At 43.4% G+C, this 235,822-nt stretch overlaps 7 protein-coding genes and 1 non-coding gene across 12 annotated transcripts in view; 2 read left to right on the top strand and 6 right to left on the bottom strand.

Moving 5' to 3' along the window:
• The window catches only part of smad7 (SMAD family member 7), a 25,046-nt gene extending 22,250 nt beyond the window's left edge, over nucleotides 1–2,796 (bottom strand). The window contains 5 exon segments of the mRNA XM_056290799.1: nucleotides 387–440; nucleotides 1,465–1,479; nucleotides 1,482–1,587; nucleotides 1,589–1,890; nucleotides 1,893–2,796. Coding sequence (XP_056146774.1) covers nucleotides 387–440; nucleotides 1,465–1,479; nucleotides 1,482–1,587; nucleotides 1,589–1,890; nucleotides 1,893–1,929 — 514 coding nt within the window. The 5' untranslated portion in view covers nucleotides 1,930–2,796.
• Nucleotides 2,797–11,885: 9,089 nt separating this feature from the next.
• Nucleotides 11,886–111,290, bottom strand: dym (dymeclin). Its single transcript, XM_056290294.1, has 17 exons — nucleotides 111,102–111,290; nucleotides 109,766–109,993; nucleotides 105,636–105,688; nucleotides 104,511–104,604; nucleotides 101,927–102,063; nucleotides 93,798–93,864; nucleotides 88,750–88,875; nucleotides 86,088–86,230; nucleotides 71,149–71,334; nucleotides 70,791–70,969; nucleotides 70,111–70,236; nucleotides 69,444–69,557; nucleotides 68,578–68,672; nucleotides 58,045–58,144; nucleotides 33,230–33,412; nucleotides 30,334–30,447; nucleotides 11,886–13,468 (listed from the first exon to the last, which is right to left on the bottom strand). Exons 2-17 carry the CDS (start codon nucleotides 109,903–109,905, stop codon nucleotides 13,319–13,321), a joined length of 2,007 nt encoding a protein of 668 aa, XP_056146269.1. The 5' UTR covers nucleotides 109,906–109,993; nucleotides 111,102–111,290; the 3' UTR covers nucleotides 11,886–13,318.
• A 783-nt stretch (nucleotides 111,291–112,073) lies between these two features.
• Nucleotides 112,074–119,146, bottom strand: LOC130121784 (UPF0729 protein C18orf32 homolog). Its single transcript, XM_056290675.1, has 3 exons — nucleotides 119,039–119,146; nucleotides 117,629–117,844; nucleotides 112,074–112,420 (listed from the first exon to the last, which is right to left on the bottom strand). Exons 2-3 carry the CDS (start codon nucleotides 117,806–117,808, stop codon nucleotides 112,355–112,357), a joined length of 246 nt encoding a protein of 81 aa, XP_056146650.1. The 5' UTR covers nucleotides 117,809–117,844; nucleotides 119,039–119,146; the 3' UTR covers nucleotides 112,074–112,354.
• rad1 (RAD1 homolog (S. pombe)) lies at nucleotides 118,758–136,416 on the top strand. Of its 2 annotated transcripts, none has more exons than XM_056290674.1 (7): nucleotides 118,758–118,782; nucleotides 125,778–125,979; nucleotides 130,657–130,765; nucleotides 133,197–133,354; nucleotides 134,221–134,321; nucleotides 135,666–135,764; nucleotides 135,959–136,416. In XM_056290674.1, exons 2-7 carry the CDS (start codon nucleotides 125,785–125,787, stop codon nucleotides 136,134–136,136), a joined length of 840 nt encoding a protein of 279 aa, XP_056146649.1. In that variant the 5' UTR covers nucleotides 118,758–118,782; nucleotides 125,778–125,784; the 3' UTR covers nucleotides 136,137–136,416. The 2 variants fall into 2 exon arrangements, with proteins under 2 accessions (XP_056146649.1, XP_056146648.1); XM_056290673.1 differs by lacking the exon at nucleotides 118,758–118,782 and adding an exon at nucleotides 119,172–119,207.
• A 6,860-nt stretch (nucleotides 136,417–143,276) lies between these two features.
• Nucleotides 143,277–159,042, top strand: dnajc21 (DnaJ heat shock protein family (Hsp40) member C21). Of its 4 annotated transcripts, none has more exons than XM_056290369.1 (13): nucleotides 143,277–143,614; nucleotides 143,790–143,883; nucleotides 144,084–144,207; nucleotides 145,458–145,586; nucleotides 146,114–146,418; nucleotides 146,546–146,706; nucleotides 148,168–148,258; nucleotides 150,740–150,898; nucleotides 151,711–151,759; nucleotides 153,702–153,838; nucleotides 155,780–155,867; nucleotides 156,064–156,212; nucleotides 158,814–159,042. In XM_056290369.1, the coding sequence occupies exons 1-13, from the start codon at nucleotides 143,518–143,520 to the stop codon at nucleotides 158,836–158,838; spliced, it is 1,608 nt and encodes a 535-aa protein (XP_056146344.1). In that variant the 5' UTR covers nucleotides 143,277–143,517; the 3' UTR covers nucleotides 158,839–159,042. The 4 variants fall into 4 exon arrangements, with proteins under 4 accessions (XP_056146344.1, XP_056146345.1, XP_056146343.1 ...); XM_056290370.1 differs by having other exon boundaries at nucleotides 156,064–156,217; XM_056290368.1 differs by lacking the exon at nucleotides 158,814–159,042 and having other exon boundaries at nucleotides 153,705–153,838; nucleotides 156,064–156,255.
• Nucleotides 157,911–171,136, bottom strand: agxt2 (alanine--glyoxylate aminotransferase 2). The gene is made up of 14 exons (XM_056290371.1): nucleotides 171,020–171,136; nucleotides 168,901–168,989; nucleotides 167,954–168,144; nucleotides 167,663–167,786; nucleotides 167,436–167,530; nucleotides 166,678–166,771; nucleotides 166,269–166,362; nucleotides 163,974–164,074; nucleotides 163,750–163,842; nucleotides 162,412–162,544; nucleotides 160,964–161,052; nucleotides 160,604–160,753; nucleotides 159,079–159,177; nucleotides 157,911–158,047 (listed from the first exon to the last, which is right to left on the bottom strand). Exons 1-14 carry the CDS (start codon nucleotides 171,096–171,098, stop codon nucleotides 157,946–157,948), a joined length of 1,533 nt encoding a protein of 510 aa, XP_056146346.1. The 5' UTR covers nucleotides 171,099–171,136; the 3' UTR covers nucleotides 157,911–157,945.
• trnak-cuu (transfer RNA lysine (anticodon CUU)) lies at nucleotides 162,216–162,288 on the bottom strand. The gene has a single exon. It is a non-coding gene; the product is annotated as a tRNA-Lys (tRNA).
• Nucleotides 171,137–177,051: 5,915 nt separating the features above from the next.
• On the bottom strand, nucleotides 177,052–196,349 carry prlra (prolactin receptor a). Its single transcript, XM_056290796.1, has 8 exons — nucleotides 196,277–196,349; nucleotides 195,805–195,937; nucleotides 188,598–188,767; nucleotides 181,792–181,958; nucleotides 178,905–179,046; nucleotides 178,540–178,636; nucleotides 178,298–178,367; nucleotides 177,052–178,146 (listed from the first exon to the last, which is right to left on the bottom strand). The coding sequence occupies exons 1-8, from the start codon at nucleotides 196,347–196,349 to the stop codon at nucleotides 177,052–177,054; spliced, it is 1,947 nt and encodes a 648-aa protein (XP_056146771.1).
• Between the last annotated feature and the right edge of the window lie 39,473 nt (nucleotides 196,350–235,822).

The raw sequence follows: 235,822 nt of genomic DNA, 5'->3' as shown, positions 1-235,822 counted from the left end.
CCAGACAGGCATGCCAATCCACAGCCACCATAATCACAAACATAACATGGAGTCATTTCCACAACACATCCTCCGTGCACAACATACACACACATGCAAACACGTCAGAGACCCGGTGTGAACAATACGCAACCCGGAACTAGCCTACATAAAGTTGTAGGCCATATAAATAAATTCTTGACTAAATATTTGCATTAGGATTTGGGTGCGTTTTCAGGGGGGTGGGGTGGGGGGTGATGTGGTTTTGCCGCCTACTGGCCCAGTTTAGGCAGTGCCAAAAAACGATATGTGACAGCTTTTGGGATACGAGTGAGCATGAAGTTTAAAGATCCATCAGAAAACATGAAAGGCATAATGTTGTTCGGAAGAGCAGAGTTTGAACTCACCGGGTGGTTTAAGAAAGTCCATGGGATACGCGAGTATGGCAGGAGGAGGAGACTCTGGAGAGGAATAGGAGAGAGAGAGAAGAGGAGGCAGATGAAAGACAGCATGAGTAAAAAAAAAAAAGAAGAAAAAAAAGGCAAAAGATTTAAACTTATGATAACAGTTGGTATTCTTCAGGGAGAGTGTTTCTGTTAGGTCTGGTCGGAGAGGCACGGCGCCGGGCGGCTATTGCCTTTCATTTGGCAGTCAGATAAACAGGGGGGCGCCTGGCGCCAGGCGAGCCGCTATCAGCGTCTAGGACACACTGAGATACGGGCCTCTTTTGGCCCGCGACACCCAACACGCACGGGCGCACGCACGCACGGGCGCGCTCGCACGCACACAAACACACGGCCTGGAAACTTCACCATGGAAAGACTGCAAAGGCTAGTCTATCTATGTCGTTAACCGTGGGACAAGAACTGTGAAACGATTTAATATGAGCGCCAAATTTTAGAAATGAAAAAAGAAAAAAATAACTATGACGGCGAGCGGGGTTAGACTACTTTGGTGGACACATCACATACTGACAACTTTGTCTATAAGCAGGCTAATCAACACTGTTATGATAATATATATATATAATATATATATATATATATATATAATCTCAGACAATTCACATGTAGACCGATAATTAGGCTAAGCATTTAAATATCCGTTTTAAATTAACATCGTGGAGGTTCCTGACGAAAGGCTGTGATGTCACTATACCAAATATACCGTATAAGTGAAACCCATCTTGACAACGTTATCGCTCTGTCAATACATCAAATCTGTCACTTGACATAGTTGCCACATCGACCAACTTTGACCTTATGGAAACTCTGGACAACTGTGCCAAGGAGGCTGATGTCATTTCAATCAGACTAATTATATGGCTTCGACAACCATTTCAGATTATTTGACTTTGGCGTTTTGTTTTGATGGCATGCAAGACGACGTCCTAATGACAATTTCTGACTTACTCCCGAGCATGCATCAAGACACATTTCTGACTTGTTTTACGATGTGTTATCGTTTTGTCATGCACCAGCTCACCGAGTTCACAAAGCTGCTCATGTGGTGCGGATTGCAGCAGACCAGTTCTGGGTTGATTTTCCCGTAGGATTCACAGCAAGAAAGCCTCTTTAGCTCCGAGGAATGCCTGAGGTCCGGCCACCTGGAACACTTTGTAGAGCAGCAAAGGGAGGAGTAAGACTGCTGACCCACTTTGGCGTCCCACTTTGCTGGGTAGGAGTAGACAGGGGCTCCGGGCACCCCCCTTGGACTCCACCGCTTGCAAAAGCACCTCTAACTGTTTCTCCTTAATCTTTTTTAATATCGAGTGGGTCAACGCCTTCAATTCAGCTTCCGAGCCGGCGTTGGACTTGGGGACCTTTGTCGTTTTGCCCATGCAGCAACCCCCGGAGCCATGTGTCCCTCTACCCGTCTCCCCGTCGCCCTCAACGGGCGCACGGCTCCTCAGAGTCGCCGGACGAGCCCCGATCGTTTGGTCCTAAACATGCGGGACGAAAACAGGGTTTCCCGGCTAAAAAACGAGCATGGTGTCCGCAAATCATGAAGATTCCGGGATCCGAGTCCAGGCAACGACAAGCAGCCTGAAGTGAAGCGATGGGGAAACTGGGAGCCGGGTAAACTGTGGCGATCTGTCGCATACGCAAGTCTCTTGTTGTCTGTACGACCCCCCCCCCCCCCAAAAAAAAACTAGCTTTCTGACAGACAGCCGAGGCTCATGCGACAAGTCACCTCTTCCTCGGGAGGTGAACGCGCATCACCCGTGTCTGGTTAAAACAAATGTCTAACAGTTTATGGACGTTGATGCGGACACGCTAAAATGCTATAGCATATAGCAGCATGGAAGCCACTCACTTGTGATGAGCGCCGGACTGACTCTCAACTACACACGACAAAAAAAAGACCCGCAACACATGTCGTGTTTATTTTTTCAGCACGTCTCACGGTCAGCATGCTAAAAACGTCCAACATCAACGCAATTTGTGTGCCGTAAAACGGACTGAATAGCCGAAAATGCTACGCCGATAAACTCCGTGGAGAGCAAAAACTCGCCGTCTTCCAAGAGCAATAATCCACCAAAAAAAAAATCCTTCGATCCGACCCCTGCGCACAGAATAAGCTCCGGGTATCGTCCGTAAATTTCTTTATTCGTCCCCTATCGTTTTAAATGTGCCATTCATCCGCAGATACCCGTGGTCTTGGCGATAACGCTTTGGGACGAATAAAGCCTCGTCGGTCTGAGCGGGTCCGAGAGGCAAGGGAGACGAGATGATCCAGGAGCGATCCTCCGCGGCGCTAGACCGAACATATACGTATAAATATATGCTGGGGCAGCGATTCTGATTCAAAGCAGGAGAAAAAGCGGAGAGAGAGGGAGAGAGAGAGGGAGAGGAAGAGAGAGAGGCCCTCGGGGTTACGTCTGTGCTGTGAGCGCTGCAACCTATTTTGGAAGCAATCCCCTTGATAAAATAATCCAACCTCGTATCTCACATGAAGTTTCCGTATCTGATGGAAAGAAAGCGAGGTGAGCAGAGACACCGGAGCGCAGTCCATGTCGTATGTATATCTATATACATACATGTATATATATAGATAGATATACATTTAAAAAAAACTAATGAGGAGAATTGGTCGGGCTGCCCTTGCTCCTGTCGCTTGCTCCTGCCGTCTCTTTACTCCCTCCGCTCCGGCTCCGGCTCCAGTGCGCATTGGCGCGCCCGATCACGTGGTTGTCTAGACACCCTGTCGCTTAAAAAAAATGTGATTGTGTTGCGCAAACAAGAGATCAAGTAGCCCACAGCACACATGCAAAACGTTTGAGGGGAGGAAAGTTACATTTTCCGAAAAAAAAGAAAAAGAAAAAGAAAAAAGTTTACAGAGTAAAGTTGAGGACGGGACAACGCGGCTGACAAACTCCAGGAGGGTTTAACGGATGAATTTCTCCCTCACTTTCTTAACCTCAGGCGGTTTCTGATCAATGTTTCAGCCTTCATAACAAACGAGGCAAGCATGGCGACTCTGTAATATTATAATGCCGATGATTAAGTCAAGTGCAAGATAAATTGGAGGGGGGCTTTAGTTTGAAAACGCCACACTTAAGCTTGACGTTGGAAATATTATTGTAATTATGCACTTTTCTATTTTGTCTAATTGCATTATACGATAATCAGACCCCTAGGAGGAGAGCGCACTGCTGCCCCTGGCCGCAGATAGTCGACTTTCGGTCCAATATTGTGCTCCTTGTCATATAGCAGACACCATCTCTATTCAGCAGAATGATGCGCAAATTGCGGATGAGTGTCCGTGCGGGTTATGGAATAGAAATGTGATATAATTTCCCCAGCATATTAATTCTAATGTTTTAGTTTATTGTGAGAACACCAGAAGTTTGGCTCGGGTTCATACACAACTCAGTCCAGGTGAGGAGTCAGCATCGCAGTGAGATTAAATGCAGCATATGACAGGTCGCGTTAAACTACATCTAAAATAATCCCATTCCGTCGACGCACTCTCTCGGTCCATACAACAGAAGACCTGATAACATCTGTCACTCGGGAGACATTTTTTGGAGACCACTTACCACAGACGCAGACACTGACAGGGGTCTGTGGGCCCTGTGTGCGCGCGCGCGCACGCGGGGAGAGTAAAGAATTCCTCTGTTGCCTAATTGGGCAGACAGACAGTGGGCTAGGGGAGGCGCAGGCAGTATGCTAATGTGGGTGCCAGTGGGCCAGTGTCGCTGCGGGGTAGAGAGGATGGATGGATGGCTGATAATGATGATAGGAGAGATGTGTGTTTCTGGTCAGGGAGGAGGCGCCGCCAGTCAATAGCTCAGCCCCCATTGTTCCTGGATTCCCCACTGGCGCCGCATACAGCGCAGCGCAAACCAACCCGAGCTGCAGCGCTCTCTCTCTCTCTCTCTCTCTCTCTCTCTCTCTCTCCTTCTCTCTCTCTCTCTCTCTCTCTCTCCTCTCTCTCTCTCTCTCTCTCTCTCTCTCTCTCTCTCTCTCTCTAAGGTAGTCTGGGAGTAATCACTCATGAAGAGATGGCTGCTCGAAATTTTGTGGAAACGACTAACACACGTCTCTGCCCCCCCCCCCCCGTGTCCTCTCTCTTCCTGCCCTTCTGTCAGTGACTCAGGTCAGTTCCCCAGACATCAGGAAGTGTTTCATCAAGCGGTTGTCCATTTCACTTGGTCCCGGGGTTTGCCTGACCGGGCTGGGGCCCACGTGGGGGAAACTTATGACATTATGACAACGGTCACCTGACGAGTCAATGGCGTCCTCCTACGAGCAACCATGACCAAGAATTAACAAGGCCACATCCGGTGTCATAGATGCTCTTTTTTTACAAGCTTGTGGGTTCAGTTATTGAAGAAGAGCTGGGGGTTTTGAGAGTTTTGTATCAAGTGTACACACAAACAGACACGCACACGCTCACCTGTCGTTGTGTGACTTGCGAAAACAACGATAAGGGATCTTGTCCTTTAAGTTTGTAATTGGACGTAGTGTTGACGGCACATTTCCAACTGAGCAGCGACGCTACATGTTGTTTACGTCACCTCCCCATCTTACTCCTGATAATGTACAATACAGGATTTTGTGCTGGTTCAGCCGAGCTAAAATTAGCTTGTCAGAATCATGTTTTTTGGCTAACCAGCAAGCTGATCCATCAAAAACGCTTAGAAACTTCTCGTCTTACCAACACGGGATCGTCGAATCCCCGTGTTACTTCCGGTTTGGTCGGGCGTCCCTACAGAGACGATTGGCCGTGTCTGCGGGTGGGAAGCCGGATGTGGATATGTGTCCTGGTCGCTGCACTAGCGCCTCCTTTGGTCGGTCGGATCCTCCCACGCGCTACGTCCCCCTGGTGAAACTCCTCACTGTCAGGTGAAAAGAAGCGGCTGGGACTCCACATGCATCGGAGGAGGCATGTGGTAGTCTGCAGCCCTCCCCGGACAGGCGAGGGGGGGGTGTGTGTGCAGCGACCGGGATGGCTCGGAAGAGTGGGGTATTTGGCCAAATTCAATTGGGGAGAAAAAGAGGGGAATCCACAACAACAACAAAAAGAAAAAAAGGAAAACTTCTCGTCTAACTTGCATTTCAGTGGAAGGTGTTTCTGTGAAGTCCTACAACATGGCCAACACCAAGTGATAAAATAAGAGGGATAAGCTAAGAGACAACAGTGGCGGGGGTGCAGAAAAAAACATGTCTTGCTGATATTCTTATCAATGAGAATTATAAAGTGAAAAAAAAAACCCTTAAAAATTTTTATGTCTTAAAACAGCATATATTTTCTGATGCACAAACATTTTTGGAGCTGAGGCATCCCCACGAGGTCCTTCAGATCCAAAACCATGGTATGACAATTCAATGGTTCAGTCAATTTAGCCCGCACAGCTGATTCAATACACAGTTAAGTTAAAGGATAATGCAAATTAATATTCTACATTGCACCCATGGCCTTTGCCACAATCTCTCTGACTCAGTGACTTGGTCCCAGACAAGGGGGCACTGTGCACAGACCATTATGGAGGTTACTCTGGTGGAAACAGACTGTGACTAGCTCGCCTCTGCAAAAGATAAGAAGGATAGGCCTTAAAATAAGACAAGTTTAATAGAGGAGATATTGTCCCTCTCTGCTAATATCTTCCCATTGAAACACGCCCACACTGGAAGGCTAAATGTCACCGTTTAATCACACACGAAAATCCAAACAAAGTTGAATCAGTTCATCTGGATACTTCCTAACCTGGATTACTGAGCATGCATGAAGACACACACACACACACACACACACACACACACACACACACACACACACACACACACACACACACACACACCACACACACACACACACACAGAACTCCTCAGTCGAAACGCAAGAACCGGGGTGGTTCTTTCATTTGGAGGCGATGTTGTTTTGCAAAATTTTAGCCTAAATTTTTCGAGCGTTAACTTTTTGTTGTTGTTGTGTCGAGGTAATACCATGTAAGTTCGTTGCTGTGTTTCAGACTTTTGAAGACCTGCCAGCAGTAATAATTGAATAACATGATTTACATGTTGTTGTTCATCGATAGTTTAGTCAAGATGTTGCGTCATGAAAAAGTCCCTCCAAAAGACAATATAACGAAGCTCTAACATGTAAACACACACAGTGGAGTTGCTGTTGGGGGATTGACTGTTCGTTTTGGTATGCTATGAAATTAAGCTTGTTTCAGTTGAAAACTCTAAACAAGTATCCCACGAGTTGGCAATACCCATAATTTGTCACTATCCATTGATGACATTGCACAAAAAAACCCTCAGCTCTTAGGAAGACATGACATTGGCAGCACTCTGTTACCACCTGACAATACTGGTTGGTTCCTTTTGTTGTTCACATCACATATGGCACAATATCAGGACATGTCTGAAACGACCAGCATGTTATATATGATCAGCATGTTATACATGATCAGCATGTTATATAACGATCAGCCCTTATATATGATCAGCATGTTATATAACAATCAGCATGTTATATATGATCAAGCATGTTATATATGATCAGCATGTTATATAACAATCAGCATGTTATATATGATCAGCATGTTATATAACGATCAGCATGTTATATATGATCAGCATGCTATATACGATCAGCATGTTATATATGGGCAGTCATACACACTACTGACCTGTATATATGGGTGTCCGGGTGGTGAGATGGTCTATTTTTTTTCGTTGCCGACCAACATGGGGATCGCCGGTTCGAAGCCCTCGTGTTACCTCCGGCTTGGTTGGGCGTCCCTACAGGCACAATTGGCCGTGTCTGCGGGTGGGAAGCCGAATGTGGATATGTGTCCTGGTCGCTGCACTAGCGCCTCCTCTGGTCGGTCGAGGCGCCTGTTCGGGGAGGAGGGGGAACTGGGGCGATTAGCGTGATCCTCCCACGTGCTACGTCCTCCTGGTGAAACTCCTCACCGTCAGGTGAAAAGAAGTGGCTGGCGACTCCACATGTATCAGAGAGGCATGTGGCAGTCTGCAGCCCTCCCCGGATCAGCCGAGGGGGTGGAGCAGCAACAAGAGATGGGTAATTGGCCGGATACAACTGGGAAGGAAAAAAAGGGGGAGGATCTGTATAGAGTATACCACTTATAGGCAGAAACCATGAAGCAAAATCGACTCTGGGCCCTAAAGTCAAGATAGAGACAAATGTAAGGTTAAACAGCTGTGAGCAATTTAAGAGGGAACAAATTCTGGTTTAATAGCTTTTAAACACAATTTCAATGATGTTTCCTCTTTTAGGAAAGGTTCTCATTTTATTTTTTTTAATTTTTAGGTTTTAATTTTGTAAAAAGTTGAATGGCACGTTTAAGAGAGTCATGGTTTTACAGAAGTCAGTGGGTTTCATTGAGAAAACTAATTAGAAAAGAAACACAGATTACATATTTGGGAAATAACTATGAGGGAGAAAAGTGGCCTTTAAAGTAAGGCGAGGTAGCTCTCTGATCGATGGTCCAGTGGCAGGTCAGACAGCGCCTTGTGGAAGACGTTACGTACACGGTACCCCCCGAATAAAATAAAAAAAGGAAATCCTGTTGCGGAAGTATTTCCATGTTCAGCGCTTACTCCTTAACTATAAAATGCATCCATTGTTGAAACACCGCCGTTCCGATGCTGCCGGAGATATTGATTTAGTTTACTTTTTTTTCCATTTTGGTCCCTCGGAAGTGCATTGCCTTAGTTTAAGACCTATAGTCTGAATCAAAACTCACTTTTATATGGAGGCCTTTTCAAAATTTGAACAATTTCAAAAAAAATGTTCAACATTGGTAGCATTAGCATCATGGTTATCAGTGTTTCAAACACCTCTCCCCTTGTTTTGACCCGATCCTAGACGCCCAGTCTAATGACCTCCACTTGTACCCACGATAATCTGTCATATTAATGAGTTGTCATGAGGGTCAACCAGTATCTGTAGAGTGGAGCCACCTCAGCAAACTGGTTTCTGGTGCTAACATCTAGCGGTTTCGGCCTATGCCTCTGGAACCATATTTACCCTCGGTGACCTACAATGCAATCCCATCTGAACCTTGAGGGGAGCCAAGCACCCTTTAAGATAAATAAAATAAATAAACTACTTATTCCAGACACCCCTGGTCCATTCATCTTCCTGCTGTCACCTGAAATAGGAGCCCCCGGTAAGGTGACCCGGTACCACAGAGGAACAAGGAGGGCCATGTCACTTTGTGAAAACCTCACCTCGACCATCTGGCACTGCTATAATAGGGCAGAGATGAGATGAGAGTTGGCACAGCGAGAGAAAAGAGAGAGAATATCAGCCTAATCCGATGGATAGCTTTTTTTTTTTCTTTTTTCCATGCATGCCTCCTTACTATAACCTACCAATGACCCTGGGCTGAAAATGGGCCATTCTTTTCAGCAAATTGCGTCAATTATATTGCCCTTGAGAATGAGCGCATTTGAGGCATGAAAATCAATACAATAGAGACAAGAGGCATGAAATTCTCTTAGGAAATGGGAGCCCCACCAGCACAGTGGTGCCATTGTGCCATAAACTGTATTCCACCACTAAGTAGTTTCATGCCTCAATATCTGCCCCTGCCAAGGCGTCCCAGCACACTGCTACTGCCTTATAGGCCTACAAGTAGACATGCAAGGCATGTTTACCACTCACATTTCTCCCATTCTTTGATTTAAATAAAAACAAATGGTAACTACATGTATATGTGTGTGTGTGTGTGTGTATATATATGTATATGTATATATTTACACCTAGTTTGCTTTTTTGTGTTTAATGTAGGGGCAAAGAGAAGGCATTCTATGTGAAATAAGCCAAACGTGTGCTGAGGAGGAGGACGTCTCTTAAATATCTGAAAAAGGGCGTCCGGGTAGCGTAGCAGTCGATTTCGTGGCCTACCAACACGAGGATCGCCGGTTTGAGTCCCCGTCTTACCTCCGGCTTGGTAGGGTGTCCCTACAGACACAATTGGCAGCGTCTGCGGGTGGGAAGCCGGGTGTGGGTATGTGTCCTGGTCGCTGCACTAGCGCCTCCTTTGGTTGGTCGGAGCACCAGTTGAGGGGGGAGGGAGAACTGGGGGGAAAAGCGTGATCCTCCCACGCGCTACGTCCCCCTGGCGAAACTCCTCACTGTCAGGTGAAAACAGGTGACTGGCGACTCCATATATATCGGAGGAAGCTTGTGGTAGTCTGCAGCCCTCCCCGGATCGGCAGGGGGGGGGGGGGGGGGTGGAGCAGCAACCGGGGTGGCTCGGAAGAGTGGGGTAATTGGCCAAATACAATTGGGGCGGAAAAAGGGGAACTACGTATATAAAACGTTGTTAAAAGAAACAGTCTACGGTAGGGAAAGTGCTCAACTAATCAGGAGCAAAATAATCCAGTGAGTCCAGTAAATTCTTTATGAGACAGCACCAGCCTGTTTCATGCCATAAACAATCATCAGCTGTCAATAAAGCTACACGGGAGAGAGCATACCATTTACTGCCTCGTCATGCACATCACGTGCACAATGTCCAATGGGGAAGGGAGAGGTGCGACGTTCAAAAATTCAAAAACACGTAATCGCTAACGGTCCAATGCCATGTTCTTCGAGAGGATTTTCCAGGTGGTTGAATAATTAATGCTTCTGTCCGCCAATGACCAAATATAACGGCGTAAAGACATCATTCATGTCATTGGCAGACAGAAGTATTAATTATTCAACCACCTGGAAAATCCTCCCAGAAAACAAAGCATACTCACCCACTAGCAAAATGTGCGATCTATGTCTAACTGAAAAATATTTTATCATCTGCAAACCAGAAATGTCCACATTGAATAACAGGAATGAATTGGCCATCAGTTGCAGACATAGATATAAGCACCTATTTTGTAATTATAAATAAATCATACCAATACACAAATACCCCCCCCCCCCTCCACTGGACCATAAGCGATTACATGTTTTTGAATTTTTGAATGTCGCACCTCTCCCTTCCCCATTGGACGTTGTGCACGTGATGTGCGTGACGAGGCAGTAAATGGTATGTTCTCTCCCGTGTAGCTTTATTGACAGCTGATGATTGTTTATGGCATGAAACAGGCTGGTACTGTCTCATAAAGAATTTGCTGGACTCACTGGATTATTTTGCTCCTTATTTGTTGAGCACTTTCTCTACCGTTGAGTTTCTTTTAACAAAGTATATATATATAGTATATATAGTATCATATACATACATACATACATACATACATACATACATACATACATACATACATACATATATATATAACTTTGTTTTTGTTATGTGTGTGTGTGTGTGTGTGTGAAAAACACAAGGTGAGAGGATAAAGGTCTAGTCCATCTACAATCATCTAGTCACCTGAGCGAAGTAATGATCCAAGAATGGACTCCTACCCGCCCTGGAGCAAGAACTCAGCTCATCAGTCCATTACAGTCAAACTCTTAATGGCTCCCAATAACTTTAATACATAAAATATAAAGACAGACGCTGACCACAGACTGTTATTTCACAAGCCCCCTATAGAAGGCCCCTGTTACTGGGTTTGATGGGAGACTTTAGTGCGGTATCAGAGGTGGCAAATAGGCAGAGATCTTTACCAAGATGCATAGGGTTTGCAAACAAACCAAATCCCCCAAGAAAGAGTATGAGATGACTTAAAAGTAAAAAATATGGCCGTCCGGGTGGCGTGGCGGTCTATTCCGTTGCCTATCAACACAGGGATTGGCGGTTCGAATCCCCGTGTTACCCCCAGCTTGGTCGGGAATCCCTACAGACACAATTGGCTGTCAGCAGATGGGGAGCCGGATGCGGATATGTGTCCTGGTCGCTGCACTAGTGCCTCCTCTGGTCAATCGGGGCGCCTGGCGAAACTCCTCACTGTCAGGTGAAAAGAAGCAGCTGGCGACTCCACATGTATCAGAGGAAGCATGTGGTAGTCTGCAGCCCTCCCTGGGTCAGCAGAGGGGGTGAAGCAGTGATTGGGACGGCTCAGAAGAGTGGGGTAATTGGCCAAGTACAATTGGGGGGAAAAAGGGGGAACCCCCCCCCAAAAAAGACAAAAATATGTTAGCCCTTATAAATGGGGTGCCCAACCCGAGAGTTTGCAGCTTTGGCTGCAAAGAATTCCCCATCTCTCTCTCTCTCTCTCTCTCTCTCTCTCTCTCTCTCTCTCTCTCACACACACACACACACACACACATGCAGCTCTTGTGTTGTCTGACATAAAATTTGCAGTGAACCTAAAATTTGTACTGACATTGACAGAGAACTATGACGAAGTTAAAAGCCAGTGTTACAATAGCATCCGCCTAAAACAACAATCAGGAGTGTTTTTTGAATGGTACATTTGGCCATCAAATCAACACGCCTCAATGAACTCGGGACACTTGTGCTGCTTTTACTGAACGGATTTCCATTTTATTTAGAAAGAAGAAAGCCACTTTATTTGTCATTGCGTTCTCACAACCAATCTCTTTTCTGCATTCACCCATCCCATTGTAGAGGAGCAGCAAACTGCTTTATTCAAAGTAATGACTGCCTGAAGAATGTGAGCCCGCCAGTTTCGATGAAATAATGAGGAGCCAACTTCCAAGCTGAGAAATATTTATTTTAGAGCAGAACAACACCTTTTTTCCCCTTTTCCTCGCCTTTCTTCAGTCATTTTAACTGCTGTTACCGTTTAGGTTTCGATGGTTGACTATACAAAAACATATTCGAAAATAAATACTTTCATACAAATATTCCTTATTAAACATGCTGACAAAGTGACAAACTAAAGAGCCGTCCATGATTACGCATAACACGATGCAGGGTTCGATGACATGCTCGAGACGTAATACTTGGCTTCAGTCGCTGGATAAGGTAAATTAAATCATTCGGACTGAGCGAGGAGAGCTGAATCTGTAGTGTAGCGAGGTTCGTGTGATGACATCAGCCAGGGATTGGAATTAAATTATTCAAATGTATGTTAATGTCGATGGGAAGTGGCTGTCAAGTATCACTGGTGGGCCAGCGTCCCAAGCCCCATCCTTGAATATGACCATGACGTGTGGAAACCAACGGTGGAAGCGACACAGAGGATGAAAATTAACAAAGCGGTATAACTTGCCCCAGTCCTCTGCTGTTATAAATTCACCGAGAGAATTCAGAGAAAAATATGAAGTGAAACTGATCCCATTTGTGAGGTAACAGTATGCAAAACTCAGTATAACAGAGGGTGAAATGTTTGCCGTTTCATTCAAGAAATGTGTACTTGTACAGTTATATCCCTCAGCGTTCAGTGCAGCTGTAACCTAATGTTCATAAAAGCAGTCAACAAAATCCTGGTAACACTAAGATGTGTTTGTCTTAACTGACCTTTTCTAGCAGGAAGAAGGAGGCTTACCCTTCGCCAGTGTCCTGAACTCTACAAAGGAGCAGAAGGCTTTTACAGAAGCAATATAACTTAGGTGTTAGGGTACCCTTCAAGTAAAGTTGCTCTGTACATGCAAAAAAAGCATACTTTATTTTAAATGTTCACTACAGGGCAGAGTGTGTAAATGACTTGGTGCTATTGTGAGGATAACAGTACGGTTGGAGCTTCATACCGCAGCAGCACACAAGAGTTATTATGCAATAAGAGAGAAGGAGTTGGAGGGGCGAGGGCAAGGTTGTGCTGAATTCTCTAAAAAAAAAAAACCAACAAAATAAAATAAAATAAAAAACCCAAAACAGCATTCTGTACAAGGTTGAGGCACTTTCACAGCAGCGTGCACACATAAAGGGTGATGCACACGTACACTTTCAACCACTTCATCTCTGTACACCAAACAGATGAAGACACGCAAAGTCTTTTAAAGCGCTGTTTCAGCCAGAGTCCATGCTGAACAGCTCGACGCCCTGGGGGCTCCAGTAGAGGCCAACTCCGGAGTTAAAGACCAGGGACCAGACATAGGGGATGAAGAAGTCTTCTGGCTGGTCTTCCTCCACATACTTGAATTTCAGCTCTGGAAACTTCTACACATATTGAAAAGAAAACAGAAAAATGAGGGGAAAAAAACAAACTGTTAGGAAACAGAGCAGGTAGCTTCACATTCTGAACCGGGTACAAATAAATATAAGAGGATGACGCAACATGTTGAATGACACCCAATGCAACAAGGCGATTTCACACCTTTAAAAAACATTGAGTAAGCATCCAGCAATGTGACTACATGAGTGATGATAGGCTCAGCAGCACAGACTTCACGTGTTAGCACAGTGGATGGTTAGTTCATTCATGCTACCTATATGATCCCTAGGAAGCTACGGTAGCTATCTTGAAGGTGTAATTTCATCTGTCTGCTGGCTGGGTGACAGGTGTCACTATGTCCTGACCCTTGACCTTTCAAAGGGCTAGATAGTGTGCTAACATCACCCCCTGACCCCAGAAGCCCACCAAATATCTGGAGCTACTGTTTACTGGATACGACAATCAGATGGTGCCTAGTGACTTGAGGTTTATGGCTGATCCTCCACAGATGAATTAGAAAACAGTTCCATTCCAAAAGGGTGTTGGGATTATCATCTCCACCCCCCTCAGACAGACAGATAGAAAATAACTCAGAGAAAAGAATGCCAAAAAGGTTATATAAGGGGCAGGCTAAATTAACTGCTAGCCCATGCAGACCGGCAGTTCCGAAAACACCGAGGGTGGTCTGGCGGCGGCCTCGCCTAGCGTTGACTGCTTTTGGTGTCATCGTGTAGAGTGCGGGGAGGTGTGTCGAGGGTGTCTATCTGGGAGAGCTAGCCCTGGATCAGCTGAAGGAGGCTCGTCTGCTGCATCCAGTGGGCCCAAGGACCATGACCCTGCCTGAAGCTGCGCCCAAAGAGGAAACACAGACGGCGGTCTGACAGGACGCGGATGTGAGGCAGGCTAAGCTAACTGCTAGACAATGCAGACCGGCAGTTCCGACAGTCATCCTGGCTGGCGTTCGTTCTATTGGACAGTTGGATTTATGTGTTAGTTTGGATATATGTGTTAGTTTGGGTATATGTGTTCTTGTAGTTTTTGGATATGTTCTTGTCTTTGTGTTGCACTGCTGTGGGGCTGGGGGAAACGAGATTTCATTTAATTTCATGTACTTGTGTACATGAAATGTAATGACAAAGTATTCCTGATTCCTGATACAGCTGTCATGACTTCATTATTTAGGCCTGTGGTGTAGTGGCAGGTAGCCTAATTCATGAGTACTAGCCAGTAGCCTCTGTGACCCATGAAGAAAGGTAAACCTACTTTGTGATTTCAGCTGTCTTCAGTTACACAATTTCTTAACAGGACAGAAATCATTTAAGACAAACTGGCATGGTTCTTAAGAATTTAGCATTCAGGCTTTAGCTCTGATTAAGCTACGGAGTGATCCAAAAAAAGAGCAAGAGAAAGGACTTGCATTGGAACAAGGACACAGTGTCACAGATGCAGAGCACAGCTCTTTTTGTGCATGTGCCGTGAATGAAAAATTGTAGATTTTCAGAGCTTTTCAGTACATTGTTGTCATACGCATATACGCTACATGCACATTGCACTCACATGCACGCTTCGAATAACCGTGAACAGTGGTTTCTGACGTTGTGAACAGGACTAAAATGTGCCTCCTCGCTAAGCATCGCTACTTTCGATAACAAAGCCGATATGAACTGAAATATACATTTGCGTAGGATAAGATGGTACATTTTACTCAATGTAGTTAAACATTACGTTTGTCTAACCACTCCCGCTTTAACCAGGCCAAGCCTCATCCAGCCCACCTAACAGCAGGTACCTGAAGAAAGACGAGCATCAATAATAGAACAGTGTATTTCCATTTATGTGCCCTTGTCCACATGCATGCCCCCACGCACATACACATACACACACGCACACGCACATATCAGTTCACTGTGAAAGACAGACGCTAGGCAGTCATCCCCGACCTATTCTTGCTACTGAGGGCCTTTATGTGGTGGTCATAGCCGGCTCTATTGAGTCAAGGCTGCCTCTATTCACCACAGCCACACTATCAGTATCACATCCACAAAGACAGAGGGGCTATTGGTCATAGGCCATATGCCGGGGTACTGAGGCCAGACCGCACAAACCACTATTATTGTCTCAGCTAGAGACAATGCAGGAGTTATATCATCTTGTTGGTCACTCTCTGTGTTTCTATGTGTGTGTTATCTGTAAGATACAGATTTTATTCTTCCACAATTTCCCTTGGAACAAGTTTACAGATCTTTTTTTCCTTTAAATTTTGAATTGTAATGATTCCATCAAATGTATTTGTTGGGTAACAAGCAAAAATAACGAACAAAATAGCAACAAACAAGCAAATACAAGAAGTTTGTTGCTGCAGGACACTGGCCAAAACAAAGAAGATGAACTCTAAGCAGATTCAGAGCAACAGAAATTACTGTCAAACGTGCCTAAGAAATATCACAATTTGAAGAGTTCATTTGAAAAACAGATAAACGCCATTACTGATAAAATTGAAATGATACATTTTTTAATGCTTTACATAGCCTTTGCTCCCAGGCTAAAATCTGTTTTCTCTCAGAAGTTATCTCAAGTTATTCTTACCTATTCAAAACACACTTACATTTGATTACTTGGTATGTATGACGAAAATACATGACTTTCACAAATTGATAAAAATGGAGTTAACCGTTTTTGCAAATGAACTCATTTGTAGCTGTCACTGTAATGAAAAGTTCGAAACTGACTCTAATAAATGTAATTTTTGTGTGCATTTAATTAATGTCTATTCATTCATTCATTCACATAGATTTTCAATTCAATTGGGAATTAATAAATTTGATACTTTTTACTAAAAATTAATGCATTCCCTCACAGGCCTCCAAATGTTATATTGTCAATAAAAGGCTATAGGTCAGGGTATCCATCCAAAGGAAACCAGCAAAAATAAGGAATAACCCTGCTTTGGCAGAAGTTTTGCCCCTTCTGCCATAGCAACTTGGAATAAAATATCCATATCCAGGCCATGTCCATGTGTGTACCCATGGGCATGGCTAAAGTCCAGGTTATTGGGCTAAAGCCGCAACTGTCTTTTCTATAGCCCCGGGTCTTCTTTCCTCTGATCTTTTATTTCCCAGTAAATATAACTGCGTGAAGGTAAGTTTATCAAAGTGACATTTGTCATATGAATTTATAATTGTCCTGCATCCTACCCCGCCCTCACGTTCCACCTGCATTCACACATCAAACCTTTGGGGAGACTGAAAAAGGAGATTGAAGAAGCAACACTTGTCTAATGTGAGTGGACTGTGAAAGGCTCATGGTACTTTTAGTATTGTTTATAAGTTTGGCAAGTTAAAAGTCTTAATTATTCCAAAAAAGTCGCTAGCAAATGTCTAGCTTAGTTTAGCGCAGCAAGTACCGAGAGGTTTTATTGTTTGCTTGGCATGGTTTCCTGCCCTTGCTTACTATGTCATTTTTTTCCATTTTTGCAGTGACTATGAACACAGAAATCAATAAGAGAAAAAGGTTCAGCTATCTATTACTTTTTTTCCCCTAATAGAAAAGGAGGTTTTGACAATGACTCTCGCATCATCATTCGAATTGACTTTAGTCACGTAGAGAACATCTTTTGTTCTTCTAGGATTGTAATTGTTGCTGTCATAATTTAACGTGAAGCAGGGGAAGGCAGAGATGAGGCCAGACAAGGAACATGGGCGGATGAAATGCAGGTTGGTAAGAGGAGATCCCCTCATACAAAAAGTGAATTGTGTTATGAACACTGAAACCAATTTAGAGGAACATGAAAAGGCAACACTCTCTGCTCTCCTCTCCTTGCTCCAGATTCATTAATGTTGTTGAAAGTTCAGCACCATCGTAGTAAAAAGTGACGAAAAATGCAGGAAAATGTTGGTAAGAATACAAAATTTTTCTGGGGATGACCTAGTGGCTCAGCCAATATGTGCACAGACAATGTAGACATACACATTCAGCTCTCCTCTCCTAAATGTGTGAACCCAAATAATCTAATAATCATTCCTACCACTGGGGGTGGTGAAATGTGCAAAAAAGTATCCAACCAACCAACCAACCAGCCAACCAACCAACCAACCAACCAACCAACCAACCAACCAACCAATCAATCAATCAATCAATCAAGATGCATTTTTAATAGCACTTTTCTAGCTGCAACAGCCACTCAAAGCGCTCTCTCCCAAGACAATGTGTAATGGATGAATAAACTACAGAATCAAACATCTAATGTTATCAAAAGTGTAACCACATATTGTCCAAATCGTAGGTCGTCAAAATTGTCAACTAATAATACAAGATGTTGAATTTCAATTAATATTTAATCTATTGGTAGCTCTAAAGCTCTGCCTACTACTGATCACTTGAACAAGATGCTTAAATTTGGTTTCATAAATATCAGATCACTGTCTACCAAAGCCTTACTAATAAATGATCCGATTCTTGAACATAGTTTCGATATGACTGGGTTATGTGAAACATGGCAGAAACCAAATGTTTTCCTTCCCTTAAATGAAGCTTTCCTACCCAACTATACTTACGCCCATGTAGATAAGGCAAATAAATAATAAGGTGTTGCCTTAATACATAAATCTATTTTCAATTTAACCTCTTAACTTTATTCAAAATCCATCTCCCTCAGCCAAGAGTAGACTTGGCTTAGTCCAGATTGTGATACTCTATCGACCTCCTGGCTCTTACTACTTCTTGAAGAATTTGGAGAATTTCTCTCAGCTCTTGTTACTCATTCTGAAGAGATTGTAATTCTTGGTGATTTCAATATTCATCTGAATAAGGCTGCTGATCCTCTAAGTAAAGCCTTTCTGGTGCTTGTTGATACTTTTGGGTTGACTCAGTTTGTTCAAGAGTCAACTCATTGCTGTGGTATCACCCTGATTTGGTTTTATCTAAAAGAATATTCTTTTCTGATCTGAATGTCTTGCCAACCATATCTGCTGTATCAGATATGGTCAGACAAGATCATCAAATTTGAAGCATTATTGGCCTGTCATGTTAATGTTGGCACAGATGTAAGTGCCACTCATCACATTGGTCTGCCCACTGTAGCTGCATTTGGCCAGCAGCGACCTACAGTCTTGACTCCTTTCACTGTAGTGACTGACTCTGGTGAAGATCTCACTAGTGACTTAAATGTGGCCGTCTCTAGTCTCCTCCATTCAGTTGCACCTCCCAATTCCAGAACTAGGTGATTAAAGAGCCTACACCCTGATTTAACGATGAGACACGTGCTCTTAAGCGGGCCTGCAAAGACTGGAATCAGGAATCAATAATCAGGAACATTTTGTCATTTCACTTCATGTACTTGCGTACATGAAATGAAACGAAATACCATTTCCCCCAGCCCACAGCAGTGCAACACAAAGACAAAAACACATCCAAAAACTACAAGAAGACATATATCCAAACTAAACACATATATCCAACTAAACACATATATCCAAACTAAGCAACTAAAAAAAATCACTGTCTAGGAGAACGAACGGCAGCCAGGATTGACTGTCAGAACTGCCGGTCTGCATGGGCTAGCAGTTAGCTTAGCCTGCCCCACTTCTGCGTCCTGTCAGACTGCCCTCGGTGTTTCCTCTTCGGGCGCAGCGCCAGGAAGGGCTATGGTCCTTGGGCCCACCAGACGCAGCAGACCAGGCTCCCCCAGCCGAACCAAAGCCAGCTCTCCCGGCAAGACACACTCGACACACCTCCACGCAATCCACACAATGACACCAAATACATAGTCAACACTAGGCGAGGCCGCTGCCAAACTGCCATTGGTGTTATTGGAACTGCCGGTCTGCATGGGCAAGCAATTAGCTTAGCCTGGCCCGCTTCCACATCCTGTCAGACTGCCCTCGGTGATTTCTCTTTAGGCACAGCTCCGGGCAGGGCCCTGGTCCCTGGGCCCACAGGATGCAGCAGACCAAGCTCCCCCAGCTGATCCAGCACTAGCTCTCCAAGCCATAAAATGAAGACACAAACTTAGACGCATTTGTGGACGAAGACACTGCCGCCATCTTCCCACACTGGTACTGGGTGAGTCCGCTGCAAATGTGCATTCACGCCACCATCTTCTCACACCGACAGCGGTGTGAAATATAAATGGCGAAAATCAAAATTGGAAGTTATTTATCTATCTTGGCATGAGTGTTTATTGAAATACAAGCGTGCTTTATCTGCTGTGAAAGCAGCATATCTCACTTGCTTAATCAATATCAATACACATAACCCCAGATTTCTCTTTGACACTATCTGAATTTACTAAAAAGCAGCTGTCTATTAGCTCCTCACCGTTCACGGCCCATGCGTTTCTGGACTGTTTCTGCAATAAGGTTGACCAGATCATAAACAAAATTAATTCTTCAACTCCACCTACTGTCACACATCCTGTCTTACCAAATTCATATCTATACAATGAATCCCTGATAGCCCCTGTTATTATAACTTTTGAGACTATTTCTCTTGATATTTTGACTAAGCTTGTGACAGTTTGTAAACCAACTACTTGCCTATTTGACCCTTTACCATTAAAACTTGTTAAAGACCTCTGGCCTTTCCTGGGACCTACAGTGCTAGACATTGTTAATTTATCACTTATTACTGGCATTGTTCCCAGCAGCTTTAAGACAGCTGTGGTCAAACTGCACCTTGATCCAGGGTCTCTTAATAACTGTCGACCAGTCTCTAATCTTCCATTCTTTTCTAAAGTACTAGAGAGAGGTGTGTATCACAACTTTTGAACCATACAGAAGAAAATGATCTATATGAACCTTTTCAATCAGCTTTCAGGGCCTGTCACTCCACTAAAAACTGCTCTGACCCGAGTGGTGAACAATCTTCTACAAGTTATGGACTCTGATTCCACCTCTGTGCCTCCACTTCTGGACCTCAGTGCAGCCTTTGACACCACTGATGACTGTATACTATTAGACAGAATATATTGTAGTTTTGGTGTCTCTGGCTTAGCTCTCTCTTGGCTTAAGTCCTACTTATCTGGAAGAACACATTGTATCTGCTATAATATCACATCAAAATTCTCTGACGTTAAATATGGCATACCTCAGTGCTTGGTTCTTGGCCCTCTACTTTTCTCTCTTTATATTTCACCTCTTGGCCAAATTATACGCAGTCAGGGAACAAATTTCCATTTCTATGCTGATGATACTCAGCTGTATGTACCTATAAGGACTGATGATCGTACTCAATTGACCAAGTTAGAGGCCTGCTTGGTTGCTGTGATTTCACAAAGTGTGGAAGCAAAAAATCAGGGTGGTATGTTTGATCCTAGCCTTTCCTTTAATAAGCACATTAAAGAAATTACCAAGACTGCCTTTTTTTACTTATGTAACAGAGCTAAAATTTGGTCTTTCCTGTCCATGGCTGACGCAGAGACTCTAATACATGCATTTCTTTCATCCAGACTTGATTACTGTAATGCTCTGTTTTCAGGTCTGCCACATGCTAGTACTAAGTCTTCAGATGGTTCAAAATACTGAAAATGCTGCAGTTAGAATCCTAACTAAAACTAAAACATTTGACCATATTACACCGATGGTTGCCTCCCTTCCTTGGCTTCCTATCCATGTTAGATCAGAATTCAATGTGCTTCTGCTCACTTATAAAATCCTAAAATGGCTTTCCCCATCATACCTGTCTGATCTCCTTACATTCAATCTCGAGCTCTCCACTCTCAAAATACAGGGCTCCTGTGTGTACACAAAGTTAAAAAGAAGTCAGCTGGTGGCAGGGCCTTTTCCTATCAGGCCCCGTTCTTGTGGAATAACCTGCCGGCTGCTGTCAGACAATCAGAGTCTGTTAAGTCCTTTAAATCCAAAGTTAATACCCATCTTTTTGCCTTAGCCTACAATTAACTGCCTTTAAGTTGAGTGCTTCACAACCTGTACTGCATGGCAGGTCGGGTTCTGTCTCAATGAAATTACCAAACAGTTCTGCAGACGAGATTATAGAGTATAGATTATTGACTATTGCAAACAGTTCTCTTGTCTCACATGTCTTTTCTCTCTCACTGAATGGCGTGTTCTCCTTTCTCTTCTTTTGTGTGTGTGAATGGTGTGATGTGAGTCTCTCTTGTGTGGATGTGTAGTCTGTCCTCCTCCCAGGTTTCCATGGTGACTGTGGTCGCCACCTGGACAGTACTTGGCATCCCCTTCATCACATTTTCTTTTTATGTATCTTATAAATCCATATAATTGTGCTATCCTGTTTTAATGTTATATCCTTCTCTCACTCCGATGTATGACTAATGTTTTCTTCTGCCATGTATGTGAATGATTTGATGTGAGATTCTCTTGTGTGCATGTGTAATCTGTCCTCCTGTCAGGTCTACATGGTGATAGTGGTCGAGTGGCTCAGGTCCTGGGCGGTTCCGGTGGCATCTGGACACTGCTTGGTATCCTCCTCATCATATTCTTCATATATTTTATAATTCCATTATAATTCTGTTATCCTCTTTCAAAGTTGTGTTCTGTAAATTGTGTACACACAACATCCACTGCATGTGGATTCATCTTGGGAGAGAGATCCCTCCTCTGTTGCTCTCCCTGAGGTTTCGTCCTACTTTTTCTCTCTGTTAAAGGGTTTTCTTTAGGGAGTTGTTCCTTATACTATGTGAGGGTCTACGGACAGGGTGTTGTATTGATGTAAAGCCCACTGAGGCAAATTTGTAATTTGTGATAATCGGCTATACAAATAAAATTGACTTGACTTGACTTGAAATAGGATTATACTCACAATAATTTGAACCAATATGAATCAATATTTCAGACTTCAGGTTACTTCAACAGGTCAACCTTTTGAGATGATCAGCGTAGTGTCTTAGGAGTAGTCTATTTCCGTTTCAGCCTTAACAGACACTTGGGGATGTATACATCAGATGTATTAGACAATATTTTTTTGAGAATAATGATTAAATGTTTTATGAATTACATAAGCTGTCCACACATGTACCATCCTTTGTGGGCTGCAGGGGAAACACCTGCATTTTCAGGGGGGGTTTATGGATTAAATATTCATTTAGAGGAGGACTGGAAATGAGTTCAGTGTATGAGTTAACCCACAGTCTACATCAGATTTTTGATTTCCGAAATGGGTCATGGGCTCAGACTCCTATGTTGGAAGAAACTAGTCACAACCCTGCGTGTACCCTCGTCCCATTAAACGTCATTAAATGTCATGCACATTTGAATGTAATATGTGGCAGGATATGTGTAACTGTGTCTACGTGAATGGAGGTGTCTATCTCTCTTTCCACATTCATATATTTATACATAGATATAGATGTATAGATATATATATGACATATATGGAGCTGAACTTGTATTTCATAGCAATTATCTTGTATTTTAATGTTTGGAGATGAAGATGTTGTACAACAAATTTCCTAAAACAGGACAAAAGAGAATCTAAATTATAAAAAGAATAAAAATGATCTGCACAACACAATGGCAAAAATGTGTTATGGAACCTGGAGTTAGGAACTCTTGGAATGTCTGTGTATTAGATTATTCACCAGACATGCAGCAAACTTCCCAAGCCCTAATGGTGAATGGGAACAGCACATTGTCACATCTACTGCTACACAAACAAACACATACACATGCACCACATCAGCCCATAACACAGCAATGTCTTATCTTGATGTTGCCTTCCATTGTCAATACATAGGCCTCATTTACTGGGAGGCTCAATGGGCTTTTTAGAGACTTTTCGATTTTTTTTGTTGGGAATTTCCCCCCTTTTTCTCCCCAATTGTGCTTGGCCAATTACCCCACTCTTCCGAGCCATCCCAAGGGCTGCAGACTACCACACGCCTCCTCTGATACATGTGGAGTCGCCAGCCGCTTCTTTATCACCTGACAGCGAGGAGTTTCGCCAGGGGGACATAGTGCGTGGGAGGATCACGTTATTCCCGCCCAGTTCCCCCTCCACCCTAAACAGGTGCCCCGACTGACCAGAGGACGGTTGGATGGATGGAGGAGACGCTAGTGCAGCGACCAGGACACATACCCACATCCGGCTTCCCACCCGCAGACACGGCCAATTGTGTCTGTAGGGACGCCCAACCAAGCCGGAGGTAACACGAGGCTTCAAACCGGCGATCCCCATGTTGGTAGGCAACGGAACAGACCACTACGCTACCCGGATGCCCTAGACAGACTTTTCAAGGTGGGAACATGACGCCATTAAGCCACCTTGCCATTCTGCGTAAAAGGTATGAAGACGGAATGGGAGGGTCATTGTTGTTCCAGCGTTAAGCCAGCAGCGGAGGTAGTCGCAAAGCCGAATTGACACCTGTGTAAAAGCTACAGCTGGCATGACGGGACAGCCAACACTGTTGTGTTACACGTCGTGATGCCTCTGCTTGTGGAACATCAGCATACTATGTGAAATCACACACTGGGGCGTGATTATGCTGCCTTTGTTTGGTTCAGTGTAAAAAAACAGTCGGTGAAAAGACGAGTCTTCATTATGCCATTATTGCGGGATACTGTTACCCCTCTCTCTGCGCCCCCCCTCGAATGGTTATGTCCTCAGCCTGACAGCTATGTTGAGTTTACTTGGCCCAATCTCATATCAGCTAGTCATGGGTTCTGGCTGGTCAGGCACTTGCCCCAGAACTCAGCCTGTCGGTTGGCCTCACGTCTCCCAACGAGAACGCCGCGTTCCCTCCCCTCTCCTCTCTCCACTACGCTGTGCTACCAGTCCCCACACAGACACAGAAGAATGTGGCTGGGAAGCAAATCGTAACATGATCTTTTATGCACGCTCAAAATACAAACAAATAAACACACACACACACACACACGCACACACGCACACACACACACACACACACACACACACACACGCACACAGCTGTACAATCATTTTTGATAACGCAGTGTCATTTCAAAGTAGCTATAATGTACTCTCAGCAGCGGGGGTCTGATGGCAGCAGCAGTCTTCAGTAACGTTCAATGGTGAATTTAACTTAATGTCACAATCATTCAATTTCATTTTGTTCATTGCAGAAGAAAATAAGCTGATATCTAATGTACAGCGCATCAGGTTTTGAACCATATTTTAAATGTGTTATTCCCGATAAACAAACCTAATAAACATCATAATATCATAATAGTGCCATATCTTTTTTAAAAAGAAATTTGTGGATGTCTCATTTCAGAATTGACGTTTTTCTCTCGTTCTTCTTTTCTCCTCATCTTTTGTTCTCTCTTTTACATATACATACACAAACGTTTGTACCATTTTTTAAGTGCGAGCGCAAATATATGTCCATTATTTGTCTTGATGCATGCTTGATAATCCAGATAAGGAAATCTCAGAAAGGTGAATCAGCTCATCTGGACAAAACGCCTAGCGGGAGAAACGTCTCATCATTCATCTAAGTGACCTCTTCAGTCTCAACTGACTGCAGGTATCCCCACCCTTATAAACAATACAGTTGCATGATGACCAAAACCGGAAATCGGTTTCACAGGCAAATTGACGTGACCATTAATTAGAGTTAAAATGGCCACGTGTACTATTCACAGAGGATTGGGGAACAGTTGCAATCACAGCATTATGAGATGGCGACAGATGTACTGTACGCCCAAACAGTGCACCAGCCAATCGAAGAGAGAAGGACAACAGTTACCTAAGTGTAAACCAGTGGTGATTCTGTATGTGGCGGGAGTGTGGGGAAAGTTTACATGCATATTTTCCAAACACCGTATCTCAGTTGCTTTCAAACCCCAAAACATACTGTGCCAGAAATTGATCCATGCCAAGGATTGGGTCCCCCGGCACAAACAGAGCAATACAGTGTACGCTGTTAAGTGCCGGGAGGATTGCCGTGACTTGTACACCGGGGAAACCAAACAGACGCTGGTCAAGAGGATGGCACAACACAGAACAGCTAACACGTCAGGCCAGGACTCCGCAGTCTACATCCATCTACAGGCCAGTGGCCACTGTTTCAAGGATGAGGATGTGCACATCCTTGATAGGGAGGAACGCTGGTGTGAACAGGGAGTCAAAGAGGCCATCTATGTGACAAAGGAACGACCATACCTGAACCGAGACGGCTAAGAGTACGTCTATCACCATCTTACAGTGCTGTGATTGCAACTATTCCCCAATCCTCTGTGAATAGTGCACAAGGCCATTTTAACTAATTAATAGTCACGGCAATTTGCAAATGAAACCGATCGCTGGTTTTGGTTGTTATGCAATTGTGTTGTTTATAAGGGTGGGGATACCTGTAGTCAGTGGAGACTGACCAAGCCACTTAGATGAGTGATGAAACGTTTTTCCCACTAAACGTTGTGTCCAGATGAACTGATTCAACTTTCTGGTATGTCCATTATTGTCTACAACTGAGGAAGGTATGAGATTGTGTGTGTGTGTTTAAGTGTGCCGGTAGGTCTGTGTTTATACATGTAGATGACCCCATGGAGGCCCAGGTAAAGAGCAGTTTACAAGCTGGTCTCCCTTACACCCCTTAGTCCCTTCCTAAGGAGCCAGGCTGTCTCTCGCCTATCACTACACAACTAAGCAGCTTTCAGATGTCCTAGCTAAACAGCGCATTCCACAGGCACTGCCCATGACAGCTACTCAGCCTCGCACACCCTGGAACAACACACAGACAGACACAAAGAATGAGGGAGACTGTGCTGAGTGAAGGGGGTATTAAACATGGTTTGTCCCTGGGGCATTTGTCACCTTCTGTTAACCCTTTGTATCGGTTGAGGACTCATTTGCATGTCTGCCTCTTTGTGTAAACGCCTCCGGTAGGGGCTTTTTGTAGTCCTGTGTCTAAACTACATTTCCATTTGTTTTCCTTGGCCAAAGGGGGAGATGGCCCTTCTCTTTTAGTGGATTCTAACACTATTTGTGTCTTTCTTATTGAAGCTTCGCTCTTGGTTTTCAGCTCTTTCATATAATGAGCAGATGCAACATAGTCATTCAAGATAAGACTGATGACGTCTAACTAAAATGGAAGGAGTCTCCGCCTGTCTGCGTGTCTGTCCTTTGATTTTCTCGACAACCGTTCATCCGATCGACTTCACACTCAGCGGGTGTATTGCTGAGGACCCAGAGGAAGTGCAGTGTCGAGTGTGAAGTTATTTGGATGAGCGGCTCTTGAGAAAGCTGCGAGCAGCAATACCGGAGGACAGGCAACTGGCCCGTTCCAAACGGGCACGTTTTGAATGGGCACTGCACTAGTTTTTTTATTTAAACTAAAAACACTATTCTTGCCTTTCTGGTAAGTTTATTCTGTCATTCTACCTCCACTCCACTTTCTGTCACAGCACTCTAAAGTAAAGCCAGAGAGCACTGCTTCATCTCAGTGCTGTAAAGAATAATTGCTGACTTATTGACGACGCCAAATGACATTAATCTCACCCATAGATTGTCATGCTAAAGGTTGGATGGAATCGGATAAGATGATAAGATCTCCCATCTTCAGCTGCTTCTCCGGGGTCAGGTCGCGGTGGCAGCAAGCTAAGTAGGGCACTCCAGACATCCCTCTCCCCAGCAACACCCTCCAACTCCTCCTGGGGGATTTCAAAGCATTCCCAGGCCAGAATGGACATGTAGTCCCTCCAGCGAGTTCTGAGTCTATCCTGGACAAGTCTGCGATGCCGGAAGTCGGCACGTCCCGGTCCCTGCCTTTGCCTGCCGCTCAGCCTGCATTACACCCTGCTCCAATACTCATCCCCGTGGGTGGTGGGTCCACGGGGGTGGTAGCTCCATGTTGTTTTTTCAGGGTGGGCCCGACTGGGCCTCATGGGCCAAGGCCCAGCCACTTTTTTTATTCAATTTTTTATTTAATTTAATTTTAATTTTTAATTGCTGACTTATTGAAAACTCCAAATGACATTAACCCCACCCATATATTTTCATACTAAAGGTTGGAGGGAATTGGACCAGATGAAACGATGAGTGGTAAAGAGACATCTGTTAAGCTGAGCAATTGCGCTATCAACACATGGGCTGGTCTTTGGTTAGCCTCTCCCTGAAGATAAATATCCCACACCTTCTCCTAGCTTCTCATCACCCTGTGGAGAGCAAAAGCAATCAGATGATACACCGTGTATGAGACTGACTGCTACATGAACACACCCTCACACAAATGCAGACAGGCAAACACAGCAGCACTCCCAGAGACACACAAATGTTATACCATTAAACCACATGGGCAGAGAAACACATATTTAGTTGGTCACTCACAAACACAAAGATTAACAGTCACACACATACAACACACACCCTCTACTGTACAAATTGTTACTAACACTGGTCTTGTGTAAGGATATGTGCTGAAGGACATTGCTGGATAATGCAAGTGGTTCAATGCTAGCTGCTTAGACTCTACAGTAGAGTTCTACATTACTGCTCCAAGGTGCTGAGAGAGAGAGAGAGAGAGAGAGAGAGAGAGAGAGAGAGAGAGAGAGAGAGAGAGAGAGAGAGAGTGAGAGCATAATAGAAAGAGAGGAAAATATAGAGACAGTGAGACAGCGCATGGGCTCGTGGCCATGCCCCATCCTTCTTCTACATCAGCCAGTGAGACAAATGCCTTACAGCCAGCCGCTAAGCACAGAACATGAAACACATGATGAAACATGCAATTAAGAGCTTCTGTACTGGTGAGGAGAGGAGTGCAGAGACCGCCGGATGCACATTTCCTCATTGATTAATGGACGGAGTACCGGGACAGAGGGAAGAAGAAAGCTAGCTATCCCACCAGGAGTGCTGGGTAACGAGGCACAGTGGCAGATTTATGCCCCCCCAACCCTCACCCCCAACCCCCCAGATCGTGTGCACCCATGACAAAGTGCCCCCAAGCACCCCATCCCATCTCCTTGAAATGTCATTACATGTTCACATGTAGCAGGCCAGCAGAGATGGAATGAAAATGGGCATTAATGCTAATGAGGATTGGGGTTTGGCCTTTTGTCTCATCTCCCGATGGCTCTCTCCATCTTTTTCTCACCCACTTCCATCCTACATCTCCACTCTCCTTAACCATATCCAATTTCTCCATCACTCTCTCTCCAAACCAATAACACCAATTTTCTTTTCCTCACCTCACCACCCCTATCACTCACACCTCATGGTCTGGTATTTAACAATGTATAGTTCCTTCTGCACATTCACCATGACATCCAATATGTCTATAATCACACCAGATCTCATCTTCTGTTTCCAGCATGCCTCGTCTTTATATGCTCCCATATCATCCAGTTCTGACCTACACGCCCGTGTGCATGAGTGTGAGTGTATATAGCTGCTTTTCCACCAAGGTACAGGAGCTTTTTGAGGTACGGTTCTGGTACTTCCTGAAAATGGGAACTTTCATAGGTCTCTACAATAGTTCTTGGTTGCTTTCCCATTCCACCCAAGAACCAGGGAAAACATACAATGAGGAGGAGAAGATGCAACATGTGCAGCTTTTATATGTCATTTCAGCATTTGATGAAACTAGTACAACAACAGCAACATAGCAAACAGTTGACGTTGAAGCAGCTATGGTGTTGACCTTTATTCTTCTTTACTCTGGTATGAATGTGATATTTGAGTTGTTATCGGGAAAGAGAGGTGCAGAGGTTGAAGCGGAGGCTGAATACGCCTGAGAACTAAGATCCTAAAAAAGGAAACAGTTTTTAGATTTAACGGAGGAGACTGACTGTTCCTTGACTTAGGCAGAAATTCAGCACCGCAAACAAAGATGAATGGTAAGTGTTGAAGATAGTAAAACTAGTGTGATCTAAAACATTTAATGGTCCGTGTGTCTATGCTGATGCAGTTATTATGGTCTTTAATATCTTTATAATCCTGTTTCATCTTTTTGAGTTTCTCCATGCAGTTTACAACTTCTGTCTCCACCTTAAAACATTTCTGACTAGGGTGTCCAGGTAGCGTAGCAGCCTATTCTGTTGCCTTCCATCACGGGGATTTCCAGTTCGAATCCCCTTGTTACCTCCGGCTTGGTTGGGTGTCCCTACAGACACAATTGGTCGTGTCTGTGAATGGGAAACCGGATGAGGGTATGTGTCCTGGTCGCTGCACTAGCGCCTCCTCTGTTCGGTCGGGCGCCTGTTCAGGGAGGAGGGGGGACTGGGGGGAATAGCGTGATCCTCCCATGTGCTACGTCCCCCTGGTGAAACTCCTCACTGTGAGGTGAAAAGAAGCGGCAGATTGACTCCACGTGTATCGGAGGAAGCATGTGGTAGTCTGCAACCCTCCCCAGATTGGCAGAGGGGGCGGAGCAGCGACTGGGATGGCTCGGAAGAGTGGCGTAATTGGCCGGATACAACTGGGGGGGAAAATTGGGAAAATTCCAAAAACAAACAAACAAACAAAAAATTTTTCTGACTCTCCTCTCCTAAAAAGATACAAGTAAGTGTTTGAACCATGAGTTGGTCTATCTGTCGCTGTATTTCGGTGTCTGATTTTCCATTTTTGTTTTATAAAATAGCAGCGAGCGAAACCAAGTACTAGCATAATCGAGCAATGTTTAATCAGCTGTTTATTGGTATTTAAAAATGGCCATTAGTGTGCTTTGTGATTCTTGCATAGCTTTCATTTGACCAGTCAGTGTTGTTCAGCAAAACAAACTCCACCCCAACAGTTCCTGTTCCCCTAGAAAGCACCGTCTTGGTTATGGGGACTTTTTTGTGACCTGGAACTATCCACGTGGAACCATTTTAAGAATTTGTTCCTTTGGTGGGAAAAGGCCAAAGTTCCTAAGCACCAAAAACCAAGTTTCTGGGCCCTGAAAAATGTTCCTACGGTGGAAAAGCCCTTTGTGTGTGTGTGTGTGTGTCGGGGGGGTATTTACCTTGAGCCTTTCTTTGGGTAGGGCTTGAGCTCCTTTCATGATCACTTCTTGAACCCTCTCTACTGACAGGTCACTTCCCACCTGCTCTAGACGCTGGCTGAAGAAGCCAATTACCTGAGAGTCATCAAAAAGAAAACAGCCAATGACATTCACATAAAAAAATAACATTTCAGACTGCGCTCAAAATGACAGTTGGAGGTTTAATAGAGATGCTCTATAATAGTATAAAAGATGTCGTAGCTCACAAAAGTGTCAAGTTTAGGGATGAAAACTGCTTAATTTAAGGTTATTTTCATTGTAAGTGATATTTAAAAGTACATTCACAAGTATATCCTATCTAGTTCCTAAATAAACAACAACTCAAGAAATTTGGTTGAAGTTTGACATCGACTCCCAGTTCTGTAGTGTGTATCCTTGACTCCTCCATGCCTGATGTCAGTCACATTAAGATTGCAACAGCCAAACCACATATGATGACACTGGATGCAACCCAGTGTAGATGATATATATATATACATACACACACGCGCACACACACACACACGCACGCACACACACACACACACACACACACACACACACACACACACACACACACAAACATAATGTATGTAGTGGCATTTTTATAAGGTAGCACTTACATGCATTTTTAGTCTAACAGTACTAATATTGGAATGCAAATAATGAGCCCTTCACACTTTAGGAATTAAAACACTGACTACAACAGCTTGAAAATATTAGAAACAGTGGTTCGGCTATATTGTGTATAGGCTGATATGCAATTAATACATAATATAGTATTTCATACAACAAATTCACACCAGTAATCAACTATGTTTTCACTCCACTAACCAGGGACACTGCTGAACCCAAAATCATTAGATGCCAAGTTTTAGCCCAAACAAGAGATCACGAAAGCTGTAAAATTATTTATTTATTTTTGGATTTTTTTCCTCCCTTTTCTCCCCAATTGTACCTGTCCAAGTACCCCACTCTTCCAAGCCGTCCCGGTCACTGCTGCACCCCCTCTGCCAATCTGGGGGGGGCTGCAGACTACCGCATGCCTCCTCCAATACATGTGGCGTCGCCAGCCGCTTCTTTTCACCTGACAGTCAAGAGTTTCACCAGGGGGACGTAGCATGTGGGAGGTTCTCCCTCCCCCCGAACAGGCGCTCCGACTGACCAGAGGAGGCACTAGTGCAACGACCAGGACACATACCCACATCTGGTTTCCCGCCCGAAGACACAGCCAATTGTGTTTGTAGGGACCCCTGACTAAGCCGAAGGTAATACGGGGATTCGAACCAGCGGTCCCCGTGTTGATAGGCAATGGAATAGACCGCTATGCTACCCAGACGCCCTAAGCTTACATTTTTAAACCTACTGATTTGCTATGCTCTTGCCCACAGAAATGTTTGGCATTTAGTAATCAAAATCAGGGTCTTACTGACTCTTTTTAATGCTTTTTGTATTAAGCTTAGCTTCACGCAGAAGTTGTAGTTGCACTGGACAATTCAATGTGTGTGTGTATGTGTGTGTGTGTGTGTGTGTGTGTGTGTGTGTGTACGGTATATTTCTCTACTATTCTCTTCATTAAGTCTGAGAGCTCCCATACGGAGTTAGCTTAAAGGAGCAAAAACTAGCCCTTCATCCTGAATCTCTTACTTACTCCTGATTTGCCAGAGCAGGGGAGGCTTTAAGGAGAATAGCTTTAGGGAGGACGGCTTAACCAGGACATGCTAGCTAACTGTGTTCTTTCCTCAAAACGTATGACCAGTCCAGCCTATGGCCATCCACAGACACACAGCTCACATGAGCACTGGTGTATTTCATTCTCCAGTGTGACGCCAACTTCTGAGCGGAAAAATAAAAAAACATTGCCTATGGATGATACTTCAACGCAAGCTGGACACAAAAAGCATTAAAAAGAATATGTAATACCTTGAGTTTTAATTACTAAATATCATATGTTCCTTCACAAATGAGTGTAACACAGCAGCGGGTTTGCAAAGTAAGACTGGCTTTATTCAAGCTGGCTTGCATCCATTTCTCCCTAGTCTCTACAGTGCGCCATAAGACTAATACTGGCATGAATGACGGCTTTCTCCCTCCCCCTCCCTCCCTGGCTAGCCAGTCTTCCAAAGAAACAGCCATACCCTCTCAATAAATATTTGACACAAGGCCCCTAGATACCCAGGGATTAATTAATTCATCAATACAAACTTAAGCCAACACAGCTCAGCATGTTGTACAGCACAATCACACAGCATGTTAATGATGCTGCATGCGTCTGTGCCAGATCCGGGGTCTCAAACGCCTGACACTTTAAGGGGTTTCTGATCGAGACACGGTAGAACTGACAGAGTGGGATTCTCTCCGTAAATCTTTCATCTGTGCCTCGGCAGTTTTCAAAGCGATGTAGTATTTTTGGAGCAACTACAAGGGATTTGCCAACAGCACAAGGAAAGGGACTCCCGTGTCTTTGTTGCCAAGATTTCATTTTTCTTCCATGATAGCCTGGCTACCAGGGAATAAAATACTGCATACATTTATGTGATTTTGACAACTAATTAAGTTAAAACATGCATTGATCATATGTAAACTGGAAGAATCTTATTTCGATGTTGCCCTTAAGCGGTGAATAAAGCGGTGAATCTCAGGCCTCTTGGAGCTGAAGACAAGCCAACAGTTGTATGGAATTAAACCATCGATTTAATGCTGCTCCTGGTCTCCCTCTTACTGAGTCACCTGACCCACTGATGCAAGGGTCTGTTTTTATACCAACATGAAAAATGTAAATAAACACTGTGACCAATGGCTCCGCCTGCATTTTCAGTATGTTTTTGCCTTCTGCTCTGCCCCACATGTATTCACTTGTATGCCTGTTTGTGCTCACCGTGTCCAGGTTCTGCATGATGTCCTGAAACGAGGGGTGCATCCTGAATTGCTCGAAGAGCTCCCTCTTGTAGAGCAGAGCATACACCAGGTTGGGGTTATGATGAAGCGAGTTGGACAGGCAGGAGTTGATAATTTCTAGCATCATACGGATCACCTCCTCGATGACGTTCAGGTCCTGGGCCTGGGAGAGAAGGGGATACGTTTTTGTTAATTCATTCATTCATTGTCCAAACCACGTATCCTTACTCACGGTCGCGGGGATGCTGGAGCCTATCCAAGCAGTCACTGGGCAGCACCCTGGACAAGCCGCCAGTCCATCACAGGGCCAACACACACACACACACACACACACACACACACACACACACACACACTCACTCACTCACTCACTCACTCACTCACACCTAGGGACAATTTAGTACGGCTGATTCACCTGACCTACATGTCTTTGGACTGTGGGAAGAAGCCGGAGCAGCCGGAGGAAACCCACGAAGACATGGGGAGAACATGTAAACTTCACACAGAGGATGACCTGGGGACGACCCCCAAGGTTGGACTACCCTGGGGCTCGAACACAGGACCTTCTTGCTGTGAGGCGACCGCGGTAACCACTGCGCCACCGTGCCGCCATTTGTTATATTTTTTGTTAATCTGTTTAATTTGATTAAATTAATCAGATTAACTTAATCTGATTAACTTTACTGAAGTTTTGGTTATGTTATTCGTTGCCTTGATGCATGCTCAATAATCCAGGTAAGGAAATCCCAGAAAGTACCCACTATGTTATTTGTTCCACTTTCCTTATATGAAAGAAGATGCAAAAGAGGGGCTGTAGTAAAATGACAGACTGACTCAATAAAAGAAGGCGAACTGAAAGAAAGGAAGCAGAGATGACTAAAGAAACAAAGAAATGCCCAAAAAGGACAACATAATGCACTCATCTAGCAAGGGTTATTCTGCTCCTCTATAACCTATGTGTATACAACTGAAGCCAAGATGACAACTAATGTGTGGGTGAGGGACAGCATTATATCACTGTTATTCACAGGTCATAGTAGAGATACATGTCTTTAGTCACAGTATGAGAGGGGCGAGGTGGGACTAAGACAGAGCAAATCAGATGGGGTCTGGCTTGACATGTTCAGTGACGTCCTTTTAACCAAATGGGATTGTCAAGGTATTTCACAAGATAACAAAGGTCACAGATGGAGATTAAAACAGTGTAAAAATAAACAAGTAAGGATGTGAGGACTGAGTGTGTGAGTATGTTTGTGTGTGTATACATCCAAGTGTCTGCATATATCCATGTACCATTCACCTGTGAATGGAAAATGCGGCAGAAACGCCCAAAGCATCCAGAACAACACAGAGTCCATGAAAGAATAAAACAAAGTCAAGGATTTAACTCAAATATATCTGAGGCAGGGAAGGGAACAAACAGTGAGGCTTGTCAAGCATGGTGGGAGTTAAGATGAAAGCAACCACAAGTTTTGACATTATACAGGTTGAAGTGATAACAGCCCATTAGCAGCCTAAATAGTGAGCAGTCTTCTGTGTGTCCCTGAAACACTGCCGAAATTACGTGGAGAAGTGTATGCCAGTGACGCCAATGGCAGACAATCTATGAATTACTGTCTTAATATAGCATTTGGTGCCATTCACTACAACAGCTTATACGTGGCATTGTTATCCACATTTATTTTACACAGAGGGTCATATTTCGATGTAGCTCACCAAAGGTAGCACAAAACCGGGAAGTAAGGGTGATAGTTTTCACATTCATGGATTATCGGACACTTTTCCACACAATTTCGTTGGCATTTCAGAGACACACAAAAGACTGCTGGGTATTGTGGCTGCTAACTGAGTGTTATCCCTACAAAATATAAATCAAGATACAGTTAAAGGGCGTCTGGGTGGTGTGGTGGTCTACTCCCTCTGGCTTGGTCGAGCGTCCCTACAGACACAATTTGCCGTGTCTGCGGGGGGGAAGCTGGATGTGGGTATGTGTCCTGTCTTATATCTTAATTCCGTTATAATTCTGTTATCCTATTTCAATGTTGTATTCTGTAAACTGTGTAAACATAACATCCATTGCACATCTGCCTGTCTTGGGGGAGAGATCCCGCCTCTGTTGCTCTCCCTGAGGTTTCTCCCTATTTTTCTCCCTGTTAACGGGTTTTTCCTTATCAGATGCGAGGGTCTAAGGACAGGATGTTGTATTGCTGTAAAGCCCACTGAGACAATTTTGTAATTTGCGATAATGGGCTATACAAATAAAGTTGACTTGACTTTTAAAAACAACTACTCCCTATATAGGCATAAGCCTCCTGAACAGAATATTGCGTGAGTGTGTGTGTGTGTGTGTGTGTGTGTGTGTACAAGGATTCCCAATGTTACAGGTGGATAAGAAAGGAATGGTAATGGGGCTGAGAAGTCATGAAACAGTACAATGGCCCTGTTTCCCCAGTATAAAGTATTTAGAGGCATAATGTCACCACATATGTGTCATAACACACAAATGCTTAGATGAGAATTAAAAAGAGTAATAAAATACTCACTATAAAATAAAATGTAGACATCAGTTTTTTTCCCATTGTACCTGCTGATGTAAAACCGCTGCACTGCCTTGAAAAATAACTTCAGGGTTATCCTGGCAGTTGTGAACATACAATGTTGGCTCAGGTCTGATCGCCGCAACCGAAGATTGAATCCGGCCACTGGTTCTTCGCTGCATGTTTTCCTCTACTCTCTCATCGCTGTGTTTTCTTTCTATCTCTACTGTCCTGCCTAACGATTAAAGCCAAAATGGGAAAAACAGACAACCCCCCCCCCACAAACACACAGATGCACACAAACATACACACCTACACACAGAAGAAACTATGAAAAGTGATGCAGTGTTGGTCTGTGTTTATTTGCAACTACTCCCCCCTGGTTAACTTTACCCCAAACACCCTGGATTCTGTTGGATCCCCCACACACAGTTGTTTATCAGCCAGCATGCTGGAAATCACAGCGCATCATAGTGTCTTTTCAGCACGGCTGATGGCTACAATGTAACAAGAGGAAACAGCACAGAGACACAAGGAAACGGATCTTCAAAGAGATAAACCACCAGGCAGCCTGGCTTGTCAACACAAGGCCGAAAAAGATAATGGTTTCTCTGGCTGACTTCCTGTGGTGTGAACTCTATGTGTAGAGGTTTAAAAGATATGATAAATATTACAGTTATTATATATAATTTTTCATAAGCTCCCTTACAGATGGTATTGTTAGTCATCAGGAGCCCACCCCATTCTCAACCAGCTGGCCCGGGGGGGGGGGGTACAGTTGTGAGAAGCACCATGTCTCAGCCATCTATGGTCCAAACAAAATGGCCTTGAAATTTAAACACTGCCTTTCAGTGCAGCTTGTATCACACAAATAATGCCAACTTTACCAGTAGTTTGCGTATTTCAGCAAATTGCTCAAGTAATTGAAATTGGATTTAAAATGGGAACTGTTGGGGTGTCCAGGTGGCAGGGCGGTCTATTCCGTTGCCTACAAACACAGGGATCGCCAGTTTGAATCCCCGTGTTACCTCAGGCTTGGTCGGGCATCCCTACAGACACAATTTGCCGTGTCTGCAGATGGGGAGCCGGATGTGGGTATATGTCCTGGTCGCTGCACTAGCGCCTCCTCTGGACGGTCGGGGCACCTGTTCTGGGCGCGGGGGAAGTGGGGGGAATAGCGTGAGCTTCCCATGTGCTACGTCCCCCTGGTGAAACTCCTCACTGTCAGGTGAAAAGAAGCAGCTGGTGACTCCACATGTATCGGAGGAGGCATGTGGTAGTCTGCAGCCCTCCCTGGATCGGCAGAGGGGGTGGAGCAGCGACCGGGACGGCTCAGGGAGCAGTGTGATTGGCCAGGTACAATTGGGGAGAAAAAGGGAAAAAAAGAAAAAGAAAAAGGGAATTGTCAACACTTTGGGATCTCATTCATGCAATGAATGATATACTTAAATTGAGAACAGCACAGCCAATTGGTTATAATGGCACAGGGACAGAGAACAGACGTCAGTCTTTTTTAACAGCCACGCAGACAAAGAGAAGCAGAGTAAAAAAAAAAACCCAGTAGAAATCAAGGCAATTAAAGTACACACACACACGTACACGCACACGCACAAAGAAAAAACTGCCTAACAATTTTATGATTTTATGTGTTCAAGTACTGACCACTTCAGTAACGCAATCAAGGAGGGAGGTCTTGGTAATTAAATTGTCTAACAAGGGTTTTGTGAGCAGAATGGAGTCAACAATGAGAAGAAAAAAAACATGTGTGGGTTTGAGTGTTACTTAACTGAAGAACAAAAAAAATATTCAAACACGTTAGCATTGAATCTGGACATTTTTAAAAGTCAAAAGGATTTCATTAAATAACAAATGAAAATGAGTTAAATTCTTAACACATATTGAGTAAAACATGGCAGTCATTGTAAAAATATAAAATATTCCTGCCTGTAATCTTTTGTTTTCTTTCATCAACTGGGTTTCACCTTAAAGTGTTACTGGTTAAAGTATTTTGCTCCTCATTTATAAATATTTGTGCATATTTTCTTCAACTTAATGGTAGGCACATTTTTTTGCCAGTACGGATAATACCTTCTACTTGGGTAAATACACACCTTTCAAGTTTCAGTCAGTAAGAAAGAAACTCTTTACATTTAACTGTGATGACAACCGGTGAGTCTTAGCTGATGATCATCTGTTTCCAAAAATAATTTGTTAAAACTAGATTCAAAACACCCTCGACTTATCTGGACATCGAAGTCTCACCGAGGCTCTGACAATTTCAAAACCAGGCAAACTGTCTGTAACATTACTCCATACAGACAGACTCCATACAGACGCAGCAGATTTCCAATCTACCATGTCCTACTTCCAAAGAGAGTCCCTGTTATTATAATCAAATCTACTGGTTGAAATGAAATATTTTTGCCGTCGCCGTGGGTATGTGCACTCACACATACACAGACCTAATTTACCAATTTTTACACAGACATATTGCAAGTAGGAAATTAAATCAAAAAGTCAACATATGGTCGAACATAGATGGTGAGTTTTAAGTACTGGTTTCATATGAGCACACTTAAAAATACTGAGCAAAACAAACAAAGAAAATCTTTCCAAACTGATGCAGAAGTGTACAGGTGGGCATCCGGGTAGCATGGCAGTCTATTCTGTTACCTATTGGTCTTTCAGACTTGGGCCGTTTCCAATGGCAACACGACACCGGGCGCCATCTTCCAAGGATCAGAGGCACTGTTTATGAATTAGCTAGCACTTTAGCCATTGACTTAGCCATATATTAGTATTACATTGGCCTTTACCCTTACCTCACTGAGATGTTTAAAGAAAGATACAAAGGAAAGGTGACATACAGGAACAAATTATGTTCCGATGCTAAACATCGTTATTTGACAAAACTGAATGCCCTAAATAATGTTGATCCATACAAGCTGCCAACGAAAGAATGGAGCCACGACCCAGACAAGCTTCCTTCAATAACTTATATGGACATGGTAAATTACCTCATCTATGGTATTAGTTCTCACACAATGGACCAGTTTAAATCGTTTAAATCCCTCGGAGCACACAGGAAATTTACGAGTGGATGGATTCAAGATCTCCACAGCTTCAAGCCAACAGGCTGTGACAACACTGTGATCTTCGCAAAGGTAAGAGCTAGCTTTATCTAACTGCCGACATTGACTATCATAACAGGCTATTGCCTTAACCTAAACGATTGAATCAATTATCGGTCTTTCATACTTGGGCAACGAGATGCCGGGCGCCATCTTCCAAGGATAAGAAGGCAATGTGACATCACGACCGAAAGACCGATCAACACAAGGATCGCCAGTTTGAATACTCGTGTTACCTCCGGCTTGGTTGGGCGTCCCTACAGACACAATTGACCGTGTCTGCGGGTGAGATGCCGGATGTGGGTATGTGTCCTGGTCACTGCAATAGCGCCTCCTCTGGTCGGGTGGAAGACCTGTTAGGGGGGGGACTGGGGGGAATAGCATGATCCTCCCACGCGCTACGCCCCCCTGGCGAAAGAAGCGGCAGGCGAGTATTGGAGGAGGCATGTGGTAGTCTGCAGCCCTCCCTGAATCAGCAGAGGGGGGTGGAGCAGCGACCGGAACGGAAGAGTGGGGTAATTGGCCGGATACAATTATGGAGAAAAAAAAAAGGGGGGGGGATGAAAGAAAAAAAAAAGTTTACAGGTAGTCTCCAGGTTATGAACGCCCGACTTACGAACGCCCGTACTTACGAACTGACCTCCATAAAGCATATTATATTAAAAAAAATCGAGTTACACAAAATGGCTTGTACTAACAAACAGATGGACTACTTTGCGCGACGCTGAAAACAATGTGCGTTTTAGGCAGGTCGTCGGCCCAAGGGAGAGCGCCAAGCCATCGTCGCCATTTTAAGTTAGATCGCGTAAACATTGTGCACTGTGTTTTGACTTAAAATTCTCGTGTTTACCCTCGTAATCATGGCTTCAAAGTGTAAATCTGCTGCAGGTGATGGTGATGCACTGAAGTAAAGCAAAACGATCACGATTGAAATGAAAGTGGAAATAATAAAGCGTTCAGAGGTGAAACACTCATTGTTTTTTCACTCCACCCAGTGAGGTGGGGAGGTGAGCCCCGAGTGAGCCTCATTTCTGGCGTCAAAACGGCCAGCCTCCACTTGTCACGACCCTCTCCGGGGACAGTGGCAGGTGGAGAGTTTGAAATGTAGGAAATATTTCTTTAAAGTTGTCCCCCCCCCATTTGTATCTGGCCAATTACCCTACTCTTCCGAGCCGTCCCGGTCACTGCTCCACCCCCTCTACGAATCTGGGGAGGGCTGCAGACTACCACATGCCTCCTCCGATACATGTGGAGTCGCCAGCCCCTTCTTTTCACCTGACAGTGAGGAGTTTCGCCAGGGGGACGTAGCTCTTGGGAGGATCACGCTATTCCACCCAGTTCCCCCTCCCCCCTGAAACCAACTAACCAGAGGAGGCTCTAGTACAGCGACCAGGACATATACCCACATCCGGCTTCCCTCCCGCAGACACGGCCATTTATGTCTGTAGAGACGCCCGACCAAGCCAGTGGTGACATAGGGATTCAAACCGCTGTCCCGTGTTGCTAGGCAACGGAATAGACCGCTATGCTATCTGGACACCCCTTTAAAGTTTGTTATACCTATACACACATTCTCTCTCTCAATTATAAATACCGTACTGTAGTTAGATTTATTATTATTACTGCGTTATTATATTTATGATGTTTTATGTAAACTATATACTCATATACCAAGACAAACATTTGACTAATGTGAACTGTACGTAACTGTTCCGGCTTATATACAAATTCGACTTACGAATAGACTCACAAACGGAGCTCGTTCGTAATCCGGGGACTGCCTGTATTGAATTCTGCAAGTTGGGAGCAGCAGCAGTTGTGCGTGCAATAAAGTTGGTGAATGTAGGTGTAAGTTGGACTAGAGCTTCAACAGGCAGACCAGAGAAGGCAAACAGATGGTAGAGGAGCAGACTATAATGAGGATTGATGGTGTGTCTGGGAGCGGAGGTGGCTCTCTGGTCTCGACTTCCACTGCCTAGCTAGACCTGCTTTTCTGTTCTACTGGGGAAGGGCATAATTAGACAGAGAGGAGGGACAGAAAAAAAAAGAAAAGGAGAACGGAGTAGGAGGATGAGGAGGCGGCAGAAAAGAAGTCCAAAAAAATGGAGAAATCGATGAGAAGACAAGGAGCGAAATAAAGGCGTGAGATTAGAGATGCTGAAAAGAGAGCAGAGTCAGAGAGAAGGAAAACAATTTAGGGGAGGAGGTTGGTGAGCTGAAGAAGAGACAAAGGAGGAGGAAAAAGAGGAGAGGAGCACGGAGTAGGCGTGAGGGGAGCAGGCATTGTGTGGTTCTCTAGCTCTGCTCCAGTTTAATGAGATTAGCCCGGCAGAAAAAAATGCCACACCAGGGAATTTAGGTCACATGCAAATAGGCTAGCTAGACATCTGTCTGACCCTGTGTTTGTTTGTCAAGTGGATGAGATTAAGTCAGAGGTCCTCCGTCTACTGTATGATTTAATCCCAGACAGTATTCATACATCTATTTTCTACACTTGCTCCTCAAAAAGCTGTCTTCTAGCCGCTAGCCAGACATCACCTGTGTGTGTGTGTTCTTGTTCAGCTATATTTGTGGGGTCCAATTTGAGGGCATTTTTAAAAATAAGGACAGTTTGGCAGCTCACGTCTTTAAGGGACTATTTTAGGATGACGCCTTGGGTTTAGGGTGAAGTTTAAAATTGGGATGAAGGTTTGGCATGTAGTGCTGACATTTAAGGTTCGGGGCTAGGGAGTGAATGTAGTGTGATTTGTTGCTTCCTTTCTCTTTCTCTCAACCACCTTTCCTCTGGTCCTACACTTGTGTGTTATATGCCTGTGTCTTACTCTGTCATTTAGTCCACACCACTCCTGCCTCTATCTCTGCTCCTCTCTCCACCCAGTCTCAAACACAGCCACGCATATGCTTTCAACCAGAAAGGCACTATTAAATTACAATAATCCTGCCCTGTCTGACTTGTTTCACCATTTGCATTAATACATTAGATTTAAATCAGGTGTTTGTGTGTGTGTGTGTATGTGTGTGTGTGTGTGTGTGTGTGTGTGTGTGTGTGTGTGTGTGTGGGAAAGATAAGGTAGTGGGACTGCCTGTGTGCATTCGGAAACCACCTTTTCTACTTTCTCACATAAAAAACATAAAGGAAACACACATCGACACACCTCACACAATATTAGGAGACAGACACTTACATTCCCCGAACAAAAACCTTAATCATACAGACACTACACATCATATACACAACATACCCCTGTATGTTTGTGTTATGTTTATCTGTTGTCTTGTTTCACCCCGTTTATTGTAAAGCGACTTTGAGTGTTAGAAAAGTGCTACATAAGATTTATTTATTTATTATTATTATTATTATTATTATACTGAGCTACCTTTAAAGTGTATATGTCCAGAAATTTAATCATAAATTCTAATATTATTATATCCATACACAAGTGTACATATATTCCCATGCAAGTTTCTGTGTGTGTGCGTGTGTGTGCATGCATGCATGTGTTTGTGTGTGCGCACGTGTGTGTGCGTGCATGTGTACGTGTGTGTGTGTGTGTATGTGTGTGTGTGTGTGTGTGTGTGTTTGTCTAGGCTTAGGAACAGAGACATGTAAATCCTTGTAAAGCAGGGGCTGGCATCATTAAACCAACAGCTTAGTGACTAGCAGGCTGGCCCTGCTGCTCACTGTAAGCTGTTGCAGGGCAGGCAGACCAGACACATTGAGAAATAGTACTGACAAAGACAAGAGCATGGAGAAAGACAATCAGTGAGAGAGAGAGAGAGAGAGAGAGAGAGAGAGAGAGAGAGAGAGAGAGAGAGAAAGAAAGAGAGAGAGAAACATTTATTTTATCCTACCCATTTGTTTTATGCTTCTGCTTTCATGATCATTTTATTTCATGGCTTGTTTTTTTATCTATTTATTCATCTTGGATTAATGTATTAAGTGCTTAAAAAGTTAGTGGTTCAATGTGTTTGTCTGTGTTTAAGTGAGCACACTAAGACAAATTCCAATCATTTCTGTTGATATGGCAATAAAGTCCTGAATATTGAATCTTGAGAAAGAGAGAGAGAGAGAGAGAGAGAGAGAGAGAGAGAGAGAGAGAGAGAGAGAGAGAGAGAGAGAGAGAGGGAGAGAGAGAGAGATGGCAGTCTATGGCGCTGCCTGTCATAATGTGAGGGACAGTGAGTGACAGTCACCTGACACACGTTGTTGCTGCCATATTCGATGACAGCATGTTCTTTTGTCTTGTACTATGTTTCTTCTCTGTACTATGTTTCTTTGTTGTAGTGTTTGTTTTCAATGTTGAATTGAGAGAGAGAGAGAGAGGGAGGAGAGAGGGGGAGGGAGGAGAGAGAGAGGGAGTGAGAGAGAGAGCAAGAGGGAGAGAGGGAGAGGGAGAGAGAGAGATGTTTTCCAATTAATGTTTAGCGTTTTCAATGTTTAAACTCTTTGGCAATATGTACAGTGTTACATCATGCCAATAAAGCCATTTGAATTTGAATTTGAGAGAGGGAGAGAGAGGGAGAGAGAGAGAGAGAGAGAGAGAGAGAGAGAGAGAGAGAGAGAGAGAGAGAGAGAGAGAGAGAGACAAAGAGACAGGCTGAGATTTTAGCGTTTCAGGATATTAAGTGTCAAACAAGCACTTGTGATTTTTTTTGTGTTAATTTACATTTGATCCCACTTAAGAAATGACGTGAAATAAAAAGAGACAAAGCGGGACAAAAAGTAGCTTTCATAAGAAGGCAAGGGAGAGCAAGAAAGAGACAGAAAAAAAAAGAGAGGGGGAGAAAACAGGCTAAGGACACCACAGTGCTTAAGAGAGAGGAAGTGATGAGGAAGGTAGTGAGACAGAGAGGGTCGGACAGGCTCAAACGCAGCAGTATGCTCTGGTGGTTCATGAGTGTTTTTTTAATATCGTGGTCTGACCCGCATCATAGTACCATGGCCATTTTACAATCACACCACTTTGTTAGGTGTCGTTCTCCCCTCACAGCCTGACACATTCTTGCAGACACACTCGCACACAATGATGGCTGCACATGCACAGACTCAGGCAAAAAGCATTTGAGCCCTTAAAGCCAAGTACATGCAGTCTGTCTACTTCCATCCGTCCGAGTGTCTGAGGGAGGCTGCACTGGGATGACGCATCCACTCCTGAGCCTACATGAACAGGAAGTCTTCAGCATTGTTAAAAAAAAAACAAGCCTTGTTATAAATACTTTAAATAACAGCACTTAATGTTGGAGGGGGAAGGCAGTCACATACAGCAGGGTCTCTGCGGTGGCGGGGTGAATACCAGTGATACCAGTAATGGTGCCAGCGATGGTGATGATGCTCACGATGCTGCTGATTCTTACAGCTTTAACAGCACTGTGTGTGTGTGTGGGGGGACACTAATTGATCCGCTGCGAGCTTTGTTCTGTTTTGCTGTGCCGGGTGGAGAAAGACCAGGACACAGCAGGGTCACCTTAATTACTGTCTGTCTCAGTTCTGAGAACCTTTAGGACCCCAGAGATCCTGCTACCCACGGCGAAGGATTTCTGCTGCCTGATGACAAACGGGGAGAGAAAGTGTGGCGGAGGGAGACAGACAAACAGACAGATGGAGAGAGACGGAGCCAAGCAGGCGGCCATGCCCGTAACCAGCTACCCTGCCACAGGGTAAATAGGGTGGGGGGGGGGGGGGGGATAACACAAAAAGCACTCAGATTATAAAGTCAATAGGAGGGTCAACAAGTTAGTCAGTCTGAGTCATTATCCTCACTCCATGCAGGTCTCTGCCCTGCGCAGGAGTCCACCTTAATGAGTAACATATAGACAAACTGGCACACAGGGAGACTAGCTGATAAGCCAATACTAATAAGCGGCATGAAAGAGATGCATAAAAAGAGGGTGGCATAAATCTAAGGGGGGGGGGGCTTTGATTTGCCCAGCCTCAGCCTCCTTTCAAATCATTCTGTTCAGAAAGTTCACTTTTTTTTGCAAAATAATACTAACTGAAGGTAATTTCTCATCACACCCGGTCATCAAGAGACAGGTTTAGACCTGCAAACACGTAAAGTGTAAAAAAGGTGACAAGTTCACAAACCAAATCCCTGTAGGGGTATCTAGGGTCATTTTTGAAAAAAAAAATTTTTTTTGTTGATATACTTTGTTGATCCACGTGGGGAAGTCACACTGCATTTAACCCATCCTAGCTGTGTTGCTAGGAGCAGTGGGCAGCCGCCATGCAGCACCTGGGGACCAACTCCAGTTCGTCTTGCCATGTCTTGGTCGGGAACACAGACAGGAGTACTAACCCTAACATGCATGTCTTTTTGCTGGTGGGGGAAACCGGAGCACCCGGAGAAAACCCACTGCAGACCCGGTGAGAACACGCAAACTCCACACAGAGGAGGACCTGGGATGACCCCCAAAGTTGGACAACCCCGGGGTTTGAACCCAAGACCTTCTTGCTGTGAGGCGACAGCGCTAACCACTGCGCCACTGTGCCGCCCATTGCTCCTCTGGAGAACATTTTTGTGATTTTAACATGAAAATGAAGCATTCTGGTGCATTCAAGATGTTTCTTCCTCTCCCAAATGACATTACTGTTGCAGGATAATGCAACGATAATGTCTCAGAATGTTCAAGTCATACTTGAGCACTTTCTATTTTGAAAACATATAATCATATAATAATCAGAAAAATCCCTCATTCTTGGTTGCATGACAGCTATTAGAAAAACTAAAAATAGGGCCGAAATTGGACAAGAGTTTGGCATATATTAGGCCAAATATTTTTACAAATCTTTTCCATCACAGCGAAAACAAGATTGAGTTTATCAGTATATTGTATTGCTGATGTATGGTTAACCAACAACTTGAAATTTTGTTGTCTAACTCGCAATGAAAAAAAAGGAAAAGAAAAAACCTCAAAATAAAAACTTGACTACTTCACAAACCTATTGACGTGAAAACGGCTTCACGCTCAACGCCAACATCAAATTTTTTTGATTTGATCAACCTTTCTCTTGATGACTGAGGAAATTCACAAACAAGAACAAGGTGAAAATGATCTGATTGTTACACCAACTTCAGGTACGACCTACGTACATGTGTAACAATTTAATAAAAAAACAGTAGGCCTAATTCTTGGCATTTATTTCAGCACATTCCTTATTGACGAGGTTGAAAAAGAGTGACTTAACAGAAATCCCCGCCATTGCTGTTTGTGGAAAGCTGCTGATTTGCAAAAAAAAAAAAAAATCTTCCAATAAAAAATGTGCAAATTCCTGCAGGGCTTCAGACATTATGAATTTAGCGATACATTAAAGAGCTTTACTTTGGCTCTAAACAACTGAGCATAGCTATGCTAATGTATACATCCAGTCTGGCTATTAAACAGAGATCACAGACTGTGACTCAGCCAGCACACATAAACACATTGACAGGGTGGTCCAACATGCTTCTAGCTCTGTGTGTGTGTGTGTGTGTGTGTGTGTGTGTGTGTGTGTGTGTGTACGTGCGCACGCATGTGTTCATGGTCTCTTCCCAGAAATGTGCAACAGTAAACAGACTAAGAGGCAGAGAACCAACACCACCACTAACACTGCCAAGGAGGATAAACAATGACACACAACACACGCACACCTCTTTCGTCTTTGCATGTTTGTGTGTGTGTGTGTGTGTGTGTGTGTGTGTGTGTGTGTGTGTGTGTGTCTACCTGTGCATCAACGTCGCCCCATATCCAATGTAGCTCTTTAAAAACAAAAAGTATGTGACCTATTGATACCACCGGGCAGACACTGGTGTAAAGACAGAGAGAGGCGCTCATGTAGCCCACCAAGCACTACCTCTGAGTCAGGAGCCCCAGCCTGTCCCCTGGGGGCCTGAGAGGCCCTAACCTTTAGTCCCTCTTCCTGGACACTAACCAGATACAGCAGCACAAATACACTCCAGCCCAGAGAAGGGGGGGAAGGGAAAGCTCTGTGTGTATATGTGTCAAAAAGAGACATAAAAATAGAGGGAGAGAGGGAGGGAGAGAGGGAGAGAGAGAGAGAGAGAGAGAGAGAGAGAGAGAGAGAGAGAGAGAGAGAGAGAGAGAGAGAGAGAGAGAGAGAAGAGAGAGTGTGAAAGAGAGCAAGAGCAAGAGAGACAGCGAGAGAGAAGTATTAACACAAAAGGGAAGGCAACTGTTTTAACCCACAGCTGAGAGCATTTGATGACTCTCCTTTTTAATTTCCCTCTTTCTCCTCCCCTTAAAGGGAGCAATTACATGTCCTGGACAATCCCACATTAAACAAACATTAGCTCTACCTCCAGAGCCAGGCTCAGCCAAATTACATTGTTTCCAGATGCCAGTCACACAAACACACACATATATCCACCATAATTCCCCACCCCGTTCCTCTCCTCCCACCGGTTCATCCCCTTTGTATTATTCTCCCTCTTATCCCCTCCCTGGTCTTCACCAATTCCTCACATTTTGCTTGAAGCTATCTCTCCTGTTTCTCCCTTGACTGTCTGACTCCCAAAGTAACTAAGTGCTTGTGAACAATGTAATGGTAAGCTGTTTTTAACGCTGCTGCAAACAGTGTGTTTCGTTCTTCTGGAGACGCAATATTTTTTCATAACCCATATGTAGGAAAGATGGAAAAGTCCAATTGGCCAGGTACATAAAAATATCTGCTATTATGGCTGACACCAGACAGTCCATGAGTCTTTTATTAAAAAGCATCACTGTGACAACCAATGAAAGAAAATGAGTAGGATGGTTTGCCACTGAGAATATTTTTGAGGCTTGTTTACTGACGTTTTGGAGATATTTTTACTTCAGCTGTTTGCTTTAGGGAGACTTTATTCAACTGGCTCATATATCCAACTGAGATCACTAAGAATTATTTTTACGGTGTTCGCCAGTTTATTGTTTTCATGGGGATCGCCGGTTCGAATCCCTGTGTTACCTAAGGCTTGGTTGAGCAGCCCTACAGACACAGTTGGCCATGTCTGTGGGCGGGAAGCCAAATGTGGGTATGTGTCCTGGTCACTGCACTAGCACCTCCACTGGTCAGTCAGGGCGCTTGTTCAAGGGGGTGGGGGAACTGGGGGGAATTGTGTGATCCTCCCGCGCACTACGTCCCCCTGGCGAAACTCTTCACTGTCAGGTGAAAAGAAGTGGCTGGCGACTCCACATGTATTGGAGGAGGCATGTGGTAGTCTGCAACCCTCCACGGATCGGCAGAGGGGGTGGAGCAGAGATCGGGAGGCTCGGAAAATAGGTCAAGCACAATTGGGGAGAAAAAGGGGGAAAATATATATATTTAATTTCCATAATTAATAATGATAGAATCATCAATTTGGACAATGTTAAAATTTAATAGAGAATTCCTGCTGAACCAAAACAACCATTCTCGCTCACCTTCTTTTGCTATTCCAAATGAGCACCGTGAGCAATACCAACAGCTACCGAGCATACCTTGTATGCTCGGTAGCCGATCTCTATTCTCTAGTAATGATCTCGTAATGAACGGAGTAATGATTGCTATTCAAATCCAGTTTATTATTTGACTAAAACTATACATGTGCATAAAAGAGAAATGGATTTGAGCAGATTGTGTTAGAATAGTAGCCTTGTGCTTCAACGTTATACCAGAAAACCTGCTTAAACTCAGTTCTATCCTTTTACTTCTCTCCTGTTGTGCTGCTGGGATGCAGTCTGTGAGCAATGTTGAATCATAGTTTGAGTCTTGGCATGAGTCATTTGATCTAGTGAGTTAGAACTCACTAGGACATATAGCCCTAAACATCATGGCAAGAATATTCTCTTTTAGATTCTTAGTCTTCAACATCAAGAACGAAGAAAAACCATCAATTTGCCACCAAACTCTAAGGCCTCGTTTACACTTATATTTCAATGTGCTTTCAGTCAACAGAGTGTACTAACTGGAACACAATTTGACGCGTCCATACCTGGCAGTAAAATGTGATATCGTTGGTCAGATCTGTGTTCGGATTTCCTTTTCATGCAATATTAGAATAAGTAACCCTCAAAATAGTGCGAGTATAGGTCCTCCTATAAAGCCAGCATTAGTGGTAGTATGCTGTCCTTTAAAAATTCACCGAGACATACTGGATGCTTAACTTTCGTATGTGAAAGCAGACCATTAATTACAGTTGTGAACAGCTTCACCTTCATCTGTGTCCCCAGCATACCTGCCTCAGTAACTTATGTCTGTGCCATGGCAATCTGCAGTAGCACTCCAGTGGTTTGCCACTGTATCCTGCTCATGTGCAACTGCCCATTTGTTTGGACAGAGCAAGGCATCAGTTGGGATCATTGTCCCCCATGTGTTGGATGCCCTGCACTCCTTACTCCAGAGGCAAACAACAAACTTGGCAGGAGTGGTGAATATGGACAAGGTTTGCTGAAGTATGTTTCTACTGTGTGCGCTTTAAGGTGCCTGATTGCATCTAGATCAGAGATGGGCAACATGATCCAGAAAGGGCCAGTGTGGGTGCAGGTCTTTGGTCCAACCAAGCAGTTACACACCTGAGTCTACAATCAATCAATCAATCAATCAATCAATCAATCAATCAATCAATCAATCAATCAATCAATCAATCAATCAATCAAATTGCAATCAAGGTCCTTAGCAAAGACTATTGGTTGCCAAATAAAATCAGGTGTGTAACTGCTTGGTTGGAACAAAGACCTGCACCCACACTGGCCCTTTCTGGATCAGGCTGCCCACCCCTGGTAGACTATTCAGAGGACCAAACACAATGTGAACTCTACCACCTCTACCACCTGGCAGACTTGATCGCAATGCAAGTTCAATGTGACTTCTGAGCATCCAGACTTGTCAGTTAATGCAGCCTGGCATTATCAAATAGTTGAGGTCACATTGAAATGACAAGTGTAACCAGGTTCTAAGCTGTTTTGACACATCTGTTTTAGGCCATAAAAAGCTTGCTCTACTCAAATAACTATGTAAAATATGGAGACCCTGATGTCTTAGGTACAAGAAAAACATTGTGACCAACCTATAAGTTTATCTTATATGATTTCACAACTCAAATGTATAAATTAATACATACCTTGTATGTATGACAGCATTTTCCAAAGTGTATACTGGGGGGGAATGTAGTTCCGCCCTACAATCCCCCCCCCTCCGTCACGGGGGGAATGTAGTGCGGAACTACTGTTTTGACGTCAGAATCTTTTTCACGGCAGAACAATCAACAAGACAGTCTGTAGGTTCTCAGAATGGAGAGATATTTGACAGGGACGAAAAGAAAGACAGGCTATGCTTCCGAGACAAACAAGACAGCGTGCTTAGCTGATGGTAATCAACCAAAAACCAAGTTAAGAAAATATGATGAAGCCTATCTTGCCCTTGGATTCACAGTGAATGTGGTGGGAGATGAAGAGAGACCAGTTTTATGTCTGAAAACTGGCAGCTGGTAGTATGAGACCAAACAAATTAAGAAGACACTTGGAGACATTACACCCCAGTCACGCCAATAAGCCACTTGAGTTATTTCAGAGAAAACTTGGTGCATATCGTCAGCAGGAACATTGCTTTGTAAAAGCTGCATCAGTGAACAACAAAGCACTATAGCAGAGGAGCTCATACTTCCTGTGGCTTTAGATATGGTGTCAACTATGTTCGATGAGACAAGCGGCACAAAATGTAAGGCTGTCCCTCTGTCCAATGACACAGTTTTAAGACGTTTAAGCGACATTTCAAATGACCTTGAAGAACAACTCATTGAAAAACTGAAAGAAAAACGTTTTGCATTACAAGGGGACGAGGTTACCGACAGCAATTAAGACTGCTTGTTCATTGCTTATGTTCGCTTTGTCACATCAGGGTCACTGTGTGAGGATTTGCTGTTTTGCAAGTACGTCTCAAGTAGAGCGACAGCTGATGAGCTCTTTAGGCTTCTTGACTGTTACCTGACAGAACATGGGCTGAAATGGGAGAACTGTGCTGGCGTTTGCAGGATGATGCACAGACCATGGCAGGGAAAACGAAGGGATTGCAGGCACTAATCAAGAGGGTCTTGCCAAATGTGCAATGGACACACTGTGTCATACACAGAGAAGCGCTAGCATCAAGACTGATTAGCCCAGACCTAAATGAGGTTTTGACCGATGTTGTTAGCATGGTCAGTTTAATCAAAACAAGACTCCTGAGAGTGCAGCTGTTCTCTGGACTTTGTGAGGAAATGAGGGCTGAATATTCAGCTGTGTTGTTTCACAGCGAAGCTAGGTGGCTCTCATGAAGTAAAGTGTTGTCGTGAGTCTTTGAGCTAAGAGAGGAAATTTGGGTGTTTCTGGAGGAGGAGCGTATGCATGAAGTTGCAAGCAAGTTTAGTGATGAAAATTTTCTGATGAAACTGGCCTATCTCAGCGATATATTTGGAAAGCTGAATGAATTAAATCTTCAGCTTCAAGGCAGAGACAAGCACCTTCCTCACCTGGCAGACAAGACCAGTGCATTCACTCGAAAGCTTGAGATGTGGGGCAGGTGACTTGATCAAGGAAATACTGATTTCTTTGAGAATCTGAGAGAATTTATTTAAACCAGTGATTCTGGAGCCACCACAGTGATACCGTGTCTTAAGGAGCACATCTCTACCCTGAGAGGATTCTTTCAAAAATACTCCCCAAATAACAGTGCTCAGTATGACTGGGTGACAGATCCATTCAATGCAGCAGCACCTGCTGATTTCAGCTCTGCTGAAGAAGACCAGTTCATCGAGAAGACATCTGCCTCCACCGTAAGGCTGAGCTTTACAGCTCAGACACTGAGTGAATTCTGGCTTGGTGTGGAGAGGGAGTATCCACTCATAGAACAGAGGGCTGTTAGCATTCTGCTTCCTTTCACCACATCCTATCTCTGTGAGATGGCCTTTTCTTCTGTTGCCTCAATTAAAACAAAGTACAGATCTAAACTCAACATTGGGCATGGCTTGGGAGTGGCAGTATCAAGCCTGCAACCCCATTTTGAAAAGATGTGCGGCGCAAAAAAGGCTTATTGCAGCCACTAATGTAGTGATGACTTGAGCTCTCACAAATTGACTTGCTCATCGTTTTTCCCAAATATCTGTATTTGTTCCTTTTTTGCACAGATTGAACTTTGTTATTGTTCTAGTAAAGTGATTTTTAAAATTTGTTTTGCTTTACTCTGTTTTTGAAAAAGCACAAAGACTGCTGACAAGACCATATGGGATCGGTCGGGACTCGGGTTAAAAATGACCGTCATTGGTACTGCGCCCTCACAGGGTACCGATGGAAACTATAAAATCCGCTGTGGTGACCCCCTGAGAAACAGGGAACAAGCCGAAAGAATAATAATTTGCTGAACCATTGAATTTACTGTCAGACAACATTCATAAAGTTCTCAGAGGTGTACAATTCAATATCTTTAAGAGATTTTAGAGGTAAATCTTTCACTGTTGTAAAGGACATGCAATTAAGTCTGGATACTATGTGCTGGCATAATGATCATTGAAATGTGCCATTACATGTTAAGATGTAAAAAATCCAAATAAATGCATTTTTGAAATTCACATTTTTGTGAATAACTGCTCATGCCTCTCTGCTAAAGTGACTCCATGATAATATGTATAGACTTGATGACCCATGAACATGAAGTTCTCATTCCTTAGTGGGAAAACACAATTACAAGAACAGGCAGAAAGGACCACTTGCTCCAGGCAAAAAAACACACACACAAACACACCACTCAAAAAAACAAAGAAATTCACAGCCACCAACATGAAAAATGTGCCTGCATGTTTGTGTGTGCTTTAAAGCATTAAACAGAATCTCACCTTTAATCATTGAGTCTGGCTGGGTTTGTGTAAAATACTCTCTTCCCCCCCCCCCCAAGATGTGGTCTAAATACGGAAAAGTTGACATTTAAAGTGATTTAATATAGACTAAGTACAAGCAGAACATCCTAATTTCCAGGGAAGGCTGCTATTAGTGGGCTATCAGGGCTACGCCCTCCCTATCTTTTACAGTAAAGATGAGAATTGTTAAAAAACCTTAGAACAGATTGTTCTAAATTTTGGTGTGACCTAGAGCAGCAACAGCACCAAATAGGAAAAACACGGGATATATCTAGATGGGGTTATGTTTTACAGCCCAAACCCAGTAGCATCAGCTTTCATTCATCTTCAGAGTAAGTGAGTGACAGGCGTCACGCCTCGTCCCCTTTATTTGCTGATCATTTGGGCTACATTCATTCAGCCCTCAGGCCGCTGGCTTTTGATCAATGACAGCGGACGTACAGAGTAACGGTACATACAGTGAAACACTATTTGTGTGAGAGTGGGGAGGGGAAGGTGACTGCAGGCATTAGCATGAATGAATTTGATTATTTACATTATCATTTATTTTCTTCCACGTCTTTGAAGGAAAAAAAATTGAAGTGACGAGACTGGGGACAAAATGTCCTAACGACATTCAAATAAAACAACAGGACAAACGACAAAGTCGCAAGTTTGTGTTACCTGGTTTTCAGGAAAGGACTGGCTAACGGCAAGTGTAGCTAAGAATTCACTTTTTCTGTTTGCCATGCTAGCTTTTGGGAGGAGACGTAGCTTAGACCCAACTAGGAATTGTGGCTTTGTGTGTGTGTGTGTGTGCGAGAGCGAGAGAGAGAGAGAGAGAGAGAGAGAGAGCGAGCGAGAGAGAGAGAGCGAGCGAGAGAGAGAGTTTTGGCATCAGGCCATTCTTGTGGGTACTTCTCTATAGTGTTTTTGTAGAGCGCTTGCTATAGCAAGGTATACAGTGTCGTTGCTGTAACTTGGTATCTCAGATGTGATGCTGCTGTTGCTGCAGCGTGAACTACTGATGGGTATGATGCATCTGTTAGCCCACCCACCCAACATCACCACCAGCCAGCAATCACTGATAATTTCTCAGGAGAATAATCTGTAAAAATTATGTTCCTGAGAAATTATAAAAATTGAATATGCTCACCCGACTTTGAGTCCACAGATTGCAAAGGTTTAGCATTTTTTTTTTTTTTTACAAAAATGGATCATACTGTAAGATACAGTGAATTCATTACAGCATAAAACCTATTAATTCGCTGAAAAGTGACAAAAGTATAACTTATTGATATATTGCACACTTTGGGTATTTTCAAAATTTTTTTGAATCATTTGAATTCACCAGAGTGGGTCTTTAAACTTGTCCAGCCATTAAGCCTTGGCTAATAATATCACTTAATTCTGATCAAACCAAATGTCACCCTGTTCATATATCAATCCCATGTTTAGTGTGGCCTACAGGGGCAGGTTTATAAAAGCTTCTTGCTTCTCCTAATGAACCAAGGTCTTACAAAATGGATCACGCTTTCTTTAAATGGTTGGGACCGATCAGGTTATTCCATTATCCAAACCCCTTATCCTGCTTTCAGGGTTGTGGGGATGCTGCAGCCTATCCCAGCAGTCGTTGGGCGGCAGGCGGGGAGACCCCCTGGACAGACCGCCAGACCATCACAGGGCCGACACACACACACACATTCATAGGGAATGTGTGTGTTTTAGTACGGCCGATTCACCTGACCTACATGTCTTTGGACTGTGGGAGGAAACCGGAGCACCCGGAGGAAACCCACACAGACACGGGGAGAACATGCAAACTCCACACAGGGGATGACCTGGGACGACCCCTGTGGTTGGACTACACTGGGGCTCGAACCCAGGACCTTCCTGCTGTGAGGCAATCCCGCTAACCACTGAGCCACCATGCCGCCCCTATCAGGTTATTTAAAGTTAGCAAATGTATTGTGTCATTGGTAGACTTTGGGCACTATCAGTGCAGATAGAAAAGAACAAGGCCTTCAATTGAACAGTCACAAACAACGGCCAGCTAGAAAGTCACAGTCCCTCTATCAGCAAAACAGAGAATGACTTATCACCCACCAGGTATGCACACCTCTAAATAAGACCATGATGTTCATTGCCGAAGACACAGCAAAATGATGTGTGCTCGTGTGTATGGATGAAACTGAATCACAATTCCAAGAAAAAATTGATCTCTGTGTGCATATTTCGGTTCACATCGGTGGTATCTCATGCTCAGCAAATATACAATAATGTTCCCTTCTAAACACAGCCAAGAGCTAACTTCTAGCAGTGGCTAGCAGACGTGAGAACCACTGTCAAATCCATTTAGTATAGTCTAGGCTCAAGGATACCAGCAGTGTCACAGGATGTGTTTTAGTCTCAACAGTTCACATCTCAGAGTAGGCACAAGCCATTTTCCTAGGAAAGAACTACTCATATATTGCATATGAAATAATCATACTAAGCGATGCTTGGTTTAAGATCTCGTGTCCTTGAGCAAGAACTGCATCTCTATAAGCTCCAGGGGTGCTTTTCTGTTGCTGAATGCTCTCTCTGACCTTCTTTTGGAGGCAACTATGGATTTTAATGCATTCAAATCACATGTCTGTCATTGATTGATTGATTGATTGATTAATCTTCAGCCACTACTCCGGGGTCAGCTCGCGGTGGCAGCAAGCTAAGTAGGGCACTCCAGATGTCCCTCTCCCCAGCAACGCCCTCCAGCTCCTCCTGGGGGATCCCAAGGTGTTCCCAGGCCAGATTGGACATGTAGTCCCTCCAGCGAGTTCTGGGTCTACCCCGGGGTCTCCTCTTAGTTGGCCAGGCCCGGAAAACCTCCAAAGGAAGACACCCAGGAGGCATCCTAATCAGACGCCCGAACCACCTCAACATGCTCCTTTCAACGCGAAGGAGCAGCAGCTCTACTCTGAGCTCCCTTCAGAAGTCTGAGCTCCTCACCCTATCTCTAAGGCTGAGCCCAGACACCCTACGGAGGAAACTCATTCCAGCTGATTGTATCTGCAATCTCACCCTTTCGGTCACTACCCAAAGCTGATGACCATAGGTGAGGGTTGGAACGAAGATTGACTGGTAAATTGAGAGCTTTGCCTTCCAGCTCAGCTCCAATTGATTCATTCATAGTGAATTTGCATTTTGAATGGTCAGATGAGGATACCTGGACTTGAAATCAATCTTCTTCTTTCAGCTTGTTCCCTGTTTCTCAGGGGTCGCCACAGCGGATTGTACAGTTTCCATCGGTACCCTGTGAGGGCACAGCACCAATGGCGGTCGTTCTTAACCCGGGCCTCAGCCAATCCAGTACGGAACCTCAACTGATCCAGTATGGTTTTGTCAATCCGCATACTGATTTGGCAAAATTTTACGCACTTGACTTGAAATCAATAAAGGAGCAAAAAAACAAGAAATAAATAAAAGGTATGCACAAGTATTTTGTTATTTTCAGTAATATAAATGCCTGTTTGTGTGTGCGTGTGTCTAAATAAAACAAATCAGAGCATTAAAATGGACCCTGAAGGGAAGAAGCATCCAAACAATGGGGGATGAAGGCCGCTTCTTCTGTGACCGAGTACGTGTGTGTGTATTACGTGTGTCTCTGTCTGTGTCAGAGACTCAGACAGTTGCTGCATGGTTGAGGGAGCACTCACACACACATGGTCCCCCAACACCTAGGGCCGGGGGGTAAGGGTGGGGGCCTCCTAATGTCTGGCTGACTCCCGACAAACACACACACTCACACTCATCTTAGAGCATGCAAACCTAATGAGACAAGCCAGACAGAGACCTAGACATACAGACCTGAAGGCAGAGGAGCCTGGACTAGGGTCAAACACACAAACTGTAACAAAGGCTCCAGTGAATTAAATTATTCATTATTACAGTTTGGTAAACAACAACACCTAGAGATGATTGACTACATTTGATTTATGTCTTAAATGGTTAACTGCTATAAAGTCCTCCCGCTCATCATGTTTTGCGAACTGCAGAGGATTTATGTCAATATTGAGTAAACAAAAGAAAAACTCTAAGGTTTAGGATTAAATTTTACTGTTTCTGGCCAATTGTTTGCCACAGTATTGGTCTATGTATGCATTCTTGAGGATTTGAACCCCCCCCCCCCACACACACACACACGCACATATACGTACATATACACACCAACATTTCAGTTAGCCAGCTAAGCCAGCTTTTGGCTGGGTTGATGAAACCACTCAAAAGTCGGTACATAAAACTGCTGCCAGGCAAATTGTCCAGGAGAAAAGAAAATTTAAGGCTTTGACGAATAATGCCTTTTATTTCGTTAAATGATGCCTTTTATTTATTTATTTATTTTGTACCCCCCCCCCCCCACCTTTTCCCCCCTAATTGTATCTGGCCAATTACCCCACTCTTCCGAGCCGTCCCGGTCACTGCTCCACCCCCTCTGCCGATCCAGGGAGGGCTGCACACTACCACATGCCTCCTCCGATACATGTGGAGTCCCCAGCCGCTTTTCACCTGACAGTGAGGTGTTTCGCCAGGGGGACGTAGCGCGCGGCAGGATCACGCAGTTGGAGAGTTCGGATTTTTCATTAGCTACAGATTACTACAGGCCACAGTCTAACATAAAACAAAGCTGGTTAAATTAGAGAGGACTAACGTCTATTGTGCTCATTCATTATCCATTTTATAATTAATTAGGCAACTCATTTAAATGTTCGTAGGCAAAATATGTCATTTGCCTGGTAGCAAGAGAGGCAGCACTTGTTTGTGTCTTTCAATATAATGTCACACTAAGAACAACATTCGGCTTCATTTTCGTACAACTTAACTGGATAATTTATATTCTATTTAGAGGAATTACCATAACATAAATGTGACTTTTGTTATACTGAGTACACCCTAAAGGGCTACACATCCAATGCATATGGATGTTCAGTAGATGTCTTGAATTTCCAGCGCATTAAAATGTTGCGGGTCACGTTGGCTGGTGGCAGTTCCTAACACACACACACACACACACACACACACACACACACACACACACACACACACACACACACACACACACACACACACACACACACACACACACACACACAGCCTCTACGTAACCCCTCTGCCATACCTGTTCCTTTACCTCTGCATTGATGTGCTGACCATCATGCAGGGGTGTATGGTAGTTATCCTGGGGACCCAGAAAGTGATTTGGTGCAATCCTCTCTATTTTCTCTTTTTCAAAAGCTACATGTATGTGTTTGCATTTTGCGTGTTTCTTACATAGTCCGGCAGGCCTGCGTTGTCTCCCTGTCTGCCTCTTAGAGACTGTGTCGCCTGCTCCAGTACCTTGTTGTGTTTTTTGGATAGCAGAGCAAATAAGCTGTGGGAAACAGAGACACAGAGACAGCAAAAGGGTTAAAGAAAAAAAAAAGCACAACAGTAATGGTAGTATATGACTAATTTCTATAAAGTACAGAGAAACAGAACACACAATCATCACATATGCTAATCAGTGGTGTTTCTTTCCATAGCGGGACACAGCCTCAATTTAATATTCAATCAAATTCACACTATTACCAGGATTGGTTGTCTTGATGTGTGTGTACTTTTGGTTTTGATTTTGATATACTTTAATGATCCCTGTAGGGAAATTACGCTCTGCATTTAACCCATCCTAGCTGTGTAGCTAGGAGCAGCGGGCAACCGCCCTGCAGCGCCCGTGGACCAACTCCAGTTCGTCTTGCCATGCCTCGGTCAGGGGCACAGACAGGAGTACTAACCCTAACATGCATGTCTTCTTAATGGTGGGGAAAACCGGAGCACCCCGAGAAAACCCACGGCAGACATGGAGAGAACATGCAAAGTCCACACAGAGGACGACCTGGGATGACCCCCCCCCCCTTCTTGCTGTGAGGCGACAGCACTAACCACTGGGGCACCGTGCCGCCCAGTGTATCTGAGATTCTGTGCCATAAGATTACATACTATGGCTTAGAAACATACATCAAGTGTCTGTGGGTCTGATAAATGGATCTTGGGACCTTGAGTATAAAATGTAAAGGGTGGGCAGGAATCCCCCCCCCACACACACACACATATGCACATGTGCATGCACATATGAATATGTGGCATCAAATTGGCTAAGAAGTTGCTGACTGGATTCCAATAGCAAATTGCAATAGCACACTTCTTCATTTAAATTATATCACTGAACCTTATGTGAACTGCCGTTGCCCTGCAACTGAAATCTTATTGTTAACTAGACTTCTAACACTTCCTCTAGCTCATACAGTTAAATATTGATTCTGTAATAAAGAGCTGACATTGTGAACAATGGCACATTGGATATGTCACAAATCAGCTTACTGAACATTCAGTTTAAAAGTTTGCCCCGGAACGTCTGATTGAGTTACTGCGTAACATAAAGTCATTTTCATGTCAATAGCATTAACAACATTTGATCATTTCCGAAGTTCTGAAAACACGGGGTATATTTGACTGAATGCATTTCAAACTCAACCCACTATTGATATTATCAAGTCAATTCTGCTTCAGTAGATATTCTTTCATTAAGAGAGAACCCATCACACCCTGGTCACAATCTGTCCCCCAGTCCCTCCCCTCTGGTAGGCGCTACAGAGCACTGCACCTCAAAACAACCAGATGTAAAAACAATTTCTTTCCACGGGTTGTCATTCAAATGAACGCTTAACACTGTCAATAAATCATAAAATAAACATTATGTATATACTGCACATTGTATGTATACTGATACGCTCTGTCATGTCCATCTACCTCAGGCATGTATGTAAGTAACCTGCTAACATCTATTTCAGCATCTCTGATATATTCTCTGCACCATTGCACTTTATTGCCTCTTATTTCACTTGTATATAGCCAATCCTTGTGTATATATCTGAAGATTGTTGTGTTGTAGAGTTGTTATTCTTGTACACTGAGAGAGCCACGAAACTGGAGTCAAATTCCATGTTTGTGCAAACCTAAATGGCCAATAAACATGATTCTGATTCTGAAGAAGTGGGATGAGCATGACTAAGAAGCTGTTGTCTCAGTGTTTATTCCGAGCGCACAGTGCAATTGATCAAGGTAAGTGCTGAAACCTTGAAGCTTTAATTAAATTTTTCTCAGGAATGACATTGCTCAGCCTCCCTGGGAAAGTCTACTCTAGGGTACTGAAAAGGAGGCTGGGACCGATTGTTGAACCTCGGATCCAGGAGGAACAACGCGGATTCTGTACTGGTCGTGGAATAATGGACCAACTCTTTACCCTTGCGGAAGTGTTGAAGGAGGCATGGGAGGTTGACAAGGCAGTCTGCATGCGTTTTGTGGACCTGGAGAAGGCTTAAGACCGTGTACCCCAGGGCACTCAGTGGGGGGTACTGCAGAAGTATGGGGTACTGGGGCAGTTGCTCCAAGCCATCCGGTCCTTGTATAACCAAAGTGAGAGCTGTGTCTGCATTCTTGGCACAAAGTCAAACACGGTGGGTGTCGGACTCCGCCAAAACTGTCCTTTGTCTCCAATTATGTTTGTGATATTCATGGAGGATCTCAAGGCGCTGCCAAGGTGAGGAGTGTGTCCATTTTTGGAACCTCAGAATTGCATCTCGGCTCTTCGCAGATGATGTGGTTTTGTTGGCTTCATCTGAACGCAACCTCCAGCATGCACTGGGGCGGTTTGCAGCTGAGCGTGAAATGGCCAGGATGAGAGTCAGCACCTCCAAGTCTGAGGCCATAGTTCTCTACCGGAAAATGTCGGCTTGCTCCCTCCGGGTTGGGGATGAGTTGTTGCCTCAAGTGAAGGAGTTCAAGTATCTCAGGATCTTGTTCACAAGTGAGGGTAGGATGGAGCGGGAGACCAGAGGAGGTGCTAGTGCAGCAACCAGGACACATAGCAACATCCGGCTTCCCACCCGCAGACACAGCCATTTATGTCTGTAGGGACAACTGACCAAGCGGGAGGTAACACTGGGATCGACACCACACCACCCGGACACCTCCCTTGTGTATATATCTGAAGATTGGTGTGTTGTAGTGTTGTTATTCTCCGTTAAGTACACTTAGAAAGCCTCGAAACTGGAGTCAAATTCCATGTTTGTGCAAACCTACATGGCCAATAAACATGATTCTGATTCTGAAGAAGAGGGACGAGCATGACTAAGAAGCTGTTGTCTCAGTGTTTATTTCGAGCGCACTCTGCAACTGATCACGGTAAGTGTTGAAACCTTGAGGTTTTCATTAACATTTTCTCAGGAATCTCTCATTTTAACACAAGAATGGATTTTTCAAGTTTAATAACTTCATCTTCAGCCACTTCTCCGGGGTCAGGTTGCGGTGGCAGCAAGCTAAGTAGGGCAATCCAGACGTCCCTCTCCCCAGCAACGCCCTCCAGCTTCTCCGGGGATCCCAAGGCATTCCCAGGCCAGACTGGACATGTAGTCCCTCCAGCAAGTTCCGGGTCTACCCCGGGGTCTCTTCCCAGTTGGCTGTGCACGGTAAACCTCCAAAGGAAGGCACCCAGGAGGCATCCTAATCAGACCATCTCAACTGGCTCCTTTTGATGCGAAGGAGCAGCGGCTCTACTCCAAGCTCCCTCCAGATGTCCAAGCTCCTCACCCTATCTCTAAGGCTGAGCCCAGACACCCTACGGAGGAAACTAATTTCAGCCGCTTGTATCTGCGATCTCACCCTTTCGGTCACTACCCAAAGCTCATGACCATAGGTGAGGATTCAAATGAAGATTGACTGGTAAATTGAGTGTTTTGCCTTCCGGCTCAGCTCCTTCTTCGCCACAACAGTCTGGTACAACGTCCACATTACTGCTGATGCTGCACCAATCTGCCTGTCAATCTCCTGCTCCATCCTACCCTCACTCGTGAACAAGACCCCGAGATACTTGAACTTCTTTACTTGTGGGACCAACTCATCCCCAACCTGGAGGGGGTAATCCACCATTTTCCGGTAGAGAACCATGGCCTCAGACTTTGAGGTGCTGACTCTCATCCCAGCCATTTCACACTCAGCAGCAAACCACCCCAGTGGTGGCTGCGCTGGAGGTTGTGTTCTGATGAAGCCAAAAAAACCACATCATATGCGAAGAGCAGAGATGCAATTCTGAGGTTACCAAAATGGACACACTCCTCACCTTGGCTGCGCCTTGAGATTCCACAAAGTTTAATAACTTTGTGGGAAAAAAAAAAAGATACAGACCTGTCGCTCCCTGAATGCTCCTAAAATTGCATATATTTTAATTAAAATTACTTTTAGATCAATCGCACAAAAAAAGTTATGATAAGATCTACCTAAAATGACCATGGGCAATCAAAATGAACGCTGGTTTTTAAACTCTATATTGTGTCAAGATAAATACCCAATTGAGATATCAATGCATTGTATGTCTATTAGGAAGCGACTGACACCAAAATTAACATTTTAACGACTATAATGCTATTTGTAAACAATTTAAACTTCAGAGAGACATGGTCAAACTTGAATAGCAAAATTGAAAAAGTGAAAATATTACCTGAAAAACGAAACGGAAAACACATATTGCTAATCTAACAAACGTAACAAGGCCCATAAAACGTGAAATGTAAAAAAAAAAAAAAAACGAGCTGAAAACACCATGTAAACAGTCCCAAACAACAACCAGAACTTGAAAACTACTAGAAAACTAATACAGATCTAAGCTCATCATTGAGCATGACTTGAGAGTGGCAGTATCAAGCCTGCAACCCCATTTTGAAAAGATGTGCAGTGCAAAACAGGCTTATTGCAGCCACTGATGCAGTGACAAGACTTGAGCTCTCGTAAATTGACTTGCTCATCGTTTTTGCCAAATATCTGTATTCGTTCTTTCTTTTTTTTGCACAGATCGAAATTATTGTTATTGTTCTAGCAAAGTGATTTTTAAATCTGATTTCCTTTTTCTCTGTTTTAGAAAAGGCCCACAGACTGATGGAGCAATCTAGTGACAAATGTCACAAAAAAATTTGATAAAGTTGAAGTGGAACTTGCGTTTGTTATTTGCACAACAGAAATTACTGAAAGAAAAGTGAAAGGAATGTTAATGATCTTGATGTTATCTAAATAAAGTTAAACTTGGCCCATTTTGTCACCATTTTGATGGGGCAGGGGGCATGAAAATTTTTCTTCCTCCAAAGGGGGGCATGACAGAAAACATTTGAGAACCACTGGCTTAATTCAATAGGACCTTGTGCACTGCCATGGCAGTTTGCCATAGCAGTACACAAGGTAAACCGAGAGACCACCAAGTAGGCACATCTGGCACCCTCACACAAAATGAATCACAGGGACTACAAAAACTAGTTGCTCTGTCTCATCCAATGCTTATGGTGAGGCACTGACAGCCATGGCCTTAGAAACATTACCCCAGAATCATTTCCTCACTGCAGATTTTATAATACCAGTGTTGGGGTTTAAGTACTGACAGACATAGTAAAAATAATAGCGAGAGGAAGGGGCTAGAAAAAGCCGGCATTGCATACTAAAGGTAGCATCTCTATTTCATTTTGTACATCTGTCAATATGCTGTATCTTTATATTCCCTGATTTTTTTTCTTTTTCTGTTTGTTTTGTTGTTGTATCATTTCATCAATGTTTTTTGTTACCTACTTTGTTATGTTCTGCTCCCTGCTTCTGCAAATACCTAATGTAAAGCTGAACCTGATCATGAAGAAAGAGGGCATAGTGATGGAGCCAGAAGGATGAATCATCATCATCAGTCATCATCTTGACCGGACATGCAATCAATTACCCAGTTTACTTACAGAAAAGCAAAAGAGATGGAGAGAGATACAGAGAGACAGACAGACCAACAGATAGAGACTGTCCTCTATGTTTCTGATACACAGATAATATCTAGGACAAAAGTGAGGACGGAGAGATAAGAGAATCGTGGAGTGTACACTGTGTGCATTTTGATGTGTGTGCATGTGTCTGCAGAAAGGGAAACAGTTCAGTGTTATGCAGCTGAAGTTAAAATAGACATGAACAAGAGTGTTCACTCTCCCTTGCCTCTGCCTGCCTGTGTGTGTGTGTGTGTGTGTGTGAGTGAGTGAGTGAGTGAGTGAGTGAGTGAGTGAGTGAGTGAGTGAGTGAGTGAGTGAGAGAGTGAGTGAGTTAGTTCCACACAGAAAGGTAAGAGCCTCTGGATATGTTCCTTTGATTTCTGTGCTTGAAATAATAAATGTTTTGTAAAATTATCTAATTTATTCATCAACTGAATCAAACAATGTACACTCAATGTAAAATAGGAAGTGTTCGGTTTGTGTAATTAGCAATAACTAGGGATGGTTTATAGACATGCAATATCACGTTTTCATCTATTTTCCCTGTCGGCTGTAAATACTTACGATATGATGACATGAGCTGTAACCATAACTGTGTTCTGAGACTGACATTTATATGTATATGGCATATTGTCTGTGTTTATTCTGACGCACTTCTTAAATATCAAGGCGCTATCTGTTCAGCCACAGCACCTGACACTACTGTTGATAATGGAGGATGTATCTGTAACTGCCACCCAGTTACAAACACCTCACGTTTGTACAACATAGAAGTACTCTTTTAAATGCATGGAAGTATTTGTTCTAGTTTTAAGTGTATTGTGGGAATGCAGGAATGAGGAGACGGAGAGATCGAGTCAATTCCGTTTACTCGCCACACAAAACAACACCGATACAGCACAATCTCTCATGGCAACCAGCTAACTGCTAGGCTGCTGAAAACATGGCTCCACCCCAGAAACTCTAAGCAGTGCCTACGTCAGCACTCTGAATGTCTGCCTTAAAGGAGCAGCAGCCCCTGGTGAATCTACCCTCAATTGTGTATGACCACAGTATCTATGATTATAAAATATCCCTATACTATACCAACGCAATAAAATGCTAACTAGTGCTGCACGATGAAATCTAATCGCAACTACGATGTCAGCCTGTGCAATTATGTAACCGCAAAATAATAAAATGTGCGTGTGTGAACATCTGTTTGTGTGCAGTCTGCATATCTGCGCCCATAATTAAGAGACGACCAATCAGTCTCTCTTTAGGCAGTGAAGCGCATGCAGTCTACGGTCACATGACTATCCGGTGTGCTGTGTGCAGACCGGGAAGAAGGGGGGGGGGATGGATCCCGATGACAACGAGCAGGTTAACGCAGATGAACAGGTGGCAAAAAGAAAAAGAAAAAAAAGCGACCTCTGTTATATGGCGATATTTTGGATTCAAGCTCAGCGACATTGAGCAGAAAAAGGTACTGTGTAAAACATGCAAAATGAAAGCCGCTACATGTCGCAGCAACATGACACATTTGTATTATTTGTTGAAGCATAAATTTGTTTATTATATCGCAATCGCAAATCACAGTATTGTCCACAATAATCGCAAATGTGACTTTTTTCACCAAATCGTGCAGCACTACTGCCAACTTCAGAGCCACATGAGGAAACTTCAGACGAATTAAACCCTGTGTTTAGTGAATTCTCATGACTAAAACATTTGATGAATTTTGTGCGCAGAGCTTTCGAGAAAATGCGCATGTCTTCCGGGATCAGGTGCGGGGCACGCACCAAGCTCTTTGACCCCCCACGACGCGACGGGGGACCGGCAAACCTCGCGGCGGGAGCCGTGGTAGGACAACAAGGACATGTTTTGACTCTGTCCTGTGTGCTAATTTTTAAAATTTATTTTCATTTGTTTGTTTTTATTGGTTTAATTTTTCACCCAGGTAATTTGCTAAGTGGGGTAGCTACACACACCCAGTGTTACAAAATATTCTCCCCATAAAGACAAACTGTATTTTTTTCTTTTTGGTCATCTTCCTATCTTTTGTTTGCAACTATAAATTATTTTTGAAATCAATATTATTTCTATTTATGCAGCCGAATGAATTAAATTATTTCTAAAATAAAAACAAAATCATATACATAGGCTTCCAGGGAGCCTAGCGGTCTATCCTGCTGCGTACCAACACGGGGACCGCCGTTTTGAATCCCCGTGTTGCTTCCTGCTTGGTCGGGCGTCCCTACAGATAAAATTGGCCATGTCTGCAGGTGGGAAGCCGGATGTTGGTATGAGTCCCGATTGCTGCACTAGCACCTCCTCTGGTCGGTCAGGGTGTCTGTTCGCAGCGGAGGGGGAACTGGGGGGAATGGTGTGATCCTCCCACACGCTACGCCCCTCTTGTGAAACTCCTCACTGTCAGGTGAAAAGAAGCGGCTGGCGACTCCACATGTATCGGAGGAGGCATGTGGTAGTCTGCCGCCCTCATTGGCAGAGGAGGTGAAACAGCGACCGGGATGGCTCAGAAGAGTGGTGTAATTGGCCGGGTACAATTGGGGGGAAAAGGGGGGGGGCATACACATAGGCATTTGGGGTCCTTGAGGCCTTACTATATCTGTAATTATATTCAATTTTCCGACGGGTGGGGCTACCGTGTATAGGTGTGTGTTTGTGCATGTGTGTGTAGTGTCTGTATGTGTACGTATGTGCAATGTGGTGTACTTATGACCATAGCTTCCTTTTTCTTTTTTTTCCCCTGTTGCTAAGAAGCTCCACTAAAGCAGTTTAGAGGTTAAGTGCCTTACTCAACCAACGCTGTTACATAAGATTAGGTGTGCGACCACACCCTACCCACCCACCCCCATTTTTTGTAAGCTAACTAGCATCCTTCAAACTACATAACTCTTTCTTGAACCGGTAAAATACTGAAATAAAGCTGCTGCTGTTTTTGTGTATGTATGCTAACAGGCAGCCAATGACTACCACATCATCCCTATGTCTATCTGCTGTTCTCCGTAAATTTAACAGTTAAATTTTGATTACAATTAGCACACTTTGTATATATTCTGAAAACACATTTTTTAGGAGTAACACTAGGTTCAGGTTTAAAATCCAACCACCTGATAATAACAAAAGAGGGGTTGCAGTTTTTTGGTCTCTGATTTCAATTTTGCCACTTGATTTTAGCAAGCATTCTGCTACTGAACAGGAAAAACTGTGTATAGATGTTACATATAAATCATATCGAACATCGAAGAGGGAGCACTGAGGGCGGTCTGACATATATATGACATTTTGTTATAAATGTTCCTGATTCCTGATATGTTCCTGAAAAAAAAAATGGTCGCTAGTGTTAAAACATGTTTTGTTTAGCTTAAATAATGTTTAGTGCAAAAGTACAAACACTGAATCATTGTGCATGGTGTTTCCCCAACTGTTCATGTCAGCTCATTAAAGAACAGGGTAGAATTTTAAATTAACTTTTAAATATTAGCATTTTTGATTATGAAATATTTCCTTTATTAAGAACAGATATTTTAAATGACTATGGGTTCAGAAATCTTCCTACTAGAGATATGAATGCCACAATCGTTTTCAATTGGTGTTAAAAACAGATAAATAGGTTGCACCATTTTTTGCCTACGGTATGGATCATTTTATTTTGCAGGTTTTCCCTTCATCCATGCATGTTAAAGAATTCCCTGGCCATAGCCCTGACTGAATTTGCAATGGGAGACATCACAGACCTTATCTGTGAGAGAGATATAGCAAATAGGAGCCCAGCACAGTATAGCTAAGGCTAGGTCCATCCATCCATCCACTATCTGAACCGCTTATCCTGCTCTCAGGGTCGCGGGGATGCTGGAGCCTATTCCAGCAGTCATTGGGCGGCAAGCGGGGAGACACCCTGGATGGACCGCCAGACCATCACAGGGCCAACACCGAGACACGCACACCCATTCATATCTAGGGACAATTTAGTACGGCCAATTCACCTGACTTACATGTCTTTCGACTGTGGGAGGAAACCGGAGCCCCCCGGAGGAAACCCATGCAGACACAGGGCGAACATGCAAACTCCATACAGAGGACAACCCGGGACGACCCCCAAGGTTGGACTACCCTGGGGCTTGAACCCAGCACCTTCTTGCTGTGAGGCTACTGTGCTAACCACTGTGCCACCGTGCCACCCTAAGGCTAGGTGATATTGATAAAATCAAATCTTACAATATTTTTGACTCAAAACTTTGATATCCACAATATGAAAATATCTTGGGAATGATGACTGCTGCTTTCATAAGATAAAAATCACAAAGAATCAAAGAAAATGTTGAGAAATGATCATTAGTAATGTGGATATGATGACCAAGCAGGTCATTTTTGTTCATTTCACTAAGGTAAAAAAACGTTATCTGTTCAGAAAATTGCATCACTTTACTGTAATGCAGCCTTTAAGACCAAGATAAGACAACAGTAACATTACATCATGATATTACGACAACCAAATCCCAGAAGACATCTAGTCTCAAACCACGACATCAATTTTACTTCGATATACTACCTAGCTCTAAACTGCATTGCATGATAACATTAGGCTTATGTAGAAATGTCTGAACCCAAATATTACCCGAGATGCATTAGATCCCTATAGGCGAAGTCAAAAACATTTCACATATTGGTGTTTAAGATTTGAACACAGTGTGTTCACCCTTAGTCCCTTGGCCAAGAAGACAATAATTGGTATAATCAATTCACTCCATTAAGATTTACCAACACAGTGAAACACATCATTCGTTCACGAGTCCAGTTTTTGTGAGTATTTCTAATATCAATTTCTAAAAAAAAAAAAAAAGCATTGAAGGATTTTTGCCTATGAAAATCCAACCCTGGAATAAACTATCCCAAACAAAAAGAATGGGGTTTATCAAGGATTATATCAACCTTCTTCCTATCTTAAGGACTTCATCTGTGTGTATACATATGTTCTGACCTGATGATGCGCTGGGCGGCGTACTGATGGAGACAGCGGAACTGGGCTGACATGTTGGCCAGTGCAGCCAAGCAGTTAGTGTGGAGGTACTTATCCTGTGTAGGTTTTACACACACACACACCACACACACAGACAAACAAACACAAATAAGTTGTCTTTTCCCCCAAAATCATCCAAATTCACTTTCTTAAGCAGCATAATTTCATTTGATATGAATCTGATTTCAAATGATGGATTTGCACATCCAGCTTTGTTCAGTGTAGTAAGTAGACTAAATGTTTATGTGTGTGTGTGTGTGCGCGCGCGCGCACGTTTGTTTAAGCTAATCGGGAATGGTGAAATTAACTGGCAATATTATAAGTCAATGAGAAACCGCAAATATCAAACTCTCTCTCACACACTACCAAACTGCGAGAGTTTGATAGTGTGAGAGAGAGTTTGATAGTGTATGAAAAAGTTTGACAGATAGTGTATGACAGTTTGATAGTGCGTGAGAAAGTTTAATAGTGTGAGAGAGAGTTTGATAGTGTATGAAAGAGTTTGATATTGTGTGAGAGTTTGATAATGCATGACAGAGTTTGACAGTGTGTGAGAGTTTGACAGTACATGTTTGATAGTTTATGAGAGAGTTTGATAGTGTATGACAGTTTGATAGTGCACGGAAGAGTTTGATAGTGGATGACAGAGAGTTTGATAGTGCATATGAGAGGTTTGATAGTGTGTGAGAGAAAGTTTATGTGTAAGAGAGTGTAACTAAGAATTATGGCTTACACGGCCTCTCATATATTTGTGTGTGTGTGTGTGTGTGTGTGTGTGTGTGTGTGTGTGTGTGTGTGTGTGTGTGTGTGTGTGTGTTTATTCTCACCCTTGTCCTAGTCATGTTGAACTGGATGGTGCGGATGACCACAAGGATGAGCAGACTACCAAGTGAGATCTCTGTTAAAGTCCGCTCTGTGTACCACGAGATATTTTTCAATACCTTGAGAGATACACAGCGACAAAAGGAGAAAGAAGGGAGGTTGAAGGAAAGTCAGAAGAAGAGAATGTCAGGGAGGAAGGGAAACAGAAAAAGGCATAAATGCTGTTAAATTGTCAGTTTGATTCACTACAATTCAAGCAATAATGGAGGGGTGAGAATGGAGGGCGGTACATTTGCTGTGTGTATGTGTGTGTGTGTGTGTGTGTGTGTGTGTGTGTGTGTGTGTGTGTGTGTGTGTGTGTGTGTGTTGTACTTCCATCTCTGTGAGGACCAATTTGAGTTTTTAACCAACAAAGTGCGAACATTTTGGCTGACCCTCCCTTCTAAGGAACTCTTTTAAAGTTAGGACTTAAGTTTAGGGCTAAGGCTAAAATTAGGATTAGGGTAAGGTTAAGGTAAGGGTTAAGGTTAGGCATGTAGTTCTGATGGTTAAGGTTAGGGTTAAGGGCTTGAGAATGAATTTAGTCAGTAATGGGTCCTCACATTTATAGGAGTACAAGAATGTGTGTGTGTGTGTATGTGTGTGTGTGTGTGTGTGTGTCCATCTACCAACCACTTCATGGATGGAGCGATTGAAAGTATCATCCTCTGTCAGTATAAGCAGAATGATGAGGGCCATATAGACATGGTGAGAGTTCCTCTCCTCCACATGGTAAAGGATCTCAAGGATAGGCATCACCTGAGAAGGGTGATGACAGAAGGCAGAGAGGCTTAACATGGGCATGTACAACAGTTAGCAAAGGAGACTTCTGATCTAATGTTCTGTCTGCATGATAAACAGATTTCCCATTGAGTGGTTTTTTTATTTTTTGTGTGTGTGTGTGTGTGTGTGTGTGTGTGTGTGTGTGTGTGTGTGTGTGTGTGTGTGTGTGTGTTTCTCATTGTTTAGCCTGATGAATAGGTGTAACAATAGCGCCCACACTTATTCAGATTTCTAGGCTATAATGCTGTCTGGCACTGCTTTCAGGAAGTCATGAGTTTACATTGTTATACAGCTAAAAATATCTGATTAGTTATGGATGATCAAATCACTGTGAAATTCAGTTTGAAAAATGTTGTGTCTCATCATCGGCAGGACCCACCCCTGGAATTTCAGATTCAGGCAGGAATAATGAGGTTAAGAGAAACATTAACTTATGATGTTGGCCAGGCGACACGTGTTTTACAGTACACACACATTTGTTTGTATCTTCTCGCACAATAAAAATGTCTACGTGTTTCCGCCTCACCCACCAGATTATCCATATCGGTCCTGGAGAGCATGTATGTTCTCATGTTGGCATTCTGGTGCAGCAGGGTGTACAGCAGGAGTGTTGCCTGATCGGAGCGTTGCTGCTCACACAGTGCTGTGTACAGACTGTTGAAGTTGATCTGGAAAGTGTGGGGCTGCTCGACTGGCAGCGACGAATTGTCTTCACATGTCAAAAGCAAGTACTGTTGTTAGTATATTGTCATTTCAGTTGTCCTTTATACATTAATTTATCAGCATTCGCCGTGGCAGCCCTCCCAATCCACGATTTGCAAATTATGCCAAAGGTGCAGATTGTAAAAAGTTGTACATGGTGCCGAAAGGGTGAAAAAACCACCTTACCTTGTGTGTTTCTGAAACAAGTAACAGCCTGACGGTAGGGGTTTGGCCAGTCAGGTCCGTCTGTCAGATTGGCGAAAACAAGTAGCAGCAAAAGGCTTTGGTTGGACAAAGGTAAAGGGTTGTGTTCCTGGTCCATTCCTGTCTTGCTGCCGGCTCCACCCAATGAGAACACGCTCCACAAACCACCTGGAGACACAAACACACATGCATGCTGCTGGAGGGTTGCTGAGTCTTGTCAACATCATTGCTTCCAGTTTTTCATATTGATTTCAGTGTCTCACACTAATTTACAGGCAGTTCTTCCAGACATAAATTAATCTTGTTAAGTTATCAGTGGAATTTGTAAGATGAACCAGCAGGTCCTGTTTCTGTATGTGAGGATTTTCTCCTACCATGGTCTTGGGGAAAATGCACAATATTGCCACAATATTACTTTCCAAAATCATCATAAAATTCATGTGATTCCTCATTCACAGCACAATACATATGCTCGTGATTGCATCGTGCAAGCATGAACCAGCTGCAGACTGCATAATGTTGTGTTCACCAGGAACCATGAATGTTGGAAAACTTTGTTATTAAGTTGAAGCTATACAACCAATACAAACAGGACTTTTTACCATATGCAAGTTAACACTGATGCCGGTCGCAAATTACAGCATTTTTGTGTGTCAAGGGATGTGAAAGCTAGATCAGTTCATTAGCCTGGGAGCTGTAATGCTGCAATCTATGTAACCACTTGTTCGCATCCTATTTTTTGCTGGACCAACAGGTCTAGCATGGCATGGCAAAGAGGCTGACAGTCCTCACTTTAGTGCTGAATCAAGTAAAGTGTACATATAGTGACTCCCCTAACCCCACATTTGTTAGCTGCGCAGCACAGCCTGTTTCGGGGTGTTGGAGCAATCCAGACAATGTTTTTGATTTTTTTAAACACATACCCAAAAAATAACAAATAATAAAAAACAAGGTCAAAAAGTATAGATGACAGATTTCTAGCTCGCATATAGGACAGGGTAGACGTGTGAGGAGCTGCTCATGAACAAACTACTTTTTTTTTACTTAAAAAAGCCTCATGCTCTGTGTGATGTAGACACCCCTCCTCCCAGGAAGGAAACGAAGAAGAGGATGGACAGTCTGGCCTCGGATCTCCGAGAATCCTCACAGCCTGCGGATGAGGCCTCGCCCAGGAAGAAACCAAATAACAAATCAAGAGGAGGAGACCAGCCTCCCTGCAGTTTTTGGCCCTGTGATGGCCTGGTGGCCTGTCCAGGGTATCTCCCCGCCTGCCGCCCAATGACTGCTGGGATAGGCTCCAGCATCCCCATGACCCTGAGAGCAGGATAAGCAGTTTGGATACTGGATGGATGAAAAAAAAAAAAAAAACACTCGAACTACTACGGACCAATGGGGAAAAAACAACCGAAGAAGTCAATTGCTGAGGTTTCAAGCACTACAGGTCTCTTGGAAAGCTTGGGAAACCTGGCCGCCAATATGGAACCTGTTTCAGCCTCCCTGCTAATCTCCGAACTCAACAAGCTCAGAACAAGCCTCTCAACTGAACTGACACCTGCTCTGTCTCCAAATCAAGCTTCACTACATTTTCTCTGGTGAGCTTATGCTGTTGTTTAAAGATGGCCAGCTGGCTGTATTTAGCCAGAAAGGCTAGCCTATGCTACACAAAGTTGACAACACCAGCGATATTATTTTCCTGTCTATTTCGTAACCTATAGATATTGCTTTAAACTGGATCATTGCAAATGTTATTATGAATGATATTTGTGTGCTTAATATTGGACTCATGACGCTTAAGGCACAGTCTAATTATTTCAAGTGGGGTAACACAACCTACTTGCCATAGACCAGGCCAGTTCTCTACACTCGTTTCGAACTGATATATAAAGGCAGTTTAATTATTTTAATTCATTCATTTATTTGTTTTATTTTTACAACATGTTACACAAATTAATGTAAGTGCTGCATTGGGTGTTCACTCAATATGGTGTAGCTATTTCAATAGTTGGGAGCCTCCTTAGGAGAACTGTGCATTGGCTAGGGAGTATGTTGTACAGGAAGTTGTGCAGTTTAGATGCCTGATGTTTGCCTCGTTTAGAGGGAGGGGGGGGAGTAAACTGAGGATGTTTTTTTTTTTTCTGGGTTTATGTTCGAGGAAGGGGTTATGGGGGTTGTGGCGGGGTGCCGATTGCCTTTATAATAATCACACTGAAAGGAAGCTTTACAATGACATTTATTTTGGCGGAGATTTGTTGTACTGTACTTTTGTTTCCTTTGTATTTGATGTCCTGCATACGAGTCACACAACATTCAAGTGGTCTTTTTCATGTTACATTTACACTTCATTCCATACCCATGTACACATACCAGGCCTATTCTTGATACATATTTTTGTCAACACTAACCCCAATGGTGGACTCCTGTAACATTGGGAACATGCCTGTTTGGCTGATCTCATGGAACGTGAAAGGTTTAAATGGGCCAGTAAAGCGGACAAGGTTTTCTTTTTTCACATCTGAAGGGACTGCAGACAGATATAGCATTTCTGCAAGAAACACATTTACGTGGAACCAAAACCGACCACGTAAATCTTGGGTGGGCCAGATCTTTCACTCTAAATTTAATACTAAGTCCAGAGGTACAGCTATATTCATCCACAAAAAAAGTCCCCTTCCTTCCCGCTGACATTATTCCTGACCCACAGGGTCGTTATAGTATACTATGTGGGTCCCTGTCCCAAACACCAGTTATACTGGTTATCGTCTACGCCCCCAACTGGGATAACACTGAATTTGTAACAAATTTATTTGTTTATTTTTATTTTTAACCTTTTCTGCATCGGCAGTGGGTGAGGGTTGGGTGGGAGGGGGCTGGGGGGGGAATTATCAAAATATGAAGGGGCAATCATTTCCATTTCCATTGTATGTTTTTTCATACAACCAATGCTCCTTCCAATAAATATTACTGAGAAAAAAAAAGGTGGATGACACGTCTCTTTCACTGCAAGTGAATTCCCCTGACTTATACTGCCAAGAAGCCCGTAACAAAATAGCCTTGGCTTTCTGTTTGGTACATCCATTGTGATACAACTTGCACTGTTGTTGCAGCCATTGGAATATCAATTTACTTTCTAAACACGTTTCTGCCAGTAGTCCAATCGAGGAAGCCTACATGATGTTTTCTCAATCACACTTCATCCTCTCAACATTGCCACAGCGCCACTTTTCACTCGGTTTGGTCTGTTAGTAATCACCGCCTGGTGTGTTTTTTCCCTCTAAAATCTCACAGAACAAAATGACGTACGTTCATACAAGTTAAAAGTTGATCTGGTCCCATTACTCCTGAAGGATCCTCTCTCTACTGTATTCAGAGTAAAAGACTCTTAAACACCTAACTTGTGAAAAAGTGTCGAGGGTTGTTTTTTTTTTAATTACTGTTTGGTTTTGGAGTCAAACGTTACCGACAGTTTAAATGTTTGTTATAACTAATTTTTATTTCTAGTTACTTAAAGTTTCAACTTACGTATAGCCTTATTCTCCTTTTTAATTGATAATGGCCGCTTTATTGCACCAACAGAAATCAACAGATGAGGTGTAGGGTTGCAACACATTGCATTAATACCATGCTACAGATACAGTATAGTCAATGTTGAGTATGAAACGCACAGGGCATGCATGAAAACCTCTTTAAAAAAATAAACAAAATTTCACAGCTCTTTTGAAAAGGCACAGCGGATGGCCGACAGCACTGATCAACTCTGGTCTAGCCTGACACACACGATGTACACTGTTGGTATAAACAAGCCTGCCATTGGCCGACTATTTTAATTACAATTCTCTTCCCCTTCCGCTATCTATCCGTGTGCTGCCATTTTCAAAGTCTCCGTCGCTACGTGAAACAACAACCTCCGAGCAAGCAACCTACATGCTGAAAATGGCAAGTCCCCCCCCCGACACTATTTTGCAAGGGCACCGTTGCTGCATCTTGGGCTTAGTCCCCCCCCCTCAAGACAATTATGATTGGTTCAAAGAAATACAAAGAAGCTAGAGCAGGGGTGGCTAACCATGTGCCATGGAGAGCCATGTGTATGCAGGTCTTCATTCCAGCCGGACTCCACACCAGGTGATGTCACTGATTAGCAACCCTTCAACCAAAGACGAGGACTGTATCAGTGAAATCACCTGGTGTGGAGTCAGGTTGGAATGAAACCTGCGTACACATGGCTCTCCATGGCACATGGTTAGCCACCGCTGAGCTAGAGCGTTATTGTTCCCCCTGTACCAGAATGATAACGAGTTGAGCCACACTTTTCTCCAGCGCCGTCACAGCTCTAAAACGAAGTGTGGAGCGATCTAAACACTTTGTCTGGCATACGACACTACCTCTGATAAAGCTACAGTAACCATTGAATCCATCTGTAACCCAAGTAGACCCAATCTATTGCCACCTAGAGGGAAATAAAAGCAGGACACTCTTGGGCCAACTTTCCTGGGGCATGTTCCAACTTTTTTTTTACAAGCTTACTGTGAACGCTAACGGGCCGACCGTACAAAAACCTTGAGCGTTCATGGCTCTTGCATTTTCATTAAAAATATAGTATATCTCAAAAACTCCAGTACCTTAGTGGTGCTGCAGTATAATTCATTTTTCCAGACAGAACAAAACTAAAATAAGATCACCACGTCCTTTGATTACAAAAAAACAAACAAAAAAAACCAAAACAAAACAAAAAACAAACTAAGGATGATGAGCAGTACCTCTGTGATATTGTGAGGGGGGTTACATCAACTTACAATGGATCACAACATCATCATTAACAAAGCATAACAATCTTTACCTTGCCTTTTGCATGTCCTTGCGTCCTTTATGTTGAAGCTAATCATGCCTTATAAACCTCATCCTTCACCTCCTCATCTACCCCCCTTGCTGAATTTAAGGGGACATTATTTACTCATTACATCTGACAGTGTTGTTCTTTGTTCGAGGAGTAAGAAGAAAAAAGAACAACGGATCACCATTTTGACTGTTTAATCAATGGCTATGACAGGAGCCAGAGGCTACTGCAGTGCTGAGAGAGACAGAGAGAGAGAGAGAGAGAGAGAGAGAGAGAGAGAGAGAGAGAGAGAGAGAGAGAGAGAGAGAGAGAGAGAGAGAGAGAGAGAGAGAGAAAGATTCCAGTAAGGAAGGAAAGGAAACTGTTTATGTCAGGGCCAAATGACATTTCCAAACTCGGTCTGCCATAAAATAAAAAGAGGAAGAATAATGACATCACTTGCACTGACTCTGAATCAGGTTTATCTCTTTCACGATCCTTCTCCTCCTCTCCACTGCTTGAGCAGGGACAAGAGACAGGACAAAAGAGAGTGTGTGTGGGGGTGGGGGTGGGGGGCATGGGGAAGGGAGTGAGAGAGAGAGAAAAGGAGGCCTGTTGTGACTGAGCCCTGCTCATCTCATCACTGGCACCACAGCGGCTAGACCAATAGTGTCAGAGATCCCAGTCTGGCAGCCACGCTTCCTGCACACACACGCTAACACGCACGCACACAGGCACGCACACACAGCTCTTTTTTACCTCAGTGGGTGCTGTTTGTTATACGTCTGGCTCGGTTCCCCCTGCCTGTCTGCCTGCCCACCACATAAACCCAATAATGCTATACTGCTTTGGCTGCTCTGGCCATGGCCAGTCGCCCATTGGAAAAAGAGGAGGAGTAGAGGAGAAGGAAGGGGAAGGGGAACCAGAGGAAAAGACAAGAGGTCAGACGCGAACACAGGGGTTGGCAACCTGAGACTTGAGTCGAGGCCTCAGAACAAGTGGGACAGCGAAGGAAAAAAAAAAGACAACACGACTTAGCTAACACCGCTAAAACATTACATTCTGCACGAACCTGAATCTTCCTAAAACCTTGAAAGTTGGTCATTATTTCTCTCACAACTCTTGACACCTATAATTTTTTTTAATTTTCCCCCTTTTTCTCCCCAGTTGTATCCAACCAACTACCCCACTCTTCCGAGTTGTCCCGGTCACTGTTCCGCCCCCTCTGTTGATCCGGGGAGGGCTGCAGACTACCACATGCCTCCTCCAATACACGTGGAGTCGCCAGCTGCTTCTTTTCGCCTCATAGTGAGGAGTTTCACCAGGGGGATATAGCGCGTGGGAGGATCATGCTATTCCCCCCAGTGCCCCCCCCCAAAAAAAACGGACGCCCCGACCGGCCAGAGGAGGTGCTAGTGCAACGATCAGGACACATACCCACATCCAGCTTCCCACCCGCAGACACAGTTAATTGTGTCTGTAGGGACGCCCAACCAAGCTGGAGTTAACATGGGGATTTGAACCGGAGATCCCCGTCGGTAGGCAACAGAACAGACCGCTACGCTACCCAACATTTACAACTCCTCAACATGCAGATATTCTGTTAAGACATGTTTTACAGAAAATAAACAAATATTTAAAATTAATCTAAAAACATCGGCCATGATGTGGAAAAACAACGTAATCCTTACAGCGACACATATCAAGTATTGTTCCTGAATGCTTTTGTTTAACGGTCCTTTCCCTAGGGTGTGCGGGTCCACGGACACACAAAGACATCTATGTGTGTCATCAAACAATGAGTCATTCAGCAACCTTCACTGCATAAGACTGACATCAACTGAAGAGGGTCGCGTCTGCTTCTACTCCCCGACGCACGGCTACATGATGTGACTGTAAAACAACATGTTAAACTCTCGCCGTACCTCACTATTACGCAGCATCACGCCTCTGGGTCTGATACCTTTCACTAAAATGACAGGTGGAAATAGAAGCTATACTGACTTGAGAATCATAACGTCCCGAATGGCAGGGGCAGCGGCATGTGAAAACATTCGATGAGGGGGTTGGGCATCTCAAAGCAAGATTGTGGACAGCAGCACACAGTCTTGGTCCGGACGAAGAACGTGAGCTGGAGGCGGCGGAGAACTGAGCCATGCAGAACATGCTGCTTACTTCTTCATTTGCAAAAGAGTGAAGGAATTATGACATAATGGCTTTAGTCCAGTGTCTCAGGCATGGGTATGTGCACAAGTGAACATACCCTGGTAGAAGCACTGATTAGCTAACTATGTACGTGGGGCAACATTCTGTACAGACAACAAGTAAACACACAGATAATCTCTCTCACAAACACAATAACACTCTCAGAGCCTGTTTACCTAATCACCCCCCCCCAAACAAAAACACATACACACGAGTTGGTGCAACTGTATGAGAAGGAACTTTCTGCCTTTTCTAAACCATAGCCATAACCATAAATGGTCACCCTTCACCCTTAACTGTAAACCAAATTCTACCACAACCCCAAAATCAAACTCCAGGTTTTTTTTCCAAATGTGAAAACCAACATAAACGTCACTTCCTTGTATTTTCTATGCTCACGATGCACAGTGTATGTGGTGTCATGAGCAGTGGATTATTAATAGTGTGGATATGGTCTCTGTCTCACTCCTGCAAGAAGAGTACATTACTGCTAGTCCTGCTATGCCAGCAATGTGGAACATGAGAATTTGAGGGGATTGTCTTTATGTGTGGCCCCATAGTAGGAAGACAGACAACTCAAGCAATATTGTGGCAATTGGTGTGTGTGTGTGTGTGTGTGTGTGGGGGGGGGGTGACAGGAAACGAAATATGAAATTATTTTTTTGCACTCATATCTCCACATTAGTTTGCTGTTGAGGTTTTTTGTTTTCCTTCTTTGCTAGATAGGATAGTGTGCCAACCCAACTGTCTCACCTCCAATCTATGTGCTACAAACTCACACACCTCAGATATGAAAAGAAAGATGGGTGAGGTGAGAGGAAAGCCGAGCAGAGGAGAGGAGAAAAGATCAAGCCGAAAGGCTTAGAGGTACCAGTCTGGGTGATAATCCCCCTTGCCGACGCTCGCTCAGGCTCAGACGGCAGAGGGAGTGTGTGTGTGTGTGTGTGTGGGTGGGGGGGAGTGAGACAAGAGAGTGAGAGCGAGAGAGAGAGAGAGAGAGAGAGAGAGAGAGAGAGAGAGAGAGAGAGAGAGAGAGAGAGAGAGAGAGAGAGAGAGAGAGAGAGAGAGAGAGAGAGAGAAATAGAAAGAGAGAGAGAGAGAGAAAGAGAAAGAGAAAGAGAAATAGAGAGATCCTATCCTCTTGACATTAAAATGGCGATGGAAATCAAGTGCCTCTTTTCTTTGTCATCTGTCTTGTGTTCAGTTCCAGGGAAAGTCGAGCCTGTATTTGTGTGAGAATGTATTCACTGGCAAGACCAGTTACAGGTGGTGTGTCAAAAGTGCTTGTCAGACTGAACGATGTCTCAATAGGAGCTTTTAAATCGACAGTAAATTGGACGCTACTGATAGTCCAGCAAAATAGTAGTGGATTTGTGGACCTAACTGGCTGAGCATTTGTTCCCAAAGAGGAAGGACTAATATTTGTCATGGGGGCAAGCCTGTTTGATAGAGTCAACCACCAACTACTGATGCTACTTATACAACTACTACCCATGCATGAGCACACATTCGAAGGAAATGTGTATGGGCATGTATACACACCCTATCCCATCTGAAAGCGCACATATGTGAGTGAGACATAAAAGCAAAATGAGTGTCTTCAATGCGCCCTGTGTATATGAGAGCATGTGAAATTTTCTGTGTGTGTCTTTGCGCGTGTGTGTTAGCCTGTGTGTGTAAGGGAGTTGGCTGCAGACAGACAGGCTCTAGGGGATTACAGTGTAGGACAGGGCAACATAACTCATAGCCATGATCACTGGCTACAGACAGACGAGTTTGGTGTCTGACTGAGAGGCTGGGTGAATGCTGATGGAACACTGATATGCATCTGCCACCAACAGACAAAGGATATTTATCTGTGGGAAAACCCACGGGAGCATTCCCACACTCAAACATGCATGCTCAAACAGTTTGTACCCACAGTACCATATGCACACTTGCACACACGCACGTTGGTACTTCTATAGCTGTGAGGACCTCAGTGACTACATTCATTCCCTAGCCCCTGAAGTGGAATTTACCATATCATCAGTTCTCTGTAACTGCTGATGGCGTTCTACTGAAACCAGAGGAAACTCTACCTACGACTATACACATGCAAACATATTCTGTGGGTAAGGCCACACTGATGCCTCCTATGCATTTGCCCGGATCACAGGGGCCCAAAGTTGATGTGAATGTAGGACTGACAGTCATCCCAGCGGCATGGTGGCACAGTGGTTAGCACTGTCGCCTCACAGCAACAAGGTCCTGGATTCTAACCCCAGGGTTGTCCAACCTTGGGGGTTTTCTCAGGGTGCTCTGGTTTCCCTCACCATCAAAAAGACATGCATGTTAGGGTTAATACCCCTGTCTGTGCCCTTGACTAAGGCATGGCAAGACGAACTGGAGTTGGTCCCTGAGATGGTCGTTCCCTCTTCACATAGATGGCCTCTTTGATTCCCTGTTCAAAACAGCGTTCCTCCCTATCAAGGATGTACACATTCTCATCCTTGACAGCGGCCACTGGTCTGTAGATGGATATAGACTGTGGAGTCCTGGCCTGACAGAGTACCTCTTCTGTGTTGTTCCATCCTCTTCGCCAGAGTTTGTTTGGATTCCCTGATGTACAATTCATGGCAATCCTCCCGGCACTTACAGCATACACTATATTGTTCTGTTTGTGCCGGGGGACCCGATCCTTGGAGTGGACCAATTTGGAAAATATGTGCCTCAACTGTTCCAACACTCCCGCCACATACGGAATCACCACTGGTTTACGCTTAGAAAACAATTGTCCTTCTCTTCTCTTCGATTGGCTGGTACACTTTTTGGGTGTCTTCCTGGCTTTGACAAATGCCCAGTTAGGATAACCACTTACCCTGGGCCTGCTTAATGTGGGATTTCTCCCCTTCCCTGGACATTGTGTCAGTGGGGATGCTGTCAGCTTGGTGGTGCAGATGAATCCTAGTTTGTTCTCCAGCGGCTGATGAGAGGCAAACCTTAAGTACTGATCAGTATGTGTTGGTTTACGGTAGCAAGATCCTCCAGAAGGCACAGAGCCAGCTGTTGAACAAATGGGTGAGACAATTTTTTTTTTTACTATTGACGCTTTGAAAGCCAAAGAGGAGCTGATCCAAACAGAGACTTACGTCACATCTAGATGACACCACTTTCCAACATGTGATTGAGTTCACACAGAAGGCTTGTCTAGCACAACATCGAAAGTCGAAAACCAGGCAGCAAAATAAGTTTGATCTACTTGCTGCATGCCAGAGACATGGGCAGACAATAGACGGTGCCCTGAATGGGAGGCAGAGAGACGGACACCAGACACATGCTGGTGATGTGGTCAAGTGGGTAAAGAATCTGTCCGACAGACAACTCACCCAGGCAGAGAAAGACATCCTTGTTGAGGGGCTGAATTTTGCTTTCACGCTGAGGCAATTCCCGCTAGTGGAATTGATCACAGCCACAGAATCAGCAATCTGTGAAAACAACACCACAGACCCGGAAGCGGAGCAACTGCAGACGGACATTTCAGCCTGCCTCAGCAACGCGAAGCAGATGCCATCCAATATCAGCAGATGAGAGGAATGCACTCACAGCTTTCATTAAGGACAATAACACCATCATCCTTCTGGCAGACAAAGGTAGATACACTGTTTTATTAAACCAGGCAGACTTTTATGAGGAAGTCTTGATGTTACTTAGCAACATAATTACTTATGAGCCCCTGAAACGAGATCCAGATAGTAGTTAAAAGAAAAAGCTGATAGATTGTCTGAAGCTGTTAGAAGAGGACAATGCTATTGATAGAATTTTGTACTATAGATTATACCCAGTGGAAGCTACACCTAGTCTGTATGGCTAACCTTCTTCTTCTTCTTTAAGCTTGTTCCCTGTTTCTCAGGGGTCGCTACAGTGGATTTTATAGTTTCCATCGGTACACTGTGAGGGCACAGCACCAATGACAGTCATTGTTAACCTGGATCTTGACCGATCCAGTAGACTGTATGGCTAACTTAAGATACATAGAAAGGATGTGCCATTACAGCTTATTGTTAGTATGATTAACTCAGTGACCAATAACTTCTGTACATTTCTGGCATTTATTCTTAACCCACTGGTAGGCAGTAATGAACATCACATTTAGAACACTATGGATTTTGTGGATAAGGTGAGGGTCATCATTATGGAGGCGGATAAAACAGTGGTCTCTTATGATGTTAGTCTCTCTTCACGTGTGTTCTAGTTGATGATACAGTGGGGGTAGTCCATATGAAATTGCAGGATGACCCCACCCTTAGCAATAGGACCACCCTTAACACTGACCAAGTGTGTCTGCTCCTGAAGCTGTGTCTTCAGTCTATGTACTTCACATACAGAGGGTAGTATAAGCAGAAGCATGGGTGTGCTATGGTTTCTCCAGTCTCACCTAGAGTGGCCAACTTGTATATGGAGGAAGTGGAAAAGAAAGTTATGATGTCCTATCCAGGGACACCTCCTAGCCATTGGTTAAGATTTGTGGATGACACCTGGGTTAAAATTAAATCTCAGGACATACAACATTTCATCAACCACATTAACTCGGTGGACAACTACATCAAGATCACCAGGGAGGATGTGTAACATGACAGGTTAGCCTTCTTACACTGTGAAATGCAATTGGTGATAGGGGACATATGATTGTTGACCGTAACCAACACATACTGATCAGTACTTAAGGTCTGATTTTCATCATCCACTGTAGCACAAAGTAGGAGTCATCAGGATGCGGTACCACCAAGCTGACAACGTCCCCACCAGCAAAGTGGCTGGGGAAGGGGAGAAATCCCACATTAAACAGGCCCTGGTTATGTGTGGTTATCCTAACTGCGTGTTTGTCAAAGCCAGGAAGACGCCCAAACAGTGCACCAGCCAATTGAAGAGAGGAGAAAGATAACAGCTGCCTAAGCGTCAACCAGTGGTGATTCTGTATGTGGCGGGAGTGTTAGAACAGTTGAGATGCGTATTTTCCGAAGATCGCATCTTAGTTGCTTTCAAACCCCAAAACACGTTGCGCCAGAAATTGCTTCACCCTAAGGAATGGGTCACCTGGCACAAACAGAGCAACATAGTGTACGCTGTTATGTACTAGAGGGATTGCCATGACTTGTACATTGGGGCAACCAAACAGAATGGCGTAGAGGATGGCACAATACAGAAGAACTACCTTGTCAGGCCAGAACTCCGCAGTCTACACCCATCTACAAGCCAGTGGCCACTCTTTCAAGGATGAGAATGTGATGTGCACATCCTTGATAGGGAGGAATGCTGGTTTGAACAGGGAGTCAAAGAGGCCATCTATGTGAAGAGGGAATGACTATCTGTGAACCGTGGGTGGAGGGGTGGGGGCTAAGAGTACATCTGTTTGGGTTGCAGAATTTACTTAACACTGTGGCCTTGGTAAAGTGACTCTAATCTGGGTCATCTCAAACTCTACAAAGTCCTCCATGAACCTTTGTTCAGAGGCAGAAATCTCAGAGCAGGGTCTCAATCACTTCACTCTCATATATCTTTTTATCTTTTCTCTTCCATATGCTCATGCAGCTGTTAACTCAGCCGCTGGGGATGTACATGCCAGTGCATTCTTATTGCCAGTTCCAAGCACGGATAAATGAGGATGGTTGTGTCAGGAAGGACATCCGGCATAAAGCCTTTGCTAAATCAAATTGCCGGCAACCATACCAACATGTACCCTGGCTCTGCCAAATGACGGATGCTAAGCAGGTATGGGCTTGGCTAGTACTTAGATGGGAGACCACTCAGGAAAACTGAATTGTTGCCGGAAGTGGTGTTGGTGGGCCAATAGGGGGCAGTCTCCCCTCCAGTCCTAATAAAAACAACAAATATCAAATCCCAATGCCCCAGTGTAGTGACGGGTAAACTGTGCTGTAGGACATGCCTTCCTTCGGATGAGATGTTAAACCAAGGTCCCGACTCACTGTGGTCATTAAAGATACCATGCCACTTATCGCAAAGAGTAGGGGGTCCCGGTGTCCTGGCAAAATTCCCAACCTGGCTCTCTCCATCTGGCCACCTAATTATCCCCTCCTGTAACTGGATCAATGATTCCTCTCTCTTCACCTCAAGCTGATGTGTGGTGAGCGTTCTGGTGCAAAAATGGCTGCCATGCATCACCCAGGTGGGTGCTACACATTGGTGGTGGCTGAGGTGAGTTACCCCCTTCAATATGAAGGGCTTTGGGTGTCTAGAAAAGCGCTATATAAGTGTAATGATTATCATTATTATTAAATATGTGGATATCAGATTTCCATACCAGATCGGTCAAAGCCCGGGTTACCAATGACCGCCACCAATACTGTTGGCCAGCAGGGTGCCGGTGGAAACTATGATACTGTTTGGTGAAGGAGAAGGTGAGGGGAAAGGCATGTCCAGAGGTAGTGGGAGATGAGGAAGGTAGAAGTGTGAGGGTGAGAGTTGGAACTTTGAATGTATGCACTATGACTGGTAAAGGGAGAGAGCTGGCTGATATGATGGAGAAAAGAAAGGTAGGTATACTGTGTGCAATAGACAAGGTAGAAGGGGAGTAAGGCCAGGAGCATCAGGGGTGGGTTCAAAATCTTCTACCATGGTGTGGATGCGAGGAGAAATGGGGTAGGGGTAATCCTGTAGGAAGAGTGTGTTGGAGGTGAAGAGAGTGTCAGACAGAGTGATGAGTCCAAAGCTGGAAATCGAAGGTGTGATGATGAATGTTGTCAGTGAATATGACCCGCAAGTTGGGTGTGAGATAGAAGAGAAAGAAGAATTCTGGAGTGAGTTGGATAAAGTGGTGGAGAGTGTACCCAAGGAGAGAGTGGTGATTGGAGCAGACTTCAATGGGCATGTTGGTGAAGGGAACAGAGGTTCAGGTGATGGCCAGGTATGGTGTCAAGGAGAGGCATGTGGAAGGTCAGATGGTGGTGGATTTTGCAAAAAGGAAGGAAATGGCTATGGTGAATATGTTTTTCAAAAAGAGGGAGGAACTCAGGGTGATGTATAAAAGTGGAGGAAGGTGCACACATGTGGACTATATCTTATGCAGGAGGTACAATCTGAAAGAGATTGGAAACTGCAAGGGGGTGACAAGGGAGAGAGAATGTAGCTAGGCAGCATCGGATGGTGGTCTGTAGGATGGCTTTGGAGATCAAGAAGAGGAAGAGAGTGAAGAAGAAGCCAAAGATCAAAGTGTTAAGACAGGTGTTGGATGGTAGTGAAGAGTTGCTGGATGGCTGGGCAACTACTGCAGAAATGGTGAGGGAGACAGCTAGGAAGGTACCTGGTGTGTCATTTGGACAGAAGAGAGAAGACAACGCAAAGGAAACTGCATTGTATTTCTATGCATGAAATGTGCTGTGAATAAAGGTTAATTAATTAAATGCATGTATTTGTACTGCACCAGATAAATCAGCGTTTCCATACTACTTACCTAAATGCAACATGATTTGCCATTCTATTTTGCACGTTTTTGCAAATTTAAATGGAAACCTGGATATTGATTCAATTACTGTTGCAATAAAAAATAGCAATATTAAATAAAATGAATAAAAATGGAAGAATCGCTCTCCATCCTTGTGTTTTTTTTATGGTTTTGACTGTAGTACTGACTTACCACTCATTAGTTTCAACTTACGGTCCCTTATTTCCTGTTTAATGGCAGTCTGGATTGATGCTTTGTTCATTCTATTCTCTCAAAACCAGAGAGACAAATTCTGATCCCTTCCCTAAAAAATGTATTCATAACCTTCATATATGCTATATGGCAGAAAAATATAACTCTGTGGGACAATGTCATGATTTTTGGGAAAGCTGAGGATGGATGACCAAAATAAGCGACCAAGTGTCTTGGATTCATGTCCCTCTATATACATGTCTGTTCTCATACTTGCAACCCCTGATGCCAGGCCGTAGAGCAGGCCCCCTCCCTCAGCCTGGGGTTCGAAGATGTGTGTTGCAGGGGGTGGACATTTCTCCTGTCTGATGAAGTTATATAGCAGGGTCTTCACCAGTCGACTTGTCAAACACAGACTGAGAGAGAGAGAGAGAGAGAGAGAGAGAGAGAGAGAGAGAGAGAGAGAGAGAGAGAGAGAGAGAGATTTGATTAAAAAAACTTTATTAAGCATTACAACTGCTATACAGACAAGAGGACATCAACTATAATAAATAAATAAATAGTAAACAAAAGCCAACAATACAGCCAGGAATTTTCCTTGTTACACAAGTTAGAAAGAGAAGACCAGGTCTTCATCATCTCCCACTAAGCACAATACTCCCCCTATGGCCCATTTAAGGCTGAAAGCCTCCAGCTTGTCTACCATTAAGTACTAGGCATACTCCACCATGAGTCGAGTCTTCAGCAGTTCTGTAAGAACCTGTACAGGGTCCATACAGCCTACCGCCCTGGCCCAGTTCTTACGACTCAGCCAGATGGCTAATGTGACAATAGCTGATATGATGTTTATAAGTGTGTGCGTACCTTTCTTCCTGGCTAGGTATTAGACAAACAACAAACAAGAGCCAACAAACAAGAGCCAAAAACATAGACAACAAAAGCCTGGGCCAAAAAAACTCAGTCCACCACAACGCTTTCATGGCCTGCAGAGACTGAAAGTGCCTCACTTTCACACACAGGATGTAAGTTGCCTTTTTTCCCAGGTTTTCAAACTTGTCCAACCGTGGGGTTGTGAAAGAAAGGAGTTGGCCCTCCACCTCCTGCCACTCCCCCCACATTAGGAGAGACAGTCAACTGTGGAAAGCTATAATCCACATCCTCCTCCCACTGGCCAGTTAGCTAACAGTTCTCGATCACAAATAACCTCGGGTACTCGGGAAGCAATGCACACACCTCCTCAATAATATGATTCAACAATCTGGGTCTGATGTTGGTGCATTGTTGCAGGGTCCCAGCGGGTGTCAGCAGATGTCCCAGCTTCACATATCCGGCCATCATCAGAGAAGATCTTATGCTGGCTGAGGACAGGGTCTGGGCCTGAATGAAACTGTTGCAAAACAGTGGCTCCTCTAACAGCCACAGACCAGCAATAGCAGCAGGCTCCCTGGAGGCCTTCAGGATCTTCCATGCATCCAGGACAGGGGTGTAGAAAGGCAACAGGCCTTCAAATATGCCACCTACAGCCTCAGAACAAACACCTGCTTACTGTATCCCAGACAATCAGCTGTCCACAGGATGAGCTTGGCTGTGTCTAGCCACTGCACACCACAGTGGTAAAGCAGTCTCTGTGTGGTCTTCAGCCTATAGGCCATCACCCAAGAGGTATGTCCACAAGACCCTGTCTTCCTCCTTCCACTGGCAAGTATAAGGCAGGGGCTCGGATCCAATGCTGCTCTGACCAGAAAAAGTCTTGAACGTCTTCAATCAGGCCTCTTGGTGGAGGTAGAACAATCAATGTGTGCCACAGCGTCGAGGCATCCAAGTTATTGGCAACCAAAACCTGACCCCTATATGACAGCTGGGGTAGCAACCGTTTCCATTTAGACAACTTGGCAAACACTTTCTCCATCATACCCTCCCAATTCTGCCTGATAATCCTCTGTGCCCAAATACCCCCAACACCTTCATCCTTCTTCTCCCTCACTGTAGACCTGCAGGCAGACTGGGTGCTGCCCTCTCCCTCCACTGTCCTAGCTGTACGGCCTCACTCTTTAACCAGTTTACTTTTGCTGATGAAGCCTTCTGAGACAAGCCCAGACTGGCCTGAGGTGCCTCCACGTCCCCCTGATCCCTGACAAAAACATTTAAATCATCCACAGTGAAAGCCCACTGAGACAGCTTCTCACCCTGCAGAGCAGAGGGTCAATAGCCAGACTGTAAAGCTGCCCTGAGATGTGACAACCCTGCCTTATCCCCCATCTGCACAGGGATTGGCTGGATCAACCCTCCACCAACCTTCACCAAACACTCAGAACCACTGTACAATAACCCCACTCATGATATAAAATGGTCACCAAAACCAAAAGCCTTAAGTGCTGAAAACAAATAGCTATGGTCCACCCTGTCAAATGCTTTTTCTTGATCTAAGGAGAGAATACCAATGTTAAAAAATTCAAAATTTTATGATTATGATCCACGACAGGGTCAGCTTCTGTGCCGAGTTTTTTTAGGGAAAAAAACAAAAAAAAAACAATTTTCGGTGATTACAACATGATGAGCTTTTTTTGCAGAATTCTTTGGAACTCCCTTGCAGTTCTATGGAAGAAGCATCAGAATTATTTTTCCTTAAAGGAAGTATCTGATTAAGACCTTGACACACTTGGGTATTACTATGTCGGTCGGCATGTGAAGAATTAAATGGGGTTGTGCAAACCTAACATGATGACGTCATGATGTTGTCAGTGAGGACAGTTTTGCAGAAGTGAGGACATTTCATTCCATGCCAATTCTTCAAAAGGGTATTTCAAGGTTAGGATTGGAGTTTAGGCATGTAGTTCTGATAGTTAAGGATCTACGGAATGAACGCAGTCAGTGAGGGTCCTCACAAGTGTAGAAGTGTGTGTGTGTGTGTGTGTGTGTGTGTGTGTGGTCTTACCATCGTCCCTTCATAATGTGTTGACAGATTAATCCATCTCGGAGAATGTCTTTGTGGAAGAGTTGGTAGGAGAATAGTACCAGAAGAGTGGTCACTGCCTCAAACAGGATACTGTAAGTAATATCACTACAGGGAAACAGAAAAATAAGTGGGTTCAGGTCATAGTTAATACTTAATCAGCATTAAATACATTCACATGTAACACAACCTAACATGTGCAACTATAGGTAAGATAATGCTCCTGAAAGTTCATTTTCAATACATGATAGAAAACTGATTTAAAAGCAAGTCATGTGGAAGCAGAAAAAAATTACTTAATTTGTTATATTTAGGGGTTCAGGTGTGTGTGTGGCTGAACTAACACATAACACAGACACACATGCACATAAACAAGTATGCGAGTGGAATGAAATGCAGAAAATGAGGCAAGGCAAATAAACAAATCACAAAAAACAAAGAAACATACAAGCAACAGATCTCTTGCTAAGTTCATGGCCTAAAAAATTTATAATAGGTGATTCATACACACAACTATCTATAGCCTCCATTCGTAACATGTCCTTTTAAGATTTCTATTCGACACACCAAGTTGAGCAAGTCCTTCTGCCTCAGACACAGCTATTTGGATTAAAAGGAAAAAACGTTTGAGATGGACACTTTCAGGCCAAGTTTACGATATAGCCCACTGACCTAATTATTGAGAACAGCTAGTTCAACCACACATGTATAAAATGGCTTTCAGCAAACTGTGTATGTTCACAAAGTTGGCTGAGCCAACATAGGATTATAGATATGTAGGCTATTGCTACAAAAAAAATCCAATGTTTAAGTGAAATCAAGGCACAAACAGGTTTCACTAAACCATTAGACTTACAACACACGATTTTTTATTTTTTTATTTTGAGGGATTTGTGCAGATATAACTAATACATTAAGATTTCTGGCCAGCCACGGGCCTTCCAACCTGGATCATACAGAGGGGAAATATGCCGACCTCAACGAAGCAGCAAAGCAAAAAAAAAAAAAAAAACCAAAAACCAAAAACAAAACAAAACAAAAAAAAAACATTTGACGTCCAAAGATGACAAAGGACAAGCAGTGGTAGGAAATAAAAGAGAAAGGCCAAAAAATAAATCAAATAGACTGACAGACAATGATACAGAGAGGAGACAATAAAAATGCCAAGAATGCCAGCCTCGTGAAGGACGAGGATGAGTGGAAGGGAAGGAAGGGAGTCAGAGGAAGATGATATGTCATGGGAAATAGTTTAACTGGAATACACATCATAGCTTGGCTGCTGGGGGAGAGTGCTAGGTGAACAATGCTTTGACAGATACCTATCACTGTACAACGTCCTGCACAGCACACTGCACTTTACTGTAATTATGCTTACGCATATGCAAGACAGCCGTCACGCACAGCCTGTAGTCATTCAGAGCACTGTTTGTGCACATCCTAAAAAAATTAACACTATGCATCACCAAGGTACAATACCCCCATAAACCGTGGGGGCAGTACACAGGGAGTAACCACCAATGTATGCCCGGCAACATAAGTACACAGACAGGTATGTGAACAATGCTGCTCGCATGGCAACCACTTTACGTATGCATAGTGTAATTAAAGTATATTTTTTGCCTGAAAGTAAAGTGGGCGGACCATTTTTTCTCACCAATTGTATGTTTCCGTGTCTCTCTTTACAAACAGCATACAATTTTCTTCCCATCCTCTCCTTCGCTTTCCTGTCCTATGACTCACTATGTTCCCTGTATTAGAGCAAGAATAGCTAATGTTTCTGAATGCAAAACACAGTAACACGCAAAACTTATCACATAATGAATTCCCACATTTCTGAGAATGTGCATCAAGAAGAGAACAGGAGCAAGTAAAAGGAAGGCGATACCATATGCAGAGATAAAAAAATTAAATCTTTCACTTACTGCACAAATTTGGAATAAGAGACCTGACAGAGTAACCTGGTAGTTGTTATGCTGATTACAAATTTGAGTATAACAAAACTATGCTAAAAATTAGCTCTGTGATATTCAGAACAAAAATTCTCTGCTGGTGCTGACAGAAAACCTGGTGTATCTTTACAATGTGTGTGTGTGTCTACTTTTGTGTTACATGTGAGACCTTTTCAAATGTTTTACGCAATAGTCAAACAGTGTTACAACTAGCTTTTCACACAAAGCACATTCACACACACTGAAGCCTCTTTCACACAAAAAACCCCGGGATTGTTGTTAAAACCCTTGGGACTTTCTGCCCCCTGCATGATGGCTGCTTAATAACTGATTTGCCAACCTCACGGAGCGTAAACCCACATTTAACAAATCATTTACAGTGGTATCTGAATAGAATAGAAGCACACTCTGTTTGTCTTGGTACAGTTGTAAAAATGAACCAAAGTAGGCACAACAGAAACGAAGGTTCGAGCCAAAACCTCAAGCTAGCTTCCAGGTAGGTCATAGGTTTCTACGACCAACCTGGAAACTAGCTTGAGGTTTTGGCTGAGATAAAAGATATGAGAAAGTACTTTTTGGAAAGGTTGCACAAAATCCAAGATTCTCTAAAAGGTGTAAACGAGCAAATATGGGGATGTGAAAAAAGATTAAGCAACGTGGAGGATCAGGGCGCACGAACTGACCGGCTGATAGTGTACATGATACGTAAACAATGCCATTCAGAAGTGCACTTTGAAGACAATGAAAACCGCTCAAGGAGGTCTAACCTACGGATCTATGGAGTGAAGGAAGAGACTTAATGGTAACAACTGCATCAGTGCCCGGATGCAGGTGGCTCCTCCAAGGACTTTAATGGCTCATTACATGGGCTTCTTGCCCCGTGTAATGAGCCCAGGAAATCCAGGTCTCTGGTCCTCAGGAAAGGAAGAGTAACCGACTAGTCCAGCTTCTCTCTGGGAGTTTCCCAAATTCCATCTGTGACTGAAAAGCTAGTCAAGAGCCTGGGTAAGATCTTCACCAGCAATCTGAAGGACACAGTGGCATGCCAGGTAACCAGTGATGACATCAACACTTGGCTCTGCACAGTGGACAAGTTAGGGCTTCCTGGAAAAATCAAGGCCTGGATATATCAATATGGGATACTGCCTCGACTCCTCTGGCCACTGTTAATCTATGTAGTCCTAATCATCACCATGGAGGGATTCGAAAGGAAGTTCAGCCAGTTCCTGTGCAGGTGGCTGGGCCTGCTGCAGAGCCTAAGCAGCATCACCCTTTACGGGCATAACACCAAGCTACAGCTTCCTCTCAGAAGTCTGGGAGAGGAGTTCAAGGTCACCTGAGCCAGAGAATTCCTGCTCTACTGAGATTCTGCTGATACCAAGGCCTCCTCTTTGGGTATCGAGGTCAGAACAGGAAGAAAGTGGCATGGGCAGGAGGCAGTTGAGTTGGCTGCAGCAAGGTTGCGGCATAGCATCCTGATGGGCACTGTGGCAATTGGTTGGGCCAGGCTCGGGAGCAAATCAAGACCTTGCAACGGTAAAGACCGAGAAAAGGAGAGGCAAAAGCTGATCCAGGAAGAGGTACACGCAGAGGTGGAGGAAGCTCACACCATCAGAATGGTAGGTATGTGCAAGCAGGGAGCCAGGGCAAAACTCTGGAAGGCGGAATCACACCGATTCAAGTTTTTGGTGCAGTCAGTGTATGATGTCCTCCCAAGCCCTTCAAACCTGTTCAGCTCAGGCCTGGTAGACTCATCTGCTTGCCAACTCTGCCAGAAAAGGGGATCCTTGGAGCACATCCAGAGTTGCTGTCCAAAGGCCTTGGGAGAGGGGCAGTAATGTTAGTGCCATGACCAAGCTCTGCGGGTAGTAGCAGAGACCATCTGTACTGGGATCAGCTACAGCAAGCAGCAACACCAAACAAGATGCACAATTGCTTTTGTTTCAGCAGGGGAGAAGGCCCAGCCAAAGGCCCAGGGTGGGCTGCTCGCAACTGCAAGGGACTGGCAGTCCCTGGTCGACCTAGGAAGTCAACTGAGGTTCCCGGACACCAACGCAGCCACCACACTCAGGCCAGACATGGTCCTGATGTCCGTGACATCCAAGCAAGTGGTTTTGCTACAGCTAATTTTTCCCTGGGAAGATCAGATGGAGGAGGCACAAGAAAGGAAGAGACCCAGGTATGAAGATCACATTATGTTGAGCGTCAGTGTGAGCCGACTGAAGTGGGCTGCAGGGGCTTTGCAGGCCAGTCTCTAGGACCCGGTGTAGAGAATGAGATTGAGATGGTTTGGCTTTGTGCGGGGGAGAGATGCTGGGCATATTGGGAGAAGGATGCTGAATATGGAGCTGACAGCCAAGAGGAAAAGAGGAAGGCTAAAGGGGAGGTTTATGGATGTGGTGATGGAGGACATGCAGGCGTTGGCGTGACAGAGGAAGATGCAGAGGACAGGAAAAGATGGAAATGGATGATCCGCTGTGGTGACCCCTAACGGGAGCAGCCAAAAGAAGCAAGATGTTTATACTTTTTTTGGTGTGTATGTTACTTACTTTTTGTTGGATTTGCCTGTTTATTTCACTTTTTCTTTTCCTTTTCTTTTTGGGTAACTAATGGTTTTATAGACACACTGTTTCTGGATGGTACTATCCCATAGATAGAAGGGATGAGTTGATGAGGGGGTGGAAGACAATGGAGGAGCGTAGTGATATGCACAATGTGTTTGTTAAACTTTGCCCAATAAAATAAAGCTGAAAAGAAAACCCTGGGAGATTTTCCAGTCGCTTTTTTCCCAGGAGTCCATTTTCAAACACACAGACACAGCAAATCCCTGCATTGCAGTTACACTTGGCCTTGTCCTGTCCTAGGATCCCCTTGGTCAGTACCTCCTTAATTACACCAAGTATTAAAGAAAAAATGGTAGGTGGATTAAATGATTCTGAGATTTTACTATTTTTCATACAAGTATTTGAAAAAATAGGAAATTGTTTTTTTTGCCATTGTTTTTGCCATCAGCTGCTCCACACTGCAACTACAGTCAAACGGATTTGGAAGAATATAAACTGTGAACCTGTAAATACTTACAGTAAGGGCACTTCTACAATCAGGTGTACAAGGTTTGACATCAGCTCCTCAAGGAGGTCATCGCTCCCTATGTTGGGTGTGAGGTGGGGTTATTGAAGAGAAAAAGAGTAGTTAACCATTCTGACAAAATATTTACTATATTCCAGCTTGTCATTGGTTTTAGTAATTTCACTCTGTCGTTTCATTTCCCTATCAATCTTTCTCATCCTTCCCACCCATTCCTCCTACATGCAGAGAGAACAGAAGGACAGCCGTGGGTGCGGTCAGCCGGCTGCAGCCGTCTTTTCTTTTGTGCGCTTCCAGCAACTGCTTGGATTTGCCATGTGCTCTTCAAGGGCTTGGGCCTCAGCCAAACCAGTTTTCTTCTTACAAATGTCCAAGCTTCCAAAAAAGTCCTGCTAAGCCCAACTTTGGACGTCTGCAGGGTGCTATAAGAGTGAATATGATTTTAAGAAGCACTTTACACATGGCATTAACATGTGTCTTGGGTGATCTGATCAAAAGTGGACCGCTCTAAGTACAGGTGTGAACGCACCCAATGTGTCCTCAGTGTGTCTTGAGATCTGATCACTCAAGCCACAGTCGGAGGTGGCCTGGATGGAGTGTAAAAGCACCTGTGTCTCAGGCCGCATTGAAGGACTGAAGGACCAACTAGTCAACTGACTTTTCTTTTTAACTCATCTGTAATTTCTGACACAAATCAGACCCACAACTGTGGAAGAGCCCCCACCTGCTTTTACATTCAACTTCAACTTCAGGTTCAAGTTCATTTATCCACCACAGTGCAGATCCCGACCCTCTCAAACCTGCTAGAATAATTAAATAATCTGGCCTGTACCGATGTGATCAGGTCGAGCCTGACAGGGTTCAGGTTGAGAATTACAAACTAGTGTTCAGATATTTACATTTTCCCACATAACGAGTTTTAAGTTTCAACTTTTGCTGTGTATTTTGAGCACAAAATGAGAGAAGGCAAACAACTGGTGCCTGACACTCCTAATTCACTCAGTTCATTTTCCTCATCGGGGTATCGGGGCATCCGGTGGTCTATTCCGTTGCCTATCAATGCGGGCATCGCCAGTTCGAATCCCTGTGTTACCGCCAGCTTGGTTGGGCATCCCTACAGACACAATTGGCCGTGTCTGCAGGTGGGAAGCCAGATGTGGGTATGTGTCCTAGTCAATGCACTAGCACCTCCTCTGGTCGGTCTGGGTGTCTGTTCTGGGGGGAGGGGGAACTGGGGGGAATAGCGTGATCCTCCCACGTGCTACGTCCCCCTGGCGAAACTCCTCGCTGTCAGGTGAAAAGAAGGGGCTGGCCGCTCCACATGTATCGGAGGAGGTACAGTGCATCCGGAAAGTATTCACACCCCTTCACTTTCTCCACATTTTGTTATGTTACAGCCTTATTCCAAAATGGATTAAATTCCTTTTTTTTCTCATCAATCTGCACACAATACCCCATAATGACAAAGTGAAAAAGGTTTTGTAGAAATTTTTGCAAATTTATTAAAAATAAAAAACTGAAATATTGCATGAACATAAGTATTCACACCCTTTACTCAGTACTTGGTTGAGGCACCCTTGGCAGCGATTACAGCCTTAAGTCATCTTAGGTATGAAGCTACAAGCTTGGCACACCTATATTTGGGGTATTTCTCCCATTCTTCTCTGCAGATCCTCTCGAGCTCTGTAAGGTTAGGTAAGGTAAGGTAAACCTGCGCCCCAGTCTGAGGTCCTGAGCGCTCTGGAGCAGGTTTTCATCAAGGATCTCTCTGTACTTTGCTCCATTCATCTTTCCCTCGATCCTGACTAGTCTCCCAGTTCCTGCCACTGAAAAACATCCCCACAGCATGATGCTGCCACCACTGTGCTTCACTGTAGGGATGGTATTAGCGAGGTGATGAGAGGTGTCTAGTTTCCTCCAGACATGACGTTTGGCATTCAGGCCAAAGAGTTCAATCTTGGTTTCATCAGACCAGAGAATCTTGTTTCTCAAGGTCTGAGAGTCCTTTAGGTGCTTTCTGGCTAACGCCAAGCGGGCTGTCATGTGCCTTTTACTGAGCAGAGGCTTCCGTCTGGCCACTCTACCATAAAGGCCTGATTGGTGGAGTGCTGCAGAGATAGTTGTCCTTCTGGAAGGTTCTCCTATCTCCACAGAGGAATGCTGGAGCTCTGTTAGAGTGACCATCGGGTTCTTGGTCACCTCCCTGACCAAGGCCCTTCTCCCCCGATTGCTCAGTTTGGCTGGGCAGCCAGCTCTAGGAAGAGTCTTGGTGGATCCAAACTTCTTCCATTAACGAATGATGGAGACCACTGTGCTCTTTGGGACCTTCAAAGCTGTAGAAATTTTTTTGTACCTTTCCCCAGATCTGTGCCTCGATACAATCCTGTCTCGGAGGTCCACAGACAATTCCTTTGACTTCATGGCTTGGTTTCTGCTCTAACATGCACTGTCAACAGTGGGACCTTATATAGACAGGTGTGTGCCTTTCCAAATCATGTCCAATCAATTGAATTTACTACGGGTGGACTCCAATCAAGATGTAGAAACATCTCAAGGATGATCAGTGGGAACAGGATGAACCTGAGCTCAATTTTGAGTGTCATAGCAAAGGGTGTGAATACTTATGTACATGCAATATTTCAGTTTTTTATTTTTAGTAAATTTGCAAAAATTTCTACAAAACCTTTTTCACTTGGTCATTATGGAGTATTGTGTGTAGATTGATGAGAAAAAAAAAGGAATTTAATCCATTTTGGAATAAGGCTGTAACATAACAAAATGTGGGGAAAGTAAAGGGGAGGGAATACTTTCCGGATGCACTGTATGTGGTAGTCTGCAGCCCTCCCCGGATTGGCAGAGGGGGTGGAGCAGCGACTGGGATGGCTCGGAAGAGTGGGGTAATTGGCCAAGAACAATTGGGAGAAAAAGGAGGAAAAAAATGTTAAAAAAAAAAATTCCTCATCAGATTGTCTGGCACGACATGCATTTGTCCATGCCTTTGTAATAATATGCAACTATTTACCCACAATAGTTATTAAATGCAATACATTAGGTCAGGGGTCTGAAGTCTTTCAGACCAATCTACATCATCATCACAATGAAGTTTGTTTACATAGCGCTTTTTAAAAAATATATTGTGCCTCACAACAAAGTGGAATGGCTATAAAAGAAAAGAAGTGCACTTGGGCTTTGGGATGATTTCTTTTATTTCTTTAAGCGTACTTCCAATTTTGTATGACAACATGACCGTGCATTAAAATGAGGCTCTAGTGAGCAAGGATGTCTCATTTCGTTAAATGCCGGTTGCTTCGCTGCTCTCTTCTCGCATTTCTGGACTACCTGTTCAGCTGTTTACTGACGTGACTGTGACACGTCTATGCGACGGCCATTAACACAGGCTTTATTTAATAATGGCTTTCATTCGTTCGCCCGCACGGGCCAGTGCACTCTAGTGCCAGAGCCATTTCCTCGCTCTCTCCTTTCAGAGTGTGTGGCTCCCTTTTCCTCCCTCTTCCTTCAGCCCTGTGTTTTGCCCAGGGCCCAGCGTTACTGCGGTATATAGGGACAGGCTGTTAGTGTGACACACCTGAGGCTGGTCACTGATCAGCCTCCCTATCGAATCTGCTCTCCCCCTCATGCCGTCTGCAGCCGGGGCTAAACCACACACCCACAATCACTGCGATGTACACGCTTATTTGCATATAGAGCAGGGACATAAGATTCGATCACAAGTGGTCACTTGAGACGCAGTCTAACGCCAGGTGTGAACTGACGTACTTAGACCTGTCCATTTGTGATGCATCATCCAAGACGCATGGTAATGCCAGGTGTAAACAGCTTCTGTGTGTGTGTGTGTGTGTGTGTGTGTGTGTGTGTGTGTGTGTGTGTGTGTGTGTGTGCATACATGTGTGTCTGTCAAAAACAGTAACTGAGAGGTTGAGTAAGAGACTTTAGGTAATAAAAGAGATCTAAAAATCCATTGATGTCCATTACAGAGGGACAAATATTGAAGGAGTGACTCCTTGAAAAGGAAATCCCCAGAAAGCTGAATCAGTTCATCTGGACACAACGTTCAGTGGGATAAAAATGTCATCACTCAATTAAGGCACGGTGGCCCAGTGGTTAGCGCTTTCGCCTCACAGCAAGAAGGTCCTGGGTTCGAACCCCGGGGTTGTCCAAACTTGGGGGGGGGGGTCATCCCAGGTCGTCCTCTGTGTGGAATTTGCATGTTCTTGCTGTGTCTGTGGTGGGTTTTCTCTGGGTACTCCAGTTTCCCCCACCATTAAAATACTCCTCTCTGTGCCCCTGACCGAGGCAATGGGAAGAGAGCTGGAGTTGGTTCCCGGGCGCTGCACGGCGGCTGCCTACTGCTCCTAGCTACACAGCTAGGATGGGTTAAATGCAGATCAGAATTTCCCCACGGGTATTAATAATAATAATAAATTATATTTAAGTGACTTCAGCAGTCTCAGCTGACTGCAGGCATCCCTGACCTTATAAACAGCACATCCTAACAGCACATCTAAACCAATGGTGTTTCTGTATTTGGTGGGACTGTTGGAACAGTTGAGACGCATATTTATTTTCCAAACACTGTGTCTCGGTTGCTTTAAAACCTCAAAACACCCTGTGCCAAAAAACTGGTCCACCCCAAGGATCGGGTCCCCGGCACAAACAGAGCAATATAGTGTATGCTGTTAAGTGCCAGGAGGATTGCTGTGACTTGTGCATTCGGGAAACTAAACGGACGCTGGCCAAGAGGATGGCACAACACAGGAGAGCTAACACGTCGGGCCAGGACTCCGCAGTCTACACCCACCTACAGGCCAGTGGCCACTCTTACAAGGATGAGGGTGTGTGCATCCTTGATAGGGAGGAACGTTGGTTTGAATGGGGAGTCAAAGAGACCATCTACAGTGCACCCGGAAAGTATTCACACCCCTTCACTTTCCCCACATTTTGTAATGTTACAGCCTTATTCCAAAATGGATTAAATTCCTTTTTTTTCCTCACCAATCTACATACAATACCCCATAATGACAAAGTGAAAAAGGTTTTGTAGAAATTTTTGCAAATTTATTAAAAATAAAAAACTGAAATATTGCATGTACATAAGTATTCACACCCTTTACTCAGTACTTGGTTGAGGCACCCTTGGCAGCGATTACAGCCTCAAGTCTTCTTGGGTATGAAGCTACAAGCTTGGCACACCTATATTTGGGGTATTTCTCCCATTCTTCTCTGCAGATCCTCTCGAGCTCTGTAAGGTTAGATGGGGAGCGTCGTTGCACAGCTATTTTCAGGTCTTTCCAGAGATGTTCAATGGGGTTCAAGTCTGGGCTCTGGCTGGGCCACTCAAGGACATTCACAGACTTATCCCGAAGCCACTCCTTCGTTGTCTTGGCTGTGTGCTTAGGGTCGTTGTCGTGTTGAAAGGTAAACCTGCGCCCCAGTCTGAGGTCCTGAGCGCTCTGGAGCAGGTTTTCATCAAGGATCTCTCTGTACTTTGCTCCATTCATCTTTCCCTCGATCCTGACTAGTCTCTTAGGTCCTGCCGCTGAAAAACATCCCCACGGCATGATGCTGCCTGCCACCACCATGCTTCACTGTAGGGATGGTATTAGCAAGGTGATGAGAGGTGCCTGGTTTCCTCCAGACGTGACGTTTGGCACTCAGGCCAAAGAGTTCAATCTTGGTTTCATCAGACCAGAGAATCTTGTTTCTCATGGTCTGAGAGTCCTTTTGGGGGCTTTCTGGCAAACTCCAAGCAGGCTGTCATGTGCCTTTTACTGAGCAGAGGCTTCCATCTGGCCACTCTACCATAAAGGCCTTATTGGTGGAGTGCTGCAGAGAAGGTTGTCCTTCTGGAAGGCTCTCCCATCTCCACAGAGGAATGCTGGAGCTCTGTCAGAGTGACCGTCAGGTTCTTGGTGACCTCCCTTATCAAGGCCCTTCTCCCCCAATTGCTCAGTTTGGCTGGGCAGCCAGCTCTAGGAAGAGTCCTGGTGGATCCAAACTTCTTCCATTTACGAATGATGGAGACCACTGTGCTCTTCGGGACCTTCAAAGCTGTAGACATTTTTTTGTACCCTTCCACAGATCTGTGCCTCGATACAATCCTGTCTCGGAGGTCCACAGACAATTCCTTTGACTTCATGGCTTGGTTTCTACTCTGACATGCACTGTCAACAGTGGAACCTTATATAGACAGGTGTGTGCCTTTCCAAATCATGTCCAATCAATTGAATTTACTAGAGGTGGACTCCAATCAAGACGTAGAAACATCTCAAGGATGATCAGTGAAAACAGGATGAACCTGAGCTCAATTTTGAGTGTCATAGCAAAGGCTGTGAATACTTATGTACATGCAATATTTCAGTTTTTTATTTTTAATAAATTTGCAAAAATTTCTACAAAACCTTTTTCACTTTGTCATTATGGGGTATTGTGTGTAGATTGATGAGGGAAAAAAAAGGAATTTAATTCATTTTGGAATAAGGCTGTAACATAACAAAATGTGGGGAAAGTAAAGGGGTGTGAATACTTTCCGGATGCACTTTATGTCTATGTGAAGAGGGAATGACCATCCCTGACTCGGGGGGGGGGGGGGGGGGGGAGAGTACATCTGTCGCCATCTTACAATGCTGTGATGCAACAATCCCTAATCCTCTGTGAATAGTACACATGATCAATGGTCACATCCATATTTGCATATGAAGCTGATTGTTGGTTTCGGTCGTTATGCAGCTGTATTGTTTATAAGGGGTTGGGATACCTGCAGTCAGTTTAGACTGAAGAGGTCACTCAGTTGAGTGATGAAATGTATCTGTCAATAAACATTGTATCCAGATGAACTGATTCAACCTTCTTTCATTTTCTTACCTGGATTACTGAGCATGCATCAAGACCATTTATCTAGGAACCCAGCTTAACAGAGTATTATATTCAACCTAACCTAAACTACACAAGACTATGCTAATATTAAAACTAAATCTCCTCATAAAAAACCCCCATCTCTAAATAGTTCATAAATCAACGTCGACATATTCTCTTAATACAGCATCAATTTCTCTCAATCCTCCCACATTCCCCAAAACAATCTTGAAAAGGAGCTCACCTTGAGCACGCACGCACACACACACACACACACACACACACACACACACACACACACACACACACAGTTGTGGACAGTTCATTGACTCGCATTCATTCAACATGCTCCACCGTTAAACAAGAAATCATATAAACACTCAGACCTTCCCAAAACGAACAGTAATCCTGCTGCTGATCCACTGTGGCTTCTGCCCTTCTTAACTGACTCAGTTTTATTTGGATTTATTTCGATTCATGTTGTTCTATCTTATCATTCAGTTGTACAGATGTTTTTTTCCCCAATTAACTGCACTTTAGTTCTCTTAGTAAGTATTTGCATTACTTTTTTTCTTCTTCCCTTTTCTCCCCAATTGTATCTGGCCAATTACCCAACTCTTCCGAGCCGTCCCAGTCGCTGCTCCACCCCCTCTGCTGATCCGGGGAGGGCTGCAGACTACCACATGCCTCCTCCGTTACATGTGGAGTCGCCAGCCGCTTCTTTACACCTGACAGTGAGGAGTTTCACCAGGGGGACATAGCGCGTGGGAGGATCACGCTATTCCCTCCAGTTCCCCCTCCCCCCCCGAACAGATGCCCCGACCGACCAGAGGAGGTGCTGGTGCATCAACCAGGACACATACCCACATCCGACTTTCCACCCGCAGACATGGCCAATTGTATCTGTAGGGACGCCCAATTAAGCCGGAGGCAACACAGGGATTCGATCCGGTGATCTCTGTGTTGGTAGGCAACGGAATAGACCGCCACGCTAGTATTTGCATTACTTCTAATTGTTTTGGCTTTATCTTGTGGTTGTTGTGGTTTTTTTCGTGAATAGACTTTGTAACTCATGTTTTGAGAAGTGCTGTGCAAATAAAGTTGTTTTCATTATGCTTTGAATCGGCATTTTATTTTCATTCCATCTTGTCATTTGTGCACTTTCACTTGATGTAAAGTGCATTGGATTTTAATTCACAAAATATGCTACAAAAATAAAGTTTGACTGAACGATAAAAAAAGGAGCTCACCTCCGCAGGAGCCTGGCGACCTCTCCTGGTAGCCGAACTGTTGGTGCAGCTCCTCCTCACTCATTTCTCGGATGAACATCTTTAGCAGGCACCGGATCATAAACAGTGCATTGTGGGCCTGCCAGATAAATAACTGACTGCAGAGAGGAGAAGAAGAGAGACATACTCCTGTCATTAACATGAATCATAAACCGTAATAATGACTTAATACAGGGAAGGCCACCCTGAGAACATACAACCTTCACCAACAATACCCTACTTCAAATACACAGATTTGCAAAATCACAACTAGGAGATGTTCACCACAAATTGGTGTAAAACAGTGATTTATCAGCTCACAGATGGAAATGTTCATCTGCTGGAGCTATGAGGGGCTGAATAACTTGCATCGAGGTTAATTTAAATGAGGACAAAGCAAGTTTTATTGATTTTAAACAGCCCATATTTTCCCAGCTCAGATTTTAATTCGTGATCACAAGCTTCAAACTTAAAATTGGCTTGTGGGGTATACCATAGCAATCCTCTCCTTCTGAAATCTTTGTCTTGTTCCTCAAAGTAATGAAAATCTTAAAATGTCACTGATTTCTAACCTTGTCTCTGTCTTTCTGCACCAGGGATAGCGCATGAAAAAAATAAACAGCTGCAGTTGTCCCTGATTCTATTCTGTATTTTTTTTTGCCCCTTTTTCTCCCCAGTTGGTATCTATCCAATTACCCCACTCTTCCGAGCCGTCCCGGTCACTGCAACACCCCTTCTGCTGATCCGGGGAGGGCTGCAGACTACCACGTGCCTCCTCCAATACATGTGGAGTCACCAGCCACTTCTTTTCACCTGACAGTGAGGAGTTTGGCCAGGGGGAAATAGCGCGTGGGAGGATCATGCTATTCCCCCCAGTTCCCCTTCCCCCCCGAACAGGCACCCCAACCGACCAGAGGAGGTGCTAGTGCAGCGACCAGGATGCATACCCACATCTGGCTTCCCACCCGCAGACACGGCTAATTGTGTCTGTAGGGTCACCCGACCAAGCCGGCGGTAAAATGGGGATTTGAACCAGTGATCCCCATGTTGGTAGGCAACGGAATAGACCGCCGCACCACCGGGATGCCCATGAATTGTATTCTTATGACGAATTAGTTATCTGCATTTAACCGATCCTATTGTATAGGAGCAGTGGGCAGCTGCAGTGCCCGGGGACCAGCTCCAGTCCTTCTTTACATTGCCTTGCTCAGGGACACAGGCAGGAGTATTAACCCTAACAAGCATGTCTTTTTGATGGTGGGAGGAAACCAGAGCACCCGCAGCAAACCCATGCACACATGGGGAGAACATGCAAACTCCACACAGAAAGGACCTGGGATGGCCTGGGGTTCGAACCTGGGACCTTCTTGCTGTGATGCAACAGTGCTAACCACTGGCCCACCGTACCGGATTTTGGTACCTGTAGGTGCTGTGGGAAAGTCTATGAGTGGGAGAACATTGATTTCTCTATCAATATATTACCCAGTGAGGACTTTATTGCTTCAATCCACCACATTACTCATCACTACTGATTCCACAAAACCATTGGTGAAATTTCCCTTTTGACAAGAAAAACAACTCGGATTTTGGGAACAACTCACTTGGGATTTTATTTGACAGGAAAAATGATCAAATAGTGTCTTTTATTGGTGTTGCTGTGCACTTTGAGGTAGTGGAACATCCTTATACCGCAGAACATACACAGACATAACACCATACAACCAAAACAAATTGTTCAGTTTTGTTATAGTGACCTCAACATTTCTCCCCTGTGAAACACAGACCGAGACACAGACAGGGAGGAAAATCTCTTTAGCTGCAGCCTTCTCATGACTCTCAAACAGCCTTTTCTTTTGACGACTAAATTATTGATGGCATTAAAGTAGAGTCTGCAATGGCCTAATGCTCCCACAGAGCTTGCATGCAAGATGGAGGGAGCGAAAGAAGGGGAACAGGGAAAGAAGAGAATGTGACGAGGAGAGGAAAATGACATGAGCATATTTCAACACGAGAACATCCAAACCACAATGTTTTAAAAAAATACAACAAGGTCTAATCAGACCCCCTCCATGCCAATTACGCTGTGGTTTGTTTATTCGTGCGGCGTGTGCACGTTGTGTTTTGGTTTGTGCATGTGAATGGAACAAAAAAAAAAGTTATATGGAATATGCAGAAGCAGACTGGAAGTGAATGGGGACAGATAACTCCACCCTCAAATCATGTGGATTTCAGAATGGGGGGGGGGGATCTCATCAAAAGCATTTGGCAACATGGGTGGGGTCATTCTCAGTGGAGTTGGGGTTTGGCCATGTGCAGGGAATTATGTCACAGTGGTAATGTTTATTCCTCAGCAGTATTCCCATGGAAAATAGGAGTGACTTTAGTGTTTGTCTTCTATTTTCTTTTTTTAAAAGAGACACCTCATCGATCTGTGACCAAACAATGACAGGCGTTTATATGTGTGCACATGCTAATTGCAATCATAAACATGCATAGGCTCTCTATCATTTCATTACTGGGCGTTGTTTGCGGTCATTTTCACCCCTCCCGAAGTTCTCATACTCACTCTTGGCATTCTGTGGAGATTTTTAGCTCTTTGGTTCTTCCCAGGAAAACTCTAACAAGAGCGCCAAAGTTCCCTGTTCTGGGATTGTTTTCAACTGGAAAAAAAGAAAGAAAGCGAGAGTATATCAACAGTAATAAAACCTTATTGACAAAAGAAATGTCTGGCTCCACTTTGCTAAGAAATCCATGTAGCCAACTGCTTATCATACTAATGAAAAAAACAAAAAACAAAAACAATTTCAATTATCCACCCATCCATCCATTATCCAAGCCGCTTATCGCAATCGGGGTCGCAGGGATGCTGGAGCCTATCCCAGCACTCATTGGGCGGCAGGCGGGGTGACACCCCAGACAGGTCGCCAGTCCATCACAGGGCCGACACATTCACACCTGGGGACAATTTGGTACGCCCGATTCACCTGAACTACATGTCTTTGGACTGTGGGAGCAAACCGGAGCTACCGGAGGAAACCCACGCAGACACGGGTAGAACATGCAAACTCCACTCAGAGGACGACCTGGGACGACCCCCAAGGTTGGACAATCTTGGGGTTCGAACCCAGGACCTTCTTGTTGTGAGGCGACTGTGCTAACCACTGCACCACCGTGGCTAGCGCGGTTGCCTCACAGTAATAAGGTCCTGGGTTCGATTATAATAATTTCAATAATTCAGTTATAAATTCATAATTTCAATTGTGGGTTTAAAAATTCCACTACAGTTCTTCATATTTCAATGTGAAATACAAAAACATATGGTCCTTTCAAATGACATTTTGAACTTAATCTTGAAAACATAGTTGTGGTTTTCAATTTATCGGAAATCAAATAAATAGTAAGAAAATTGATGAAGGGCGCAGAGATTTGGTTTGTGACACTACATGTGTCTGTCTCTGCACACTTGCTTTGACTGAACATATATTTTACAGTATTATGGACGTATCTGAGTAAAAACTCTCTGAATGCTATCAACATTTGAATTTAAATCCAAGGTAAACAGTCAAATCACATTCAAACTGGAAGAAAAATTCAAATGGAACTTGGAGAAAAATTCGCACCGATTTCATGGGGCCCCCTACTGGGCAGTTCACAATACACATGAAATATTATTAAACCAACAGGAACATACTGAGGGTCTTGGCCAAGGGGATGACAGCCTCTTCCAGCAGCTTTGAGTCTCCACTGTTCGAGGTAGGGATAGAAGAAAGACAGACAGAGACAGAGAGAATATTATAATCACAAACCCATTACTTGTATCCTCTGCCCTCTACTGTCATGTAAGAAAACTGCATTATAAGTAGATAATATTCAGACAATAAGTTATGGGGCAATTACCTCACAGATGTTGTTTAGCAACAAGTTGGCAACACAATTACAACACAATGTCAATGGCAACAACTGTCATAACAGCGTCATTGTTTAACAAGTGCTTAACCCGTTCAATTACCCCACTCTTCCGAGCTGTCCCAGTCGCTACGCCACCCCTTCTGCCAATCCGGGGAGGGCTGCAGACTACCACATGCCTCCTCCGATACATGTGGAGTCACCAGCCCCTTCTTTTCAACTGACAGTGAGGAGTTTCACCAGGGGGCCATAGCGCGTGGGAGGATCATGCTATTTCCCCCAGTCCGAACAGGCACCCGGACTGAGCAAAGGAGGCACTAGTGCAGCGACCACGACACATACCCACATCCAGCTTCCCACCTGCAGACATGGCCAATTGTGTCTGTAGGGACATCCGACCAAACTGGAGGTAACACGGGGATTCGAACCAGCGAGCCCCGTATTGGTAGGCAACAGAATAGACCGCCATGCCACCCAGATGCCCCTACTTTGTGTTTGAGACAATAACCAAAATGTATTAAAACAGTATGGGAAAATTACTGTATCTCCACGACATTTAAATAAAAATTAACTCTTATGGTCTATGGCAGGGGTGGTTAACCATGTGCCATGGAGAGCCATGTGTATGCAGGTTTTCATTCCAACCCGACCGCTGGTCTATGGTCATGTCAAGTCAATTTTATTTGTATAGCCCATTATCCATCCATCCATATCTAAACTGCCTATCCTGCTGTCAGGGTCGTGGGGATGCTGGAGCCTATTCCAACAGTCATTGGCGGCAGGTGGGGAGACACCCTGGACAGGCCGCCAGGCCATCACAGGGCCCACACACACACACACACACACACATTCATACCTAGGGACAATTTAGTATGGCCGATTCACCTGACCTACATGTCTTTGGACTATGGGAGGAAACTGGAGCCCCCGGAGGAAACCCACGCAGACACGGGGAGAACGGAGAACGTGCAAACTCCACACAGAGGATGACCCGGGACGACCCACCAAGGTTGGACTACCCCGGGGCTTGAAACCAGGACCTTCTAGCTGTGAGGCGGCCGCGCTAACCACTGCGCCACCGTGCCGCCCACTTGTATAGCCCAATGTCACAAATTACAAAGTTGCCTCAAGGGGCTTTACAGCAACCCATGGTACCTTTGGTACCAACACCTATGATACCTTCATTGTCCCAAAGATGCATTCAAACAAACAAACAAACAAACAACAAAAAAAAACTTCTGGTGGAGAGTCAAAGAAATCAAAATGTATCAGAAAAAAAAGAACTTGCACACTAAATGAAATGCTCCAAATTTATTCTAGCATGGTAACTTTTCGACAAAACACTCTTCAACAGAACCTATCTAGATTATGAAGACCTGTCTAGACTCATCTACTTAGGTTCTGATGAGGACTGTTGAAACGTTGACCGAGCTAAAATAAATATGCTTCGGAGCTTTTGAGTTTGTGAGTGGTCCAGTTAAATCTACATAGCCACTTTTATTTTGCTAATATCCTGGTCATTTTGCTGTATCCTGGTCGACAGCGCTGCATTTCTTCATCAGGTGGTGTGATGCAGAAGAAGAGGTAAAGTGGGTAGGAACTCTGGCGCACTTTCAAAGAAGAGGATTCTGAAACAGCTCTTGCCAATTCCTGCGATCTTATCAGCAAATTAGACAAACTGTAACTTCTGATCTATACAAAAAAAAATGACTCTAGTCCTCGTCTGCCCTCTGTTTTACAAAATCCTGGCCGTTTGAGCCGATTCCAAAATCCAGACAATGCCCCGGCTGACCGGCTTTCAACACTGAAAGAGCGAATCGAACAAAACAAGCAGAAAAATGGGGTAAACAGAGAGGAAACAACATTTTCCCCATTAGAAAAGGCTGGTGTAATGTCATCACTTTACAACTGAAATCTTTTCTTTTTTGACCTGGAGTCACTCCAGAAGTTTTCCCGTGCTCATTCGTGTTACTGTCTACATCTGACAGAGAGCCTCTGTGTGCGATGTCTTGCAGGGGCCGGCCGAACAGGTGGAGGAAGGGGAAAAAAGAGCTTGGAGTTTCAGCTCACCACGATTCAATCAGAGCAAATCTGAATCAAGGGCTCCCCAAATAGCAGCAACACAGAAAGTGTGCCACCAAAGAAAGGGAACGCTTGGTCAACAGCGTTGCGACCCACACAACGGCTGAGGATGCTTGTCACGCTGTCTTCCAAAAATGGCTCTGGAACATCCTGACCATATTGCAGCAAACACCTCGGCCCACTTTTCACACACTTGCTTCTGGGGCTGCAACTAACAGTCGTTTTCTTTATCAATTAATCTATTGATCACTTTTCCGATTGAACAATTAATCATTTAGTCTATAAATTGTCAAAAATAATGAAAAATGCCTATCGCAAGTTCCCAGAACCCGCTAAGTATAATTTGTCTGACCAGCAGTCAAAGGAAAAAAAAACTTAGCATTTGTTTTATAATTACATTACAAAACTTTGATAATCTACCCCATTATAAAGCAAGCAGACTTAAGCATTTTTGAAGTTGTACCCAGCAAATGTTTGGTATTTTTAAATGACAAATTATTCAAGTGATGACCCAACCTAAATACCTGAATTTATAATTTAACTTTTTTCTTTGAATCAGCTTCTCTCTCTCTCTCTCTTTCTGTGTACTATGAACACAAGTACTATAATGCTGGTATACAGCACCTACATTTATTATCATATAATCGATTTTTTATAAACTCAAAACTAGCTGCAGAGTTACATAAATATTTATAGCCGTTTTGCTGTACTTATACAATTCAAATTTTTACCTCAAGTTTCCTAAAAGCTATTTCCCCCCTCAAAAACAGTAATTAGGCCCTTTCTTTGACTGTTTCATGTACCACTAGACAGCTCTGAAGCCTGTGATAATGTAAGTACATAATAGCATAATGTATATGATGTTAGGAACCATGCTACATTATACAATACAATGCCACAATAACAAAAATATACTGCAATCCCAACAACAGTGTGGAACGGCAGATGTCATATATTTATGATTAAGCTGTTGACAAATTCAAAAGACAACTAATGAGGTGCACTTGACTTTCATGTAATGGCTGTCACAGTCCAGCTATAAGATGGAACGGGACACCAAAACTTACCAACAGCCATTACCGTGCAGTCTGACAACATGTCTACTCACTCTCAGCCTTGCAAGTCCACAAAGTCTATAACTCATGAAACTCAGTAAATCATAAATGAGTCAGGTGATCTCTTCAAAGAATCAGTCTAATGTTTTACATGGGACAGTGGGACTATTTCAAAGAATCACTCAACTTTCTGTAGGCTAAACTTCTTAACAGGAAGTGTTTTGTGTCTGTTGTGAGAGGACTAGCAAACCTATATGTACTGACTTTGCTGTAACTGACACTCATGTTGACTAATTAGTTCATCTGTCATTACCACTGTGGAATAGCCCTCTCCCTCTCCTTACTGCCAAACACTCCTTCTCTCTAACTTCTTATTCCATTATTTGTGGAATAGATGTTTATAGGATCTACTGAGAGTACATTATTGCATCATTACTTGTAAATGGGCTTTCCATGTATTGCTTCCTATCTCAGATGGGGGGAATCCAAGTGGAGTTGTTATCCTATTCAAAACGGATCCCCATCAGTCAATCTGGGCTCACAAGTATAAATTTCCTGCAAAGGATAAGCCACACAGGCCACAATAATATGAGGGTGAATAGGACTATCTATGAAGGAAAATTATGATTGGGGAACAATAAGCTTGCTAAAAACATCACTTCAATACCCATAAAACAAAAGCATCCCTGTCATGATTATAGACTGAGTATTGGCTAGTGCATAACCCTGATTGTGTTTATGTGTGTGTGTGTGTATGTGTGTGTGTGTGTATATTTACCTGCTGGTGGGACTAATGAAGGTAAAGGAGATAAGCTGGTTCCAAAAAGGGTCATTTTCTGATATCGCCTCAGTGCCCACCAGCACCCTGAGGTTAGGGTTCTCTGATAGGTCACTGACCTGGCTGGTGTTAGCTCCCATCTCTACCGACTGTCCTGGGGCCTGAACAGGTTCCACTCAGCCAGACTGACCACACTTCACTTCTATAACAGCAGGCATATACCACAACCTGAGAAGCCAACAGGAGAAGTTGAATTTCAAATTATATAAAAAGGGTACAAACAACAACAATATCAACACATTATGGCTGTATCTGATTTATATAAAATATTATTGTATTATAAAGGACTATATAACTTCATATATTGTATAAGAGGTAAGGTACCAGGTACTATTTGACACAGTTCACTTTCTCTCTCCTTATCTGTGCTTTCTGTTCTTACTGGTGCTCCAATTAAATGTTGACATAAATGGTACAGCATACAAAGCTTCTGAAAACAACCCACGTCCTGACAGATTCAAATCTCTTTTAGCTGGTTGGAAGCTAGTTATCAAGCTACTTCATTTCACATTAAACAATGGTAACAGAAACATTACAACGTATCTTGTTAGTTAAGTAACGTGACTTTCTCCTTTGAGATCATTTCTTGCTTTTGGGGAGATCCACATTATGTGGCTGAGGTTTACCTGCCTTAGGCACTTTGGTGATACCACCGGAGGCTATGTCAATAAAACCCCATGAAATGCGTTCATGGTAGAGGCAAACTGGACAACAGGATGATGACTGTAAAGGCGCGATATGAGTCTGTTTAATCGGACACACCTTTGGCATATACATTTGGTACGGCTAACATTGGCTCAGGTAAACTGCGGTTTTAAGGCGGCTCCCCCATACACTCCTGCATGAACCACACGGCATTTTAGCAAGCCACTGCAGATGTATTTGATACCAGTGGGGTCATTCTGAGCGATGATTAGACTATCAAATTAGCACAGTGTAATCCCAGGTACAGCAAGGTTATCGCGGCCTTTCAGCATCTTCCTGTATTTTGTGCTGCAATGACAGCAGCAATAGTTTGGTTAAGACACGTTGATGAGTAACGTTGCTAGCTCTTCGTATTCCCAGTGCAGGAGATAGTCAAGCCCCGTTAGCTTTTGCTAACTAATATATCGTTAAACTTCGACATGAATCAACACACGCAACGGAGACTACATTTACTGAGTTTGGTGCAGTTTACAAAAATCGTTAGTTCTCGGGAGAGGAAAGCTAAAAGCTTCAAACTAGTACACGTTAGCTGTTAGCGGTGATTTGGAGATCAGCTGACAGCTCAGCTTACCTGTCATGAATGCCTCGCTGTTTTCGAAACACTCCGGACGTCTTCAGCCGGCAGCTTTAAAACGACCCTTCGCACTTGCCAGTGGTTTATAGTGTGTCACCGTTCAAACGCCAATTACGCCAAAAATCGCTTTGTAATTTGAAGAATTTGAGACAGACGAGTTTACTCCAGCTACTCCTTCCCACCATATTTTCCACGTCGCCAGGCCTTGCGTCACGACCACAGGCGCACGGCACGTATAACGTCACAACGTAGAACCAGAGCAGTATAGATCATGACTCGCCCATTCATAGAAAGACCACTGCGCATCTCGTCTGACGTCTAATCTAGGTTGTGCATTTCTAACAACCAACATCCGGTAAAGTCATCCGGTGAATGAGCTGCAACCGGAGACGAAAGTTTTTGGGAAATTATTATACATCTATACCAACGTAGCTATTTAAGTCTTGGGATAACTACAGCAATTAAGTACGAAATACATAAAATAAAAACAAAGGTCAAGCAAGAAGGTTGTTGGGAGGGGGGGGGTTCTATTGCGCCCACCTAAAAAAAGTAAAACATTTATGCAAACGTGGGAAGGGGCTCTGAATTATATTAAAGTACATGTTAGTGTTCCGATCCCACCTGCGTCACTGGCCTGATATTGCAATGCGTTTATTATTTATTAGCGGGCGACTCTCATTTGCCCTTCCTATACTAGTTAGCTTCGTAAGTTTTCTCCTGTCAACACGCTTGTGAAAACCGATATAACAAGTTTTATCCAGATCTCATCTGTAATTCAGTAGCATCTCAAATGTCAGGATGGTGCTGGTGCACATGTTCAGCTGCTATGTGGATGTTTTCAAGGAGTAAAAAAAAAAAATTACAAAAAATTGAGTCACAATATTTGGCTGATACATTTAGTGAAACATTTGATTTTGGATGTAAAGTCAGCAAACCAAAGTAAAGGCACTCAGCAATACAGAAGCAAAAAGAATCTGCTTTTTTTTAAACAGTAATATTTCTTTTTATTCATTGATTAAACTCTGATTTAGAAAAAAATCTTAAGAATTATGTACTAACTCAAGACAGATTGTATACTTACGATAAATTATGACAACAGTGTTTAAATAAGATCATGGTACAACAGCTTCATTGGCTTTCCATACTTGCTTTCAAACAATAATAAACATGTCTAAGTTAATATATTTTCTCTGTCACATATTGAAATATTTACACAATTTCAGATTGAATTCAACAGTTGAAATATGCTGTCAATCAGTCTTCTTATCCACTCCTGTAATCGATCCGTTGGTGGTGGCCTCTCCATTACTTTCAGGCTGAAATAAATGACAAATAAAAACAACCAATAAGTCCGCATATTTTATCAGCGACTGAAATTGAAGTCATTAAGTTATATTTGTTAAAACCCGCCCTTAATTCTCAAGTTTTGATCCCTTCAATAATGTATGCATGGGCAGTGTACAACAAGAAAAATACGATAAACAGTGCAAGGTGAAAAAGCCAAAGATAAAAAAAAAAGTTAGAATAGAGCAAAGAAAACAGGGGGGGAAATGCAGAAACATCCTTTTGATAAACTACTAACAATGGGTCTTATTTAGATACAAAGCCCCCCACGGATGTTGCATGTTTCTCATTCACACACAGTCATGTTTGGCAGGCTGGGACAACTAATTTTTTCAAACGTTTTGCTTCCTGAAAAAAAAAATCAATTTTGATAGACAATATCAAGCTGAACACAAAAACAATTTCAGATTTGCTGTATCATGTAGGAATTTGGAGAAACATTAAAATGACTTTAATCGAATTTAACACGTTTAATCGCATAATGATGCTGACACACTGTGTTAGTTAGTTCAACTGAGCTTAAAATGTTTTGCAGCTGATTTTCGCTTGTACTCAGCATCTGGTGCCTCTCATGTCAGTGTCCAACAATAGTTGGCAAGCATTGATGGATTCCAGCTGCCCTGATACCTCTTTTCATTAGTCACAATGTCCTGGTGAAACCTTTCACCATGTTCGTCACTGACTGCACCAAGATCAGCAGGGAAGGAGTCCAAGTGTGAATGCAGAAAATGAATTTTCAATGACATGTTGCACATCATGTTTTTGTGTGCTTTAAGCATGTTGTCAAGCAGGTCAATGTAGTTTGGTGCTCTGTAGTTGCCAAGAAAATTCCCAACAACATCCTTAAATGCCTTCCATGCTGTTTTCTCTGGCCCCACTAGCAGATCATCTAACTCCTGGTCCTTGATGACCTGTCTAATTTGTGGACCAACAAAAATGCCTTCCTTAATCTTGGCATCAGTTATTCTTGGAAACATCTGTCTCAAATAGCAAAATCCATCACATTCTTTGTTCATTGCTTTCACAACATTTTTCATCAATCCAAGTTTTATATGAAGAGGGGGCAGAAATATATTTGTAGGGTCGACAAACAGTTTATGCACCACACTTTCCTGCCTTGGAACGAAATGCTTACGGAACGGCCATGTCTTTTTAATATAATGTTGTAGGAGTCGGGAAATTATCGAGTCAGTCAATTCCCTCTTTGACTGCACCTCACCATGGCTGTTTATTCACAAACAAACAAAAGAAAAAGACAAAAAAGTGACTAAAGTGAGGGGCTTAAATAATGGGGAAAACAGGTGTGCCCAATCACCTAATGGATGACGTTGACCAGGTCACAATAATACATAGTGATTACTGGGCATGCAGAATGGAGCCAGTAATCATAGCACCATGTAAAAAACAGGTTTCTGTGAATTATCCGCCTGAGTCAATACACAGCCCGCTACACAAGTCTCCCCAGAATTCACAAAAACCTGAAAAAGACAAAGAAAAACTCAACGGGTTGGAGCCCGGATCACCCATCCGGCCCGGCTCTGTATTATCTTCCGCCAGAGGAGTCTTAGGGGCCTTGAGGTGGCGTGAGGGCAAAGCAGGGAGAACCCCTGCCACTGGGGTTGAGCCAGCCCAACAGGCCAGTCCAAATCCAGGTGGCCTGGTTTAAGGCGGTCCAGAGAAATGTGCTCCGGCTTGCCGCCAATGTCCACTATGAAGGCATTGCCCCTAGCCTCCAAGACACGAAACGGGCCATCATAGGGCAGTCGAAGGGGTTCACGGTGGACATCATGGCGGAAGAACACATACCCCGCTGACCGCAGGCTGGCCGGAACCTGAGTTCAGAAAACGGTTCCAAAAGATAGAAATTTTTGTGCCTGGTGACCGCAAACCCCATCCTTGCACTCTTGAACCAAGTAGTTCTGCTTTAGCTTTAGACAAATCTAAGTCCCTGACCAGGTCATTTAATTCTGGCTGTGTTATCAGATGAGGATAACCAGGCATAAAGGGTTCAACATCTGGATCAGTGTTGTTTTCCACATCTGGTTCATGCTTTGTGGCATCTTCATCTGCCTCATCTAGGCTCCATGTCTCTGGTGGCTTCAGTACTTGCAAACCATCATCATGTGGCACTGGTCTTATGGCTGAAGGCAGGTTGGGGTATTCAATAGATTTCTTATTTTTAGTAGAGAAGCCAGTTACATTGGTCAGACAGAAGTAACAGTCCGTCACGTGACCCTTCTGTTCTCGCCATATCATTGGGACTGCAAATGGCACTGACTTCTGAGTCCCTCTGAGCCAAGCTCTCAGGTTGACTGCACATGTTGCACAACAAATGTGAGGAGCCCAGGGTTTCTCTTGGTCACCAATTTTGCACCCGAAGCAGAGCTTATAGGCTTTCTTAATAAATGCAGTCATGGTGCATCTTTGCGCTTTAAGCGTATGCTCGCCCCAGATGTAACAGAATGTATTCCAGCTGTTGAAACACTGACGAGACATTTCTGCTGTATTAACTCTTCATGAAGACAATAAATCCTGTTGTTAAGTAAACTCACTATGCTACTGCCTGAAGAACAGGTGCATCAACATGCCACCAAACAGCATCTGTGAATGTGAGCAGCTTTTATAGCCTGTCTGCAGCATCTAACCTGACTAAGCATGCCCAGGCATGCCTCACACAACATTTGCATAGCAACTACACTGAGTGCATACCCAGGCACGCTTGGACTGACCAAAACAGCTTGCTTTGTGGGCAATATACTAGTAGACTTAAAATATAACGGGAAATCACAAAAATATGCTATATCTACAAAACGGTAAGTGATAGGAAATTTTTAAGGCGATTTTCATGATCAGCAGCCCAAAAGCCACAAAATACACCCAAACGTGTTCGGGAAGCAAAATCTACATTGTCCAGTGAGACGGGGAGAGCTGGCCACATGCATAACACCAGGGGTGCTAGTGTTGCTTCCACCAACGACACGGTGTGTCCTTGTTTTTCAAACAACACAGTAACCCTGTGATAGGCTCTATTTCCAATGAGCATTTAATACTGCTGGTTGTGAGAAATGTGACCAGGTAGGAAAATAACATGCTACTCCTACAAATGTTTTGCCATAAAGGTCAGCATTAGCAGTTTCCTTGGACAGTTGAGGGCTCTTTATTCTCCTTGAAATGTGGAGGGATGAAATGAAAAATATGCCTTCTAGACTGACCTCGCTAAAGGAAACACTGTCCCACACACCATAATCATAATCAGTTTTGCAGTTCTTTTATTTTTACCATTAGAATTGTTGTACAATTTCAACACAAACCATTTCTAAGATGAAAATTACCATTTGAATTATTGTTTTTGACTAAGTTTATATAAGATTAAAATATCCATCCATTATCCAAACCGCTTATCCTGCTCTCAGAGTTGCGGGGATGCTGGAGCCTATCTCAGCAGTCATTGGGTGGCAGGCGGGGAGACACCTTGGACAGGCCGCCAGTCCATCACAGGGCTGACATACACACACACATTCACACCTAGGGACAATTTAGTACGGCCGATTCACATGACCTGCATGTCTTTGGACTGTGGGAGGAAACTGGAGCACCCGAAAGAAACCCACGCAGACAACGGGAGAACATGCAAACTCCACACAGAGGATGACCCAGGATGATCCCAAGGTTGGACTACCCCGGGGCTCAAACCCAGGACCTTCTTGCTGTGAAGTGACCGCGCTAACCACTGCGCCACCACGACAAGATTAAAATATATTTTTCTTCTAAATATAGACTAACCTTGAAACAACAGTTAACACAGGGGAGGGGGTGGGGGACTAGGATTTAACGACAAACAGAATCTTCTATGACTGTTGTTTTTAGGGATGCAATGATACCAATACTGATATCGGAGATCAGGTCAAATACCACCCTAAAACGGAGTAACAAGTAACTAGGTTTTTCCCAAGATTAAAGCTTGATACCAAAAGCCATGATTAAAATGTCATTCAGAAAGCAAACTGGGTTGATTTACTGTGTTTTTGGGACACGAAACCCTGTGTGTCTTCAATGGTAGAAAAAAATTGATTCTATCTCAATTATTTTACCCATTGATCCCACAGTAGTGGTCCAGGTCTGCATTGTTCAACAAAATTCCTGGATCGGATCGGTACTCGGTATTGCCCAATAAATTAAGATCCATACACAGAATCGGTATTGACAATAATAAAAAAACAAAAACAATAATGTGCATCCTTATTTGGTAATGTAGCCTTGGTAATGTAGCCAAAGCACTTTACACAAAGGCATTAAATAAGAAATACAGAATAAATTTAAAGAGCAAATTAAAAGATAAAAACAGAATTTAGTCAGTCAATGGAGGATGTATAGGACTCTAGCCTAGCTTTTAAAAGTGATAACACATGGGGCAAGTCGAAGATCTTCTGGAATTTTGTTCCAGGTAAGTGTAGCATAATGTTCTTTGGTACAACATATAGTGCAACCTGGACACATCATCAGTAATGAACCTGAGGTCAGCAGGTGTTTAACTAAATGCTACTAACTAAATGTTGACTTGATGGGGCCATTAAGGAAATTCCGGCGCATCCAATCACTGATTTATTCGGTGCATTTACACAGCGAATCTATGACATCATAGTCATTTGAATAAAGAGCTGAGTAAATTTGGGTGTCCTCTGCATAATTTTGGCAAGAGATTTTATCATTTTGCATAATTTGGCCTAATAGGAGTGTGTACAAATATGACACAGGGACATTACTGAGAAAGAGCATACATATGTATACCTTCAATGAATGAAGCCTGTTTTAAAAAACCAAGCCTACTAGTGTTTGTGCGTATGCACCTGTTGCTCCCACTTTATTGTGTGCTTTGTTAAATCTATTTCATCTTGATGATAGGCTGTATGGGAATTTTCAATAGTTTTCATCTATTTGTTCCATAAGAATACGGTGTGCATACACATGCACTTGCAAAAGATGTGGGCAGTGCTCTACCAGTTAGTAAGGCAAACATTTTCCAACTTAAAACATACTGTAAAATAAATAGCAAAAGCACTAAGTACAACGGTTTTGTTGTTAGAATCAATTTATCTGTACCCACACACCTGCAAAAGGTTTTTCATTCTGGATTAACTGAACCAGTGTTTGTTTTTTAAATCATCATGATATTGATTTACCTTGCATGAGCCATTACTTTGAGGAACAGCTTTTTGTTCCCCTGTACCAGTTTCCTGGACTGCTTTTTTGGTCCAAAACTTGTTCATTATGGGAGAAATGAAAGGATAGAGAATAGGCTCCAGGAACCTCTTGTAGACCCATAACAGGACAGGAATCACAATGCAGGGAATGCACACCATCTCTGTGGCTTAGACTGGCAACCTAACACAATGAACCTGCAACAGGGAAGGTGGATTAAGGCTGTCAAAAAGGGTCATCACAATGCAGCTTTACCTAACTGCAAATAAGTCACATATCAAGAACAGAACAACATTTCTATTTTGTTTACACCGAATGCAACTTACTTAACAAATAAGAAATGTGGAAGATGCATTGATTTCATTGTCATGTTTTTGAAGTGGACAAGATGACTATGCAGAACTATGTATAAAACAGTGGTACCCATCATGTGCCATCACAGTTTAGTTCTCCTCTTCAGATGAAGGTGTGCTAATCAGTGAAATCAGCTGGTGTGGAGTCTAGATAGAATGAAAACCTACATACCCCCAGCCCTTTATGGCACATGGTTGAGTACCACTTGTCTAAAACATAAATTTACCAAATAACAAACCTATAGGCCAGGTAAGAATGGGGGGGGGGGGTTATGACAATTTTTAGATAGATAAAGAACTTTGGAAGCTCTTTATATAACACAATGATAAAAAGAAATACAAATAAAAAACACATTTTTACATATGTTGTAGGCTTATATTATTTAAAAGAATGTTTTCATGAAGAGTCTCAAATACGGCAGTTTTGACTATCAAATATTTTCCTACACTGCTTTATCAAGTTTGCTTCATATTATAGCCAAATATGACATGTATGACATTTGAAGAGTTTCACCATTGGGTAACTTTAGTTTTTCATTATCAGGCAGACGTCAATTAATTTACTTTTTCATTTAAAACAGTTGTCACTGGATAATTACCAGCAAATAAAACAATAATAAACCTTAAGATACTGATGAGGTACCACTGACGCAACTGGATCGACATTTTAGAAACGCGAACACAAGTTTTTCGCTCTGCTAGATGTACCCTGTTCATGCTCATTATTCTGGAGGATCCACGGGAAGCCGACAAAACCAGGACACCAGGTTGGACGACGTAGTGTAAGTTCTGTCCGTTTTTTATCATATTAACATGTAACGCATATATGAATACACGTTGACCAAAGTTTACCTTTCGTACAAAACGAAATTTGACAACAAATTATGTGCTATAGGCTACTATTACTTTGCGCCTTGTCGGACAACCCGGAGCATTAACGTTATCTGTAGCCAGGTGTTAGCACTGCCTTATGTAGTTAATATTCACGATTATTACAAGCTTTCTATCTTCACTAAATAGAAGAATTACGATTCTTACCTTTACAAAACAAGTAATAAAAAGTCAGGAAGTGTTTATGGCGTGTCGGTTGGTTGCCAGCTGCCTAAGCTCTGCGGTGTGATGGCGCATGCGCGTGGTGCAATCGTCTCTTCCGCCCAGAAAAGAAAGTACGGAAGTTGCGTTATAACAGGGCGCCTTTCTTCAAAAGGTAAGCGACGTAACTCACGCTAAATTTTATTTTGGAAGTGAACAAAACATCTTCATCACTGCCGAACAGATATGCGTTGAAACATGAGCGAATGTGGGTTATCCTAACAGAAGACACGGCGTTCGGCTACATCTGTTCGGCTAAGTATAGACCTATATGTAGACCTCCAGTATAGACCTCCATCTATTAATGTGCGCCGTTCTTGGAGATCACAGCAACATCGAATGTAAAAACTACCTGTCGTGTATCTCGTAAATCTTTATCAGATTACTAGTTAGGGCTCACCAATTAGGTACCGTCTCACTAGCACCGAAAATGTATTTTTAGTCTATTAATTGTGACGATGTCGAAGGGAATCCAGTCGACGAGGTTTCCATGAAAGTTTGGTGACGTAAAATGTCTTTATGCATGCTCAATGATCCAGGTAGGGAAAATAATCCATAAAGGAAAGCTGAATCAGTTCATCTGGACACAACGTTTATTGAGAGAGAGACGTTTCATCACTCATCTAAGTGACCTCTTCAGTCTCAACTGACTGCAGGTATCAACATCGCGTCTCAGTTGCTTACATACTGCGCCAGAAATTGCTCCGCCCCAAGGATCGGGTCCCCCGGCACAAACAGAGCAATGTAGTATCCGCTGTTGAGTGCCAGGAGGATTGCCGTGACTTGTAGATCGGGGAAACCAAACAGAAACTGGCCAAGAGAATGGCACAACACAGAAGAGCTAACGCGTCAGGCCAGGACTCCGAAGTCTACACTCATCTACAGGCCAGTGGCCACTCTTTCAAGGATGAGGATGTGCACATCCTTGATTCAATTCAATATAATTTAGTGTCATTAATATCAGTGTGCAGGAACATGTGTAAAAACGAAATGAGGGCTGCAGCTTCGCCAAACAGTGCAACAGACAGACAAACACAGTATAAGATATATACAGATGAAGACCAAAAGCTAACGATAAGTTAAAAAAAGAGCACAAGTATAAACAGATTTAGACATTCAATGGGTAGCCAGGTTCTCTTAGCATTCGTTTCGATGTCTCACTATAGGATACGTCCCCTCATGTATTCACAGAAGCATTTGTACCATTATGCCAGCCCTGATTGGCTGGCAGTCATGACGTCTGCATCAGGGCCCTGCACCTTATATATGACTGACGCAGCGTCACTCATCTTTCAATCACCTCTTCTCGCTTCAGGCGAAAGCAACTCTCACCTGTATCTAAGCTAACTAGCTAAACTGTCCTCAGACTGGAGGGTTGGTGCTAGAATGCATTGTCTGGAAGAAGGTTGGAGGGAACTCCGCTGCACGTCATCAAATGCTCACAGCGGAATCGACCAATCTTATAATTAGGTAGGGACTTGGGTAGGGCTAGTTCAGTTTAGGAACAGCGGGAAACAGTAGATTGATGTTAGACGCAGCTCGGGCTTTCGGCCCTCGCGCGCATTCACTCGTCCATGGGGGTCCTGAGCCTGCGGCCTCGCTCCTTAGATGCAGATCGGGCCTTCGGCCCTCGCATCTTTACTAACCAACTCTACAGCTAAATAACTATAAAGCTAGTGTTAAACACCGCTAGCTAGCAGCATAATCCATGAGTCGAAGGACCCTGAGTCAATATTGGTCGATTCTGCTGTGAGCATTTGATGACGTGCAGCGGAATTTCCACCCACCTCCCTCCGGACGATGCATTCTAGCACCAACCAGACCGGAGTGGACACCTCCGTCGCCGGGCGCTCGCCGCTAAGATACCGGTACAACTGCCTTCACCATAGCATAATTTTTTTTCTTACTCTGACCTGTCCCCAAACAGCAGAGTATTTCTGCTTTTACAAGCTAGCTAGCAGCCGAGCTCCTGCCCAATGATCACCAAACCCGGGCACGGGATCCATCACCTACCCGTCTGTGCACCCCACCCCCTGTGGGGTTGCGGTTTTCGGGTTCGCGACATGAGGCGTTAACTTGGCTACTCCGAGCAAGCTAACGATACTGGGAACCTGCGGTCACCTCACTGCTTGCCCACCAGTGGAGCTAACTAATGAGATTATTTTACTCTGGCCTTTCCCCAAACAGCGGAGTATTTCTGCTTCTACAAGCTAGCTAGCACGTTAACTTTGCTACTCCGAGCAAGCTAACGATACCGGGAACCTGCGGTCACCTCACTGCTTGCCTACTGTTGGATCTAATTAATGAAATTATCCCTCCAGATAATTGTTTTAAAACTTTAGCACGCCAACTAAATTAGTACAGCTACCAAGCTGCTTCCCACCTTGGAGCAAGGTGATTATGCCCACCTGTGGAAACAGAATTTCGAGCAAAGACACACACATCTAGTGCTGCAACTAACGACTGTTTTGATCGTCGACAAGTCATCGATTATTGAAACGATTAATCGACTAGACATAATGAATCGAACAAAACAATAGCTCTATTTAGCTTTCAGCTTTTAAATTTAGCTTGAGGTTGTTTTAGGCATGTGCTAACTAGCAATAAAGACAATAAAGAAGAATACTTCATTCAAAAATACATCTTTTATTGAAGTTTGCTGCTCATTAGGCTACTACTGATACAAAAGATGAATAAAAAAAAATCAAGTGTTTGAATTTTCCATTTAAAACCAAGGACAGGCAAAGTGCTGATATAGAAAATAAAAAGTATCAATTTTTTTTCGTGTAAACCAAGGACAAGCAAAGTAGCAGCAGCAATAAAAATAAACAACAAAACAATGAACAAAAATATTTTTCCCATAATAAAAAGAATAGAAAGTGCATTTTGTGCATAACATTCTGTGGTCTACAGAGTCTGTTGCAAGTTGCAACTATATGAGGCTACATGTCAGTCACAGTTTATTTGGATTGAGGAAATTCAGCATCTCCACATGGCCTCGAGTGAGGCTTGCTCTCTTTTGAGAGCAGATATTCCCCGCTGCAGAGAAGATTTGCTCTGATAGGGTGGATGTTGCAGGAATGCACAAAAGAGATCTTACCAGCTTTGATAGTGTGGGAAAACGCCCCTAATTTTCCCTCCACCATCTGAGAGGGTCTTCCTTTTTGGATATTGCTGGCTCTGAGAAGTACATCTGATCTTAATTTCTCACCGTTTGGATCTTTTGGTCTTCCTGGGTTTTCTCTTCCTCCTCACTCAGACTGTCTGTGTCAGATTGAAGGAGGTTATCCAGTGCTGATTTTTCCCCCTGGATCACTGACCTTCCTCTGCTGTTGCTTGGAGTCGCAGCCATGTATCCCAGTCTCCTCTGCTTCTTTGATGGCAATGACTTCAACTGTCCCTTGCACCCTTGTGCCATCTTCAGCTGCCATAAACGTCAGCTGTCAGAATCTTAGGTCAATGGCAGTGGACAGAGGCCCAACCATGTTGTTCTTCCAGCATTCGCATTGCTGCCACCATATTGGACCCATTGTCATAAACTCGTGCTTTTATTTGGTAGGCAAGATGTCAAATTTTTCTACCACCTTCTCCATCCATGTCATGATGTTTGCAGCAGTATGCCTCTCCTCCAGAGGCATGGTGGCAAGGTTCAAAGTCTTAATTTGCCAATCTTCAGTGATGGAATGGCAAGACGCTCCAAGATATGCCTCCGTGGCATGGCTGGTCCACACATCAGCTGTCAGTGTGAGGGAGCTGTTGACCTCTTTTTTGATCTCCTTTACCTTTAAAGACATCAGAGGTGATTTTAGTTAACATTTTGAAGTGCAACGACCCACACAGTGTACACAGTAAACATTCCACAAATCAGTTATATCTAGATTTTTATTTACATTATTGTGGCCATTTTATGATTGAATCAAATTAGATAATTGATCAGCGATCTTAATATTATTTCTTCATAAATTATGTCATTATATTAGATATATAATTGCTTATATCAAATATATAATTGCTGTTGTGTGTGTGTGTGTGTTTGTGTGTTTATTAAATGCTTACCTTCAGCAAGGTTGTCTCATATTTCTTCTCCATCAAGTTGGTGAAATGGGTTCTGGATGGCAGGGTGTATTTGGGGTTGAATTGGCGAATCATTTGTTGAAACCCTTCACCATCAACCATGGAGAGTGGCCTCATGTCATTGACCATCGTGTTTAGTATTGACTCGGTGAGGGCAGTTGCTTGCTGCGGTGTACACGCCTGCTTCTTTTGCATAAAGCCATCCATGGGTGCAGATGTCCCTGCTGGGATGTAGCGAGAAGAGATGTGCTTGTTTTGAATGACGAGTGGCACTGCGTCAGTCATATATAAGGCGCAGGGCCCTGACGCAGATGTCATGACTGCCAGCCAGTCAGGGCTGGCATAATGGTACAAATGCTTCTGTGAATATGCGAGGGGGCGTATCCCATAGTGAGACATCTCACTCATGCTACTCAGAGAACGATTGGTTTCATATAAAAATTGCAGTCACAGCATTGTAAGATGGCGACAGAAGTACTCTTACCCCCGACTCGGAACAGGGATGGTCATTGCCTCTTCACATACATAGAGTGGTGTGAAAAAGTGTTGGCCCCCTTCCTGATTTCTTATTTTTTGGCATGTTTGTCACACTTAAATGTTTCAGATCATCAAACTAATTTAAATATTAGACAAAGATAACACAAGTAAACACAAAATGCAGTTTTTTTAATGAAGGATTTTATTATTAAGGGAAAAGAAAAATCCAAACCTACATGGCCCTGTGTGAAAAAGTGATTGCCCCCCCTGTTAAAACATAAATTAAGTGTGGTTTATCACATCTTTGGAAAGCTGAGTTCAATTTCTCTAGCCATACCCAGGCCTGATTACTGCCACATCTCTTCTCAATCAAGAAATCACTTAAATAGGACCTGCCTGACAAAGTGAAGTAGACCAAAAGATCCTCAAAAGCTAGACATCATGCTGCGATCTAAAGAAATTCAGGAACAAATGAGAAACAAAGTAATTGAAATCTTATCAGTCTGGAAAAGGTTATAAAGCCATTTCTAAAGCTTTGGGTCTCCAGCGAACCACAGTGAGAGCCATTATCCACAAATGGCAAAAACATGGAACAGTGGTGAACCTTCCCAGGAGTGGCCAGCTGACCAAAATTACCCCAAGAGCGCAGCGACGACTCATCCAAGAGGCCACAAAAGACCCCACGACAAAGAACTGCAGGCCTCACTTGCCTTAGTTAAGGTCAGTGTTCATGACTCCACCATAAGAAAGAGACTGGGCAAAAATGGCCTGCATGGCAGTGTTCCAAGACGAAAACCACTGCTGAGCAAAAAGAACATAAAGGCTCATCTCAGTTTTGCCAGGAAACATCTTGATGATCCCCAAGACTTTTGGGAAAATACTCTGTGGACTGATGAGACAAAATTTGAACTTTTTGGAAGGTGTGTGTCCCATTACATCTGGCGTAAAAGTAACACAGCATTTCAGAAAAGGAACATCATACCAACAGTAAAATATGGTGGTGGTAGTGTGATGATCTGGGGCTGTTTTGCTGCTTCAGGACCTGGAAGACTTGCTGTGGTAAATGGAACCATGAATTCTGCTGTCTACCGAAAAATCCTGAAGGAGAATGTCCGGCCATCTGTTCATGACCTCAAACTGAAGCGCACTTGGGTTCTGCAGCAGGACAATGATCCAAAACACACCAGCAAGTCCACCTCTGAATGGCTTAAGAAAAACAAAATGAAGACTTTGGAGTGGCCTAGTCAAAGTCCTGACCTGAATCCGATTGAGATGCTGTGGCATGACCTTAAAAAGGCGGTTCATGCTCGGAAACCCTCCAATATGGCTGAATTACAACAATTCTGCAAAGATGAGTGAGCCAAAATTCCTCCACAGCGCTGTAAAAGACTCATTGCCAGTTATCGCAAATGCTTGATTGCAGTTGTTGCTGCTAAGGGTGGCCCAACCAGTTATTAGGTTTAGGGGGCAAACACTTTTTCACACCACTGTAGATGGCCTCTTTTACTCCCCGTTCAAACCAACGTTCCTCCCTATTGCCCAGCCACCCCAACCATGGACTGTTATCCCCCCTGTGCTCTGGGATGCACTACAGGAGCCTCAGAGCCCGCACTACCAGGCTCAAAAACAGCTTCTTTCCCCAAGCTGTTACCCACCTGAACTTTGGGTTACTTCCATAACCCCGGTTTTCAGTCATTATGCCACTTTATTGTTTATAAGGGTGGGGATACCTGCAGTCAGTTGAGACTGAAGAGGTCAGTTAGACGAGTGATGAAAAGTTTCTCTCAATAAACATGTCTATAGGAACCGATTTCAACTTTCTTTGATAGTGATGTAGACTCGGTAGATCGAATGTATCCTACAATAAATAGTTGACCCTAATGTGATGTGGAAGTTGTTAAGCCTCAATGTATATATGTTTACAAGTAATAAAAAGAAAATCAAAAAGCCACTATTTTCTCTTCTATACATGCATAGAAAGAGGAAATGGCATACGTTGGAGCCTACTGAAGGTCTATATTTTTGATACAGTGGATTATAAGATTTTTTCCTGTTTTATTCATTGTGTACAACCATGTGGCATCTAGAAACATTCACTGGGTGATCTGTTAACCTTTACCTATTTTCCTTCCAGTTTAGTAATGCCTCTGTCAACTAAGCGGCAGGCTGATGATGATCAATACATCTTTGTGGCCAGTTTGGATAATGCCCGGAATCTTTCAAACATATTGAAGGCGATCACCTTCAAAGATCATGCCATCTTCAGAGCCACTTCTAATGGACTGACAGTTACTGTGGAGGACACCAAATGTCTTCAAGCCAATGCCTTCATTCAGGTGCGTTCATTTTTGTGTGTGTGTGTCTGAGTGTTCACGTCTATGCATTCATGTGAATGTTTGTATATAGGTCTAGGTATCTAACAAAATGTGGCACAGCCACAGAGGAGAGTCTGGATTCCACCATGTCTGCACAAAAGGACATATCTAGCTCTAATGCCCTAACATGGAACGAATGTCACAGAAAATAATATACATGACTATTGTGTTGCATTGAAAACTACCCCAGAAATGAAAAACACTTCCAAGAGATTCAAAGAAAGTTAAATCAGTTCATCTGAGCACAACGTTTATTGAGAGAGAAATGTTTCATCACTCATCTAAGTGACCTCTTCAGTCTCAACTGACTGCAGGTATCCCCACCTTTATGAACAATACTGTGACATAACAACAGAAAACAATCGGTTTCATATGCAATTGCCATGAGCATTAGCTAGAGTTTCAATGGCAATGTGTACTGTTCACAGAGGATTGGAGAATGGTTGCAATCACAGCATTGTAAGATGGTGAGAAATGTACTCTTAGGCCCCCCTCGGTTTAGGGATGGTTGTTCCCTCTTCACATAGATGGCCTCTTCGACTCCCTGTTCAAACCAGCACTACTTCCTATTAGGGGTGGGAATATCGAGGCACCTCACTATTCAATGTGATTCTGATTCAGAGGGCTACGATATGATTATAAAACTTCATCAACATTTTTGATTTCTATACATGATTTATTTATTTATTATTATTATTATTTTTTTTTTTTTTTTTTATGGTGACAGGCATGGGTGCAAGTCCATGAATACTGGGATGGCCTCCAGCACTTTACCTGTGCCTCAATCCATAGGGTTAGTGGTTGTGTCAGGAAGGGCATCTGACGTAAAATTTTGCCAAATCATTATGCAGATTGACTAGACTGCCATCGGTGCTGTGCCCTCACATGGTACCGATGGAAACTATTAAATCCGCTGTGGTGACCCCTGGGAAACAGTGAACAAGCCGAAAGAAGAAGAAGAATACATGATTTATTTTTTCTCACTGTGTGACTACTTGCTACATTTAAAACATAGCACATTTGTAATGAGCCATAATTAAAATAAACAGATGAATTTACTTCCATTATATTTTTATTAATACAGTAACACATGAAAGAGATGTATCGACTGAAAGGTCAGGTTTCCTGGCGTTGCAAAGAACCAACAAGAAAAGAAACAAAAGTGTGCCTGCAGCAGCACCGTTGTTGTAAATTAACACAAGCTTCAGCAAGACTTCAGCAATCACTTGATAACATAAAAAGCTGCCCTCATCCACAAATAAATAATAAAGACTTCAAGCAAAATCATCCTGTTATGGGCAATGAGCCCAGAACCACTCAGACAAAAACAAAAAAAACAACATTTTGCCGTATATTAAATTCAAAACAGCTTTCATACAAAAACAGAGAATTCCGTACCAGCTCTTACACAAAACTAACACTTTCTGTGGAATATGTGGTAAAACAATAAATAATGGAGAAAATATAAATAATAGGCCACAATGAAATCATGGAAATTCATGGAAGTGCAACATAGCAAATGTTTTTTAGCTGGTGAATGCTGGAATGTGTAAGTTATTGTGTGAGAACAGGAATTGGTCTACATGCTTCGGTGTAAGTGTGCTCCGCTGTGCAGTAACTATATTCTCTGCACATGAGATATGAGCTGCCAGTTATCGGTAATAAAGTGCGCAGTTAATATGGTATTTAATATGGTATTTCTCCCCTTCCCCGGCTGCTGTGTCAGTGGGGACGTTGTCAGCTCGGTGGTACAGTCCTGATAACTCCTAGTTTGTGCCCCAGTGGATGATGAGAGTCAAACTATAAGTACTGATCAGTATATGTTGCTTTACAGTAAATAACAAACAAATGTCGCCCATCACTAATTGCAATTTCACAGTCTAAGAAGGCTAACCTTTAATGTTTCAAGTCCTCCCTGGTGAACTTGATGTGGTTGTCCGCAGAGTTAATATGCTTGGGGAAATGCGGTACGTCCTGAGATTTAATTTTAAACCCACATTAACCCACTTTTATTCCACTGTATTGTTTATAAGGGTGGGGATACCTGCAGTCAGTTGAGACTGAAGAGGTTATAAAATGTTTCTCTCTCAATAAACATTGTGTCCAGATGAACTGATTCAACTGTCTTTAATTTTTCTTAACTAGATTATTGAGCTTGGATAAAGACACTTACAAGAGAAATTGAAGGAACAGTTTACATGGAGCAGCTCTGCAAGCATACAAACCAATGAAATACAAGATGTGCTTTACACAGCCTCTGTGGCAACAAAATATTTTTCATTGTCAACACTGTATCATCCAGCAGTCACTTGGGGTCGAGTATGACTGTCCTCCTTCTAGGAATTTGCAGGTCTTCAGGTGGGCATAGAGGCTGATCCTGGGGCTGCATGTATTGGGGCAACGTGGGCAAGGGTTTGAAGAAGTAGTTGAGGATGTGGTTTGGTGCCTTTCTGGTAACTCGCTCCTTTCTGGGTCTGCGCTTGTTTTCAGCAGCATAGTGGAGATCATGGTTGTAGCGCCAAGCACCCTCATGGACAGCTAGTCTCAAGGCCTCTCTGTTTTTTTGCTGCTTGTTCCCAGGTGTTAAGGTCAATGCCAAACCTTTTAATGTGAGCACTGGTGTTATCTTTATATTTCTTCTTTTGTCCTCCTGGGGCACAGCGTCCAATCATGAGCTCAGATTAAAGGACCTGTTTTGGGAGGCAAGAGTCAGACATGTGGAGGAGATGGCCAGTCCTTCTCAACTGTTGTTGTGCGATGGTGGCAGTTATAGTAGGCACATGTTGGCCTCCTCAAGGACGCTGAAGTTGGTGTGATTATTCTCCCAGCTGATCTTAAGAATCCTCCTGAGGCATCGCTGTTGGTATGCCTCGAGTGCCTTCAGGTGCCTGCTATATGTGGTCCAGGTTACTGACCCATACAGTATGTTTGGCAGCACTACAGCTTTGTACATCACAATTTTTGTTCTGGCCTGAAAGTCGCTGTTTTCAAAAACCCTTTTTGTCAATCTTGAGAAGGCCCGGCTGGCACAACTGAGACGATGGTGTATAGCAATGTCAATGTTGGCTTTGGAGGAGAGAAGGCTGCCAAAATATGGGAACTATTCCACGTTTTCAGTCTGGTGTTGTCTACAGAGATGTATGGGGGCAGAGCAGGCATATATCTGGTGAATGGGGCTTGGTAGAGTATATGAGTCTTTTTTATGTTAATGGCCAGGCAAAGCTGCTTGTATGCCTTCGCAAAGGCGTCCAGTATGTTCTGTAGTTCCTCTTCTACGAGGGATACTAAGGCATTTTATCAGCCTACTTCAGCTTTATGATGGATGTGGTGGTGGTTTTACTTTTAGCCCTGAATCTTTAATATTCAGAAGATTCCCATCAGTCCTGTACATGATTTTGACTCCCTGAGGCAGATTGGGACCCATGAGGTGGAGGATGGTAGCAATGAAGACAGAGAACAGGGTTGGGGCAATGACATAGCCTTGTTTAACTCCTGTGTGGACCTTGAAGGACTCTGTCTCATCTCCATAACTGCTGAGTATTCTAGCTGACATTAGTAGTAGCTGACATCATGTAGTAGTCATAGTATTCCGATATATGTCAGGGCAGTTTTTTTTTACAGAACCAGCCAGAGGGCCTGGTGGTTTATGGAATCAAAAGCTTTGGTTAAATCTGTGAAGGTCATGTAAAATGATTGATTCTGTTCCTGGGCGTTTTCTTGGAGTTGGCGAGTAGTAAAAATCATCTCCATGGTGCCTCTGTTAGGACGAAAACCGCCCTGGGATTCTGGACAAATTTCCTCTGATATTAGGAGGAGTCTGTTGGCCAAGACCCTAGCCGGGGGCTTTTCCTCTGGTGGAAAGCAAGGAAATGCCATGGTAGTTTCCGCACTCAGCTTTGTCCCCTTTCTTAAAGATAGAGACAATGAGTGCATCCCTGAGTTGCACAGGGATTTCCTATTTTTCCCATATTTTAAGTAGCAGGGCATGGCTATGTCTGAGGAATGTAGGCCCACCTGCCCTCAGTACTTTTGTCGGTATTCCTTCTGGACCAGCAGCCTTGTTGATTTTCATCTTCCTGATGGCATCCTGGACTTCTCTTAGACTAGGTGGTTCAGCCATGTCCTCCTCTTTGGGTTGTTGAGAGAATTATTGGAGGGCATCCATCTCTGGGCTAGAGTCTCAGTTTAAGAGGTCCTGTAGTGCTCTTCGACCTCTCTTTGATTGACTTGTCGTTTAGCAGTGTATGCCCACGTGTGTACACATATGTGAATCTTTGTTTGTAGGTCTAGGTGGCCAACAAAAACTCCAAATGTTGTGGAGCAACCACAGAGGAGGGGCTTGATTCTACCACGTCTGTACAAAAGGACATATCTGGCACTGCTATCCTAAAATGGAATGAATGTCACAAAAAAGAATATACATGACTATTGTGTTGCATTGGAAAACCACCCCAGAAATGAAAAACACTTCCAAGAGAAATTGAAGGAACAGTTTACATGGAGCAGATGTACAAGCATACAAACCAATGAAATACAGTATGTGTTTTATACAGCCTCTGTGGCAACAAAATATTCTTTTATTGTCACCACTATAATAATGATAGTCAAAGTAGTTCATTTCAATCCCTTTCTTCCCAGACTGAGATCTTCCAAGAGTTCACCATTAGAGAAAATTCAGTGGAATTTCAGGTGAATCTTGCTGTTGTACTGGACTGCCTTACTATATTTGGAGGAAGCACAGCGCCAGGTAAAGATAAAAACCTTTGAAGTGGAAGCAAAACAGTTTCTTTGAACACCTTGTCGATATGCTACCAAGTTTAAATGGTGTGAGATGACAATTGGATTTTTATACATATATATATATAGTGTTTTTTTCCAAAACCATCAATGGTGTTGTTATAAGTGCTTAACTAATGAGGAGTGGAATATCAATACAGATGCAGAACTTTTTTTCCCTGCATCTGTGTGTGTGTGTGTGTGTGTATGTATATATATATATATATATATATATGTATATATATATATATATATATATATATATATATATATATATATATATACACACTTTGCTGTACTTCCTCATTCCGCCACCAAGTCTCCTTGTATTCCTTCCTCTGTCCAGATGACACACCAAGTACCTTCCTAGCTGTCTCCCTCACTATTCCTGTAGTGCTTGTCCAGCCATCCGGCAACTCTTCGTTACCACCCAGTGCCTGTCTTAACTCCTTCCTGAACTCCAACCAACAGTCTTCCTTCTTCAACTTCCACCATTTGGACCTTGGCTCTGCCTTCATCCTCTTCCTTTTCTTGGTCTCCAAAGTCATTCTACAGACCACCATCTGATACTGCCTAGCTATGTTCTCCCCTGTCACCACCTTCTAGTCGGCAATCTCTTTCAGATTGTGCCTTCTACATAAGATATAGTCCACCTGTGTGCACTTACCGCCACTCTTTCCTCCCTCTTCTTGAAATATGTATTCACCACAGCCATTTCCATCCTTTTCGCAAAATTCACCACCACCTGTCCTTCCACATTCCTCTCCTTGACACCATACCTACCCATCACCTCCTCATCACCTCTGTTCCCTTCACCAACATAACCATTGAAGTCTACTCCAGTCACCACTCTCTCCTCCTTGGGTACACTCTCCACCACTTCATCCAACTCACTCCAGAATTCTTCTTTCTCTTCCATCTCACACCCAACTTGCAGGGCATACGTGCTGATAACATTCATCAATACACCTTTGATATCCAGCTTCATACTCATCACTCTGTCCAACACTCTTCACCTCCAACACACTCTTGACATACCCTTCCTTCAGAATTACCCCTACCCAGTTTCTCCTCACATTCCCACCATGGTAGAAGAGTTTGAACCCTCTTCCAAGGCTCCTGGCCTTACTCCCCTTCCACCTGGTCTCTTGTGCACACACAGTATACCTACCTTTCTTCGCTCCATCATATCACCTCTCTCCCTTTACCAATCATAGTGCCAACATTCAAAGTTCCAACTCTCACTTCCACACTCTTACCTTTCCTTCTCTCCCACTGCCTCTGGAAATGCCATCCCTCTCTCCTTCTCCTTTGCCCAACAGTAGCATAGTTTCTACCAGCACCCTGCTGGCCAACAGTACCGGTGGCGGTCGTTGGTAACCCAAGCCTCGACTGATTCGGTATTGAAATCTTATTTATGATCCACATATTTGATTTGGCAATTGTTTTGTGCCAGATGCCCTTCCTGATACAACCCTTCCAATTTATCCAGGCTTTGGACCAACATTAAGAATGCACTGCTTGTGCATCCTCATTGGCTGGGTTTGGAATGCTAGTAAATGGCTTTCTCTGTTACCCATTTCATAATATCTCTGGCTTGAAAAGGGTATAGCTCCTTCTGCCTTTTATTTTCAAAATCAATTTAGTCTATGTCTAATTTCTTTCAGTTTCAAGAGAATTTCTTTATTGGATGTCATTTTGTGTTCATTCTCCAAAATCTTAATTTTCTCTCCAACTTCCTTCTGGTTTTTATTTGGGGTTTTTTTCAGTCTAGAGGATATTCCTATGATTTTTATCCATATAACTGCTTTATATCCTTCCCATAAAATTAAGGGTGTTATTTCATTATTGTCATTTAGCAGGAAATATTCTTCCATATTTTTTCTAAGTTCCCTTAATATTACTTTACCTGATAAATTCGATTTATTAAGTCTCTAGTATTTAAAAAAATGTTTCTCTTCTCATATCTGTACTAAGTATAACAGGAGCATGATCACTTACTTATAGATTCAGTGTTGCAGTCCCATACTTTTTGCAGGTGTTGTTTTGATATGAGAAAGAAATCAACCCTTGAGTAACTGTCATGTGGGTTAGAGTACAAAGAGTTATCTCTTTTTTAGGGCTTTTTTTCCCAATGGATCAGTCAGCCCCAATTCTTCAATCAAGTCTGCGGTTCACATATCCACTTAACTTTTCATCTCAAAAATTCTAAACGGTTTCCTATGTTTCCCTATTAGATGGCACCTTAAAATAGTCTTCAGCTGTACTCCCTTCATTCACAAACCAGGAATTGTGCAATATGTTTGTCACACTCACCCCATGTAACCTACACCCGTGATTTCAATATCGAGTGATTGTGTAGTTAATATTTGTTTCATTATCCCCACTGTCTGTTTTGCCAGGAGTGACCACAGCCTTGAAAATGTGCTACGAGGGTTATGGCTACCCCCTGACCCTGTTTCTAGAGGAGGATGGAGTGGTGACTACATGTAAGATCAACACAGAAGAACCAGAAGAGCCCATTGACTTTAATTTCTGCAGCACCAATGTTACTAACAAGGTAGGCCATCGCTATTTCATATGGTGATAATCATTCAAAGAAAAGATGGGAGGCAGTCTGGGTAGCGTAGCGGTCTATTTCAATGCCCACCAACACAGGGATCGCAGCTGCGAATCCCCGTGCTACCTCTGGCTTGGTCGGGCATCCCTACAGACACGATTGGTAGTGTCTGCAGGTGGGAAGCCGGATGTGGGTATGTGTCCTGATCGCTGCACTAGATTTTTATGTCATTTTACACCAAAACTTCAGAAATAGAAAGTCATTATCCACACATCGTTCATGTTTAGTTCTTTAGCCTGTGACATAAGAAATCAAGTACTTGGTAGCTTAAGGTAGCTGTGATGAACTTCTCATTTTATTACTGTTGGTGACAGCTTGCAGAATTGTTTCCATTTTCTTAACTAAACAGAAAACTGTGTGCATGTTTGTTTTGAGCAAGCATAAAGAAAGGCCCTAGGAATAAAGTAATCTGATACCCTGTTTAAGGAAGAAATTTAATCAAAAATACTTGTAGAATTTATTAACAGTTTGGATGGCAGATATGGCAAAGGAGTGATTGATGAACTAACACTTGCTCAGTAAAATGAAAATGCATATAGAAGGGATTAGTAAATTTACTGAGCAAGTGTTAGTTCCTCAATCTCTCCTTTATATGTGTGTGTGTGTGTGTGTGTGTGTGTGTGTGTGTGTGTGTGTGTGTGTGTGTGGTTGTCCAGATTAGTACTAGAATATTCCAACATCTGAAGTGGCACTATCAAATACACCCATATTTCTTGTTGCTACCACATAGCCTCTACTTTTTTACTAACGGTGTGTGTTACTTTCAGCACTGTGTATAAAATATTTACCCCTGCCTCTTTGACAAGGTGATCCTGCAGTCAGACTGTCTCAAGGATGCCTTCTCTGAGCTGGATATGACCAGTGAGGTGCTGCAGATCACTATTTCTCCCAATCCTCCGTACTTCAGGTGTGCATTGTCCAGTTTTTTTTAAAAGGTTTTTGTAGTTTACATCAGGTACCGCAGTCTTATTTTTTGGACATACAGCTCTGGTTACTGGATTCAGCCAGAGGTAACATGGGGATTCGAACCGGCGATCCCCTTGTTGGTAGGCAAAAGAATAGACTGGCATGCCAGATTCAACTTTTGATTGCATGACTGCATGCCTTTTAATGGAAGGATACTTGGATCTAATTTACAGGGCCTCTCTGCTTCAGCATATCTGTAGAGAGAGAGACTGGCTTTCAGATTTTAAATCCTGCATCAGCAATTATATGGATTGAATATTCCTTATGAAATCATTCCTCAATAGGAATTTTCATTCCCTCATATTTGTCAAGATTAAAAGTCCAAATTTTATTTTGTTATGTAACTTTGAGTAAAAAAACCTATATCTTCGAACAAATCTCATCAAGCCCAATAATGTTATCAAGTAAAGCTTCTGTCCGAATCGTAGTTTTATTTAGAACAAAGCTATCGGGAAAAAAAATCTTTGAAAAAATTGTTCAGAAATAACTTTCTTGTCAGCCAACTCTTTGGCATGAATGCCTGAATGTTCATTTATTGAGAATTTATAATAAAACCTATTTTTCTTATATTAATTATGTTTATGCTCTTACACCCAACTTTTTTATTCACTCAGGGTCTGTGGGTTTTCCAAATGCCTCATCTGGATTTAAACGGGGTTTTTTTGTCTAGTGCCCTCTACCGGACCATTTTGGTAGAACACTTTCTCCTGAGAAAAGCTTTTTTCCTTCTTTAGCAGAGATGTTTAGTTGCATGACAGAGCTAGCAAAGCAAGTTTCTATTCAGTTGTCTAAGTTTGGCAAGAAGTGTTTTGGTAGATTCAATTCAATGTATTGTCATTAAAAACTGTGCAGGCACATGTTAAAAAGGAAATAAGATGGCAATAGAACTCAGATGTCTGGCTCAAAGGAAGGTGTTCTTAACTAACCGGTTTCAGAATGAAAATAAACTAGAAAGGCTTTATTTTCTAAAAGAGACATTGGTGCACCTCTAAAGATAAAACAGTGCCGGAATAGTGGAAACGTGTGAGCCAAGAGAGGGCAGCGATTTAAGTATAACTGTTAAATTTGTGAATCTGCCATTGTTCATCAACCAACCGGAAAACTTATTCGAAAGCCTTTTTTGAACCTTTTTTTAAAAAATTTTGTGTTATATTTCAATCATTAAAATAGGTAAATAATCATGAATCAATAGTTTTGTTTTTGAATTAGTAGTTACTGTCACCTCTTAATTGCCTTTCATTTATAGCATGTTAATCTGTCTCCTCTACATGTGATGTCATTTCAGGCTGTCCACGTTCGGGAACTCTGGAAATGCTCACTTTGATTTCCCCAAAGACTCAGAAATGATGGAGCTCTTCAACTGCACCAAGACACAGACTGACAGGTTGGCGTTGAGTCATGAATAATATCACTATAGTTACACAATATGCAAAGTAATGGATGATCTACCATGGATTATCTACCTTTTACCCAGGCAGCGTTAATACTTTGGCCACTGTTGTGTCTGTCCCAGTGTTGAGTTTTATGTGCTAATTAACACTTCCATATTCTGTGCCATCCTCTTTATTGACGGAGCAGATACAAAATGTCCTTGCTGAAGCCAACCACCAAGGCCTTGGCTCGGTCCTGTAAAGTCTCTGTGAGAACAGACAGCAGAGGTTTCCTCTCACTACAGTACCTGATCAGGAATGATGACGGACAGATTTGCTTTGTGGAATACTACTGCTGCCCCGACGAGGAGGGGGAAGATGAGTGATAAAGGCCTATTATGTGGCTTTATGATGGTCAGCCACATTAAAAAAAAAAAGGACAAACCATTAAAACAAGGCAGCACAGACAATGAGATGTACACAACAGTTTGGTTGTAATGAGGACAAATGGAACTGTTGAAAATGCTGCAAAAAAAAAATCCTCGTCAATGTGAATCGTTTGATTTAACATCAGATGTTTTGGTCAAAGCGGTGTTTAATGTCTTTTTACTGTTAACTCTGTATTGATATATTTTCCCATAATAAAGAAACACATTTTGTGCAGTTATGAAAGAATGATGATTTATTTTGAACACGTAAACAAGCAGGATATAACATACAGATAATCCATTGCCCATTAGCCAAGACGGCTAAACTGGCACATTTACAGAAATGTTTATTATTGTGTACGGTCCCTGTAACTTTAAACTCATCCTTGAAAGAGTGGCCACTGGCCTGTAGGTGGGTGTAGACTGCGGAGTCCTGGCCTGACGTGTTAGCCTTTCTGCGTTGTGCCATCCTCTTGGCCAGCGGTTTCCCCAATGTACAAGTCATGACAATCCTGGCACTGGAAGTCCTACATCCTAGTTTTACCCCAGAAATTACTTCAGTTAACCTAATGACTGTGCCATCGTCTTAGCAACTAAAACAGTGCACATCACATGTAGATTAGCTTGGTGAATTAATGAAAATATTTTCAGACGTTCCATGTTCACACATTCAATGTATGATTTTTTTTTAATAAGTATTAGTTGCTCAGACGCTGGTTGTGGGTGTCTGAAAGGTCTGGAAATACAAAATAAATAAAGTGCTGTACTGTGGATACATTGTGCTGCTTGTGCGACAAAATATCATGTTGACAAATGTGGTATTTTACCCATGCAAAATGTTCTCCATTTTTGGAGTGCTAATTTCATCTGGACCATCCCATCCCTGCATCCATCCATCCATTATCCAAACTGCTTATCCTGCTCTCAGGGTTGCGGGGGTGCTGGAGCCTATCCCAGCAGTCATTGGGCAGCAGGCGGAGAGACACCCTGGACAGGCCGCCAGGCCATCACAGTGCCCATGGAAAAACAACAGGAGTCTAATTGGATTTTATCCAAATATTTGAGTAAGATTTTAAAAAGGTGTTCTACTTTTCAGCAACTTATATGGGTGTTTTAACTAGTGTTTTATGTGTTCTGCTCTCCTTTTCACATCTCTTGTCCGCTCTCCAACTTCCAATTATGCAATGTCCCCTCACTGATCAATAAAGTATCATTTGTGGAGATGAGAAAAAACTAAATGCAATCAAAACATTGGGGTCTCCCGGAAAGTAGTTAGCTACCACTATGGATAACGTTTGCTAGAGTTAAATGCAAGATTTGGCACACAATGTTGTCGCTAGCAAGCTCTTGTAGAAGTCAAAGTCTCTAGCATGCTAACTACGTAAATCTGATGCTCTTTTATAATATTGTAAAAGGCTGAGGTCAAATGTAAAAACTGCTTACCTTTTTACATCGCCTCTATACCCCATTTTTCTTCCCACGCACTCTCACTCTCTCTCTCTCTCTCTCTCTCTCTCTCTCTCTCTCTCTCTCTCTCTCTCTCTCTCTCTCTCTCTCTCTCTCTCTCTCTCTCTCTCTCTCAGGTCGAAGCTCAAGCTGTAGCCTAGAACTAGACTAGACACTAGAACGATTGTGTACTGTTTTCATACAGGTATGGGGGGGGGCTTCTGATGGCAATAAATACGATATCATCTACTTGGTCGTAGCGCGGTCAGTCACACCAACAAACTACACAGCGCAGAGATCCACGCTACACTAGCGCTATGTAGCTAAGTTAAATCTCTCTGTGTAATGTTAACTTTGTAGGCCTGAGTTTTGAATGTCACACTCATTCATGCATACATAATTAAATGTATGCATGAAGGGAATTTAAAAGGAAGGGAATTTCTTAGAAATTCTAGAAATGATCGCTAAACACGATCCTATGGTAGCCAAAAACATGAAGGCACAAGGCAATGCAAAATACACAAGCAATACTATACAGAATGAAATTCTGCAGTGCTTAGCAAGTATGGTGCGTGATTCCATTGTGAAGGAAGTGAAGGAGAGTGAGGTATTCTCTGTCATTGCTGATGAAAGCAAAGATCTGCAAAAGAAGGAGCAGCTGTCATCAGTAGTTAGGTATTACTACAGTGGGGCTGTGCATGAAAGCTTTCTTGATTTCCAACATGCCCAACATCTAGATGCTAAGGGGCTCAGTGAAATCATCATCCAGTGTTTAGAAAGCTATGGCCTTCAGTACAAATCAAATCTTGTTGGACAAGGTTATGATGGGGCCTCGGTGATGAGTGACAAATACTCAGGTGTGGCAGCCAGAATTAAGACAGAGGCTAAAAATGCATTTTATGTCCACTGTAATGTGCACTGTCTGAACCTGGTCTTAGTTGACACTGTGAAGTCAGTACCAGAGGCTGATTGCTTCTTCTCACTGCTTGAGAAGCTCTATGTGAACATGTCAGGATCTTATGTGTACCAGAAATGGCTGGATATTCAAAAGGAGATGTATGGTGGCCAGCCTAGGGAGTTACAAAAACTTAGTGACACAAGATGGGCATGTAGAGAGTTGGCTTGCAGGAACTTGATAGGTTACCAGTTGTGTTGTGTGTTCTTCAAAATATAAGCACAGAAAATCATAGAGACAGATCCATCGATGCTCCAGGTTTGCTGGCACAGATTGACCTTACATTCATAGGCCTCCTTGCAACCTTCAGAAAACTTCGGAAACACAAAGCTGCTTTCTGACCTGCTACAGTCACTCTCAGTTGATTTAGCTATGGCAGTAGACATGGTGGAGTCACTTCACGATACATTTCAGGAGTACAGGACTGAGACATTTAGTAATAAACTGTGGCACGACATAGTAGAGACGGCCAAACAGTGCAATATAGCTGTTGAGAATGGTGAGAAGAAGAGATCACAAAAAGTTAGCTCCAGACTTGGTGGGTCTTATTTGACATGTACTATAGGCCTGTGCAAGGGTAATGACGACAAAGATACATTCAGACAGAAACTACTCTAACCCATCCTTGACTCCATAACTGGCGAAATGGAAAGAAGGTTCTCGAAACCTAACTGTTTCATAATGAAAGGTATACAGGGCCTAAACCCTAAAAGCAGGATGTTCCTTCAAGACGACCAGGTATTTGGCTTGGGTGAAATGTATGGTTGCAATCATGAAGATCTTACTCATGAGCTTCACCAGGCTAGGAGAATTTTACAAAGGAAGGCTGAGAGCAGGGCAGCGCAGTTGGCAAGCATTCTAGACTTGACTGTGTTTTTAGAACCGCACCAAGAGGTGTTTCATGAGCTCTTCAGGCTGTGCAAAATAGCCATAGCCCTTCCAGTCAGCAGTGCTGCCTGTGAGCGGAGCTTTTCAGCTCGAAAGCTCACTAGAACTCATTTGCGGACAACCGTGGTAGATAGCAGGCTAAGCCATTTAGGTGTGCTAAGCATTGAGGCAAGAAGAGCTAAGGCATTGAACATGGATGACTTTATAAAAGTGTTTGCAGGCCAACACAAGAACAAGCGAATTAAACTGTTTTAAATGTATCCTGGGCTGCGTTGCAAGAGGCAGCTAGTACCTTTGTAGCAAACAGAGTACATATCAAGATAGAAGTTTGTGTTGGAAGCGTTGCTTTATCAAAACAGTATGCTGAGATGGCAAATTGCAACAAAGATATTGTAATCACAGTGTGATTGGCCTCAGTGCTGCCTGTTGTTGGGTCCAACCACACTATTTATGTAACATTTCACCAACATCTTCTGAGTGATCTAAACAATGTGACAAAGGCAAAGGCATCTGTTTGTAGCTCAAACTTTTTTATTATGGTGGTATAAACACACAATATGACCTACGTATGTGTAGGAATTGTTGTTTTTCCATTAACTGTACACAGTATTGTGTTTATAAGCTCGTGAAATTGTTTTTTCCTCGTAACTGTACGGTCTGAGGTTACGTTTAGGTCACTGGCCTCAAACCTGAAATTAAGTCTTTAAACAACTGAAGTGCCTACATGTTAATGTTGAAGCAAGATTTGCTGGTTAGGAGAAACGTGAGGAGGGGTGTAAGTCTTTTTTTTTCTTTTTCTTTTTTTTCTTTTTGTCAAGTAAGCTAGTGTGAGTTCAGGTCTCTCTGTTGGTAAGATTACTACAGTGTCTGTTCTTCTAACCAACTACACTGTAGCACATTTGAAGTTTTGCACAATTTTCTCAAGTAAATACTTTGTCCATACAGGCTTATTTATTTTAATTTTGTTGGCACTTTATACTGTATACTGTGACTGTATTTTTTTTAATGTGCATTGTTTTCTTTTGTATGTATCCTACTTTTGGAGGTACAATTTCTTTAAAGAATAAAGTATGGAAGCTTTATATTACATTTGTATGGTGCCAATCTGTTGGGTTGTGATTGGTGGGTCTATTTATCTTTAAACACAGGAATTGCAATGTTAGTAATTAAAGTAGATATGGGTAGTGGAGACAAAAATGGTCATAAATTGATGCAGAAAAGGCACAAATTGGTGCATAAAAATTCACCAGGATGCAGGAAATGAAGTGTTGAATGCTTAAAATTTCCTGGGGGAGGACTCCCAGACCCCCCGCTTCAGGCCACCCCTGCATAAGTCAGTGCCCCACTTGGGCCACCCCACTCAAAAAAGTCTGGACATGCCACTGCATATACACAAGTTCATTTATGACCCTCCTGATCTGAAATTGTCCTCTTCAACCCCGTCAACTGCAACTTCCCTGCTGTGCGACAGTTTGGCGGAGGTTGATTTTGGGATGCTTCCTCTGTCTAGCAGGCAAATGCCATACCATTGAATAATACCATTGTATTATTGGGACAACAGTGACTTAATATAGCCAAGATATTGAAATTTTATCTGTAGTGTCAGATATGCCCTTCTATACAAAACCTCTCCATTAGCTGAATGAACCACCACTGCCGAATCAGTGGCATTTTCCACCAAAACACACAAAAAAGCAAAATAAAAATTTACACGTTTACCAGTAGTTTGATGGTATACTTACCAGGAAAAAAAAACAGCTTACCTCTGTGAATGTTAATGGGGATGAGGTGCAGATGCAGAGGGCCTACTGTGAAATACAAAGAAAACTGTAACACACTGTGACATTTACATATAACAGCTTTGAGGAATCAAACATGCCTACCATCAGCATGAAGACACCGCAGGAATTTCCTGTAGTCTGTTGAGGAAAATACTGGAAATGGAAAGTGCATCCTAAATTAAATGAGTTTGAAACACACCTGCTAGCTTGTTTGTATAGCTTTACACAATTCCATCAGTTAAGGCATACTTCCAGGTCTCTTCCTGATTTCTCAGTCCAGGATTCAATGAGGGCTGCAATGTGTCCAGCAATTCAGAGAAACCACAAAACACAATTATATGTGTAATTGAATTATCAGTTCTGCAGCCTGAGAACAAGGCTCCCTGTTGAACCTGTAGCCAAAGAACAGGCTTGGCCATAGAACAAGGCCAGTACATTTTTAGTTAACCTAAATATGGTTCTGCAGGCCTCATCTCCAAAACTATCAGGGCGAAGAGAGTTGAGTTAAAGTATCTGCCTCTCAGCTACCAAAATAACCTGCAATGGACAGTTTGTCAATATCTATGAAAATAGAGTACGAGTGCAAAAATATTTAGAAATATCCACAGACATTCAGTGGGTAGCCAGGTTCATGTGGGCAACAGCTTCGGGAAAGAAGCTGTTTTTGAGCCTGGTAGTTCGGGCTCTGAGGCTCCTGTAGCGCCTCTCAGAGCGCAGGGGGGAAAACAGTTCATGGTTGGGGTGAGCGGGGTCTCTGCTGATGCTGAGACCCCTTCGAAGGCAGCGTTTGAGATAAATGTCTTTTATGGCTGGGAGCTGGGTACCGGTGATATGCTGGGCCGTACAGAAATATAAGGATACAAACTGCACTATTGCCTTTCTGTTCTTCAGGATTATCAGCAGTTTGCATCTTGTGGTGTACCTTCTGTAGTCCTGCTGGTGTAATCTTCTACATATGGTAGACGTTGATACATCTACACCTGCATCCAGGAGAGTGTTTTTTTATTTTTTGGGCTGTTGTCAGGGGGGTTTTCTTCGCCATAGAGAGTATTCTTCAGTCATCCATTACAGTGGTCTTCCTCGGTCTACTGGGTCTTTTGACGTAATTGAGTTCACCAGTTGTAACTTTAACGCCTCTGCTGCCCGACCTCTAACAAAGAATAGGCTAAAGGCATTCTGGTGTCCTCTCTGTTTAAAGTGTTATTAATTTGTGACCCCCACATGTTTTGTGTGTGCTTATTAACAAACTGCGATTATCGCGATCAACCAGTTACATAATACCGAACAATCACTTGTCCTTTTGTGGAAAAAATAGTAGCTAAGCTAACAACGTCGCTTTGAGCAGCGTCAGCCTGTCGTCAAAAGGTTACTACGATACTGATATAATATTATGCAGCAACAGTTCCTGAAAGGAAGTAATTTTTTCTGTATTAAGTGGTTGGCTGATGGCGATAACCACTAATTGTTAATAAGGGCACACAAAACGTGTGGAAAAGTGTATTCAATCACAACAAAACAAACACGGTTTGCGTCGGAGGTGGTCAAAGATCTCAAACCCTCAATTCATTTTAATAGGGCGTAGGCTTGTGGGCGTGCCTAGCGCAAGTATGGACGCCTGGCCAATCCTAGCGCTTGGACGCCTGGCCAATCCTAGCGCTTGGACGCCTGGCCAATCCTAGCGCTTGAATGCTACACAGGGCGTGTCTTGCCCAGAAAAGCAGTGGGTTTCATAATAACGCCATACATACGCAGGACCAAATTATATGAATTTATCATCTTAGCTTTATTTATGCGGTATTATTAGATTTATATATATTTAATTCACTTTCTTATTTTTACGAATTTTAATTGTAGATTTTTTTCCTTCGTTTGTTTATATTTGTTTTGTCTTACTCGGACACATACCCAAATGAACCATAGTTGACTTGCCTTGTTGTTTGTAAAGATATGGTTCAATAAAGCAAAAAAGAAAAAAAGTAGACGCATTTTCGCGCATGCGTTAATCAAACCGGTTTTCCGGTACGGCTCGGCAATGAGGGACCCGCAAAATAACAATTGTGAAGTTGTTTTGTCGAGAACTAATTACTGAATGACACCTTTTGGCTATAGCTGAGACGGATATTACAGTGACGTGTTTGCGCAGAATAGATCGGAGAGCATAACGTGTCAGTATGCCTTGTGCTGCGTTAACGCTAACCTCGTTGGCGACTATTTAGGCAATATTTTGCTAAACATTTCAAATTGAGAACTGTTTACGAGTCTAATCACTATGCAGTGTCATTATGTGGTCTTGGGTGTGAAACGGGACGCAGGAGACGATGATCTTAAGAAAGCCTATCGGAAGTTAGCATTGAAATGGCACCCAGGTAAATTACAGTATTGCAATTTGGGATTTTGTTCATCGGTCAAAGAATTAATCAGACCAGATGAACTTGATCCCTAATTCAAACTACGTAGCTCGTAGCCCAACTCTTCATGAAATCGTATTTGTAATGCTGGAATTCTTTAACGCCAGTCATGCCTTAACTATTTCATTTTCAGATAAGAACTTGGACAATGCCGAGGAGGCAGCCGATCATTTCAAATTGATTCAGGCAGCTTATGATGTATTGAGTGATCCCCAGGAGAGAGCTTGGTTTGTAGATATTTCCCTCATTAGTGTTGTTCTCAGTACGTCTTGAGCTGTGGATCTAATTCTCACAGAGGGACCCTAAACGCAGGGCTTCCCATAACCGCCTGACCTAAAAGAAAACTGTTATGTCCTCTGTTGTATACATAGTGTGGTTACACTTGTCTTATTTCGCTCTTCTGTCCTACTCTCATTCCGTGGTGAAGGTATGACAATCACAGGGAGGCTCTGCTCAAAGGAGGAGTGAGTGGAGAGTACGAGGATGACAGCATCGACCTGCTACAGTACTTCACTGTTTCCTGTTACTCTGGCTATGGGGATGATGAAAAGGTTAGTGTTTGTACTAGAGAGCAAGAATCTTATCACAAACAAACGATCGAGTCTTCAGCTAGGTCTTTCTAGTCATTTGCTTCAAATTCCTTCCAAGCATAGAATTTAAGTATGAAAAGATGGAGCAGACGATCCAGTGGCATGTGTAATATGCTGTATAGTGCAGGAGTTAGAGGCATTGTTTAAAAAAGGGTGCTGTGGAAGTTTCACACTTGCCCAGTGCTCATTCGGTATCATCGTATAGATTTTGCTGATTCTTTGTCTGCATGTACATACTGTGAAAATGTTGTTTTACCCCATCCAATAGGCTATATGTGTATCTGTAAACCAGTCACGCATCAGGTGTGTACCTGATCTGTAACAATGTTTTAGATTACTGAGGCTTTTTAAAAGATGCTTAATTTGTATTAAGGAACATACATTGGAAACCGATTCTATTGATCTCATCCATCCAGATAGATATGATCACTGTTGATCACTTTAAGCTAAGTTGATTTTTTATTTTTCGCCGATCATCTAATTGACGTTTTTCTTGATTAAATAAATATAATGTAATGAAAAATATACTTCTCATTTATAATGGATTTAATTGACTGAAAGACAGTAGCCTACTGTAGACTGTTGTACTATAACAAAATGTCATGCTTCAGTTGCCTTAAGCAGGAATTTAAGAATACATGATGGGTTACAGTAACATCATGAAAGTACATTTTTACTAATAGTAGGCTGAGGCTGAAAAATAAAAGTATGCCACTCTAGGTTATCTGGTGATTTTGGAGGTAAATTTTCAGACTTTCAGAGTGTAGGTGGTACTGTTCAATATCATGGGAGTAAGCAAAGAAATAGTTCATTATTTGAACATTAGATATACTTAATTACCATGCTTTTACTTTTTTCAATTTCCCATCTATGAAAGAAACAAAATAATCAATTTAAGTGTACCGTTTGGTCACTAATTGCCTTAGTATAGGAATGATTCTGTCCACTGACTCTTGTTCAGTATAAGCGGTTGATCACTGTCATCACTAAGTGGTTTCCCCTGTGTATGAAATCATCTCCCATTTAGTTCTCCAGTTTTTGTGATAGTGTGTGAGGTTTAGTGTAGTGAACATGCTATCAGCTGACAGGACTGGAACCTGGTATGAGATACAGAGCTCCCATATTTTTAGTTAATGTTTTTGTTTTCTGTCTGGTATTTATTCAACTTTTGTCCATTCTGTCTCCTCTTTCTTTCACCTTTCCTCTATCAGGGCTTTTACACGGTCTACAGGAACCTGTTTGAATCCATTGTCAGGGAAGAGATGGAGCACAGCAAGGTGGAGGATGAGGAAGATCGTGAGTTTCCTTCATTTGGAGACTCTGAGAGTGACTATGATACAGTAAGCTATCTTTAGAATTGAAACACTCATGTTAGCTATATAATAGTTCCTTTTACAACTGAACTATTAATCAAGAACATTTTAATTGTTTTCCAGGAGTGGCCAATTCAAGAGTTTAACTGTAACTGTAATGGAGAAATTACTATTGTGATTTACAACTTTGCCATTGTTTGAATAAATGTTAGAGGGATGGGTTAGCCAAAAGTCACACAATTAAAGTTGAGTGAATTGGTGAAAAAAGGTAATGCATACAGTCATGGTGTAAGTTACAGATGGAAACTAAGAATTGAGTACGGGCTACTTTATTATATGACAAGGGTCGTGATCTCTCACTTTCACTCCTATGAATTTTGACAGGAAAAAGAGGTAAAAGTAAAATGGTGTAATTGCTCACCGCTGTTAGTAGCCTATTCCATTTTCAGAATAAAAAATAATGATAAGCAATCAATCTTGAAATGGTAAAAAAATAATAGGAGAGGATTGCTACAGGTTTGCTATTTGATTAGCGCTTCCCTTTCATTTCCCAGGTAGTGCACTTGTTCTATGGGTACTGGCAGAGCTTCTGTACTTGGAAGAACTTCGCCTGGAAGGAGGAGTATGACACACGGCAGGCCTCCAACCGGTGGGAGAAGAGGGCCATGGAGAAGGAGAACAAGAAGACCAGGGATAAGGCCCGAAAGGAGCGAAATGAGTTGGTGCGGCAGCTAGTGGCCTATGTGCGTAAGCGTGACCGCCGAGTGCAGGCCCATAAACGGCTGGTGGAAGAGCAGAATGCTGAGAAGGTGAAGAAGGTTGAAGAACTAAGACGCAAACAGAAACTTAGCCAGTCCAAGTAAGTGGTTTATGAATTTGTAGATGAGAAGTGGCGGGGATTGATATTGAAGAGTAAGGTTATGATTATATATCTCCATGTTTACACTCCTTTGTCCAATAACACAATTCTGGATGTGCTATGGTAGACTAGCAGAGGAGTATAAGGAGCAGAGCTGGGCTGCCATGTCTGAACTGGAGAAGGAGCTGCAGCAGATGGAGGCTCTGTATGGAGAGGAGTTTGGGGATGCATCTGACAGTGAGGAGGAGGAATTGGACACTAAGGACAGCACGAACAAAAGTGGAGGAGGTTAGTATGTGTTGTTGTGTTTGTATGAGGAATCAAGTATACGCACATCAGAAAAATATTAAGGTACAAGACAAAAATAGTAGAACTAGAATGAAGGAGTAAGGTCTACACACTAAATTGCCCCCAAAAGCTATTTTATTTAGCAATGTTTTGATCAGTTATAACTTTCTCAGGCAAATGTGAGTAGGTAAAACAGTTATTACTTGTGGGGCAGTAATCAGGCTAAGTCATTATCACCTGCTGGTCAGCAGGGACAATATTCAACACAAGATGGCAGTCACAAGAATGCGCAGTCATTCCGAAGGAGGAAAGGAGATAAAGAACAAGGTAATTTGCCAGAACAGCATCTATATAGAAAATGTAAAATATAAACATACATATATATAAATATACAAGTTGTTACAAAAACATGCAGCAAGTATGCAAAAACTAAAAAATCTCCAATAATAGGCAAAGGCCAAAAAGGCAAAATATATCCCAATCGGGGTCGCGGGATGCTGGAGTATATCCCAGCAATCATTGGACGGCAGGCGGGGAGACACCCTGTACAGGCTGCCAGGCCATCACAGGGCCGACACATTCACACCAAGGGACAATTTAGTATGGCCGATTCACCTGACCTGTATGTCTTTGGACTATGGGAGGAAACCGGAGCACCCGGAGGAAACCCACACAGACACGGGGCGAACATGCAAACTCCATGCAGAGGACGACCTGGAATGGAATGACCCCCAAGGTTGGACTACCCCGGGGTTCGAACCCAGGACCTTCTTGTTGTGAGGCGACCGCACTAACCATGGCACCACCATACCGTCTCTATTGTGTGTGTATATATATATATATAACTTTGTTAAAAGAAAACACTCAATGGTAGGGAAAGTGCTCAAAAATAAGGAGCAAAATAATCCAGTGAGTCAAGTAAATTCTTTATGACACAGTACAAGCCTGTTTTATGCCGTAAGCAATCATCAGCTGTCAATAAAGCTAATGTCAATAAGCTGGTCCCTTTGATCTGCAGAAAAAGCTTTTGGTAGCAAGTTAGTGTGCAGACCTTACTCCTTCATTCTAGTTGCATTTGTATTGATAAAGTATGCCGGTGTTTAGAACTGACACTTCTAAACAACAACTTTGTTAATGTTGTTGATGTCTGCAGTTAACAAGAATATATTGTGAAACGTTTTCCTCAGCAGTTTCAAGAAACTGATTTGGAAGATGCATCACAATCGTCATTTAGTATTTGCGCCAAGAAGCAGCATTTCTTCAATTTGCCTGTGTGCTTGTTTTTAATGCTAAGTGAGGTATCTTGTACGTGTGTGTGTGTGTGTGTGTGTGTGTGTGTGTGTGTGTGTGTGTGTGTGTGTGTGTGTGTGTGTGTGTGTGTGTTGTGTGTGTGTGTGTGTGTGTTTGTATGTGTGTGTTTGTATGTGTGTGCCGGTGTGCGTGTGCTGTACTGTTCCATAGATGAAGTGCAGCCTGATGGAGACGAGCTAATGGATTATTATGATGACTTATATTGCCCTGCGTGTGACAAATCCTTCAAATCATCCAAAGCGTAAGTATGCACACTGCTCCTCCCTGCTATTGTAAACTGCATAGCTGCCTGGATTACAGTCATCCCATACATATATCTACATTTTATCGGGATATCAGGGCACTTTCACTTACAGATGAAAAAAAATAAAACAGCCCTGCATTATGTTATAGGTTTATGTTTGCATATTTTCTTTAGAGAAATTAAAAAAATACATTACAAAATATCACAAAGTTGAATCAGTTCATCTGGACCCAGGTTTAATGAGAGAAACGTTGCATCACTCATCTAAGTGACGTCTTCGGTCTAAACTGACTGCAGGTATCCCCATCCTTATAAACAATACAGTGGCATAACGACCGAAACCAACGATCAGTTTCGCATGCAGATATGTGTGACCATTAACTAGAGTTCCAATGGCCATGTGTACTATTCACAGAGGATTTGGGAATGTTTTCAATCACAGCATTGTAAAACGGTGACAGATGTACTCTTAGCTCCCCCCCTTAGTTCAGGGATGGTCGTTCCCTCTTCACATAGATGGCCTCTGACTCCCCGTTCAAACCAGCGTTCCTCAGTGGCCACTGGCCTGTAGATGGGTGTAGACTGAAGAGTCCTGACCTGACGTGTTAGGCCCAATTTATACTTCAAATGTCGGCTAGCAGACAGATGTCTCTCGACAATTTTGACGTCATGAGAGACACTTTTTGTGTCTCCCGGGCTGTCGTGTATACGACACATTTTCTTATGTCGCAGACTCGCGCACATTATGTCGCTTAGCTGTGATTGGATAGTTGGATTGAAGGGACGAGGTGTTCAAGCGTTGCCATGGTTTTGCTTGAGAGCGTTGTTTACATTACGCGCGCTCATTCATAAAAAGAACACTCGCTACTGTTTACAACACAGCGCGTGACGCGAAACGTTTCCATAGATACCAGGAGACAGTTAGCGACATTGCGACAAGCATAAATGCAACAACTCGAGAGGCACTTTTTTGTCTGCCGGGAGACATTTGTCTGCTTGCCGACATTTGGAGCAAAAATTGGGCTTTAGCTCTCCTGTGTTGTGCCATCCTCTTGGCCAGTATGTGTTTAGTTTCCCCAATGTACAAATCACGGCAATCCTCTCGGCACTTAACAGCGTACACTGTATTGCTCTGTTTGTGCCGGGGGACCCGATCCTTGGGGTGGACCAATTTCTGGTGCAGCATGTTTTGGGGTTTGAGAGCAACTGAGATGCAGTGGATGGAAAATGCGCATCGCAACTTTTCCAACACTCCCGCCCTATACAGAATCATCACTGCTTTACGCTTAGACAGCTGTTGTCCTTCTCCTCTCTTTGATAGGCTGGTGCACTGTTTGGGCGCCTTCCTAACTTTGACAAGCTTCTAGTTAGGATAACCACACTTAACCAGGGCTTGTTTAATGTGGGAGTAGTCAAAAAGGCCATCTATGTGAAGAGGGAACGACCATCACTGAACCGAGGAGGTCCTAAAAGTATCTGTTGCCATCTTACAATGCTGTGATTCGAGCCATTCCCTAATCCTCTGTGAATAGTATACACGGCCATTGTAACTCTAGTTAATGGTCACGGCAATTTGCATATGAAGCCGATCATTGTTGTCGGTCGTTATGCAACTGAATTGCTTATAAGGGTGTGGATACCTGCAGTCAGTTTACATGGAAGAGGTCATTTAGATGAGTGATGAAACATATCTGTCAATAAACGTTGTGTCCAAATGAACTGATTAAACTTTCTGTGATTTTCTTACCTGGATTATTGAGCATGCATAAAGACACATTACACAGTATGCACCACCATGGATCATTCATATATTTGGCAAAAAGCTACTGTCCAAAGTAAAAAAAAAATATGAATAAATAAGGTATCAACTACAAATATCAGTGCATGTCGAGTAACAGGAAAGATAAAAAATTAATCCCCTCACCTAAATCTGGATAATTTGTATTTTTTAACATACAAATCCAACATGTTCCTTTTGAAATGACACCTTTTAACATGTCTGTCCATATTTTGCACTTATTTTCTGTGAGACTTTTTAAATTTAGGACACATTGCACACCTTGCTAATGACCATGTTCAGTGATGTAGTATGTTTAATGCCAGACACGTGACAGATAAACAGATAGTTTAATCTGGATACATTTGATATGCTTGTAATGCATATGGGGAAGCAGGGCACCAGGAGTTTGGAACCAGGGAGGTACGAGACTGTCAGTCTGTTACATGAGTTGGATATTAGATTATTATTTCTTGTTTATTTACATCCAGTCCAAGCAAACACTATCACAGCTTGTTTCCATTTAGTCTGCTTCCGTTGTTCAGGCAGATGTGGACAGACGGTCTGTACTAATCAAGACACTTTTCACTATTCACCCATCCAACAGCTCATATTTAGCCCCCTCCTTTATATTAGGCCCCCTTTCTCTATTTTGTTTACTTTGTCTCTCACTTTGTTCTTTACCCGCTTTATATCCACAGCATGAAGAACCATGAAAAATCTAAAAAGCACCGGGAGATGGTGGCGTTACTAAGGCAACAGCTGCAAGAGGATGATGATTCACTTGGCTTGAACTCTGAAGAAAAGGAGGAAAGAGAGGAGGAAGATGAGCAGGAGGAGGAAGATCAACCCAGGAAGAAGTATCTAACTCTTGAATAGATCGTTTAATGTTTAAAGGATAGTTTTTTTTACAACCCCGGTCTCATTTTCATAGCTTGTGCCATCATGCTCATCAGTTATATCATTTTACTCGCTGGATTCATCGTGGAGATTGTGGACAACTTTACAACTGTGTCTTATGGGGGCAACAGAACATGAGCATCAGACACATTTTACAAGTGCAATTTAACCCAGTTATCTAAACCATGCATTTGGAAGTGAAGACAAAAGTACACGTTAAAAGTTGTTTCCCGAAATGTCCAATATTCACTCACATTGCTGAGCTACTTCCTGGTTCATCCTGCAGGAATGAGCAGCCTGTACTTACCAGACATTATAAACTACCTATCTAGCACTGTTAGAATTCATAGATAATGGGAAATCATGTACACAGTCTAACTGAGGTACTAGTTTTGTTGTTGTTGAAAGGACAGGTTTATGGCTGGTGTTTAGTTGCCCTGTAAGACACCGTTGTAAAACTGCATCCATTGGTGGTTTCGTTTCTAAAATCTCCTAAATGGAGTCAGTTAGTAAAATGATATAATAACCGATATGCACAATGGCAAAAACTAAACTAAAGTAAAAACCAGTTTGTTAAAAAAAACAAACAGATTTTCCTTGTAGGTTTAAAACTTGATTGATAGTTTGAGAATTTTTGAATCTCAAATGCACCTAATTAGATTAAGATTGGTTTAAAAGTAGTGGTTTCTTGCACATTAATATGAACATAGCCACTCACCAACTTAATATATTTGTAATTATTGACATTATGTATTGTCATCCACCCAATCAGGTTGTCCAAAAAGCAGAAGAAGAAAAAGAAACAGCAAAAGGTTGTGCATGTGAGTATTATCATTCCTGCTGTCACAGAAAGTTGAATCAGTTCATCTGGACACAACGTTTATTGAGAGAGAATGTCCCCCATCACCAATTGCAATTTCACAGTCTAAGAAGGCTAACCTGTCATTTTTCACATCCTCCCTGGTGAACTTAATGGTTGTCCTCAGAGTTAAAGTGGTCAGTGAAATGTGGTACGTCCTGAGATTTAATTTTAACCCGGGTGTCATCCACAAATCTGAACCAATGGTTAGGTGATGTCCCTGAATAGGACTTCAGAGCCATCTTTTCCACTTCCTCCATATACAAGACGGCCACTAGTGGTGAAACTGGAGAACCCATAGCACACCCATGGCGCTGCCTATAGTACTGCCCCCTGTATGTGAAATACATGGACTGAAGACAGCTTCAGGAGCAGACACATTTGGTCAGTGTTAAGGGTGGTCCTATTGCTAAGGGTGGGGTCATCCTGTAATTTCATACGGACTACCTCCACTGCTTCATCAACACGAACGCATGTGAAGAGACACGTAGCATCTTTTGGTGGTGTGTATCTTCCTCAAGCTTGGGTCCTCTACCAGAGGTCTGGGAGTTTGAGGATTCTGTGCAGTATCTTAGCTGTTCCTAGGACCGCACTCTTCTGGACAGAGACCTCAGATGTTGTTCCTGGAATCCTCTGGAGCCACTCTCCCAATTTGGGGGTCACAGCCCCTAGTGCTCCTATTACCACTGGGACTACTGTGGATTTGACCTCCCACATCTGATCTAGTCTTCCCTCAGCCTTTCTCATGCTCTTTTTTCCTGATGTTGTCATCGCTTGGGATTGCTACATCGATCACTACTGCTGTCTTCTGTTCCTTGTTGGACACCACAAGGTCTCTTTGGTTAGCTAGCACCTGCTTGTCAGTCTGGAACTTGTGGAAGTCCCACAGGATCTTACCTCTGCCATTCTCAACCGTCTTTGGCGGTGTCTCCCGTTTGGACTTGGGGACTTCCAGTCTGTATTCAGTTCAGATATTCCTGTACACTATCCCAGCCACTTGATTATGCCTTTCAGTGTACACTTTTCCAGCTAGCATTTTACACCCGGCTACTATATGCTAGACTGTCTTGCACAGCTGCATCTTGGGTCTTGTCTGGTGTGGTAGACCCCTGCCTTAACCGATCTGGTCCTGAGTGCCTGTTCTTGTGCTGCTATGATCAGAGCCTCTGTGCTGTCCTTCAATCTAGCCTTTTCTAGCCACTGGTATCAGCTATGTCTTCCATCTGTGGATGGTACATCCCATGGAGGGGCTTGATCTTCCAGGCTGAGACAAAAAGGGTGTGAGGTATATATATATAGATATATATATATCCTAGTTTTCTTACCTCTTGAGTTGTTCTGAGCCCTCTCTTATCTCAAATTAAAATCATGGCAAGGCTCCTTAAAATTAATTAAAATTGACATCCATCAATTATCCAAACTGCTTATCTTACTTAGGGTTGCGGGAAGCTGGAGCCTATCCCAGCAGTCATTGGGCAGCAGGCGGGGAGACACCCTGGACAGGCCGCCAGGCCATCACAGGGCATAAAATTGACATTGATTATTTAATCAAATTAAACAATTGTAATTCATGTAACTTTCACTGCTGTAGTAAAATACTGGGGTTGTCCAAAAAACATTAGGGCTATTACATCATCAGTTGGAAGGGTAAATGAAGAAAAGAGACAAGCTTTTATGAAAGTTTGTTGCAAATAATGCTGAAAAGATATTTCACTCTTCAGATTTGACTTCAAAATGTGATTGAAATAGCCCAAGGCTTGTTAATTTTATTGATAAATGGCAACTTCTTCACAGCATAGATTTGGATGATTTTTCCCATCTGTATGACCAATTCATAATATTCGCTCTTAAGCATGTCTCTAAAACCTTTGCCACCTCTCTTTTCCTGCCTACATTCATCAAAGCAGAGTGCTCCAGAGGAAGAGGAGGAGGCAGGGGAGCAGTCAACGCCATCACACTGTGATGAAGATAGTTCTGAAAGGCCAACCACTCCTACACAGCCTGAAGAGCACACAGATCTCCCACCTACAGAAGGCAAGAGGTAGGTTAGGGTTCCCTTTATCCTATATTTCTACCTGACCATGGCCTGCTCAGTTTTCCCGCCAAACAACTTCCACTTTACAATGTTACCCCCTGATTCCACTTGTTGTCCTCAAAGGAATCAGAAATTTGATGTCTCTTGACTTTCGTGACTTATTAGGTCAGTATAACTAATGATCACAGTAAGGTTTTATGACTTAAAAAATGATTAACTGGACAGTACATTATAGAAAGGCAGAAATGATATTTTGGAGGTATTTCTTTATTAGATCAGTAATTAGAGATTCGTCAACAGGCATATGTTGGCGGTTGTGAGTGGCAAAGACGTCTCATCATTTCCATATGTTCAGTCATTGTCCGTACAGTTCTCCATTTTGAACAGAAATATATGTTTGGTAGACATTTTCTTTTTCATGTGTGTTCTTCTGTGTAGGACACTTTAACTTTGATGTACCCTTTGTCATAAAAAAAATCAAGCACAATTGTTATTGAGTCCAAGCAAGTAGGGACTTGAATTTGTATACTGATAAAGGTGTTCAGTAGGCATGAGGCTTGTAACAGCATTAATTAAACAGTTGTGTAAGCACCGCTAAGCTGGAGGAAAAATAGTATGACATACCTGAGGGGGACTCGCAGGGGGCTGAATACTGAGTCTATTTCATGTTGTATTTGAAATTGTTGGGACGTCCGAGTAGCGTGGCGGTCTATTCCATTGCCTACCAACACAGGGATTGGTGGTTCGAATCCCCGTGTTACCTCCGGCTTGGTCGGGCGTCCCTAAACACAATTAGCTGTGTCTGCAGGTGGGAAGCTGGATGTGGGTATGTGTCCTTGTCACTGCACTAGTGCCTCCTCTGGTTGGTCGGGGCGCCTGTTCGGAGGTAGGGGGAACTGGAAGGAATAGCGTGATCCTCCCACGGGCTACATCCCCCTGGTGAAACTTCTCACTGTCAGGTGAAAAGAAGCGGCTGGTGACTCCACATGTATCAGAGGAGGCATGTGGTAGTCTGCAGCCTTCCCCAGATTGGCAGAAGGGGTGGAGCAGTGACCGGCACGGCTCGGAAGAGTGGGGTAATGGACGGGTACAATTGGGGAGAAAAAGGGGGAAAAATCCAAAAAAAAAAAAAAAACAGCAACAGGAAATTGTTTATTTATGTATGTATGTATGTATGTATGTATGTATGTATGTATGTATGTATGTATGTATGTATGTATGTATGTATCTGTTTATTTATTTATTTATTGTGATGTCTGTTTTATTCGTCAAGCCTCACTGGGCATATGTTAACTATAGGGCCCTGCTGTCAGTTTTTTACTTAATAAGAGATAATTCCACTTTTTATAACCTGGTTATAAGTTTTCAATTTTTGCTGTCATGCCTCTCGGTTATTATATCATTTATTCAGCTGCTTCATTGTAGGGATTTTGGATACAGGATCACCAATGGACACACCTTTACAATGATGTCTTGTGGTGCTAAAGCATACTGTCAGATATGTGTCAGACATGTTTCAACAAGTTCAATGAAAACAAGTCAGTGAAAGACAGTTATTACTCCAAATGTCCAAATTTATAAATGGTTGGTTGTATTGCATATGAGAAGTCATAGAAGACGGGACATCATGCACACTGTCTAACTGAGGCACTAGGGTTTTTGTTGTTGGTGATAGGACAGGTTTCAGGCTCATGTTCAATGTTCCCATTTCACATCAGTTGTGAAGCTCTGTCCAGTGGTGTTCCCGTTTCCAGAGTCTCTAAATGAAGTTAATGAGTAAAAAGATGTCATTACAGATATGCACGATGACAAATAATAAGATCCAGGTTCTAAAAAGTTGGAATTTCCCTTGAAGCAGTGAACGCTGGTCAGCTGTAAGCAGCGAAGTGATTCATATAGTACACAAAATGTTCATATCTCACCACAGTTAACATTAATCCTCTGCAGCTCCGTGAAGACAAAAGGAAAAAAGGGAGGAGGAAAAGACAACAAGAAAAATACTAAGCCTCAAACAGGAGGAGAGCAGTTTTCTGAGGTATCCACGTACTTACTGTATACATCTATTTTTCTAAATGTATAATCCAGTTAATATGGGAGGTTGCTCCTGCCATCTCCCTAATGTGAGTTAATATGGACAGGGCCAAGTAAGCCTCTTTATTTTTCCTGCCACTTTGGCAGGTAATCTTTTGATACCATTTCTAATGATGCGTTTTCCCTATTTCCCCTTTCAGAGGGAAGTGAATCTACGCTGTGTGACCTGCAACAATGAGTTCTCCACAAGAAACAAGCTATTTGACCATCTGAAGACCAGCGGTCATGCCACAGCGCTCTCCTCCAGTTCTGTCCACACCTCTATGAGCAAGAGCAAGAAAGACAAGAAGTCAAGTCAAGTCAAATCATTTTTATTTGTATAGCCTAATATCACAAATTAAAAATGTGCCTCAGGGGGCTTTACAGCAACACAACATCCTGTCCTTAGAAGAAGAACAGGTGGCCCCCACTCCTAACTGGGTCTATTTAGACCACACTGCAGGGACACAGAAATTGAGTATTCTGAGAATCGTCTTTATGCATGCTCAATAGAAAATCACAGAAAGTTGAATCAGTTCATCTGGACATGTTTATTGAGAAAAATGTTTCATCACTCATCAAAGTGACCTCTTCAGACTGCAGGTATCCCCACCCTTATAAACAATACAGTGGCATAACGACCAAAAACAATGATCGGTTTCATGTGCAAATTGCCGCGAGCATTAACTACAGTTACGATGGCCATGTGCACTACTCACAGAGGATTCGGGAATGGTTGCAATCACAGCATTGTAAGATGGTTGTTGCCGATCATTGTTTTCGGCCGTTATGCCTCTGTATTGTTCATAAGGGTGGGATACCTGCAGTCAGTTGAGACTGAAGAGGTCACTTGGATGAGTGATGAAACGTTTCTCTCTCAATAAATGTTGTGTGCAGATGAACTGATTCAACTTCCTTTGATTTTCGTATGGTTCATTGACCCGAAAAACGGGTCAGCATCCCTCTGGTTTCAGTCTTCCAGTACTGCTTGATCAGAGGACAACTGCATATAATGTGGCCACCTTGCTTAAAGGACGGACATTATTCCCAATAACCATATTGTTTGCTGTGTTGAGAGTTTATCTTACTATGTTGTTTTTGCGAGACACTCGCTAGAAAACTGCAGCCAAGCAATTAGAACCTCTTGTCAATAAAACTGGGGAGGTGAAGCTCCACAACGCTATGTCTGCAGTTAAATGATTCATGCAACTAGAAACTGTAGTCTAGAATAAACAGTTAAGGGCTGTCTGTTCAAAACAACCCCCTTTGCATTAAAAGTTGGTAAAATAAAAAAGGGAGGGAAAAAGGCACACCAAATGTCTGATTTAAATTCACAGTTAGGTAGAAGTTTACCTTCAGGGGGCAGTATAGCCCCGAATAGCTTAAAGTTTAAAGGCTCTGAATAAATGCATCAGGATTTACAATCAGTGACTGGACAAATATATACACATTAAAAAATCAAAAGCATTGATAAAATCAAGTCAAGTGCTATCGTGTGTTGTCAGAAGACATTAACAGAAAAGGTTATCAGTTGTTACACATTGGCATGACAAGTTCAAGTTCAAAATTATGAATCTTGCTTTATGCAACACTGATCTACCAGGGGTTATTGGGGATGTTGATATGCTCTGAAATACGGGGCGGATAATGCAAATAATGCTACCTACAGCTACATAATGTAGAACCGTTCTGATTTTCTTACACGATTCAGTCTATCAGCAAAAAACTCTTAATTCAGCGGTGTTTCAGAGACTGGTCATCATTATGGCTGCTAATGTAGTTTAATCCCTACAAAGTATTTAGGGATATACCATTGAAAATTGCTGTTGTTTCCCTTTTAAGTCCCACATGTCAGTGGTATTCAAAGAAAACGACAGAGCAAGACATATTAGTGTCGTGAATGGCTCCTTTTTTTGTGGAAGGCATCTCAAGCGAGGAGCACGAGGTAATGGTTAAAATATAGCCGACTATATGGAGCAAAGTGTGCCGGGGTTGCAAACTGATCCCGCTTTCTTTTGTCGTGGTGCATCCAAGACCAACAACTTATCTTCTGTCCATGAAGTTTTGAATGGCCTTGTTGAAAACTGCCAGAAAGTAATCAGCATCCTCCGTTGTGATGCACATGGGGGGCTTGATCCGGAAGGTCTTAAGGTGTGAGGGAGAGAGATGAGGGACGGTCAGAAATTGACACAAAATTGTACTTAGGTGGGAAATGCCTGATTTCATGTGCATTGAGGGCACATATAGGTTTTTAGGCATAAAAGGAAAAGACATGAAGAAAAGCAGTTGTAATGCATATAAGCTACTTGACTACATCTTGAGCATGATGGCAAACTGAACAGCAGCCAGTAAGAGTGATTTAAAACATCTTAAATGTGCTTGATGTGTGATAGGCGTGTGGTTTTCTGGTCTGGTGTTGCAGTATTCCTTGTAAATGTTAAGGGTAATTTTTGTTGTGAGAGCCAGACCCAGCAGACTTGTTGGCATTAGAGAACAGCTCAAATCATTATGTGATGGTATCCAGACAGTTGTCCTGTAATTACACTTATGAGATCTGACCAAGCAGTAATATCAGATGATGAAATTAAGTTTTTGTAGTTATGTTAGCAGTTTTCTAGCTTGGTATGTGTGTGTGGGTGTGTAAATCTAGTATATGGGGGGAGGGGGGCATGGCTCAGGAGGTAGAGCCGGTCGTCTAGTAATCATAAGGTTGCTGGTATGATCCCCGGCTCCTGCAGAAAGCCTGTCGAAGTGTCCTTGAGCAAGACACTAAACCCTTAACTGCTCCTGATGAGCAGGTTGGTGCCTTGCATGACAGTCTCCACCATCAGTGCATGAATGTGAGTGTGAATGGGTGAATGTGAGGCGTACACTGTAAAGCGCTTACCGTTTACCATTTGTATCATTGCAGGATAAGGACACCACAGCAAAACTGAAGAATTAACACTGGGTTATGTGACGATATGCTACTGGGCTATATGCTGGACTGCACACTCCAAAACTAGGCTCTGCGCAAGGTTACAACAGCGGCGGTTGGGCTAACGTCTCATATAGCTCAACTCATCTGTGAAAATGAGTTTTACCCAAGGACATAAAACCTTGAATGGGACACAATTCTTCACTGTAAATAAAATGTACAAGTAGACAAGACTCTTGAAGAATTCATGCTCTTTCACCTGTCCATATAATCCTCCCTTCCCTATGAGGACTCCCATTTCCTTGGTGTCTTCAAAGATCTCACCCATGGCCTCTGGAGGCAGAGGAGCTCTGCTCGCCTGTGTAGGAGGGAGAAACAGTGGGTTTCTACAGGTCAAGGAATTAAGTTCTCAAATGGACTTAAACCATAGTTCATCAAGCAACAACTACTTTGAACACCAGGTTACTTACACTGAATATGTTTACTATTACTCAACTATCAGCTGATTGGTATTTGACTAGAGATGCCCGCTGCTGTGTAACCACATTGTTCAAGCTTTATGAATCCTACAAATAATACCAGCATGGTTAACAAACAGGTGTATATACCCAGTCTCAGGGCTACTGGTGATTACTTCACCCTAAACATGACGGCATTTAAAGAAATACATATATTGTTTTTGTTTTACCCCAGTTATTGTATTGCTAAAAAGGATTTACACCTGTCAGTCAACTTATATGGGTCATCTTCATTATTTTGAAGGTCAAACAAACAAATAGCTTACAAGCAATGGGCCAGGTTTTCAATCTAGAGACTTTTATGCTGTTTTCTCACATCTTGTTTTATGCATATAGCAAATCGGTGGGATAGATAAACCTGAGCTCTTAACTCTGCAAGCTGGGCCAAGCTTGAGAACTTGCCTGCACTCTGGCAAGCTGAGCTTTGCTTGTTATGTGATGGAGGGGATGAGAATGGTGAGTAATGCTTTGTTGGTCAGAGCAAATACCAGTTGAGAAACATTTATTGTTAAATGAGAATCTTTGTATGCAGTAAAATAGGACGGTGGGAGCATCCCGGTGGCGTGGCGGTCTATTCCGTTGCTTACCAACATGGGGTCCGCCGGATCGAGTCCCCGTGTTAACTCCTGCTTGGTCGGGCATCCCTACAGACACAATTGGAATTGGCCATGTTTGTGGGTGGGAAGCCGGATGTGGGTATATGTCCTGGTCGCTGCACTAGCACCTCCTCTGGTCGGTTGGGGCGCCTGTTTGGAGGGGAGGGAGACTGGGGGGAATTGCGTGATCCTCCCACGCGCTACGTCCCCCAGGCGAAACTCCTCACTTGTCAGGTGAAAAGAAGCGGCTGGCGACTCCACATGTATCGGAGGAGGCATGTGGTAGTCTGCAGCCCTCCCCGGATCAGCAGAGCGGTGGAGCAACGACCAGGACAGCTTGGAAAAGTGTGGTAATTGGCTGGATACAATTGGGGAGAAAAGGGGGGAGGGGAGGGCAGGATGGCGGCGAAGCAAAGCAAACTAGATGCATGGACTCTCAGGCCGATGCTGCACAGATTGTTAATTTTCAAACAACACATTGGTACAACATAACATGCAGTTCAGTGAAAGAGACTTGTGTTATGTCCACAGTTGCAGATGGACAGACGCTGCGGTTCGGGTTAATGGTTATCTAGGGCACCCCTATACAATGTCCCGAGAGGCATAACGCGGACATACACATTAAACAAGCACGTGAGGCGAAGTGTTTCATCATCCTGCTGGATTCTACCTTGTCTTTGACCATTTCCACACCAATCTGAAGTCCTTTGCCCCGCACATCTCCAATAATCTCGTACTTCTCTCTGAGTTTGGCCAGCTCCGTTAACAGATGGTTGCCCACATCGTTGCTGATCTGCTGGGTACCATCCTCTTCGATAGTCTAAAAGGAAACACAACAAGCAAACGTTAGTCCCGTCCAGCCACTTGAATTCTCAGCCTCGAGTTTGGTATGGTTTTGAGAATAACGTCCTGCTGGTTTTTAACCACTCGGATGATATCAAGCTGAAAAATAACGCGTGTTTTTCCTTTGTTCACAAATGTCCTCTCTTGTTATTAACACGACTGGAGAAAAAGAAGTTGGAATCCTTACGTCTAGTACAGATGAAGCAATGGCACAAGCTACAGGATTTCCTCCAAAGGTGTTGAAGTGAACTCCCTTGGCAAAAGATGCAGCAATTTCTGCAAAAAACAAGAATGTTCACGCCAACTCAGCACTACTTTAAAAAAAAAAGCAAAAAAAATCAGCCAAAGCTATTTTCTCAACCCTCCATCAGTTATGGAATGATCAATGTAAGTGTTACCTTTGGATTTGTTATGAATGAATTTGGTCCATCCCACCTATGACCAAAATATGGGTCATTCATTTATCAACTGAGTGTGAGATGAAATCGTAGGGATTTCATCTCACACTCAGTTGCTCAATCTCATGCGTAACACATGGGAAGTGCAATGCTTTGCCCAGCATTGCTCTTCCCATGTGGTGGGGATGACTGAGGTGAGCAGCAGTGAACAGCCAGGTTGCACACTTAAAGAAACAGGTTTGCTCATATCAAATTACGATGGGGTTGTTTATTGCAGGTGATGGAAGCGTACAGAGTGGGAGGTGGAATTGAACTTTATCCAGCTACACAGGTGAAGGTCATGCAAACCGTCTTGACGTCCAATAACTACTTTATATTTTGATTTTATTTATATATAATATATAATTAAATACATCATTAATAATTTTATAAATATAATTAATATATATAATTAATATTAATGATACATGTATTATTCGAATATATATTATACATATATATAAATAAAATTAAAATTTATTTTATATATAATTACTGTTTCAATTGAGTTCTCACTGGATTTTTTTTTAAAAACTGAACAGTGTTTGTGGCTCACTGAGAGAAAATGGTTGCTTAAACCTAGACAAAGTAATTTAAAACAATACCCAAGCAACTGAGTAATATTAGTATTAATATTAGGTGTTTTGAATGACTATGCCACAAAGGGGGCAGATAGAAAAAGAAAGGAAAAAGAGAGAAACCTCTACGATTCTTACCTGAGATCCCCTTCCTTTGTATATATATTGGTGGGTTTATGTTATATTCTATTAACGATCTGAAGTAAGTAAGTCATTTTTTATTTATATAGCACTTTTAAAAACACACAAAGTGCTTTACACTCAATACAGAAAATATGAATATATACATAAAAAAATCCCTCCATTATCCAAACCGCTTATCCTGCTCTCAGGGATGCTGGGGCCTATCCCAGCAGTCACTGGGCGGCAGGCGGGGAGACACCCTGGACAGGCCGCCAGGCCATCACAGGGCCTAAAACATGCTCGCCCAACGTGGGGCTCGAACCCACGACCCTGAGATTAAGAGTCTCATGCTCTACCGACTGAGCTAGCCGGGCGGTGATATAGCTACTAAATTGAATGAATATCTCTTCTGAATAACTTCAATCTGTTGGAGGGTTTTAAAAGGTCTTTTCTTATATAACTTTGGGGAAGTATTGTGTCGCAGGTGTGTCTTTTACCTGGCGTTGTGACGACCGCTCCCATAGGGTACCCATTAGCAATGCCTTTCGCCATAGTGACCATATCAGGAATTACATCGTGACCTTGGAAACCCCAGAAGTGACTTCCTGTTCGCCCGAATCCAGTCTGGACCTATCAAGTGCCAACCAAGTTATGTTGAATAATTCCTGGAATTGTTTTTTTCTTTATTGGTGACATCTTTTCTTTAAATATCTTGACAGTTAATGAAATGGCAATTTACCAAAAACAGAACAAAAAACATTATTATCCATTATCCGAACCACTTATCCTGCTCTCAGGGTTGCGGGGATGCTGGAGCCTATCCCAGCAGTCATTGGGCGGGGAGACACCCCGGACAGGCCGCCAGGCCATCACACAGGGCCCACACACAAACACACACACACACATATTCAATCTACAAAAATGAATGAATCAATTTTTTTCTACATTAAAAAGGAATTAAGTCAAAATGTTCCTTTGGCGGCCTGTCCAGGGTGTCTCCCCGCCTGGCGCCCAGTGACTGCTGGGATAGGCTCCAGCATCCCCGCGACCCTGAGAGCAGGATAAGCGGTTTGGATAATGGATGAAATGTTCATATTGTTACATTTTATGAATTTGGTACAAGCTCTACAAATAGTCTTGAATGCAATGTTGCTGATTTAATGTCGATAAATATGCCACGTGTTGTGTTGTTCGTCTGAGCGACGAGGACCATCTCGTCATCAATGTAGGGGTCAATTTCTGTGGGTGCGAAGATGGCTTGTTTGTCCCTGCAGGTTCTTTGGCAGTGTGGGCATGGGGTAGTGGGAGTGGCTGGAGGGTTGCTGGCACGGCCTTTCCTGGACCTGCCTGTAGCTCTCTGCTGCAGCGATCATGGTGGCCTCACATGCGTTTGCACCATTTCGGACAGCTGCACGCCGCTCTCCTTTGTTCAGACCTTTCGGTGCCCATGTGTGGTACTCGATGGTGAAGGCCTTTAACGAAACCTTCAAGGTGTCTTGGAAACGTTTTTGGTTTTGTTTTTTTGACCACCATGGGACCGTTTGCCTTGCTTGAGTTCGCCATGTAACAGTTGGTCTGGCATACGAGCTACGTGGCCCGCCCAACGAAGCTGTTATTGCATGAGGATTGTGTGTATACTCGGCAGTCTTGAGCGAGTGAGGACCTCTGTGTCAGGGTTCAGTATGCCAGGTGGTTTACATTGGTTTACCTTAATTATACCAAGTAGTATATCTATATATCTACACATAGATGCATTTCATAAGCCTTCCATATTGAGGATCAGAGGATGAAGATGTAAATGAAACACATAAAGACCTACAATTCATGTATCTGACCTCATCAGCAATGCAGACTCCACCTCGCTCCCTTACAAGTTTGTAAGCCTCCTTTAGGTAGTTTCTGGGGTATTGCACAGCTCCTCCGACCCCCTGTACAAAAGCATTTGACAATTTAACAGACAAAGCTACTGCTGACAGCTGCAGTAAGGTCACACATATAGACTAATATGGTTCTCGTATTTTGGAAAATATTTTGTTAAAGAACGTAGTGCATAAAATACCTGAATTGGCTCTCCGAAAAAAGCAGCAATTCGACTTGGGACACTGGTTACAAGCGTCTCTTTGAGCTGCTCGATGTATTGATCGTTGGCCATACAATGACCTGTAGATGGAGAAAAAGGATCGAGAAGAAAAAATCCACGGGTTACACAGAATCAATACGATGTGCTAATTTTTATGTTGATATACAGTAGGAACAATATCAAAAATAGCATTAACCATTGTCTTACATACAGGTATGTATCATATTGGAAGACAGGCAGTGTATTGACAGGTTGTGTTTGATTACAGTATGCATGCAAGCTGCATGTTGCATAAACCTGTGCTTGTCCAAACAAACGCTGTGGATGTGTAGTCAGTATTTCAACAGACGCTAGCAAGACATACTGACGGCAAAATATTTCTTAATAAGGTAAATGTTTGCTCAGTAGTAAAAGACTTTGACCTCCAGGCAAGCACTTAAACACTGTTTTTTTTAAATTTTTTATACTTGAACAAACTAGACCCCCATCCCCCTGAATTATTAAACTGAGCCAGTCGAGGAAACAGAAAGGGTTGTCTCATAACACAAATCCAGCTGAAATCCTACAACAATTTACTAACAATGGATTACTTACGCATGCATAGGCCAGCGTTTGGTTTCTCGTTAAGCTTACACAAAGAGGTCTGTGTTTACTAAAATAAATAAATAAAATAAAATAAAAAGTTTTAATCGATGTTTTGTTAGTTTGGACTAAATTCAGAATTTGACTGCCACGTTTAACGCACGATTAGAAAGTCACAGAAGAAAAGGGCACAACCTGCCGTTTAAAGCCACTATTATGAAGATTTAGTTGAAAACAAAAATGTTTTATCATACTTTCGATCGGTGTTGTAATGAAGACAATAGCCAATCCAAAAAATGTCCAAGCTGTGAACATTTTTTAAACTTTTAACGGTTCATAAAACTCATTTAAAGGGATACTGCTGGTTAGACTTGTACATAAAACATGATATAGCGCGTAGTATTTTACATTTTCCCCATAGTAGCCAGACTTGAAGAGTTAGGTGGGTTGCAGTGAGGTTGTTGTGACCAACAGGCACGTGTCACAAACCAAGACCTCGATCAGCAGATACTACAACAGTGCTAGCTAAACTGTTCAACTATGTGTTGTTGTTTTTTTGTTTTGTTTTTTGTTTTTTGGTGGTGGGAAACGTGCTGACATGATTGTACTAAAGACTCGAAGGGGAAAAGGATTTCTGGGTTTTGAGGTGGTCAAACACCAATGTAATTAATGTGATCATCGTCACACATGTCAGTCTTCCGGATTTATCCTTACGGTTCTGCACAATTGTGCCTAACGCTGTGCACTAACTTCAGGTTAGGGTCTCTTTAGATTGACTGTTAAACTAGACATCTTAATTGTTACTTAATCCTGAGTTACTTTAGACAGAGTGACATGGTCTCTGAGCATAGGCTCATAGGCTCATAGCATAGGCTCATAGCATAGGCTCAAAGGCTCGAAGCAAAGGTTCATAAAATGCTTGTAAATATACCTTTTCTTTTTTACTACTTTTATTAATAACCCTTGAGGCAATTCTTTCTCTGCATTTAACCCATCCTAGCTGTGTGGCTAGGAGCAGTAGCACCCGGGGACCAACTCCAGTTCATCTTGCCATGCCTCGGTCAGGGGCACAGACAGGAGTATTAACCCTAACATGCATGTCTTTTTGATGGTGGGGGAAACCAGAGCACCCAGAAAAAACCCACCGCAGACACGGGGAGAACATGCAAACTCCACACAGATGACGACCTGGGATGACCCCCAAGGTTGGACAACTCCGGGGTTCGAACTCAGGACCTTCTTGCTGTGAGGCGACAGCACTAACCACTGGGCCCCTGTGCTGCCAATGTAGCGAATTCAGGGGGCAGCTGGGAATGCGCCGCAGCCGGGAATCGAACCTGGATAGCCCGGACCTCGGGGGACTGCGCTAACCAGTCGACCCTTGAGCATTACCAAGTCTTGTCCTGGGAGAAATTTTCTGACCTCTTGTCATTTTATTAGAGTCTGCAAATGCTGGTCCAGTGAGTTTTGCCTGGTTAAACTAGTTACACTTGTGAGTCGAATTTCAGTGGGTTCTATTGAGCGGTTCCACGTCCATCTGATCGGCCTTTTATTTTATGGCTTATCCACTTCTGCTTAGCCTTTAATTTCTTTTTCAAGCTCTTTCTTATTCTTTTGATATGCTTTTTTTAAATTGATCTCTTTATCTTGCTCTGTGTCTCTCATCTAAACACTTGCCTTGCCTTGCCTTACCTTTTGCACAGCCACAGTCTCTGATGGTCTGTACTGGAGAGTCCCTGCAGTGGTTTCCTCCCCAAGGACCTCTGAATACATCGGGACACATGGTCTGTGAGTTGTACAGAAGCCTAGTAAGCTGAGTAAACCTGACACCAACATGCATATGTCATAGATAATCCAGCACAGAGAAACCACCGTGACACTGGTGATGCACAGAAGTATTCACATACTACAGCTCTCAGATACAGAGTGGAGACAAGCATGCACTTCCCTTTCACTCCAGTATATTTGCTTTAATGGAAATAATAAATGATCACGTAGGATAATTTAATTTACTTTGTTTTGAATGGTATTTGTCATTTGGCATGGTGGTATGTATTGTGTCACTCAGTGACTTTGAATACATTGCTTTTGATATACATACGTTGGTGCAGCCTAAACCACTGGCAACAGGGTACTTATATGCTGAGTTGGAGGTCAGAGCCATTGTTTGTGGACTTCCACCATGATACGATCCCCTAGAAGAGACAGAGGTATATTAACTGAAAAAAACAAACAAAACAGAGCAACTTCCTGGAAGTATTTGATTTGATTTGAATAAATCTGGGGTTACTTACTGTTTGGCTAAAATCCTCTGCTGTTGTTTCTTTTTTCCTTAATTATTTTCATATGGTGATGCAAAAAAAAAATGTTTGATATGTTTTTTTCTTGGCTTTTCCCCCTTTTTCCCCCCCTAGTTGTATCCGGCCAGTTACCCCATTCTACCGAGCTGTCCCGGTCACTGCTCCACCCCCTCTGCTGATCCGGGGAGGGCTGCACACTACCACATGCCTCCTCTGATACATGTGGAGTCGCCAGCTGCTTCTTTTCACCTGACAGTGAGGCGTTTCGCCAGGGGGGGATGTAGCGCGTGGGAGGATCACGCTATTCCCCCCAGTTTCCCACCTCCCACCTGAACAGGTGCCCCGACCGATCAGAGGAGGCGCTAGTGCAGCAACCAGGACACATACCTACTTCCCACCCTCAGACACAGCCAATTGTGTTTGTAGGGATGCCCGACCAAGCTGGAGGTAACACGGGGATCGAACCAGCGATCCCCGTGTTGGTAGGCAACGGAATAGACTACAACAATGACCAGACGCCTCCTTATTAGCATTGTTGCAAATGAAAGAACAGACACACCTTAAATTAATGATGTCATAGTTTCCAGTGTGAAGTCTGGCCATTAGCATAGCAAGGTCATTGGCTTCCGAGCCACTGTTGGTAAGGTACACCACCTAGACAGGGGAAGACAAACGTGGTTGGGCATATAAACATCGTTTGTACACCTCTCCATCTTTGGTCCAAATATGGCAGATTCAGACAAATGTGTGCCTTCAGGTAAACAAATGGAAAAGAAAGCCCTGTACCTTGAGAGGATCTGGAAAGAGGGAAACTAGTTTCTCACAGTACTCGTGGAGAGACGGGTAGACGTAAATGTTAGTCGTGTGCCACAGTCGCCTCAACTGCTTTTCTGCAGCTGCCGTCACCTTTCTGTACCAAATGACACCACGACAAAGGTGATTTAGGACTAACGTTCAGCGTTGGGTTTTTCTATACGTGATTGTTGTTAGCTCTGGTTGGTGATAGCAGAAAACTTGGTAGTAAAAGTAAACCATGTTAACGTCTTAAGATACAGCTGAAGGCACAAGGGTCCTTACGGGTGGCAGTGCCCTACACTGACAGTGGCCACACCAGCAAAAAGGTCCAAGTATCGCTTGCCATCCACGTCCCATAACCACTGCATGTATCCCTGATGGATGTAGACTGGTTTCTTATAGTAGGTCACCTTCATGGTCATGGGATGGCAGTTCTTCCTGCGAATCGCCATCATCTGTTCTTTAGACATGTCCTGGACATAAGCACAGGGGATTATCATTTGTTTTATTCATTCAGGTATGTACTACGTGTGACATATTTTATTACAGTTGATTGCTCTGATATTTTTATTGCTTTTTATTTTTATGGGTGTTTTTTTCCCCTCTTTTTCTCCCCAATTGAATTTTGGCCAATTACCCCACACTTCCCGATTCTTCCCGCTCGCTGCTTCTTTTCACCTCACAGTGAGGAGTTTCGCCAGGGGGACGTAGCGCGTGGGAGGATCACTCTATTCCTCCTAGTCTCCCCCCCGGAACAGGTGCCCCGACTGACCAGAGGAGGTGCTAGTGCAGCCACCAGGACACATACCCACATCCGGCTTCCCACTCGCAGACACGGCCAATTTTGTAGGGACGCCCGACCAAACCGGAGGTAACACGGGGATTCGAACCTGTGATCCCTGTGTTGGTAGGCAACGGGATAGGCCGCCACGCCACCCGGACGGCCCTTTGTGGGTGTTTTTAGTGCTTCTCCTGCTTTGGTGCAAACATGCACATTTCAAGTGCTGTGTAAATAAAGTTGACTTCCTGTAAACAAGCTGATTTCAGCAGTATACATTATTTCTGTATACATACATACATATCCAAGTCAATTACACTAACCTATGTGCCTCTGTCACACAAAATGTTTTCCTGTATGATTTAGCAGTTGTTCCATTTATATCTGGGACTATTCATGATGAAACAAAAAGGTCGATGGATGATTGATGTGAACACCACCCGGCTCTTACCTTGTATTCGACTGGTTTGAAATCACAGTGGGGCATCTCTGGGATATCTGGGTGTGGACACTTAAAGGCTGACGTTTGACATGATGCACCTGCAAGTAGACCATGAATGAGAATTGGATATCTGGCTATCTTTGGACAGACTCAGTTAGTGGTTACACCTTGGGAAAGCCCTGTTCTGACACTCCGTCAGGTGTTTCAACATTAGTTTCCTTTCTTGGCTCCTTCTTGCGTCACACCTGCTATGCCATGCACAGTGAGGTGCGCTGTAGGTACAAGGTGAGCTATCACACATTTGAACCCTGAACTCCAGGGTATTGAGCAGAAACAGTTTTATACGCTTAAGTATAAGATCACATAAAGTGTAGTATACAGTATACTCATGAGCACACTTAATGTAATTGAGTGTAAACGGTCTAAATCCAATGCTTTCCGGGTGCATTGTGATCAGTTTTATAAAGTGGGTTATGGCTAGATTAAGAAAAAAAAAGATTGGCATAAAGAAATCAAAACTACTTGCTTTTCTTAGAAGACGTCATCTTTATCACCTTTTTCCTTGCAGAAAATCATTACTGATCAACAGGATCAGTTCATGACCCACTGGGTTTGAATGTTGCGCAAGACATCTGCAGCTTCTTGTCACATTCAATTTTCAAAATATGAATCTTCACAGCAAACATAGGAGAACCACAGAAACACCCAACACAACATTTACCTCGAAAATTAAAAGATAAATCTGTCAGTGTGTTAGTCACAAGCTAGGACTATCAGTCTGGATGACAATGTTTTTACCTTAAATTTCTCATTTATGTGAAATCTATTGGCTGCTAAATTTGAGATAAGCCAACATGAGTTGTAGTTCAGATAATCACCTGTAGAGGGATTTAGCCTGTAGTCACACTATACAAAACCCAGTAACGCAGATGTGTTAAGGGGGAACAAAAGCGCAAGTATCAGCTATTTTTGAGGCAGTTATTTTCATCATCTTGCGATGCCATTAAATTCAAGTCTTGATTAACCCATTTATGACAACTCTGACTCGTTTGTTTAAAACGAACTTCGACAGTAAACATCCAAATTAAGTGCGTTTTAATGCCAATTCATTCTAAACAACTAAAAGTGCAGCGATCACCTTGATCACAGACGCTGTGCACTTCCAGCTAAAATGCAATACTCATCTCTTCCAGTAGTGATGGGCAAAGCAGTTCTTTTCGGTGCACTGAATCATTACAGTCAGTTCATCAAAAAGATTTGGACAAAAGATTCGTTCACCGAACCGTTCAGTACTTGACCGGAGCTCCGAGTCCCACTCAACTGAACCGAAACACGGCCGAGCGCTCAGTTCAGCTCGCCAGCTAGTGAACTGAGGAGGGTCCCTCGTGAAGGATAAGCCAGTGACCAGATAATTTGGTTGCTATAACAACGCTGCTAAAACAAAGCCCTATACCCTATTCATAATAATGTTTTTGCGACCTCTAATTATTATATTAAACAAAATATTTGATACTACTTAGAGACTTCAAGACATGAGAGGGAGTTAGAGGGAGGGGGCCGGCTTAAGCGACTCGGCGACTGTCAATCACTCAGGGCGCACGAGTCACCGTGAACGAGTCACGGTGAACGAATCACTGAACATGTACCGTTATCTCGCAGTGCGAGGATCTGAGACGGTCTCAGGCTCAGCCACCCGTTTTATCACAGGTTTCTCCGCGCATTATAAACTACGAAATGTGGTGAGCTAAAAAACAAACAAACAAAACAGAGACTGTCCAACGTAACATAGCTCATTTTAAAGACGTGAGTGTAACTTGAGCGAGTGTATCCGTGCCCGTTCGCTCGCAAAGTGAAGGGAGAGCTCATCTGAGCTGACTTGAGAAACGAACGGATCGTTTCAGGGAAGCGACTCAGTTCAGTTCGTTCATAACACTTGTCTTTCCAGACGCATTTCAACATAGTCCATTTTTCTAACAGGATTAGGCCTCTTGACAGCAAATCAAACTAGACTATTTGGTCACGTTATAAAGACCAAGCTGTGTAAAAATAAATATGGTCGCCATTTATTTTACGCGAAAAAAAGTAACATTTCTGCTCGTCATTCAGCATCTCCTCCGGTTTCACTCACCGTGCAGTTCCACCAAACCGCGCGACTCGCTTGCCAGGCCCACATGCGGACCCCTCAAACGTGACACAATCTTGTACATTATAACAGACACCAGGCTACGGACCCCCCTGTTTTGCACGCTTGGTCGTGTGTGGGTCGCTATTCGGCACAAACCAAGTTCAAGTGTTTGTGAAAAAAGTTGGGCGGAGAACGGGAAGCCAATGAGAGGCGTCAAACTCACATCTTTATTTCCTGTCTTTAGTTAATCAGTGTCTTTTACTCATCATCACTCAAAACAACAGCGGGCTTGCTGGGTCGATATTGGTGGAATAGTAGCGGCAATTTGGCATCGTATTTGTTTATTTATACTGGTCCACGGACTGTTTGTCAGTGGGCTCAAATCCAAAAGACGCCCCTAACCCCCCCTACACACACACACACACACACACACACACACACACACACACACACACACACACACACACACAACCCCCGGTGATGGAAGCCGGCTGTGTTTTCGCTTCGGACAAGCCAGTATCCCGTATGTTTCCACTTACTTAATCATTTAAACTGAAACTGTAACTGGAAACTTTGTATTCATATTCAGGGAAATAGATGTGTGCGCACGCATGCCGGCAGCCATCCAACCTCCATTCTTCATATTGTGGAACTGAAGATCCGAACTGCGCATGCCTCTTCAGCGTTACTGACTTTGATGATGTGAAGAGATTGTGGTCATTTTACAGTTTACCAGTCACAAAATCAGATGTGTGCTTTAATGCTAAATTGCTTTGTGGTTGATGAAAATGATAAAGGTTGACATTATCATCGGCATTATTTTTGTGTTTCTTTGCCACAATCATTTAAATATCTGAACATTCAAAGGTAGGATAGTGTACAACCGGTTTAGCAGAACAACCACAGATTGTTTTCTCAGGGCAGGGTTCAAATCACTGTCCATGGGAAGTATATTGATCAAGTTTTCCTTGAATTACCATTAACAACAGAGCTGCTTTGTAAAAATTAAGAGCTAACGTGATGAGTGTAATATTTAGTCATTAAGTAATAATTAAGTCAAGAGTACTGAGATGAGAGGGCTGTGCGTTATCTCTTGAAGAGATGGATAACAAGACAGCAATAGCAAATTAGGAGTGTTTGTACTGTTCTGAGTTTAAAATCTTTTTTTTTCCATAAGTAAGTAGGTCATTCTGCTCTAAAGTCATTCAATAAGCAAGAAGAGCCTGTAACAAAGTATGCCAGATAACACTCTGTCAATCTGGCTCAGAGAAAACCCAACAATGGCTCCTGTCCCTTTTCTGACTGTACCACAAGCTACAATACATCACAAGGACAGACACATCTTGAAATGATTTGATGAAATTGTCATCACAGGCTGTTTCAGAATGATGAGTCTGCGTGGTGGTGTGCGCAGGCGCGCGGGAAGATGTTTTAAGTAGGGGGGCTGCCAACTAAAATGCAAAGTATTGTGGCGAGCCGGCGTGGAAGAATGAGTCGAGAGGCAACTCCCATGCCCCATACCCAAGGGAGTGCTCTTTTATTCCCACCGGCCAGAACGGACCAGAACTGACAAGAATGTAACGTGTCACCCCCCCCCCCCCGCCCATGTCCCAAGTCGCGGCATCGGTCCCACTCACAGTCCTACAGTCAGTTAGTCAATAAACGGTGTCCTACTTAGTCTGAGTCGACCAAAACAACACAAGAATAACCACAACACGAACACCACCTCATTAAAACACAAATTTAAATCTAACATTAACAGTCCCATCAGCCATTGCCCCCCCCCCCGCGTCATTGTTTTGGTTGTAAGGTGCGTGTGTAGCAGATTTGGAATGGAGTGCTTACTCGTTTTATTATTAAAAATGTACATTCCACGCAGCCCCGCCCACTGTTTATAATAAAGATATGGGGGTTTTTTGTTTCGTTTTTTGTTTTTTGCATGTGTACGTTAGGAAAAGTTAGGCGTACTGTTGGGTCTAAGATGTTACACAGCCACCTGCCACCACTGTTTGCCAATGCATAAGGATGCATTGGCAAACAGGAAAAGGACCCCACATTTAGTACGGGGGGGGCAGCACAGGTAGCACAATAGACATCAGACATTACCTTGTGACTGTGACTATACCATACTAACTTACAGTATAAAATACATTTATTTCTAGGTGCATTCATGGAGTATGGCTGTCAGTGGGTCACCATTGCAGGAGACAATCTAGTTAGCAGTACAGGGGAATAGCAACCCTGAAGTGTAATGAACTGTAAAATGCACCTAAAAGGTTTGATTTTTCTAGGATGATAGGCAAGGAGTAGTTTGAAAGGTTATAAGGTAGCATATTAAGACCAGTGCAGACATTATAACCGTTTAAATGGACTTTGTGTTTGTTTGTTGTGCACATTTTTGACTAAATGAGTCATCTTTTCTGCATAGCTGAGTGAGAACATCACAACATAACTAATGTTGTTAAGGTTGCAATCAGTTTGTGTGTATGTTGAGTTCTGTGTAACAGTCAGTGTCATGGACCGCTTAGAGTAAATAAACTTTGAGGGGAGCGGTTTAGTCTCTCCTTCTAGGTCAAAAGTTGAACTAACCACTTAACAAATCAAATCATATCAAATCTGATTATACCATTTAGCTCTAACCCCCCCATGTCCATGCTTTTCCAGTGTTCAATTACAATGTGTCTTCTACGCTGTGAACATGTGCAAAACACATGGACAGCATTGTCGTCCATGTGTTTTGCACGTGTGTCTGCCTTAGTTAGGATCATGTGTTTTATTTGTTGTGGTTGTTGTGGTGCTGTCTGCCATACTGCAAACTTAATTCCCCACTGCATATCTTAAATTTGAATGCTTGCTTGTGTTTTGGCAAAACAAATGCCAGACAGGTCATATGTACCACTCATAAAACTCACAATTAACCTTAATTAAGACCACATCAGGATGCATAATAAATCCAATTTGTGCAAAACATTCACATTTTTAACAGTGATTTTTAAAAATCTGTTATTGAGTCGATCATACAGAGCTTCATCATGGGCACAGAAATCAATTCTTTGGTGTGAAGACACAAGAAAGAGCTATTAGACGGAAATGTGCAAAATGTAAGAGCGTGACTCACAACAGTTCTTACATTACTATAAAGTTTGACCTGTTGTGTCTCATTGCTTTTATAGAAGGGCAGTAAGACCCCATTGTGCAGCAAACAGTACAACCGTTCAGTAGTACTAAGGTCCAGTTAGTTAACATTAACAGGTAAGATTTAAATTTACAATTTTGTAGTCACAGGTTATCAGCTTTTTGAATGTGACTCAGTTTGTCAGACCTAAGTACTGGGATTATAGCATCATTAAATAGTTAAAAGTCTCCAAAACCTTGATAACCTAAATAACCAAATACATTTTTGAATATTGTATTTTAATTCACCAGCATAGTCTCAGATTTAGAATGAATGAATCAACATACATCAAAATACACTCCATAAGAAAAATACAGTTCCTTTATCCGGGGAATTCCCCCCCATCCCCCCCCCCAACTGTATCCGTCCAATTACCCCACTCTTCCGAGCCGTCCCGGTCGCTGCCCCCCCCCCCCGCTCTGCCGATCCGGGGAGGGCTGCAGACTACCACATGCCTCCTCCGATACACGTGGAGTCGCCAGCCGCTTCTTTTCACCTGACAGTGAGGAGTTTCACCAGGGGGACGTAGCACGTGGGAGGATCACGCTATTCCCCTAGCCCCCCCCCCCCGAACAGGCACTCCGACCGACCAGAGGAGGCGCTAGTGCAGCGACTAAGACACATACCCACATCCGGCTTTCCATCCACAAACTAGGCTAATTGTGTCCGTAGGGACGACCGACTAAGCCGGAGGTAACACGGGATTCGAACCGGCGAGCCCCGTGTTGGTAGGTAACGGAATAGACCGCCACACCAAGGGAGGTCTATTCACCAAGGGAATCTCTTTTTTTTTTCGTTGTACAAAATATTAAATATATCTCTCTGAACTTGCAAGCAATTTCAAGACAGTGCCTTAGTGTGTGAATAAAACATTTACCCATATAAAAGTTCAGGACAATTTACTTAACGCTTATACTCTATCCAGTTTTGATTTTAAACAAATCACTTTAAGGGGAACATTTTTACAGCAGTGTTAAGTTACCATAAATCCCAAATTAATCAAATGAATTGGGTAACCTCGAGAAAGGGTTAATATTTGGTGTATACAACAGAGTAACATTCAATCTCAATAAAAGCATCAAGTATCACATAATTAACAAATGATCATCAAATTCAGTACCATGGTCAAATAATTATTTAAATTGTTCAAATAAATCATTTTAAAACTTAAATTTTAAATCAAGTTTTGAATTACATTAAATTAATTTTTAAGATTTAAATCTAACTTAATCTTACTCAATTGATTAAATTAATTTTAATTTTAATTAAAATAGTTTAATCTATAATTTAAATTTAATCAATCAAATTAAAGTAAATTCAATTACAATTCAATTAAAGTGAATCCAAAATTTAAATCTGCATGTCATTTGCATAATTATGGTAACATAATCTGGACCAGTGGCAGCATATCATATTAAACAGAAGTGGCCCTAGAATGGAGCCTTGGGGAACTCCATGGGTCATTACTGTATGCTTAGATTTGTAATTACCTACAGACACAAAGTAGTCCCTCTCTTTTAAGTGGGATTCAACCCAGTTTAGTGCAGTGCTAGAAAGTCCCACTCAGTTTTCCAATTGGTCCAGTAATATCTTGTAGTCAACTGTGTCAAATGCAGCACTGAGATCCAATAATACCAGGACTGAGATTCTGCCACTGTCTGTGTTTAAGTAGATGTTATTAAAGACCTTAACAAGAGCAGTCTCAGTGCTGTGGTGCGATCAAAATCCTGACTGGAAGACATTGAAACTGTTGTTTAGTGCCAAAAATTTGTTCAGCTGCTGGAAAACAGCTTTTTCAATTATTTTACTCAGAATTATGAGGTTTGATATAGGCCTATAACTGTTCATTAGTGAATTGTCTAGATTATTCTTTTTTAAGAGTGGCTTGATGACTGCAGTTTTCAGGGCCTGTGGGAAGAGACCTAAGAGAAGAGATGTGTTGACAATTTGTAGAAGATCTGAGGACATGCAATAAGAAACCTTTTTTGAAAAATCCTGTTGGCAGAATATCAAGGCAGCAGGAGGAGGATTTCAGATGTTGTATAATGTCCCCCAGGTTTGTATGGTTGATGGGATCAAATTGTCAAAAAACAAAAAAAAAACAAAAACAGAACAAAAAAGACAGAGGGCGGTCTGTCAGGATGCGGAAGCAGGGCCAGCTAAGCTAACTGCTAACCCATACAGACCGGCAATTCTGACAGTCATCTTGGCTGGTGTTCGCTCTCTTGGACAATGGATTTTTTGTTGTTGTTGATATGTTGGATATGGTGGTGGCACGGGGTGCAGTGGTTAGCACAGTCGCCTCACAGCAAGAAGATCCTGGGTTCAAACCCCGGGGTTATCCAACTGTAGCTGTCATCCCAGGTCATCCTCTGTGTGGAGTTTGCATGTTCTCCCCCATGTCTGCATGGGTTTCCTCTGGGTGGGTGCTCCAGTTTCCCCCCACAGTCCAAAGATATGTAGGTCAGGTGACTCGGCCATACTAAATTGTCCCTAGGTGTGAATGTATCGGCCCTGTGATGACCTGGCGGCCTGTCCAGGATGTCTCCTTGCCTGCCATCCAATGTGTACTGGGATAGATTCCAGCATCCCGCGACCCTGATTGGGATAAGTGGCTTGGATAATGGATGGATGAAATAAATCATTTTTGAATTTCATTGGAAGGTGTGGAATGAATTTTTTTTTTCAAGCTTGTATATATTAAAACACAATAGATGATAAACAGTATGTCTTTGATGGAAAAATCTCATCAGGTCTTTTTGAGATGGCATCTTAAAATGTTCTTTAGTTTTATATCCCAGCCTAGCCAACTCAGGCCTGGGACTGTGTCAGACCTGCTAATTGGGCTTTAAAGTCCCTACTAAGTGGTCAGCATAGTGGCTGTATCCACATACCCATTTGCAGCCAAGGCCATGTCTTCCTGGAGAGTCATGGGAGGCAGGATACAAACTGTTGGCTTCCTTGACATCTGGGTGGTATCAGCGGTGGATGTTGTGTAGCAGCTCTCTGTTTCTCCATCACTAACCTGGCTGTCACAAGGGCACCTGTCCCTCTCCTCCTCCATCACCTCTACCGCTCTCTGGAGTAGCAGCATGTTTCCACTGTCCACCCCCTTCACCTTACTGTAGTCCCCCCTCTTAAATGTGTGAGAGTGACCCTCTTTTTGGCCATGGCCTGTTGACAGGGGCTGTAGAAGCACCATGTCATTTTGGTTGACCCTTTGGACCTCAACATACTCCATGGACCTGAAGAATGGTAACTGCAGCCCAGTGCCTACCTGTTTGTGCTCTATACCGGGGATGTTGAAATTGCTGAGAGCCTGAAGGGGCTGTTGAGGCTGTATCTGGGGATGAAGCTGGTGAGACTGATGGTGGCAATCCCATTGGGCAGACCTTAGAGCCAGGCCTTCCTTGGTGCTGTAGCCAAGTTGGTCTGTGTGAGAGCTTGAGGAAGATGGGGGGAAGAGGCTGTCAGAGAAGTACAAGTGCTTGGTAGTGTCCAGTGAGCATTGCTGGTCTGAAGGTGTGGAGTTGTACTGAGGCAGAGGAGAGAAACACGGCCAGGTCTTTACTCTCTCATTGGACATGTCAGGGCTGACCATATCCTCATGGATCTGGTTGACTTCTCCCTCCTCCCAGCATGTTTGGGAACTCTGCTTCCCCTTCACCGTGCCATTCTTCTCTTCTTTCTCTCTTTCCTCCTCCTTTGCATCTCCACACCTCTCCATCATCAATGTGTGGCTGTCACAACTGCTCCAGCCAGAGTCGCTATCAGATGGGGAATCCTTGGATTTGAGGCAGCCCCCCGGGTCTTTGTTCTCTTCCAGCATCAGCTCCTGTTCCTCAGGGGCATAAACCTCCAAATACCCCACCACCAACTCCTCATAGTCAGGTGAAGTGGTTGGTGGGAAACCAGGCACTACAAGTGCACTGAAGATCTCCTCAGACCTACCATTCTACAGATAAAAATATGTATCAATGGTAGGAAAGCAGTGATGCAAGGTGGGATTAATAATTATTAAAGATATTACACGTATATTACAGGTTTTGGTGGCTAAAGATAGTCAATGTTTACATCAAAACATTGTGCCATATTTCCCTATTTACCTTAAGAAGCTGCTTATCAAATCCTTTGATCTTAGGGCCAGGAACTGGGGGCAACAGGCAATGCTTTACACTGAAATCATTAAAATCAGATATATGACAGGGATTAGGATCAATAGAGTAATGTTTTGTCAGTACTTGAGTTATGGTAAACCATAGTGATGTATTATTATTGCAACAAAAATGGAAGTATTTCTAAAGACCATAGACTAAATCCCATAGAGGATCATTTATTATTCTCTCACCTGTGGCACTTAATGTTTAGCATCCAAGTGAGGATGAGGAAGATGAAGACAGAGAGGGTTGCTATGAGGATCCCCATGGACCTTTCCCGAGGGATGTCTACAAAACATAATAGAATCATTTTCTGTGATTCATCACTATTTGTAACCGTTATTCGCCTATGACATACTTAATCCATTCATGATATACCTCATCATTATTAATTTTATAACTAAATGATAAGCATATAAGTTCAATGCTTAAAAACACATAAAATTGTTATTATGTCTTATTTTTCCATTCAGTATATACTTGTCAATCATATTACTATATATGAAAATATGATGTGTATTATGTAGTGAAGCTGTTGGTTTTTAGGATGTCTTACAGTCAGGAACTTTGATGTAGGTAGTGGAACTCCATTCGCTCCAGAAGCCATGATCTGGTTTACAGCGCACCTGAACAAGGTATGCTCCACCAGAACGCAGACTGAAGATATTGAACATCTTCTGCTGACCTGCACGGTGCTCCTGAGATTAATGCACATATATATAGACACACACACACACATGCGCGCGCACACACACACACACACACACACACACACACACACACACACACAATTGAGATATAATTAGAAATTTTTCACAAAACTGTGTAATTTTGTTGAAATGACCATTTTCTGTATTTTGATTTGCTCAAACTACAAAAACACAGGGGATGATACAATGATACATACGACATGGCACGAGGAAGCTGTCTTGGTCCCTTGCTTTTCTCATTAAACATACTTCCATTAGGTGATATCATCAAAGGACAGAATCTCTAGCTACGCTGATGATACAAAACTATATACTTCTTTAGAGTCAAATGATGCAGATGTCAAAATCATTCACTGCTTGTCTGTTTGCTTTCAGTAATTAGGTACAAGTTTCCTAAAACTTAATGAAATCCCTTTGGTCGGCCCCAAAGCCAAAAGTGAGGAAATCTTTACAAGATTTGGGAATCTGACTCATGGTTCAAATCAGAAGTAACACCCTGGGTGTTATATTTGACTATTATATTTTACAAATAAGGTGACAAGAATTGCTATATCTCATATTGAAAAGAATGCTTAGATAAAGCCCTTCCTAACCCAGAAAGAGGCCAAAAGCTAACTCACGCATTTATCACAATATTATTGGACATTATTGGACTAGTGCAATGCCCTTTTTACTGGCCTTCCCAAAAAGTCTGTTGAGAAGCTTCAGTTTATCCACAACTCTGCAGCTTGAACAAAGAGGCAAGAGTATATTACTGTGGCCACATTTCATTAGCTCCCACTATATTTTACAATCGATTTTAAAGTCCTTTTACTTGTATACAAATCCCTTAATGGCTTAGGACCTGGCCACATTACAGCATGCTGTTTTATTCCTTCAAGATCACTCAGTTCTTCTATTTCTTTCTTTCTTTCTTTTTTTTAAATCACAAAGCCTCACTCAAAAGAGGATTTGGGATGCAGCCTTTTTCCAACAATGCTCCCAAATTATGGAACACCCTACCAAGAAATAACAGAGGCAGGATCTGTAAACTGTTTCAAGAGACTGTTGAACAAATCTTTCAGCTCAGCTTTTGATTAGCCCTCACCCTGTTTGATTTAATTGCGTTATTTTAATGAAAGGCACTTTTGACTATTTCCTTTTATTTGCATGATTTAATCATTCTATTTAACTTGATTTATTTCTTTTAGTTCAATGTGCTTTTGTTTTTTGTACGTATTTTCTTCATTCTCGAATTTTTCTGATTTCCATTGACGTAAAACACTTTGAGTTGGATTTTGTGCATGAAAAGTGCTACGTAATAAAGGTCATCATCATAGGCCTATTTGTTTTTTTACAAGTTTAATATTTATAAATATTATTACTTAGATGACAATTTTGGATTAGAATATATAGTTACATGTTATATGTTTTAATTATGATTTTTTTCTTTGCGTATGGCCTTTTGGCGCCCCCGTTGATGCGGTGCCCGTGTGCATTGCGCCCTCTGCACCTCCCCCCCCCGTTGCGCCCCTGACTACGCTACCCGGATGCCCAACACTGGAAGTAGTTTTGACCAATTTTTGCGTCCTGAATAATAACTGGTCCCATAGCATATGTAACAATTTTCAAAACATTTGGTCAGCATTTTACAACACTGTACACAGAATTCTGAGTAATTACCAAGGAACAAGTAGTAAATAAATGAGGACCTAGCTGTAAGTTAATGAAAAGTTAACAAGAAGTTTCTGAATAACAAGTTACTTAAGAACAGACTGTTAGATACTATATGATTCAACCAGTATCTGATGATTATTTTCTAGATATCTGTAAATCTGCATACTGACCTCTTACTTAATGAGGGCTCTTGATTATCTCTAACTCAGGTGCTAGATGGCATGTAACCAATAACAAATCATTACTTTCTTATGCCACCATATTGGTTACTATTTTTATTATCCCCTCGAGTCTCCAATAAGTTTTTTAACAATAAAGGTAATTGTCATGGAGCTATAGCAATTTGTCTTTTAGGCTCACCTTCTTTCAGATTTACTGACTAAAATCTTCAACAACTGCAAAAAATATAAACTCTATGAAAAAGTTTTAAAAGGCTTGGTCCACATATGGTTCTGACAAGGTTTGATGGAAATTGGTTCAAAAGTGTATGAGAAATTTGCAAAAATGGGGTTTTTAATTAATTCAAAATGGCAAGAACATTTTCCAGGTGAACTTTGGTGGTCTGAATGGGAAAGCTGTACAGTATATATGCCTGAATATGTGTACCAAATTTGGTCTTAATTAGACTTACTATGTGGGAGACACTCCCCTTCAAAATAGAACATTTGGATATTTAACTATAGGGCCACCTTCTGTCTGACTGGCAACAATTTTGTAATGTCTGAGTTTGAAAATTATCATTGGTTATGGTTAAGAGGGCCAGAGTAAATCCTTGTCTCAAAAACAGGACTTTGCGCCATTAATTCCAATAGGGGAAAAATGCAAAATAAGTTAAATATCCCCAAAACTACAAAGAATATTAAGAAGCTGAATGACGCCCAAACATTCTATTAGGAGCTGTCCATTTTAAAGTTTGAATTGAGTTTCAGGTTGAAAGTACATGGAAATAGTTGAGGGCCAAAAATAAATAAATAAATAAATAAATAAATAAATGGGGTAGCAGGAAAATAAAGATTAAAGAGAACATAAACATACTAGCTCCTTGGGGATAGCACACTGATCCCTGCCCAGTCCTACCTCCCATTTGTCATCTCCCTCCAGCTTGACACGGAGTTCATATATCAGAGTGATCCACCCAGAGCGCGTGTCAGCCTTGCGCGGTGGCTCCCACGAGACTCGGAGGAACGGCCCATCCTCGTCTTCTATTACGGCCACCGACACATTCTCAGGAGTGTGAGGCTGGACTGGGGAGAGTGGAACGAAATGGCGTGAATGAGAGAGAGAGAGAGAGAGAGAGAGAGAGAGAGTGTATGTGTTTGCTTGTGTATGTATGTGTGCGTTTGTGTGTATACACAAGATCAGACAGGTGAATAACAGAGCGAGGAGTGGAAGAGTATTTCTTTACCAAGACTGAACATGGCTTTAGAATCAGTAAGCCAAAAACAGCTGTAGGTAGAAAGGGTTATTAAAACATTTAGCTCGGCCAAACATGTTCTTCCATTTGTTGCTAATGTAGCAGTAAATGCATGCACATCTCTAAAGAATAGAAAAAAAACAAAACAAAACAGTACTGCAGGAGTGATTTGTAGTAGCACTTGCAGTACTGTACTGCATGTGCAGACATATACTTGAATAATGTGGCCAATGAGTGGACACTAGGCATTCCTTTGTACTGATAATCAATTCAGGACTTTCCAAAAAGCAGAGACAAAAAAGAGACAGCATTTTCAGATTAGAGTCAAGGGTATGATGTACATTTCCCCCCGTTTCTTTTCTTCTCCCCAATTGGACTTGGCCAATTACCCCACTCTTCCGAGCCTTCCCGCTCGCTGCTCCACCCCCTCTGCCGATCCGGGGAGGGCTGCACACCATCACATGCCTCCGCCAATACATGTGGAGTCGCCAGCCGCTTCATTTCACCTGACAGTGAGGAGTTTCGCCAGGGGGACGTAGCACGTGGGACGATCACGCTATTCCCCCCAGTCCCCCCCCCCGGAACAGGTGCCCTGACTGACCAGAGGAGGTGCTAGTGCAGCAACCAGGACACATACCCACATCCGGCTTCCGACCCGCAGACACGGCCAATAGTGTCTGTAGGGACGCCCGACCAAGCCAGAGGTAACATGGGGATTCGAACTGTCAATCCACGTGTTGGTAGGCAACAGAATAGACCGGCACGCTACCCGGACACCCTGATATACATATTTTTAAATGAAATAGTTCCTTTGTTCTTTGGATATTTCATGATCTAGTCTGGTCCTCCTAAATGTAAGCACTAAATATGATTGCTGTATATCCAATAAGATGACATTATAGACGTTACATATGTAGCCGGGTGGTAAATCCGTTAAATATGTTAAATGATTTTCCACTTAAATTTAGTATAGTTTAACTGTTAATATATGTAATTGTTACACTGTCAAGCCATGTAAAATGTCATTTGATGTATTTAAATTGTGAAGCAGATTGTGAGTGTATTTTTATAGTTTTGGTTGTTGTAATGTCCGTAGACGCCTTGTCTTACTGACATAAGAATAATTCAAGAACGAGCCGACTTCGTAGGTTCTTAACTGTGTAGCTTTTACTAGCGTTCATCCGACATACAACCTTCATAACATGCGCTTCTCACTTCCTGTATACGTCACACGCACTGCACGTACACCCGTGAGTAGGTCAAGTTAAACACGTGACCTTTCATTCATTACATCTCCCCCTCTAAGATGATTTTCTAACCTGTATATCACCCCCCTTTTCACAAAAAAAATAAAAAATCCCCCACAATACACAAGTCCATACGCCTCACAAATCCAGCCGGATTGCTGGCTTGCTCACCCTTCCAGAGCGAGTAACATATGGTGTGGAAGTTGGCATTTCTGCTGCTCGGGACTCATCCGTGTTTCCATTCTCCCCTGGAGTGACATGGTCAGGATCCCTGCTGACAAAGGTGAGTGTTTTGGGTCTGGCCAACAGGTGGCGCCTGTTCCTTCTGTAATGTTCACCTTGAGCTGTCTCCACTATGTAGGATCTGGGAGTGGAGCTCTGACTGTGAACTACTGCTGGCATTGTCCATGTTTTCTGTCCATCAGGTTTGGTGAGTACTGCGTCACCTGAGTTCAGTGGGCGCAGTGTCCGCACGCCGTTCCTGCGGTTGTAGTAGAAAGCCTGCCTCGATTTGGCTGCGGCGTCAGCGGTTTTGATCAGTTCCTCTTTAGGCCAGGCCGGTTTCAGGTTATGCTGCAATGTGGGTAAGGTGGTTCTGAGTCTCCTACCCATGAGCAATTCCGCTGGACTGGCTCCAGTGGAAGAAGAGGGTGTAGCTCTGTATGTCAACAGGGCGAGGAGAGGGTCTTCCTGCCTTAATATGCTTTTGGCTATCTGAACAGCCCTCTCTGCCTGTCCATTACTCTGGGGGTAGTGTGGGCTTGAAGTCACATGGATGAAATCATAATCCTCACTGAACCTCCTCATCTCTTCTGAAACTAGCTGTGGCCCATTATCACTAACTACAATTTCAGGGATACCAAAACGTGCAAATGTAGCCTTCAGCCTAGCTACAACCTGACTGCTAGTAGTTGTTGGTAGATTTAGGATCTCCAAAAACCTGGAATAATAGTCAGACACTATCAAGTAGTTTTGCTTTTTGTACTCACACAGGTCTATGCCAACTTTCTGCCATGGTCTGGATGGGAGCTCACTTGACATTAAAGGCTCTTTTCTCTGTGTGTTCTTGTGTTCTCTGCAGAATTGACATTGCTGTATCTTTGTTGTAATGTGCTCTGTCATTTTGGGCCACCACACTGACTGGCTAGCTCTCTCTCTGCACTTAACTATCCCCTGGTGCCCGTCGTGTATTCTGTCTAAGATCACCTCCCTCATCTCTGTGGGAATGACGATACGACTGCCTCTGATGACTAAACCATCTACCGCAGATAACTCCCCTCTCACCTGATAAAAGTCTCTGACTGTCTCCGGCACTTTATCGACATACCCAGGCCAGCCGTGTCTGATGAAGCCCAACACTGTCTGGAGCTGCAGATCCCCATCCGTGCTCTGTTTTATCTCCTGCATCCTTTGAGGTGTGGCAGGCACCTGGCACACGATGGCATCAATGTGCGCTGCAACATCATCATGAGAAGCACCATCTCCGTAGCACTGCTCTGGGCCTCTGGAGAGTGCATCAGCCACAGCTAAAGTTTTGCCTGGTGCGTATTCAGCCACTGCATTGAAACGCATCAGCCTCATTAACAGTCTCTGGCACCTAATGGGCACATTATCCAAGTCTTTGCTGTTCATGAGAGGCACTAGTGGTTTATGATCGGTGACGAGTCTGAAATTGTCAAGCCCAAACAGGTACTTCTCGAACCTTTCACATGCCCAGACGCTGGCTAAGCACTCTTTCTCGATCTGTGCGTACCTTGTCTCTGCGTCACTCAGCCGTCGGGAGCAGTAGGCCACGGGCTTCCAGTGTTCCCCGTGCTGCTGGAGCAGAACGCCCCCCAGCCCGTAGCTGCTGGCATCTGCTGACACCACCGTAGCCTTAGTGACGTCATAAAAGGTGAGTACCGGGGCGGTGGCGAGTGCTGCTTTAAGGTCTTGGAATGCTGTGTTCTGTGCAGGTCCCCACAGCCACTCTGTCGTTGCTTCAAGCAGTCCATAAAGCGGCTGACCTACAGTGGACAGCTCTGGGACGTATTTTGCCAAATAGTTCACCATCCCGAGGAACCTCTTGAGTTCCGTCACGTTCTGGGGCTGAGGAAAGTTCTCTATTCCGGCCACTTTGTCCGGGTCAGGTCTGATGCCTGCCTCGTTGATGATATGACCAAGGAAGCGGACTTGTTTCTGTTTGAACTTGCATTTCGCTTGGTTCAGTTTGAGACCTGCTGTTTCAATGACCCCCAGCGCCTCTGCTAGGCGCCGGTCATGGATTTCCTCAGTCTCTCCATGTATAAGGATGTCATCCATGTACACCTCTGTGCCCTCTAGCCCGGTCAGAGTTTCCGCCATCTTTCTCTGGAAAATCTCTGGAGCACTCGTTATACCAAATGGAAGGCGGCAGAAAGCATACCTCCCAAATGGGGTGATGAAAGTGGTGAGCCCCCTGCTGTCTTCATGCAAGGGGATCTGGTAAAACCCACTTGCTGCATCCAACGTTGTGAAGAACTTTGACCCTGCGAGCCTTGGCATTATTTCCTCCATAGTGGGCAGCACGTATTTCTCACGTTTCACCGCTCGATTCAGCCTCCTGAGGTCAGCGCAGCAGCGAACCTCTTTCTTGTTCGGTTTCAGCACCGGCACCATAGCGGCGCACCATTCTGTGGGCTGAGTCACTTTTTCAATAATGCCCTCATTTTCCATGCGCTGCAGTTCTTTCTTAACCAGTGGTACAAGTGGCAGCGGTATCCGTCTGGCTGTATGCACCGCGTATGGCTGGGCACCCTCCACCAGAGCTATCTTCACTGGGTCTGTTTTCAGCAGTCCACTTGAACCGAAAACTCCACTGACCTCATTCATCCGCTTCACTAGACCCATCTCCACTGCCTCTGGACGACTCAGCAGACAGCTGCCTCTCCCCTTGATCACATACACTGGAAAGGAGTATTGTTTCTCCTTGTAGTTGGTTGTGGCTTGAAACTGTCCTATGCAGCTGATGTTTCCACCTGGGCTTATGAAGCATGTGTCAGGAGGTCCCAGTTTTATGTTTGGCTTCAGCTTTTTAAATGTCCCTTGGTTGATAACAGTAGCGTCAGCCCCCGTGTCAATTTTAAAGGTTATTGGTACATCACTTATTGTTAAACTAACAGTCCAATCTTCCTGACTGCTCTCTTTGCCAACTTCTCCCAGAAAGTACAGCTGTTTAACCTCTTCAGTGACTTCTCTCACCGCTTTAGAGTGACATACACGCTCCCAATGTCCCTTTTTATGACACTTGTTGCACTTACTCTTCGTTGCAGGACACTTCCGCTCATCGGTGTGCTGCGTCTTGCCGCACCTCCCGCATTCATCTACTTTGTTGGTTGCCGGACTGCCGCCACCATGACGCTGTCCGCCCTTTTTGTTTTGGCGTTCGTCCCGCCATCGGACAACATTGACGTTAGCCAGCAGGGCCTCTGGTTGGTTAGCTTGGAGGCTGAGCTGCTTTGTTATTGCCTCCGCCTGGCGCACTTGTTCAATGACTTTCACCAGAGTAAGGTCCGCTGTGAGCTGGAACTGACGGGAGAGCACCTTATCTTTTATGCCCACTACCAGACGATCTCTGATATGTTCATCCCTCTTGTCCCCAAACTCACAGTGTTCAGACAGCTCATACAATGTCCGGATGTACATCTCCGCTGTCTCTCCTGGCTGCTGGCTACGTTGATAGAAGCACGCCCTCTCATGTATGATGTTACGGCGGGGAATAAAGTAGCCGTCGAACTTTTTCAGTACGATATCATAGTCCACTTTATCACCCTCCGCCGCGAAGTCAAACGAGCTGAATATCTTTTCAGCCTCGCTGCCCATTGCATAAATCAGCGAACTCACTTGAATCTCCCCGTCGTCTTTATCCAGCTTTGTCGCGAGCCTGAAGCGCGAAAACCGTTGTCTCCACTCCGGCCATTCAACGGGGCAGTCAAACTTGAATTCACTCGGCGGATTAAACTTCGGCATGACCGCTCGTGTTCCGATACACAGACTATTCTGACACCATGTAATGTCCGTAGACGCCTTGTCTTACTGACATAAGAATAATTCAAGAACGAGCCGACTTCGTAGGTTCTTAACTGTGTAGCTTTTACTAGCGTTCATCCGACATACAACCTTCATAACATGCGCTTCTCACTTCCTGTATACGTCACACGCACTGCACGTACACCCGTGAGTAGGTCAAGTTAAACACGTGACCTTTCATTCATTACAGTTGTCATCGCATGTTTTGACCAGTAAGTGGCAGTGTTGCGGACTTTTATTGTAACTCCGTGCAAGTTATCCAAGTGCATCTTGGGTACTCTTTCTGCAAGTTATCCAAGTGCATCTTGGGTATTCTTTCTTTTTTCTTGTGTGAACCACCTGAAGATTGCGGTGTGACGGTGCTCTGACTCCGTAGTAAGTAAGGGTAAATATCTTGTGAAATATACCTGTAACATTATTCCAAACAATATTGTATGTCGGTAATTTGACACGATGGTTTGATTTAGACGTTACTGGAGTTGATGTTCGGGGATTTTGGGCGCGAGCCGTCGACCACTGTTCGCCATTGCAGGCATGACAAGGTAATGTTGGCGTGCATAAAGCCACACCATGCCATTGTATTTGGGTAGTAAGGGAAATGTAAAGGTTTTATATGCATTTTAATTCTGTTTAAAGGTAACTGACAGAGTGAGAAGTTGTGCAATCTTCAGGAAGTTCCACATGTCTTTGTTAAACCCTGTTTAACATACATAGTCCACTGCCGTATTTTGCACCGTATTTTGTATTTTGTATTTATTATTTTCCTTTTAAAATCTTTTCTGTTAAACTTGCCACATCTGTGAACATTTATGAGCTGTTTGCTCGAAAGACACAGGAATTTATGCACTCAGTAAAACGATCTGCATTCGAAGGTTCAAACAATAAAATTAAAGCTACAAGAACCCCGGAAGTAATTGTGTCCTGTGTGGTATCTAATTCCACGGGCTACACATATTTAAAGGAATTATATAAGTTAAGCAGTTGCAAGGGGTGAGTTATCCCCTTTTGGGACTAGCACAAACCACTGTGTGGGTGCTAGCCTCACGGAAAAGCATTGACAATTTCCTGGAAAACTCATTTTGCACAATTTGAGGCACATCTGACTCAAGTTGGGTAAGGTTTCCTGACCAAAATATTCCAATCTGATAAGCTTTCTGAAATTATTGAAACCTCACCAATATAGACCACGTCGACATCCACAGGGTCAGAGAAGTTGCTGCCTAGGGCATTGGTGGCCACCACAGTAATGTTGTAGTTGACCCAGATCGATGTGTCGTTCTTGTTGAAGAAACAAGAGTTCTCCCCAGCAGTATGGTAGTCTGGACATTCATACGCCGTGTCAGAGCTGTGAGAGAGGGAGACGAATGGTATGTTAACTGTGTGAGTGGGAACTCATGTATGGATGCATGCCTTCTTTTTAAGATTTTTTTTTTTGGGGCATTTTCAACCTTTATTCGATAGCAATAGTCAAGAGAGAGAGAGACAGGAAAGGCAGGGGAGAGAGAGGGGATGACATGACGTAAAGGGCCCAGGCCGGAACCCGAACCCAGGCTGCTGCAGTAAGGACTCAGCCTTATGTGGTACGCGAGCCACCCGGAGTGCCCCTGAATGTGTGTCTTGTGTATGGATATGTAAACTGCTGTCAAATTTTAGATTTTGAGCAGATTTTGAGAACATAAGAGCAGGAGAAAGAAAGTGAGCATTTGAGAGACAGAAAGACAAATTACAATATTGATAGGGAATATATTTTTCTATCGTGGCAGCTTGTGATTGCAATGGGTTAGATGTGAGCCAATGATGATGATAATAATAATAATAATAATCCATTATCCAAGCCGTTTATCCCAACCGGGGTCACGGGATGCTGGAGCCTATCCCAGCAGTCATTGGGCGGCAGGCGGGGAGACACCCTGGACAGGCCGCCAGTCCATCACAGAATAATAATAATAATAATAATATTTACATTTATATAGAGCTTTTCTAGACACCCAAAGTGCTTCTAATTGAAGAGGGGGCCTCACTTCAACCACCACCAATGTGTAACACCCACCTGGGTGATACACGTCAGCCATTTTGCACCAGAACACTCACCATACATCAGCTTGAGTTGGAGAGAGAGGAATCATTGAGCCAATTACATTGGGGGATGATTAGGTGGCCAGATGTAGAAAGCCAGGTTGGGAATTTTGCCAGGACACAGGGAACCACCCCCCTACTCTTTGCGGTAAGTGTCATGGGATCTTTAATGACCACAGTGAGTCAGAACCTTGGTTCAGAGTATCATCTGAAGGATGGCATCCTCTACAGCACAGTACCCCCGTCACTGCACTGGGATATTGGGATTTGATATTTGTTGTTTTTATTAGGACAAGAGGGGAGACTGCCCCCTGCTGGCCCACCAGCATCACTCCAGCAGCAACTCAGTTTCCCGGGAGGTCTGTCATCCAAGTACTAGCCAAGCCCATACCTGTTTAGCTTCTGTCATTTAGCAGAGCCAAGGTACATGCTGGTATGGCTGCCGGCTGTAATATTGTCGCAAATTCGGAGGGGGGCAGCCATACTGGGGGGCGACCTGGGAACCGCCGCAGCCAGGACGTGAACCCGGCTTTCCCACACCACAGGCGACTACGTTAACCAATTGACTAAAGACTCCGGCCCCTTAGCCAAGGGCTAGTGAGTCTACTTACTTGTGGTCGTTTCACTACCCTTCCAATGGCCTCACGGTCTCACCAGCCCACTTCTGACACCAGTGTAGCGAATTCGGGGGGGGGGCAGCCATACGGGGGTGGGCAGCCCGGGAACCGCCGCAGCCAGGACACGAACCTGGATCTCCCGCACCACAGGCGACAACGTTAACCAGTTGACTAAAGGGTCCAACCCGTTAGCCAAGGGCTAGCGAGTCTACTTATTCGTGGTTGTTACAATATGCACTATGGCTGCAATAAGCAGGCCTACGCTGTATTAGAAATTAAGAGAAGAGTGCCGTGTTCATTAATCTTTCAACACTTAATTAATCACAAGTTTTATAAAGAAGTGAGTACATTGCAATATCTTGACATACTTCAAGGATGAAGATATATCATAAAAGCAGGAGAAGATCTTTGGGTCGATGAATGGAGAAAAAAATCCTAACAAACTGTACTTCGTGGCATTAATTTAGCCCTTGATCCAGAAAAAAGAGTTTTTTTTAATACATTTATTTCTGATTTTTCCCTTTTTCTCCCAATTTAGTGGCCAATCGATCCCTATTTTAGTTCCAAACACCCACCCTCGTACTGCATGCGTTCGCCAACTGCATCTCTCTGGCCGGCAGTCTCGAAGGAGACGCCTCCCCACTTTCGTGACGAGGCTAATCCAAGCCAAACCACTGGTTTTTCCGACACACACAGAGACGCATTCGTGTGACGAACACAAGCCAACCTCGCCCCCCCCTCCCGAAGACAGTGTTGCCATTTATTGCTGCTTAATCGAGTCCGGCCATAGTCAGATCTGACCCCGGTCCCCAGTGGGCAACTGCATTGACACAAAGCCGGTGCGTAGACCGCTACACCACCGCGGACCCAGAGTATTTCTGAACACCTTCCTATGTGCTACCACGTATCCAAGCTGCATCCAAACCACAACCATAACTAACAGTTCCACTGAAGTGAATATTGCCACTCTTAATGGGACACCAATTAAAAGAGTATCTCCTTATAAATACCTTGGTTTCTGGCTTGATGACAAGCTGTGCTCCAAAAAACATATTCATGAACTAAGTCCTTAAAAGTAATAGCTACTGGTGTAACCAGTCAAAGCTGACCTTTAGGAGCCACTGTTGGGGTTAGGTATGCCATCCACCTCCAGGTTAGCCATACTTATTTTATTTAGTGTTTCATTTTCACTTCTCTTATTTTGCTGTGTAAATGTATATATTCAGATAACATATTCTGATACAGACTAAGCCAGCTACTGAGGATGCACAAGCCAGTGCATTCTTAGTACTGGTCCCAGGCCCAGATAAATGGGGTTTTGTCAAGAAGGGCATCCGGCGTAAAATCTTTGCTAAATCAAATATGCGGATCATAAATCAGATTTCCATACCGAAATGGTCAATGCCCGGGTAACCAACAACCGCCATCGATACTGTTGGCCAGCAGAGTGCCGGTGGAAACTATGCTACTGTTGAGCAAAGGAGAAGGAGAGGGGAAGGCATGGCCAGAGGCAGCGGGAGAAGAGGAAGGGTAGGAGTGTGGAGGGGAGAGTCGGAACTTGGAATGTTGGCACTATGTCTGGTAAAGGGAGAGCTGGCTGATATGATGGAGCGAAGGACCATGTGGAAGGGGAAGTAAGACCAGGAGCATCGGAAGAGGGTTCAAACTCTTTTATCATGGTGTGGATGGGAGGAGAATTGGGGTAGGGGTAATTCTGGAGGAGTATGTCAAGAGTGTGTTGGAGGTGAAGAGAATGTTGGACAAAATTATGAGTATGACGCTGGAAATAAAAGGTGTGGTGATAAATGTTATCAGCGCATATGCTTGGGTGTGAGATGGAAGAGAAAGAAGGATTCTGGAGTGATTTGGATGAAGTGGTTGAGAGTGTACCCGAGGAGGAGAGTGGTGATTTGAGCAGACTTCAATGGGCATGTTGGTGAAGGGAACATAGGTGATGAGGAGATGATGGGTAGGTATGGTGTCAAGGAGAGGAATGTGGAAGAACAGATGGTGGTGGGTTTTTAAAAAAGGATGGGAATGGCTGTGGTGAATACATATTTCAAGAAGAGGGAGGAAAACGGGGTGACATATAGAAGTAGAGGAAAGTGCACACAGGTGGACCATATCTTATGTAGGAGGCACAATCTGAAAGGGATTGGAGACTGCAAGGTGGTGACAGGGGAGAACATAGCTAGGCAGCATCAGATGGTGGTCTGTAGGATGGCTTTGGAGATCAAGAAGAGGAAGAGAGTGAAGGCACAGCCAAGGATCAAATGGTGGATTTTGAAGAAGGAAGAATGTTGTGTGGCGTTCAGGGAAGGGTTAAGAAAGGTACTGTGTGGTAGTGAAACGTTGCTGGATGGCTGGGCAACCACTGCAGATATAGTGAGGGACACAGCTAGGAAAGTACTTGGCATGTCATCTGGAGAAGAAGAAAGACAAGGAGACTTGGTGGTGGAATGAGGAAGTACAGCAAAGTATACAGAGGAAGAGGTTGGCAAAGAAGAAGTGGGATAGTCAAAGAGATGAAGAAAGTAGACAAGAGTACAAGGTGATGCAGCATAAGGCAAAGAGAGAGGTGGTGGAGGCAAAGGAAAATGTGTTTATGACAGGTTGAACACCAAGGAAGGAGAAAAGGACTTGTTCTGATTGGCTAGACAGAGGGAGAGAGCCGGGAAGGATGTGCAGCAAGTTGATGAATGATAGAGATGGAAATGTGCTGACAAGTGAGAAGTGTGTGCTGAGAAGGTGGAAGGAGTACTTCAAGGAGCTGACAGATGAAGAAAATGAGAGAGAGAGAAGGTTGGTTGATGTGGGATAGTGAATCAGGAAGTGCAGTGGATTAGCAAGGATGACGTCAGGGCAGCTATGAAGAGGATGAAGAGTGGAAAGGCAGTTGGTCCAGATGACATACCTGTGGCGGCATGGAGGTGTTTAGGAGAGATGGCAGTGGGATTTTTAACTAGATTGTTTTAACACGAACTTGGAAAGTTAGAGGATGCCTGAGGAGTGGAAAAGAAGCATACTGATTTTCAATAATAAGGGTGATGTGCAGAGCTGTAGTAACCACAGAGGTATGAAGTTGATCAGTCACAGCATGAAACTATGCAAAAGAGGGGTAGAAGCTAGGTTAAGAGGAGAGGTGATGATTAGCGAGCAGCAGTATGGTTTCATGCCATGAAAGAGCACTACAGATGTGATGTTTGCTTTGAGAATGTTGATGGAGAAGTATAGAGAAGGCCAGAAGGAGTTACATTGTGTCTTTGCGGATTTAGAGAAAGCATACGACAGGTTGCCAAGAGAGTAGGTATGAGGAAGTCGGAAGTGGCAGAGAATCATGTAGGAGTGGTGCAGGATATGTATGAGGGCAGTGTGACAGTAGTGAGGTGTGCAGTTGGAATGACAGATGGGTTAAAGGTGGAGGTGGGATTACATCAAGGATCAGCTCTGAGTCCTTTCTTGTTTGCAATGGTGATGGACAGGTTGACGAACAGGATAAGGCAGGAGTCTCTGTGGACTATGATGTGCACGGATGACATTGTGATCTGTAGTGAGAGGTTGAGGAATGCCTGGAGAGGTGGAGGTATGCACTGGAGAGACGAGGAATGAAAGTCAGTAGGAGCAAACTGGAATATATATGAGGGAATGAGAGGGTGGACAGTGGAATGGTGAGGATGCATGGAGTAGAGTTGAAAAAGGCGGATGAGTTTAAATACTTGGAGTCAACTATTCAAAATAATGGGGAGTGCAGAAGAGAGGTGAAGAAGAGAGTGCAGGCAGGGTGGAGTGGGTGGAGAAGAGTGTCAGGAGTGATTTGAGACAGAAGGCACCAGCAAGAGTGAAGCACCAGTGAAGGTTTACAAGATGGTTGTGAGACCAGTTATGTTATATGGTTTGGAGACAGTGGCACTGATGAAAAGACAGGAGGCAGAACTGGAGGTGGCAGAGTTGAAGATGTTAAGATTTTCATTGGGCGTGACGAAGAAGGACAGGATTAGGAACGAGTATATTAGAGGGACAGCTCAGGTTGGATGGTTTGGAGACAAACCAAGAGAGGCAAGATTGAGATGGTTTGGGCATGTGTGGAGGAGAGATAGTGGGTATACTGGGGGAAGGATGCTGAATATGGAGCTGCCAGGCAAGAGGAAGCATGGAGCTGAAAGTTGGACATTTAAGAAAGCGATGGTAAACAGGATTGAGGCTGCAGAGATGTAGCTTATTGTAGGATGCTTCGAATAAATTGGACAGAGAAACGAACGAATGCGAGCATCCTTAATGAATTAGGGGAAAAAAGAGGACTAATGACACATATAATGAAAAGAAAGCTATCATTCTTTGGGCATACCTGTTCTCCATGTGGAAGTAAATTAACAAAGACAGCGATTTTGGGAACTACACCAGCAAAGCGAAAGAGAGGCCGACCAAAAAGGCAGTATTATGATGACATCAAAGAATGGGTTACTCTGAAGTAATCGGAGGCAACAAGATCAGCTCGGGACAGAAAGAACTGGAGGAGACTTTTGGCAAGCATGTCATCCTGATGGTGCTGGCAACCCTCGCTAACAAGTAAGCCTTGAAGAAGAAGAAGTAGACGGCAAGAGGAAAAGAGGAAGGCCAAAGAGAAGGTTTATGGATGTGGTGGGGGAGGACATGCAGGTGATTGGTGTGACAGAGGAAGATGCAGAGGACAGGAAAAGATGGAAACGATGATCTGCTGTGGCGACCCCTAACAGGAGCAGCCGAAATTAGTAGTAGTAGTAGTAGTAGTAGTAGTAGTAGCAGTAGTTCTAGCAGTAGTAGTGGTAGTAGTAGTAGCAATAGTAGTATTCTGATACAGACTGCATGTTAATACCTGATATTAATGGGGTCCTGCGTCAATGCTGGAGCCATCAGCACCATTCCCAGCTTCATTTCTATGCCTAGGTAAGACATCTCCCGTTGAGATTACTATGAATCTCTTCTGAATGGGCTCCTACAACTCATCTGAAATACTGCAACTTGTTTTGTTTTTATCCTCACTTTATTCATATTACATAATTACACACAGTCTACTGGCTCACTGTGGATTATCATATCAAATTTCTAATCCATGTGTAGGCACAAAATTGCTTAAGATGCCCAATCTTCCTGCTTCTAGGGCTGTACCACCTCTACACTAAGAACTCCAACTAAGAACTAAGAACTCTGTCCTTCCTTGTGGCAACAAGTCAATCGTGGCGCACACTCTTTCCTCTCTTTTAGTACCTGATTACCTTCCCACTGATTAAAAGACTGCAGAATCACTGTATATTTCAGTGAATCACTCAAACAAAACAACAAAAAAGCAAAACAAGCACATCATCATTTTGCTTAAGCCAAACATCTCAACATATAATTCCTGACTCCTGTTCCTTTACCTGGCATTGCTTAATTTCGCATGGACATTTGTTGGACTAAGAAATATGTCACATCCATTGTCTTTGTGCTGGGGCTAAATATTTCAGTCCTTGTTAATAGAAATTTAAGATTATTCTATTGTACTTTTTGTACATTTGATCTGGATAACAGCAGGGAATAAACATTTCCAATGTACAGAGTGTGTTTGAATAAGTGAGGGTCTACTTAAACAATTCAAAGTTGCACAAATGGAAAAATGAAATGAGTGCTTGATTGTATGGACTGCAAAACAGAGTGGTGAGGGGTCACTAACTTTTCCTTGTGGTAGAAGAGGGCATAGGTGGTCGGCAAACCCCCGTCAGAGCCTGGCTCCCACCAGCACGTGAAGGTCTCTTTCTCCGGGGAACGACAGCTGGTCAGCTTGGGTTTCGCTGGAGGAGTGAAGTCTAAATAAAACGAAAGTACAAGAAGAGAGAGAAAAATAGAAACATATTTCAGACTGCATACAGAGAGCTCATTAACACGGGCCGGATTAATGTATTAAAATTGGATTAAATTCTGTTTGAGTTGTAATGAATCTGTAAAATTACCACCAGGAAAGCCTGTTCACATTATTCATGCCGGTCCTTTTTAGGTCCTGTTTTCGGCGTAAGTGGGATACTTTTGGGACAACAGCCTAAAAGCTTAACAGCTTCCCAGATGCCCCAAACTGTACATTGTCTGAGGTATGACATGTCACTGTGTTTCAGTCTAACCCTATAGGAATATATAAGGCGGTGTCTTACGTGTTCCCTTAGCAAGCCCTATCAGGAGTAGCATCAGGAAGAGGAGTGCATCCCCCACCACACTCTTCATCATGACGCCACGAAGCCTTGGATGTTAAATGTAGTTGCACTGAAGAGAAAACAGATAAACAACAAAAAGGTAATGATGGAGGAATCAATCAATAAATAAATCAATAAATCAATCAATCAATAACATTATGTGTGTTGGTTGGTTTGTTGGTGTCATCTACAGAGGTAAAGTGGCCCTGTAGGCTTGTGTTGGGTATGCTGAGGAGAAATAACATGTTTTACTGTGAGATGTTTATTTTCAAAACACTCAGGTGGACCACAGTAGACAATACTCAGATTTGATTTATATGCCATATTTTACATGTCACATTAATATAATTGTTCCATATAGAATAGAATAGAATACACTTTATTAGTCATTTTGTACATACATACTAACGAAATTTACTTTCTGCATGTAACTGGGCGACACAGTGGCTTAGTTGTTAGCGCTGTTGCCTCACAGCAAGAAGGTCCTGGGTTCAAACCCTGGGGTTGTCCAACCTTGGGGATCGTCTCAGGTCGTCCTCTGTGTGGAGCTTGTATGTTCTCCCCGTATATGCGTGGGTTTCCTCCGGGTGCTCCAGTTTTCCCCATCAAAAAAGACATGCATGTTAGGGTTAATACTCCTGTCTGTGCCCTTGACCAAGGCATGGCAAGAAGAACTGGAGTTGATCCCCAGGTGCTGCAGAGCGGCTGCCCACTACTCCTAGCTACACAGCTAGGATGGGTTAAATGCAGAGCATAATTTCCCCACGGGGATCAATAAAGTATCTCAAAATCAAAAATCAAAATAAACCCATCCTAGCTGTATAGCTAGGAGCAGTGGGCAGCTGCCGTGCAGCACCCGGGGACCAACTCCAGTTATTTCTTCCTGTTGCCTTGGTCAGGGACACAGACAAGCGTATTAACCCTAACATGCATGTCTCTTTTGGTGGTGGGAGGAAACCGGAGCACCCGGAGGAAACCCACACAGACACGGGGAGAACATACAAACTCCATACAGAAAGGACCTGGGACGGCCTGGGGTTCGAATCCACGACCTTCTTGCTGTGAGGCAACAGTGTTAACCACTGGGCCACCGTGCCGCCCATATGCTAGCTATTACTCATTGTTTGAGAGAGATGCTTGCTGTGGCTATGCTTTGATTCTATAAATGACTAAGGTTATTTGACCATCATCACATGGTAAGCTAAAGAAAAGTCGCAAACATTAAGACTTTGCTTTATTCATATATACATTACTACATCTTATAGACTGAGCAGTACTGAAAAGCTATCCAGTGAAATTACATTCATATTTTGACAGCACCACCCATGTGTCTGGCAAAGGCCACACAAGTAACATCGCATTCACATCTTTACTAACAGCTGATTTGTTAGGATAATAATGTCTTAGCCCTTAGTCTATGATGCTTTGCGCCAATGCATAATTTTAATTCATTAGAAAGAAAGCACCGCTCGATACAGGTTGCAATTTTTAATTCCTTGTATGATGAGATGATACTCCGAGTGACAAGTAAAGGATTGATGGAGTCAATTATCTCCATGCCTTGGCTGAAATGGGGGAGAAAAGGCCTCTTCTTTGGCAGTAATAGGTCGATATGAAGTATAACTCTGAGTCAGAATGGTTTAGCAATTCAGAAATACCCCCACTAAATGGAACTCATTATTTGGGACCGCAGTGCTCAGTCCATTCATCCATGCATGGGGTATGCTCCAAGTTCAAACGACACAATATAAAAGAAATGGCCACAAGTATTACTTAACAACAGCAAGCCTGGCAGGAGAGCCAGGGAATAAAAAACATCTTCTCAGCTATGTACAGTGTTGAACCACGAATTACATTTTTTCTCTCTCTCTCTCTCTGCCTGTCCATCTCTACCAGCTGGCACATGAAGAGTAACTGATTGCATAATGTGAGTTAGGGCTTATGCCATAACAACAGAGACACACACAGTAGGGGGCTAGCTTGCATGACGCCCGGCTGCAGACCAGGGATGTCTTGACTCTGGCTTGCATGACTAGGGAATCTGCATTTCCCCAGCCATGTGCAGATGTTTGGGTTATTACTTTGAATAACCCCTCATCTTTGATCCCATGGGGAAGGGAGGTCATATGGGGAGGAGGAGTGGAAGCGATGTAGAGGTCTAACAGACGGGAGAGATGATGTTGCATCAGCAAAAAGTCAAAGCTGGCTTGCAGAAAGCCCATCTACTCCTTTGGCTCCCTCGCTTGCTCTTACTCTCTTTCCTCTGATTAAATTTGTAATGAGTTGTTACTTTCACTTGGGGCAGGGCAGTTTGAACAATTTTGCATCAAACACTTATGACCTTTTGACATCAACCAGTCTGTTGTGACCATAAATGTGGAGAGATGCATGTTTACCTCCTCAGAACGGTCAATAATTCATTCAGCAATGTAAATTGTTTGTCATGCTGAATACAAATTAAGTCTCTTGTAGAATTTCTGTTAAAAATCAAATGGCAAACTATAATTGTTATACAGGGCAGTTATCTGAGAGAGTGTTTATTGAGATGCCTTTGGCTGAATTGCAAATAATCAACCAAAGTCCTCAAAGGCCACTTGTAGGGAGTAAATACAGCAGTATCTGCTGAAATATCTGTTGAAATTTTTCTGTACAATAAAGGTAAGGTAAGGTATCAAAATGCAAAATTGATCCTTATGGATAAAGAATAAAAGATATTTACATAAAGCCCAAACACTACAATCAACAGCAAAATAACAAATATTTTGCCAAAATCCAGCCATCCATCCATTATCCAAACCGCTTATCCTGCTCTCAGGGTCGCGGGGATGCTGGAGCCTATCCCAGCAGTCATTGGGCGGCAGGCGGGGAGACACCCTGGACAGGCCGCCAGGCCATCACAGCCCCCCCCCCCCCACGCACACACACACATTCACATCTAAGGACAATGTTACATGAGCTAAGGATAGCTAAAAATTGTTTTTGTGCTAATTTTGGCCATGCTAGCTACCGAGCTAAAGTTGTTTTAAGTATTTACACATTACTAACTTCAATCATAAATGTTAAAAAAATATATCGTGACACTTTAACAGCAACGTTAATCTATAAACAAAACAAAAATACAAATAAGGACTGCTAGCTTGCTAGCCAACGACAAGCACATCCACCTTCAGAGACTTCATTTTGGCAAGATAAAACGCAAATAAGACAGATGAATGTAAGATGTGCATGTGTCCTTGTTTTGTTTTCTTTAGTAGTGAAACAGAGAGGATAAAGATACCCTTGAAATAATCCAAAGCTTTGTTGAAAAATATCAGCGGCAACATTTGTTAGCAATGTCACATTCACATTTTAAGATAAAGTATCATCGAGCTGAAATAATGCGCTGATTCAACGTTTTCTACTTTATTTGAACTCACAGGTAGTATCTCAGTACAGTGAATGAATAGTTATCTGTCTCAGCTATCAAGTTGATCATAGCCTATGACATTGCTCAAAATGAAGTTACAAAGGCATGCGATAACTGGACCAATCAATGCATGATCAGCAAATGTGAGGGATGGGATCATTTACTGCATATTGAAAAACACGTAAGTTATGGCCCAATAAAATTGGAAACAAATGAACATTTCTTTTTCTCCCCTAGTCAGTGGCACACCCTTGATCCCTTGAGACCCGAGCTTAAGCCTGCATGGTAACGCCTGTGCATTTCACCTTCAGTGTCAACTTTAACGGTCTTCATTAAGGTTGCGCTTAAGCTGATAGAGTTAAACCACACTTTCTATCACTCCAGAAGAGTGTTTTCACGTATACCATTTCCACTACCATACACATGTAAGGTTAAAAAAAAAGACTCTGATTGCAGCAAAAGACATTAGTTTACGACACTGGCATATAAATCAAACAGATATTTTGGCTTCTGATACAGAATACTTCTATAAATAAACTGACCTTGAAGGGCACGCTACAATCCTCTGATTTCACAAAGACTGCTGGAGGATGGCTGTTATCTTCTGTTGTTCATGGTGCCTTAATTTCAATAACGTCACCATGATCTGATAATTGGCATTAGGGTCAATGCTGTGGATTAGCCTCCTGCTGCATATAGCCTCCTTACGTAACCCATGGTAAACCAGAATAAGCTGCTAAGCTGGGAAAGTGCTGTCAAACAGAGTGATGCTCTCGGCACCAACTAAATGGCCGGTGTGCTGAATCTAAATTATAATATATTGAGACTAAGTGGGAGCAGGCTTACTGAGTTTACAGGCTTTTCCTTGTTTCCACTCAGGGGCACATAGCCTTCTGCCTTTTATTCCTCTACATTTTACATCCATGTCAGATATATATATAGATATAGCCACCCTAGCAAAGCTGCTTTTTGCCTCATGCTGCTCTGTTCTGAAGAGCGAGTCCTTGATATCCCATGGACAGCTGTGGGAGGCGACAAATGGTCAAGAAACTAGTTGGCTGACTGAAGGTTCCATTATAATAAAGGCTTACTTATTCAGCTGAGCTGTATTAGATGCAATGAAAGAACTAGATGTCATATGCAAGAGAAATATATGAAAGGGTACAATGAATATCTGTACTTCCCATGCTAATTTTTTTGTTGTGGTTTTAAAAATGTTTTTAATATGATGACAATTGCATTTTACAATGATCATAAGATGGAAATATATTGCAATAAGATAATAAATAGTAATAATAATAGTAGTAGTAACAACAACAACAATAATAATAATAATAATATACTTTATTTGTATAACACTCTTCAAGGTACACAAAGATGCTTTACATATGATAAAAAAAACATAAAAGCAACACAACAAAAGCATAAAAGACATTAAATACACATTAAAAGCAACTCTGGAAAGGTGAGTTTTGATTAGTGATATGAATATGGTCCGCGGTGGTGTAGCGGTCTGAGCATCGGCTTTGTGTCGATGCAGTTGCCCACTGGGGACCGGGGTTCGCGCCCCGGTCTCGTCAGATCCAACTATGGCCGGACTCGAAGAAGCAGCAATAATTGGCAACACTGTCTTCGGGAGGGGGGCGGAGTCGGCTTGTGTTTGTCACATGAATGCATCTGTGTGTGTGTCGGAAAAACCAGTGGTTTGGCCTGGATTCGGCCTGGAGTCGCCTTGTCACAAAAGTGGCGAGGCATCTCCTTCGAGACTGCCGGCCGGAGAGATGCAGTTGGCGAACGCATGCAGTACGAGGGTGGGTGTTTGAACTAAAATAGGGATCGATTGGCCACTGAATTGGGAGAAAAAAGGAAAAATCTGAAACAAATTTATATATATATATATATATATAAAAAAGAATATGGACAGATCGGTGCAGTCTCTGATGTGTTTGGAGAGAGAGGTCCAGAGGGAGGGGGCAGTTATGGAGAACGTTCTGTCACCCCAGGTCTGGTTCATGGTCCTGTGTGGTGGAGACAGGAAGTTGACATTGGAGGAGCGAAGGCTGCAGAAAGGAGTATGGTAGTGGAGCAGGTCGGTGACGTAGGAGGGGGTCTGGTTATGGAGGGATTTGTGAGTGAGGAGAAGGACTTTGAATTGGATCCGTTGTAGGACAGGGAGCCAGTGAAGGTTCTGGGGGACAGGAGTGATGTGGTCATAGGTGTGGGAGTGGGTGAGCAGGGGAGCAGTAGAGTTCTGTTGTTGCAGTCATCAATTCTGGATGTGATGAAGGCATGGATCAACGTTTTGGCAGCAGAAGAAAGTGATGGACACAGACGAGCTATGTTTTCTAAGTGGAAAAAGGCACTTCTGGTGATTTGATTGACGTGTTTGAAGGAGAGGGTGCTGTCGAAAATAACTCCAAGGTTGCGGTTGTGTGGGGAGGTAGAAAGAGCAATTATCAGTAGAAATATATCAATAGATGGGCATCCAGGTGGCGTGATGATCTATTCCGTTGCCTACCAACACAGGGATCCCTGGTTCGAATCCCCGTGTTACCTCCGGCTTGGTCGGGCGTCCCTACAAACACAATTGGCTGTGTCTGTGGGTGGGAAGCTGGATGTGGGTATGTGTCCAGGTAACTGCACTAGCACCTCCTCTGGTCGGTCGGGGCGCCTGTTCGGGCGGCGGGGGAAATAGCGTGATCCTCCCACGTGCTACGTCCCCCTGGCAAAACTCCTCACTGTCAGGTGAAAAGAAGCGGCTGGTGACTCCACATGTATCGGAGAAGGCATGTGTAATTGGCCGGATACAGTTGGGGAGAAAAAGGGAGGGGTCGAAAAAAAAGTACAAGAAAAGCAAAAAACAAAAGGATTTGCACCATTGCTTGGAGCTGAAGGAAGAAACAATGAGCCGAGTGGTTTACAGAATAACATGTGTCAGACCCGTCAGTGCTCTCAGAGACTCTCCATGAAGCCTGACCTGAAGCAATGGCGAGGCCTGTAAATAATATGGTGGTTCTTCATGGTGACATCGGCTTGATTTTTAAAGCACAAACTGTCCAGGACCATATGGAGGTGTGCATGTGATTAATGAGACAAGATAATAATCTTGCACACAAACAGCACAACAAACAGATGATTAAAACTGAATGTTACATTTCAATGGGATGCAGTAGTCGTGTTTGCCTTCAGGCCTTTGACTGACTGGGGTGAATGCTAACAGCAGCTCTAGCATTCCTGTGAATGAGACCATGATTCTCTGCACAGGAGGGTTGATGACAACAAACCAAAGTACCCACAATATATCTTAAATGAGTAACCAGGCAGTGATCAAATAAACAGTATTTGCATTTAGCTTTTGCACATAGACACATGGCAAGGGTCATATAATAGCTAGGTAATGATTACTTGGCAAGTATTGAATTGCAAGGGAATTTTTTTTCTTAAAAAAGGTATAGGAGGTTACAAAACAACAACGTAACCGCGATGAGTGAATGAAAACTGATGTGGAAAGACGAAAGCCTCTCCTCGATGGTTTTCATGGAGGTTTGTAGTGTATAATAGAATAGAATGGAACAGAATAGAATACTCTCTATTAGTCATTTTGTACGTATACACAAATGAAATTTACTCTCTGCATTTAACCCATCCTAGCTGTGTAGCTAGGAGCAGTGGGCTGCCGCTGTGCAGCAGCCGGGGACCGACTCTACTTCTTCTTTCCATTGCCTTGCTCACAAGCACAAACTGGAGTATTAAATCTAACATGCATGTCTTTTTTGATGATGGAAGTAAGCCAGAGCACCTGGGGGAAACCCACACAAACACGGGGAGTACATACAAACTCCACACAGGAAGGACCGGGGACAGCCTGGGGTTCGAACCCAGGACCTTCTTGCTGTGAGGCAACAGCACTAACCACTGGGCCACCGTGCGCCCTGCACACAAATACATACATACATACATACATACATACATACATACATACACGCACACACACACACACACACACACACACACACACACACACACACACACAAATATATATATATATATATACATACATACATATATACATGTACACACACACACACACACACACACACACACACACACACACACACACACACACACACACATATATATATATATATAGCGTTTTTTTCCCCTGAAACCATCAATGGTGTTATAAGTGCTCAACTAATGAGGAGCGGCATATAATATATATATATATATATATATATATATATATATATATATATATATATATATATATATATCTCCTAGGAAGTGTGGCTGTGGCTCAACAATACAGATTTGTTGCTAGATTTACTTATATCATGATACAGAAAATAGTGTAGAAAGACAAAACATTTGCTTGTCTGTCATCTAACCTGACAAGAAATACTGCATATTCTCTAGCTGTGACCATTACTTATTTTACATACAGTGCAGCACCAAGCATCATAAATCAGACTCCAGGAGGAACTCAGACTGACCTGCACTTTCACCAACATTAAACAACACTTATTAGCTGAGTACAAAGATAAGGTATTAAGATAAGATAAGATAAGTTACAATATGATAAGCTAAGATAAGACAAGATAGACTTTATTGTCCCAAAGGAAATTTGTCTTGGACACATACAGTATCTGCTGTTAAAACATACAAGTAACATAGTACATACATACAGTACATACTAGGCCTGTCAGATAGCATTTGAAATTCGAATGTACATTCGAATTATGGTAATAATATTCGAATTTGAATATGAAAATATGAAATTCGATTTTTTGTAATATATTTTTTTAATATATTTTTTCCCCCTTATGAATATTATTATTATTAATGCACACACGTTTAAATGGAAATAAATGATGGTTTCGTGAAACGTATTTTATGAAAATAAGCATAGCCTACATCCGTAGTAAAACCGGAAATTAAAAAGCTCTTGTCAGTTCCCACGCCGAGCGGGCGGGCTCATAGAACACAGGAAATGGCGGAATCCGAGAAGAACGTTGGCTGTGACCCAAGCGCTAGCACTAGCACTAGCACATCTCCTGCGAGAGTCATTCATACTCCACAACATCTGAGAAGTTACGTATGGAAATTCTTTGGGTTTTGGGCTGTTAATGGGAAAATCGAAGAGAGAATATATCCACACCTCGGGAAGATGGCTCAGAGATACCTCGCCGTGCCAGGGACATCCGTGCGCTCTGAGCGTGTCTTTTCTGATGCGGGAAACATAGTCACCAAAAAAAGGAGCGCTCTCGAGTCTGAACACGTGGACGCTTTGGTTTTTCTCGCAAACCACTATTAGCACAACTTCTTATACTACTACAGTGAGTAGGACTCTTGATTTTATTTTTTTAAGCCCCGTGGGTCATGGATAATTTACTATGCCTATGTTACTTACGGTAAATTCGTTAACACCATCTGGCCTTTTCCTAGTCAGATTTATTTTACTTGTATGTTACTTAGAGTAGGCCCTAGTTAACATCATCTGGCCTTTTCCTAGTCAGATTTATTTTATGTTTAGGGGTGCTCAACAACAGTTTTTGGACTAATATGTGCGGACAATGTGCTGGAGTTGTATGTTGTCATAAATATGCTGTTAATAAAAACACGGGCTACAATAGACTTACTCTCTCTGTATTGATTTTTGGGGGTGATATGCAAATTCAAGGTATTCGAATGCCATTCGAACCTCAGTGTGTAATATTCGTTATTCGTTCGAGGCCTATTTTTGGCATTCGTTCACAGCTCTAGTACATACACAGACTGTCACCCATACATATGCACACAAAATACCTACAGTGCATGCACAGACTGCCATCAACCAACAAATTGCACACTGCCCGTCGTAGTCATCATAATGGTGTACCTAATATGTGCAACAGCCTCATCAGCATAGTCATCATAAACTATACGTGTGTACAGATCAAATTAACAGCATCATTACAGGGGTTAGCCTCTGGCTAGCTTGCATTCAGGGCTTTGACAGACAGGGAGACAAAGGAGTTCTCAAAGCGCTTGAGCCAGTACTTGGGGACTCGGCAGAGTCAGCCTGAGGGAAGAAGCTGGTACCCATGGTGGAGGATGTGGGTGGGACCTGAAATGTTTTTTTTTAGGCCTGTCTGATGATTGTTTCAACAGATGGGATGCTGCTTGAGTCCCATGATTTTCATGGCTCTCTGTGTTAGTCGGATAATCTGGGCTTTCAGCTGTACACTGAGGTTGCCAAACCAGACTGAGATGCCGTACCACAGGATGATCTCAGCTACGGCATGGTAGAAGAGGAGCAAGACTTTCTGGTTAACACGAAAGACCCTCCGCCTTTGAAGGAAGTGTAGCCGCTGTTGGACCCTATTGCAAACATTTTCTATCTGAACACTCCATGGCAGCTTTTTGTCGATGTGTATGCCCAGGTATCTCTGTAAGAGTCAACCTCAGCTATGTTCTGGTCATGGATAACCACTGGTGCGTGGTCTCCAATGGATTTGGGGTTGAACAGCATCTCCTCTGTTTTCTTAATATTAAGGGTGACGAAGTGTTTGTCGCACCACTGCCACATGACAAAGTTCTCTATCTTTGTATACAACTGTATCTGATGTGTCAGAGATGAGACTTTAAAATGTAATTGTTAGCAGCGCTGCTTAAATATGCATTCATTGTTTTACAGGATGAACAGCACTGGGGAACTGAAGCACCCCGGGGGGGCACTGGTGCTGATGGTTGGAGCTTCAGACCGGGTCCTGTTGACCCTGACCTGCTGGCTGATGTTGGTCAAAAGGGGTTGACGTTCATCTGCTGCAGTGTTTTCAGGAGAACATGAGGCTGCAGGGTGTTAAAGGCTGAGCTGAAGTCTACAATCAACAGCCTAGCATAAGCCCTAGGATTCTCAAGGTGTTCAGTCACGAAATGCAATGTTGGTTGCATCATCAGCGCCTCTTTGGTGTTTGTATGTGAACTGATAGGCATCTAGCTGTGGGCCTACATCCAGCTGTAGTTTGCTCATCATGAGCCTCTCCATAAACTTCATCACAACAGCGGTTAGAGCAATAGGTCTAAAATCATTATCCTCCAGTGGACAGGGTTTCTTAAGGATAGGTGTGATGACTGCCTTTTTCCATGGTGTTGTTACAGTGTGAGAATCTAGGAACCTCTGAAAAATGGGGCACCAGGTGGGTGTCAATTCATCTGCACATGTTCTTAATAGAAAAGCAGGGGATACCATCTGGGCCCGTGGCCTTGTTGACATTGATTTGCTTAAAGGACCTTGTTGACGGATGTAATGTCGGTGACTTGCCTCCCCAGGGAAAACTTTTTTTTAATGTTACCAAACAACTTTTTTATAAGGTGTTTCTGAAAAAAATTCCCATTATTTTTACATTAATTGTTGAAATTATGTAAAAAGTTCAATCACTGGACCAACAGTTCTATGCGGGGTTCTCTACAGTTAACATACGCAACTGTAGAGTTAACAAATCTGCTTTGGATCAATACACATTCTCAACAGCACATTACTCATGATCACAAGTCAGTTTAAGATTAAATCCCTGGCTTTGTTCCAAGATACTGTGGCAAACATGCCTTTTCTGTGAGGAGTTATTTATGTTCTCTTGTCTCCAAGATAAAAAAAGCATATGATTTATTCAAAGAGGACTATGCGTAAGCTAGAAATACTTGATGGAAAATATTGTCTCTGATGTAAAACGATGATTCAAATTGTATACTGTTCGTGGAAAGTAAGAAGTACTGAATAAGCTAAAATGGGATAACATACAGAATCCTGGAAAAAAAAAGTAAATTCAGCAATCATTGCTTTTCGGTGCATAGTTTAATACACAAACATCATCTCAATCACGTTACTTTGCCCTCCCTCTGCACCAAACCTTAGCCATGCTGTGTAATACCAAGTTCCCTGACCAACCCAGTGCTTGTACTAGTTCCTTCCCTACTTTACTTCTATCATTCCCATAGATAATCCACTGTTACACACAAACACACACACACACACACACACACACAAAACATTCCCATGCTTACAGCCAATACTTTACATCATAATACTACTTTATTGTCATATCACTAGCCCCATGTCTCACTTTGACCCTCTAGACCTTATTGTTGGGCAGCTCAACTCCTCCAGCTGTTGCTTGGATCCTCTCCCTACCACATTTTTTAAAAATGTTTTTGATTGCTTAGCACATGATGTTTTAGAAATTATTAACAGCTCTCTTCAGGCAGGTTTAGTCCTTGCAGCACTTATAACAGCTGTCATTAAACCACTTCTGAAGAAGAGCAACCTTAATGTGAAAGCTACAGGCCCATCTCCAATGTACCTTTCGTCTGAAAAATAACTGAAAAAAATATTTACAAGTTATTAACTATTTAATACCAAACAACCTTCTAGCCATTTATCAATCATGTTTTCGATCTCACTGTTGCACAGAAACAGCACTTATCAAAGTTGTGAACGATCTGCACACGGATTCTAACAAATTGTCTGTTCTTGTGTTCCTGGATCTCAGTGCCCCCTTCGACACTGTTGACCATGACATTTTGCTAGAGAGATTAGAAAAATGGGTCGACCTCTCTGGTCCGGTTCTCAGCTGGTTTAGAACATACCTACAGGACAGGCAGTTCTTTGTGTCTATTGGAGACTTTTCCTCAGACAAAGTGGGTATAATGTGTGGGGTACCCCAAGGTTCCAGTCTTGGACCATTGCTGTTCAATCTCTATATGATCCCACTCGTACATGTTATACAGAAACATAAAGTGAATTACCATAATTATGCAGATGATTCACAACTGTACATAACCATGTCTCCCGATCCCATATGTCTCCTAACTCGGTGTATTGACGATATTAATTTATGGATGTCAGAGAACTTTTTTACAATTGAACAAAGACAAGACAAAAATACTTGTTTTTGGTGCAAAGACTCAGAGACAGAGAATTGCAGCTCATCTCAGCTCTCTGTCTCTGGAGCGCAAAAGCGAAGCTAGAAATGTCAGTGTAATATAGAGTGATCTGCATTTTAAGAGCCCCATCAATCATGTCACAAGGTCAGCCTTCTACCATCTTAAAAACATTTCAAAACTAAGGGGCTTTCTGTCAAAATCAGAAAGCCCCCCCCCCCCGGGTTGCTGAAGCGTCATGTGATGTGGGCTGAAAGGTACAGGCTACCGATTCCTGCATGCATGACAAACCCTGGATAGACCCCTCCTCGCGGTATTGACCGGACTTCACTTGTGGAGTTGGCGTAACCTGGGCAGCCCTCAGCTGGCTAAAGCCTAATGGGACCGCGGACTGGCAGTTATAAAAATCCCACACATCCCTGGCTCGTAAGTGCCTAACAAGTGGGCAGTCCGGACTCCCAATCCGACCATCACTTGGGTGCAACCTGTGGCGGATCCCATCGTTTTCACTCTTGTGTTGCCATGGAACTAGATCCTCCCAGGCCAAGCAGTGTGGACCAGCGTCGCGACCCGATCAACACTTTAATCAAGGCTTTAGCGAATGGCTACAAGTTTTTAAGCACACATCTTAATCCTCAGACACGAGAGACGCCAACGACGATGATATATTCTGCTCTGATTGTTGTTACTTTTAATTAATCAGTTTTTATGGCACTTTTATTTATTTTTTACGACCTCGGTTTTAAACTTGTCTGAATTTTTTATAAAATGTGTCTGTACCTGTATTTATCTTATTTTATGCTTTTATAATGCCTTTTTTCCCTTATCCTTTGCCTGTAAAGCATGTTGAATGACCTCTGTGATGATAAGATGCTATATAAATAAACTTGCCTTGCCTTACCTTTCCTGCTCCAACTCTAAACTATCTGCAACACAAAGACTATAAAAATATTTTTTTTAATCTCAAATTGACAGGTATTGTATTACTGTTCCAGCTACTGTGACCTTTTTTCTCATCATATACTCCTGCAAATGGATTTACTCCTGTATTTTATGATCAAAAATTGAGAAAACTGTCTCAACAGCACTACATATTGTGCCCACATGCCACAACTAAATGCAATAACTCACTAGACAATCAATTTTTAAAGATCCAGTACAACACACCTAATTTGCCCGAGATACCCCCCAATGTTAATGGAGTTGAAGGTCTCAGGTGAGCAGCGTAGTGTAGCAGGGACACTGAGCAGGGAGGTGTTGTCGAATACACTCGCAGTCTCAGTCACGCGGTTCTAAATGAAGGGCATTTAAAATGGCAAATTTATAAAATCAAGCTGACTGAAGTTTAGCATGTCTTTGCCAGAGGAGAGGTAGGTGGAGTAAGGGTGGGTTTGGGCTATGGATGTGCATGCAAGGAAGAGAGAGAAGCAATAGGTCCTGTAATTTATTTCAATAAACCAGCGAAAGGAGGCATGGGATTAGGAAAGCAATTGCACCAAAGAATTGTAATCCAAATGCTGTCTTGCGTGCCTGCCGCTGGCCCAGACAACAGCAAAAATTAGGGCTTTAAGTGACTTAATGATGCGATCCCACTGTAACATAGGCCAATTCTTCTGGTTTGGCTCTGACTAAATCGCCACGTGTGGTTTATCTGACAGAAACCACATCCACCACAGTACAAATAATTTATAACACTGTGTTTAACCCATGCATGATGTCTAATGTGCAAAAAGCCGTTTGCTAAATTCTTGTAAATGCTCATACAGACTGGATCAAGTTGCTCAACTGCAACCAAACAGTGAAGGCCTGAAAATTATGGCAGAGGAGGTGGGGTTCCCACTTCATTGCAAATTGCATCACCATAAGATTTCCAAGATATGACAGAAAAAGGTTTTTGTCTGTGTGCTCGGAGCAGATATAGTATCCCTGATTATATTTTAACATTTAAAAATGTTTACTTTGCATTAGGGCCTTGTGATGGACTGGCGGCCTGTCCAGGGTGTCTCCCCGCCTGCTGCCAAATGACTGCTGGGATAGGCTCCAGCATACCGCAACCCCAATTGGGATAAGCGGCTTGGATAATGGCTGGATGGATACTTTGCATTAGAGGCATCTTTAATCTCACTCTAATTTGTCTAACTCGTTGACCTGAGATTTCGGTCTTCAAGATGTCACCAATGCAGTTATTTTCAAAACCATAATCTACCCATAATCTACACCAGGGGTGCCCAACTCCAGGTCTCGAGGGCCACAGTGTACTAATTGTACTAATTTAACTAATTGTGAGCTAATTAGTTAAATCAGGTGGTGTAGTGCATAGTTGGAACAAATACCCGCAGTCACTGCGGCCCTTGAGGCCTGGAATTGGGCACCCCTGATCTACATCTTCGATAACAAACCCCGCCTCTTTCCCCCCCCCCAATTGTATTCAGCCAATTACCCCCTTTCCGGCGCTGCTCCACCCCCTCTGCTGATCCGGGGAGGGCTGCAGACTACCGCATGCCTCCTCCAATACACGTGGAGTCGCCAGCTGCTTCTATTCACCTGACCGTGAGGCTTTTCACCAGGGGGATGTAGCACGTGGGAGGATCACGATGTTCCCCCCAGCCCCCCCCCCCCCGAACAGGCGCCCCGACCGACCAGAGGAGGCGCTAGTGCAGCAATCAGGACACATACCCACATCCGACTTCCCACCCGCAGACACGGCCAACTGTGTCTGTAGGGACGCCCGTCCAAGCCGGAGATTAACGCGGGGATTCGAACCGGTGATCCCCATGTTGGTGGGCAATGTAATAGACCGCCACGCTACCCGGACGCCCCGAAAACAAATTCTTGACACTGACTAGGTCTTTATCGTAAGTTTGGCTTTAAGTCTGATTGTACCCTTTTTACGTCAGCGTCTTAACTGGATAACGTCTATAGGCCGTGATGAGGAGGCGGTGATTTTTGGCTGCCGTCCATAGAAGGAAACTATGATAACAGGATGATACATCCACAGGGAGTCTCATTAAAGTGGGTAAAGCTAACACTCCCCCGCAAAGATGTGTGAGCATGTTTCCCCACATTTTCAATAAATCAAAATGGACGAATAAAAGTACACAACCAGATGTGGGTATGTGTGGCTTTCAGATGTTCATCCCTAGCAAAGTGTTAGTAATTTCAACTTCTACCATGTACAGTCGATGATCGGTAAATTATTTCAGAATATAACCAACAACTGTAAAGAATGTGTAATTACATGGTAACGCTTTAGACTATGTGCATGTAATAAGTGTTAGTAAATAGGTAATAAGGCCCTTATAAGTCATAACTGTTGCATTCTGTGGACTGTCAAAATTATTTTAATAACTTTTAATCATGAGGGTCCTTAGATGCTACGTGTAAGGTTTTATTCAGACTGGACTTGACAAGTGTGAAAAAAAGTACGTTTTGCATATTTCTCAAGCGCCTCATAGCTTTATTAACAGGCAATTATGAAGACAGAGGAAATACGCTTTATCTGCCATTGTAAGCTAGCACACAACGATATTCATCCTCTGCATTTAACTCATCCGATCCACTAGGAGCAGTGGGCAGCCACCGTGCAGCGCCCGGGTACCAACTCCAGTTCTTTTTTTTCCTATTGCCTTGCTCAGGGGCCCAGGCAGGAAGATTAACCATATTAACCCTAATTTTAATGGTGGGAGGAAACCTATGCTGACACAGGGAAAACATGCAAACTCCACACAGAGAGGACCTGGGATGGCCTGGGGTTCGAACCCAGGACCTTCTTGCTGTGAGGCAACAGTGCTAACCACTGGGCCACCGTGCTGCCCTAATAATGTTAATAAGCATTTTACAAGGACTTATAAGGGCCTTATTACCTATTATCTAACACTTACATGCACTTCGCCGACACACCTTTCGATTGTCCTGTACGGTTCATCACAGTCACTTCATTTTTGCAACAACATCACGCAGCCTCAGTTCATCACTATGACCACAGCTAGCCTTGCAATGGCATCGGGGTAGCGCAGTGGACAATGACAGTACTAAGATGATCCCTCTCACCTCTTTACTGTTAAACAGTGCATGGCAGGGAAGGATGATAAGACCGTGCAATTCATGACACAGTTGATACCCACTATCATCACCTACGTCTAACACAGAAATCACCAAGTCCCTGCCCAAGGAATGTGCTCTCATCCGGCGGAAAAAGAAAATAATTTGAGAATAATAATCTTATCAACATTTAAGAAGTCGACCCCTCCATCACTGTGGATGTGATCTCACAAACTGCCAGACAAAACTCGAACAGTATAACTAAAGGAGGAAGCATTCACTGAAATTCAGTGATTTTCACTCCTCACCAAATGTGAGGACAGACAAATGCAATATGTGTAAAGGACAACTCGCCGACAGCAATGCTGACCGCTTACGGCTCTGATCAAGTTTAAAAGGAGATTGCACGTGAGGTGCTGTAAAGCTGGGTGACGCATCATGGTGACAGGTGCCTGCCTGCATTTGGGCACTGACGGACTCTCAGTGGGCACCAGACGAGACAAAGAGTGACATGATATGTCAACCCAAACTTGTGCATAAACTATAAAGGATGACATAACTGTCCACAACTAGGAGGAGAACGCAAAGATGACATTTTACAAATATGTCATCTAACCGGAGATCACACAAAGTCCTCGGACAGATTTAAGGAGCGCACGCATATAGAGCACGTGAAATCTTCGTGAAGGACCAACACTGCTACAACTAGTGGCAGGCTACACGTTAAACTGCATCTGATATGAGACATGCCAAAAGCTGGAAGAGACGATCCGAAATCCACATTGCAGAAGGATGAACAAAAGTTTGCGCTGCGCCTGGGGCGCATATGCGCTGTCCCCACGCCGCCTCTACTCACCGTGCGCTCCTCAGCCGAACACAACCGGATCCTGTCGCTGCAGCGGAGGAGGTGAAGCTCACATGCAAAGGTGCACCACCAGAAGGTTATTTGTGAACGCCTGTAATGGGTTATAATTGGTTTGAGAACAAAGAGGATGTGCACGCCCACGGCCGTCGGAGGTTCCCTCCTAACTAGGCAGGACCCAGCATCTGCCTTCAATCGCTTGCCCACTAAACCGGTCCTGTCGGGGGCGGGGTTATGTCAGATTATCTTTACAGCCACCGCTAAACACCGCCTTTATTTACTTCAGCAGAGAAGCGCACCCTCCCCTCCCTACTCGTCCCTCGGTGTCAGCAGGATCAGCAGCCCGGGTGCACCGAAAGCGATAAATTACGCGTGCCTTTTGACACGTCTATGGCACACAGCAGGCTTCAAATATGCGGCAGCAGAAATAAAAACAAAAAAACAAAAAAAAAAACAGCTGTGTCTTTTGATTTGTCTTGTCAGTGTATTTGTCTTCCCGCTGAATCTCCAAAAAAAAAAAATCAGGAAAGGAGCGCCGGCGCGCCAGTTAACGGTTTTGGCGCGCGCATTCGGCCATTTAAAACAAATCACGATAACCTCAAGCTCCGCATGTGTTGTGATTAAGACATTGCTGACACCGTGAATTGCGTACGTTTCTCTAAGTGAGCTTCACTTACCGTTGGGGACGCCGGGTGACACGGCTTAGATGGCTCCTTAATCAGAGACCGGGAAGGACATTGGGGAGCCTTTGAGTGGGTGGGGGTGGACGACGGGTGCTAATAAGGGAGGATGGAGGGGGGGGCTAAAGGGGGGCTGAGCAAAGTTGACAAGTCAGTCTAAATCCACTGAAGTGTCAGTTATTCAGTCTGTCTGTGAATGTGCTCATTCATCCAGGTCATGGTTATCCAAAGGAGTTGAATCAAGTGCAACTGGACTTGGTATATATCCGTGAAGACGTTTCGCCCCCATCCAAGAGGCTTCCTCATTTCGCGCCTTTCTGACTAGACCAAGCTAGTCTGACTGGCTGGTGATGAGACTCAGTATTTATCCTCTAGGAGCCGTTGTCAGAGCTATTGATATGAGCGGCTCTTTTGTGTACCGATGTTTGGCCGCGCCCGTCGTTATCGGAGCTACTGATATGCGTGGCTCTCCTGTGCTCTGATGTCCAGCCGACCTCGTTATTCACCTGCATCCCAGCCATGGAGGCTTTGGAAACTGTGAGGCAACGTTTGCTAACCTCAGCCCAGACCAGATTTGCCAACTACTGGATCTTTGCCTGAACACTACATATTTCCAATTCAGGGGCCAGTTTTACAGACAGAAACATGGCTGTGCAATGGGCTCACCAGTATCGCCCATTGTGGCCAACTTATATATGGAAGAGGTAGAACACAGGGCCCTGAACTCCTTCAGAGGAACACCTCCAAGCCACTGTGGACGACACATGGGTCAAAATCCAAAGAGGGGTGAAGGAAGCCATCTATGCGAAACTGGAAAAAAACATCCCTCAACAGAGGAGGATGTCTGCGACACCACCTATCTCCCACTTACAATGCCGTCCTTTCATATCTACCCAGGAGACTCAGGAAGCCTAGCCTCCAAGGACAACAGTCGGTCACTAACGGCTCCAACGACTCTCATGACCACTGAACAATGAAGTCCAAACTAACACCCCAACCACCGTCGCTGCTAAACAAACGCATATCAATAGCTCCGATAACGACGGGCGCGGCCAAACATCGGTACACAAAAGAGCCAGTCATATCGATGGCTCTGTTAGCGACGGGCGTTGATAAACATCGGATCACAAAGAGCCACGCATATCAACAGCTCTGACAACGACTCCTAGAAGATAAATTCTGAGTTTCATCACCAGCCAGTCAGACTAGCTTGGTCTAGTCAGAAAGGCACGAACTGAGGAAGCCTCTTGGATGAGAGGCGAAACGTCTTCACGGATATATACCAAGTCCTGTTGCACTTGATTCAACTCCTTTGGACAGTTATTCAGTCATTATCAAAACCGAGTATGCTGCTTTCAGGGTTGCGGGGATGGTGGAGCCTATCCCAGCAGTCATTGGGGGGCAGGCAAGGACCCTGGACAGGCCACCAGGCCATCACAGGGCACACACACACACACACACACACACACACACACACACACACACACACACACACACACACACACACACACACCTGGGGACAATTTAAGTATGACCGATTACAGGTCTTTGGACCCCCGGGTGCTCCAGTTTCCTCCCAAAGTTTGCTTTTCAGCTTCGTATGTTCAAGGTACGCATGCGCAGAGTAAACTTTCCTTGGTCTGAGTAACTCCGCATAACAGCGCAGAGACTGATCCATGTAGGGACTGCCAATTATTTTTATCATCTTTTGTCCTCCCTTATTCTCCCGGTGTGGGAAGATGGTGGCGCGAGCTCGCGTTTGCGGCGGTCTCACCCAGTGCCGACTATGCAGCGTCTTTGTCGACGTCTATACCTGAGTTTTTACGAGGATTTATGTCTGTGATCGTCTGTTGCGTTTGATGGCTGGGAGAGCTGGTTTTGGATCAAATGATCTTCCCACCCACCGTGTCCCCCTGGCGAAACTCCTCACTGTCAGGTGAAAGGGAGCGGCTGGCGACTCCACATGTATCGGAGGAGGCATGTGGTAGTCTGCAGCCCTCCCCGGATGGGCAGAGGGGGTGGAGCAGAGACCGGGAGGCTCGGAAGAGTGGGGTGATTGGCCAAGTACAATTGGGTAGAAAAAAAGGGGGGAGGGGTTAAAAAAAGAGTAAGACCAAATAAGTAAGAGTAAAAATAAAAACAGAAAAACAGTAAATAAATAAAAACAAATATCAAATTTTGTAAAAGCTTTCATAAAAAGAAATGGCCCAAAAAGTCCAACTAAACCGTATTCAATAAAGTAAGTAAAGGGCAATTACCTTCGGAACAAAATAAGCTCCTCAGCACTACCACAGGAAGTTTTAAAGTGAAAAATAGCCGTTATTTATCCTTCCACTATATTACAAGAGTTTGTATGATATGAAGTACAATGAACTGACAGCCAAAGTACTCACATAAGGTATCCTGTGCTTGATACAAAGCAGTCCATTGTTGGGGGGCGGGGGGGAGATCCCCCTTTACAGTACAGTGACAGCAGCCAGCCCCATGGTTTATCTGGGCTGTACACACACACACACTCACACACACACACAGAGCTAGAGTGATTTATTGCTGTGTTTTTATTTTTGTTTTTTGTGTATTTTTTTTAATATGCGCGAGAGGATGTTAATCTTTTAAAAAAAACATATTTTGCCTCCGCGGACAGCAAACCCCCAGATTTGGTTCTTGACCACATTGATAAGTGGCGTTATTGGATATTTTGAAGGGGTTTAGAGCCCCTTACCTTGAAGGAAAAACTTTTTTTGCAGTTTTCATGGCAAAGATTAGATTAGATTAGATTAGATTAGATTAGATTAGATTAGATTAGATTAGATTAGATTGTGTTATTAGCCACACGACCAAGGCCAGTGGAATTTGTTTTGTTTTTGGTACACGTTAAACTCTGCAGCACAATACATCCGTGGACAACAGCATACACTCCACATACAATAATATGTATTATTACACGAATAATACAGTTACGCAATAGCAGAAACAAACGTATTACGCACAACAATTAGGGGAATAGCATGCCAGTGGTGTGTGTGTGTGTGTGGGGGGACTATAGGGAGGAATTCAGAGTGCTGGGGTCTCCTATTTGACTTTGTCATACTATTTATTGAGCCTCAACGACAGTTTTAGGTGTTTGGGTAATATTGCATTACTGCTGACATTAATAATTATCCAGTAAAAAAGATAATAATACTACTACTAATAATAACTAATACATCACATTACATTACAGTCATTTAGCTGACGCTTTTATCCAAAGTGACTTACAATAAGTGCATTTAAAGTAGGAAATCAGGAGAACTAATAGTCATCAGAGGTCATAAGTGCATCTTCTCTCTACACAAGCATCTAAGAGCAAAACCAGTGTTAAAGTAAAAGCGCAAGAAATAACAATAATAAACTTTATTTGTATAATGTGGTGTATTGGATCGAGCACTCGGTGCTCGATTGTGTTGGACTGTCACCACTACTGAGTTCTGTAATACACTGGTCGAGCCTAGTAGTGTGTGATGTCTCCGTCAGTAAAGATCAGACTTGTGCCGCATCCTCGTCTCCGTGTACTTATATATAATAGTGATTAAGTTAGTAACCCACGAATAGTAACACTACAATAGTGTACATAAGAGAAGTCACAACATGGTGTCAGAAGACGGAGTTACGGTATAATTCGAGGGCGGTACTTCAACGAGTTCGCTGGTAGCTGAGGCAGCTAGCTAACACGTGCTAGCCTGCGCACAAATATGGAACAGTTCAAGCCGCCACCACCGCTGATACTTACCGGGAATGTCGCAGAAAACTGGAGAAGATGGGAGCAGCGTTTCCAGCTGTACATGACCGCTTCAGGTGCGTTGGATAAGGAAGAGACGGTTAAAATGGCCATTCTGCTTCACACCATCGGCGAGGAGGCGCTAGAAGTGTATAACACACTCACCGTCATCCCAGAAGGAGACGACGAATCGATGGAGGACGTTCTGAAAGCCTTCAAGGACTGCTGCAGCCCTCGGAAGAACGTCGTGTTCGAACGCCATCAATTCTGGTCGCACACGATGTCAGCAGGAATATCGGTGGACAGATTCATCACAGAGCTGCGCCAGAAGAGCAAAGACTGTGAGTTTGGCAGACATGAAGATGACATGATAAGGGACAAATTAGTGTTCAGCATAAATGATGCCCGTTTGAAAGAAAGACTGTTACGTGATAATGAGCTTACTTTGCGCAGGGTCGTAGAGATATGTAGATCAGCCTAGCTCGCTAAGTCACAAATACAAGCGATGCAGACGTCACATATTGTCCAAGACGCCTCAGTGGAGGCATTGAAGAAAGCAACAGGGCAAACGCGCACGGGCAGCTGGAACAAGAACAAAACGAGCAGCAAGAGGCATGTAACAACAACTCTCTGCCACAAGTGTGGAAATAAACATGAGCCCCGTCAATGCCCAGCTTATGGTGCAGTGTGCCACAAATGTGGTAAGAACAATAATTTTTCCAAGGTGTGTAAATCAAGCACTGAAAAAAGCGGCAATTACAAGACAAAGACAGTGCATAATCTAGAAAGTGAAATTGATTCCTTATATATAGGCATGATTGGAAAATACAAAAACAAAGCAGCCCACCAAGCTAAAGGCACTGTATGGCGTGAAACAGCCACGGTCAGAGGCGTAGCAATTAACTTCAAGTTGGACACAGGCGCCGATGCAAATGTGCTTCCTATGCGCGTATTCCGGCAGCTACCAGGTCCCGTTCAGTTACGGCCCACAAAGACTGTGCTGATTGCTTTTGGTGGTGCACGACTACCCTCAGATAGTGTTGCATCTCTAGATTGCCGCACGTCTACGCATACGGCTATATTGGACTTCCATGTGTCTAGCCGAGCTGACAAGCCAATCCTGGGTGGAGATGCGTGTGAAGAGCTGCAGCTGGTGAGAAGAGTCGAGGCGCTTGCAGTGGAGTCCCCACAACCAGCAAAACCTCCGGCCACCAAAGAGGAGCTGCTGCAGAGGTATGCAGAGGTCTTCACAGGATTAGGCGAATTTCCTGGAGTTCATCACATACACATTGACCCCAGCGTCACGCCTGTGATTCATGCATGCAGGAACGTACCACTCTCCATCATGGACTCACTAAGAGAGACACTCACAGACTTGCAGAACAGGAAAGTCATAACTCCTGTCAATGAACCTACAGAATGGGTGAACAGTCTTGTTGCCACAAAGAAACAAAATGGTGCGCTAAGGGTATGTTTGGATCCTTGCAACCTGAATGAGGCAGTCAAGCGTCAACACTACTCCATTCCTACACCGGAAGACGTGCGCAGCAGGCTAACAGGAAAATCCATCTTCTCCATCCTAGATGAAAAGGATGGATACTGGCAGATCAAGCTAGATGAGCCGTCGTCTAAGCTATGCACGTTCAACACGCCGTGGGGCCGGTTCTGCTTCCTCAGACTCCCATTCGGGATCAAATCGGCCAGCGAAGTGTTTCAACAAAAGAACTGTGAGACCTTCGGCGATATCCCAGGTGTGTACATTATAGCAGACGACATGATCATCGCAGCGTCATCAGAGCGGGAACACGATGAAATCCTGCAGAAAGTAATGGAGAGAGCCAAGACCGCACATGTGAAATTTAACAGGGACAAGATCCAGTTTAAAGTTGATACTGTAAAGTACATGGGACATGTCATCACGGCAGCAGGACAGAGAGCTGACGACACAAAGATCAAAGTGATTGTCGACATGCCAACCCCGGAAAACAAACAAAGTCTCCAACGTCTGCTGGGAAGGACAAAATTCCTAGCGCAATACATACCAAACGAAGCCTCACTCACGGCACCCCTCAGACAGCTGCTCAAGAAGGATGTAGCGTGGCAATGGTGCCCGCACCACAGCTCAGCGCTAAAGGCACCAAAGACCACCCTCACACAAGCCCCTGTGCTGAGATACTACGATTACAAGCAGCCTCTCACTCTACAAGCAGACTCCTCAAAGGATGGACTGGGAGCCTGTCTGATGCAGGACGACCGCCCAGTGTGCTATGCCTCACGAGCGCTCACCGACACAGAAAAGAGGTACGCACAGATAGAGAAAGAGTTGCTCGCTATAGTGTTTGCTGCTAAGAGATTCCGCCAGTATGTCTACGGCAGACCAGTAACTGTCCAGTCCGATCATAAGCCTCTGGAGGTCATCATGCGCAAGCCGCTGAGCAAAGCACCTGCGCGGCTGCAAGGTATGCTTTTACAACTGCAGAGGTATGATCTGAGTGTAACATACACACCAGGCAAGCACATGTACATTGCCGACACACTCTCACGCGCTACAGCTAGCAGAGAAGGTGACCATATTGATGAAAACCCTTGTGATGAGAGAGTTGTGTATGCCTTGGATGCCACAGATGCCTTGAGCGAGGAAACACTCAGCCAATTAAAGAAAGCAACGGCAGCAGATAGCGTGCTGCAAGCTGTGTGTGAGAAACACAAGAAAGGCTGGCCCATGAAAAAGAAAAGTTTGGACAGAAAACTACACGCCTACTGGGCAGTAAAGGACATTATAAGCATGGAAGATGACATTGTCTTGGTCGGAGACAAAATCATCATACCCCAGAGCTTCAGGAGCACGATTTTGGAGAAGCTGCATCTTGCACACCAAGGAGTGCAGCGCACAAAAGCCAGAGCAAGAAAGTCTCTCTACTGGCCTGGCATGGCACGAGATATAGAGGCAATGGTGGAAAAGTGCGTGCAATGCCAGCAGCTACAGCCCAAACAGCAGGCTGAGCCACTTATGCCGCATCAGGTCCCAGAACTGCCATGGATGAAAGTCGGAGCTGACATCTTCGAGCTACACGGTCAGTCATACCTGTTGTTAGTTGATTACCTAACCAAATATCCTGAAGTGCTCAACATATCTGACAAAACAGCATACACAGTAATCCAGAAGATGAAGTCTGTGTTTGCCAGACACGGGATTCCTAGGGAGATAGTGAGTGACCATGTCCCATTTGCCAGCTATGAGATGAAGTCATTTGCAGCTTCATGGGAGTTCAAGCTCACACACTCCAGCCCAGGTTTTCCCTCTTCAAATGGCATGGCTGAGAGAGCCATAAAGACAGTGAAACATGCGCTGAAGAAGGCAATGCAGACCGGCACTGACCCACATCTGGTGCTGCTGTCACTGAGGAACACACTGGTGACAGGACTGGATGTATCACCTGCACAAATGTTGATGGGGAGAGTTCTACGAAGCACACTTCCGTGCTCCAGTGCTGTGCTGACAAAATCAGTCCCACAGCACATTCACAGCAAGAAACAGAATCTGCAGTTCCGCCAAAAACAACGTTACGACCAGTGTGCAAAGCCCCTGCCAGTGTTGACCCCAGGAGACACCGTACACATGCAAACGCGGCGCGGCTGGGAGCCTGCCGTTGTCATCCGACAGCGAGATGAACCACGGTCCTACACTGTGCAGACACCGGCTGGGAGGATGCAAAGAAGGAACAGGCGACATCTGAGGAAGATACATCCGAGCCTATTCAGAGACACGGACAGTGAGGAACATTTTGACCCAGAGGTACAACCCTCACCCTCACAAGCGCCTGTGCCAGTCGACTCACCACCACATGACCTGCCACCACACGACCCTCCTCCGGTGACTACAGGCAGTACACCCACATGCTACACAAAGTGCGGCAGAGCAGTTAGGCGCCCTGCCAGATACAATGACTAACCTCAGGGTTCTTTTGTGTGATCATTCAAGTGTTTATTAAGAAGAAAAAAAGAAAAAAAGGTGAAACAAAAGTACAAGGTGTGTTTAACCTGAAATGTTGCAAGATTGCTGAATGTTCAAAATGTTTACATGCTAACCACCAGAATGTGAAAAGGAAATGGTTTATGTTTAATGAGAGTCATCTGTCATTAAAAAAAAACATGCTGTATTAATCATTGAAGTATGCAAGTAGAAAAGACTTGTTCAGTGTTAATGCCATAGTGTTAATGGTTCGGTAAAGGGTCTACTGTTGAAGCAACTGATGAGTAGGCCACATCTCAGTTGGAAAAGAGGGATGTGGTGTATTGGATCGAGCACTCAGTGCTCGATTGTGTTGGACTGTCACCACTACTGAGTTCTGTAATACACTGGTCGAGCCTAGTAGTGTGTGATGTCTCCGTCAGTAAAGATCAGACTTGTGCCGCATCCTCGTCTCCGTGTACTTATATGTAATAGTGATTAAGTTAGTAACCCACGAATAGTAACACTACAATAGTGTACATAAGAGAAGTCACAACATATAACACCTTTCATACATAAAATGCAGCTCAAAGTGCTTTACATTAAAAACAAGGGAAACAATAAAACTCAACAACAATACCGATAAAATAAGTTAAAAGTAATAAAACATAGACCTAGACAAAAAAACAAAACATAAAACAAGGCAAGAAATGAAACCACAGTATAAGATAAAAAATAAGAATAAAAGAATTATAAAGTGGAATTAATTAAAAGCAAGAGCATAAAAATGGGTCTTGAGCTGATTCTTAAAACTATCTATGGACGTTGCTTCTCTTATTTGTTGGGAGAGTCTGTTCCAAGCCATCGATGCATAAAAACAAAATGCTGTTTCACCATACTTCCTGTAGTTCATTCTAGGGACATTGAGCAGGCCAGCACCAGAGGATCTAAGAGAGCGGATCGGAACATAATCAGATAAGCAGTCAGACAGGTATGAGGGTGCTAAACCATGAAGTGCTTTAAACACAAGTAAAATAATTTTAAAATCAAACCTCAATGTTACAGGAAACCAGTGTAAATATGCTAAAACTGGGGTAATGTGATCTCTCATCCTGGTTTTTGTTATGACCCTTGCTGCTGCGTTCTGTACTAGTTGCAGCCTATCGATGCTTTTTTTGGGGTAAACCAGTAAGAAGTGCATTGCAATAGTCTAGACGCGAAGAGATAAAAGCATGCGTCACCTTTTTGGCGTCTTCCATGGAGAGGTAGGGTCTAATTTTAGCAATATTTTTTAGGTGAAAAAAGGCACCCTTTGTAACACTGCTGATATGTGATTTAAAATCCAACTCAGAATCAATGATGAAACCCAGGTTTTTTTACTACAGTCTTATTCTGTACAGCCAGACTTTCCCATTCTACTTGATATCATTTCTGTGCATTAGTGCCCACAATGAGATTTTCTGTATTGTCTTCGTTCAATTTGAGAAAGTTTTCACTCATCCATTGTTTAATACTATACAGACAATTCATCAAGGGATTGAGAGCATTGGGGTCATCTGGCGCTACAGATAAATATAACTGAGTATCATCAGCATAAAAATGGAAATTCACTCTATGATCACAGATAATTTCCCCAAGTGCCAGCATGTACAGGCAGAACAATAAAGGACCAAGAATGGAACCCTGCGGAATACCTGAGAAAATTACATGTTTGTCTTAGACATGGTCAGAAAGACTAACAAAATAGCTTCTGCCAGTGAGAGATGTGTAGAACCATGATAGGGCAGTGCCTGAAAGGCCAATCCAGTTCTCAAGGCAGTCTAAAAGTATATCATGGTTGACTGTATCGAAGGCAGCTGTCAGATCAAGGAGTAAAAGAATGGAAACATTTTTATCATCAGTGCTCACTCTGAGATCGTTGACTACTTTTACAAGCGCTGTTTCAATGCTGTGTCCTTTTCTAAAACCGGACTGAAATTTACCATGAATGTTGTTTTCATGCAAAAATGCATACAGTTGTTTATACATTGCCTTTCCCAAAATCTTGCCCAGAAAAGGCAGATTAGAAATAAGCCTATCAGCACCGATGGATCAAGATTATTCTTCTTGAGTAAGGGCTTTATTAGTATAGCTGTTTTCAGTGAATCAGGAAAGAACCCGATTCTAAAGAACAGTTTACAATATCCAAAACATCGCCAATCAAACTATCTAAGACCTCTTTAAAAAAAGGCCGTGGGAATTGCATCCAGAGAGCAGGTGGATGACTTCATCTGCAAGAGGGTTTTACGAAGTTCCTCTTCACTAATTTTGCAAAAGGAAATTAGATTTCCCCGAGAGTCGTTACTAGTAGTTTGACTGTTTGGATTAACAACCTTATTCAGGATACCTGCTCGGAAATTAATGATTTTATTATCAAAGAATGATGCAAACTCATAACATTTTGATTTAGATGCAGGGTATAACTGCTCATGAGACTGGGGAGGATTTATAAGGCGATCGATTGTGGAAAATAAGACTCTGGAGTTGTTCCTGTTTTCATTTATAATGCCAGAAAAATATGCATGCCTTGCGCAGTGCAGAGCTTTGTTATAAACAAATATAGATTTTCTAAAAATCTCGCCATACATTGTAAGCTTACTTTTTTTCCATATTCGCTCTGCTCTACATCAATCCCTCTTGAGCAAACGCATTTGCTCAGTCTTCCAGGGTATTACTGTAGTCTGTGATTTTTTTCTTAGTTTTCATAGGAGCCACTATGTTGAGAGCTGACTCTAGTTTAAAGTTGAAGTGGTTAACTTTATCATGCACTGAGGAAATATCAGCTGACAGAGGAAGACTGCGCAGGTGATGAAGGAAGTTAATGACTGCAGAAGGACTAAGAGAACGTGTTTTTATGATACACTCTGTGTTGTTTTTTGCTAAGTCAGAGACAATCATGTGAAAAAACAAACAGTAGTGATCCGATAAATCAGTATCAACAATCTTGTCAACAGCGATATTCAGGCCTCTAGAGATCACTAAATCTAGGGTGTGGCCAAGGTTGTGGGTTGGCCCAACAACATGTTGAATAAAATCAAAAGAAAGCAGAAGCTGTACAAACTCCATAGCTTTGCCGTCTGAGGCGTTATCCACATGCAAATTAGCGTCCCCACAAATTAGAATTCTGTCATAATTAGTAAAACAACAGTAGTTCTAATATTTCAGATAAAAATAAGGCTGTATGCTTTGGGGGCCGATAAATAGTAACCATGAACACAGAAGATTGACTTTCCAATAAGATCGCCTGATACTCGAAGGATGAGAAACTGCCTAGACGCAAGCGGTTACATTTAAAAACATCTGAGAAAATGGTTGCCAGTCCTCCACCTCTCTTACCCTCACGTATAGAGTGGATGAAACTATAGTTTGGAGGAGATGCTTCAGCTAGAAGGGCAGCTCCATCTGAACCAAGCCAAATTTCTGTTAGGAGAATAAAATCTACCTTCTCCTCACAGATAAGATCATTTATAGAGAAGGTCTTATTTGCAAGTGCCCTGATATTTAAAAGAGCCAGGTTTAGCTTTTTATCATGGCTGGGGCTTTCTACATGGCCAAGACATTTCAAAGGGACCAAATAAGACTCTCTGCTCAAAACACTCTTTGTCCTATTTGAGATGACAGTCTGAATATTACATACATCATAATCCTTATATAATTTAGCTAGGCACTGTCCGATGTTGTGTGACAGCAGCTGAACACAAGTTTCGTTTGGGTGGAGGCCATCCTTTTTCAGCAGGAGGGGTCTCGCCCAGAACAGGTCAAAGTTATTTACAAATTCGAGACCAGTAGCTGTGCAATTGTTTTGTAACCAGTGGTTACGTCCTCTCTGGCAGGTAGGGAGGGGGCCAGAAACAACAATCTTAGACCTAGGTCTGAAAGGGAAGAAAAAAATTAAGGAAATTATTTTTTAAAACCCCAGAATCACGGTACATGACGTCGTTAGTGCCGATGTGAAGAATGAGAGTGTGAAGGTTGGGGTGCTTGGCCAGGATGGTAGGGAGCCTCTGGTGTAAATCCATAACCCAGGAACCCTGGAAACAAAGAGTTTTAGAAAGGTCAGCAGACTGGGGCAGGGCGATGTCCCACTCCATAGAGCTGCTGATGACCAGGGAGGTGGTTAAGCAGTCAATAGGTGGTGGTGGTGGGGACAGCAGCAGACGTGGCAGGGGGGTTGGTGGTGAGGGGGACAGGGGCAGCGGGGACAGCAGCAGGCATGACAGCAAGCACCGGGGCTTGAGAAACTGCTTGAGCCGGTGGTTTCTCAGCTTGTTTGAGGTTCTCCCTGTGTCAAGTCTGGCCCTTATCCTCATGTGGTGAAGAGAGGGCAGCCGACGTGGACAAGTCGCAGTCTTCAGAGGCAAGGGCCTGGAAGTGGTTGAAGGTAGGGAGGGTGAACGGGGGGGGGGGCAAGCCTGCTGCTAACGTTAGCTCTCCTTCGCTTGCTCGTGAACACCACTGTGGACCCCTCGTTCCGATGGGGGGGGGGCAGCTAGTATGGAACCAGGAGTATGTGGTTTCATGCCCCGTCAGTTTTTGCTTTTTTTTGAGCAGTACTTAGCTCGTGATGATCCTCAGTGATCCTTTTGGCCTTGTGTTCACAACCATAACAAGGAGCCGACAGTAGCTCCCATATTTTTGCAGCCTTGTGTTCACATCCATGGCAGCCGACAACAGACTGCTTTCCAGTTCAGTGACCGGGGAAGAGGAGTTCAAAACAGTCTTTTTAAAAGGAGACATTACTGCGGAAAAAGTAGCAGACTTTGCCATGAGCGACAGACAGGTAATAGCATTACCTGTCCCCGCAAAATAAAACCATCGATCCATACAGTTTTCACCACGCACAGCAAAATATGGAGACGGAGACTCCAGTGCCATCAAGTCCATGCAACAATTGATAATCCAATAAAATCCAAAAAGTAGTAGTGGAAAACCATAAAAAGGTTGACAAAAGTTAAAAGTAAAACGATGATGAGGCTAAAAACTGCATAAAAATGTCAATCTATGACAGCAGTAAAAACACAGTGCCGACGCTGACACAACGCAAGGGAGAGATTTTTTTTTTCAAATGAGTGAACACAATAAGTGCTAAGAGCAAGTAACAGGGTAGTAGTTCTTGAAGAGGTGAGTTTTCAACCTGCGCCGAAATATGGGCAGCGACTCCGCTGTCCTGACATCAGTGGGTAGTTCATTCCACCACTGTGGGGCCAGGACAGAAAAGATCTGTGACAGGGTCGATCGGCAGCAGGGGCCTCTGAGTGACGGGGCAACCAGGCGTCCCGAGGCAGCAAAGCGAAGTGGTTGGGCGGGGGGGTAGGGCTTGACCATGACCTGTAGATAGGAAGGAGCTGTTCCTTTCACTGCCCTGTAGGCTAGCACCAGAGTAGTTGTAGTAATACAACAACAACAACAACAACTACTACTACTACTAATAATAATAATCAGTACATTTACCCAGCAAATATGCCTCTTTGGGGCCCATGTGGGCTTACTGTGGGCAAGACCACAGTGGGTTGCCCACAGAAAACCCTCATGGGGGCCTCAAAGGGCAAAACTGCTGTGGGCCCTGCATGGGCTGACCCACATGGAGCCGATGTGGGCTTACTGTGGGCAAGAACACAGTTGGGATTGCCCACAGTAAGTCCACATAGGGGCCTCAAAGGGCAAAACTATTAAAAAAAACTCTCATGGGCTAACCACACGGGGCCCATGTGGGATTAGTGCGGGTTTGCCCCTGCCCACATTGCCCCACAGTAAACCCACACCTACCCACAGTGGGCCCACAGGGGCATGTTTTCTGGGTATATAGCACTTTTCTAGACACCCAAAGTGCTTCACATTGAAGGGGGTAGCTCACTTCAACCACCACCAATGTGTAACACCCACCTGGGTGATGCACAGCAGCCATTTTGCACCAGAACGCTCACAATACATTAGCTTGAGGTGGAGAGGGAGGAATCATTGAGCGAATTACATGGGGGATGATTAGGTGGCCAGATGGAGATAGCCAGGTTGAGAATTTTGCCAGGACACCGGGGAACCTCCTACTCTTTCCAACAAGTGCCATGTGATTTTTAATGACCACAGTAAGTCAGGACCTCGGTTTAACATCTCATGCGAAGGATGGCATCTCCTACAACACAGTGTCCCTATCACTGCACTGGGATTTTATATTTGCTGTTTTTATTAGGACCGGAGGGAAGACTGCCTCCTACTGGCCCCCCTTCCAGCTTCCAGCAGCAACTCATTTTCCTGGAAGGTCTCCCATCCAAGTACTAGCCAAGCCCATACCTGCTTAGTTTCTGTCATTTGGCAGAGCCAGGCTACATGTTGCTATGGCTGCCGGCTGATAACATGTGGTATTCACTTTTAAAGGGTTCTTATAGAAGGATGCTGAATATGGAGCTGCCAGGGAAGAGGAAAAGAGGAAGGCCAAAGAGGAAGTTTATGGATGTGCTGAGAGAGGACATGCAGGTGGCTGGTGTGACAGAGGAAGATGCAGAGGACAGGATGAGATGGAAACGGATGATCCGCTGTGGCGACCCCTAACGGGAGCAGCCGAAAGTAGTAGTAGTAGTTATTGGTTTTCCTATTTTAGACTTAAATGAATTAGTGTGGGATAATATAAATGCAATTAAAGCAGCTGAAAATGAATTTTATGTAACATCTTCTAATTTTTTTTCTCAAAAATATTACACTGCATTACAATGCACTGTGGAAGGACGCGCTGGAAGTGTGGTTGGGAAAGGACAGGCCAAACAACCACAACAAAAAGCAGCTGTGATTGGTGGTTCCTCTGCAATCAGACTGGTTAGAGCATCCCGTGGGTAGGTCTATTACATTTTACCAGATGACTTGCCGCACGGAAGGCCAAACGGACAAAAATAGAAAGGGAGGGGAGCCTGTAGGATTGAGTCCATCTCATGTCTGTTAAAACTGTGGGCATGTAAATTGACTTGGCACAGTGTCAGCTCGGTAATGCCTGAGAAACTGCATACAAGAACAGGTATATCGAGAGCTGGTCCCATGTTACCTTTTTGATGCAGACTACCTGATCACCTGGGTGGGTTTTGCCCCCCAGCTCGCCTTTGAACTGGGCATAGACCCCACACTCATGGGTAGGCATTACTTTCTGAAAACTCCCTGTTAATGTTTAACGTTGTCAAGGACAACGTGGGGCCTACGTGAGTATGATTTGAATACATATCTGAGGAACAGTAAATCCGTATTTCAGACAGTAGTAACAGAAATATCTCATGTCACACTGTACATAGCACACTGAAAATGGTTTGTATAAATCCTACACAGTTGCTAGTTTTGATTATTATCTCCACAAATACAATTCATGGAGTCTCATACTTTTGCTATATTTTGATAAGCTCATCTTACTTTTTGTTTTTTGCCGTGAAATAGTACACACACGCGCACACACACACACACACACACACACACACACACACACACACACACACACACACACACACACACACACACACACACACACACACACATCCTTGTTCTTTTATCTTTATGAGGACACATCACTGACTAACCCTAAATTAACCCCAAACCCCAATCCTAACCCCTAAAATAGTCCCATAAAGTTGTGAAAATGTCCTCATGTTGCAAAAATGTCCTCACGCTCATGTTAATGAACTCAAATTGGTCCTCACAAACATAGGAGTAGAAGAACACACACACACACACACACACACACACACACACACACACACACACACACACACACACACATATGCAAAGGATTATTTGAATATGCTTGTGAGAACGCGACTTGAACCACAAAGGAGCTTTGCAGGGATGTAGTGGACCTAGGCAGTGTGTTGTGCTGCTTTATGAATATAGATTTATGTTTTATCATACTGAATGTGCTACTCCTGTTATTGAAAATGTGTTATCATGTGTGAGCCCAAGCTGTACTCTACCACCCTTTTTCTGGGTCATACTGACCAGGACAACACATGGTTTTTGTTTGTAGATACTTCACCTTTACACATTTGTAAAAACATTGTAAAAGACCTAATGATAAAACGTACACTGTGTCCTTGTTTAGTCTCCTCATCTCTTTTCAGAAGCTGTAAACATAGCAAGGTCTCCCAGTATTTGACATCTCTCTCTCTCTCTCTCTCTCTCTCTCTCTCTCTCTCTCTCTCTCTCTCTCTCTCTCTCTCTCTCTCTCTCTCTCTCTCTCTCTCTCTCTCTCTCTCTCTCTCTCTCGCTCTCTCCCTCTCTCTATCTGGGTTTTCTTTTTTTCTTTCTGTCATGCTAGCCTCGTTTTGTGTTGTTTGATTTCTCTCTGTTCATCAAACTCAAATGAATATATGCTGTTCGTGCTGCGTGTGAGTTCTGAGCTGAAACGTTTCCCCATTTATGAAAACGACTTCTTCATCCTGGAGAAATACTGCAGGCATGTTGAGGTCATTGAATTGTGTGCCTCTTGATACCCCCTCAGAGCAAGTGCACTGACCGGTTGAATTTATCTGGGATGGCGTCCTGGTAGCGTAGTTGAAGGTGAGCTGTCTTGTGGAAAATTGTGAAGTGTGAGAAGAGCAAACTAGTATAAATATAATCCCCCCCCCTCCACAGTTGTATACTGCCAATTACCCACTCATCCGAGCCGTCCCTGTCGCTGCTCCACCCCCTCTGCCGAGCCAGGGGAGGTCTGTAGACTACCACATGCTTCCTCCGATCCATGTGAAGTTGCCAGCTGCTTCTTTTCCCCCTGACAGTGAGGAGTTTCGCCAGGGGGACGTAGCGAGTGGGAGGATCACGCTATTCCCTCCCAGTTCCCCCACCCCTCCGAACAGGCACCCCGACCGACCAGAGGAGGCGCTAGTGCAGCGACCAGGACACATGCCCACAACCGGCTTCCCGCCTGCAGACATGGCCAATTGTGTCTGTAGGGACGCCCAACCAAGCCGGAGGTAATACGGGGATTCGAACCGACGATCCCCGTGTTGGTAAGCAATGGAATAGACCGCCATGCCACCTGGACGCCCAGTATAAACACAATTGTGCTGAATTCTGGTGAAAATATGGTGAGGTAGGTTTTTGAGATCATTATTAACTTACATATGGTTAATCATATTGTTGTCAAGAAATAAAAAAAGACACAGAAAACATGCAATACTTGTATAATTTGGAATTAAAAGAGCGGACTCTGAGATGTAATGTCATGGCTCAATAAGGAGAATTACAAATTCTAAAATGTATTGAAATTTGTACAAATTTTAAACAGTTAAGAAAACTAATTGTGGTGGATTGTTTCAGTATGAGTGTGCTGGTTGTGCTTGTAGGTTACTCGCCTCTGGTCAGTATACCTCAGTTTATTAAAGATGTCAAGCATAAAATGTATCAAATGTACCTTAAGTGGATTAAGTAAATCCTCGCCATTGACAATCAGAAATCTACACTCACCGGCCACTTTATTAGGCACACCTGTCCAACTGCTCGTTAACGCAAATTTCAAATCAGCCAATCACATGGCAGCAACTCAATGCATTTAGGCATGTAGACATGGTCAAGACGATCTGCTGCATTTCAAACCGAGCATCAGAATGGGGAAGAAAGGTGATTTAAGTGACTTTGAACGTGGCATGGTTGTTGGTGCCAGACGGACTGGTCTGAGTATTTCAGAAACTGCTGATCTACTGGGATTTTCACGCACAACCATCTCTAGGGTTTACAGAGAATGGTCCGAAAAAGAGAAAATATCCGGTGAGCGGCAGTTCTGTGGGCGAAAATGCCTTGTTGATGCCAGAGGTCAGAGGAGAATGGCCAGACTGGTTCGAGCTGATAGAAAGGCAACAGTAACTCAAATAACCACTCATTACAACCGAGGTATGCAGAAGAGCATCTCTGAACGCACAACACGTCGAACCGTGAGGCAGATGGGCTACAGCAGCAGAAGACCACACCGGGTGCCACTCCTGTCAGCTAAGAACAGGAAACTGAGGCTAAAATTCGCACAGGCTCACCAAAATTGGACAATAGAAGATTGGAAAAACGTTGCCTGGTCTGATGAGTCTCGATTTCTACTGCGACATTCGGATGGTAGGGTCAGAATTTGGCGTCAACAACATGAAAGCATGGATCCATCCTGCCTTGTATCAACGGTTCAGGCTGCTGCTGGTGGTGTAATGGTGTGGGGGATATTTTCTTGGCAAACTTTGGGCCCCTTAGTACCAATTGAGCATCGTGTCAACGCCACAGCCTACCTGAGTATTGTTGCTGACCATGTCCATCCCTTTATGACCACAGTGTTCCCATCTTCTGATGGCTACTTCCAGCAGGATAACGCGCCATGTCATAAAGCTCGAATCATCTCAGACTGGTTTCTTGAACATGACAATGAGTTCACTGTACTCAAATGGCCTCCACAGTCACCAGATCTCAATCCAATAGAGCACCTTTGGGATGTGGTGGACCGGGAGATTCGCATCACGGATGTGCAGCTGACAAATCTGCAGCAACTGCGTGATGCTATCATGTCAATATGGACCAAACTCTCTGAGGAATGTTTCCAGTACCTTGTTGAATCTATGCCAAGAAGGATTAAGGCAGTTCTGAAGGCAAAAGGGGGTCCAACCCGGTACTAGCAAGGTGTACCTAATAAAGTGGCCAGTGAGTGTATATTTAAGTTCAATCACCAACAGTATTGCTTTAACCCATCATTGTATCATGTACAGTCAGGCTTATTGTGATTTTGCACATTGGAAGATCTGTAAAGGACAATGTAAAGGACAATGGACACATCTGGATTGCTTAGCTAAACATTTAATTTCTATCAATGAAAGCTGAAGTGAAATGTTTCCCTTGGGCCAACATCATTTCTTGAGCATATGTCGCTATAACCTGTAGATGAAGCAACAGATGCAGATGTGAGGCATAGTACTTATAGAGGCTTGGCTTACTAATTACATGTGATTTGTCTGGTTTGAGACCTTCACGAAACTTCTTGTCATCCCTTTGTTGATACTGCAATTCTGCAGGTCTGTCTAATGAATGTGAAACAGGAGTGTGGTGAATCGTAACAGCTGAAACAGACAGGCAGTCTTGAACAGCTGGAGGGACATGGCGGCCAGTGATCTCACAGGGATTAGAGGATGAGGGGAAGCACTGTGCATTCATCCAAAATGAGTGTGTGTGTGTGTGTGTGTGTGTGTGTGATGTGGGTTGGCAGAGGGGGTGGCGCATGTAATGGATGGGTGGGGCTGGAGTACTTTATACCCAGCACTGTTAGCAACAACACCCAGAAGTCATGCTGTATTGCAGACATCACTTCTGGTCATGCAATGTATGTATTGTAAATTTTGAGGTCACAAATCAGGAACACTTTATTTGTCATTTCATGTCATGCACTTGCGCACACGAAATGAAACGAATCATCGTTCCCCCCTGCACACAGCAGTGCAACACAAAGACAAAAACACACATCCAAAACCTACAAGAACACATACATCCAAACTAAAACAAAACAAAAAAAAAAAACAGAAATTACTGTCCAGGAGAACGAACGCCAGCCAGGATGACTGCTGGAACTGCCAGTCTGCATGGGCTAATAGTTAGCTTACCCTGCCTTCGATGTTTCCTCTTTTGGTAGAGCTCCGGGCAGGGCCATGGTGCTTGGGCCCACCAGATGCAACAGACCAGGCTCCCCCAGCCGATCCAACACCAGCTCTCCCAGCTATCAAACGAAGACAAACTTAGACACAGCTGTGGACAAAGACACTGCATGATTGGTACTGGGTTTGTGCTTGTGTTTAATGGTATGTCTTTGTGCGTGTTTGTTTACATGAGTGTGGGTTTTGAAAACAAATGGCCATATTTAACTGAGGCCACTTCAATGTAAAAACCAAGTTTTGCTTCCTAAAACCCGTTCAACTTGTGAGATCAAAGTTAAACCAAAGCTAGCCGCTGTGCTATATTACATTACATTACATTACATTACAGTCATTTAGCCGACGCTTTTATGCAAAGCGACTTACAATAAGTGCATTTAAGGTAGGAAATCAGGAGAACTACTAGTCATCAGAGGTCATAAGTGTATCTAAACAAGCATCTAAGAGCAAAACCAACGCTAAAGTAAAAGTGCAAGAAAGATATATTTTTTTTAATGAGTGAATACAACAAGTGCTAAGAACAAGTAACAGGGTAGTAGTTCTTAAAGAGGTGAGTTTTCAAGCTGCGCCGAAAGATGGGCAGCAACTCCGCTGTCCTGACATCAGTGGGGAGTTCATTCCACCACTGTGGGCCAGGACATAAATCACCTGCGGCAAGTCATCTGGTAAAATGTAATAGACCTACCCACGGGATGCTCTAACCAGTCTGATTGCAGAGGGACCACCAATCACAGCTGCTTTTTGTTGTGGTTGTTTGGCCTGTCCTTTCCCAACCACACTTCCAGCGCGTCCTTCCACAGTGCATTGTAATGCAGTGTAATATTTTTGAGAAAAAAAAGCAGGGGCCTCTGAGCGACGGGGCAACCAGGCGTCCTGAGGCAGCAGAGTGAAGTGGTCGGGTGGGGGGTGTTGGGCTTGACCATGACCTGGAGACAGGAAGGAGCTGTTCCTTTCACTGCCCTGTAGGCTAGCACCAGAGTCTTAAACTGGATGCGGGCAGCTACTGGGAGCCAGTGTAGGGACATGAGAAGGGGAGTTGTGTGGGAGAACTTAGGACGGTTGAACACCAGATGAGCTGCAGCTTTCTGAACAAGCTCCAGAGGTCTGATGGCTGACGCCAGGGCGCCAGCAAAGAGGGAGTTGCCGTAGTCCAGCCGGGAGATGACCAGAGCCTGGATGAGCACCTGTGTTGTCTCATTGGTGAGGAATGGGCGAATCCTCCTGATGTCATAGAGAAGAAATCTGCAAGAGCGAGCAACCGATGCAACATTTGCAGCAAACAACAGTTGGTCATCCAGGATCACACCCAGATTCCTCACAGTCCGAGTTGGTGTCACCACGATGTTGTCAATGGTGATGGCCAGGTCTCGGTGCAGGCAACCTTTCCCCGGGAGGAACATCAGCTCTGTCTTGTCCAGACTGAGCTTCAGGTGGTGTGTCGCCATCCACTCCGAGATGTCAGCCAAGCATGTAGCAATGCGTGTCTCTACTTGTGTGTCAGAGGGAGGGAAGGACAAGATCAGCTGGGTGTCATAGGCATAACAATGGTAAGAGAAGTCATGCGAGTGAATAACAGAACCCAGGGATGTCATGTACAGAGAGAAAAGGAGAGGACCCAGAACCGAACCCTGTGGAATGCCTGTCGTCAGTCTGGGAGGCTCCGACACAGATCCCCCCATGTCACCTGGTAGGAGCGACCCGTCAGGTAGGTTGCAAACATTTAGAGTGCAGAGCCTGTGACACCCAGCCCCTTGAGGGTGGAGAGGAGGATCTGGTGGTTCACTGCTAACGTCACATAAGCTATTGTCTTGGCTCATGCCCTTTAGGAGTCATGATTTTTTTTGCCTCTTACAATGAGGGACATATATGACATAGCAGCATCTGGTGTCAAACTTAAATCTACAAGTTAAAATACACTTATTCTAAAAAAAAATACCCGTTTGCCTGAACCTACGTCAGTTCTTGACAAAAAGATACTTACCAGTGCCAGAAAGTGGCCTATATTCAAAAACTCAACTGCACAACTTTTTGTAATGTCTGAGTAACTTTGAATTGTATTATTGCTTGAGCCATTGAGTTATTGCTTAACAAAATGTTGTTGGTGTTTTTTCATCAACCTGATTTTTTTCCAGGCAGGCATAGGGGAGTGATGGCAATACAAAACAGTCACAAACAAAATATGATTGAAATATGCAAGTATCAGAACATGCCAGCA

This window comes from Lampris incognitus, chromosome 12 (assembly GCF_029633865.1).
Source record: "Lampris incognitus isolate fLamInc1 chromosome 12, fLamInc1.hap2, whole genome shotgun sequence".
Lineage (NCBI taxonomy): Eukaryota > Metazoa > Chordata > Actinopteri > Lampriformes > Lampridae > Lampris > Lampris incognitus.
The sequence above is the reverse complement of the archived record's forward strand: the minus strand, read 5'-3'. Positions and strand labels throughout refer to the sequence as shown.

Bases quoted from the DNA above. Each gene is read 5' to 3' on its own strand.
- agxt2 (XM_056290371.1), bottom strand. From the start codon at position 171,098: ATGTACAAGATTGTGTCACGTTTGAGGGGTCCGCATGTGGGCCTGGCA. The intron at 167,787-167,953 runs GTAAGGACCCTT...CATTTGGTACAG, and splicing joins AGTGTAGGGCACTGCCACCC to AAAGGTGACGGCAGCTGCAG. The intron at 164,075-166,268 runs GTAAGGCAAGGC...CTCCATCTACAG, and splicing joins AGACTGTGGCTGTGCAAAAG to GTCATTGTATGGCCAACGAT.
- rad1 (XM_056290674.1), top strand. From the start codon at position 125,785: ATGCCTCTGTCAACTAAGCGGCAGGCTGATGATGATCAATACATCTTT. The intron at 125,980-130,656 runs GTGCGTTCATTT...CTTTCTTCCCAG, and splicing joins AAGCCAATGCCTTCATTCAG to ACTGAGATCTTCCAAGAGTT. The intron at 130,766-133,196 runs GTAAAGATAAAA...CTGTTTTGCCAG, and splicing joins TGGAGGAAGCACAGCGCCAG to GAGTGACCACAGCCTTGAAA.
- dym (XM_056290294.1), bottom strand. From the start codon at position 109,905: ATGGGAGCTAACACCAGCCAGGTCAGTGACCTATCAGAGAACCCTAAC. The intron at 71,335-86,087 runs GTATGAGAACAG...TTGTGTCTCCAG, and splicing joins CCTGGCATCAGGGGTTGCAA to GTGGTTTGTGGAGCGTGTTC. The intron at 70,970-71,148 runs GTAAGGTGGTTT...TGACATGTGAAG, and splicing joins TTGTTTCAGAAACACACAAG to ACAATTCGTCGCTGCCAGTC.
- LOC130121784 (XM_056290675.1), bottom strand. From the start codon at position 117,808: ATGGTGTGCATTCCCTGCATTGTGATTCCTGTCCTGTTATGGGTCTAC. The intron at 112,421-117,628 runs GTAAATCAATAT...CATTTATTTCAG, and splicing joins AAAGTAATGGCTCATGCAAG to CCTGAAAGTAATGGAGAGGC.
- prlra (XM_056290796.1), bottom strand. From the start codon at position 196,349: ATGATGAAGAGTGTGGTGGGGGATGCACTCCTCTTCCTGATGCTACTC. The intron at 188,768-195,804 runs GTTAGTGACCCC...CCTCTCTCACAG, and splicing joins CTCTTCTACCACAAGGAAAA to CTCTGACACGGCGTATGAAT. The intron at 178,147-178,297 runs GTAAATAGGGAA...TTTTATCTGTAG, and splicing joins TTGATAAGCAGCTTCTTAAG to AATGGTAGGTCTGAGGAGAT.
- dnajc21 (XM_056290367.1), top strand. From the start codon at position 143,518: ATGCAGTGTCATTATGTGGTCTTGGGTGTGAAACGGGACGCAGGAGAC. The intron at 143,615-143,789 runs GTAAATTACAGT...TTTCATTTTCAG, and splicing joins AGCATTGAAATGGCACCCAG to ATAAGAACTTGGACAATGCC. The intron at 144,208-145,457 runs GTTAGTGTTTGT...TTCCTCTATCAG, and splicing joins GCTATGGGGATGATGAAAAG to GGCTTTTACACGGTCTACAG.